The 267,636-nt window shown below is 34.0% G+C and overlaps 1 protein-coding gene across 1 annotated transcript; it reads right to left on the reverse strand.

Moving 5' to 3' along the window:
- Positions 1-48,181: 48,181 nt before the first annotated feature.
- On the reverse strand, positions 48,182-168,466 carry KYNU (kynureninase). Its single transcript, XM_044669899.1, has 14 exons — positions 168,394-168,466; positions 156,576-156,774; positions 144,187-144,307; positions 127,046-127,128; positions 114,166-114,227; positions 112,692-112,763; positions 110,873-110,947; positions 107,103-107,249; positions 92,992-93,090; positions 83,239-83,312; positions 58,979-59,031; positions 54,948-55,033; positions 51,246-51,476; positions 48,182-48,434 (listed from the first exon to the last, which is right to left on the reverse strand). Exons 2-14 carry the CDS (start codon positions 156,742-156,744, stop codon positions 48,312-48,314), a joined length of 1,395 nt encoding a protein of 464 aa, XP_044525834.1. The 5' UTR covers positions 156,745-156,774; positions 168,394-168,466; the 3' UTR covers positions 48,182-48,311.
- Between the last annotated feature and the right edge of the window lie 99,170 nt (positions 168,467-267,636).

The following is a 267,636-nucleotide window of genomic DNA, read 5'->3' on the forward strand; positions in this document are numbered from 1 at the left end:
AGATATTCTTTTTCTTTGCTCTCCAGATGGTATTATGAAACTTGAAGACTCCTTGTCATGGTTGGGTATGGGTCAGCCCTTCAGTTCTTTGAATCATATTAACTTGGCCTATCAATACCCAAGTGAACTTGCCCCTGGCACCACCTGCTTTATGAGATGCACATGTACAATCTTAGAGGGAACTTTGTAAATTCAAGTGGTCCCAAGGTCCTGGAGCCATTAAGAGAGTTTTTCATAAGAGAAGACGACTGCTGAAAAGAGGTGTATTGGCCCAAGTTCTTCTGTTTTATTAGTGCAAACACATATCAGAAATGGAATAGGCAGTGCAGAATCAAGGTGAAATGTGAAATGTCTACCTACTATTTCATATTCTGATTATGTTTGATGGATAATTCCAAATATCTACTAATGCTAAGTGGTATGGTGGAAATGATAATGGAGACACCAGGGATGTTTCAATAAATCTAAATGATTGTGGGTACACACACTGGGTTGTAGGAGAGACTAGACCAGGTTGGGGAGACCAGAGGTCACAGCTAAGCTGCTGCTAACTAACAAAAATGGCTGTTGATCAACTGTCACCACTGGGCCAGAGGCTTTGAATCCAACAGGCAAGGTAAAGGTTTTAATGGTTTTAATAATGTTCAACTAAAATAAAGGTAGGATAGGGATTTCTATACTCAAAACTTAAAGGGTAAAAACCACAGGGGCAAGGGGAGGACTTCTCTACACTAATTTTAGTGACCTAAGCAGACAGGGCCAAAGGAGCAGTGCAGGAGTCACAGAGAGGGTTGCATCAAACCTGGTTCCAGCCAAATTTGATCAGCGCAGCTAAAGGGCTGAGGGTGGCTTTGGGGTTTCTCACAGTAATCCAAAAGATGATCTCAGGATGTCAAAAGCCAAAGTGGTCCAGGGTATCCAAGTAGAATGAGTGTGCTTGAGATACTGTCCACCAGGTCCCAACCTCCTCCTCCTCTTGTTACTGCTCTGTAGGTCTTGTCCACTTGTTAGAAACCACCACCACCACCACTCAGGATCCCAGGGAAATCAGGATGCAGAGTGTCCTTTACTCTGAGATCTCCCAGAGCTAACAACAGTTTTTGCTAACCACTAATGGAGTCTCTCTCTCTCAGGGCAAAAGCACCTACTTCCTGCTCCTTCATTCCATCTTGAATGCTCCAGCCTTCCTGCTAGGTCAACCTTAATACTTAATTACCAACTAATCTTCCTCACAACAGTATATATCATGGATAGTATTATGAAATATCTCCAAGGAATAGCCAAATGAAGGAATAAACATTTATTTAGAACTAAGTGCCATATAACTGTGAGTCATATACACATGATATGTAATATAAATGTTCAAAAAGTGGTTGATGAAAGTTATTCCCTTTATTCTAGATAGCTCAGAACTATAATTTTGTTTCTCCCTCCCACCAGGGTGCAATTCATAGAATTACAGAATTTTGGTGTTAGAAGACTTATTAGTTGTGTTACCCTGGGCAAATCATTTAACCTGTCAGATCCAGTTTTCTCAACTGTTAAATGGGTACAACAATGATATCTAAACTCCATGGTTGTTGTGAGAGAATCAAAAAATGTAATGTTTGTGAAGTGCTTAGCACAATGCTTGGTACATAGTAAGTATTTAATAAATGCTCATCCCTTTCCTTTTCTTGCCCAGACACCTTCATTATTTATATTCAGAAATAAAGACTGAATTGTATTCATCTGGAATGTCTAGGTCTCCAACAGGATCAATTGTACTAGAAACCAGATGACCCCTATCTTCCCTATTAGCAGAATAGTTGTTCTTAAGTAATCTAGTCCTGCTATAGAGCCAGAGCATAGTTTTAGACAGTGGAGATGCTTAAATTTAGCAATGGTGAATCATTTATTAAAGTTATTTATTTTTGAAGTTTTTTTTAAACTGATTATTTTTATATTGCATGCATTCCTGAATATACTCTGTTCCTTCTCTATCCAGAGAAACTTTTTTCATAACAATTTTCATATTAACATTTAACATTTTCTAATTATTTGTAAAAACAACTTTTAATATTCATTTCAAAATCTACATTTATTTATTTATTTCATTAAAATACCCAAGAAACATCTTCCCTCCCTCTGCTCTCCATTAGAGGCATCATTAGACAAAAAGATATATTTATATATACAACTATATGTGTTATTTCTATTTTTCAGTTCTTTCTCTGGAAGTGGATATACACAAGTCATTCTTCAAACAATATTTCTCTTGCTACACATAATGTTCTTTTGGTTCTGTTCTTTTACTCTTCATAACTTCATGTTAAGTCTTTCCATTTTTGTTTTTAATTAGCCTATTCTTCATTTCCATCCCTCTCTCAGTTGACCCTTCCCTGAGATGGTAAACAATTTATATAAGCTATACATGCATAGTCATTCAAAGCATATTTCTATAATAGTCATATTGTGAAAGAAAACACAGGCAAAAAGAAAACATGAAGAAATAAAGCAAAAAAAAAAAAAAAAAAAAAAGGATGTTTCAATCTTCATTCAGGTTTCCCCCCTACCCCAGAGGTGAGCACCATTTTTATTATAAGTCTTTTTGAATTATCTTGGATCTTTGTATTGCTGAGAATAGCTAAGTCATTCATAGTTGATCATTGTACAATATTGCTGTCACTGTGTACAATGTTTTCCTGGTTCTCCCTTCACTTTGGGTCAGATCATATAAACCAGGGGTCGATTGGCAACCTTTTTGGCTGTGAGAGCCATAAACGCCACATTTTTAAAAATGTAATTTCGTGAGAGCCGTATAGTGCTCACAGTGAGCTCCTGTAACAGCGCCTGAAAAAAAAATTGACTTTATGGCTCCTGCAGAAAGAGCCATATCTGGCCCTCAAAAGAGCCAGATATGGCTCGAGAGTCATACGTTGCCAACCCCTGATGTAAACATTTCCAGGTTTTTTGGAAAGCATCTTGCTCTTTACTTCTTATAGTACAATAGTATTCCATTACAATCATATACTACAACTTGTTCAGCCATTCTCTAATTGATGGCATCCTCTCAATATCTAATTCTTTGCCACCACAAAAAGAATTGCCATAACTATTTTTTCACATATAAGTCCTCTACTTTTTTCTTTGTATTTCCCTTGATCTCTTTGGGATACAGACCTAGTAGTAGTATTGTTCATCTTAACACTACCTGTCCATATTCTTTGGTAATTATCAATTGGACAACGATTTGTAGTATTATAAATTTGACTTAGTTTTCTGTATATTTGAGAAAAGACGCTTTTATAAGAGAAGCTTACTATAAATTTTTTCCCCAGTTTTCTGCTTTCCTCCTAATCTTGGACGAATTGATTTTGTTTGTGCAAACATTTTATTTAATGTAATCAAAATTATTCATTTTGCATCCTGTAATGCTCTCTACCTCTTATGTCATAAATTCTTCCCTTATCCATAGGTCTGAAAGGTAGATTATTTCATTCTCTCCTAATTTGCTTATTCTATAGCCCTTTATGTCTAAATTAGACCAAATTGGGTACATGATAGAGCAGCTAAGTAGCACAATGGATAGAGTGCCAAACCTAGATACAGGAGGACCTGGTTTCAAATCTGACCTTAGATGTTTCCTAGTTATATGACCCTGGGCCAGTCACTTAACCCCAATTGCTTACCTCTTATAACTTTTCTACCTTGGAATTGATATTGATTCTAAGACAGATGTAAGAATTTGTTTGTTTGTTTGTTTTAAGAATGGGTACATGTTTTAGACTAAAGGGTAATACCATAACCAAATTATGGGAATATAGAATAGTTTACCTAATTTTTTTTAACCCTTACCTTCTGTCTTAGAATCAATATTATGTACTGGTTCCAAGGCAGAAGAATGGTAAGGGCGAGGCAATGGGGGTTAAGTGACTTGTCCAGGGTCACATAGATAGGAAGTGTCTGAGACCAGATTTGAACTGAGGACCTCCCCTCTGTAGGCCTGGCTCTCAATCCACTGAGCCACCCAGCTGCCTCCAATAGTTTACCCTATAATAGATTTTTTTTTAAATGTTAAAATGTTCCTTTAAAAACCACCAATACATTAACTGTTTTGACAATATATACAATATTTTATATCTTTCACTTCTCCCTTGAAAGGAATTTGCAGTTCCTTTGAGACCTATTCATATTCTTTGACCGTTCATCCTTCAGAAATGATCTTATATATTAATATTAAACTCCTATGGAACTTCCTAGGCTTTTATCAGATATATTTGATACAAAGATCAATTAGTTGTTGTTCCCTTCTTACCCTAGCTGCATTATATTAATTAAAAAGTTTTCCAATTTACATAGTCAAAATTGTCTGTATTTTCTTTCGTGATCCTCTCTATCTTTTGTCCTGTCCTCTTATACCTACATCCATAATTGTGAGTTACTTCTACAGATTTTTCCTTATTTAAAAAATAGTATGATCTTTTATATTTGCCCAGTAGCATTTAAGATATTTTGTAGTATATGGTATAAATTATCTGTCTTTTACCAAATGACTTTCTAGCTTTTCTAGGAGTTCTTATCATATAGAGAACATTTTACCAAGTTGTATATGTTCGGCTTTTTCAACACTAGGCTATTGAGGTTCGTTGTTTCTGATTCTTCCTTATGTATTCTGTTTCTCTGACATGCTATTTCTAAGTAGTAGTAATAATTTTCATAATTACTTTATCCCACAGTTGAAGTCTAAGAATTCACTTCCCTGTTAATTTTTTTCCCCATTGTTTCCCTAGAGATGAGAAGATTTAGTCTAGCTCCCTGGGAGAATGATTGTAGCATTATTAGAAACAAAGATGTTGAGATCAAGAAAAAATTAGGGCAGATGATCAAGAGTATGGATTTGCCCTCTAGAAATTATTTTAATGGTAGGACATTCAAGTGGAAATGTATTGTGGGCAGCAGTTTATAATAAAAATAATTTAGATCAGAAAGTTGCAGAATTATAAGATTAAGATGGAAAAATGTAAACTCAGAATATCTTGAACTGTAGAGCAAGGTACAGAAAACATTTCAAGCCAGAAGGCCTTGATTTTATTGTAGGTAAAATGAGACTAATGCTACCTGCTGAGGAAGAGGAAAGGAACCATAGAAATGGAGATTAAGAAGTGGGGATTAAGAAGAGTGAAGAAAGTTTTGAATGGCTCTGGTGGAGTATATGCTAAGTAATTTATAAGAGATGAATAAAAGGATTAATGAGCATCTTGGAGAATCCCAGTGAAGTGATTTGGGTTGGAAGATTGGTTTGGTGGAAGACAATTACCATAAAATAGTTAACAGTGCAGACTAGACTAGGAAGATAGTAAAATCTATTTAGAAGAGAGTTAATAAAAAGAATAACAGGTTGAGAAATTAGAGATCCTGTTGGAGGTACAGAAAGGCAGATTTTGTGATCAAGGGAAGAGTAATACAAGGTAAAAGAAGTTGAGTTTAGGTAAGAAGAACCTCAGGTTCAATTGGTGGAGCAGTGCTTTGTAATAATAAGGTCCTGACTATTCATATTTATTGCAATAAATTAAGTTTTGTTGATTTGGGGGAGAAAGGGGTGAAGAAGAGAGAGTAAGCAAAAAAGAATGAGAGGGGGAGAGAGAGAGAGAAATTTCCATTTTTTTAAATGGGGAAGTATGGAGATACTACAGATGTGAAATATTGCATGCATTTTCAGATTAAATAATTTTATTATTAGTTTTACTTAGCAGATGATACCTCTCATAAAGTGAATAATCTAATATTTATAATATAAAATATATCAGTAAAATGAAAATAATATAATAATAACAATAATAACAACAACAATAATAATAATGTCTAGAGCTTTTTTTCCTCTAGGTGACTTGGAATAGCTAGAAAGAAATGTCATAGAAAGATAGCAATTAAATGAACCTCAGAGAACATCTGTTCCATGTCATTCATTATTCAGATATATTGAGGCATGGAATGTTTAAATCACTTAGGTGTAGCTAGTTAATGGCAGAGTTTTAACTAGAATCCAGGTCTCCTTACACATGGATGTTTCCAGTGCCCATTCCACTACTAAGTTTATACCTCAAAAGCAAGAGTCAAAAAATTAAATTACATAATGATGAACAAATTGATCTAGCAAAATGCTTTACATACATTAGAATTTAAGAATACATTTGATTGATGGATTTTGATTTCTCTCTACTTAAAAAGAATATGCAAAATAAAATTTGACAAAGTCAGGGAAAGCATTATAGCAAGTTCTATCTTATTCAAATTTCCTTTCTTCTAAGACATTATTACAATTCTGTGGTCTATGAACACCATTAAAGATTATTGAGACAATAATCCAGAAAGTATTATTTGCTGATGACTTTTCTGTAACAGCAAAGTCACACAGAGAAGCTCATACAGGCACACACAGAGACACATACATACTTAGGGTTGGAGATAATAAAGTCATATTAAATGAATGGAGGAAATGTAATAGTGAAAAGAGAACTGAATCAGAGATCAGAATATATGGGCTTATTTCTTGTCTCTGCTAGTGACTACCTGTATAAACCTGACCAGACTCTTTCACTTCTTTTTACTCTCTTTACAGGGAAAATAAAAGTGTTGGGAAAGATGAATGATAAGATATGTTTAGCTCTAAATCTGTGATTCTGTGTTTAAAAATATAAATAATGCTAAAAGTCATCATCTGCCTACCTGATCTATCAATCTTTAAATATATCCCAGTCATGTGCATTTAAAGATATTTACTATGATCTTTTTGCATCCCACTAATAATGTAATTTAAAAAATTTGAAATTTAATGAAATATATAAATTTCAAAGTGGTCATATAATATTCATCATAATAGCATAAGTACTTGATTATAAAAAAAAATTCCAGTGTCTCCAGTTCATTACTTGGAGGCAGATGGCAAATTTCAGTCATTGAAAAAATTAATATGCAAAATTATTAGTGATGCTATTATAAAAGTGATAACTTTCCTATGAAAACACAGCTATAATAATTTTCTATTTTTTCTATCAGATATATTCTTACCAAATAATATGTAAAATACTGACACCTAATGTTAACTTTTTGTATTTTCATTTTCTGGACTTTTTTGGCATTTAAAAATAAAAATCCACAGAAGTTACTTTTACTTTAGAAAATATTTTAAAATTTCCACACATATATCCAACAAAGTACTTAGTTGCCTGTTGTATACATTATAGGTTAAGTAATATGTATATATATATGTGCATATATATATATATATAAAAGAAAAAGGTGAAGGGATTTTAAAGATCTTGACAAACTCTTAATGACAGAGGAAGAAACTAAGAGAGTTAAAAGAAACTTCCCTAAGAAAGTATATATTATTAGAAGCCTAGCCAAGTTCTGGACTTAACTCCTATAATTAGAATCCACCAAATCCATAAAAAAGTTACTTATAATTCATAGTTATAGAAAACACAGATTAAAAGTATATGTGTAGTACCAATATGTTGTTGGTAGTATTTAGCAGAAGGGTACTGTATAAATTAATTCAACATTAAAGCTCAATTAACCATCTTTAAAACAATATTCAGGCAGCTGGGTAGCTCAGTGGAGTGAGAGTCAGGCCTGGAGACAGAAGGTCCTGGGTTCAGGCCCAGCCTCAGCCACTTCCCAGCTGTGTGACCCTGGGCAGGTCACTTGACCCCCATTGCCCACCCTTGCCAATCTTCCACCTATGAGACAATACACCAAAGTACAAGGGTTAAAAATAAAAAAAAAAACAATATTCATCATGGTGTGGAAATGATCATAGATTAATAAAAGGCATGCTAGGGAATAAGCTCTGGAAATTCCTACCAAACTACAAAGACTTCCACAAAAACTTGGTAATATATGATTTATATGCCTGTTGTTTGGAGACCATTATAGATAAATTCAGAAATGTCTGCTGTGAAGTTGGCTTTAGGTCTTTGAATATAACTCAAAAATTGTCTACAGGGAGTATCTTCAGGGAGAAGAAAGCACAAAAGAACTGAACAAAAATATCTCACATATTCATTTATTACTGAGTAAAGTTTTCAAGGTATTTTGGTTTATTTTGAGTTTTTATTTTAAACTCTTACCTTTCATCTTAGAATCTGTATTGTGTATTAGTTCCAAGGCAGAAGAATGGTAAGGGCGAGGCAATGGGGGTTAAGAGACTTGCCCAAGGTGACACAGTTAAAAGTTTCTGAGGACAAATTTGAACCCTGGACCTCCTATTTCTAGGCCTGGGTCTCAATTATACTGAGTTTTTATCATTAGATGATCTTTCAGGGCAATTTTTGACATGAGTCTGTCTTTGAATATTAACTAAAATTAGAGTTATGAATGATGACACTTATGTGATGAGCATGGTGCCTGGGAGAATGGCACTACCCTCAAGAGTAATAAGAAAGTTAAGAAGGGGGCTTTGAAAAGACAATGAATTCAGTTTTAGAAATATTGAGTGTATGATATCTGCAGAATATTCAATTTAACGTGCCAATTGGTAGCAGGTACAGAAAAAAAAAGTAAGATGCTGAAGTAATAATTGGAAGAGCATTTAGGATGGTGAATGATAACAGTGGAGAAAAGGGAATAAAAGTAATTAAATGAACATCAGTTCAATTCAACAAACATTTATTCAATACTTACTATGCCTACTCTGAGGAAATGGGGTGTTGTAGTAAATATAGCAGGTAACTTGAGCCAGGAAGACCTGGGTTCCATCACTAGCTAGGTGATCTGACAGTAGGCAAGTAGCTTGATTTCTCTTAGCCTCACTTTCTTTTTTTGTAAAACAGAGGTAATAGCACTTACCTCTAAGGATTGTTGTGAGGATCACAGGAGATAATATTTGTAAGATGCTTTGATTAATGTGCTGTATTAGACACTGTGATAATGAGATTAAATCTACCTTGTCCATTCTCAAATCTAATCACCAAAAGTGTAAACAACTCCACTTAACTCTCAAGTGGGGAGGTCTGTGATCCATGTGTGCAAGAATGGGTGACAAATCAGAATTGACTGACTGCCCCCTAGGCAGTCCTAAGAAAAGCGTCTGTTGTGATTGGACACGTAAACTGGAAGGGAGGCACAGGAAGTGATGAAAGAAATGGCCTGGGTAAATTGAAAGAACTTCTGGGGCTCACTCCTTTTTGGCTCTTGGCTGCTCCCTTCTTGTGGTGGATGACTAGGACCTGGAGGAGCTCGGACCACTGGCTGTGACCTTAGACTAAGTGAGACTGCTGTTAATCTCTCCCTTGGAATTATATGTGTTGAGTGTAAAGACTAAATCTTCCTAGATTTCTCTAAAGAAACTGCTCTTTCAAAAGAGACTCTGTGACTGAAGCTTCTGCTTCATTCATCTCTGGCCCTCTGGCCCCAACCTTGGGCTCAAGGCAGAGCCTCCTCTGATTGAGAATTAATTAGATCTGCCTGGGTTGAACAAGGAGGCTGGACCAAATTACTTAGTGTGTTAGATTACTTATCCTATCCTATCCTATCCTCTCTCTGATTTTCTTTTTTTCTCTTCCTCTTTTCATTTGTAAATAAACTTCCATTAAAGTCATTTTGACTTGAGGTTATTCTTTAATTGGGGATTGATAATTATTCAATTCCCTAGTGACCAACCCTTTTAATATTCAGCCAACTAAAACCCCTTTTTACCTCTTACAATACAGGATATGAAGATGAAACATCAGAAGTTTTGTGTCAGGAAGGTAGAAGCTACAATGTTATAGGAGCAAGGAAGTCAAACTTAGGTAGTAACAGGTCCAAAACAAAGTTTAGAATATAACATTAATATACATTTGCTAAGACAAGGAGGTTCTTCAGGGAACCATAGAGAACATACATAAAACTCTCAGGTGGGCAGATATAGCAGCAATAGGACATAAACCAGTTTTACTAAGAGTATAGTTGTCCAAAAAGAGAGTAGTCTGCTCCTTAACACACACATTTCCTTTACCTTTACCCTTTCAGAATTCGGAGAAAAAAAAATGCCAAAGCAATGGGAACTTTGGAGTAGAACCAGAGAAGGGGATATATTGTATAAAGAGGTCAGTAGATGACAGGCACCAAGGTGTTTTTCACAGTGGTTTCTGGACTGTCATAATGGAGTAGTATGCTCTTCTAGAGTGGAAATTTATTTTCCTAGGAATTGTCAACATTATACAAAAACTCAGTGACCTTATTTTAGTTGTGGCTCTAATCTTAAAAAAAAGTGTGTGTGTGTGTGTGTGTGTAAACCAGGCTCTTGTTAACGACTATAAATTCTTGCTTAAAATTATAGTGAATTCCACCACGTGGAATTCCAAAGGAAAGATTTAAGAACAGTCTCACCAGCTTCAGAACTCCTTCAGGTCCCATTCACAAACCAGAAGCAAAGAGCCCCTGTGCCTGAGGTCTCTTTTTAAAGGGGTCTCTTTTATGTCACATCCTATGGCCTCCTCTTAGTTTACATGTCCAATCACAATAGATGCTATTCTTAGGACTGCCCATGAGGCAGTCAGTAAATTCTGATTTGTCACTCATTCTAACACACATGGGTTACAGACCACCCAAGTTGTAGGTTAAATGGAGATGTTTTCACCTTTGGTGATTAAATCTAAAGATAGGCAAGGTAGATTTAAGCTCATTATCACAAGGTGCTATATATTAAGTGAGAAAAATCAAAACAGGAATTACAACAATTATTGAAAAGGGATCTAAGAACTTTGTCAAAATGAAAAGAAGTTGAGTTGCTAGCTAGAGAGATCTAATGGCCTCACTCCTGCCAAAGAAGAAAATCACAGAGTCTGAATGCAGATTGAAGCATACCATTTTTCCTTTTATTTCCTCCATGAATTTTTCTCTAGTGTATCTTCTTTCACATTATAACATATAAATATGTATTGTATAATAGCAGATGTACAATTTATATCATATTACCTGCTGTCTTGGGGAGAGGAAAATGGGAGGGGCAAGGGAGGGAATATAGATTGTAAAACATCAGAAAATGATTGTTAAACATTTTACTGGTATGTAAATATAAATAAAATAAAATGGCTTCACTCCCACTCTTGTATGGGTATTTTTTTTCCTGCTTAGATTTTATCCATATATTTCATGTACTTCCATTTATTTATTTTTTGGGGGATATTTTATTTAATTAAGTAATTTAGAACATTTTTCCATGGTTACAGGATTCATGTTCTTTCTTTCCTTTCCCCCCATCTCCCGCCCATAGCTGACGCACAATTCCACTGGGTTTTACTTGTGTCATTGATCAAGACCTATTTCCATATTATTGATATTTGCACTAGGGTGATCATTTAGAGTCTACATCCCCAATCACATCCCCATCAACCCATGTGATCAGGCAGTTGTTTTTCTTCTGTGTTTCTACTCCCACAGTTCTTCCTCTGAATGTGGATAGTGTTCTTTCTCATAAGTCCCTCAGTATTGTCCTGGATGATTTCATTGCTGCTAGTAGAGAAGTCCATAACATTGGATTTTACCACAGTGTATCAGTCTCTGTGTACAATGTTCTCCTGGTTCTGCTCCTTTCACTCTGCATCAGTTCCTGGAGGTCTTTCCAGGTCACATGGACTTCCTCCAGTTCATTATTCCTTTGAGCACAATGGTATTCCATCACCAACAGATACCACAGTTTGTTTAGCCATTCTCCAAATGAAGGGCATACCCTCATTTTCCAAATTTTTTTTGCCACCACAAAGAATTGTATGGGTATTTGGATGCAGTGAAGGCAATATGTAATCATTTTCTCCAAGGAGGTATCCAAAATCACAATTTAAAAGGAAAAAAAAATAGAGCTGAGACAGAGCCAGAATGCCGGAATAACCAGAAGAAGAAGCTAGAATTAGCTACCTCATAACTTTTGATCAGGAAACCCAAGAAAATGCATAGTTATTTTTCTAGCCCAGATTAGCAAAGGAAGACAAATAGACAAAGAAGTTTATAGATACTGAGAAAAAAGTGTGACCAAAAAAGGTCTTTGAAGAGTATTGAGGATAAGAAGAAGTCCCAAATCCAGCACAGAATGGTCCTATTCTTTTTTGATTGCAAGTACAGCTGTACAATGGAAATTTTATTACTCTCCAGGTTTGTAGTGGACTGAGCAAGGGTTCTAGCTAGGGGTCATATTCTGGAGTGAGGAGGAAGCACCAGACTTAAGGTAGATACTGAGTCAGAAACAAGTTCATAAATAAGCAGTAGTTGCAAAACTCTGATCTTGAAAGAGGAGCAGGGTCTCTGTTCTTTCCTCTAGCTCTATCTGAAGGCTATAGAGGAATAGTCTACAGGGGAATTCTAGATCGAAGAGTAGCTTGTGGTCTGTGAATTCTGAACTAGAAGAGCTTTCCAGATGGCTGATGATCACTGAATCCAGAAGTCTGCTAGGTGGGTCAGTGGAGAGAGCCAGGCCTGGAAATGGGAGGTACTGAATTTAAATCGGATTTCAGACACTTTTTAGCTATATAACCTTGTACAAGTTGCTTAACCCCAATTGCCTAGCCCTTATCAGTCTTTTGCTTTGGAACCAGTCCTTAGTATCAATTAAAAAAAAGAAGGTAAGAGTTTTTTTTTTTTTAAGACATCTAATAGAACTTTAACTAGGAATAAGCCCACAGACATATTCATTAGAGCCAAACCCGGGTGAAGAACTTGAAGAAGACAGAGCATAAAGACATCAATCACACTTTCATTTTGATCAAACTACAAAGGGAGCCCTGGAAGTCTCCAGATCTCTAATTTGAGCTTTCCACGAGGATAAAGAATTATGTAATATTTAAGTCTAACAAGAAAATAGAAGAACAAAAGATAATATAAACACAATCTAGACATTTTCTCCTTATATGTGAAGAGCCAATCTTAATTGTAAAATTAGAAACTAGGCAAGCAAAAAAAAAAAAATCCACTACTAACAAGATCTGTTTAGTGATGGGTGTTTAGGGCCCAAATTGAGAAGAGCATGACTACAATGCATCTACTTATCAAGCTTTTAAAAAAAAGTTTGAACCAGAATTCCCAGAAAAGATGAAGAGTTCAATAAAGACTTAATTTTTTTTTTTCTTTCATGAAATGAGAGTGTCACTGAAGCAAAATGAAAAAGAATTGAGAACTATGGAAGAATTGGAAAATAAATTAACCATGGCACGAGGTACAATACCTTATTTAAGTAACAAACTACTTGAAAATTAAAGTAAACTAAGTAGAAGATAATGATCTCACGAGAATTCAAAAATTGTTAAATCATATAGATAGCCAGCTCTCTATGTGGTAGGGGTCCTGAGTGGCATTTTGTGGTGTCATTGTTAAGACAGGAAAAAGAAAATGAGAACAACCAGACTAGTGGTTAGCCCATGCTGATCTAACCTCTATGGGCTTTGGAGTTTATTTTATACTGGTTTCAAACAAAGAACACAAAGAAAGAGTCACAGCTGTGAAGGGGTTACAAATCATACACAACCCATTAAAGTCTAAAAAGTAGAGATATAGGTACAAGGACAAGGGCCAAATTCCAACCACCAATTAGTAGGGGTTAATTCTGGGAGCAGAAATATATTTCATAGAGATGTTTACTAATTGCGTTCTGTCTTGATTTACAGATCTGGACCTGGTCACATAGTCTGGACTAGATTGTCCAGTTCCAGCTTATCTAAATAATATTTTTTAGGGTTCAGGCTTCTTAATTATCAAGGAGAGAAATTGTTAACTCAGTAGCTGTTGGTCTGCTAAGGACTCAAAGCTTTCCAATAATAATATTGAGAAAAGGTGGGGATCTGAAAATGAGTCAAAAGAGGAGCCTCAGATTTTTACCTTACATGGCCCATTCTGTCTGCATCTGGCATGCAGTGCAGAAAAAAATCATTCACATAGTTTTACTTGCCGATGATTTTGTAATGGGATCCAGATAAAATATCTATTATAGACTCTGTTTCTCTAAATGACTCCTAATAGCCTCTTGGAGGGGTCAAGTTGTTTTTGGATTAACCTACCTGCTGGTACCTGAGCTTTTCAGGGCTCAGGTAACCAGGACCAAACACAAAGATTGCCTCAGCCTGGATTGGTCACATAGGGAATCCAGATAACAGGCCCTAAATTTGACCCTATTTCTCCAATGGCTCTCTAAAAAATCAAAATCAAAATACTTTTAGAAAAGGAAGAAAATATAAAAAGCTCAATAAAGCCCCTTGACTTAGAAAACAGATCTAAGAGAGATAATTTAAGAATTATTGACCTACATGAAAGCCATGGTGGGAAATGAGCCTAGATATCATATTTCAAGAAATCCTAAAAGAATACTGCCAAGATCTTTTAGAATCAAATGACAAAACAGAAATAAAAAAAATCCACTAGTAACCTCCTGAAAGAAAACCTACAAGGTAAATTCCCAGGAACCTTAGAGTCAAAATCCAAAGCTTTTGGTGTCAATGAAAAAAAAATGCTAAAATCAAGAAAGAATTCAAGTACCAAGAATCCATATTAAGGATCATACAGGATCTTTTAATCACCAAGATAAAGAATTGGAGATCTTGGGACAGCAAGCTGGCACAGTAGATAGAATGCTAAGCCTGAAGTTAGGAGGACCTAGGTTCAAATCTAGCTCAGATACTTCCTAGCTGTTTGGGTCTGGACCTGTCACTTAATCCCATTTGTCTAGTTCTTGCCCTTCTGTCTTAGAGTTTTTACCAAGGTAGAAAATAAAAGTTAAAAAAAAAGATGAAAAAGAATTGGAAAATGTAGAACACACTATGTTTTAAGGCAAAGAACATAGGCTTACAATCAAGATTAATTTATCCAGAAAAACTGAAAATGATGCTCAGGGGAAAAAAATGAAACTTTAATAGAATAGAAGACATTCAAGCATTTCTTTTCTTTAAGTTAATTTGTTACATCAAATACTCAGTTAATATTCTCCCTTTCCCTCATTAGAGAAGGCATCATTTGAAAAAAAAAAAAAATATATATATATATATGTGTGTGTGTGTGTGTGTGTGTGTGTGTGTGTGTGTACATTGCTTATGTTAAGGTCATAGAACCCCTATGAAATGGAAAATCATGAAATATTTTTTGATACTTTCTTCATACCAGAGAAGAAGTTTGATTTTTTCCCCCTTTTATGGAATGTTTATAGTATCTTACTTTAAATTTTATGTTAATTATACATTTATGATCACCTAAACTTTTTCTGTGTCATCTGCTGGCCTTTGTGTCTCTTCACTTACAGAAAATTCCACTCCCCCAACTTCCCATTTAATTTCTTATGCTGACCTGTGATACACAGAAATTGTGAAAGGGAAAGTTATCCTTTGGACAGGATAACTAAACATATAAAACTATGTCTTATTTCTATTTATCAGTTCTTTTTCTGGAGGTGGACATACACAAATCATTCTTCAACTGTGTCATCATCAAGAGTCACAGGGAGAATCTAAATAGACCAAAGGCCTAGGATTGTTTCTATTATGTTTTGATGATCCTAAAAGGAGCATGGAAAGAGAAAAGAAGAGGAATGGGGGTTGGTGAGAGAAGGAAGGGGAAAATTATCTCATATAATTGAGGTGCACAAATAGAAGTCTATAATAAATGAAGATGAAGGGATAGAAAGACCAGGCTTCACCTGAATTGTGCTATTGTCTGAACTGGAAGAATACACTCACATACACACATGCATGCATGCATTAGGTAGAAAAATATATAGATCTCATTCAACAGGGGAATAGGTGGGAAAAGCTAGAAGAGAGAGGTGGAAGTAAGATGGAGGGGAGATTAAATAATTAATTCTAAGCAAAACAAACACTCAATAAGCATGTACAAAAATATTTATAGGAGTCATTTTTGTCAAAAAACCCACTTGAAACAGAGGTGGGCATGCCCAGCAATAGGAGAATGGCTGAACAAGTTATGGTATGAGAATAGTTGTATGAATTTTCTTTTTTGAGGGAGAGTAAAATTCCCCTAAAAGAAATTCCACGTCATCAAAGTTCAGGTTAAAAAGAGTAAATACCCTTTTTAATTCCTTAATGCTCTTGAAAGGTTTTTGGAAAAACTTGGGGAAGTGTCTTTTTAACACCTCCATGACACTTGGGGTGAAAGCCTTATAGGTTTTGACATGTACTACCCCTTCCCCTGGTTGTATGATGGTCCTATTGACTATTGGTAAAACTGTGACTGTAGATTCAGCAGATGGTTTGGATACAGCTTGGGTGTCATTAGCCAGTGGTGTTTTGGTAGTGGTAGTGGTATTATTGGTCCCTAAATACTTGGATTCCACAATCTCCAACTGGAGAATTGTGTGTTTGTCCAGTTCTTTCCCTTCCCTTATTTGCTTCAGAACCTGAAAGAGCAGTCTGATGTTTTCCATAACTTCCCCAGAGTCAGTATCATGTTTAGGTGTTGAGCTTGAGCCAATTAATTGCCAGAAGTGAATTAGTACCCTCTTTGAAACCATTAGGAATTGCCAAATTACTAGAATAAGAGCCAGAACTGTTGGAATAAAGCAAATACACTCAGCTAAAGTCAGAGCACACCACTTGTAATAGTCATAAATATCTAGTAGTTGTTGTATAAAATTGGGAACTTTGACAAACCAAAAATCTATATCACCTTGCATCAATGACCAGGTTAGAAGTGAAAGGCTAGACAGAATGAATGCAATTCTAGCTACTCCCATTTTGTTTTGCCCAGAAGATTGTAGGTTGTATAACCTAATTATGCTCGCCAGATATGTTATCGAATATAAAAGGGGAATATGATAATGTATAATCAGTGCTAAATCAGGAGGCTTGTACTTGAGGGCTCTGGGTGGTATCAGCTGGATCTTCAGGCAGGGAAGGCTATCTTTTAGTACAGAGCAACTTAGATCAGCCAGAGATTGAGGGAGCCTGGCTGAAAGGTTTATTCAGCCTCACTGCTGTTATTCAAACTCCCTTGAGGGTAGGAGTAAAGAGCCCCTCCCCTCTGTAGAACCAGACCCAGCATACAGGAAGTGAAAGCTGATTTACTTCCTGCCCAAGATGGATGCCTAGTTTGGCCCTCAAGAAATAAAAGTAAAGTTGTTCTTCCCTCTTCAGCATTTACCCTAGTTGTTGATACAATAAATCACCAGAAGCTATTTGTATGAAAGCCAAAGGGGTTTATTGGAGCCAACGGCAAGCTAAGGGAAAAGGGGTTAAGGTCTGGTAACTGCTGCTAAGGGAGAAGCTGGTGCTGGGGGAGGGTCACAGAAGAGGGGGATCAGGCTGAGGGAAGCCAGCTTCTTCAGCCAGGGATAATTTCACTACCCTGATGTAATAAGGGTCAGCAGATTACTAGATGAAGTGATGGCTTGGTTTTAGGTTGTCCCTGCCTTCCTACAGAAGCTAATTCCCACAATCTCCACCTACCAAAATATCCTCCTCCCAGGGCCCAATGGGGAAATCCAGGGAATAGCAGGATGTCAAGGGAAATCAGACAAAGCCCAAAAAGCCCCAAAAGCAAAAGGCCCCTCAGTTGGTTCTGCAGGAATAATTATAGTCTCAGGGTCTAATGGTTTTTGCCCCTGAGACCAGGGTCAACATTCCATTTCAACTGTCGGGGTTGCTACAGTTGGATTTGCAAATGCAAGAGATTTTGCAACAACCCTGCATTACATGTACTATAAAACATAATGGAGGGAAAAGTTTCAGAGAAACTTGGGAAAACTTCTATGAACTGATGCAGAGTGAAATGAGCACATGGAAAATTAATATTGAATTGTTAATGATATTTCTGCGAAACTTTTCTTGAACCTTGGGTTTTGAAGTTTAGACAGCTTCCAAGCTCCAGTAATTTACTCCCAGGACTTAAAGCATCTCACTAGGCTGACCTTTGTTACAAGTAGAAAAAGGCCTTCTGCTTTTTTGTTAATAAGAACTCTTTTAGGTAATATAAGCTCTGCAGTGACCCAGCCCAGCCAGATGACCAGGATAAAGGGATAAAGTTGATGCCTTCCTGAAACTCTCCACCTATTTTTGTGATGAAACAATGAGAGAGGAGTTGGTTTCTAAGACCTCCTCAAAGGCAATTTACTAATCTGAGAAGTCTTGAGAGCTCCAGAGTAGCGACTGGATGATGAGATCACAATGGGTATATAAGACACAGAAGCCAGAGTTCACTTGGGCTCTCTTGCCCATCTGCTCTCCTTTAGCCCAGGTTTCTTTTGTCTTGTTCACTCTTACTGATGCCAATTCAGTTTGCAGAGTCAACTGGCTAGTTTAGATTTTCTTGAGTAGTCAATTAACAAATAATTCAAAAATTAGAAAAAATTAAAAATAAAAAAACATAATTCAAAAATAAAAAATCAAAAATATGACCTCTAGAGGATTTTGATTGTTATAAGTAGATCCAGGAAATCAAATTACACACACACACACACACACACACACACACACACACACTTATAGTTATGTAAAACAAATTTACAAAGGCAAATCATTTTGAACAACTTAAGACCTTGAATCAACACAATGATGATCAATCATGATTCTAGGGAATTCATGACAAAGTATTTCCTGGTAGAGGTGATAGACTCAGAGTGCAAATTGAAACTTTTTTTTCAAGCAAGGTTGTTTTGTTTAATCATTCATTTTGTAACATTTTATTTTTTTTTAAATGGAGAGGAAGAAAGATAGATGGAAGTGAGAGGTGGGTTTCTGTTCATCAAAACAAATAAAATTCAATTAAAAAATAAATAAAGGCACAATGATAAATGAGACATGGATACTCATAGATCTAGACATGTGATTCCCTGAATATATTACACTAAGATGCTAGGATTGCTTTATATGGAAAAAGACTTGAAATGGATGGTAGTAATGTAGGGGGTTTTAGACTTATGTCTTGATATTCCAAGTTGCAAACTGAAGCTTAAGGATGTAGTGAATGGGAGCTCAGTCCTAGAGTATCAAGGATGATATTTCTGAGACACTTATTTAGTGGGATACATCTTCATGTCAAATTATTTGATGAGGTGGATGTGAGAGATTCAGGGACAAGAGAAGAAAAACAGTCTCAGAAAAGATGAATTAACATAGCCATGTCTGGGGTTCCAATCCTCTTTCTAAATATGGTACTGTCTAAACAGTATTCTCTTTGTACCTATAAAGTAGCATTTTGGTTAATCAATCCTTCTGGGTCTGTAATTATTGAAACCTTAAGTACACACAGCAATCATTTTTTTTTTTTTTGGTTGTGAAAGGCAGGTGGAGAAGGGCAGGGCAAGAGTGTCCATCTTGGTATTGATCTAGTTACTATCAAAGTAATTATAATAATAATAACTAGCATTTGTATAGTATTTTAAGGTTTGCACAGAACTTTCCATGTCAGCTCATTTGATTTTCTCACAAGTCTATGAGGCAAGAGATATTATTTTGAAGAAACTGAGGCTAGGAAGGTTTAATTACTTGCCTGGGGTCACATAGCTTGTATGTGTCTGAAACAAGATTTGAACTTCAGTCTTTCTGATTCCATGTCCACTGTCCCATTTAATAGCCTAGATCACCATTGTTATAGATCACAATTATCCATTTTTTCCTAGTCAACTGCTTCTCCAGCCAGGATTGTGAGTATTTTCAATCATTAGACCCATTCTAATTCCTTCCGTGCCCCACAAGTCCCCATTGCCCATGTCATTGTCAGAAAGATAAAAGAGGTTTATATAAAGCAAGTAAACTTTTTAATTTCTTCCCCTGCAGCTTGAAAACCACAGAGGAGCTAATGAAAAATGAGGCTTCACATTTTGGGGTAGGAATGAGATTTACTGCACTTCATGCTACTTATACTATTGCCATGCTTTTATGAATCAATTTTCATTGCTTTGGATTACAATAGGAGGTCACAAAATTTTGATAATATGACTAGATTTGAGATGAACTTGGGTGTATTCAGTGTTTCCAGGAAGCACAATAACAGTATGTATGAGGGCAGAAGACAAATAAATCCATTCTTACAGACTTGATTCCTCATTATATTTATGGAAGGTAGGCTGCTACAGAAGTAGCAAAGATAGCTAATGAATGTGGGGGAGCTGTACCACTGAATAAGAGTGTCCTCATTTCTGTAATAACAGATCTATCAGAATATTGATGTTTCCTGTGGTTATGATAGAATTCTGCTTACCTGAAATCAGAACCAACAATCTTGAATCTCTTCAAAAAGTACTTAATTTTTCTTTAGATTCAAGAAAATCCTTCAACCAACAGAGTCGTTTTCAAAAACCTGTTCACCATATTCATTTTAAGTTATTATTTGATATATTACACAGTCTATTTTTCAGCTATCATTGATCTTTGAAGTCTTTCTATTTCACTGATGTTACTAGGAATTCAAATTGTACATGCTGTCATAGGTTTAACCTATACTTCCTCATGACTTTTAGAACTGCTGTGATAAGAGGTTTACAATTCTTTATCTCATGTACCACCATCAAAGTAAAAATTTTCACTGAGTCTCCCGCAGCACTGACAAGCATCAGCAGGGTAGTTTTTGTTATATTTCCAGGATGTTGACTTACACTGACTTTACTTTAACTGAACCTTCATTTTTTGATGGAGCAGTCAAAAATATGCCTATGGAAACAAGAAGTTGCTTCCATATCAAGTGCCATCAAGATAATCTTGAGGTAGTGGAACAGTCACACATGTAAAAGCATTATCTTAATCTTGACATAAATTTTGTTGCAGAACCTTTAAGCATACTAGTATTTGATACACATGCTTACTCCATCCCTCTTCCTTCTCTTCCTCTTCTTCCCACTATTGCCCACTGAGCAAACAAAATCTAGAACAGCCAGAATCTTCAGAAAGCATCTACCCCAATATTATCCTATTGTAAATAAGGAAACTGAATATGGAAACTTGATCCCAGGTTAAAGGAAATAACTTGCTTCATTGTTTTATTGTCCTAAAGCTATCAACTTTAATGATGTGCTTGCCTGATCATTTAGCTTGCTAGAGGCAGAAGTATCATGAGAAAACACTCTTCTAGGATAGGACTCCTCCTCCTACTGAATACTAAAGCAAAGTAAAGATATTTTTTAGTTAGATTTTAGATACTAAGAAATGTGGGTGTGGTAGTGACGCTAGGAAAATGTTTCTATTTATGAGAGCTTTGAGGAAAGTTCTTTTTTCCTTATAAAGTTACACAAATTTCTTTGCCCTTTGGAATATTCCAAGCAATTAGTATCACTCCTGCCCCTACCCTTATCTATCACACCTTCTCTGAGCTCTCACTTAATTTTCTTGAAATACCACTGAGAAAATGCATGCACCAACTGTGACCAAGAGGGCTTTTATAGAGGGCAGCTGGGTAGCTCAGTGGATTGAGAGTCAGGCCTAGAGATGGGAGGTGCTAGGTTCAAATCTGACCTCAGACACTTCCCAGCTGTGTGACCCTGGGCAAGTCACTTGACCCCCATTGCCCACCCTTACCACTCTTCCACCTATGAGCCAAAACACGAAGTTAAGGGTTTAAAAAATATTAAAAAAAAAAAAAGAGGGCTTTCATCTACATCCAGAGAAAGAACTGTGGAAGCAGAAACACAGAAGAAAAACAACTGCTTGATCACATGGGTTGATGGGGATATGATTGGGGATGTAGACTCTAAAGGATCACCCTAGTGCAAATATCAATAATATGGAAATAGGTTCTGATCAGTGACACATGTAAAACCCAGTGGAATTGTGTGTTGCCTAAGGAAAGGAAGGTGAGAGGAGGGGAGGGAAAGAACATGAATCATGTAACCATGAAAAATTTTTCTTCATCAATAAAATGAAAAAATAAAAAAGAGGACCTTCATAAATGAATGAGTCCTCTAATTAACTTGATGAAGTTTGTTACAAGGGACACCTCTTGTGGAACTTACTATTTATTGTAGCCTCTAGGTGGAAAAAATCTGTCATTTCCAAACCCATACTTCAATTTGGAAGTTCAAAGGAGAGAAAGACAGAAAAAAAAGAACTCCAAAAGGTTGGAATTCACTTAGAGATCATTCTTACAGTCTAAAGATTGGGAGATTCCTCTGAAAGGGTAGAGTTTCCTGGACTTTAGTCAGCAGTATGCTAGTCAGTGTTTAAAGGTTGAGTCTCTGGGAAAATGTACACATGACAAATTTAAGTTTAATCTGAATTATTAACATTTTCTCAATGTTCTTAATTCTTAAACATCAACAAAACAATAAATCAATCCCTCTTTTGAATCCTTTGCTCATTTCCAAGGTATAAATGTTGCCACTAAAAATTTAACAATTTTCTCAATAGCAACTAACTCTTAACCCATCATTGGAGTGAAGCAAACATAAAATTCTTGGGGCCATTCAGTGTTCAATGTGCCCTCTATGCAATGGGTTATCAATTTGTGAATCATAAATGTAGAGTTGGAAGGAACAGTAGAGGCCATCTAATTCAACTCCTTCACTTTTCAGATGAGGCAACTGAGGTCACAGAGAGCATCTTGCTGGAAGTGACCCAAGCAAAAAGTAGGAGAGACAAGATTTGAACCTAGGATAGCTAACTCCAAACCCAATATTCTTTCCATTCTACTGCCTTTTGGATAATAAATTTCCTTGAAGGTATTCACTACAGCTATTAAATATTCATCACTGCTGTTAAGGCAATACTGTTTCTAATGGCTTTGTATTATTTAGAATAGCCTTGTTTTTTAGATATGGAGGAGGAACATCAGGATTAATGTGATCAAACAATGATGCATGCCCTGGAAGTGACCCTGCAAATGTTCCTGCACAAGAAAAATTTAAACTAGCCCTGGGCAGTTCCTGGGCTATCAGCTGGCTTTGGGACCTTATGAAACATCTTGCTTATCTTGCTGACCACCAAGAAGGCACTGCCCCTGTTCCTGGAACTCTCTACCTATAGTACACCCTGATCCCCACCTTGGATCAACTCATTGTCTGCCCCCCTTTATTAAAAACGTAAGTATTCTGCTCTCTGCTGTATCCAAGCTGAGTTCACATAGCACCAGGCTGACTGGTCCCATGTGCATGTTTATCTGCTTAAAAAAGATTATTCTTGACTTATATAGGCACAGTTTCCTTCCAGTTTCCTTCTCTTTGTGAAAGAGAGATTTGGGTCCCATAGAGGCCTGTGCTTGCCACAATATTTTCTTGGTTTGCTTTCTTTTGGGGAAAGAAGGGCTCAGGTCCTTTAGGGTTCGTGCCTCTGTTTACACTTCTAAGAGTTAACTTGAAACCTGGGACAATTGTCCCAAAAATTGTAACTGATTTTCCTAAATTAACTGATAAGGCAGATATTTATTCAACAAATAATTATTAATGTGTATTTTTTAGTGCTAACTACCATGTTAAATAAGCACCATCTTTTCATTTGACCCATCAAAATTGCAAATCCAAGTATCCAACTGTCATCAAGACAAAATCTCTGGTCCAAGGGAAGTACTTAATTTGGTTTTCAGTTCTGCTGATTTTGAATTTTAGTTTAAAAAAAGGGGAAAAAAAAGGTTGAGAAAATCGTGACAGTTCTAAATGAGAATTAAAAATCAGTCCTGTGATAAAAATAACTTGGAAATAGCTAAATAAAACTTGACTTGAAGGAACAGAGGCCTGGGAATCCAGTAACTCAGTTTTGTTTTTCAGCAACTCTGTAGGCTTCTGGCACTAAACTCCTGTCTAGCTAGAAATTTCTACAGACATTGTCATATGTCTGGCACAGACAATTGGATAAGTCTTTGCTTCTTGGAGTTCTCCTTGTCTCTTTCAGTCATCTGCCTCACACATTCTTTCTCTCTTTCTTTCTATCTCTGGCTTTTTCTCTCCAAACACACACACACACACACACACACACACGTATTTTCTTCTCACAAGGGATTTATACTAGAGATTCATCAAACATCCTATCCTCTGATCTCATTAAGATCATTAAAAAGAAGATGGCTCTCTTACATAGGAAGAAGGCCCTTGGATTTACAATGAGAAAAAAAGGTTCACTGGTATGAAATCCAAAATAGTCTACTATTTTTCAGTATTTGTGTCATGCATGTGTGTGTGTGTTTAAGGAGAAGTCTGGATTCATTATCCAGCATTTGTTTTCATTATGTAGCATTCATTACTTAACTTACCACTTGTGGAGAAAATTGAGAGATATGTCAATCTAGAGAGCCCTAAAAGGTAATGCTTTCTCAACTTGTAAATATGAAAAAGGGGTAAAATGGAATATCTTATTATATAGGATTCAGAATTCCTCAGAATTAATAATTATTGAGATGTCTTGTAGCAGATTTTGATTAAACAAAAGCTGACTCTTTGAATGGCTAAGGCAGACTACTGTAACAAGGACTCATTTTATTTTTGAAGAATGCATTACCTAAGGGACAACTCGGTGGCACAGTGGGAAGAGTGCCAGGGCTGGAGTTGGAAGGAATTAGGTTCAAAACTTATTTCATAATCCTCCTCGCTCTATGATCCTTGGCAACACTTAACCCCATTTGCCTATCCCCTGTCCTTTTGTCTTAAGAGTTGTTACAAGGACAGAAAGGAAGGATAAACAAAAAGAAGAATGCATTACTTATTACAAAAGGCCTTTCTGTGCCTGGATGAATACAAGAAAAATTCAGTACAAATTAGTCTTGAGATGTCATGCCTATTTGATTTATTCAAATTCATTGAGGTCATTTTGGCAAGTAGGTGCTGAACATGGAATCAAGAAGGCCTGAGTTCAAATTTGGCTTCAGATACTCACTAGTTGTATGACTTTGGGCAAGTCACTTAAAACCTATCTGCCCTAGTTTCTTTATTTGTTAAATGGGGATGCTAATAGCACCTACCTCCTAGAGTCATTGTCAGGCTCAAATTAAATAATAATTTTAAAGTGCTAAGCACAGTGCATGGCTAATAGTAATTCTATGTAAATGATAGCTATTATTATTACTTTAGTGGATTTGATATTTGCCATCCTCTGATTAAAGAATGCTGAACAAAAAAGCAATTTGGAATTATATCCCTAAAGTTTTAAATTGTGAATGTCCTTTAATACAGCTATTCAGTCATGAAGCTTATGACAGATCAAAAGGAGAATAAAGAATTCAGATACAGAAATATTTATAGTAGGTCTTTTTGGGATGGAAAAGAACTGAAAACAAAGGGAATACCCATCAATTAGTGAATAACTGAAAGAATTAAGGCATGTGAATATAATAGACTATAATTGTGACATAAGAAATGATGAAAGATGGTTTTAGAGAAACTTGTGAAGACTAAAAAGAACTGTTGCAGAATGAAATGAGTAGTATCGAAAGTCATTCCAGTTATTCTGGGTATATTAGCCACCAGATTATAGAACTGCACATTCTTTTCAATCAGTGCTATATAACTCTGTTTTAAAAGAAATAATAATTTTTTCAACTGTTAATCATTTGCATTTTCTCCTTCCTACTGCCCTACTTTCCCTGGAGGAAAAAAGAAAGAAAAAAAGAAAAAAGATATCAAATTTTTATACCATAAAAGTATAGTCAAGTGAAGCAAATTCTCAAGTGGTGCACATCTGCAAATATTTCTTGTTTCAAATGTTAGTCTACCCACTCTTTTTCATGAGGTAGACAGCATTCTTTATCATTAGTTTTCTGGATTCATGGTTTATCATGGCATTGTTCAGAGTTCTTAATAGTCAGCATTGGGTTGTTTGCTTTAAATGATGAGACCAACATAGAAAAGAAGTGCCTAACATGTTGCCTCAAAACTCTTTAGTGCAGCCCAAACCAGATTAAAATGTAATTGGGAAATATTTACCCAAATAAATAAAATACAACCAAACATAAAACATATTGCATTTTAAAGCTAAGTCAATATACTACCCATAGAGATTCTTAGGTACAGATCAGTGACCCTGTTTCTAGTTGAGTTTGACAATACTGTTGTAGAATATTATGCTAGATCACAGATGTAGGACCTCAGAGGTTCTTTGTTGCCACTTTAAAATTTCGCATATGTGGAAATCAAGCTTCAGGAATAGCCTAGAGGCTGGTCCATAGATTCAAGCACAGGTCCAGTTTGGTGTACATAATGTAACATGTATGGTCTCCAAGGAGGCTCTCTGCTACATGTGTGAACCCTGATGATGCAGTCAAACGTTTTGAATCAAACATATACAACAGCATATCACATCTGCCATAGTGACAAGAGCTTTGGATTTAGAGTCAGAAGTTATGTTTAAATTGTAATTCTGCCCTTACTATCTATGTGACCTTAAGGAAGTCACTTCACCTTTCTGAACTCTAGATTTCTCAGTGGATATCTTAGGAGCACCCTTCCTGGTCTAAATGAATGATCCTTAAATCTTATGATCTTTAAACATTAAAAAAGAAAAAAAAGTAATATGTCCCAAGAATCCCAGTTCTTATACTTACTGTGATTTTGGGGAAATTATATAACATCTCTCAGACTCAATTTCTTCATCTGTAAAATGGGAGGATTAAAGTAGATGATATCTAAGGTCCCTTCTAGCTTTAAATCTTATACTCTGTTTCAGATTAATGGAAGAATTTCTCAATTCAGGATAGGATTTACCCCAATGCTCAGAACAGAAACTTTCTATTTCTAGTGTGCACTGTTTAGTTTCAGTTCTTTCACAACCCACAATGCAATATGGTGCATATTTTCTCCTAAAGTTCTTTTTCATTTAAGATATTAAAGTTTCCATTTTCTAGTGAGCTTAAAATGTATTTAGCATGTCATTCAGTAATACAGTTTCCATTTAGTTATCTGCAAACTGTTTGAATGCCATCAGAGTCTCTTGATTAAGTCACAGTTTTCTCACTAATTAAGAGCCATGTATTATTCTTTATATCATCTGTCATATAAACAGCTTTTGTGCCTGCCAAAATAATATCTGGAGGTGTTCTTGTTTACATCATGTGCTGAAAATATAAATAAAAATAAAAACATGATTTACTGTGTGTTGCAACTAATGAAACTGACACTGATCATTGAATAATCCAAATCCTTCTTTCTTCTTTTCCTTAATCCCAGGTCTTTCTGTTAAAATAGCTGATATGTAGAAGAAATTCCTTAAATTCTATTCCCAGGTAACAAAACATTCCCATTAAAGACTTATTGTGTTGTATATAAAAGAATAGGAATTTATATCAAAAATAAGATGAGAATTTGGGCTTTTTATTTTATTAATTTTATTCATTTGTTTGTTGGTTACCTCAAAATCTCCCTTGGAGATGCACACATCCACAAGTATTAAATGCATATTTCATACAAAGTACTATCTTAGGTAATGAGATATCCATTTTAGTTGTAAAGGGGCCATAGATATATTACCTTGCTGTAATAACAGTAAAGAAATGGCATTTGCACAATTCTCCCTTCCTGTCAGGGTTTTTAAAGTATTCCTGAAGCTCATCAAAACTCAAAGACAGGAGGTTCCAGGTTAAGATGGTGGCAGAGTAAAAAGCAGCTGCTTAACTTCTCCTAACCAAAACATATAGGACTCCTCAAGGGGACATAAAAACAAATCCAGACGAATGAAGGGACCCCACAACAGGGCGCAGCATTGAAGGTACATGGGATCAGGGCATTTTCATGCTATAAAGGGGTAAAACAGCTCTCACTAAAATGCAAGCTAAGCAACCCTTCTCCCCCCCCCCCCCACTACCACCTATGGGGCCAAAGCCAGTGCACAACAGTTAGAGCAAGTTTGGGGCATCCATTAAGTCCTTGACAGCTACCTGGGGTCACCAGGACCTGTTCCTGAGAGCAGTGAGACTTAAGACCCCAAGAGGCTAAAGAACATATGGACTTTGAACACAGACCCTGAGCACAGGCACAGTCACAGCTACAGATATGGATTCTGAGCTCAGGTGTGGACTGTGGGTGGGGACCCAGAGCAGAGGGGTGCACAACTGTGGGAGCAGCACCTTAAGACTGTTAAAGGAGCTTTGGGCAGAGGAACAAGCAAGGGGACCACCAGGATGCTTGACCCTGAGAACAATTAGACTTGAGACCTCAGGAACCCAAAGAGCACAGACAGACCCTGGGCGTGAGGATAAAGCCAAGAGGGCTCTGGGCTAACAATGGCAAGCCAGAGACAAGAACCCCAGAAGAGAAAGATCAAGAAGAAATCTTTAACACTCGACAACTTTTACACAGAAAAAATCCAGACAGAGCAAACAGCAGAGGAGAGCAAACAAGTAATCATATCCAAACCTTCCCAAAAAAATGAAAACTGGTCACAAGCTATTTAAGAGTTCAAATCTGAGATTATGAGAAAGATGGTAGAGAACTGGCAAGAAAATAAAATAACAGTTTAAAAGGCAGAATTTCGCAATTAGAAAGTGAGGCTCAGAAATCAAATGAATTGATAAGCAAACTGAAGACCAGAAATGACCAGCTGGAAGCCTTGAAGAACCAAACAGACCAGATTCAAAAGGAAAACCAAAAGATTATAGCTGAAAAGCAGTCTTTAAAGGCTAGAATTGGGCAATTAGGAAAAGATGCCCCCAAATCAAAAAAATTGATGAGCAAATTGGAGATCAAAATCAAATAGCTGGAAAACAGGATAGACCAAATCGAAAAGGAAAATCAAAAGAATATAGCAGAAAACCAGTCTCTAAAGACAAGAATTGGGCAAGTAGAAGCCAATGATCTCTCAAGACAACAAGAACAAATAAGGCAAAGTCAAAAGACTGATAACATAGAAGGAAACATGAAATATTCTCACTGAGAAATTGACAGATCAAGAAAACAGGTCTAGAAGAGATAATTTGAGAATCATTGGTCTTCCTGAAAAAGCAGAAATTAATAGAAATTTGGACTCCATACTAAAGGAAATTATTCAGCAAAATTGCCCTGAAGTTCTACAACAAGAGGGTAATATAGACATTGAAAAGATCCATAGATCGCCCTCTACACTAAACCCTGCAAAGACAACCCCCAGGAATATAATAGCCAAATTCAAGAGCTTCCAAGTAAAAGAAAAAAATTTTACAAGAAGCCAGAAAGAGACAATTCAGATCACACAGGATCTGATAGCCTCCACACTACAAGACCCCAAGGCTTGGAATATGATATTCAGAAAGGCAAGAGAACTTGGTCTACATCCAAGGATCACCTACCCATCAAAACTAACTATATACTTCCAGGGGAAAGTATGGGCATTCAACAAGATAGAAGATTTCCAAGTATTTGCACAGAAAAGACCAGGACTAAATGGAAAGTTTGATATCCAACCACAAAAACCAAGAGAAACATGAAAAGGTAAATAAGAAACAGAGGGGAAAGAAAGAAAACTCTTATTTTTAAATTTGCTTCTTTAAGGACTTCAATAAGATCAAATTATTTGTATTCCTATATGGAGAAATGTTATGTGTAATTCTCTGTAGTGAACTCTATTCACTATTATAGTATCCACTATTATAGTAATTAGAAGAATCATTTACAGGGAGAGATTGGAGTACTAAATGTTCTAAGATGATAAGGGGGTGGGTGGGAAAGAGGGGGGTGAATAATAGAGGACACCAAGAGAAACTGGAATGAATAAGAAAAATAGGATATTCTCTTACACATAAAGAGGGCATGGGAAGGGGAGGGGATGAATACTATTATAAGAAGGAGAGGAAGAGAACATTAAGAGGTAATGTTTAAACCTTACTCTCAGTGGAATTAACTGGGAAAGGGAAGAGTAGCTATATCCATTGAGATAGAGAACTCTATCTAACCCTACTGAGAAAGTCAGAAGGGATAAACCAAGGGGAGCAGAGGAGTGGGGAGGTCAAAAAAGGGAGGGGAGGAGAAGGGAGAGGCAATTCATTAGGCCTTAAAAATAAAAAGAAGGGAATAACAAGGGAGGGGGTAGAAAGCGTAGTAAATCAAGGGAGGGGACAAGGGTTACTGGTTTAAAACAAATCACTGGTTTAAAAGGAAATAGCCTAAGAAGAAGGGGTAGAACTAAGAGAGGATACCAAAATGTTGGGGAATACACAACTGATAATTATAACTCTGAATGTGAATGGGATGATTGATTATACTAAATTAAAAAAGCTTTTGTACAAACAAAAACAATGCAACCAAAATCAGAAGCGAAACAACAAAGTAGGAAAAAAATCTTTATAACAAAAAACTCTGACAGGGGTCTAATTACTCAAATATACAAGGAGTTAAATCAATTTTATAAAAAATCAAGCCATTCCCCAATTGATAAATGAGCAAGGGACATGAATAGGCAATTTTCAGACAAAGAAATGAAAACTATCAATAAGCACATGAGAAAGTGCTCTAAATCTCTAATAATTATAGAAATGCAAATCAAAACAACACTGACGCATCACCTCACACCTAGCAGATTGGCTAAAATGATAGTAGGGGAGAGTAATGAATGTTGCAGGGGATGTGGCCAAATTGGGACATTAATGCATTCCTGGTGGAGTTGTGAACTGATACTACCATTCTGGATGGCAATTTGGAACTATGCTCATAGGGCTATAAAAGATTGCTTGCCCTTTGATTCATTGTTGGGCCTGTAGCCCAAAGAGATCATAGATAAACAGACTTACACAAAAATATTTATAGCTGCGATTTTTGTTGTGGCAAAAAACTGGAAAATGAGGGTATGCCCTTCTATTGAGGAATGGCTGAACAAACTGTGCTATATGCTGGTGATGAGATATTATTGCGCTAAAAGGAATCATAAACTGGTGGAATTCCATGTGAACTGGAAAGACCTCCAGGAACTGATGCAGAGTGAAAGGAGCTGAGCCAAAAGAACATTGTACACAGAGACCAACACACTGTGGTAAAATAGAATGTAATGGACTTCTGTACTAGCAGCAATGCAATGATCCATAACAATTCTGAGGGACTTATGGAAAAGAACCCTACCCACATTCAGAGGAAGAACTACAGGAGAGGAAACAGAAAAAAAGCAACTGCTTGAACACATGGGTTGAGGCAGACATGATTGGGGATGTAGACCCGAAACTACCACACCAATGCAACTATCAACAATTTGGAAATAAGTCTTGATTTATGACATATGTTAAAACCAGGGGAAATGCGCATCGGCTGTGGTGGGGAGGGAAAAAGTGGGGGGGGTGAAAGGGAAAGTAAGAACATGAATCATGTAACCATAATAACTTTTCTAAAAATAAAAATTATTTAAAAAGAAAAGAAAAGAAATAATAGAAAACAAAACAAAACAAAAAAACCTCAAAGACAACTTTCATAGTTAACTGCCAGGTATTTGAGAGCATGATGGAAATTGAAAGGACCTTTTGGAAGAGGTGTATTTCTCTCCCACTTTAGAAAGACTCAGCAAATTTTGCTGACCAGGTACGGGTCTTTCTTGATTACACACTGAAATGAGGAAGGGGTGAAAGAATTCACTTTCCATTATTCCATTAGTAAAAATGATCCTTTACTGAGAGAGGATTCTTCTTGTGAGCACAATAGGCATAGCAGTGAAGTGGATTAAAGAAAAAGTTGAAAATGTATTGATTGACTAGCCTGGGGTATGTGGCCAGGTGGTCTCATTCTGTGATAGCAATGGCTCTTGCCCAACCTGGCAGCAGTGAGAAAGAGCTTTAAGGATAATAGCAAAGATGAACAGAACATTACAGGCAGAACTTCAGAGTATGGCAGCTAAGAAACCTAATGGCAATTCTACAGTGGCAGAGAAGCAACAGCAAGTAGCTTCAGAAGCATTAAGGAGTGTTACAATGTAAGACTTAAACAGAGGACAATTGCACTGGGAGAGTGACTTGTAATATCAGCAACAAGTCTTTTCAGGCTTTGCAAAGAAGTTGCAGAAAGTAAAACTGGCAGCAGCAGGAAGACCCAGCTGATTGTTAGAAAATGGAGCTGTGAAATCTCAGGAAAGAGATGTTTCCCAATTAAGAATATGAGGTTGGCCAGGGAAGACCTGAAAAGGAATGAATTGTTTGGAATACCTTCTCTGCTGAATAGAATAACAAATCAACTAAGGAATAAAAAAGGAATGCCTTCCTTAAGTGAGAGCCCAGCTGAGATTTTATAACAACTTGTAGTGAGCTCACTCAGGCAGGGATCACTGTTTCATGTGAATAGTAGCAAAGGAGGTAGTTGGTGGGAGTAATACAAGGTTGGAGTTTGGAATGGAATGATTGGCAATAGGATAAGTGGGCATGGTTCTTGTAAGAGTTAAATTAATGTCCAATACTTCAAGTAATAAATTTTTGTAAAATTTAATCTGACAAACTAGAACCCTGTGACTAAGTTTTCTACCTGTTCAAAAAAAAAATCACCACTCCAACAAAGCTGCTGCCTTCAGGAAGGAATAAAGAGTTGCCAGATAGACCTCTACCCAATTTATATCTTGTCTACCTCAGCACATAAGGACAGGAAGTGAGTGGGGTTCTGGGAATCATAGTTTTGCTGGGGATCGTAGTTTTTAGGGTAAGAGATTCTAATTATAGTCTCCAGCAGGGGTTGGCAACGTATGGCTCTCGAGCCATATCTGGATCTTTTGAGGGTCAGGTATGGCTCTTTCTGCAGGAGCCATAAAGTCAATTTTTTTCAGGAGCTCGCACTTTTACAGGAGCACGCACTGTGAGCACTGTAGGGCTCTAATGAAATTACATTTTAAAAAATGTGGCTTTTATGGCTCTCACGGGCAAAAGGTTGCCGACCCCTGGTCTCCAGTATAGAAGATAGAACAGAGTTGAAGTGATTCACTAAGGTATAGAGAAAAGAAAGCCAATGCAGAAGTGATGACCTGAGAAAGAAAGGAAGGGTGGAAGGATTAGAGATCACAATGAGAATAAAGAAAAGACTTAGAGTCATAAGGCAGAAGAACAAATGGAATGAGAAAAGACTGAGTTTGGTGAAGAGTTTTTATCATTTGATCTTGGAGAAATGTAGCACAATTATGGATGATGATAAACAAAATCAAGAATTTTACCATCTCTCTATAGATTAGAAATAAAGGAGTAATTCATGAAAATCAAGTAGATTGACAAACTAGGAAATGAGGATAGTTGAACAGTATCAATATATATTCAAGTTTCTTTGCAGGATGGTAGAAGATGGAGTAGAGGGATATTTTGGAGCAGGCATTCTGTTTATTGAGAAGGAAGAAAAATGTTTGGGGGGTGGTCTGTAGGTACAATCAGACTCTTGATTAGAGGATGAACTCAAATGAAATGGAATTCAAAGGAGGTGCTTGTGCTTGTGGGAGGAAAAAGTCTGGAAGTCGCAATAGGAAGTCAGGAGTATTCCAATTCTCTCACCATGACCAGGATGGATTATAATGATGACCATCATCATCATCATCATCATCATCATCATCATCATCATCATCATCATCATCATCATCATCATTATCACCACTATGCTATATTTTGCTTCTGTATATTGTGTACTTAATCTATTGTAGTAATAATAATGGAATAAGTATTTATATAGTACCTACTATCATTATTTTAAACACTAAGTCATTTTAATGATTAATAATTTGTAGTACAATTTGAGATCTGGTACCCTTTTTCTTTTTTTCCCATTATTACACCTGAGATGCTTGAAATATTGTTCTTTCACATGAATTTCATTATTTTTTCTAAGTGTATAAAATATTGTTTTGATACTCTGCTAAAGTCAGTTAGGTGCACATTAGATAAAGCACTAGGCTGGGAGTCAAGAAGATCTAAATTCAAATTCAGCTCCAGACATTTATTAACTCTTTGGTCCCTGGGCAAATTCACTTAATCCTGTTTGCTTCTGTTTCCTCAACTGTGAAATGGGTATAAGGATAGCACTTACCTCCAAGGGTTGTTATGAAGATCAAATGACAATAATTGTAAAGTGATTAGCATAGTACTTGCTTTATAATAACTATAATATAATTGATATTTTGTAAATAATATTATTAATAATAACTAGCTATTATTATTATAAAACCCCCATTGCATAAGCCAAAAAATGCAAGAATTGTCATTTGTATTATATTGGTGATATATGTAATAGTAATCACAGTATTGGTACAATGTTTCACCAGTTATTTAGATCTGAGTATATAATATTTGCAATAATTTCATATCCTTCAACTTTTGCTAATTCATTACTAATTTCTTTTTTTAGTTGACTCTTTAGGGTTTACTAATTATATCATTATATTATCTTTTCAAAAGTTATTATTTTGCTTTCTCTTTGCCTATGCAATTATTCAATACATTTTTCTTTCATATTACTGTAGCAACTCTTTAGGACTATGTTAATGGCAGTAATGTCCACAATGTTTTCCTTTTCAATTTAAAAAACCTTTTGATTAAATTTGCAATGTTCCAGAGAAATCATTCCTCTGAGCTCTTGTTAGATTCACTTTATCCCTGCCTAGTAATATGTCATTTTCATACTTCAAACCATAATCCAACTGTTAACAGGCAATTAGAGAGATTCCTGGGACTTAAATTTTCACTGTGTAAAAGAGAGAGATTGAGGGAAGTGTTATGACTCCCAAAATGGTGAGATAGTAATGTATGGGTGGAGAGGAGAAGTAACCATAGGAGCTGAAGCTTTGGAATAATAAACTAAAGAAGCAACACCTGGGTAAGCATCTGTAACTTTTCTTTGCTATCTCATCACATTTTAGAAGTATCTGATTGAAAAGAACTCAACCTGACTGTGACCACCCTAAAAATTCTTCTGAGAACTTGTGAGTTTCTTCATTCTGTTATTTCCTTCTTGGCTTTATCACCATCCTTAAATATTTAAAAGTAAATATATTATATTAAATTAATTAATAAATTAAATTAAATATTATCATATTAAACATTAAAAAGTAAATAGAATGTGTGTACTGAGGAAAGCCAGTGTCTATTTTATAACATGGGGCTTTAGCTGAATGATGAGAAGTTACCTGAAAGATTGATAAGTTTAAAAAATTATTAATAATTTGTGCATTCATATAAACTTCCTCAAAAGCAATGTTTTAATGAGGACTTTTGCTTTTAACAGGCTTTGGCTTTCCTTCCTGGACTAATCTAGCCATCAGATCTATTGTGTTATTGATAAGCCTGTCAAAATTTGAGAACAATTATTTCTATTCACTCTTTATTTGCCTTTTCTTCTCCAAGCTAAATATCCCCAGTACCTTCAGTCTGATCCACATGGCATTATATAGAAGCAATTCATTCATTCTGGTAACCTTCTTTCAGATGTTCTCCAGATTAACAATGTTCATCTTAAAATGTTTTCCATTACTTATAACTAGTGGTTGAGCCCAGGATACTCCACTTACAAGTATACTGATAAAGACATTGTGGCTGGGCAATAGAAAGAGGGATTTGGTAGATATAAATAGGTTGCAAAAAATACCAATGAAGACATGAGTAGGAGAAGCAGTGTTATATTATGTATGACAAGAAGAGGAGGTAGATTGCACATGTGGGAGAAGAGGAATAATCAATAGACAATTTATGAGATTCATAGGTATTTCATGACTTCTCAAGAGATCAAAAGGAAGTCCTCAGCTCATTGGGTGGCCATCCTGGGTAGAATTTACAGGAGTATGTGAACAAAAGTTACAGAGAATAAGAAGACATGGGTGGGTAATGAGCTGTACCTTTGGATGGAGAATCTCTGATGAGAACAGTTATGAAAGTATTGAGGTAAATGCTCTTGAGGTAGGCTGGTGGGCTCATGGTAGGGAAAAAAGGAAAATAATGAAGTTAAAATGGTTAAAAATGATTTGTTTTTGTTCAGTAATGTCAAAGAAACTGGAGTGATTTGTCATTTCCTTTTCTAGCTCATTTTACAGGTAAAGACACTGAGGTAAATAGGATTAAGTGAATTGCTTAGGCTCACACAGCTAGTAAGTGTCTAAAGTTGGATTTGAACTCCTTTTCCTGGTTATAGGCCTGGTACTGTTGGATTTAAAAATCAGTCTGGCAGTCTACTGAACTATTTCTGGCCTGGACAAGCTACCCCCAGCCCCCAAGGTTTCCCAGTACAGCCTTCCTTATCTCCCCCTATCATAAACCTAAAACTGAAGCTATCTTATCTGATGGATATTAACCTTCTTGAGGAATGTTTGTCTGTTTGCCTGCTTAACAATATTTGCCTACTTAATGTATATTTGCCAAATGCTTCCAGACCCCTGACCCTGAAACCCCACCCCCTCCCCAGATGCTTCCTGACCACCTGTCCCTGACACTACCTTGATAATTATGTATGTACCAACCCCCTTCCCCAAACATTTCTATATAAACTCTTGGCTGAGAATTCCAAGGGGTTGTTCAGGCATGCCTCTCTGCCTAGCGACCCTAGCTATTATTGCTAGTAAAGAATGAGCCTCTTCTTGCATATTGCATTGTCAGTGTGATTCTTCCTTCGGCCATGAACGTGGGGTAGGTATTAAAATTTGGGTACAACAGTACTCTATCCACTGTGCAACCTAGCAGCTTGGTTAACAATTATGCAAATTTGGGGGGCAGCAAGGTTACTTAGTGGATTGAAAGTCAGGCCCAGAGATGGGAGGTCCTGGGTTCAAATATAACCTCAGATACTTCCTAGCTGTGTGACCCTGGGCAAGTCACTTAACCCCCATTGCCTCACCCTTACCACTCTTCTGCCTTGGAACCAATGCATAGTATTGATTCTAAGATGGAAGATAAGGGTTTTTAAAAAATAATCATACAATTTAAAAAAAATAGACCGAACCTATTACATGTTGCCCTTTTATCTCCAAATGACTTTCACTTCCCTTAGCAGCAGATTCTGGGAGGATGGACTATAGTGTTAATGTGGCACTTCTGTAGAGCACAAGTATATGGTTAGTAGTATAGTTAGAGGTTCTCTAGTTTAACATTTTATTAGATAAGGAAAATGAAACTCAGATTATTTTTTCCATAGTCATATATCCAGTGTCAGAGGCTGAATTTGAATCTAGATCTTCGTGACACAGCATATGTAACATGAATTATCTTAAGCGGGGTGAAACTGCCTCACAGAATTTCACAGTAACCCCCCAGAACTCCAGGAGAGGGGACATTTGAGGCAATTAAGAATGTGGGTATAAAAAGCAGGACATCCAGCTGGGCAAGGACACTTTGGGGATCAGGGTGGCTGGGAAAAGGGTAGGATTTGTTTCTCTTTTTGTTAGCTCATCTCTGATCTCTGGGAGCAGAGTGCTACTTCTTTGTTTACTCCATACAGACTAAACCAGGCTGTGTGCACTGGGTAAAATACCTCACTTGCAGTGTCTCAGTTAATCTTTAATCAATATAGATCTACAATCAAGATTACTTTCACCATCTTAAACTTGATAACATTAGATTAAGAGAAAGTCAGTTTGTGAGGGAGTTAGAAATATAAGTTATTCAAAGGCATTCCTCTTTGGGGTTTGCTATATTTAACAAGTTTCCTGAAGATAATAGGTAGCTTTCCTTACCCTCAATCCAAGAATCTACCCTCCTTCCCTATTTTTCTGAAATTAATAAATCCCTTTCCTTGTTAAGTTTGTGAGCCAGTGTGAAGTTATATTTTAAGCTTTACCAACCAATTTCATACATTACCTAGGCCAGATTTTCCTCTGGGCAAGCACTGAGCATAACTGTTATTGAGAGGCCAAGATGGCTGTTTTGATGACATCCTGAACCTTTATCTACTTTAGGTTTTAGGGAATAATTTAACAGTGGAAATTGCTAATCTTAGTGGGATTATTTCTTATCTGTCTATCAATTTAACCCTGGGATACCAAGTCAAAAGAGCCTCCATTTCTTGATCTAAGAGGGGTTTCTGTTACAACTGTTATTCAAGGCTGTAACTGCCTCAGGAGGGGGAGGAGAAAGAATTCTATTCACTCACGCCCTTCCCCCCTGTTAGTATAGCCAGTTTTATCCTTTGTTCTGACGCCATTACCAACCATTGCCAACTGAACCCATCCTTTCAGGTACCACCTATGCATTACTCTGTCCTGCTTTCCTTTCCAGTGTTCTTTTCATGACAAATATACTCGAAATGATTGGAGCACAGGACTTACATATGGTAACACTAAAGAAGAAATCAGGGCTACATGTGCAATTTTTAATTCCAGCCAAAAGCATTTGAAACATATCTTCTAGGCAACAGGAAACCTTTGAGAATAGCATGATGAAAATGTTGGTTTAGGAAGATTAATAACTGTGTCATATTGAGCATACTGTATTTGGATTCCTAAGACCTATGTTCAAATTCTAGTTCTGCTACTAAATTGCTATGTGACCTTGATAAGTCACTTAACCTCTCTTGGCCTCAATTTTTTAATTTGCAAGTCAAAAATAAAGAGACAGGAATAGATGGTCTCTAAGTATCCGCTCAGAGAGTTTGTGCTTGCTCAGGGAAGGTCTTATGTAGGGGTCAGCTTTGTGCCAACATTTGTAAAAGTGAAGTCTTAAATTTATCTTTCCTGGTACATGGCACCTTGATTCATGTTGTTCTCTCTATATCCTTTTGTGCTCAAATGGTAAATTTGTGAAATATTTTGAAATTCCATATGGGTGCCAGATACAGTTATATGACATATGATAATATGATATTAATTTTTCTTTTTGGGCTAAAGGGAGTGAGTTGGCTCAAAGTTAGGACACACATACTACAGCCAGTATGAAAAATGAGAATTAAAAGTAGAAAAGAGAATCAAACAAAGAAATGTATTGTTAGGGTTCAAATGGGTGGCCACCAGAGGAGCACAGGAGACAATGCAATCAAACCAGGAGAAAGCTTTATTGCCAGTGCACTGGGGGGAGTTCTGTAAGAGAATTCCCCAAGTGCTGCGTCTACAGAAGGGAATATATGCGTTTCAAGGGCTGGGATATAGCTAGGGTCTGATAATAGCTAGACAATGGGAGTACAGAGGTTTCCAGGTGCCATAGGATGTAATTCTTAATGCTCAAGGCTGCTTTGTCTAAGGGAGGAGTGGTGCCCTGTTCAAGGCTGCTCTGTCTAGGGAGGAGTGGTGTCCCCGGAACTATGAATTCCAGATAACCGCCCTGCTGAGAAGAGCATGACGCTATCAAAACCCCCCTGCTTAACAGGGTATGATGCTGTCATGCTGTTAGTTATGAGTCTGCTTTCTGGCTACAACAGTATGACACAGGTAGAACCAAATTTCTTAAAACTGGTCAGTTATGAGACAAAAAAGTAGCACAGTAAATAGAGCACCAGACCTGCAGTTGGTAGGATCTGTTTTCAAATCTGACCTTGCTACTTCTAAGTTGTATGACACTAGGGAAGTTACTTAATTCCAATTACCTATCCCTTCTTAGATTTTGTATCTTGGAATTGATACTAACTGATACTAAAACTAAAAAAAAACTAATTGATACTAATTTGTTACTAAAACAGAAGTTAAGATTTAAAAGTTAATAAAAAAAGTTCATCATCTGCATTTATTAAGCATCTTTTGTGTGCCAAGCACTGTGTTAACCCTGGGGATATAAAGAAAGGTGAAAACAAACAACAAAATTGATCTTGTCTTCAAGGGACTCTAGTCTAGGAGACAATATGCAAACAACTATGTACAAATAAGACATAGAGGATAGATTAAGAGTGATCTCAGAGGGAAGGCATTAACATTAAGAAGGGATGAGAGGGGGCAGCTGGGTAGCTCAGTGGATTGAGAGTCAGGCCTAGAGATGGGAGGTCCTAGGTTCAAATCTAGCCTCAGATACTTCCCAGCTGTGTGACCCTGGGCAAGTCACTTGACCCCCATTGCCCACCCTTACCACTCTTCCACCTAAGAGCCAATACACAGAAGTTAAGGGCTTAAAAAAAAAAAAAAAGGGATGAGAAATTTGTTTTTGGTAGAAGGGAGGATTTTATTTTAGACTTAATAACGTTAGCTGCCCAGCACTTAAAAGTGTCCAGAATGCAGTATGTACTGTAATGAGGAAAGTAGGAAATTAGCAGCCAGGCTGTCAGGCTGTCTCTAAAGACCTAAGAGTTCCATAATGGAATGGAGCTGGATTTTGAAGGAGAGTGGGTGGTTTGGTCAACCTGAAAAAGAGGAGGTATTGGCTGTGTGGTCCAGCTTTGCCAGGTATCCCAGGAGCTGATAGAGTGGGACTTTGGATTACACTGAGAAGACATTTTAAGCACTATCCTGGCCTAGGTTGACTGGATTATCTATTGGTGGTCAGGAGATTTATCTGCCTTACTCCCTAGATCAGTTTTGGAATGACTGACTCTATATTGGACTTGTTCCTGGTTCCTGTGACATCTATGATCATCTTGGAGCTCCATGAACCAGTGCAGTGAGAAGCCCCTCCTCTCCAGCCCCTCTTATTCTAGTTAGAGGTTTAGCTTAGTTTAGAACTTAGTTTAGTTAAATCATTAGGGCTATTCCATAGTATAGGAAACCCCTCTCTTCCACTTCCCTCATTTAATACCAGTTTGTTTGTACTTCCTGTCTCCTCTAAGCCATAAAGAACCCACATCTTGAAGTCACCCACTTCACTAGCTTTCCCTAGTTGATAGATTGTCAGTTATCTGACCAACAGTCATTCCCAAATCTCACATCCCCATTTGGTTTCCCCGTGTTTACCTGTCAGTCCTTCCCTTGTGAGATGTGGGAGTGTCCCCAGTTTGTCTGGCATCTAGTTATTCCCCTATTCCCAGTATTGTTTTTTTTCAGTTGGCACCAGTAGCAGAGGGAAGCTAAGTTAGGTAGACAGGAAGTTAGCTCTCTGAGAGTTAGACACAAACTGGAAGTCAGGGGGAAGTGAACATTCCTTGAGGGGGTATAGCCATTGGCTGTGGACTGAAAGTTCTAAGGGAGTGGTGAACCACTCAGAACTGACATACTTTCTGACCGCACTCATTCATAAAATCCCTGAGTGCAGCCAATTTACTACCAAGGCTTAAATTGCCCCAGAGAAAGGGTTTTTCTCCAATTTTTTTTTTTTTTTGCTTTTTACTATTTGTGTCATCCTGTTTCATTGTAAATTGGTGTTGTTATAGAAATATTGTTGTATTTGTATTAGGTATTAATTTTTAGTCTTTCCATTGTGCTAATAACACAACTATTACTGTACCACAGGTCTATTGTGTCTATGTTTGGGAAAATGGTAATTGAAGATTGTATTGATTATTTGTTATTGGGATTATGGCAAGGGATATTGTTTATACCATACTTGTGGTTCAAGATCATAACCAAGTATTGTAAAGTTGTATTGAGTTTTGAGATAGCCCAACCTGTTCTTGCTATAATTATCCTGGATATTATAGCACACACACACACCTATTATTGTTTTAACTGGTTACATGATATACAAGATAAGGTAGCTATTTATCTGTATTGGTTATTGTTGCAAGATTGTGGTTACCTGGAGTTTTAGAGATTTAGAGATGAAGCAATTATTTAAAATGATGCAAGTTAAAATAGACAATTTAGAAATGTACATGCAAACTGGTGGTGCTTATGGTCTTGCACAAGGACATCAAGAGGAAGCATCTGGTAATACGGCAAGTGGGAAAGCCAAATTAGAACAAGATCAAATAGCCCTAAAGAATGAAAGTCACCAATTCCTCTGCTACCTTTAAGAGATTTACCAATCATTATTCCACTTAAAGCAACACACTAGGTTCAAGGCTGAAGACATTGAGGCAATTAAGAAAATGTCACCTACTTTCTTTAATGAACATAACAAGCTGATAAAGGAACTGCAGTCTGTCATTAAAATGTACGACCTAGACTTTAATGATTTCTATTTTGTTTTGGGACAAGTGTTATCTAAGAGAGATCAGGATAAGTTTATTGGGGAAACAAGAACAGTACAAGGATTGACCCCATGGCCAGAAAATTGGTAAGAAATGGATTTAAATTCAGTGGCAAATTATAGATTATTAAAGCAGCCTCACAAATCTGTTCTAAAGGCTATGGAGAATAATTCCTGTCGTCCCAAGGCATGGAGTAAATTTGAGAAAACAAGGCAGACTTGCAGACTCCTCAAGAAACACCAGCTTCATTCCTTGACCAAATGATTGAGGCTGCAGAGACAAACTTAGGGCTCAACACTCAGGAAGAGAGTACAGTAGAACATATTAAAAGGATTTTTGTACAGAATTCTGTCTACAGTGTCAGGAAATTTTTTCTGGATTATTTCCCGGATTGGGTGTTGCTTTCTTTAGACCAGTTAAAGCAGAGAGCTACTTATGTATATGCCCAAGAGAAGGATAGATCCTCTGAAGACAAAGATATGTTGATTGAAAGTCTAGGTAAGCAATTAAAAGATGCAAATAACAGGATTTTATTTTAGACTTAATAACATTAGCTGTCCAGCACTTAAGACAGTGTCCAGAATGCAGTATTTATTTAACAAATACTTATTGACTGTCTGACAAGTATTTAGGAAACCTTGAGTTGATCCAGTTTAAGTTCCTTTGCCTAAGGTGATGGTGCATCAGAGCACTCCTGAAGCTCCTTATGGATGCTTCAGAGTTTCCCTGTCAAGAAAATGATATCAACAACCTGAACTTTTAGTCTCCAGTGCTCAACATGACTCAAAGATAGTTTCAATATATTTCAAGAAAAAATTGTTGAAAGGCACTGAGATATTTCTTAAGATTTGGTTGAGTCAGAGAACTAAGGGCTCAAATGGTTGATGTCACTTTTTTATTGCTTGATTACAGACCAGACCTTGAGAAATGCCTATCGTAAAACATGGAATTTCAGCTTAAACTTAAAAACCCAAGAAAGCTAGGAGAATTCCAGATTTGGGAAACAGTAGGGGGAAATGCTCAAGAAATATATCTATTTGGAGGAAGAGTCAGGTAACTATTATCATTGGATCTCAGAGCACTTGATGGGGAGTAAAGTATAAGATTAGAATGTATTGTGTCAGTTTGAAAAGTTTCCATTCTCTTCCTTGAACTATGAATGGTGAAATAGAATTCTCTTTGGATCTTCCATTAAGGGACATCTTTTGAAAAGCACAGAACTCAGACCCCAGGAGTAAGAATCAACATAATTAATTGGATTGATATTATTTTTATTTGCTATGATTATAGTTTATTGAATATCAGAATTAATTTTCTTTGAATTTTTGATAGAATTTGCTTATATATCTGGTTATGGAGTTTTCCCTTCTTTCATTTATGACTTGTTTAATTTATTTTTCTGACATTGGGATTAATTAAATAGACTATTTCTTCTTTAATTGCTATAAATTCTCCTAACCTAATTTTGATGTAAATAATTTCATTCATCTCTTCCTCCTTTTTGAAATCATATTAAATTTATTTTATTGCTTTTTTCAAAATGTAGCTGTTTTATTTATCAATTGAATGTTATTTTTTCTTTCAATATTATTAATCTCTTTAATTTTTACAGTTTCTACTTTCTTGCTTATTTAAATATTTTTCATATATTGTTTATTATTTTTAAGTTGGTAACAAAATGATGCATTTCATCTTATGTTTCTGAAAGTTTTTAGAGATAATGAATTTTCCTCTAATAACTATTTTTTTCTGCAGCCTGCAAGTTTTGGTACATTGTCTCGTTATTGTCATTTACATTAATGAAATATTCTATTATTTCTATAATTCAATCATTGAAGCTTCACTTAGACTTTTGGAGGGTTTTTTTCTTCCCTGGCATTTATTCCCTGGGTGTCTGAGTCCAAGATATTTCCTCAAAATATTCTGTTTTTTCTTGGCTTGAACATCTCAAAGGATTGACTGACTATGTTGGAGGGGCTGTGCTTTGATTAATTTCTGCTCCTGTATTCCTGTATTGTGTGAATGGATACCTGCTCCTGAGTGTGGTAACCAAGACCAGGACCTTCTTCTAAGGGAATTGGAGGTTACAACTTCATTAGATCCTGTCTAGGGTCTCCCTCCTGCCACAGAATTCTAGGGCTACCACCTGGATTTGCCTGGTACCTTTTGATTTTAATGATATTCTTAACCTAGCCTCTACTTAGGGTCTCTCCTACCAAGGCTGTGATCTGTATGAGACACTGAGTGCCTTTGCTGCTGATGCTTCAGGGCTACCCCCATGCTTAACTCCCACCATGGGGCTATGAAACATTTAATTTTTGCTTAGGGCCCTTCTCCTGCCATTAGTCTTGGTAGTGTGGTATCCTACATTATTTGAACCTAGATTCCTAGGTGTGCTGGTCCTTTTTGGGACCTTTCTGTTGCCCTGGGACTGCTTTATATTTTACCTGCTTCAAGATTCCTCTGGTGGTTCCCTAGGCAAAGTGGAAGACTTTAGAGGTTTTCCCCTATTTTTTAAACTGGTACATTTTTAACCTTTACTGAGGTGTTTGTAGGGAATCTGAGCTACTTTAGAATCTATCATACCACAATTAATGCTTTCTTTTAAATTATCAGAACAAGGTGAGAAAGATGTTTGAATTATCAAAACAAGAAGTCTGCTATTGTATTTTTTCCATTTAAATCAAATCTTTGTAAATGGATCATTAATCCTGGCAATTTCCAAAAAAACTAACATCCATAATATAACAGAAGTTTTTATTTGGATTTCAAAACATTTATATGCATATGAAGATTATAACATTAAAATTAAATGACATCAGTTAACTACTCTTTTCTAGACCCAAAGATTACTTAGCATAATTTAAAATGGAAATTTACTTCAGTGCCACATTAAGAAATGTATCATTTCAAAAGAGTTCAATAGCTAGTGATGATATCTTTTCTTTTTAATTTCATTTTATTTTTATTGATTAATTTTTTCAGTTACATGTAGAAACATTTTTGATAATTGTTTTCTGGCATTTTCTGATTCAGATTCCTTTCATCCATCCCTCCTCAAGGCAGTCCATAGTTTGATATACATTATACCAGTGCTTTCATGCAATATTTATTTCCATATTGCTCATGACATAACAGAAGACACATATTACACCTACAATAAAAAAAAACTCATAGAGCAAATAAAGTAGAACATGGTATGCTTTGATTCTCAACCAGACTCCAGCAGTACCTTCTTTGACTGTGAATAGCAATATTCATCATTTGTAGATATCTTGGCAACTTACTTGGCTGGTAATTATTTAGTTCTTTCCTAGTAGATCATAGTATATAATATTTCTGTTACTGTATACATTCTTCTCCTGGATCTGATCATTTCACTTTGCATCAGTTCATATACATTTTTCCAGGTTTTTCTGAATTCATTTTGATTATCGTTTCTTATGGCACAATAGTATTTCGTTACAACTATATACTACAACTTATCCAACCATTCCTCAGGTGATGAATAATCTCTCAGTTTCCAATTCTCAAGATATTATTTTTCAAATTTGAAAATATTTCCCAAAAAACTGTTTTAAAATTCCACCATATAATATCTACATTTTCTGGCATTTCCTTCCAACCTAACCTCTAAGGTCTTTTCTAGCTTTAAATCTATGATCATGTGATAGAATTGATTAGTGTATATTATATATATATGTATATATAATGTGTGTGTTTATATATGTGTGTATACATATACATAAATAATAATGTGGTTGATCTTCATAATTTATGAAGACATGATTATCTTTGTTATCTTATATAATATATTATTTTAATTTATTATTATATTATATATGTCTGATATAATATATTATTGGCTGAGATCACAAGGGCTATGTCCATTTTTTTAAATATATTTTTTAAGAATTAACCTTTGGTATTGTGCCTGTGAATGACTTAACTATTATCAATAAAACAAGGACTCAGGACAACTCAAAGAGAATAAAAGGATATCCAGCACCATACAAGGAACAAAGTCCAAATACAGATAGAAAAATATCATTCTTTATTTCCTCCATGACTTTTTCTCTAGTGAAGGCAATATGTGTCTTCTTTCTCAACATGATGAACATGGAAATATGTATTATATGATAACATATGTGGAACCTATATCATACTTGCCTGCCTTCTTAGGGAAGAAAGGAAAGGTGAGAGAGAGACAGAAAGAGAGAGAGAGAGAGAGAGAGAGAGAGAGAGAAAGAGAGAGAGAGAGAGAGAGAGAACATAGATTACAAAATATTCTAAAATGAATATATTTTAAAAATTGTGTTGGCATGTAAAACATTTAGTTCCATGCTCAAAATGAGTTGTCAAATAGATCTTGTTTGTAACTGGGCACATTCTTATTTCTGATTCTCATTTTGGCTAATGTTTGCTACATAGAAGACTCTTTTCTGAGAAGAAAACCACTTTCTAGTACTATTTTTTAGAATAAAGACCTAAGTAAACACTCGAAATACGATGAACAGTTTTTCTTTCCAAACTGAAATTATATATATGTATGTGTGTACATAATAAAATACAAACTTTCCTTCATATGTGAAGATAGTACTACTTTTACCTACTTCCAAGTAAAAATGTGCTTTGATATATTTTTGTCAATGATGATGAACTTGTGTTTGATGTTTATATCTCATTCCTTTCATCTGTTACCTGGTGATATGTCATATGGTATATCATAATTAGAAGTAAATCTCTAAAGCAAAACATAGCTAAGGGCTCTACACAGGGAACACACTCATCGAATTGCTTACATGGTATTCTAATACAGTGCTTCTAACATCCAGTAATGTAGTTAGTGATGGAGAAATGATGTCCTAAAGTATGTTGATATCCTGTTTATTTATTTGAAAGTGACCTGATTTTTGACACCTACAATTTTTCAGAATACATTCATAAACACCCACAGCCATGAACCTAGAACTATGTGGCATAAAAGGACTTTGAGCAGCAAAAAAGATTTTAAAAAGCTTATGCATTTTTTTTTGAGAAGTGGAACTATTTTTGGCCCTTAACTATCCATGTAAAATAGGATTCTGTCTGTAATTATGAATAAGTAACAATTTCTTAATGAGTAATTTTAAGACTAAAAGGTCCAGATGAAATAGTTCATTGTATCAGTGAAGTGAACTTCCATCCTGACAGTTTTCTGAAAAAAAAAATCAAGTCCCATCCCTAAAAACTCCCCCAAACCAAAACAAAAACCAAATTAATACTAAAACTAAAAAGAGAAATTTTGTCCCATGAAGAATGAAACGGGGCAATCTTAAACTATGTAAGGAATTATATAAAGTAGTGGGAGGTAACCGATTGCCTAGCAAATGCTAACTTTAAGACCATGTTTTTGCATATTTTGAAGACTCTTCTTATCTCACTGATGTAGATTTAATCTAAAGTTTCAGTGGGAATGTTGCAAGATCTGTTTTGCAGTCAAGCACCTGGTCAGTGCCTGGTTCTCTTCAGTTATTACTCCTAAGAATTGGTTCCAATCTGGGCCAAGGGAACAGTATAGTTAAGCTTATTTAAACAGGAGATATGCAGAGACATTATAGACAATTTTCCCACTCCTTTCGGCCTTTTTGCTACTGTTCATGGATATGAAGTATTCTTCAACATCCATAAAAAAATATGGCATCTCGTATTATACATTGGAGATAGGAATCAGAGGCAATTACCCAGGAGAGGCTCTGAAGAAATTAAAGTATTTGGAGCACTACGTTTGGCAACCACAGGGCAAGCATATGTTTGTTTCCCAACCTCCACAATTTCTGCTTGAAACATTCCAGGCTCAATTTTCCCTTACCCCCACCCTTCCTTTATTTCTTCCTTCTCAACCAAACACATTTTCAGGATAGAGTGGAAAGATACCGAAAGGGAAAAATTGACTTGCAATTATTTTCATGTCTTTTCTGGACACTGAGGTCAGGGGATGATCAAGTTAAAAGGCAGAATTCCACATTATGAACAGTGAAAGAAAAGAAATTACAGAGATAAGGGCACATAGTGGAAAACATACTTTCTTTTCCTCAGTTTAGAACTAGGAGGGCCATTGCTAAAGTGCTTGGGCATATATCAGTGCTGTCAAGAGACACACTGATCATTACCCATTGGGTAAACTGAAACTAAAACAATACTTCTGAAATAAAAGCTCTTTAGTTATCACAATTGAAATTGAGGATTAAAAAAATCTGAAACTACCCCTCAACTCGTATTTGAAATCAACTCACAATATTTTACAAAATGTGAAATGGCAGTATCTTACAGACAATCCAAACTTATATTTTAAACAAAATGATAATAGTTGACCTATATCTGGCTCAATAAAATTAACAAGCACACTAACTCTCCAAAGAAGAATGTCAAAGGGCACTTAAAAAAATCCCAACACAATTTTTTTTCTTTTCCAGATAATTGGCTTTATATAACACTGTCACCTCTGAAGGACTACATTCTTGGAATCAAAAATACGCAGAAAGTGACAAGAGAGACACTGATATAATTAGGCTTGTTGAACTAAAAATAAATTTGTTCATTTGAGTTTTGCTGCAGAAATTGCAGAGGCTAGAGCTTTAATAAATCTGTAAACATCGTGGAAAGAATTGTAGAGAGGAACTGGAGCCACTCGAATGCCACTTGGTTCCCGCTTATCACACTGGGAAAAGAATAAAAAATGGAGTTACTCTTTTACATTGTTCAACAATGCATATCAAAGAGATAATAGCAATAATCCCAGAAAATCTAAAGTCATAGTAAACTTACTGTTAAAGCATAAAAACTGACCTTGTTAAATGTGCACATTTTGTTCATTAAGAATTCCATAAAAGCTAAGTATTTTTCACTGTGTTAAGAATAGGATAGCATTCACTGGTGACTATGCTATTAGAAGCAGTTCCACAAATCCTGATTAAAGCAAGTGTTTTAATTTAATAAAAGAATATATATACATATATATATCTTTCTAGAAGTTTATTAAAAGCCATCATTTTGCAAAATCATGTCTATATTTCTGCATATATATATAATTAATTTTTAACTAGTTAGTATATTAAAGCACTGAATTTTCTTCATCTGTAAAATGGGAATAATAATAGCACCAACTGCATAGGATGATTGCGTTTTAAGAATCAAATAAAGTGGATATAAAGCACTTGGCATATTTCAACATATATAAATGCTAGCTATTATGTTTATGTGTATGTATAGCTAGCTAACTAGTCCCAGAAGTTCCTAAAATCTTCAGGTATACACTGGACTAGCTGAGGATTGGCAGGTTTAAATATTCTGCAAACCCAAATGCTATAACTGAGGAAAATCTCTAGGTAAATGACTGTCTTGGAGATTGAAAATCCAATTAGATGATCCAGACTTTGAACAAATAGAGTAGTAGTCATCATTGGAACATAATTTCTTGGTTTTAGTAGATTTGAGCTCAAATTCTATCCCAGCAATATTGAATCCAAATGAATTAACTAGTACTAATGAAGCAGATTATATGATGATAATAATGAAAATCAGAGCAGCAGTAATAACTAACATTTATATATTATTTTGAGATTTGCAAAGCACTTTATAAAGATTGTCTAATATTGCCCTCATAATAATTCTAGAAAGTAGGTGCTATTATTATCATTTTCTCTAAAGAATGATGAATATTAATAATTTATTTTGCACATAAATAATCAAAATAATTGACATTCTTTCTGCCCCCTTTACACAGATTTATGCTTCTCATGTGGCTGCTGTGAGATAAATGCTCATGCATAGCGTTTTCTTTAATTCAATTCTGACTTCACTGATTTTAGTAATATTTCAGAATATCTACCAAATAAGTTTTGCATCCATTTATTGTTATTTAAAAGATTTATTTAAACAGATATCCCTTAAATTCATTGTTGGAAACTCTTCATCCTGTGGGATCATGTCAGTCTTGGTACTCATAGCACCCTAAGTACGTTTGCCCCTCTGATTGGAGAGTGATGGGCAGAGCAGAGAACTCCCCTGAAACCTCCATTTGAAGGGGGTTTCCAGGACAGTCATCTCTTCATTTCCCATCTGGCTGCAATCTTTTGGTCTGGACTCCATCAAACCTACTTCCCACTTCCACAAACTTCCCCTTCTATCCCTCACCCTTCATTTTCAGCTTCTTTTGTGTGTGTGTGTGTGTGATCTTCCCCCATTAGATTATAAGCACCTTGAGGGTAAGGACTGTCTTTCATATTTCTATCGCTGGCATTTAACACAGTGCCTGGCACATAACAGGCACTTTGAAAATGTTTGGCGACTAGCTAATGAGACTACTGAGAAGCAATATGGCACATTGGAAGATGAGCCCTTCAGTTCAAAAGGTGTCCAATATGCTCCGGGGGAGGAGTGGAGGACAAATTTAAATAGTTCCAGTACTAATGGTTTTGTCATGCTAAGTGAAAAATCGTTACTGTGCAAAGAACTTTGAATCATAAAAATAGTAAATAGGTTTTCAGATTATGGAGTACACACAGCAAGGAACTTTTTCTCCTATTGTAATATTCTATTTCCTTTCCATGTCTTCCTAAGGCATAGAGGAGTGCTTAGCAAAAATACTACATTTTTTTCCCCCCAGTGCTTCTAGCTTTTTAGCATCCCAGTCACTGGAAGTCGCCTTTGAGGTCCATAGCTTAAGGTGAGACCTAGCAACAAACAAAAGTCAGAATCTGTATATCATCTGACCTAACAGTAAGGCTCTACAACTGGAATATGCCTTAAATATAGTACAGATTTAATAAATGTTTGTTGAATTGTATTTATTGATTGTTATTTTGGAGTCTTCTCACTCTTTTAATGTATCCAAGATATAGAAAGTGTTTCTCCTCTGAATATCTGCCTGCCTTGCCCTTTTATATTGTATCAATAGAACTGCATAACAAAATTAAAATATACATATATTCAATATTCATGTTAGTCAGAGTATGTTAGTGCAAAGAAGAAAATGAGTTAATATTTATATTTATATCATTTGAAATATGAGCAACATTTTTCATTCATTATGAAATATATGCTGTTGATGGGATAAACTATAGTAAAATGAAAAAAAGTAATTTTTAGAAACGTATCTTGAATTATATAAACAGTATGCTCACTATGTTCAAGAAGCCGTGTTGGATATTAAAAAGAACTGGAGAGAAGTTGCTATAATATGCAATTCCTTTATCAAAACTATTATCCTTATTCAAAGAAAATTAGTAGAGAGACAAATCTGTTTTATAGAAGTATGTATGATAGACTTTTTTTCTTTTTTCAGAAATTACAAAGTAATATAAGCTACCGGCAGAGTGGCCATGAATATGAAATATACTAAATACTTGCTGATTGATTCATATAATATACAAACAGTGGAAAGACTATGGAATCTAGATTATATCAATCACCAAAATCTACCATGTGGAAAAGCAGCTGCAAAGGAAAGAAAAAAAAATGGTAAACTTACCACCACGCCTCTCTTTTCTAGTTCTTGAAAAACGCTTTTCATTGGAATGGAAAAAGTGAGTGTTAGCTGGCAGCCTCGATGCTCGATATGTGAGGGAGTCATTATTTTGACAAATGGCTTATTTGAAGCTGTTTTATCTTTACTGTAGTAATGCTTGATCAGGTACTCCATATAACCAGTAAGCAAAATAGATTTTCTCCTTAATGTTTTCATTGTTGTTTGACTAAAGATCTGCCAAAAGTAAAGCAATTAGATAAAACATTTCTTACTGAAATGTGGAGATCAAAAAAAAAAGAAAAGAAAAGAAAACATAAGTCATATTCAAATAAAGGGACCCTAATTTCAAATTTCCAATAACATATTTTTAGATACCTATATCTGCAAAGCACAGTAAAATATACTCATTTGAAATGGCCTGTAATAATGATCTGGATTTTCTTTTTCATCAGAACAGAATATTTTTTCAAATATTATTGCAACGATGTTTATGCAAGGAAGAAAAGAAAAACAAGTTAAAACAATCCTTTGTCTTTTATATCATTTAGAATATGTGCTACAAGTATAAACATATATTGGTGACACATTAAGCTATACTTGAAAATGAAAGGGGCAACTAGGTGTTGTAGTGGGTAGAGCCGGGTCCTGGAGACAAGAAGATTTGAGTTCAGATATAGCTTCAGCCACTTACTGGCAATGTAATTTAACCCCATTTGCCTCAGTTTCCTTATCTACAAAATGAATTGGAGAAGGAAATGGCAAACTACTCCAGTATCTTAGGCAAAGAAAATCTATTCAAAGTCATGAAGAGTCAGATATGACTGAAAACGACTGAAAAACAACAGGAAATGAAAAAAATATATACAATACTTAAAATATTTTGGAAAATAAGAAGACTAAACAATCTGGATCTTTATATTCTATCTCTATTACTAGTTAGGAGCCCAATCTCCCTGGACCTATATAATATGTGCACCAATAGGATGTCCTGTTTGTGCTACTTCATCTTTAAAGCCCCATCCATCTCTAAAATGCTATAGTTCTCAATGATTTGGAAAAATTGTCTCTAAAATTAAATCTAGTTTTCTATGAAGACTATTTCGCAAGGCACAGTGTGATGTACACTTACAAGAAAGAATATGGCTACTATTATTTAAAACCACTATAGTCTTAGATGGATTCACTTAATATATGCATAAATATATATGTATATACATAATATTACTACATAAAAGTTCCTTTATGGAAAAATAAATTCAGTTACATTGAGCTTTCTTGATATAGAGGAAAAAATTAGGTTCTTCGCTGCAGAATGAATAGTAGTAAGAAAATTGGAACATTTTACTCTGAAAAAAATATAGCCTGAGTATGAACACATGGGTTCCTGCAGTCTGAGTTCTCCTGTGAAATAGTAAGTGGCAGGGACATACACACAAACTGGTATAATGACATTATGGGTCAGAGCAGACATGCTTTGTTAGCTTATCTCTTAAGGTCAAGTAAAGTTTAAAAATATATTGGATGTATAAGAACTAACTGAATGAACTGTCAGAAGGAACAAGATGCATTGTAGTGCCCTTTGATGTCCTTCCCTGTATTACATTATCCAGGGGAGTAAAGAGTGGCTCACTTGGTGACGTTTAGCTTTCAGTTATTGCATTTGGGAAGGTTCTCTTGTAAAGTTACTTTTTTTTAGTTAATTTAAGATCGAATATTGCTTATGGTTTTAAAAATATCTTCTGAATTAGAGCTGAAGACATTCCTGACAAACATATTTTTATTTAAATTTATATTGGCATGTAATCCCTAAAATGTAATTACTTGGGAATATAAAAAAAATACTCTACACTTCTACTATGGAGATATTCGTTGTTTTTGAGACTCTTTCAGTCATCTTTTCACATAGATTTCAAAAATACATCGAGGAAAAACATTTTCCAGTTTGTAAAATTTTTGCCAATAATTCTAATATTTCTATCATTTTGTCTGACGACTGAATCAGGACCTGGAATATTTTGATCAATCTATATAGATACTTAAAACAGTGGTTGATGTTTTGAGTTTATTAGATATATTCCTGTATTTAATCAAAATTACATATGAAATTCCTTTAGCTACAATATATGGTGAAAGTTAAAATTCCAAAAAAAGTGCCAGAAATAGATAGAACTGTGATCTGTTCCCCTCTCAGCTTTCTGATTTCTTTGAGGCAGTTACTTATTTTTGAACAACTATTTGGGTCTTTTCTCCCTGCCAGAATTAGATAGAAGATCCTTGAGAACCTGACATAGAGTGGATAGAGCATTAGATTGTAGGGAGGAAGATTTATTTAAATCTGACCTCATTTCTAACTGAATGACCCTGGGCAAGTCATTCAACCTCTGTGTGTCTCATTTTTCCTCATCTATATGGAAATAATAATACCACCTAAAAAGAGGATAATAATAGCACAGGGTTGCTATGAGGATTAAATGATACATTTGTAAAATGCTTTGCAAACTTAAAATTTATTATTATTATTAATGTTATAATACTTGGTGTTAAGTACATAAGTGCATACCATTCTTTTAAAAATTGAATAGAATTTTATGCTACTAATTTTCTTCTAACTTATCTATCTGTTTGATGTTAATCTGAATTATTTATTTTGGCAAACTTATCTTTTACTGAGTCTTTCCTGTGTGACTTTAGGCAGGAAACAGTGCTTTGAGGCCTCAGTTTCCTCAACCCTAAAATGAGGGAGTTAGGCTTGTTGATCTCTCTGGCCCTTTCTAACTTGGAATATATAATTTACTTCATCATGGTATTCTTTAAAGAGTCATGGTATGTTGCATAATAATTATTTTATGTCAAATAGAAGCTTCAAAAATTGTGTGTGATAATCTAGTGTCTAGCATAGTACATTAAATGTGAGAACCACTAAATAAATTGCTTTGTTTTAAAAGTAAAATTTTTTTCAAAAATCACATTCTTTAGGGGTAAAAAAAGAGTGTTACAAGAAAATCATGGAGGGGGAAGAGTCGATAGCTTGATAAAGAGAATAGGCTAATGATAAACAAGGCACAAAAGTCCACTGAAGATAAAAACTCCCTATAAAGCAAAATTGGTCAAGTGGAAAAGGGCACAAGTGTGTGTTGATTATTATGGGATGATATCTAGAAAATAAAATTAAAGGGGGGAGAAAATTGAATGTACTGGTAAAAGTGGGAAGAAAGAGAGTGTGGAATAAATTATCTCATATAAGAGGCACAAAAGAGCCCTTACAGTGGAGAGGAATATGGGGGTGTGGCAGGCAACACAAACCTTACTTTCACTGGAATTGACTCAAAGAGGGAATAATATCCACAATCTGTTGGTTATAAAAATCTATCTTAGAAAAAGGAGATTAAGTGGGGAAAGTGGTAGTCAAAAGCAAAACATTTTTGAGGAGAGAGAGTGAAAGCAGAGCGAGAGCAGAATGAATAGGAGGAGAAATAGGAAAGCAAAGCACATGAATTAGATAAAGTAAATGCTTTATAAAGAAGCCAAGGTCCTCACAAGTGTCCATATTTAGAAACAAATAAAATAGACTGCATAGAGGACTGTTTAAACTTATACCTTGTCTAATTAATGTGATTCCTCAAACTGATTGACAAAAATAGAGAATATGTTATGTTAAATATGTGGGTAAAATAAGATACAACCACACTACATAGAATTACTTACCTCTAAACTAGCTTCTAAGGCACAAACCAACAAAATAGGGGGATTTGACAGTCGAAATCCATTGACACCTCGGATTAAATCTAGCTCTGGAAAATTAATGTTATAACACTTAATATTGTATGACAAAAAACAGTCTGTTTGTGAAAGAAGTCATTAAAAGAGTGGTGTTTATGCCTCCACTATTTTTAAAGTTTGCAAAATATTTTCGAGTTAGTTGAATACTATGTTTAGGAGTGTCTATCTAAACTTATGCTTAGTCTTCAAAGAAATACAGATCTGAAGGGCTGCTAAAAGATTTGATCCATCCAATTCATTACAGATTTCATTTATATTGATTAATAAATTTATATAAATTAATTAGATTTCTACTGTATAGCGTATACTATATACTATGGGAAAAATAAAGAAACATGAAATCCAGTTCTCAATGTCAAGACATTTTCTCTCAAGAAGATAAGATATGTGCATTTATATGTGTATGTGTATTTATGTATATTTATGCATATGTATATAAACAGAAAAATAATGCTTTACTAATTAAAAAATCCATTGATATCTTTTGTTTTTAACATTGCCTTCATTTCTGAAAAAGCCTCCCCTTCTGCACAGAAAATAATTCTTTGTAGAAAAAATAGGGAAAAAAGAGGAAAATTCATTTCAGGGAGACTAATAAACATGTCAACCAAGTCTGATATTATACATGATATTCCATAATCATAGTCATCTACTTCTACAAAGAAATGAGTGGAGGTACATTTTCTTAATTTTTTTTCTTAGATCAAACTTGCTAATTATAATTATACAAGGTTCAGACTTTGATTTACATTTTTTCATTTATTTTTGTTGTTCTTTCCATTTATATTATTTCATGCTATACCAGTTCATATGAATCTTTCCATTATTCTCTAAATATTTCATATTCGTTGCCTTTAAAACATTACATTCGTGGCTATAAATTTTTTAGCTACTCCCATATCTCTGGGTAAATGATAGCATTTGTTAAGAGCAAAACAAATGATAGAGATAACATATACTGTCTCATTTCAAGGGAAAGTTCACAGTGGATTGAGATGACATGATCAGGATTTATTGAGCAGCAACTTGTTAACATCTTGAAGGATGCATAGGATTAGATTAGAAGAAAGAAAAGATAGGTAGGATATTAATTGTTGAGGTAGAAAGTAGTAAAATATTGGGATTAAGTAAAAAATCTATAATTACTAAAATAGAAAGTTGTCTGTATAGGGAAGTAGGGAGAGATAAATGGAAGACTGGGACCTATTAGAGAGTACTTAGATATTAAAGGTAAAGATTTTAAATGTATAACAGAATTATAACTTGTATTAGTTAGCAAAGACTCTTTCCTCAATGTTTATTTAGGAGTGAAAAATAATTCTACTAGTTATAGTTTTGCTATGTTATAAAAGCAGATTGAGAAAAGTTATACGAAATAAAAGAGAAATGAATGTCAAAATAAATATATTCAGATTTTATCACAAAAGAATGTCTATAATAAAACAATCTATAATAAGAACATAAATCTTTGTTCAGTCTTTCATTTAAAAGCACAAGAAAGGGTTAAACTAAATTACTTCCTGAATCCAATAATCTTCAGTATGCATTTTTTTAATATGAGGTCTGCTTTTAAAGGTGAAAAAAATGGTATGAAAATTATTCATTTAATAAATTAAATTATTAGATGAAAATTTAGAAAAAATAACATTATCATCATAATCATTGGTAGCATTTATGTAGCACCTACTATTTGCTAGGCATTGTGATAAGCACTTTACAAATATCTCATTAATAAATATAATAATTTTCCATTTAAATAGTTATTCATTTCATATATAATTTTTATTTTAAACTTACTTTGAACTTCTTAAGAAAGTAAATTACTGACAAATTAATGTCATTGTTAATGCCTAGTAATGTAAATTTGTTACACACACATATTTAGGAGAAGACAGAAAGAGAGATACAGAGAGAGAGCGAAAAAGAGAGAAAGAGAGAGAGAGAGAGAGGGCAATGTTCAAATTTGGAAACAACACTACATATTGTATTTTTTATTCCATGGAATTTAATGCATATAACTTCATATACATTTTAAATTATATAAATTTAATTCAATTCAAATTAATTGTAAACTCAAAAAATATTTTTAAAGTTCCTATTACACTCAATATAGTATGATAGGCATTGCCAGATTAAAGATAGGTGAATTAACACATTTGCTCTTATGGGATTTTTATCTAATGAAGAATATAAAACAAAGACACAACTGTCAACAATAGAAAATGGAATATGATGAATTTTCAGGGTACACAAACAAAATGCTATGTGAGAGGTAAAGGAGAGAACATTTTGAGTTTTATGGATCAAGGATAACTTCATAAAGATAATTCCTAGCTGGGTCTTAAAAGACAGTAGGCAGAGATAAAGTGGTGTGTAGTGTATTGTTACTATCTTAGAATCCAAAATGATTCTTACCATTATAGTCCCAGTTCCACATTTTTCATTGGACTGAGACCAGCTGAAAGGTAACAACAGCTTCCTAAAGCTTACACACCTTCATAAGGAGACTTATTATGAACATCTTAAAGATTGCCAGTGAATTACAGCCAGCAAACATTTAGAGAAAGAATTAAATAATATATTCTTAGTTTCCTACATGCTAATTGCTTCTGCCTTAAAATGTTTTTTTTCTTGTATCATTTTTATTGTTCCTATTTATAAGTAATTGATTTTATCTTGGAACTATGTTTGTTCTGTAACAAATATGCTTATCCAAGAGAAACAAATTCTCACATGTTATATCCAAAAATCTAGTTCTCATGTTTTTCTTCCTAAAACATGTTTTAAAAGAAATTTCTTCCCCAAAACTATTATATGCATTGAGTGAAGCTTTCTATTGAAAATCTTTGTGAATTGTTATCAATATACAAATTCAATGCCTATTGTAATATATTGAATAGTTTGCCTCATTCCATATAGTTGAATAATACCAAGAAGGAAAAAAATATGTATGGTAGAAAGAGCTAATTAACTGTTTTCAATGAGCTACTTTATATAGACATGACTAAATAATAATACAAATCTAAACAGCAATAATGTATTAAGCACTTACTTTATATGAGAAAATGTGATAGGAATTGAGAATTCTAAGGCAAATAGTACTTTAAGGCTTTAAAATCACTTTGAAAATAGTAGGAATGGCTACTGCTCTGTAGGGCAGCCGGGTGGCACTGTAGATAGAGTGCCATCAGTCAGGAAGATATGGTCCTGAGTTCAAATCCAACCTCAGACATTTACTAGCTGTTTTAGACTTTGGGGAAGTCATTTAGCCCTATTTGCCTCAATTCCTCATCTGCAAAATGAACTAGAGATGGAAAAGATAAATACTCTAGTATCTTTGCCAAGAAAACCCCAAATGGGGTCAAGAAGAGTTAGACAAGACTGACAGAACTGAAAAACTACCTCTCTGCCTCCCCTTCTCCTGCCACAAAGGATTTCTTGTTTCTAATTTCTACGTTGTTCCAAATTATGTAATCTCAAACAAATAATTTGAGTCATTGGGCCTTAGTTCTCTAGTCTGTAGAATGAACAATAAACAGTGGGCTATATGATTTCCAAGTTCTGCTTTAGCATTTTAACTGTCTTCTAAAAGTAGAGGAGAATGTTCTCCTTCCATGGTCCATCTCCTGGGGTCTCTGTGGACCATAATGCACTCAGACATATGCATGTTCAGTGTGATAGGGACCATGTGTTTTGGTGGGAGAAAAAAGGCATTGGTGACAGAAGATGAAGTTTCACTAATTTATAATCATATAGTAGAGCTTCCAGATTTATGATAATTCTCCTCTCTACCTTATAAAGTCAGATTACTGATTTCCTATACTATGTAAGTATCCTTACTGTTTTTAAAGAAATTACAAAGAAAAAAGATTAAATTGTCAAAGGACTTATAGCTAACATGTTTTAAGCTAAATTGAACTTTAAAAATAATAAAAATAAATATTACATATACTCACTGTTATCCATATTAAATCTACTCTCAAGTTCGTGGCCAAACCATCCTACTAACCTAAAATGTAAATAAAAAAATGAAAAATATTTCAGTTTATTTAATTTGACAAAAAGCCTAAATAATACATTTGCTTATTATATACTTGCCCAAAGATTAAATACCATTGGGAAGAAAGTAATTAAACACTTGTAAAATGAAATCAATTCTTTAAGAAAAAATAAATTATTTTATTTTACAAAATATATTATTTATAAGAATATAAATTCTATTATTTAGATTTGTGAAATTGCTTTGGATTTTTAAATGTAATTAAAATGGAAGGCATTATTATTATTACATGTTTTACATTTACATGTTTCAAAGAAAATACCATAAAATAATTAAAAATTTTTCTTTTAGCTGAAAATAAAATCAAAGACAAGGATAACTTTCAACCTTTTATTTTAGAAGTACAAAATAAAGTGATTAAGCAAGAATTAACTTAGATACAAGAGAAACCTCAATGAATAACAAAAATCTCTCTAAGTAGTATAGTATTGTAATTTTTTGCATTTCTATGTCAAATTTTTCAAAGAAAAGTATTTCAATGATAATTACATTCAAGAGCTTTTCTTATTTTATTTTCATGACTAGAATAATCTGTAGTGAATAAAGTGACACTAAAGTTGGGGGGTGCTCTCTTAATCCTTGCTGAATGAGGAGGGGTAGAGGGTGATTGAGGTAATAGGAGAGGAATGAAAGGGATGACTGAGTTTAGGGAAGGAATGGACAGGACAGGATTTTGGATGGTAAGGGAATGGGTGAGGCATTCAGGAGAGGCAGCTGAAACAGGCTGGATACTCAGGTCAGAGACAGAGGATACTGGGGAAATAGCCTGAACCCTTCCAGGCCAGAAAGGTATCTCTATAGACACAAGGAATTGGGCCAGTCAGAAATGGTTTGAATCTGCCTTGAGGGCTTTGTTGTCAGTTTCTCAAATCCCTCAAAGGAGGTGCCCAAAGGCTCTTCCCTGTCTGAAACTGATGAGCTTAGGAGGAAGTCTCAGGCAATGACTTCCTCCCAAGATGGATGCCTCCAGTTCCCCTAGGAAACAAAAGAGAATAATTCCTTCCCTCTTCAACCCTTGCCTAATCCTTCAACACAATGATTCACTAGAGGATTTGATTAGGCAACAAGGGGATTTATTAATATTCAGGGTTAGTCAGAAGAAGAGAAGGGTTTAGGGTTTTTGACAGCTGCTAGGGAGAAACTCAAGATGGGGGAGGGTCATAGGAATGGGTTAGACTGAGAGAGAACCTGCTCTCCCAGCCAGGAAAGATTTGGCTGCCCTTAAAGTAGAATGTATACTAAATCAATAAAATAAGGGATAGTTTGATTCAAGGATGTCCTATTTGCCTATAGGGAAACTAAACCCACAAAGTCTAATCACTAAAAACCCAAAAGCCACTCTTCCTCCCAGAGCCCACAGGAAAATACAGGAAAGATAACATGGGTATAATAAGGAGAAGGTCAGGGGTCCAGAGAAATTAGCTAGGTTCAAATTTTCCAGAGACAAAAGCACAGGGCAAAAGCAAAGCCGAAACCCAAAGGCAGAGCTTCAATTGGACCTTCTGCTCTCCTCAAGCTTGCTTCCAGTTCCAACATACTCCTGTCAGGATTCTAAGGCTTCTAACTGCCAGAAGTTCTCAGTTAACTTTTGCAAGGGCAAAAGCCTTTATTGCGTCTTTGCATTACAAATCTAACTTTTTTTATTTTATCATTATAGCTTATATTTTTATTCTTCTATTTCAATGTTAAATCTCTCCTATGAAAATAAATCTATCTAAAACTGAAGGATAATGGGAGATGAAACAAATATTTAATCATGACACTTTTTTTTGTAGATACAGATCTACATACATAATTCAAAAGATTAAAGCCATTCTAGAAAACATTTGAAATGCTGCCTTAAAAGTTATTATATTATTGATTGAGGGTGATATCTTGACTTTTTCAGGAGCTGAATTTTTGTGTGGCAGAACTGACAGTTGCTGGCCTCATTATCTCTTCCAGGATCATCTAAGTCCAGTGGCAGGACAAAAATCAAGACTACTGGAAATGGAGTACAATGAATGACTTTGGTATATTTTGTGTCTGACCAAACTCTAAGGACTCTGTAGCACTTGCCTCAAGTGCCTTTATGGTTATTGAAACAAATTGTTCTCATTCATTTATTCTGCCAGATCAAGTCTTAGCATACCTGTGGGTGATATCTCCCATAACTCATCAATTGCATTGAGATCTGTTAGTTATCCTCAAACTCATTCAGTCCTTCTTCAAAGACAGTTTTAGTAGAGTGTAGCTAATGCTCATACTGTAGCTTTTTGGAGCTACTGGTGAAAGTTGGGTGAGATTTGGCCACCAAAGGTGGACAAGAAGCCCTGAAAGATTTTGACAAGCTCTCACACAAGAGGTACCAATCTTCCCTAAATACTACATGTACCCCACTAAACTATGTATGTTTTTTGAATGAGTCATATTACTACTGGTCATATGAGCTAAATACATCAAAAAAAGAAAAGGATGCATATGCACAACAATATTTATGGTAGTTCTTTTTGTAGTGACAAAGAACCTTAAGCTTAGTGAGTGTGCATTAATTGGGAAATGGCTGAAAAAACTATGGTATATGAATGAGTAGGATACCACTGTATTTATGATGATGCAAGAGTTTCAGAGAAACCTAGGAACACTTGTATGAAATGATCCAGAGAGAACTGATCAGAACCATGAGAACAATTAAGATTGTAATAAAAGAAAAATTGTGAATTTTGAAGTGTAAAGATTCCAACCATGGTTTCAAAGGATTCTTAATGAAAAATGATACACATCTCCTCAAGGAATGATGATAGACTTCTATGCAGAATTATACCTATATCTTTGGATATGGCTAACGTGAGAATTTGCTTTGCTTAACTATATTTACTTGTGCCAAAGAATTTTCTTTTCATTTCTCCCCCTCTCCACAACCAGGATTTGGGGAGATGAAAGAGGGAAAAATAAATGCTTGGCAACTGGAAAAAACATTAAAATTAAATTTGACAGGGGGGCAGCTGGATAGCTCAGTGGATTGAGAGCCAGGCCTAGAGACGGGAGGTCCTAGGTTCAAATCCGGCCTCAGACACTTCCCAGCTGTGTGACCCTGGGCAAGTCACTTGACCCCCATTGCCTACCCTTACCACTCTTCCACCTATAAGTCAATACACAGAAGTTAAGGGTTTAAAATTAAAAAAAAAATTATAAAAAAAAATTAAATTTGACAGGATAAGGATGACATAGCTAAAAGGATGTAAAATAGCCAAGAAGGTAAATGGAAGCAAAGGTTGTTTTTTTTTTCCAGAAAATATTAACCTGTTAGACATATGGCATGTTTAGACTTAATTATACTTTAGATATAATAAATATTTTTATAAAAATTATAATAAATAATAAATAAAAAAAAAATAAAGGAATATATTTTCTTAAATAATAAAACACCTTAAATAAGCCCACACTCCAACAATTATATGATTTGTATCAGTTTAGTATGTGTATCTGCACATATTTTCTTTCTTGTTGCATTTGAGGTCTGACTAAGATGAGCGCATATATGCTAGAAAGCACCATTTTATGAGTGAATAAAAAAACAGCTCACACATTTCATACAAGTTTTGTTTTTTCCTTGATGTGTCCTTCCTTTACATATTTGTAATGATATTTTCCCCATTATTATTTGTATTTATATATGGTTGTGTTAAAATTCCATTCACTTAATATTTATTATTTGTAAACATATGAAAACAGTAACAAAGGAAAAACATATATACCTATAACATTTTGCTATAACAAGTGTTAAAGTCTGTCATCTTAATTCTTCAGTAAAAAGTATATAACTCCTAATTTAAAAAAAATACACCTGTCATTAAACTAATTTTATATACTAACATTTCCTTTTTTTTGCCATTTATATATGTATAACATAATATGATATGTAATATAACAATAATATAACACACATGATTTGTTTTAATATGTAATTAATTATAATAAATATGCATATCCAAGAGAAACAAATTCTCAATTAGTTATGTCCCAAAGTCTATATCTCATTCTTTTTTTCTCCTCGCTTTTACTCCATATCCATCCCCAAGAAGGCAGGTAATATGATATAGGTTATTCTTATTTCTCTGGTTGTCATGTTGTAAACCATATATAAATTGCTTACACTAGAGAAAAATCCATGGAGGAAATAAAATGGAGAATGGTACACTTTAATCTGTATTCAGACTCCATTTGTTCTTTCTATGGCAATGGGTATCTTCTTTTGTCATGAGAAACTTGGCATGCTACTGCATCCTTGTCTTACTGATAATAGGAAAGTCATTCACAGCTGATCATCATATATTATTTTTGTTATTTTGTACAATGTTTTCCTGATTCTACTCACTTCACTTTGCCTAACTTTTTATAAGCCTTTCCAGGTTTAAGAAAATCATATTGTTTGTTATTTATTATGGCAAATACTATTTCATTACAATAATATGCCACAATTTGTTTAGCCATTTCTTGATTGATGGACATCTCTTTAGAATCCAGTTTTTTGCCACCACAAAAAGATCTATTATAAATATTTTAGAACAAATAATTTCTTTTCCTTTTTCCTTGATTACCTCATGAAATAAAGAGAATAGTGGAATTACTAGATCAAAAGGTACAAACAATTTTATAATTCTCTGACTATACTTCCAGATTGCTCTCTAAAATGGTTGGGTCAATTCACAGTTCCACCAAAAATGTATCAGTGTCCTTATTTTGACATTTGTCATTTTGCCCTTTTATCATGTCAGCCAAGTTGATGGGTATGAGATGATTTGATTTTAATTTCTCTAATCATGATTTAGAAAATTTTTCATATTCTTATATATAGATTTGATTTCTTCATCCCAAAACTGTCTATTCATATCTTTTAACACTTTCTCAATTGGGAAATGTCTCATATACTCATATATTTGACAAAGTTCTCTCTATGTTTTACATATGATACCTCTATACAAGAAACTATAATTATTCTAAATTTATTACTTTCCTTATAACCTTGGTTACATTAGCTTTATTTATACAAAAACTTTTCAAATTAATATATTCTAAATTATCCATTTTACATTTCACAATGCTTTCTATCTTTTATTTATTCACAAATTCTTCTATAATCCATAAGTCTGATAGATAATCTGTTCTCTGTTCTAATCCATTTATTATATCTCCCTTTCTACCTAGGTCATGTATTCATTTTGATCTTATCTTGGTAAATCATGAAGGATATTCATGTATATCTAGTTTCTGCCAAACTGCTTTCCAATTTTCCCCAGAAATTTTAATACTTACGTCTAATGTAATAATAGTAGAATTGGACAATCAAGGAAAGATCATGGGATCTTAAATTTAAATCTATAGGGGCAGCTGGGTAGCTCAGTGGATTGAGAGCCAGGCCTAGAGACGGGAGGTCCTAGGTTCGAATCCGGCCTCAGACACTTCCCAGCTGTGTGACTGTGGGCAAGTCACTTGACCCCCATTGCCTACCCTTGCCAATCTTCCACCTATAAGTCAATACACAGAAGTTAAGGGTTTAAAATAATAAAAAAAAAACAATAAATTTAAATCTATACAGGCCCTGGTAGGCTATGAAGAGGCCTTATTATTTAAAGGTTAAGAAAATGAGGTCAAGAGATTCCAGGTGAGTTGTTCAGAATCAGGGTAATGGTCAGGGGCAGGGCTGGTTTTCCACTGTACTAAGATATTTCTTTGAGGTGAGGAGTGGTGGTATCACAGAGTTTATTCCTCACTTCCCAGACTAAATAATACAAGAGGAGAGACCTAAAATGCAACTTTCCTCATCAACTCACTATCTTCCTCTCCATAATGGATCTTCCAAATTTTTTGACCTTTTCACCCTTCTTCAAACTACCTATTTCTGTCCCTCTCCCCATTCCCTCAAATGAGAACTTTGCTTCGTATTTAATAGAAAAAAAATTAAGCCATCCACAATGAACTCTCTCTACTCTCATCTTTATCTCCTATCACTCATATGCCTTCTGCCACAATCTCCTCCCCTTGTGTCAGATGAAGAGGTAACCCTCCCAGCATTCTCACTTATCTTTAACTTCTGCTTCTCTATTGACTCCTTTCCTATTGTCTACTAATATGCCTATGCCTTTCCTGTCCTCAAAAAAACCCCTCCCTGGATTTTTCCTTCCCCACTATCAACCCACATCTCTTCTGCCTTTTGTGGTTAAAATTGAGAAGACCAGCTACAGTAGATACTTCCGCTTTCTCTCCCCTGACTCTCTTCTTAATACCCTGCAATCCAAGTTCCAACTTTATTATTCAGACTGGGTGGTTGGGTCTGCCTACCTCAACTCTACCCACTCCAATTCATCCTCCATTTAGCCATTGAAGCAATTTCCTAAAGCACAGGTCCAATCATGTTACCACCATACTCAATAAACTCTCAGGATCAAATATAAAATTCTTTCTGTTGCATTCAATTTCTTTCATAGCCCACCCCCTACCACATTTTTAGTCTTCTTATGCATGTATTCTTTGCTCCAGTGACACTGGCCTATTTTCTAATAAGACATTCTATCTTCTAGGCTCCAGGCATTTTCACTGATTATTCTTTATGCCTAGAATGTTTTTCATCATCATCTCTTTCTACAAATCTCAATTGAAATCCCACCTTCTGCAGGAAGCCTTTCCCAATCTATCTTATTACTAGGTTTTTAAAAAATTATTGCTCTTTTATCCTATGTAAAGCTCATATGTAAATATTTGTTTGCTTGTTGTCTTCCCCATTAGAGACATCTGGTACATTAGATAGAGCAGTGATCCTGGAGGCAGGGAGATCTGAGTTCAAATCTTGGCTCAGACACATCCTAATCTTTTAACCTTTTGCCTTCATTTCCTCAACTATAAAATGAAGATAAAAACAACATTTATCTCTTGATGTTGTTATGAGGATCACAGGAAATACTATTTGTAGAGAGCTTAATGCAATAACTGGCACAAAGTAGGCACTATATTAAACGTTTTTTATTTTCTTCTCTTCTTCCATTTCTCCTTATAAGTACCTTGAGAGCAGGTACTGTCTTTTCCCTTTCTTTGTGTCCCTAGAACTTAGCACAATATCTGATACTTCATAAATTATTGTACACATATAATAAATGCTTATTGACTGATTTTTGGCTGGAGTCTATATGTAATCCTAAAAAAAACTAAGAAAAGAGTCCTTGGGATGCATTATAAATATTTTGTGCATCTGGTTTGACTTAGCTTTCCCTGTTTCATTGTAGATCCAACAATCCCCACATCTCGTAGAACACAAAATGATTTTAACTAAAAAGTTTCTGATTTCAGAGGTATCGGCAGATTGGCATAAATAGTGCTAAAGCAATATACCTGTGACTTAATAGACCATTTTCATGAATTGCTAAGGTCACAGAATTTATTACCTTATGGCCACTATTGTAATAATCTTGATCTCTGTTCAATAAACATACAGTCAATCAACTACCAAAAGTCTTCACAATTTGATTATAACTTCCAGAGCCAGTTTGTCCCCAACAAAAGCATTAGAAAACATATTCTCCTATTCTACCTTCTCTCCTCTATCCCCATCACAGCCCTCAACCTTCTATGAACAGATGGGAAGCTATGAGTGTGGAACCTATAATGACTTTTCTAATATGTTGTTTAGTTTTAACATTTCCCCCCCTAAGTTGTAAATAATTATTTGCTGGGAAGAGAAGAGGTAAAAGATACAATATGAAATATTGATGAATTTAAAAGAAAATTGTATCAGTAACATTCTATTTTAAAAATACCAATGAATAACATCACATTCATTTTTTTTAGACTTTTCATAAAATTGAATTTGTTTTTATGTCATTACTAAATTTTGACTCACCAGAGACAGTTTCTCGATGAACCTCTACTACTTAGGACCTAACATATTTTCCAAATATGGGATTCAGAATACTCCTTGCTCCTTATTATCACTTTCATTATAATCCCCTAGACCACCATCACTTATCAATTTTTCCCTTTTTGAGGTAATGGTATCCAAGTTTATAATGTCTAAATTCTTCTGGCTATTATTTACCAAAGTTTCTGCTTGCTCAGGATATTCTCCTTTCTTCCTAAACGGATTCAGTACTAGGATCACTCTTTATCTGAATTATAACTCCTGCCTCTAATTCAGGAGGCTTTAATATTCATATTGATATTCCTCTAAATATATTCTCAATTATACTCAGATCCAATGACCTACTTCTCTTTTCCAATTCAGTTATATTCAGATATGATCATAGCTTGACATTATCCACAAGTATTCCACTTCCATGCTCATGAACTATGAAATTCTTTTATTGAACCATAAACTTTTATCATTCCACTTTCTCCTATTTCTCATAACCCATAAATCAATTCTTCACCCTCATTTTGGCATCAAATTCTTCTACCCCTCAGTTCTGTCCCAGGCCACCACTCTACTATTGGCCAAATTACATACTTTCCCTGACTTTGAACATTGTTTCAAAGTTCAGCTCTACATTTTCATTTATACTCAAATTCCTTAAGATTTTGTCCTGTAGCTGTTTACAACTTACCAGAGCACCTTCATTCTTGTTTATGTATTCTCTAAACAGAGGTAGAGAATATATGTTATCACTATGCTGAGTCTATTAAAGATTTATGTTCCATCACCTAAACTGGGCCCTTGCTGAACTAAGGCAATCCTTTTAGATATACCTAATTGATTAGGTCAATCACAGTGGAAGTTCTAAGTGGTCTCCTCAAGCTTTCATACCTTTTCTTCCTTTCTCTTAACTGAAGAACTCATTTCAGTTGACCATAAAAATTGAGAACATTACCTGAAATGATTTCATTTCAGCAAGGGAGCCTTTTCCATGTATCTTATCCCTATTCTCCCATAACTCCACACCTTCCCTTATTATTTCTTTCACCTCTACCTCTCATGAAGAGGCAACTCTTCTCATGGCCAATTCAAACCTCTCTATTTGAAGCCACATCTACATCTTTACTGACAAGTGTCGGTATCTCTTCTAACCTTCTAAGCTAGTTTCAGGGAGGTACCTCCTTAAGTCCTCTGAAACAATAGGATGGGATGAGGAGGGAGTGTTCTATATGAGTGGGGAATAGTCTGTTCAAAAGTATGAAGATGGGAAAAGGAATATTGTGGGGACAGCTGCCTGAAAAGACTCTGGCAGATCAGTTCCCCTTATACCTACTCTAGCAAAAACTTAAAAATAGCACACCAGGTTGAATAATGAGATCCAATGTAAAACGAAAGTAAGCAATTTCTTTCAACCTAGCATTTCACAAAGTCAGCCAGAAGTCCACAGGCAAAGTGAGCGCTAGCATGTACAGATAAGTTGGCCGTGTCTCAGTAAGATCAGAGGCAGGCCATGGATTCATGCAGCCTGAATTGTTCTGTATCCAAAGGCACTAAGAATGAAAGGTAGGCCTAGAAAGGTGTACATTAATTAGAAATTCACACTGAAGAACTTTGAAATCACCTGATTCAGGATATACCAATATAAGTGCGATAGGCTTCAGACCAGGACACCCTCAAGTTGAGGTCTTAACAATTTACACTGTGAAGCCAGAGAGGGTTATTAGTAGTGCTCTGAACAGCAAAGGTCCTGGAAGGATTAATTCTGATAGGTGGAGGTGAGTGCAGAAATATTGGTGTTCCAAGTTTAGATCAAACTGGGCTGGCCATCCTACCCAAAAGCATTATAGGAGTTAAAGCCCAGCCTTGACACAAAACTCCGTTTGAGATTTCAGACTGGATAGATATAAAAGTATAAAAAAAATGACTACTATATGTTTGTTTGTATGTATAAATATGTTTATCTATCTATCATAGCTTATAAGATAAAGGTCCAAATGGTATCCAAATAATGGACTCCCTGAAAATTAAACTAGACCAAATAGACACTGATGACTCTATTATACAGGAAATGATATTAGTAGAAAATCAAAAGACTGAAAAAAGGAGAAAATGAAAATATTAAAAAAAAAAGTAAAAATGACTTACTAGGAAAACAAGCCAAGGACAGATAATTTAAAAATCATTGGATTTCCAGAGTACCAAAAATTTAAAGACCCTTATAAATGATACATACTTTTAAGGAAATAACAAAGGAAAACTGTTGATATCTATTAGAACTGGAGGAAAAAAAACCCAAGATAGAATAGACTGTAACCTCCAAAAAGAAAATATCAAAGGATTTGGACAATATTTTTATCCAAAGAACATCAAAAAATAATTCTCCAAAGAGTTGAAAGCTATTAACAATCATGAAAGAATATAACTAGTCACCTGAAGGAAAAATCATTTACAATGTAAGTAAAGAAATTTACTTGTTTTTTTACAATGTAAGTTTAGAAAGCAAACTTAAGATTTCATTTACAAACAGGAAATTTCCAAAGATTAAAACAGTCAGTATTGAAGGGGCTATAAAAAGACACGCATACTGAAGCACTGTTGATAGACCTGTGATTTCAGTTAAATAAAATTGCAAAGATCTGGTAGAACTGGAGGGTAAAGACAAGATAGGATCCCCTTACCACTTCTGGAAAAAAATCCCACAGAAAAACTTTCAAGAATGCCACACAAAAAGCTAGAATTTCCCTATTAAAAATATTTCAGACATACAGAAAGCAGTTCAATCATGAAGGAACCACATATAGGATCACATCAGACTTGGAAACTTCTACTTTAAATGACAAGACATCTTGGATGGAATACAATATTCTAAAAAGCTAAAGAAATGGGCTCACAGGCAAGGATAACATTTCTTGAAAGGCTGGATAATACCTTATAGAAAAAATATATTTTATAGAATAGAAGACTTTCAGGTAGCTCTGATGAAAAAAACCACAGCTGAGTAGGAACTTTGATATTCGAATACAAGAGCCAAAAGAAACTGCAAATTTTAGTTTACAGAAGAAGAATGAAATAGGACTTGGTAACTGACAATTATATTCCTGGCACATAGTCAACACTTAATAAATGGCTTTTTTTTTATTTATTGATATGGGGTTGGTAAAGGGAAGTCAGAAGTAATAGAAAGGGGGGAGTAAAAAATAACTTTAATGTTGCAAGCCTAGGACCAGAAAGATGAGGATGATGTTGATGGTGATTGAGAACATAGAATGGATCCTTGTTTGGGAGGGAAGATGAAAGCTATATTTAAACTTCAAGTCTTGTAGAGCCAAGCGGAAATGTGTAATAAGCCCACTTGTGATTTCATTTATAAACCTGGGAAACTAAAGAATAGAAGGGTTTTATGAGGTGGGGTTGGTTAGCAGCTGATAGTCAAATATTTCATCAATGTTAATTCTTGCCTAAGCACATAGGCCATATCGGTTACAGAAATAAATTATGTAAATTGAAAAGAAACCCAAGAAACTTGCATTATATTTTTTTCCTAAATTCTTGGAAGAATTAAAAAGCAAATTAAAAGCAAGTTTTCTCTCCTCATTGACATCTAAAGTTTGTAAAATTAACTAACTTCTTAAGGCAGGTATAGCCATCCGATAGTATATATTTATAATTGTCTTTTCCACTAACGTAGAGGAATTTTCATGAGTACCAGAAAAGGGCTGGATATATAAACCTCAAAGTATCATTTCTGTCTCTGGAAAAGCTAAAACTAAAGATATGCCCTGCTATGTAACAAAAGAAATCTTTGGTTCTGCTGTTTCCTAGAGATTACTAGGAGAAGGGAATATTAGAATAATTTTTCTCCTAAGAAAAGGTACTATGTGATTTTTTTTTGTATATTCTGAAGATATGGACCAATGTGAAAAAATGCATATTAAAAGGAAGATCTATTGAAGCACTTGTTCCTTTGATAGTCAGTTCAAACCTTTATTGGACTTTCTTGAATACTGTGTTTTCATTTTTTTAAACCTCCCAGAATAAAAATCAGCCATAGGACTGATGATTATTCTAAAATCATCCTAGCCCAGCATTTTTGTATCAATCATGAAAACTGACAGTGGGCTAGCACTCTTCCCCTCCTTGTTAGAACAAAAGAGACCCTTAATAAAACTCACTGACAATCAATGTGCTTTAAAAAGTACTTTCCATCTGTGTCCTTCAATCAAGACTCTATGAATATGGAGAAGCTGTGAGATAATTTTAGAGGCTAGCACCCTGAACAAAATTATCCATAAGTCCCACCCTCATCACTCACTCCAGGACACTCAGAAATTCTAACAATTTATGAGTGTGAAGCTAGATCCTCTCCTTTTGAGGACTCTGAGAACTGAAAGACCTCTTGGAAAGGTTGTTAGGTTGGTTAACTTGAGTAAATAAAATCTCTATTCGGAGTTATTCAGCCAAAAACCATTGTTGGGCAGTATAAACAGGGAAAACAATAAAAGGAATTTTAATAATTCACCTAGTCCACATATACACTGCTTCAATGCTGAGGTATTTGAAAAACATCCCAGAAAATTCAAAATGTCCTTTAAAATGTATCTGTAACTTAGCATTATAAAATATTCTACATCCTCAAATTTTTATAATAAAAAAATTCTCCTTCTTAAAAGGTCATCCACTATTATTTAAGTTCACCCTTATTTATTTTTTATACTAGTTAGTGAAGATTCAGAGCAGTTTGCAGTCACTTATGTAGTATCCTCTTCACATACTTGACAGCTGATTTAAGTGAACAAAGGTAGAGGGAAAACCATATTCAATAAAATCACTTAATCACATTTATTCTCACATGCTATTATTCTTAAAATGGTGCTGAAAGAGGGGGAAATTCGGATGCTCTAAGAAAAGGTCAAATGAAATTTGTGCAGAACAGTTTGGGTAAAAAATGATTAATGTAACAGAGTGGCCCTGACCCCTAATTTATTCACAGGATTTATTGGCAGGAAACCCCTTGGCATGAATGCTGGGTTGGCAATTTTGAACAATAGCCAAAATGTACATAATACTTTGAAATACAAAATGAAGTAAAATGTGTTGCTACAAATATAATTCAATAATCACCAGTGGGAAGAAAATATAAAGGAGAATTTTGCAAGTATCTGGCAGATTAAAATAGTTTGGGTACTCTGCCTTAACACAGATGAGTCTGTTCTGATTATTCCTTCCTCAGGCTGCAAATTCATGAGTTTTTGATAAGGTTCCTCTTACCTGGAAGGCTCTATTCTCCTCTATCCAAATGCTACCCATCCTTCAAAATACAGCATCAAGGTTCACCTCTTAAGGAAATCCTTCCCATATAACTTCAAACCATGATGATTTATTACCTGACCTCTAAGAGAATTTCAAGGAGCTCTTATTAAGAAATTTTGATACTTAATATCTGCATCAATCCCTGACGTTTATTATATTTTGCCTTCTCTTGTCAATGAGTTTTTTTATTTGTAAGTGGTATACCTCCAGAGTGAGATTTAAGCCTCTTGTAGACAAAAATTCAGTTCAGTTCAGTTTTTTTTAACAAAACTATTAAATATCTACAAGTTTTTATGATCATGTCTAAGAATAAAAAAAGAAAAGAAACTACTTTTGTGTTTAAGGAGCTACATTATCCTTGGATGGTGGGAAGTGGAGGAAGAATAAACTAAACAGGAAGGTTAATACAAAGTATATCCAGCATCATTCATTGGAAAGGACCTGGATTCAAATCTTATATCTGACAGTTGTATATAAGCTGTGGGACTTTCAAAAAGTCACTTAACTTTCTGGTCCTCACTTTTCTATAAAATGAAGGGGTTGGACTATATGGTTGTTGAGATTTCTAGCAGCTCTAGGCCTACGAACCTATAATATAATTTAAAAAGTAATTTAAAGAGAGAGGGTAAATTTTATTTTATTACCCATAGTATATTACAATGCTAGACCTCTGGAAATATTTTTAATGAATTAAACATATGATTAACCTTTCCTGTGATTTTTCCAAATAATATATAAATGGCATATATATGTACATATACATATATGTATATATATAATGGCATCATCCACACAGTGCAAATACAATAGATATTTTAAAAAATATTTGATTATTTTAATCAATGGGAGAGACAACACATACAAAGAAACTGAAAAGAGAGTTAGGAAGGGGAGGAGAGGAAGAACATCTTGCTTAGGGACATGATGAAGTCCTTCAGGCAGGTGGAAAATTGTGAGGTACATAACTGCGTGACAGAATGATCAATAAGTATTATGCACAATATATGCTTGAGTTGACAATGTGTTTTTTGTGGCAAAAATACAAATTTCGACTTAGGTACCAAAAGGAACAAGTTGTTGCTAGTATTCATTCATTATAATTCACATTTATAAAGAGCAGCAAAGTTCATAAAATACTGTCTTTACAACAACCTTAGTTAATAGGTAGTCCTTACATAATAAGTAGACTCATAGACTCTTTATCTCTCCTTCTGTCATAACATTGGTGGTTGGCTCTTTATTCTTACATAAAGTAGGTAGTGATTATATTAATATTATAAGCTATTTCCAGGTTTCAAATCGTAAAAAGGGATAAAGTGACCATTTCAGTAGAAAAATGGGTGAGGATTGGAGGGTGGGGAAAGATTTGAAATATTTAATGAAAATAATTGAATAAAAGCAAGGTAGACAGGGAGAAATTTCAGGAAAACACAAAATAACTCCCATAATATTTTTTGTCAAGAGTCTTCTGATTATAATGTTCTAAAATTAAGAGAACTGGTATTTTTGAGCTGTTAGTTAAATCCATGGTAGGAAAGGGAAAGTAGTACTAAAAGAAATATTAAATTAAACATGCACTTAACTGATTATCAGATTATAAATAGATCTAGTTTAAAAAGTAAATCCAGGGGCAGCTGGGTGGTTCAGTGGATTGAGAGCCATGCCTAGAGATGGGAGGTCGTAGGTTCAAATCTGGCCTCAGACACTTCCTAGCTGTGTGACCCTGGGTAAGTCACTTGACCCCCATTGCCTAGCCCTTACCACTTTTCTGCCTTGGAACCAATATGCATTATTGGCTCCAAGACAGAAGGTAAGGGTTTTATAAAAAAACAAAACAACAACAAAAATCAAACCAAAAAAAAAAAAAAAGTAAATCCAATGGGCCTCGACATTTAAATATCAATTCAAAGGATAACAATTTTAGAAAACAATGAAGATACTAGATTATTCATCTGAAATAACCTGTTAGGCCACTAGATGTCATCATTGTTTCAAATGAAGTAAGAATTCTTTTAAGCTATAGCAAAAAATCTGTAACTTCAATAGCAGTTAAATTCCACTCTATTTGATTATCCAGCATACAGCAAATTGTTCTGCATTTAAATCAGGTATAAAATTGAATACTTTGACAGAGACAAATTTTCTTTATTCTCATTGACTTTTAAGACATCTGAAAGACTAAGTGACAAAAAAGGAAAGAAATGAAGCTATTATATATTAACTTGAATCTTTCCTACCAGTTGACCTTGGAACCATAATAAACATAATATAATTATTAGTAATTAATGAAAAAGTTAATTACATAATCTGAAAAATTTCTATCTGGGTTACTGTGTTTTTTTTTTTTTTTAAATTTAAAATCCTTACCTTTCATCTTGGAGTCAATACTGTGTATTGTCTCCAAGGCAGAAGAGTGGTAGGGGCTAGGCAATGGGGTCAAGTGACTTGCCCAGGGTCACACAGCTGGGAAGTGTCTAAGGCCAGATTTGAACCTAGGACCTCTCGTCTCTAGGCCTGGCTCTCAATCCACTGAGCTACCCCGCTGCCCCCTGGGTTACTGTTTACTGTCTTCCTTGACAAGATTTTTATGAACATTTTATTATATCAATATAATCTAAAAATATTCATTTTACTTTCTCAGTTTTTAGGTCATCTTTAGATGTCAAAGACACTAGTACTGGCAGTTTATTGCTTTACTTTGAATTTAAATGAATTGGAATAAAATGGACAGAGTCAAAACTGAAAATTAATGCTCTGGGTGCTCTTTTGTTGTTGTTGTTGTTGTTGTTTTTAACATAAGCAAAATACAGAAGTATATTAAAATTTAACTCTTTCCAGCAGTTTTATTCCTTTCTATGTAAAGTTGGAGAATTTGGTAATAGTTTTAATTCCATAGTCAGCAGAATTTTTAGACAACAATATTTCTATTTCTATAGGTTCAACTGTGTTTTATTGAAGCAATGGCCCACAGATAATGGTATTTCATCTGAGTTATTTTCTTTCCCAATTACTTATTGTTTTCCAGTTTGACTCTTGGTCCTTAAGAAAAGGTTTCTATTATTTAATTATTCAGCTAAACTTATTTTCAAAGTTAAGACTTCTTCAGGAAAGAACAAGAACCCTGAGTATATAGTAATTAGTCAGATAATCCTCATTACTGGCTTATAAATTCTATAAAATCATAAAGCATTACCCCAGAAAACTAAAGTAATCAAGATTTTTAAAAAAGTAATTCAAAACTTACTTTTCTTTGCTTTAGCCTATTTTTGACAATTCAAAAATACTTTTTGAAATTTCTATTATATGCTAAGTAGGAGAGATACAAAGAATAGAAATATAACTGTCCTTATGTATCTTAATATGTCCCTGGGGACAGAGAACATATATCCAAATGAAGAAAATAAAATTAAGTAGGAAAATGGACTCTGTGTAAAGTCTAGTCTTTCTCCATATTCAGAGCAGAAAAATAAGATGCCTGGAATTTCTTAGATTTTATTATACATATTATGTATAAATTAATAAATGTTTTATATCATAACATGCTATATTACAATGATCTAAAATAGAATTACATTCTATATTATTATATATAAAACTCATTGACTAAAATGTGATTGCCATGCTCAACATTCTTCAGCATCTCCCCATTGCTTTGAATTTTTGCTCTCAAAAATTCCCTTATTCTATCCATGTAAATATTCCCCCAACCATTGCAAATCATATCTAACTCATTCATTTTCTTCCTGGGAAAATCTTGTTCATTTCCTCCCATGGTCATTCAAATGTATTTTCAATTTCATAACACAAGCTGAATGTCAGGACTGCAATGCTGCTGAATGGAAGGGTGAGCAAATGATAGAATTCTGCAGAGACGGAATGAATCATTCTCATTACAGGAAGTTTCAAGGCTCTAAAAGCAGTTTAGAAACAACAACAACAAAATACAAGTATCCCTTCCTTATCACAACTTTCCCCATCTTGGTTTTGGTACGTTGCAGGTCTACATAAGAAATTAAATGGGAATTTTTGGGGAGTTTTATAGAAGCTGCAGATGACATGCCTAGACCAGCAGATGGCACAGAAAAAGTTTAGAAACTCAGATAGGCATAAAATATATATCTATGGTATTTTACAATAAGGTACTACTATAAATACCCTACATAAGAAAAAGAAAAATTTAGACTTCTCTGAGTGCCAAAGTAGATCATTCCAGGCTACTGTGACCAGGCTGTCCCCCCCCAACCCCCCAAACCTCTGATGTGGAAGGGATAATTATATATATTTTTAGTTGGAAAAAAGGCACAGAAGCATTCAAAACAATGATCAATTTGATCAAGTTTTCAACTAATTCCAATGGTCCTCCCCAAACTACAATGGATGGTCAATTCTGTATTTTATCAATTAACTATTTTAACTTGCACTATGTTCAATTTGCACTATCTACCTCATAAAGTTTTTGAGAAGAAATACTTTGTAAAATTTTAAGTGCTATATGGATATAGGCTATTTATAGGGATATAGGATCATTTGGGGCAGTTAGGTGGTGCAGTGGATAAAGGGACAAGACTGAAATCAGAAAGACTCATCTTTGTGAGCTCAAATCCAGTTTTAGACACTTACTAGCTTGGTCACCCTGGGCAAATTGCTTAACACTGTTTATCTCAGGCGAAGGAGATGGCAAACCATTCTAGTGTGTTTTCCAAGAAAACCCCAAATGGAGTCACAGAGATTCAGACATTACTGAAATGACTCAACAATAATAACAGGATCATTTGTACCCAAGAGGTCATAGGATCATAGATTTAGAGCTAGAAGGGACCTTTGAGATAATTTCATTCAAGCTCTTCATTTAATAAACAGATGAAGGAACTAAGGCCCATGCAAATAAAATGATTTATCCTAATTAATGTTTAAGGCAGGATTTGAATACAGGTCTTCCTACCTTAGGGGTCAGCAATCTACTCATTACACTATTCTAAGAGATAAAAGATTATACTCTTCTGAGAATTAAATGATTTACTTAATCATGCAGTTATTAAATGTTTAAGGCAGAATTTGAATATAAATCTTCATGATTTTAAGTTAAGCATTGTAGCCAATATTTCATAAAGCTGCCTTTAATATTAATGTCATTCTACAAGAATTCCTACTGCTAGGTTTTTGATACTTTGCTCCATTCCTTTCCTTATCTGTTTATTTCCTTTTCTTATTTTTAAACTTTCTTTGTTTCCTTTCCTTCTACCAACAAATAAAATCAATCTTTCTGTATCCTAAAATTTCTTCCCTATAAATCTGCTACTCCCTCAAGCTATCATCTTATTTTTCTCCTAACCTTCCCTACTAAAATTATATATTTTTAAGTTATCCCAGACCTTTTGCCACAATATTTGTAATATGACCTCACTCTTTAAGTTCTTGTAAACTGGCATTAGCCTCCATCACTCTCCTGAGACTTTTCTAAACATTTTCTAAAGTTGCTAATAATTTCCTAATAAAATGGTCCCCCTCTCCATCCTGACTTTTTCAGGGGAATAAGAATTTTCATTATTGTTCCTAAATTGGCTTCAATAATTTATTTCCTAATAATTTGCTTACCTCTCTACCAATCTTCTTTTCTTTATTGGTTCCTCTTCCTTATCCAGCCCCCAGAGCAAGGTTTCTATCATTGGCTCCTATAATATTTTCTTTGTCAGTAGTATGTATTTTTATGCCTTTGATTTTCACTTCCTTACAAATCAGTTCCAAATCCATATTTCCTAAACTGCACAAACTTTCCTCTTTGAGACTCCACATTTCAAAATGCCTGATGTAATACTGATACATTATGTTTCCACATCTAAAACTCAAGTTTAAAACTGAATTCTCTTCACTTTAAAACCCATCTTTCTTTCTAAATATCACATTTCTGCTATGTTACAATAACAGGTGACAAGCCTTTGCCACAAAGATTTGTAAGCTTGAATTTCTTAATCTTGTGTCTTCCATCTCTCCTAATACCTAATAAGTTGCCAAATTTCCTAATTCTTATTACATAAAAATTACTTATCATCTCTCCTTTCCATTTACATGAACTATCCCTCTTGATTAGGTGTGCTCATTATCTCCCTTCTGAATTATTGTTAAACTTCCAACTATCTAGTCCATAAACCATCCTTCCTAATCCTGTCAAAGTAATCTTCCTAAAATATACCGGCAGGTACTGTCTTTTGACCCTTTTGTATCTTTAGAATTTAGCATAATGCCTAGCATATAATAAGTGCTTAGCTTACTGATTAACTAAAATATATTATTCCTATGCTTAACATTCTTCAGGATTTCCCAATTGTTTTTATTTTCTGCTTTCAAAGAATACATCTTATCAATGTAAATGTTCCTCAACCCAGTGCAGATCATATGTAACTCATACCTTTTCCTGTGAAAATTTTGTTTATCCCTCCCACAAATCCTTCACAGAGATCCAATCCATCATGTTTGAGATATTATTCTAGATCTACTTTTGCTATTTTGTGGCTACAAAGGCAACGTTCAGCTTGCCAGTCTCTTATCTTTGCTTCAGACCAAAGCTAGCTCAGATGGTGTAATGATACATTTCTAAGGCTACTTCTCACATGCACATTGGTAACATGTCACAGTCTATGCATTATTTTGAGCAATTTTTCTATTGCCTATTGTGTCACTTGTAATTCTGACTGCTTTGAGATCATGATGACCCATGATTTATAACAATATCAGTATGAAGTCATCAAGATAATATTACCCAGGGGTTTGCAGCAGAGAACAACTTGGAATCACTGAAAGTGTTGCATCACCCTCCTAAATTGATTTCAGGCTGCTCTTCTCATATAATTCTGTCCAAAATGCATGTAATTGGTAACTCCATAGATTGCCCATCTAACTGTAGTTATTCTGTCAATAAGGTTTACTTTGTGACAGGCACTATGCTACATAAGAGCTAGGGATATAAAAAAAGCAAAAAAGCACTCCCTGCTTTCAAGGATTATGTGTTATAATGTGAAAGAGAGCATTTAAATAGATATATACCAGAAATATACCAAGTAGCCCGAAGATAAACCGAAAGGAAAATATTAGAAGCTTTTGTGATTGGGGGATGTCTCTTGTGGAAGATGGCCTTGAGCTGAGGGTAACCAGGCAAGCCAGTGGTGGGGAGGAGAGGGTACAGCAGTAAAGAGAAAGGACATGATCAGACCAACCATGAAAGATGTAGGGTCATGTTCAAGAACTCTGAGTAGGTCAGGGTAGCTAGATTAGAGATTGCGTGGAAGGGAATAAAGTGAGAGAAGATTGGAGAGATAGCAAGGGACCAAATTATTCCAGGCTTTAAATACCAAATGGCGGACTTTGTACTTCATACTAGAGGATACGAAGAATTAGTTACTCTCATTGTGAGGAGTGGTGGGATTTGACATGGGTAGACCTGTTCCAGAAAGCAGCAGAGTGGATGAATGAAGGATGGATTGGGATGGAGAAAGAATGAAAGTAACAAGACCAGTCCTATGACAACTTTACATAATAATTGGGCAACATGGTCTTTCTAGTCTTCTTTATAGAATTTCTCTTCATGAGTGATACGCTACTCAAACTGGAATAGTTATTGCTTCTTGCTCCTGTCTCTATGAATTTTTGAACATTTTTTCACCTTTGCATGTAACATTCTCCCCTCATTTCAGCCTATTTACATCCTTACATCCTTCATAATCTATCTGAAGTATATCTACTTCACGTGACTCACCTGATTCTCTTTGTTGGAAGTGATCATTCTTTCTTTGAATCTTTCAGACTATATTTATTCTCTCATACACCCTTAAATGTTTTGTGATATTATTATTTGTGTAAATGTCTTGTCTCTCACTTTACTATAATTTTCTTGAGGGCAAGGATCATATAATTTGTTATTTTTTACATCACCAGTATCTAGCACAATCATTCTTATTAGCTAGGCAGTTAAGTAATACATATTGAATTTGAGTTTGACAGTTCTGTATTTTTAGGGAATTTAAGTTTTATCAGAAGAAGTAGTTCTCTAGATGGTATTAATGGTTTATTTGCCTGTCTGTTCTCAAATACACAGGCTACTGGTCCAGTACAGAAGTGTTCACCCAGTGGTATGCTTATTTCTCACAATAATGACAATTCCATAACTTCTAGATAGGAGTGATTTTTTGCCTGTGGATTAGAACATGGATTGTATTACCAAGCCTCAGATTGCATATTTTATCTCGTTCTGTTTATTTTATAAGGTAAAGAACTAGATTCTTCATTGTTATTCTTATCTCTCCTAATCATTATGGAGAAGAAATCAAAAGCGGGAAGCTTCTATCATCCAAGTTACAGTACTGTTTAGAGGTAAGAAAACTCTCAGATGGATGAGATACTTAATATAGTGTATGTCATTGATATATGTGATGATGATACTAAAGTATATATTTCTAGGCCTCTAATTCCAAGGATTTCATACATTAGGAAACATTAGGAAATAACTCATTTAAATAATTCTTTGAAGCTTACATTATACTTTCTTCACAATAAGCTGGTTAGATATATAGAACAAGAATTATTATCCTCATTTTGTATGATTCTATTAAAATTACATGCCTACTATGTGCAGATTCTTTTCAAAATAATAGAATTAGTAGAAGCAGAATAGCTTAGTTCCCTTACTCTACCCAAATTTTAAGAAAATGAAATTTAAAAAAAAGCATTGAATTGGGAAATGATCAAATCTAAGGAGAAACTATATTAAAGGCATTCTAGCTAGCCCAGGTTCTCAAAAAGATATGGTTAGAAGACCACAAGCATGAGGGTATAGAGAGAAGTACCCAGACTGAGATCACAAAGCTTTACCAGTTGTTTGTCAAGGGGGAAAAAATCCAGTCTTGACATCTTCTAATGTTTTTTTTTTTAAAGTACATTTACTATATCATTTTCATTTTATACATAAAACAATCTTGTGAGTTAGGTAAAATATTATTAATCAGTTTATTATACTTGAGAAAATTGAGAATGTAGGTAAGATGTCATAATCACGAAATTAGTAATAATGGGAACTTCCCAATTTTTTTCCATTAAACAAGTTTTCCTTCTTGTCAAGATTATAGCTCAAGCAATGTTTTAGAGACTCATAAAAAGTAAAAGGGCTATTTTCAGAGTTCAGGCCAAAACATTTTTGGGGATGGAGACAATAAACATGTGCTAAACGATATCTCACTCTAGGCCTTACATTTAATTTTGGACCATCCATAATTTTTTCTTATAATTGTGTTCTATAATCAATCCTTATCAACTACATTACTACGTAGTTATATTTGTTTAAATTATCTTAAGTAATAAAATCCTATCTTTTTGTATTACAGAATACAATGATCCTTCATTAAATTTTAGTGCTTCATCATGACATAGAGGTAGCATAGGTTCTAGAAAGTCTTTCAGGGTGATTGTGTATTTTGGTAGATCCTACCAAACTGGAAGGCCTTTGAGTATAGCCTCATTAACTATTTGCCTTAGGTCTAAGGAACTGTCTGGTTAAATTTGGAAAATCTCAATAACAAGCTGACTGCAGGATGATGAATTTGTAAGCCAAGCCATTTCTCCAAGACCATCTACTAAGTTACAGAGCAATTGTTATCTCTACCAGTGGAAGGAATACCCAGATCAATAAAAACCAGTGAAGTAAATATAATGAAAAACATGGTGTAGTTTGTGGGGAAGACAAGAAACTATGTTCAAGAACATTTACTGTATTACAAATTATTCTGTTAGAAAATGTTAGAAGCAAGTTTCACTGAAACAGGAGCAGATAATGTTTTTATTTCAAAAAGACAGAAAATATGTTTTGATAGATAACATATTTCCCTTTGATCATTTCAAAGATATTGGGGGACATTTAAATGCCCATTTTTGAAGAGAATTATATATAAAGATTATCACCTTTCAAAATATCAGTATAACTAAAACTATTAGCTACTAAAACTAATAACTCCTAAAAAGTTTAGGAAAGTTCAAATTAATTTCAGAAAATTATCTTAAATTTGGAGAGTTTATAGGCACAAAATTGCAGATACTCTGACATTCTCCTAACTATATTACTGATTCAAATGAAAAGGGAGTGTAATTCTTGTAAAGATTATACCACTCTGCCAAAGCCTGAGAAGCTTCAGAAACTAATCAAATATTATTATATTATCTATTAAGAGTCTAGACAGTCTAGTCATCATATATACTCTAACAGAAGAGTTGTAATGATTTCCCCCCCCCTCTTTCCAGTCCTGGTACCAGATAAAAATAAAAGGAAGTATACATAAGTTCTCTAACCAACAAGAAAAGGTGTACTTTTTTTGTGATATTAAATTCACATTCCTGGTATCCCTGAAAAATAAGAATGTGATATAAAATAGAAAAGTATTACATTTTTTCACAGTCAATCTGTCGTTCAGCTACTCCAGTTTTTCATGGATTGTAAAGTATTTGAGAACAGGCAGTATTCATCTGGTAGTTCTTCACATATCTCCAGCTTAAAAGTAGGTCTAATTTTAATAAAAACATGCCACATTTAAGAAGCTATTAGACACAGCACTGAGGTTTCCTTTCATTTGTGCATGAATGTGAGACAGCAGAAAAAATTTAAAGTATAGTTTTAAAAAGAATATTTAAAGTATTCTCTTTATATTAAACTATCTTTTGGCCTTAGTGAGTTACTTTTAAAAATGTTAATGGTATCTCCTTTTATGATTAAATTTCTTATTCAACTAACTATACCCTAGAGAAATCATCTATGATTACTAATGGAACATTTAAAATAATTATAATTTACCCAAATTCTCATTGGATAAAAGACTTAGAAGAGCTCAACTTAAATTTCACAAATTTCTGAATAAATGTTTTATCCACTGTCACAGAAAAATGCAGAGGAAACTAATTTAATTTTTTATTTGAATAAACATACTTACGCTGGTTTCATTGTGTATGCATGCTTTTCATGAATGAAGATACCAGCAAGGGCTCCTGCTCCTGAATTTAAATACTAGACAGAGAAATTAAAATATAAACATTTAAAAAATTATATGATGAAGTTAAATTTGAAATATTTCAGGAACCAAAATTTATACTATTTGAAAATGTTAACTTATTTTAATTATTGTTGTTGTTGTTTTCCTATTTAGCTACCATTTGGGGATGAGACCTACTAGTCAAGTGGGATTTCTAGATGGTAAATGACCAATAATAAATTAAAGAAAAACAGTTTTGAGAAAAATGCAAAAAAATAACTAAGAATACAGATTATTAGAGATTAATTAAGTATGGTAAATTTTGCAAAAAGCATGTCTTCCTGTCAACATAATCAGATCTCTACATGTAGCAAAAGAATAGATCTGGTAAATGTAGGAAAAACTGATTGATGTAATTCAGTTAGGCTTTAGCAATCCATTTTTATCCCATTGGATATACTTGACAATAAATGGAAAAGAGTCTGGACAGAACTAATATTAGGTTAGTACTAAATTGATTATAGGATTAGATCCAGGAAGTTGTCTCAATGAATCATCATCTCGAGAGATATTCCTCAGAAATTATCCTTGATCTAAAAGTTTTTTGACATTGTTTTAAATTACATGGGTAAGATGGGACAAAAGTAATTTTTTTATCATTGTGTTTAAATAAATATATAGTGAGGTTAACAGAATCAAAATATTTAGTTTGTCCAACTTATTTATCTATATCATTCAACTACCTACTAAATTCAGTTTTATAAATTGCCTTCTTGGAGTTCATATACTGGGAATCAGACAGGTGAAAAATCCACATTCCCTATTCAATTTTTCATACCACCGTAGTAACAGGGAAAGGTTTTAGGTAACACCAAAAGTAATGAAGGAGATATGGTAATATAACTTCATATGTAGGATTATTTGGAAGATGTGATCAGAAATTGAAAAAAAGATATTGTTCAAGTGTAGTAGCATTTAGAGTGAATCTCATCTGAGAGGCACGACTCAGGATCATTTGAATTTTCATATATCAAAGCTTTGTTTCTCAATTTCTACATTCCACCTACAGTTAAATATAAATTTACTAAAAAGAGTTTTTCATTTCAGATAGAAAGATGTTAATATTTGCCTTCACCTTAGTCTAAAAAGAATATAGTCTGTTTTGCTATGATGGGAAATTTTCTAAGGACTGAAGTTCATAAAACACATGTAGGTTGAATTTTAACTCATGAAAACATGAAGATTAAGACATAGGATTTCTGTACAGAGCCATTTTCCCACCCATTCTTCTTTCTTTCTTTCTTTCTTTCTTTCTTTCTTTCTTTCTTTCTTTCCCCTTAGCTTTTGTGTATTGGCTCCTTGGTGGAAGAGTGGTAAGGGTGGGCAATGGGGGTCAAGTGACTTGCCCAGGGTCACATAGCTGGGAAGTATATGAGGGCAGATTTGAACCTAGGACCTCCCATCACTAGGCCTGACTCTCAATCCACTGAGCTACCCAGCTGCCCCGTTCCTCTTTCTTTACCACATTTTTAAGGGGAAAAAATCTAAAGTAAACTAAAAGTAAGTGAAAAATTTTTGGAAACTAGAAAAACATACAAGTATAAGCATGGATAGTATATAAAAATAGTCAAAATACTTACATATTTTGGTGACAGTAAAAATTTAAGACAAAAGAGAAAATATATAATTTATTGCTTGACTAGAAGTCACTCAGTTGAAAAACTCATGACTTGTCAAATAGTCTTTTAAAAGTTCAAATTTGACCATGTCACTCCTCCCTTCCCCCCACTCAATAAACTGTAGTGGCTCCCTATCACTTCCAGGATCATATGTAAAACCTTTGGTATGGCATTCAAAGTCATTTACAATCAAGCCCCCGTCATCAAACTTTCTAGTATTCTTATACTTTATACCTCACCTCTTTGATCCAGTGACACTGAATTCCTTGAAATTCTTTGAAGAGAACATTCCATCTCTCAACTCTGGACATATTCACTGAATGCCTCTCATACCTGGAATGCTCTTCCATTTTCTTATCCATCGCCTAATCTTCCTTCCTTCTTTCAAGTCCCAGCTAAAATCCCACATTCTATAGAAAGTCTTTTCCAATCCCACCGAATTCTAGTACCTTCATTCTATTATTTCCAAGGTATCCTGCATGTCTATATCTGTATATCTTGTTCATACATAGTTTTTTTATTGCTGTATCCCCCATCAACTATGAGCTTTTTGAGAAAACAGATTATCCTCTACTTTTCTTTTTTCTTTTATTTTAATAACAAATTTCCAAATATGTTTTTCAAAGTTGTATCATTAATTTTGTCTCCCTCCTTTCTTCCCTCCCCACTCCTGGAGCTGGTAATCAATTCAATTTGGGGTATAAATATATTATCATATAAAATTTATTTCCATATTATTCATTTTCATGAGTGAAAAATCTTATGAAACCAAAACACCAAATCATATACCCAAATAAGCAAGTAATAAATCATACGTTTTCATCTGCATTTATACTCCAATAATTCTTTCTCTAGAGGTGGATAGCGTTCTTTTTCATTAGTCACTCAGAATTGTCCTGGGTCATTGCATTGCTATTAGTAGCAATGTGTATCACATTTTATTCTTCCACAATATTTCAATTACTGTGTATAATTTTCTCCAGTTTCTGTTTATTTTACTCTGCATCAGTTTACATAGGTTTTTCCAGTTCTTTCTGTAATCATCCTGTTCATCATTCCTTATAGCACAATAGTATTCCATCACCATCACATACCACATTTTGTTTAGCCCTTCCCCAATTGACGGACATCTCTTTAGTTTCTAATTCTTTGCCACCACAAAAAGCACAGCTATAAATATTTTTGTAAAAACAAGTCCTTTCCATTTTTTAAAAATCTCTTTGGGATACAGACCTAGTAGTGGTATTGCTGGATCAAAAGGTATGCATTCTTTTATAGCCCTTTGGGCATAATTCCAAATCACTTTCCAGAATGGTTAATTCAATTCAATTCACAACTCCACCAGCAATTCATTAGAGTCCCAATTTTGCCACATTCCTTCTAACATTTATTATTTTCCTTTATTGCCATATTGGCCAATCTGCTAGCTGTAAATTGGCACCTCAGAGTTTTAATTTGCATTTCTCTATTTGAGAGGGATTTAGAACATTTTTATATGATTATTGATAGCTTTGATTTCTTCATCTGAAAACTGCCTATTTGTATCCTTTGAGCAATTATCAATTGGGGATTGACTTGGATTCTTATAAGTTTGACTTAGTTCTTTATATATATATGAGAAATTAGGCCTTTATCAGAGAAATTTGTCATAATTTTTCCCCAGCTTGTTGTTTACCTTCTAATTTTGGTTATCTTGGTTTCATTTGTATAAAACCTATTTGATTTAATATAATCAAAATTATTCATTTTACATCTTGTAATGTTCTCTATCTCTTGCTTTGTTTTAAATTCCTCCCTTCTCCATAGATCTCTTTTACTTTTCTTTGTTTCTATGTAAGCACACAACATGTACTTAACTATTTACTGGCTAAATAATTGTCTTTGTTGAAAAGAGAATTAGATGGAGTACTTCATTGGAAGGGAAGAGGGAATGTTGTCAGAAAGTGCTTAATATGTCTTTTGTTATTGAAATATTTTTCAACTGATTGAAAATCAACTTTAGTTATATCAGCAAAAAATTAAATAAAAATATAAAAATAATATATTTTCCTTACTCATGCCCTTCTAATACTCATTTATGTTTTTTTACCCCATTAGAATATAATTTTGAAAGAAGAATTTTTGACAGTTTGTATCCCAAGCACATAGCAAATGGCTAGCACATATTAAGCACTTTATAAATACCAAATTTATTTTTTAAAAAAGAGACTGGTTAGTCCCCATGAACATGCAGAGAATGCTAATGATGCAATTTCACTTATGTTAGAGACTCGGGGGCTTGGTCCCAGTAGAGTCATTATGACATGCAATAGAAGGGACTAGGTCCAAAACAGAATTTCAAGAATATGAAGACATACTGTAACTGTTCTAGTTAGCTAACGACGTGGTGGACAGCATCTTTGATGCTTGTTGTTATTGTTTCTCACATTGGATGACAGAAGAAGGAACTAATGTGAGAAACAATAACAACAAAAGTCCAATTTGACCTAATCCTTCCTATCTATTAGTTGAACTACTTTTCTTGAAATTATTCCTTTCCTAATAGCTTCTAGTAAGATATAATTCTTTAAGAAGAGAAGCCTTGGGCCCTTTCCTCTTAAGACCAAAATGGGGTTATGTGAATACAGACATTTGCTTCTTAGCCTCAGAATTTATTCTGTCATTTTAGGTGAAGTAATTGGAAGCTCTGACTTAGTGAGTTATGAAAGGCCAAAAGTACCAAATTCCTTCACCTAAAATGAAAATTCAAACACAAAGAAAGGTAAAGATTTGATGCCCACTTTCAGGAAGCCACATCTTGGCTTTAGAGGAAAAGAGTTTGTGATATGTTGGAATTAAGTCTACCTGCTGTATGTTAAATTCTCAGTGTAAACATTTTTTATTTCATAAAAAGAGCAACATTACAAATCAGGACTTGATTTTTTGTTTTGTTGATTGTCTAGATTTTAGAAAATGAAAGAGAAAATATTAATTATGCACATTAAACTTAAAAGTTTGTCCTGCATATTCTTTTTTTAGAGCTAACTATTAAATATTTATTAGCATATTCCTGAAGAGGGGATAGAGATCTTCCCTCATAGAACTGTATCTCATCAGAAGGCATTGGCTAGGATACAATGATCCTAAGAGAGTAAGTTTAACCAAGAGAGAAAGACTAGGTCTAAAAGCAACTTTTTGAAAACCTCCCCACATCCAATTTGGTCACATCACTGAAGCCAATCAAAGAGGCTACTGTCTACTAAATGGGTAGCAGACAGGAACTGATTACTAGATGTTCATGCATGATGCTTCAAAGTCTTTCCAAATTCATTTTATGTTATCACAGATCACTAGGAAGCAGACTGAGCAACCTCTTCCAAGTGAGGACTTGGCATTCTATACGAGCCCATACTCCCATTATATATGTAATGACAAACTTCTGACAAACTTTGCTGGTCATCTCTCCCCACCCCCATCCTTTGTTAAGACTCTTTAAATGAAAGATTTTTTAAAATAGTCAATATAGTTGTTATTCTGTAACAGTTAAAAGCAATAATTTTCCTTTCTGTTAATACAATAAGCTGTTGTATTTTTTTTGAGTTTTTTTGTAAGGATATTGGTAGTTCTTTTAAGATAAAATGTATTTCTAAGTTTCAAACAATAAATTCAATTAAATCTAAAATAAAATATTTTAAATTCAATTAAAGTACAGAGTAAAACATTTCTAACAGGTAAAATACTTGTTACCATTAATGTGCTGTATCTTGAGGAAAGTGAACACATTTCTATAAATTGAAATATATACTTTGCATCTAATATTGAAAGTTTTCCCATTGGCATGTTTGTTAAAAGAAAAAAGAGAACAGGGGGAATACTAAAAAATTAAAATCATGTCCAAGAGGTTTCAAACCTTCTAGTTTCAAATCTTCTATCAGTGCATAAAATCAAGATGCAAATTTGATAATTTTTTTTTCTAAGACACTAGGTATCCTTAATCTGACATTGCGCATTAAGAAGCTGAAGGAAATAAAAAAAAATTCCTTTATTTTGGTGGAGGTAGGGAGAGTTACTGTTGTAATTCTGGGTTTTATTTTTATGTTGAATAGAAATAATGAAAACACATTTAAAAAATAAACATAACATTGGCTGAAAAAAGAAATGTAAAAATAGAAGATTACAAAAAGTAAACCTTTAAAATTTTGCAAAAGAATCTATTGTTAATTTTAGTGCATATTCTTAAAATTTATGTTGCTTTAAAACCAAATGCCAAAAAAATTGGAAAATGAGGGTATGCCCTTCAATTGGGGGATGGTTGAACAAATTGTGGTATCTGTTGGTGATGGAATACTATTGTGCTCAAAGGAATAATGAACTGGAGGAATTCCATGTGAACTGTAATGACCTCCAGGAAATGCTGCAAAGTGAAAGAAGCAGAACCAGGAGAACATTGTACACAGAGACTGATGAACTGTGGTACAATCCAATGTAATGGACTTCTCTACTAGCAGCAACGCAATGATCCAGGACAACTCTAAGGGAATTAGGAGAAAGAACTCTATTTACATTCAGAGGAAGAACTCTGAGAGTAGAAACACAAAAGAAAAACAATTGCTTGATCACATGGGTTGATGGGGATATGATTGGGGATATTGATTCTAAATGATCACCCTAGTGCAAATATCAATAATATGGAAATAGATCTTGATCAATGACACATGTAAAACCCAGTGGAATTGCAAGTTGGAAATGGGAGGGGTTTTGAGGGAGGGGATGGAAAGAACATGAATCTTGTACACATGGAAAAATATTCTAAATTAATTAATTAAATGAAAAATTCCGCCCCCCAAAACAGATGCCATTCCTGATATAACACAATATGTAGCAGAGTCACAGAATTTAAGTTCCATTATCATCTCTGATAAGGATAGATCACCATAGAAGGCCCAGGAGATTCCATTTTCCATATATGTTTGTTGTTCTTTTCTCAGATTTATGTTATTTTGGTAGGGATGATCTGGCTTATCTGGGTTCACTCTGTATTTATATTACATTACCAAAAATGGGCTCTCATTGTTGCTAAGCAGTCAATCCTTTTACACCTCCTTAATTATCTCTCCATTACATTCAATTGAGACTTTTCCAAATCTTTTCTTTCCTCCTTAAAAATCCCATGTCCCCCCAAACCTGCCTCCACTACTCAGCTGAGAACTTTGGCTCATATTTTATTGAAAAAATATCCTAGTCATTTAACAAGAAGCACCCTCTTCTACCCTCTTTATCATATATCACCCAGATGCTTTCTGTTATTATCTCTTCTTTCACTCCTCTCTCACAAGATGAGGTAGCATCTCTTTGCTCAGGGCCAACCTCTCTACTTGCACAAGTGATTCCATTCTATCCTGTGTCCTCAAGTATACTGCCAAATCTATCTTTCCTAATCTCTCAATTATCTTTTTAAAAAATTAAAACATTTTGTTTCAATCAAGAAAAATCTTCCTTCTCATTCTCACATTGCAACCATTTCCTTCCCAAAGGTTGAGAATAAAAGAAAAACAAAACCCATTAAAAACATATAATCAATAAAAACAAATTCTACATTGGCTACATTGAAAAAATATCTCTATGAAGACATAGGTAGTATGTTCTATTTTTGTCCACTGGAATTATGGTTGGTTTGTGTTCTTAATTTTTTCAAAGTTGCTTGTCTTTACTATATTTTTGTCATAAAATTGTTCTCCTGCTTCTATTCACTTTACTATGCACTAATTCACATATATGTCTTTGCAGATTTTTTTAGAACCCTCTCCATCATTTCTAATAGCACAATATTATTCCATCTAATTTATTCATCATAACTTGTTCATCCATTACTGAATTTATGGGCATGCCTTCAGATTTTCAACTTTGTCTAAAAAAGAGCTAAAATATGTTTGTATATCCTTAAATTTTGTTTGGCTTAGAACTAATTCTTCTAATAATCTACTTTCCCTCTAGTACTCCTCCTCTTTTCTATTTTTTCCCTCTTGAATGAAATATATTTCTGTGTGTGTATTCTTTCTTTTAAACAGTCCATCAGAGAGTGAGGTTCAAGTGTCAGCTGCTTCTTCCACTTCTTCTCCCTTGTTTAAAAAATATATACTCATGCACTCATTTTATAAGAATGAGATAATATTCTATAACCTTCCTTCCCTTTCCTCACCCTGCCCTCATGTCATACCTCTTTTTACTTCTTTCCATTGTTATCTTAAAATCACCAAGATGTAACAGAACCACTTGTAGTCCTCATTTAATTAGATTCTCCCTATGATTCCTGATGATGATAGGATTCAGAGGGTGTTATAACATGGAATTTCTCCATATATAAATTTAAGTTTTTAAAAATCCATATTTATTCTTTTATCATTTTTTTTTGTATTTACCTTCCAATGTTTCTCCTCATGCTTCTGTTTGAACTTCAAAGTTTCTATACAGCTTTGGTATTTTCATTAGGGATTCTTGGAAGACCAATATTTTATTAAAAATAAAGTTTTTTCTCTTTGGAGAATTATACACATTTTTGCTAGGTAAGTTATTATTGGTTGTAAATCTATATCCTTGCCTTTTGAATATTGTATTCTAAATTCTCTGCCCCTTTATAGTGGTGGCTAAGTCCTGTGTGATTCTGGCTTTGACTCCTCAGTACTTGAATTCTTCCTTTCTGGCTCCTTGTAGTATTTTTGCTTTGATGTGAAAACTTTGGATTTGGGCTCTGATGTTCCTACGAGTTTTCATTTGGGGATTTCTTGCAAAAAATAACTGCTAGATTCTTTCTATTTCCATTGCTTCCGGTTCTAAGAAATTTAGGCAATATTTTTAAACAATTTCTTGAAATATGTTGTTTAGATTTTTTGTTTTTGTTGTTCATAATAGTCCAAAAATTCTTAATCTCCTCCTTTATGTGTTTTCCAGATCAGTTTTATTTTCTATAAATTATGTCTCATTTTCTTCTATTTTTTCAGTCTTTTGACTTTATTTTAGTATTTCTTATTTAATGGAGTCATTGGCTGCTCTTTGATACATTCTGATTTTCAGGGACTTTGTTGCTTGGGCAAGATTTTGTACCTCTTGTTCCAAGCTTTAATTTAATTGATTCAATTTTAATTTAATGTATTCCTTTTCAATCCTTTCTTCCATAACTCTCATTTCTTTCTTTTCTTTTCCTTTTTAATCTTTCCCTTCCTTCTTAGAATCAATACTGTGCATTGGTTCCAAGGCAGAAAAGTAGCATGAACTAGGAAACCAGGTTTAAGTGACTTGCTCAGGGTCACACAGCAAGGAAGTATCTGAGGTTATATTCCAAGTCAGGACTTCCTGTCTCTAGACCTGATTTCAATCCATTGAGTCACCTAGCTGCCCATATCTCTCATTTCTTTTCAATTTTTTTTCTTTCAGTACTCTCATTTCATTGAAACAATCACTTCTGTTTTTAACTCTTGCATCATTTCTTCAATTGTTGAATTTTTATACAGTCTGCCTTTATTTTTTCTTCTGAGACTTTGCTTATAGATGTTTTGGAGTCATTATCTCCTGGGTTGGTGTCTTGAGTTTCTCCAATACCATATTAAGTCTTTAGGAGAATTTTTCTGTTTTCTCATGCTTCTAGCCTATTTGCTGATGTTAGTCTTGATTTTTTGGGTTGTGCTTGGCTTCACTCAAGGTCAGATCTGCACTGGTCCTGTTGGTGCTTTCTTAGGGATATTTAGTGTTTTATAATTCCAGGATCTTATGGAAAGTCTAGGGACATGCAAACTTTCAGTACTTCCAAAGTTGTCTGATACCTTACAAAGACTTATTGCTGCCCATAGTTAGATGAGAAGAAGGCCTCTACTACATTGGATAAATCCTCTAAGGCATAATAATCTAAATATAAGAATAAGAGCTACTTAGGATGAAATGATGTCACTGTGTGGGAAGTTAGGATGGAAGCTGGGGAAAAAAGTTTCATTGATGAGACCAAAGACCATTTGAAGCTTATATTTGAAACAAAAGTTAAATAAATGAAAAGTTTTTTTTTTACCTTGTAGGAACACCAACAGGCAAAATCTACTCCCCAGTCATGTAAGTGAAGCTCAACATTACCAACTGCATGAGCCAGATCGAAACCAACAAAGCAACCCTAGGAGAAAATACAAGATAATTTTAATTTCTTAGTGCTTAGGCAGAGTAGTTGAGGACAGAACCTTTTGATATATTATGAAAACTTTCCATGCCATACAGTGGGCTATTCAGATTTTTAAAAAATGATTCCTTTATTTGGGTATTTTATTTCTTATTTATTTAGTTGGAAACTGCTAGTCAGGAGAATATTACTAAGAATGAAATAATCAAAACATCAAAGAGAAGTACCCTGGAAGGAATATTTTTTTTTCTAATTTATACTCAATTATTTACTATCCTATATTGTTTCATTAGTATTGCTTTATTTTTCTAATTAGACTTTAAGATGTCTGGAGTTAGGAATTCTGTCTCATACTTCTTTGTTATATTCCACAGAGCCTGTGTTAGTTTTGAAAGAATGAAAGACACTCAATAAATGGTTAATTACATGGCTTAATGGAAAAAAAAAATACTAACAATGAGTCCTGAAATCCAGGGTCTAGTTCTCATTAGATCACTATCAATGGGACCTTGGTCAAGTAACTAGGCTTTCTTAGACTCAGTTTCCTCATCGATAAAATGGGAAGAAAAATTTTTGTTTTGTCTGGTTTACAGAGTTTTATGGATCAAATGACTAAATCTAGGTGCAAATACTTTGTAAAAATGTAAAGTGTTACAAAAAATATAATAATGCCTACCTAAATGATGACAGATCTGGTACTTACAAAAATAAAATCCATAGCAAAAATTATTTTAATATTCTGCATCTATCATTCAAAATATGTGTGGATCAAAGAGAGTACTAGTTACACTTCTACTTTATTTAAGTTGGAAATGTGAAAATACGAATTTATAAAACATAATTTATTGGAATGGTACTTTGAGTTACATAGTTTGAAATGCGTGTACCCATTTACTTTCATGTTTTCTCCCTTATTAGAGGCTAGGCTCCTCTAATGCTTAGAAAAATGGCTGAAACATAATGAATGTAATATAATCTGGTTGATGCAAAAAGATTAAATTTATAAAATTTTAATTCCCATTTAACCTCTAAGGAACATTTTTTAAAAAAGTAGAATATACCTCTTTATAACAATAGAAAATCTTTTCTTCAATATCACAATGTGAAAACATTAGAAATTTTATTGATAACAGGAAACACATTTCTTTCATTTTTATTGTAAAAAATTTATGGGTAATGATTATTTGAGGAATGAAAATGTATATGACTATTAAGTTCCTAGTTTCTGTGTCATCACATTTTCTTTGACATTCATTAATTAACACTGGTATGTAATGTGTTGTAAAATGCATACCAATTTTCTTTCTATTTGAGTAGTTATGAACATATACCTAATTAAAATTTGACTCATCTGACAAAATAGAGGGTACCATAGTGTACCTGCAAAAGTCATAGATTAGAATTCAGGAGACCTAAATTCGAGTCCTCTCTGTGTTCTTGGTTTAATAACTTCTTTCTGCACCTTGCATTCCTCATGTATAAAATGAAGGGGTTGAAATAAATGATCTGTAAGGTCCCTTCCAGTTCTTATCTTTTCCAAGTCTATGAGAAATTTTTAACACTCATGTTCTCAATCAAATATAATGATCCCCAAATTTGAGAGGATGGAACAAAAAGGGGAGTGAACTGAAGGGCATCCAGATGTCTCGGCGGATAGAGAACCAAATTTAGAAATGGGAGGTCTTGGATTTAAATCTGTATTCAGATACTTCCTAGCTGTGTGACATGGGCAAATCACTTGACCCTGATTGCCTAGACTCTAGCCTTCTTCTGGCTTGGAATCAATACTTAGTATTGATTCTGAGACGGCAGGTAAGAGTTTTAAAAAAAACCATTGAATTGAAAGGCAAGATAAAGAAAAGATTCCTATTAACTCTCAATGAATTAAAGTTGACTGGCCTAAAGAAATTGTATCTTAAAAAACTGAAAGTGAAAGCTCAGTTTCATCTCGTTTTCTCTAAATGGAGAAGAAGCCACTGGGAGGCAGTATTTGACTTAAGGAAAAAAAAATCCAGAATTAGAGCTACAAATGGAATAGGCTCCTTGGGCAGGTAGTGTATTCTCCATGACAAATGGAATTCTGGCAGAGCTAATATGTCCACTTCTTGTTGGCTATAGTAGAAGGGATTCACAGTTCAGGCAAGGAGTTCATCTATGTGACTTCCAACATGTTTTCCAGCTCTGGTTCTATAATTTTGAAAGAGCTAAACCTGAAAGGAAGGAAACATTGAGAAGCTATTTGCAAAAATGTCACTAGATGGCAGCATTTAAAAATTTTGTTTTAAGTGAAAGGTTGCTTTAGAGAAGTGTCTAGTTTACTAAAGTGGAGAAAAATGATAGTGCCGTTCCTGCATGGAGTACCAGTTATATATTATTTTCATAGTTTATAAAAGAAACCAGAGTCACTTTACACATTGTACAGTATGATTAAATTGGATATTTTAAAAAGCTATGGTTTCTAAATTGATTTTTATTACTAGCACAAAAGAGAAATCTGAAACAAGTTATTCTGACCATACATTAATGTTTATCACCATCATCAACACTTGTTTTACAACCCAAATGTGCACATCTCAGCTTTTCCTATTGAAGTATAAATTTCTACTAATATTATTGAGTTCTCTGTCAACCAATAAAAACCCAAAAGAAGTAATATTCAAAGAGCTTCTTTTTTCTTGCTATGTTTCATATATGATATGCAGAAGTAAATGATATTTTTCAAAATGAAACAAGACCCAATCATTGTCTATCACATTCAATTTAAAGCTCCCTATGTATACATGTAGATGCCTCTCACTAAAACTCTGAAACTCTTAAAATGTTTTATTCTCCTCCACTATCATATATATATATATATACATATATATCATATACTGTTGTGTTAGTATGTAATCATGCCCTATCTTAGAAGTCCTAAATACTGAGTTATAACTATGGTCCCTTCTCCAAATTATTAATTGACTAATTGCTTCATATTTTTGACATACTTAAAAGTTTGTCTATTATATGAACATAAATAATACTGTGTATATACTGAAAATATTTTAATAATTTATTTCAAGAGTAAAAGAACAACTTTTAAGTTAAAATGAATGATAGTGTCACCTTGGGCAAGTCACTTAACTGCTTTATGCCTGTGTTTCTTCATCTGTAAAGTGAGAATAAAAACAGCACCTATCTGTCAAGATTGTTATGAGGATCAAGTGAAATAATAACTGTAAAGTGCTTAAGACAGTGCCTGACACATAGTAAGCACTATGTAGATGTTAGCTTTATTATTATCACCCTCATCATCATCACAGTCCTGGGATACAATGTACCAAGAGAATTAATTTAGTACCTATACTAATATAACTCTTCTTAATGGAGTCTTTGTCATATTGTGAAAAGTGAATCAAACTTTGCGTATCAATCAGCAATTTTTAAATTAATTAGTCAAAAACTTAAAAATCCCTACTTAAGAGAGTTCACAGGTCACTTACTAAAGTGGGTAACAAATCCATAGACCACTGCCCTGCCCCCTGGGCAGTGCTAGGTTAATTGAAAGACTGAAATTGGTTCCCATAAAGTGGAAAAAGGGACAGGAAGTGATGTGGAAAAAGGACCATAAAAAGTTCTGAACTTCTTATTGAGGGATCTTAGACTTTCCTTCAACCTTGGACCTTTGGCTTTGGCTCTTGGACTGTTTCTTGGAGGACTGCTCCTGGATCTGCTCCTTTGGACTTTGATGTTGGAGGACTTTTGCCTTGGGACTTGGCCTTTGATATTCTTCTTTGGAGTTCATCTTAGGTGGTTGAGTAGCTGGCCTTCCTTTCCTGGCTTCTGGAGAGATTGATTCCAGAGATCCCTGCTTTTGGCTTTGGAAGAGGCTGTGTTGGTGGAACTCTAGCTGAAGACACCATTGAACATGGGGAAGTCCCTGTGGGTCCAAGCCTCACTTCACAGGAGAAGGGCTAGTAGGCTTGTTAAAACCTGTCTCTTTAGCTACTTTTTCCATTTTTATTCTTTCTGCCTCTTTGTAAATAAATCTACTAAAAGTTCAGTTTTGACTTGTTATAATATCTTTAAATTGGCGACCACAATATTAGTATAGAATTCTCATATATAACATAAACCTAAATTTAACTTCTTACAATATTCAACATGTGAAATGCTTTTATAAATATAAACAGGACATGAAAATATCTAGAGGTTATAGAGGATTATATATGTATGGAAGCTGAGTGTGATTTACCAATGTAATACTGTAGTTCTAAAAAAAATTAAAAGGATAGACTTTTTAAAAATGGAAGTTGTAAAAGGTAGAATAAGACAGTTGACCACTGGGATGGGGTGATTTGGATAGACTTCTATCTAAAACAGAGAGTTGGAATATTAAGTCTTTCAAGATCCCTTCCTATGATTAAAAAAATAAACAGACACAAACTATCTATTCAATTTTAAAAGATCTAACAAAGGAAATTCGGTAATCTCTTAGAATAGCTTAAAGTTTCACAGCACTCATTATCAATTTAATCCAACACTGACTAAGCACCTGCCTTGTACAAAGTCTCTCCTCAGTATTTATCTTAAAATGAAATAAAATGCAATTTCTGTTTTTGTTAAATTTACAATCTAAAAATATTATGGTTTCAAATATGTGTTTTGCACAGTAGGCTGTGGTAAGAGAAAGGAGAGATATAGTGAGAAAGCACATTGTTATGAATCCTTCAATGATATCTCACATAAATCCTTCATAACATCTTTCTTTTCTCCTATTTTCAATGAATATTTTTGTGAATGAAAGATGAAGTGACTGAAGAAAGAAAGATTGGAGCTTCTGAGCATATCAATTTACTAAATAATGCATGCCAATTGAATAAAAAATCCAGACCAGAATTCCTCAGCTTTGGCACTGGTCTGCAAATAGAGGATTAAGATTTTTATATACAAAAGACAATTAATCAAGTAAGACCAATTAATTAAAAGGAAACAATCAGGACGGAAAATTAGATAATCCGATTTCTAATTCAAAGAATGATTAGAAGCTTTCCAAGTTGGGAGGGTGCAATTTTCTGAAATCAGAAAAGGAAGTGTCCCACTCTTCCCAAGTGTCTGTATTCAATCAAAGGAACATGGGAACAATTGATAAGTATGGGGCTGTTTTTAAGATAAGATGTATCGTTTGCTTGAGATAAAAGAAAATTCCTCACATCAGCCTTTGCACCTGACTAGGTTTCTGCTCACCATAACCTAGGACCTTAGTTAAGTGTCCCTAAGTAGCAGGTAAAAATGCTCTGACTTTCCAGCTGTCACAGGCTAGATTAAAATAATACAAGGCTTTTGTTCAGTTCCCATGATTGAATAAAGTTTTCTCACAAGACAGAAATTGGCCTACATCCATGACTGAATAGAAAGGCAACTGAGCTAGCACCAGAACTGAGTCACAAGATGGAGTCAGTGGGGTTTACACAATTTCCACTACTGTTTGTTATTCTGCTTCCTTTAATATGAACAAAAACATCATCCTTCCTATATAATAACTTTTTATTCATCTATAAGTGGTACATTTGGTAATTGTATGAATGAGGTCTTTAGTTGGTCAACAGAGCAGTAGAATCTTGCACTAAAAAGTTGCAATTTGTTTCTGTTCTCTGAGATAAATGAAGAAAACCCTAGCCTAAGGTGAAAAGACAAGAATAGGTAGTTCTCAAAGGAAGGAATACATTTTATCAAAAGCAATATAAAAAAGCTACTGCAAATAAGTAATAATTAGAGAATAAAACAACATGTGTACATATATGCAATATAATATATATTAATATTTATATCAAAGGCAGAAAAGAAAATAGAAGGAAGACCAGACGGAAACACAGTTAAAGAGCACAGCCTTGAAAGTTGCATGTTAGATTTATATCTTCTTAGAGGGAAAAGCAAGATTGAATAAAATATTCATAGTTTCATGTACAATCCTCTATGTTCTTCTTTGCATGAAGGAATGTTCATTTTCTTTGATGTTTAAGTTCAAAAATTTTAAAATGGTGCTTTTAAACAAGAATATTTTAACACAAGTTTTCTGGTTACACAGCTTTAAATGCAGGTGAATTTATCAAAAATATGGCTTTCTTTGGGAGCAGCTGGGTAGCTCAGTGGATTGAGAGCCAGGCCTAGAGACAGGAGGTCCTAGGTTCAAATCTGACCTCAGACACTTCCTAGCTGTGTGACCATGGGCAAGTCACTTACCCCCCATTGCCTACCCTTACCACTCTTCTGCCTTGGAGCCAATACACAGTATTGATTCTAAGATGGAAGGAAGGGTTTAAAAAATTATGCCTTTCCCAAATATAGTTCTCCAAAATTATTTCTAGGCTGAGTAACAATACCCATAAGCTTTGGATAAAACATATTAATTATTATTGCTTTAATATGCTAATACCTGGTATATACTAAAAAAAGATATCAATTGCAAAACTTCTGGACATGACATAACTGCCACTCACATATTTTGATCTTCTTAGTGTCAGAAAGAGTTATGTGAAGAAACTTGGAGATTTTACTGAACCTCAGGGCACAGAAAATAAGAAGAAAACATGGATAAGGGAAATTGGGGTCTACAGAGAAGGAAGGGAAGACTAACTTTTTTTGGATATTTGTATAAGATGTATGTTCTAGGACAAGAACAATCTTGTTCCAGAAAGTTCTATGGGAAAATCCTGGACAGATAACGGAGTTGTCAGAGATAATAATTTTGACCCAGAATTAATAAGAAGATGAGGAACCTAGACAGATTGATGACCAGACTTCTTATGGTTGTAGGTCATAGATTAAGAGGCAGTCCACCTGCTTGATTTTACTAAAGGGAACTATAATTTTACTAGAGGGAACAGAGATCCACAGAAATTAAACAAAAAGATTGTAAGTAATAGACTAAGATATAAATTCTAATCTTTGGACTCAAATCATTTCTCTTTCTACTCTATTGGGAAGTTCTTTTTTGTTGCTGTTGTTATCATTGTCCTTATTGTTGTTGTTGTATTGGAGTAAAAAGTAATAAACTAGGAAGTGCAAGTAGAGGTGATATAAAAGTCTACTTTATTCTATAAGTTATCTAAACAAACAAAAAAGGCTAGAGCAGCAATTACTGACATATATTTCTATATTCCAGCACTTATCCTGCACCATTATTAAAATAGATTTTGTACTTCAACTTGCTAGCATATCTGTGCTTGTAACAGAATACACAGCAAGAGAAATTAAAGGAAAAGATGCAAGATTTGGAGCTTTAGATTTTGTAATCCATAGGTTTCATTCTCCTCAAAATGAGTAAAACGAACCATGTATTTTTGACAATTATGAAACATAAAGTTTCAAGGTTTCTCTTTCTTATGTTTACATGTACAAAGTAACATTTTTGGAATCTACCTAATGGTCTAGTCGCAACAGTAGGCAACCTTTTTGGCCGTGAGAGCCATAAACGCCTGCTGAAGGAGGAGGATGGAGGTGGAAGGTGCTGGAATATGGAGAGGGGGCTGGAGGGCCCCCTGGGGTCCATCCTGGGGCTCTGCCCCAACTGACCGGTTGGGAGGTGGAGCCAGATATGGCTCCAGAGCCATACTTTGCCAACCCCTGGTCTAGTGGATGCATTTTATTGACTTAAACTTGAAACTTAACATAGTTTAACAAGTTTTGGTAAACCTAATAAAGTGAAAGAAGAGTTTGATAAAATTTTTGCTTAGTTTCACAAGCATTTTAATCATTAAATTTTGGGATTGTATGTCATTTTGGGTGCATGTGAAACAAAACTAACATTTTTCATACTAAGAAAGACAGAGATTCAGAGAAGGCAAGAAATGAAAAATAATTGAGACCATACATTCTAAAGAAATGTAAAAGGAATGGATGTTGTCTATATCCTTTACAACTGACATGATTGAGTTTGAGGGTCAAATATTTGTTGTTTCCTCTATTATTTGGAAGAATTGTTAACTTCTTTCTTTTGCTCTTATTGCAGAGTAAGAATAAAATGCAACAGAAAAAAATAAAGTTTTACTAGTATCCTGGCATAGCCTATCTCTCAAATTATTTATTCTAGGTCACACAAGTATAAGTAGTACTTTCAAATCCAGTATCTCTAAGTCCAAATTTAGTATGCAATCTACTGTATCATACTGTTTCTATAACAAATAATCTTTTGAAATAATGAATAAAAAAGAAAAATAAAAACTCTGCAAAATTAACCAATAGATCAACCAAGTCTGATAGTGTATGATAATCTATGGTTCTGAGAGTAGTATATCAAGTCTGATAGTATATAGTTACATACCCATAGATCTACATCTCCACAAATAAGAGATAGATTTGTATTTTCTCCTCACTTCTTTAGGGCCATGCCTGATCGTATAATTACACAGAATTCAGTTCCTTCTTAATGTTGTTTGCATGTACATTGCTATAGTAATTATGTCTATTATTTTGCTCTTTATTTCATTTTGTATTACTTCATCTAAGTCTGTATTCTTCATATATTTATTTCTTGGCACATTAATATTTTATTACATTCATTTACCATATTTTTTTTTCTGTTCATCGCCCAGCTAATAAAACATTTACTCTTTATGTATTTCACATGTAGGAGAAAAAGGTCCATATCCCACCTAAATTGATACAGTCATACATGACATATGTTTACCACTTGATGTCAGTAATGGTGTACAATGGTTGTAAAGCTGAGTCTATGCCTTGATCCCTTTACCAGATGTAAATGCCTCTTAAATTGAGTAAAGAAGGTAACTATGTGAATGACTAAGAAAGTAAATTGTTCATAGCTCTAAATAGTTATATAGATAAACTGTGAAGTGCTTTCAGAGATGTCTATGGAAGGAGTCTCCCTTATTCCCCCTCATCCCTAGCTACCTTTCATGGGAGAAGAAAGAAATTTCTCTCTTTTCATTGGAGAAGAACTACAATGCTAAGCACTCATTAAATTATTCACTGCCAATCATCTCTGGCTTTCAGCTTTTTGTATGAATTATTGAACCAATGGTTTTTATATTTAAAAAAGTAAAATTTTATTTTATATAAGATGTGAAAAGAACCAAGAAAACTATTCTTAGCTCAAAGGCCATATAAAAACATGCAGAAGGCTAGATTTGATCCTTAGGCAAAGTTTGCCAAATTCTGTTCTAGACAGTAGCAGCTGTTTAGAAGAGAACAGTCACTCACTGAGAGAGATGCACACAGAGGCTATTGCTTAATGGAACTTTAAGGAGGATGACCCCTTGCAATTAAGAATCAAGATGTGGAGAAGAAACTGAAAACCTTACTGGAGGACTTTCAAAAGAGAAATGTCAAGAATCTGTGAATTATTTTTGCCATTTGTGCCTCACTGCCATTAAATGAAGTTTTTTTAATCTTCCAATGGATTCTATGGGTATTTGCAGAAAACCGAGTGACTTCAGCTTTACAGGCATATGGAGGTTTAGTAACTGATTCTTGCTATGCCATTTGATTGTATACCTGTGTAATTTAAAATTATTCTAAGCCCTGCTACATCTTCCCCTGACACCTCTCAGGTGTCAGAGAAAGGATAAAAGAGAGAATTTGGGTGCCTTTTGGGGCTCTGGGCTCCACCCTGGCTCTCTCTACCCTGGAGGCTCTTGAGTCTGGAGGCTGGTCTGGACCCTGGAGAGAGGAGTGCCTATAGGAAGAGACCTTTCCCCCCTACCTAACTTTTCCCTTTCCAAATCTAAATAAAACCCAACTATTTTACAATAAGTGCTACCTAATCTTTATTGACCTCCAAAGAGCTCAGATCAATTTCCCACCGGGGATAGGGGCTACTGGCTGGGCTACCTTCCTTCCCTTATTCTGGCTTTCCTTTCTTTTCCCTTCCTTCTCCTATCTATCCTTCCTCCCTTCTTTCACCTCATACCTTGGGAAAGAGCTGAGTATTTTGGCTGATTATTAATTGGAAGCACACTGGTAAAGGCTTATGTGCTACAGTAGGAGGAACAAGCAGCTTCATGGTTACCTCAAGAAAGTAAGTTATTAACCATTCTCTGGAGACTAAATCTTTGAGTGTGAATTCAAGATGGGAGAAAGGGATATATCCCAGTAAGAGTGTTACTCACAAAAGACATCCACTTGAGGTCAAAAGAAAAGACTCAAGAAAGACTTACGAATACTGAGTGGTAATCCCATTGTGAACATAAGGTAGAAATAAATAAGAGTTGCACTGGAAGGACAAGCATGAGTGGGTTAAGATATATTTATTGAAAGGAATGCTGACTGAGGACACAGATGAACATTGGAGTATTAGAGTGAAATTGAGCAAAGTTTGATTAATAGTAAAATCAATTATTGTTTTGTTTGTTCTGCTTTATTGGCAAATGAAGTTTTAAAAAATATTACTAGAATCAAATATAATTCTTTAAATATAAACCAAAGATTTAAACAATATCCAAGGTTAAATAAGATGAACAGTATACTTGGCTTCCTTCAAGGTACAACTCAGGTACTATCTAATTATAGTTTATATTAGTGTGTTCTTCCTCCTTATGTTAAATTGTAATTTTCTGTATTTTTAAACAATGCCATCTCCTGACTTACAGAACAAATACTATTTCTTAGTTATTTTTTTCTTGTATCCTTAGTACTTCCCACATTTAAAAAAAACAGGCTTCAGATTTTAGTAGCATGAGGGAACTCTTAGCAAAATTAATCTTCTGTAATTCGCAGTTTTGAAAACTTGTTGAGGGCATCAAGAATTTAAATGGCTTGTCCATGGGCACACAGATCATATGGAAAGGAGGAAGGATTTGAAACTTGGCTTCAAGGTATATATCCTCTTCATACTACACCAAAGTGACCAGTTTTGCACACAATAGTTGCTTAATAGATGTTTAACGAATTAAAATGACCGTTGGTGAATATTGCAAGTATAATTTAACTCAAACTTCCAACTCTAAAGACAGACATTTCAACTAGAGAATCAAATCCAAGGTTGGGCTTTAACTAGCAAAACAAAAAACAAAACAGTAAGAAAAGAAAACCCTCTCAAGTTTAACTGTTGTTCTTGACATGATGGCACAAAATCATGATAATAATCACAAAATACAATCCTGAATCCTACTGCTCTGTGGCATAGTAGAAAAATAAAGAACAAAATAAAACTTGGCAATTCTGTGTAGTGTATTTAGGAGCATAAGACTGTCAGGAAGTTCACATGTGTATTACATAAAAATCTGCTCATTTTTGTACAACATGCACCATTTTCCCTCTGTGGTGCCTTCTAGTTTTCAACTTTCATTTAATATAGCTATATCCTTGTCTAGCTAAAACACTAACAATTTTAACACAACTACTTTTAAAGAGTTTGAAATATGTGTCATATAGAAATAGATGCTATCCATAGCAATATCTTCAACAAGAAAAAAAATTCCATCCCCTGGCCACAATCCTTCTTCACTCTCCTTATCCACTCTGTTCACTACCTCTATTGACATTATTTTAAAACCCCGGACTCCAGTTTTTGTATCTATAAAAGTGGATTAGATAAGATGACCTCTGAAGTCTGTTCTTACTTTACATGGAAGATTCTATGATCTATTCATACATACCTCACCTTTCACTCTGGTGCTGATACATATGAACTCAACTCTCTATATATACATAGTTTGTTAAGATGCCAAAAGGGTAGGACTATTACATAAGGAACTGTGTATCTGGATCATGGATTAGTACAAAGTTTTATTCAATTAGAGTTAGGAAAAAAAAGATGTTAGTATTTAAATTATTTTGAAGTTCTTGACATATATCTGACAATAGGTGATGGCATTATACAGAAAAATCAGTGAATCACCTTTATTGGGATTATATTCTAGTCCTATAACTAAAATAGTGAGACTGACTGAAACATTCTTTGACAAAAATGACTATAGTAATGGGATGTGAAGAGAGTTGAAGGAAGGACATGTCAGACTTTAAGCAAGATGGTTTTGTTAGTAGATGAACTGTAAAGCTGAAATACTCTGAGGCAGTGATGGGCAAACTACAGCCCACGGGCCAGATGTGGCCCCCTGAAATGTTCTATCCAAAGGTGCAACATTATTCCTAATCTGACAAATACGACAAGTAGGATACAATACAATGAAACTCGAAAGAGATGCCTTAGAAACAGACTGACCCGAGCATTTCCTTTCCTTTGGCCCCCTCTTTAAAAAGTTTGCCCATCACTGCTCTAAGGCAATCCCTTTGGCAACAGGCAACAATGGAATTTTTAATTAAATTCCAAATGAGGGAAATTTCTCCTGGTTACTCAGAAAACAAAAGAGAAAGAAAATAAGACAAAATCTTTATGTAAGTCACTTCTTGTCACTACAGAGATTTCTAAGATTTGTGACACATACGTGTATACCAAGGATTTACAGACCTTTATTCTAGTGATTAATATTTAATACCTAAATTAAAGACACATCACATTTATGTATTTCATAATACCATACAATTATCCATTAAACCTGTTTGAATTTCTGGTCAGAAATTTACTAGAGATTGATAAAGGTGTAAAATTTATTTTCATTAGTTCCATTCATTAGCTTCAGGAATATGAATATGTTGAATATGTTAACTAGGCTTTACACAGATATTAATCTCATCACTTCGTAATGTTAAAATACAATTTGATTGTTATCATTAAAATAGCTAACATTGGTTGTTGAAATACTTTGGTTCAGGTTTACTTTCTCTGCTTAAAGTGGAAAATTTTGAGGATGGAAGTAGTATGAGGAATGAACACAGAATCAGGACCATCCAAGTTCACATTCTTTCTCAGACCCTTATTTCTTGTGTGATTCTGCACTTATCACTTAACCCTTCTTGCCTTCAGTTTCTTCAAGTGTAAATATTTAGTTTTCAAAACTTAAATAAATACACAAAATATATATGAAATACATAAAATTATTATTATTATTATTATTAGCTATGGGATACAGTAATGCAGAGTAGACAAATGACTAGCTTTGGTATAAGAAATAAGAGTTCAAATACTATCCTCTGACTAATACTAGGTGCATAAAAATAGGTAAATCATTTAATCTCTCAGTCTTATGAGGGGTTACAGTTATTTAAATACTTTAGATACAAATTATAGTTCTCTTTAGTATTTTTACTCAAAATACACACATTTTACAGCCAAATGGATGCTAATGATGTTGTTTTCCCTGTCCATATACATGCACAGTGAAATAGTAAGCCACCAAATGGTTAACTATTTAACTGTAATGCTATAACTGACAATATAATTTCTTGAATTTCTTATAACAGACAAAAATGTATATCAACAAGATTAAAGGCCTTTTTGGCACTTAATATTTAATGTCTAAATTAAGGAAATATTATCTTGATTTATTTAATAATTCATTATATTTTTACAAAACTGTCTCTCTCTCAATGTTAATAAAATCTAAGCAATGTTACTTTTCCCTAGGTACTCAAGGTAAGCTTGAAGTAAAAGGAGATCCTGAAATATGTTCTATAGCAAATTTTTAGTATGCTACCAGAAAGGGAGCAGAGTTGACTCAAAGGCAGTCATATCTAGTAGGTGATAATAATCAGGATTCTGTTTGTCTCCTGTTCCTTCCAGCTGCATACAAATGATGTCAACCCTACAGGGAACTCACCTATCTTGCTAACTAGAGGCATAATGCTGAGAAAGCAGCTGCTAGTGAGTGGGGGGAGGCTATAGATCATGGCTAAGATGTGTTGAATATATACAATTTTAAAGCAAAGAGGAGTATGATTTGGGGAAAGGTTTACAAAGAATTGTCTTTTTTATACTTCTAGAAAGTACATTTCTTAAAATTTTTTCACCAAAAAATACCCAAAACACAGCAAAATGGATTTCATTAAAAGTGATAGAACAATACTTAGAATACCATCTACTGCAAAAATAAACAAATAAATAAGTAAAACAAAACAAAACAAAAAACAAAAAAACTCTGAAACACCTTGTTGGAATGTTCTCTAAATACCTTTGCTTGTCCAGCTTTTGTGATTGCAGGTATGTCAAACAGTTGTCCAGTATAGAATTGTACTCCACTGAACAAGATCACAGCAATAGAGTCTCCTTCCTTCTCAATTACTTCAAGGATATCTTCCATCCTCAAGGTGTCCTCTCCCTAAAATAAAGAGAGTATGTTTTTATATCAATCTTAGCTATAATGAAGCTGTCACTTCTTATTTCATAATCTATCTTTTATTGTGATCTAGATACCTACATAGAAAGATCAAAAGTATATCTTTGGCAGTAAATGAGCTACAGAAATTTAACCACCAAGCCCACAAAATAACACAAAATATCCTTATGTACAACAATATCATGTTCTATCCAGCTTAGTAAACTTTTTCTTCAGTTTTCCCCAAAAGGAAAATGAATATTGTAAAAATATGAAATATACCATTACCTACAGACTAATAAGTTAGTGAAAATGCTAAATAAAATTAATTTTGTAATACAAAAGATTTGGGGAGAAATGAGTCGAATTGAATTGAACTGTGAATATCTTAACAATATTGATTCCTTTATTCAAGCTTCAGAAGTTGTTTCTTTTGCTCATAAACAGGCCTGGGCCTGGTCTAAAAAGCTTATTAGGTTAATTCAGATTGTAATTATATAGTTATGCAAAGGTCCTTGGTTATAAAATTTGGAAAATGTTATGGCAAAATGTTAGTGTTACAGACTTATAGGAATATAACCATACAAAATTTAATGAAAATATGGTCTGTGAAAATGCTTAACTTCTCTAATAATAATTCACAATATGTCTAACAAACAAAAAAACTACTGAATGAAATCAGAGTGTTTCCTTTGACAAAGTCTATATTAGGTTCGTAATGAATGAATGATATTTGTTAGTCTATGAAAGACTGTCGAATTTCTGTGGTTTGTCTTTTGTGGTTTTAAAGTCTGTAAGATGAGAATCTGTATACTTCCATTTTTGCTTTGAAGCAAATAAGGGATGAATGTTGTTTTTCTGGAGAATGTCTAATGTAGAAAAGATAATTTTTTTCCACTGTTAGAGATGATGAGACCCATAGAGGTCAAGTGACTTGTTCAGGGGTCATGTCAGAAGTAGAATTTGGACCCAGGTCTTCCTAACTCTAAGTCCAGCACTCAGATCCATTATAGCACAGTCTTTATTTATTATACACATTAAAAATAGTCAATCAAAATAAATCAATGTTGTTTCATTAAAATTTATTAAAAGCAATATCTATAACCTCCTGAACTCTGGTAAGTTATTTTTATGATGTTAAACTGAAATGAGTATAATAGGGCATTCTTTGAGTCTTTGGGCCCTAACAATTGCCATAGAAACTGAAGGAGAAATATCCATTAATTTAGCTATTAAATTAACCTGAACCTAGTTTCTTTTGTTCATCTGAGGTTACCAATCCACAGAAGCAGGTCTTATATTTCTTCCTTTTTAATTAAAAAAATTACTTTCTGTCTTAGAATCAGTACTCTGTATTGGTTCCAAGGTAGAAGAACATGAAGGGTTGGGCAATGAGGGATAAGTGACTTTTCCAGAGTCACATAGCTAAGAAGTGTCTGAGGCCATATTTGAACCCAGATGCTCCCTTCTTTAGGCCTTCCTCTTTACCCACTGAACTTCCTAGCTACCCTCAGGATTTCTATTTTTTTAAATGACTTATTGCACACCACTTGTATGTTAGTGATTTACAAATAAAAATCATAGGGTAGGCATAAGGCATTTTAAAGCAAAGCCATATAAATAGTCTGTAGTCAAGCAGACAGACTGGTGAAAAATTTTATCTTTGATATAAGGTGTTTCTTGTTAAAAGACAAGGGTGGTGAATCTAAGGAAACTGAAAAATGTTTGTCTAAAATTAAGAGATAAGATGAGGGACAATCAGGATGTGTCAGTAGAGTTTGAATGTTGCAAGGCTTCATATCCTGATTGCCTCAATTTCTTCAACTATAAATTGGGAATAATATTAGCATGTACTTTGCCAGGTTATTGTGAGGATCAAATAAAATGCTCAGTGAAGTGCCTATATGATAATGAGATTAAACCTACCCTGCCCATTTTTAGATTTAATCACCAAAAGTGTAAACACCACCACTTAATTCCCAAATGGGGAGGTCTGTAACCCATGTGTGCAAGAGTGAGTGAAGAATCAGAATTGACTAACTGCCCCCCTGGGCAGTCATAAGCAAAGCATTTTTTGTGATTGGAAACATAAAATAAGAGGAAGGCACAGGAAGTGATGCAAAAGAATCACTTTTAGGGCAGCTGGGTAGCTCAGTGGAGTGAGAGTCAGGCCTAGAGACAGGAGGTCCTGGGTTCAAACCTGGCCTCAGCCACTTCCCAGCTGTGTGACCCTGGGCAGGTCACTTGACCCCCATTGTCCACCCTTACCACTCTTCCACCTATGAGACAATACACTGAAGTACAAGGGTTAAAAAAAAAGAATCACTTTTAAAAGGGAGTGACAACTTCTTATAGGCAGTTCTTATTCATTTCTTGGAGCTAGAGCTTGAGTGGAGACGCTGCTGGATCTGAGACTTGAGACCTTGGCGAGACTGTTCTTAAATCTCTCCCTTAGAACTACACATGGTAAGTGTAAAGACTGACTCTTCCTGGATTTCTCTGAAGTAACTCTACTTTCAAGAGAGACTTTCGGACTGAAGATTTTGCTTCATTCCTCCCTGGCCCTTGGCTCTTGGCTCAAGGCTGAGCCTTCTCTGGCTGAGGACTAATTAATAGCCCTGCCTAAGTTGAGCCAGGAGCCAGAGCAAATTACTTAGTGTGTTAGGTTAGCTATCTTACCCTGTCCTCTGTCTGATTTTCTTACTTTCACTCTCTCTTTTCAATTGTAAATAAACTACCATAAAAGTCATTTGACTTGAGTTTTTCTTCTCTTTTTTTTTAAACCTTAACTTTTGTATATTGGCTCATAGGTGGAAGAGTGGTAAGGGTGGGCAATAGGGGTCAAGTGACTTGCCCAGGGTCACACAGCTGGGAAGTGTCTGAGGCCAGATTTGAACCTAGGACCTCCCGTCTCTAGGCCTAACTCTCAATCCACTGAGCTGCCCAGCTGCCCCTGTCTTGAGGTTTTTCATTAGGAATTGAATCAATTCTTTGGTGACCAAAAACTTTTAATATTTAACCAACCAAACCCTAATTTTTTCCTTTTATACCTAGCACATAGTAGGCACTTAAATTCTTACTTTTCCTTCCACTTTCAATAGTATACACCTCAAACAATAGACTGCTAAGTCTTGCATATAATTCACCTTTATTTCAAGGATGCTGAATATTCTAGAGCAGCGATGGGCAAACTATGGCCCATGGACCAGATACAGACCCCTAAAATGTTCTATCCTGTGTGGGACATTATTCCTAATCTGACAAATATGATGAGTAGGACACAATACAATGAAACTTCGAAAGAGTTGCCTTAGAAACAAACTGACAGATGAGCATTTCCTTTCCTTTGGCCCCCTCTTTAAAAAGTTTGCCCATCACTCTTTTAGAGATATTAACATATCAGTATTTAGGTTATATGTTTAAATGCCCCTGAAAACAATTAAAAGACCTAAATACCAATTTTCTATTTAAAGGAAAATTCTAAATGATGACATGATTTTATTTCCTTGGAAATCCTAATAATCTAAAAGGAAGAGGATGAGCAATGGAAAAACAATTAAACCACAAAATACTGAAAATAAATTCTTAACAGAAGAATTGTGAACACTCTTTTCTTTCTTATATACCTCTCTTGGTTTTACCATCAGCATGCTTTTCTCTACATTTAGTCCATGGAGCTGCAGCTGTGACTCAACTGCATACTGAAGGGAGAAGAAGAAAGGTCTAATTAACATGAGGAATGGAGAGACAACAATCACAATGAGAACAGATTAGTAATTGGCACTTGTGTAGTGTTTTAAAGTTTGCAAAGCTCTTTAGCTACATTATTTAGTTGAGCTTCACAAAAACATCATGGGATACGTTTACAAAGGCAATATTATGTCTCAACTACTTCGTCAAGGCCACTTAGTGTGTCATGATATAGTTACTATAATCCATTGTGTTTCTTCACTACTATGTGAAGACTTTTTAAAAAGAAGTTAACTGTGATGTAGGAGAGTTGTAAATGGAGAAGATTATTGATAAATAAACAGATTGAGCCGTGGCATGCTCAGGTGAAAAATGGCTGGGATGATTCCTTCTAGAAGTTGGAAAACTTTCAAAATATCTAATCAGAGGACTTTCAACACCATGCCCAGAAGGATAGTTATGCATTTGACCATAACAACAATAATAGTAGTAGAAAATTTGTTGAAAGCCATAAGGTTTGTTTTATGTGCCTTATTGAAGAGGAAACATGAAGTGATGGATTAAGTATTAGCCCTGCAGAAGAGAGAAAGGCATTAAAATCCTGCTTCATACATTTATCTAGTTTTTGGAACCATGGGCAAATCACTGAATACTGAAGAATCTCAGTTTTCTCATTTGTAAAAAAAAATAAAAATAAAATGTATAAAAATAAAATTTGTAAAATTGTAAAAAAGTGTAAAATTTGTAAAAACTATTTTTAAAATTGTAAAATAAAAATTGTAAAAAATTCAAAAGATTGCTGTGAAGAATGAGCTTTCTAAAGCTTAAAATTATATATAAATCAGAGTAATTATTTCATGTGACATTCATATAGTATTATAAGACAGAACAGCACAGTGCCTATAATGGAGCTGGCACTTAACAAACATTTGTTGATTGACTGAAACTGAGGCTGTGAGGTTAAGTGACTTGCCTACAGTTACTTATATAGCTACTAAGTCAATGTCTGTATGGAAGACCAATTATTTCCTGAATTTTTTAAAAGAGAAGACTAAATATACAAAATAGTTCATCCAGAGTTATAATTTGAATAATATGAAAACAAAAATCAAGCATCCTAAATATTAAAACTAAAATATACTAAGTATCTGGGTTGGGGAAAAAACAACTTGGTGTCTATTTTATATTATCTTAAAAATTAAAATTTCTTAACTTCTTAGAATTGAGTTAAATCAATGGAAATAGCAGTACTATATCAGTGAACCATATACCTGAAAGTTAATTTTTTAAAAGAATTGACTTTTTTCATAAAATATAGCAGAAAACCTTATTTTCTAGGTTGCTGTGAAAAGACATACATCTGCTGTGGGAAGCTGAAGGGTTAAAGCACTGAGATTTGTATTGATTTGATTTGATAAAATAAAACAACAACAAAAATTAATAAAACATTTATAACTTCAGTTGATTTAGGCCAGCAGTTTGCTCAATGTCTTTAAAAAGACTAATAAATCAATGTCCCTATTCAATCTTTTCCTCCCTTAACACATGTTTTACTTGAACAAAAGGAATAAAGCTACAATCTATAAAAAATGCCTAAATCAAAAGCACTTGACAGATCTTTTTTATTGTGAGGTTACTTGGAAAAGACTAGTGAATAAACATTCAAGTCAGGCAAATGATGTTCCCAAGAAAGAGGACAGAGAATATAAATATAAATACATATATATGTATAGATATATTTTAAAAGTTCCTTACATGGTCAGAAGGAAAAGCTTTGGCTTCTAGAAGAATTTTAAATCTTGTTGATGTAGGTTTAAAAAATGATAACTGAAACAAAATAGATTTATTGGACAAGACATTAATAAGACAAATTCAATCATTTTACAATTTTATCTTATCTCAAACATTAATAAATTGAACTTAAGAATTAAAAGATGAGAAATCTGTTGTCATGTATAATAAAGTAGAAATATGGGAAGAAGCTTATGAAAAGATTTTTTATTAAAATTTTACTAGCAGTGTCTTTCCTCTACATTGAATGGTAGAATTATCTAGTTAAGGACTCTTTAACATCATGTTCTATAAAAGTAACTGAACCCATTTCCTTATTTTCACTTTGTCAACCTCATTTCATTTGTACCTTTTTTGTTTTCTATGGCTAAAGCTAATTTTCAGGCTTCTCTTAGTCCTGGCATTTATTATCTCATGAATCATAATCCACTTTACTATATAATATATTTCCTTCATTTATGGAGGAACAACTTCTAGAAGTACTAGGTTTATACATACTGCAATTATTTTTTCTTTTCTTTTCTTTTGTCCTAACTAACTTTTATTTCCATTTTGTCCTATTAAAACATTATCATAAACAAGAATGACACTAAAAAAGAAGAGGAAACATGTCTTTGTTCTAGGTAGAGAGGTGGGAGAATTATTGGAAGAGAATGATGCATATACTGCCAGATAAAGTTGCTTTATTGGTGAGGTTTCGCATATAAATGTATTTACGTTTTTATATGTATATAGTTACAAAGAAAAAAAAATCAATGCGAGTGACAGGGTGGTGGGAAATGAGCCCGAAGTCCAAAAGTCATGGGTAAAAGTTAACTAGAAAAAAATTAACCATTTTAAAGGTATGTCAAATGTACATATTGGTACACACAAAAAATACTTTGAATGGATGGTATTAAATTTCAGAAATGTTAAAACTACTGACAAGGTCTCAAATTTAAAACATCTATGAATGCTTTGGATGTTGAAGTACCTGTTTCCCTTTTTCTGTTAATTTCCCACTAATTTCTTTCCCTTCATACCTAAAAATAAAGCAAAACCAAAAATACCCACACACTATCTCACTTGATTTGTGGTGTTGATAGGTAGCAGTATTAAAAGATGAATTTCTGTGATAGAAGAGATTTGTACATCCTATAATTAAAAAATATTAGTTTTATTTATTCTTTAAAATAAAGAGTGGCTTCCTCTTGCTTCTTCTATAGTTCTCATTTCTTATGTTCTGAACAAAAATTGATCTTGATCTTGAGACCCTTAAAAGCTTATGATTATGAAAAAGGCATTAGATCTTGATCTAGCATTTTCTGGTAAGATTGAAAATAATCTAGCAACTTATTAAAAATAAATATACCACCACAAGTTCATGAATTAAAGATAAAGAAACATCAGATTCAGGAACCAAAAATGTATTTAAAGATTGTTGGGAAAGCACACTTACCAGTAGGAGATGCAAATTAACTGTCAGACCATTCATTAGGCCTATTTCATCCTTATGAGCTCCTATAAAGTAAACAAACACTAGGGTAGATTTTTCTTTTGATCCTTCATAAGCTCTATTAGAGACAGGTGGCAAAAAGGAGCACATAAATTTCAGTCTGAGACTCTTAATGGCCTTGAAGGCAAGCACATATTTAGGGTGTTGCTACAATGAAATAGAAGTTTACCCAGTTGCCTCACTCACTGTACTATCCAGACACACATCCGTACATACACATGCACTGAACTTTCAGTTTTGATGCAGCAAATAAAAAAATAAGATAATAAAATACTTTTTTCATTCTGGTAAACTAACAACTGATTTATTCAGATCATTAGGTTCTTAGCCAAATTCTCAAACCGTACATTTTTGTGCTAAGTATGTCTCTAAAATATGACTAAAACGATATTAAAGCTAATCACATTTTTAAACTAGTGGTAGTAATGTCTCACTGAAATGCATCTTTAATAAAAGAAAGTTTCAGTGCCAAACATAATTCTCCATTATTATGTTGAGGTACATAACAGCTTACAAGATAAAATAGAAAGGATACAAAAGACAAAAGGCTAAGTAGCTTTGAGTTTATCCATTCACGCAGATATATAAAACAATTAAAATTTGTGTATATCATTCATTGGGGGGGAAGGTATCATCAATACCTCCACAAGAATTCATTTCTGCCATATTTAATTCTTACTAATCAATTCTTTGGTACTAAAGTAAGAGAAACCAAAGGAAGTTAGTCTAGGAGAAAGAAGGCACCTATGAATTCAAAGAAAAATATCAATAGTTTCTTTGCTTTGGAGCTCTTTCTCTTTTTGAAAGAACAATAGACTTTCCCAAGAGATAAATTTCCATCATAATTGAAGCCATGAATTAAATATCTTAGAGTAATGTGCTTTTGGTAAAAAAAAAATACAAAAAATGTGGCAGACATTTCTATTAGCGCACATGCCTATGAAAAAAACATAATTTCCTCATCTACAAAATAAGTAGTTTGGATTCATGTTCCCTGAAGAACCTTTTAGCTCCAACATTCTATAGATCTGTTACTAATACAAACATATCTGTTAAAATAGAAAAAATAAGACCACAACTATGTTTTATTAGTTTACAAATAGAGAGTAATATTCCTATAACTTATAGATCCTGGGTAGGGTCATTTCAGAGGAAGAAAGAGAAAATACATCAATATTTGATTGGATTTCTCACCTAGACCAGTATATAGATTTACTTCTTGTCAAAGAAGCAATAATGTTATAAAACATGACTTAGCACTTTTTCATTTTATATAAATGACAGGTGATGTATGAATATGTTGCTAAGAATTGGAATATTAAGGATTTATCCCCACTAATTATAAAGTGAAATCTTCTAGGAGAAACTTGATATTTTCATTCTAACATTTCCAATATAACCAGACATATAACCAAGCAGCAATGGATCAATCTGCATCATTTTTTCATCTGAGGCAGATCTTTACAGAACATTCCATAGTAACAAGAAGTCTTTGAAATACAGGTAAAGAAAATATTATGGTCTTAGATAATTTTCACATATTGTAGTAGGTGGTCTTTTCCCCTAGCCTTTACTCTCATACCTCCAACTGCCTAATAGAAATATTAAACTGAATTTTGTATAGACATAATAAACTTAATGTGTCCAAAACTAAACTCATTCTATTTCCTCCTAAACCCTCCTCTCTTCCTAACTTCTTTATTACTGTCCAGGACTCTAACATCCTCTCAGATAACTCAGACAACTTAGAAGTCAGCTCCTTACTCTCTCACCCTCCACATCTAGTTGGTTGTCAAGTTTTGTCTGTCTTTGGACATTTTCTCTTATATGAAATCTGTCTTCTGATACTGCTACCATCCTAGTGAATGTCCTCAGTGCATCACCCCTAGACTATTGTAAGAGCCTCTGATCAGTTTTCTTGCCTCAAGACTCTCCCTACTGCAGTCCATTCTCTACTCAGCAGTTCTAAAACACAGATCTGACCAGGTGTGTCACTCTCTACCCCTCAACATTCAATAAACTCTAGAGGCTCTTTATTATATTCAGAATCAACTACAAAATCGTCTTCTTTGATTTGAAAGACTTTCAATACCTGTCCACTTCCTACTCTTCAATCCTCTTTCATTCATTCTTCTCCAGGCTTCACTCAACTCTCTGGACTTTCTCTACTTGTTAATAGAAATTTATTCACCCTGAAAAGTTTACTTTAACCCTAGACTTCTCACTCTGGAAGTACCCTCTGTCCCTTGGCCTCTTGCCCTGATTTACTGTTTTCTCCCAGAACCTCTATTTTAAAGAGGAGGGCTAAACCAGCCATATCTTCACCCTTTTTTTCAGGCTTCCCTCCTCACTCTTCAAGCCTTTTCTGCAATAGCCCCAAGCAGATAATCCTTTCCCTTCTTCTTCCTCTCACCCTCTCTCTAAATCTCCCTTCCTTTTTAGCTCCCTTTTTACTTATTTAATTCCCCCACTAGAATGTAAATTCTTTGAGCACAGAAATTATATTTCTATTGGTATTTGTATCACTGTGCTTGGCACACAGTAAGGAGTTAATAAATATTCATTGACCAGTTTTTTAGTCACTTTATATCTATTTCCCCTACATGAACTTTAGGATCCAAAAACATCGATCTTTTTGCTATCCCTCACACACAACCCTCCACCTTCCATTGGATGTCTTCCTCTTCATCTCCTCCTCCTTTTTTCCTTCAAGTCTTAGTTAAAGTCTCACCTTCTTCAAGAAGTCTTTTCCAGTCCTTCTCAATCTTAGTGACTTTCTTCTGAGATGATCTCAAATTTATCCTGTATATAGTTTGGACATGGATGTTTGCCTGTTGTCTCTCCGATTAAACTGTTTTCTCTTTGAAAACAGACTGTTTTTAAACTTTCTTTGTATCCCTCAAATTTCAAATAGTGCCTAACATATCATCATAGTTTAATTAATACCTACTAGTAATATAACATAGTGAAAATATTTCAAATAAACAACTCAAGATTAAATCCAATCAATATCCACACAAAACTGCTCTGTTCTCTATATATCCTTTTGAACTTCTAAACTCTTCTGAGTATTTTTTTTCTAACATTTTACTGATGGTCTTTCCATCTTTTGAAATTTTTTCACTATCTGCCAACTTTTCCACCACCTCCATGAACAACATGTCAGCTTGTTTATATACTATTAGCATCTTTTTTTTTTCCTGACCTGACTGTTTTCTAGGCATTGTTACTGGTATTTTATTGCCTCCTTTGGGAGATTATGTGACATAGTGAAAGGGGTGCTAGATTGTATTCAAAGAACCTCCTTTCAAATCTTTGCTCTTCAACTTGCCACCTGTGTGACCTTAAGCAAGTCATTTTACTTCTATGGGCTTAAATTCCCTCAAGTATAAAAAGGGGGTTGGCTTACATAACCTCAAAGGCTCCTCTTATCTCTAAATCTATGCTCCTTAGTTTTCGCTTTTTTGTGTTAGTTCAATATTTTGTAGTGACCAGTAGGTACAAGTTTAATATATATTTTGCAAGGTCTTTGAAACCTTCAAAATATTATGGAGCATAAAAATTTGAGAAATAAAGACCTAAAGGACAAAAATATACATTTTCTATGTCTTGTACATTTTTAACATGCTGCGGTTACTTTAATTATAATTATTGATAGAGATAACAATTGTAATGCTCACATTAACAACTCACATTTATATAGCACTCTAAAATTCAAAAAGTGCTTTATATACATTAGCTAATTTTAGCCTCAAGTGACCCAATTAGGCAATTATTACAATGATCATTATCTTTATTTTACATATGAGGAAACAGAAACTCACAGAGGTTTGAAACTTGCTTATGGTTTCACGGATAGCAAGTTCAAGAGATAGAATTTGAAACTAGGTCTTCCTGATATAAAACTTCCAATTCCAAAACCATCTACTATATAATATTGTTTTCTACATACTATCTGACTATAACCAATATAAATTGGTCAATAAAATGATCAAAAGTTTACATGATTAAAACATTTTAAAGAGAGAGTTTCATGAAATTCATAAATTGTAAAATAAGTCAAGACACTTAAAATATACTTTTCTTTTTTGTGACAGCATAATGTTATGTGAATAAAACTATATTTAAGTAATTGATATTAAAAGGTGAATAACTTGGTGCACTTAAATGATCAACATTTTATCATAAGCATATAAGATTGGAAAACTATTGTAGGATAAATATGGAGGACATAGCAACTAGTGAATTAATTGAACCTGTTGACAAAGAATACAACAATGTTGTCTACTATGTACAATCCCAACTGACACAAATATGATTAAGGAATAGGTATCTTAATAATTCTTTATTTGTGTATGTTCCCTGAGAATACTACAAAACAAGAAGATTATAGAATTGGAGATGTAGATCTTAACAGGTTCTTAAGGGTCATCTACAACTGAGGAAATAGAGGACCAGAGAAGATGAGTGACTTGATCAAGGTAACATTTTATCACAGATCTTCTGACTCCATATCCACTTCTTATTCCATTAGAATGTCAAATGTATAGTGAAATTCTATTTCTAATTCCCTTTCTGTGGATAATGAAATCAATTACATCAAGTCCTTTAATCATGTCTCCAAGAAGACCACAGAAACTATCCCTCCAGTGAGTTATATCTTCTTTATGCCTTTTCATTTTACTTACCAAATGTTTTAAAATTGTATAGGTGAGTTTCTCTAGTAGCATGGCAGAATGTTAGCACCCTTAGTATGGAATTTTTGTCCAACTATCAAGAATTGTTAAATAACATATACTAAGAACTCTTATCCTGAACACTCTCTATACTCTTTTTACCACTCAAAAAGATTATATATATATATGCATATATACATATATAAAACTAATTTTTATATCTTCATAGTTTCTCTAATCACTCCTACTTTTGCCACCATACTTTTCATAATTTATTTTTTCTTTGAAATGAATCTTTTAAAAATGAATTTTCATGAATTTTCTGATACTTATTTGCAAGATTCTGTTTTACTGGTAACATTAAGGACATGTAATCATGAACATAAATGTAATCAATTCAATCATATGTCACATAAATTATAGATATTTCTTTATAAGTCTTACATTACCCTTATAGAGATAATACTCTCTTTGGGAATAGGAAACATATCAAAGTTGGTATATCCTTGATATCCTATGGAACATAGCACTGTTCTTTGCAAAGAGACACAATAAATATTTCTTCAATACATTAATAAAAGAAGGAATGAATTAGATGGGTCTATCTATACTTAGAAGAAAATGGTTAGAGTCCCACCTTACTCCTACCTATTAGTTCTGTGATTTCAGGTAAGTTACTGTATGTAATTTAAAAGATAAGATGAATGAGCTAGGCCATCTCAACATTGTCCTTAAACTCTAACATCATACAAATATTTGTCATTTTACATACCATGCAATACCATGGCTTATTAAAGTAGTTTTTTAGGTAGCAGAATTTGTACTTCTTACTCTATTCATCTTGGATCTATAAAGAAAATCTTCTGTGAATGAGGGCAATTGAGTCTTTTGTTGCTGTTAAGCATACTTATACTAAAATTAGAAAAAAATGTTAAAGGGAATTCCTCACTAATTGAGGAAACCAAGTTAAACATTTTTATTTCCTCTTATTTTGAAGTTACTGAGCATTTCTGATGGCTCATATTAACAATATTCAAATTTTGAACATGACAGATATTGAAAAAAATGCAGAAGAAATTTGTGGAAAATGTTCATATTTTTTTCATGAAACATTCATGCCAGTACACATCTAACTTCTACAGAACTGCATAGTTTAATACAAAAAAACACTTTTTGGAGTAAGAGGCTTATGTTTTAATGTTCCTAGAATGTGTGGTATAGATTTTGTATAACTCACTTAACTCCTCTTGGTCTAAAAGTTTTTTCATTTTTAAAATAAAGCAGATCATCTACAGCATTCCTTCCAGCTCTAAACCAATGATTTTGTCATCAAAAGTGAAAGAAATGTATCACTGGATACAATTTCCTGTGCGAAACAAAATGGGTTTGAAAAATAACCAATTAATCTAAAGACCATCATCAGTGCTTGACAATATTTTAAATTAAATATGACTCCACATTTGCCATTTGAGGCTCATGATTTTTGAAAATAACAAATAAAGCTTTCATTTGTTGAGATATATGTCCACAAAACAACTTTAGATCTTTTCAAAAGGTAATGTTTTTCATTTGTAGCCCAAACATATTTTAGTACCTAATTTTCTCCAATTTAATTAATCTATAACAATATCCAAAATAAGAGCCAAAATAAAGTATATTTTCTTCTTCTTATAGCTTTGGGCCATATCATTGAGATAGGCAAAACTCTGAAATCCTATACTTTAATTTAAAATTCTCATATACAATTTATAAGCAGAAGCCCAACTAAATTTTCTAAACACCTATTATTGTGTTAGGCAGACAGTGACCCCCCCCACACACACACACCCATATTACTGTTTTAATGTCTGATGTTACTGTTCATATCTGGTGAGCTTTGACTATAGTAAAAATAGTTTATAGCTACCACTTCCCTGATGCTCTTTGACAATAAAAATAATAACTAGAATTCATACAATGCTTTTGGAGTCAGTCTGGCATAGTGAGCAGAGAGTCATTCTTGAAATTAGGAAGGGGTTCAAGTTTTGTCTTTGAGACATACTATCTACGTGAGCGTGGGGATGCCATTTAATCTTGGTGTCCTAAATCACTCTCAATGACTCTAAGATACACATGAGTTGATGAGCTGTAGTGGTGATGAAAGCTCCACTGACTGGGAGTCCCTACATGAAAAAAGATGTTAGGTCAAAGCTATCTGTCTTATGTGTTTAAAATTTAAAAAGCACTCCACAGATATTAATCTTTTTTAAGATTCACAAAAGCCATGTGAGGTAAGTCATTTCACTATTACTATTCCCATTTTATAGATGATGAAAAAGATGTAAGAAGATTATCTGATGCTTCTATTGACTATAACAGGCTAACTTTCCATTTCTTCATACTGAATTCTTCATGTCTGAATTGTCATTTCTGTACCTATATATAAACAAAAGCATTGCCATTTTCTAATATTTTGACTTAATAGGAATGTTTTAGAAGTGGTGTGATGTGATGAGTATTTCAGCTTGTCATTCCATTTCAAGGTGAGTCCTACAATGCTGGACTACTGTCACAAGCCATAGCAAAACAATCAGCTCCAGTTTTTCAGTTGTATTACTGGGTTTAGGTATGATAAAGCAACTCTTGTTTTTACCGCCCTTGACTCCACTTATGATATATATTTAACACGGTAACATTTTAATAGTATAATGCTTCCCTATTTAATAAGGAAGTTGCTATAGAGCTATAAACTTTTAAATGAAAAAAGGAAATCTGCGATAGGTTTTAGTGCCCTTATGAATAAATCTTACAGTATAATATCCACTTGCTGCTTTTTTGATATAGCTTTGAACATTTTCCTCTCTTACAATGATAAATAATAAGCCTAAAGTAATAGTATTAAAATTTGGTTTATGATTTGATATTAAACATAAAAATAAAGGTAACCAAGAGTTCTCTCTTCTGTTTTTACCTATTATAGAGATTTAAAAAATACATAATTTTTGGAAAGAACATTTCATAAATACTTTCATAATTGCCTAAATTGAAAATGACTCCTAAATAATCAGTCAATATTGAGATAGCAGTATTAAACTCATATTTTATATGAATGCATATCTAATCCAGGATTATTGTGATGCTAATTGTACCCATCAGGGGAAAAATTTCATCCAAATAATTCTGACACACATGAATAAACTGTTCCTAGGTGCTAAAACCTGAATGCTCTTATAAGTCATGTTTTATATCCCTGTTATGTAACTCCCTAAAACCATTTAATAAGTGTTGTGGAGAAAATGCTTGCTGAATAATATTTCACAAAGATAGATGGAAGATGCTAAAAAAATGAATATGTTTACTTATTCAGAACTGGTTGAGTGGTCAGAATCCAAGGGTAATCATTAATGGTTAGATGGTAGCTTATCTCCATTGAAGGAGCTTAAATTTTTTTCTTAGTCCTGTGAGGTCCAACATTTTTATCAGACTTGACCCTGTATCTTGCAGGAGTTCCACCCTGCCATCTCTATGTTACACCAGCTTACATAAAGGCATTGATGTCATACACATCACATTTGCAAGAGACAAAAAATGGAAAAAATTGCTAAAACAATAGATGAGAGAAAAGTTTCTAAATGAGACCTCCTAACAAACTGGACAAAATCAATGATGATAAAAATAGAGATAAATAGTCTTACCCTTGAGTTTAAGAAATTAGTCTCATAAACATAAGGTGGAGAAGGCTTGACTATATAGGAGTTTACCTGAAAAAATATCTGGAAGGTTAGTGTACTGCAAATTCAACATGAGTCAACAGTGAGATATGGTGGCCAAGGAAGCTAATTCAAACTTTAGTTACATTAATAAGAGCATCATGTCTAGGAATAAAGAAGGGAAAGTACCAATGTACTCTGACTTCATTAGGGCATAACTGAAGTTGTGTTAATTTCTGAATTTGGTGCATATTGGAAAGACAACCATTTTTAGAAACAATAATCTTGGAACAAACAAACAGATATCTAAGACAAACTAGAAAGAATTTTGAGAAAGATAATTAGGATGTTGAAGTGCTTGTGCCCTATCAAGATTAGGTGATTTGGTTATATTTAGCCTGGAGAAAACTTACTAAGGACATACCTGTTAAAGGACTGCCATGTGGAAAAGGGATTAGGTTTATTCTTCTTTTGTTTGCAGAGAGTAGAACTAAAAAGAATGTGTGGAAAATACAAAAGACAGATTTTGGAATGAAATAAATGAATTCTACATGATATTTGGGGATATTCCCAAGTTTCTTTGTAAAATAGTAGAATCTCCATCACTGAATATATTCCTGCAAATAAAACTGACCACTTTTTGTTTGTAGAAGTGATTTCTGTCCAAGTACATAAGGCTTTTGAGATTCCTTCTAACTCAAAGCCTCTAAGGTTCATTCAAGAAGTATTGGTTAAACCCCTAGTATTTTTACAAATTAGCATGCCAAGTTAGATAAATACAAAGAATACAAGACTGTGAGAAAGCATAGTTTACTTTTGAGCTCTCATAAGTGTCATAGACAATATATGCTGTAGGAGTTTAAAAAAATGAACAGAAATCTATGAGCTGGTATGAATTATAGAGGCATCATAACAATAATATTGCTTGACCTGAGTTTTGACAGACAATTATTAAGGAGCAGGGAGGAACATGAATGACTATAAATAAGGGAACAATTATTAGAATAGAGCCCATAGTAGAACATATTGAATTTGATATATCCCTGAGTGTTCAGTTTGGGAAATGTAGGTCAAGATTAGAGAAAAGAAGGTTCTGAATGCTAGGTTAAAGAGTTTGGATTTTATGCTATATCAGTGGGGATATTCTTAAGATGTCTGAATAGGACTGTGATGTTATAAAAGTTGTGGTTTCTGACAAAGTCTACTCATAGTGGTGTGTAGCATTGCTAAAAGTGAGGAAATGTTGACTACAGAGAGTATGCATGTTCTCATAGAATATATTTTTAAAACATATATCACTCTTCTTAATAAAGAATTAAGGACTTTGGATGCATAATCTATTTACCTTTAACATCACCAGGCATGGTGCTTTGTAATTTTTTACTTGTTATTTGCTACAAGGAATGGCTTATGGAAGCATGTCTATCAAGTAATGACTTTTATGTTAAAAAAAAGAATCAATAAAACTTTATGTTAAATTATGATATGATTGTTCTACTAATGTGAATGGAGTGGAGAAAGAAAAGTGAGAGATATTAGAGGCATTATTGAGGAATATTAAAAATAAATTCATGTTTCTAAGGGAGACAGTACAAATTTATAGATGTATATATGTGTTCACACACATATCCAAAATTTTATATAATACATGTTCAAATTATATTACCTATGGATTTCTTCTACATTGCTACCCAAGACTACCATTTCATAATGAAACAAGTAAACAATGTTTAATTATTTCTATGTAATCAAAACAAAAAAACACGATTCTAAAGCAAGCATTTTTGTTTGTTTGTTTTAGATATATTGGGGTGGGATCTAAATATTTGATTTCATCAGTATGGAAAATCCCTCCACATATGCAGATTAGAAACTGACATACAACTTTACAGTTTTAAAGAGTATGGTCTCCGAACTATATATGGAGAAGTTAAGTGATTTGTCTGTAGTCTCAAAAATAGTTTCAAAGGAAGGACTCCATACCAATTCAATGCTTCCTGAATTCAGGGCAGCCCTCTATCCATCATGCCATGAAATACCATAGTATAGTAATGGTGAACCTATGGCACAGGTGTCAAAGATGGCAACTCTCCCTTCCTCCCCCACCCAAAGTTCCTTAATAGAAAGGCAGAGGGACTCAGGTGGAGCTGCTTCCCTCCCCCTTTCAACTGTGCCAGATGACATTTTTTATTTCCCCACCCCTCTACCCAGCATCTCAAAGGGAATGCACAATGAGTAAGGTGGGTGGCTCACAGCCAGATAAGCTGGAGGGGAGAGAAGTGCTTGGGTCGCTCTCCTCTCCCTCTATACCCTTGCAGAGGACATTCCTCACTTCACCCACCCCTCCTCCCAGCAGCCCAATGGGAGCACTTTCTCCCTCCCCTGTGTAAGGTAAGGGGAGGCATACCTAGCACCCAGTGGTGGGGAGGGGATTGACATGCAGTCTGGGGGGGGTTTGAGGTGAGACTGGCACTCTATCTGTAAAAGGTTTGCCATCACTGCCATAGTATATCAGAGTGACTGAGATGGAGGGTTCTGGGTGCCTACAAGAAAGAATAATTATGCTTTTGGCAAAAAGAAGAAAAACAGAGGATATTCATAGGATGGTGCTGAATCCAGTTTTATATTTGTTGAATTTGAGATAACAATAGAATATCCACTGGAAATGATATTGATAAATGGAACTAGAAGTAAATAAAGTCTAGAGATATAATGTGGCAATAACTCATGCTAGCTGAATTGAACTATATGAAGCTAAGCCAATGAACTTGTAGACTGATAGGAGAAAATAATTTTTAAAAGATATAATCTATTTCAAGAGAAGTCTTTATTTCTCAAACTTTTCATTGACCTTCTAAATATAGTCTAAAATATCAAAGTTATATAGAATAAGAAGTTCTAAGATTCACAGATAATCAACCAATAAATCCATATGTATCTAGCACCTATTATTTACATGTAGAAAGGATAAAAGGCAATAGATTAGTTATACCACATTAATTGAATCTAACAGAACCCAAATTGCTGATTCAGAGGTTCAATTCATGTATGACTAAGACAAAGATCCAGCTGATTATGAAGAGAGGGAAACAACAAGGAATAATCAATGATATTTTCCAGGGGATCTATGCTTTTACTACAACAAGTGTTATGTTGATCTTAACAGAGATATTTGGGGAAGCTGAAGAGATGGCCTGATACTAGAAAACTGCAGGACTCGCTCTTTCCCCACACACAGGCTTGAGTGATTGGGGAGGGGTAGGTACTCCTTACTCTTCACCCCTCTCACCTAGAAGTTGGAAATCAGTTGGAAATGGAGGCAGGACTGATATCTTCTTACTAGGCTCAGCAAGGTAAATCACAAATAACTTTCACTTTCCCAACTTATATTCCCCACAGGTTTGATGGAGGGACAATAGGAGAAGCTTGATGTCTTCTTGTTATCTGGGACAGAGGAGGATCTGACTTCTTTGGCTGGCAACTGAAAGGGAGTATGCCCAAAATAATAGCTAGGCCCAGCTACTCAAGATGAAGTTTATATTGATAAAAGAAGAAAGGAAAGGCAGGGAAGGGGTATCAAAGATTTGGATAAGATCTGGGAAGCCTTGAACTGTTAGGTAGAAACTGCCCCACCCCCCCAGGAGGGAGTGGCAGACTTTTAGTTAGCTTGCCCTCAAGCCTGTAATTATCACTTCTAATATCTAAAATAACTAAATGAATAACAAATGCTATTGCTAGAAAGGTCTAAATCTGCTAGTCAGGCAAACTCCTGAGAAGAAACCAAAATGGCTTTTGCCACTATGGCCCCCAAGGCAATCCCAAAACCGGGAATAGCAAACAGCATGACCTGCCCACTTCAACCCCCAGGAATCAACTGTTAAACTCCTTTCAAACTGTTCCCTTACCCAGAGTTCTCTAGAGGGGGGTCCCCTGGAATTCTGGGTGAGTCTTGACCCTGTATCTTGCAGGAATTTCAACCTGTCATTTCCCATGTGACACAAACAATGTTAGATACAACTGAAAAATAATTAAAAAAATTTTAAGGCAATTTGCTATATGCTATGAGCTATTTAAAACAAGAGATTTACTTGTTCTACCACTCATAAGGTTTTCTCGTCTTTTGAGTGGAAAGAAAAACACAGCAATTCATATAAATATTGAGCAAATTCTTAAGTATATAAGATAATGTTTTGGTGTTTTGTATCAGCCAGACTACACGGTTTAGTTCAGTTTATATATGCAGCAAGAATCTTTGAAGATCTAATTTTAGTCATATAATACTATCCATGGATAACCTTCAGTGTTATGGGAGATAAATTTAAATATATGGTAAGGATTAAAGAGAAACTTATCTTTAATACTACAACAAAACCTGTGAATTTACAATTGATGCTTAAGCTACAGAATAAACCATTTATATTCTTTTTTCAGAAAATATTTATTGTAATTTATGCTTACCTACAATGTTAATCATATGGTGTGCAATGCATTCATCTCCTGTAATCCAAGGACGTTTTCCTATTTCATGACCATAACCTCCCCTGAAATGGAAAAGGGACATGAAAACATCTGAGCTTTTTGTTTGGAAAATATTTCAAGCATTAGAAATTGGCAGCTTTTCAAACAAATCTTCATAACTCCTTTGTAATTATGAAAAAATATTATCAAGCAACAACACTTCAGAATTGTTTGAAGTTGTCTATTTTCATGTTTTCTGGTTATTTATCCACAGGGGAAAAACAAAATTAATTTATCTTTTTTTTCAATATTTATAGCCTGATTTATTTTCTATGTTATTTCTACTTTAATTGATTTCTTTAATGTACAATAGAATCATGCAGTAGGAAATCAATAGTGTAATCCCTTGGTCCCTTAATGTCAAGAGGACAAAGAATAAAAGAATAATATAAAGCTAAAATTTAGTAAAATATCTACAGATTGAATAGGCTTGCATAATGTCATCACCTATATGATGTGTCTTATAGATAAAAATGGAAAAATATTGAATATATTACCCAATTTCAATACCATTTCCTGCTTGATTGATTTTCTGGTAATTCTTTCTATCTTTCTGCTCATTATAATATTTATAAAAATTTTATTTAATCCACAAATATGTTAAATGTTTACAATGAATAAAGAACTGGACTAAGTACTAGGGAATACAACAAACAACAAAATAAACCTTCATGAAGCACCTAAAATGTTCTAAGCACAACGATTTAAATGGATGGATTCTTCATCCTTAAAGAACTGTGAGGCAAAAGATACAACACATGAATAATTATGTATAATGAAATGTAAGGTAAAATGAGTCAAGAGAGATTTTTTAAATGCGCTCAGGAAAGAATATCACTCAGAAGATTAGGAACACTTCACAGAGATGGAGAGACAAGAATTTAAAATATATTATTATATAATCTAAACTATTTATAGCAGCTCTTTTTGTGATGGCAAAGAAGTGGAAAATGAAGAGATGTCCATCAATTGGAGAATAGCTGAGGAAGTTGTGCTGTAGAATTGTAATGGAATCTATTGTGTTTTAAGAACTGATAAAGAAGATAATCACAAAAAACCAAAACCAAAACAAAAAACCCTGAACCTATATGAAGAAATAAAAAGTAAAGTGAGCAGAATAAGGAGAATATTGTACATAGCAAGAACAATAGTGTGTGATGATCAATTGTGAATGACAACTATTATCAACAAGGAAAGGATCCAACACAACTCTAAGAGACTCATGCAAAAAATGGGATATCTATCACCATAGAAGGAACAGAGTATTAATGCAAATTGAAACATACAATTCTTTATTTCCTCCATTAATTTTTCTCTAGTGAAAGCAATATATGTTTTCTTTCACAAAATGATGAAAAGGGAAATATGTGTTATAAGATAATAATATATGTGTATATATGTACTACTGTTATGGGCGGTATGGTGCTTCTGGGTTGGGCCTGATAGAGAGATGGCCCAAGGTACTCAGATAATATAAGGACCTAAGCTGAGTAAGGATGGGAGGTCTAAGTGAACACCAAGATTGAGGTAGTGAACACAAGGTCCCCAAATATTTGTAGCTTAACTGAGCGCCAGTTCCCATCTACAGTGCCCAAGACTAAGTGACTATGTGAGAATCTGTGAACTGAATCACACAGCTTCTCTGGCTACTTGTCTTGGGGGTTAAATTGATAGATAAATGTTAGCCTTGATTGGATAAATGTTAATGATGAAGATAGATGTTAATGATGAATGGATAATGCGGTTGACTGTGACTTAACTAAAATATTCCCTTTCCTCTTTGAATGCAAGACTATTAGACTGATCTTGAGGATAATAACAGCCTTCACCCAAATAGATTTAAGAATTTAATTATAATAAACTCAGGGGAAGGATCACGGTTGAGGAATGAGGTGTTGGGAATCTGTGCTAGACTATAGATGATAGAGATGAATAGTCAATTTGATAATCAGGTTGTGCCAGGTGGCTGGAGAGGTTCCTCTCCCTCTTGGCCCTGGTCAGGCCGACACCTTGGCCCTGACCAGGTGGTGAGAGTTTGATGATATTCTTCTTGATAATCAGAGAGCTGGTATATATTTTATAGCTCTATTCAGTAGTTGGTGATGTGGTGATCAATGGAATAGGATTAGAAACAGGATACAAGTAATTTGAGCAGGTTGCTTGGCCTACCCACCCAGCTACCCAGGGTCTCCTTTTCACAACTGAGAGAGCATTTGATTCAGCTTTTGCCTTTTTATAGTGCTGGCAGCAACTGCCTTTTGCCCTTTGGCTCATGGCATCTGGGTTAAGTTCCACGTTATAAACTGTTGGCTGTCATTCATCTTGGTCTCCATTTTCTTACCAGGAATTAATATTACACAACATAATAGTATTACATTCTAATATATTATGTGTATCATATCACAATATCTGCCTTCCTGACAAGGAGAAGGGAACATGGATTATAAAATATTAAGAAAAATATTTAAAATTGTAATGTAATTAATTGGAACAAAGGAAATAATGGAATAATAAGTAAATATGAAGAAAAATGAATAAGGAAAAAATAAGGAAATAAGGAAAAGAATAATAAGGAAAATGAATAAGGAAATAATGAAGATAAATAAGGAAAAATGAAGATAAGGGAAGGCTTCATTGAGGAGGTAACCCAATAAATGAAACTCAAAGAAAGCTAAGAAATCTGAGTAGTAAAGATGAAAATGGAACACATTCTAGGGACAGGACTTGGTATTCATGAATTTACAAAGGAAGAAGGAAAAAAATGAGCTCAGAGAACAGCTGTTAGTTCAATTCGCATAGAATTGTTCTGGTGCTCATTCAGTTTCCAATCTAATAGCAATCAGATAGCTGAGTTTATTCATTTTCCACAGTGTAGTATATTAATTAATTATTCAGAGATTCAAAATAAATAGATAACACAATAAAAGTATAAGAAAATGAAGTGAGAAAAACATATAAATGGGTTTAGGAAACATAAAAAAGAAAATGACTTGTTAAATTTTAGAGCTAAAATGGGCCAGTAATACTTGAGGAAATCACTTAACCTCTCTGAGACTCAATTTCATTTACTATAAAAAGTTCCTTTACTATTTTAAATCTATGGCGCTATGATTATTTTTTCACCTTTCTTTTTCTTTAATTTTATTTTTTTCCCTATTACATGTAGATATAGATACTTTTTAAATAATATTTTTCTGACATTTTCAATCATTATTCTCTTGCTCCCTTCTAGCCTTCCTCCCATTGAATGCAATATGTATCTCCATGTTTGTCATGTGCTAAAAAAAGACAAATATTGCTTATACCAGAGAAAAATTATTTTTTTTTAATCCTTACCTTCCATCTTGGAATCAATACAGTATATTGTTTACAAGGCAGAAGAGTGGTAAGGTCTAGGCAATGGGGATTAAGTGACTTGTTCAGGTTCACACACCTGGGAAGTTTATGAGGCCAGATTTGAACCTAGGACCTCCCATCTCTAGGCCTGACTTTCAATCCACTGAGCTACCCAACTGCCCTCAAGAGAAAAATTCTTGAAGGAAATAAAGTTGAGTGATATGCTTCAATATATTTGGGAGATTAAACCTTTGTCAGAGTGTTTTGTTTTAAAAATGTTCTCCAAGTTTATTGTTTTCCTTCTAATTTTGGTTGCATTGGTTTTGTCTGTACAAAACTTTTTTAATTTGATGTAACCAAAGTCATTCATTTTATATTTTGTAATGTTCTCTATCTCTTGCTTGGTCTTAAATTCCTACCTTTCTCACAGATCTGACAGGTATACTCTTCTGTGTTCATCTAATTTACTTATGGTTTCGTTCTTTATATTAAAGTCATTTACCCATTCAGAATTTATGTTGGTCTAGGGTGTGAGATGTTGATCTAAACCAGTGATGGGCAAACTTTTTAAAGAGGGGGCCAAAGGAAAGGAAATGCTTATCTGTCAGTCTGTTTCTAAGGCAACTCTTTTGAAGTTTCATTGTATTATATAAAATACATTGTATTTATAAAAATACTCATTGTATTTTTCAGATTAGGAATAATGTTGCATAGCCAGGTAGAACATTTCAGGGGGCTGCATCTGGCCCATGGGCCATAGTTTGCCCATCACTGATCTAAATCTAATTTTTCCCATAGTGTTTGCCAGTTTTCCCAGCAGCTTTTGTCAAAAAGCAAGTTCTTGTCCCCAAAACTGGGATCTTTGGGTTTATTGAACACTAGCTTGCTGGGGTCATTTACCCCTAGTCTATTCCACTGATTTACCCTTCTGTCTCTTAACCAGTATCATATTATTTTGATAACCACTGCTTTATAGTACAGTTTAAGATCTGGTACTGCTAGGCCCCCATCCTTCACTTTTTTTCATTATTTCTCTACATATTCTTTATCCCTTTTTCTTCCAGATGAACTTTGTTATAATGTTTTTCTAATTCTAGAAAAAAGTTTTTTGGTAGTTTGAAAGATATGGCACTGAATAAGTAGATTAATTTGGGTAAGATTATCATTTTTATTATGTTAGCTTGTCCTACCCATGAGTAATTAATATTTTTTCCAGTTATTTAGATCTAGTTTTAATTGTGTGAAAAGTGCTCTGTAGTTGTATTCATAGAATTCTTGTGTTTGTCTTGGTAGATAAATTCCTAATTATTTTATATTGTCTAGAGTGATTTTAAATAAAGTTTCTCTTTCTAATTCTTGCTGCTGAGTTGTGTTGGAAATATATACAAATACTGATGATTTATGTGAGTTTTTCTTGTACCCTGCAACTTTGCTATAGTTTTTAATTATTTCCATTAGTCTTTTAATTGATTTTTCTAGGATTCTTTAAGTATACCATTATATCATTTTCAAAATGATAGTTTAGTTTCCTCATTTCCTACTTTAATCCCTTCTATTTATTTTTTCTTCTCTAATTGCTACTGCTAGCATTTCTAGTACAATATTGAATAATAGAGGTGCTAATGGGCATCCTTGCTTCACTCCTGATCTTATTGGAAAGGCTTTTAACTTATCTGCATTGCAGATGATAGTTGCTGATGATTTTAAATATATGCTGTTTATTATTTTGAGGAATGACCCTTATATTCCTATACTTTCTCATGTTTTCAGTAGGAATGAGTGTTGTCTTTTGTCAAAAGCTTTTTCTGCATCTATTTAGATAATCCTGTTATTTCTGTTGGTTTGATTATTGATATGGTCAATTATGTGTATGGTTTTCCCAACAGTAAACAATTCTTGCATTCCTGGTATAAATCCCACCTGATCATAATGGATAATCCTTGTGATAACTTTCTATAGTCTTTTTTCTAGCATTTTATTTAAGAATTTTGCATCTATGTTCATTAAGAAAATTGGTCTGTAGTTTTCCTTTTCTGTTTTTGGTCTGCTTGACTTTGGAAACAATACCATATTTGGGTCATAAAAAGAATTTGACAAAACTCATTCTTTGCTTATGTTGTCAAATAATTTGTATAGTATTGGTATTAGTTATTCTTTAAATGTTTGATACAATTCACTTGTGAATCCATTTGGCCCTAGAGATTTTTTCTTAGGAAGTTTCTTTATGGCTTGTTCAATTTCTTTTTCTGAGATGGGATTGTTTAAGTATTCTATTTCCTCTTTTGCTAATCATGGAAATTTATATTTTTGTAAATATTTATCCATTTCACCTAGATTGTCATATTTATTGTCATGTAATTGAGCAAAATAGTTCCTAATAATTATCTTAATTTCTGCTTTAGTAGATGTCAGATCATCTAATAATTATCTTAATTTCTGCTTTAGTAGGTGTCAGATCACCCTTTTCATCTTTTCATTGATACTATTAATTTTATTCTCTTCTTTCTTTTTTTTTTATTAGGTTAACCACTAGTATATCTATTTTATTTGTTTTTTCAAAGTACCAGCTTAGTATTATTTATCAGTTCAATAGTTCTTTTACTTATAATTTGATTGATTTCTCCTTTAATTTTTAGTATTTCCAATTTAGTTTTTATCTGGGGATATTTAATTTGCTCTTTTTCTAATTTTTAAGTGGCAAGCCCAAATTATTTATCTTTTTCCTCTCTATTTTGCTGTGAAAAGTCTGCAGCAATATAAATTTTCCCCTAAGTACTACTTTGGCTGTATCCCATAGGATTTGATATAATGTCTCCTCATTGTCATTCTCTTTAATGAAGTCTGTAATTGTTCCTATGATTTCTTTTTTGACAAACCAGTTTTGAAGGATTAGATTATTTAGTTTCTAATTACTTTTAAATTTGCCTTTCCATGGGCCCTCACTAAGAATAATTTTTATTGCATAATGATCTGAAAAAGTTTATTATTTCTGCTTTTCTGTATTCATTTGCAGTATTTCTATGCCCTATTACATTGTCGATCTTTGTATATGTACCATGGACTGCTGAGAATAAGGTATATTCCTTTTTATTCCTATTCAGTTTTCTCCAGATATCTAATAACTCTAATTTTTCTAGCATTTCATTCACATTCCTCACATCTTTCTTATTTATTTTTCTGTTTAGTTTTTCTAGTTCTGAAAGGGGAAGTTTGAGATCCTCCACTAATATGGCCTTACTATCTGTTTCCTTCTTGAGCTCCTTTAATTTTTCCTTTACAAATCTAGGTGCTATACCATTTGGTGGATAAATGTTTAGTAATGATATTACTTCATTGTTCATAGTACCTTTTAGCAAAATGTAATTTCCTTCCTTATCTCTTTTTTTTGTTTTGTTTTTTTTAAACCCTTGTACTTTGGTGTATTTTCTCATAGGTGGAAGAGTGGTAAGGGTGGGCAATGGGGGTCAAGTGACTTGCCCAGGGTCACACAGCTGGAAGTGGCTGAGGCCGGGTTTGAACCTAGGACTTCCTGTCTCTAGGCCTGACTCTCACTCCACTGAGCTACCCAGCTGCCCCTTCCTTATCTCTTTTAATGAGATCATTTTCTACTTTGGCTTTATCTGGTATTATGATTGCTACTCCTGCTTTTTTTTTACTTTAGATGATACATAATAAATTCTGCTCCAGAGTTTTATCTTGAATCTGTGTATGTCACACTGCCTCAGATATGTTTCTTGTAAGCAACATATAGTAGTATTCTGTTTTTTTAATTCACTCTGCTATCCACTTCTGTGTAATGGCTGTGTTCATCCCATTCACATTAAGCATTATGATTACTAACTGTGTATTGCCTTTCATCATATTATCCCCTTTAAGTCCTGCTCTATTCCTTTCTCTCTGTTCCTCTTCACCAGTGTTATGCTTTTTGTCACCCCCACACACACTTCCTCCTCTTTCCAGTTACCTCTCTCTTCCCTTGTCTTATTCCCCTTCTACTTCTCTGTGGGGTAAGATATAAATCTATACCCCACTGAGTAGGGTAAGGTTGAATTCTATATTCCATTGAGTATACTTATTTTACCCTCTGAGCCTTTTACAATGAGAGTAAAGTTTAAACATTTCCATTCACCACCCTTATCCTCCCTCTCTATAATGATTTTTTGTTACTCTTTATATTATGTAATTTACCCCATTCTATCTCTCCCTTCCTTTTTCTCTTAGTGAAATCCTCTCAGCCCTTGATTGATTTTTTTTACATATCATTCATAGCCTACATATCATATCATACATACATATCATTCCATATCATCACATTTACATATATATCATATCATAATAATTGCTTTACTACTCCACCCTCTTTCTGGGTAAATTCCTTCTATCTTCTCTACTACTAAGAGTAATTTTTGAGAATTACAGAAATCCTCTTTCCATATAGACTTTTAAACATTTTGACCTTAATGAGTCTCTTAAATTTTCTCTTTCTCATTTTCCTTTTTGGGCTTCTTTTGTGTCTCATGTTTGGACTTCAGATTTTTTGTTTAGGTCTGACTTATTCCTTAGGAATGCTTGGAAGTCTTCTATCTTATTAAAATTCCATCCCCCCCCACCCCGAAAGAATATACTCAGTTTTGCTGGATAGGTAAACTTTGGGTTGTAAACCCAAATCTTTTACCTTCCGGAATATCATATTCCATGCCTTTTGATCCTTTAATGTAGATGCCGCTAGGTCCTGTGTGATCCTGATTGTAGACCCACAGTATTTCAATGGTTTCTTTCTGGCTGTTTGAAGAATTTTTCCTTGGCTTTGTGATTCTTGAATTTAGTTAGTATATTCCTGGAAATTGTCAACTGAGTATTTCTTTCTGGAGGTAATCTGTGAATTCTTTCAATTTCAATTTTAGATTCTTATTAAAGGATCTCTGGGTATGTAATATGATGTCCAAGATTTTTTCTTCATCATGGCTTTTAGGTAGTTCAGTAATTCTCAAATTGTCTCTATTAGATTTATTTTCTAGGTCATTTATTTTGGGTAAAAATACTGGAAAGGGAAAAGGGGATCTGATTAGAAAGGACTTTAAACATTGTGTCATTTAAAATCACTAGGGTTATGTGTCATTTAAAATTTTCCTCAGGGGGTGTGTGTTAAGTTTTTATAATCATAATGTCTGAACTATAATCTATATTGCAAGTCAATTTTTACTCCTTTAGAAGTAACCTCGGGGGGGGGGGTAATGTTAATTCTCAGAAGAATGTATGTTTTGTAATCTATAATGTAAAGTTTAAATTCTTTGAGAGTAATTTCAGGATAAGGATTGTACCATCCCCCCAGAATCCAGATGACGAACCTGTTTGGTGGAGGCACCAAAAGATGCCTGAAGAGCCTTCACTGGATCATGAAGACCCAAATTTGAACTTTGGGGTGCAGTTGATCTGAACTATGGGGGTTGAACGAATTGAATGCATTTATTTTGAATGGACACTCTTATGCCAGTGGGGGACTGCCCCAAAATTGGCTTTTGTCAGTGCGGCTAGCTTTTGTCCTCTTTTCTTTTGGTTTAAGATCCACTGAAAAAGACCAGTCTTTTTCAATGGATTTCAGGGGGGTTATGTGTCATTTAAAATCACTTGGGATACTTGGAACTACATTTCCCATGATCCCCAATGGGTTTCCTGTTTTGGATGACGTATTGAAGGTGAGGGACTGTTTTAAAAGAGGAGGAAGTGACTGGGAACTTCCTCTTTAGCTACCTGAGCTTGCGGAGAGAGGAAAGGTAAATGGCGGAGGTGTGATGTTGGAATAGGTTTCTTACAGGTGCGTGGTCAGTTTATCTCTATCAGCATGGCTTTTATTAAAATACTATTCTTCCTTTTGATCTCGGTCCTCATCATTTTTAATAATAACAACACCAAAGCAGTAGTGAGGGTCCAGTTGAGATTGTACAACAAATTTCTAGTAGATCCAGTCAGAATGCTTGTATGAAGTTTTTTTTTTTTTGTTATTGTTATTGCTTTTTTTTTTGGTCAGTAGCATTAATATACGAATAAAAGTAATGAATTGGTAGAGAGATTCAAGGCAAAGGTTTGGCAGTATTTAATTGGTGTTACAATAAGGAAACTATGGATTCAAGGGAGGAGGACAATGTAAAGTGTCTTTGTTTCACCATTGGGTCAAGATGGAGAAAAGAATAGAGAGCAGCTCCCTTGGGAAACATTTGAGAGATCAAGGGATGAGAGAGGTCACAGTACATATAAAGTGTGTGATTTTATAAGGGAATACAGAACAGAGGGAGAAATGAAAAGACAATAGGATCTGGTCAGCTAATGAGATTTTGAACTCTTGAATGTGGATATGGTATTTTGTTGATGTGTGCAAGATCAAGGAAATTAACATTCTTGTGAATGGCTAAGGTAATGGGAAGGAGTAGTTCTTTAGAAGTGAATAGGTTGGACAATTGAGTGATTTGAGTCTTTGAGAGAGTTAATATGTATGTCGAAGTCCCCATGTATGAGGGGAGGAGTTTGGGAACAGAATGCCATTTAACAAACTCAATGAGGAAGGGGAGTGACATAGAAATCTATAAATGACAATGACTAGGATTTTGAAGGGGCAGTACATATAGCATGAACATCAAAGGAAGAGAGGTTACTGAGTGATGGAAATAGGGGGGGAAACCTGGAGTGGCAATGGAGAGCAAGCAATCTTTACCTCCCCTGTCTTGATCAGTAAGTTGAAGAGAATGAATAAAGATGCAGCTAATACACAACAAGTTGGCCAGGGAGACTGGCAAACATGATGAAAACTATTTAGCTTCTTTTTCACATGACAATGAAAATAGATTTATCTCCTCATGCTATTTTGGTTACTATGTTCAAACATTAATTTAATATTGAATGCTGGTTAATTCAACTAGTCAGATAAGAGCATATCTAGAAATTTTAGTACATGTTGCACTTATAATATATAGTATTTTAGTATTGCATAAATACAAATAAAATGTAGTAATTTTTATTTCATTCCCCCACTCCCCCCAGTGATCTTCCCATACTGTTTTGTGATTAGTTTTCCTTATTGAAATTTTATTTTATGATATCATTATCTTCCCAAACCAGGAACAAGTATTCATACCCTAATACAATGTTTACCTGGTCAAACAATTACACAATTTATCATATTACTACTAGAAAATATACATCACAAAATTATAGAATTCAGAAAAGAATTTAAAAAAAATTATCATTCAGTGCTCATTTAGAGAGGTAAAGAATTATTCTCATTTGACAGGAGTCAACTTAGGTCAGGGAGGTTAATTTACTTGACTGAAGTTGAGATAAGTCAAGGTAGCTAGATGGTTCAGTGGAGAGAGAGCTAGGCCTGGAGATAGTAGTTCAGGGTTCAAATTTATTTTCAGATACTTCCTAGCTGTGACCCAGGACAAACTCACTTGACCCCAATTGCTTAATCCTTAATGCTTTTCTGCCTTGCAATTGATACTTAACATTGATTCTAAGAGAGAAGGTAAGCGTTTTTATTTTTTTAAAGAGCTAATAAGTGACAAAAGTATGTTCTAAAACTAAGGATTACTGCCCCTGCAGGCAGTATTCTTTAAAAAAAAATTTTTTTAAACCCTTACCTTCTGTCTTGGAGTCATTACTGTGTATTGACTCCAAGGCAGAAGAGTGATAAGGCCTAGGCAATGGGGGTTAAGTGACTTGCCCAGGGCCACACGGCTGGGAAGTGTCTGAGGCCAGATTTGAACCTAGGACCTCCCGTCTCTAGGCTTGGCTCTCAATCCACTGAGCTACCCAGCTGCCCCCTGAAGGTAGTATTCTTAAAAATTATTTATATTTTTATTTGCCTTGTTGGGAGGTAGTATGATGCAGTGGAATGCAATGTATACTGGATTTGGAATGAAAAGACTTGAATTCAAATCTCAGCTCTGCCACTTACTTATCCGTATGATTTTGGGCTAAATTATTTAATGTCTTTGAGACACCAATTCTCATTTCAAAAATGAAAGCATCACCTAAATTACCTCTATTTGTTCTTCTAGCTACAAATCTGTGATTCTATAGGTTGTGTTGATTTCTTTGGGAGACAATGAGTGTTAACACTTCGTGTTTTACGAATTGCCCTTTTTTAAAAAAAAGAATATTGGGAAAAGTGATATTATGATACTTTTCCAAACTTAGTCCTGATGTCAGAGCTAGGAAACAACTGATCATTTCATCAGTCAACATCTATTTAGTTTCTGCTATATGAAAGATATGCTACTAATTCCTACAATTTACAAATATATCAAGATATAGACCCTGACATTAAAGAATGATGACTATTGGAGACATGACATATACTCATGAAATGATAACTATCAGGTTGTCTTCAGTGGCCTATGACTAAGTGCTAAATGTTAAATTTTTATATAGAGAGTTAGCACTTGGTTTTTGGAGGGCAGAACTATTTAGGGACACAGTCAACAATGGTTAATTAACTGCAATTAATAGAAAGATTCTCCATGAATATTTCCCACATTTGAATAGATAAAAATGTTCTAGACATCTATAATTGCTCTCATCCTAACTTGTGAATCAATGTCAATCAACAAGAACAAGTATCTATTATGTATTAAAAACTGTGTTATCTATTGACCCTCCAGTGAGATCTCTGAGTTTAGTGAAGAAAACCGAAAAAGCTAAGTGAATTACCCTCTATCAACAAGGAGTGTACAGCATTGGAAAGAACAGTGTTTTGTTTTTTTAAGTTGGAAAGCAAATATATAAGTAATTTCACCTCTCTTTCCCCACAAATCAGTTAAAAATGATTGCTTCTGGCAGTTAGAGATGGAGATTGTAGTTTTCCAAAAGCTCTCGAGTTAACTTTCCTAAGGAAAGAGGGGTTGACAGGATCATATATATATAGGGCTAAATAGTACAAAGAGTAAGGTACAAATGGTACAATTCAGAAATGTGTTTTATATAGATTTAGCATTCATCTTTCTTCCTTCATTAAGATGCTTAAAGTCAATGTTTGCAAATGAATTTAGAATCTTCTGTAGAAATAGTTCTTCTATTTCTGAGGTTTCTATTTTTTAACTTCACTACTTTCTTAGAATGATCTGAATACTAAAATATCCCTTCATCAATATTTGGTAAGTAATATCAATTTAAAACTAGTAATCAAATTATACATCAACATTTTAAAATATATAAAAATATAAATTATTATAAAAATTTTATTAATTTGATTCAAATAAGTTAAAATTTCATGTTTGAAGGACAAAACAATACTCAGAACTAAGAAGGAAGAGAAGAGGGGTTAGTTATTATTATTCATATTATTATTAGATTGCCCGCAGCTTGCCTGTTCCTTGACTTCCAATATAAATGCTAAAGACAAAAATCATTATCGTTAAATGGTAGTTAAAGGCAGATACTTGGATCTTTTTTATTTTAATCACATAGAACTCTATAGCCTTTGCTGATAGCACAATATATCTTATTACATTTAGGTAGTAAAATTCTATGCTCTGCCTCAGAGAATTTATTTCACTGAATATTATGCTACCTTACTCCTAACTCTGGTAGACATTGGTGGTAATAATCTTTAAGGATACATTTCTGAATGCAACGCTCTTGGCATTCTACACCCCATACCTCCCATATCATATACAGACTCTACTGCCTAATTTTGTCTGTCTGGTAGCCTGCAGTCGTAAAATGAATTTAGTTACCCAAATAAACCACTACATGACATGGTCCATCATTAGAAAAAAATGATGTAGATTAAGCTGCAGTTAGAACCATATGCATTAGACTTGAGGGAGTGCATTACTATCATTCAAAAAATATTTAAATAGTTTCAGCATAAGAACACTCTCTTTAAAAATACTCTGAAGGAAAAGACAGCATGAAAGATGGAAAACTCATTACAAGAGCACATACCAGGGAAATTAAATCACTTCAGCTTGTGTTTTCAGAGCTGTCTGAGGGGCAATGTTTGCCTCAGTCAATGGTATGGCTATGAAATCCAATTAGAACGCTAACAGAATTATGGGTTTTGAAAAAAACTGTAGAATTCATCAAATCTATTTAACTTCTTTGCTCACAGCTCAGATCATACTAAAAGTATCCCCAAAAGATAAAAATCTATCCAGTCATGAAAAATCTCACATTTTACTCTTCACTTAACACTCCATTTTCCAATTAGCAAACAAAAACTGTTGAGAAAAATGTCCTTATAATCAATGTTCTCATACTTTTTTCCAATCCACAGATTTTTTTTTTAAATGATAGAAACACAAAAGTTAGATGTGACACTGATGGTCATATAGGAAATAGAAATTCTCATTGTGCCCTGCATCAACACACATCTTGCTTCATTTCAATTCAATTCAAAATACCCATGCATTTTGTAACTATGTTTCTACTTTCAAAATGTCTTAAAATAGGGGGCAGCTAGATTGCAAGCCAAACCTAGAGTTGGGAAGTCCTGGGTTCAAGTTTGGCTTGAGACACTTACTAGCTGTGCAACCCTGAGCAAATCACTTAACCTCCATTCCTTAGCCCTTACCACTCTTCTGCCTTGGAACCAATAGACATCAGTGATTCCCAAAGTAGGCACTACCACCCTTTGGTGGGTGCTGCAGCAATCCAAGAGAGTGGTGATGGCCACAGGTGCATTTATCTTTCCTATTAATTGCTATTAAAATAAAAAAAAATTGATTTCTAGGGGGCTAAGTAATATTTTTTTGTTTTTGTGGAATGGGGGCAGTAGGCCACTGGATAGATTCTAAAACAGAAGTTAAATTTTTTTTTAAATCTTTACAATATCATTTTTTGTTTCTATACTCTCCCTTAAATACAAGCCATGATAATGAATAATTACTAACTAGATCATTTCTCATAGGAGGTGCTTAATTAATGACCATGAGATGAATGAAAAAAAATACATTGTTACTCTTGTATACGAATGATTTAAGAATTGTCTTCAATTGCTGAAAAGTTTAGAGTTCTTTTATATAGTATTTATTTGGCTACTGAGGTCCCAATTCATCAAGTGTAGAACCATCTTTTGCTGTGGTCTCTAAATACCTTTCCCCTGCAACTTCTTTCCTCTAATTGTATCTTTCCACTGAAATTACCTATCATAAATCTCTGTAGGTCTAGTTTTTACCACTTCCAACAAATTCACATTGCAAATTTTTGTTTTTCCTGTCAGACAATACAATTTCCCCATGCCTGGTTATTACCTGGGAAGAGAATCATAAGAATGTAAAGAAATTTCCATTTCTAAATATTGAGACTTGCTATTTATTTTATGACATAAATTTTGCATAAATATTTTACATTTATTTACAATAGAAATTTTAAAAATCAAAATGCCACTAATAAATTGTTAAACCACCACAGAAAAAAACAATAATAATACACATTTATCTTTGTTTCTCTGGAAGTCCTCCTTTCAAATTTTGCCAAACAGTTATCTTGGGGTTTCTGCTGATAGCTTTAATTTTTGACCTTCAAAGCTTATGCAATTGTATCAAGTCATACCTTAGGTGACAACTGGCTGTGGCATAATTTTTTAAAAATTGATTTGTTCTTTGAATAGTACTGATGCTCCAAATGCTTACAATGATCTTATGTAATTGTAAAGAATTACAGTAGTGAAACTGATCGATAATTTAACCATGGTATATTCTATTTTATAGACCATGGATGACTATTAACTAAAGGTTCAATATATTTTTCCTAGGCATTATTTAGCAATGAAAAGAGCTTGTAATTATCTCTATTTTTTAAATAAAAAGTACTCTTTAAACAGTTGAGGCATTAGAAAAATTTGAAGTGCATCTATTTCTCTTTCCAATTTATTTCTTCCTAATCAAGTTAATGAGGAGAGGGAGAAGAAATTCTCCATTTCCAAAAAGGGAAAAGTAAAAGCAAAAGGTGACCCCTCTAGAAGAGAAAGTCCTTTGACTGATAGGTACTTTCCCTCTGCATCACTGAACAGCATGGAATGTGATCTAACTTTAACCTCCTAAAAGAAGTCAACCATTTACTTGATAAAGTAGGATAATCATAAGGAAATGGATAGGGTTGCAATTTTTTTAAATGACTGGAGGAAAAATGCAATGCTGGGCTGAATGAATAACCAAGAGGTTTGGGTACTTTCTAAAGTTCAAATTCATTCAACCTAATTCCCTGCTCCTTCAAACAAATAGGGTCAGAAAAGAGTATTAAGCATTTTTATTAACTCTGACCCTCACACTTTAAATAATAAACTAAGCTAGTTCAGGAAGATTTTCAATGCAGTGATACTTTTATAGTATGAAAATGGCATCATGGTCTTGCAAGTAACAAAACAATAGTGGGCTTCATAAATTAGTAAAACCTCCCCTCACTGCATTAAGTACTTAGTTATGAACCACAAAGGGTCAGTTTAGTTGTATTATAGCCAAACTGGGAATAAATAGATCTGTTACTGTAATTTTATTTACTCTAGCCAGTTTTAGTTTTAGGATGTCAGCTTTAAATTCTGGATTATCAACAGAAAAAAAATTTCCAGTATGAAAGATTGAATGCTATAGGGAGCAGTATAGAGAGTAAAGGAAAGGAAGAATGAATCAGAAACTATTCAAGAGTATCTGGTTCAGCAAAAATATCAATTCTGAAAAGAGACAAAGTTCCAGAAGCTTCATACTTCTGATTTTTGCCTTCCTCCATTTTCTACTTTTGATAACTGTACCATATAAGATGAATGCTGTCATCCTGGAGTCACAAGTACCTAAGTTCGAATACTATCAACTTTCCCATTGACTGTGAGCTTGAAAGCAAGCCATTTAAATTTCTCTGGGCCTCAACTTCTTGCTCTGTAGAATGAAAGGGTTAGGGTAGATAAGTAGAGTCAAACTCAAAAAGGGTCTCTAACAGTTATTGACTTGCTGACTTAGAAAAAACACAAATTACCATTTTATCTGCTTTTTGTTGTATTTTTATTTCATTTTTCAACATTTTCCATTTTCATTTTTATCTGGTTGGGCTTCACTCTGAAATTTTACAGACCCCATTTTGTCATCTCTGGGTTCAAGGATCTCTGAGATCTTTCTAGCACTAGATAAAGATTTTGTGATCCTGTGATTGAGAAAGGGAGGAGTCAATACTTGAGTTTGTCCTTAATAGGATGTATATACATAAAGGGAAAACATTAGTAGGTCAAATAGCAGGAAAAAAAGCAGAGAAGAATTTGGGAAAAGGTAACCAGGAAATTTATCTGACCAGAAGATAAAATTTTCTTTGGTACAATTAAATAGTACCTTCAACAAAATTTCATTGCTATTGTGTTTTTTTTAAGTCTGTAATTAAAAATAAGAATTAAATAAGTTTCTAAAGGATGTTGTGGGGTCATTGTCTATGGTTATTCAAAAAAAGAGAAGAGAAATATAAATTATAACATGATATGATATAATACATATGTTAAGATATAATTTCAGACCTAGACAGCTTTGAAATTCTTACTTAACTTCAAAAATTTGGATTAAATTATTGTTTTAGCTTCCTTCAGCTGAACTATTTGTGTCATATCATCAGTAAAGTGAGAGGAATAGATTAAATGCTTCAAGGACTTCTAGATATAAAAATATTTGATTATATAAATGTAGTCTTATAGTAGAATTATATGAGCATTTCTATTTTAGCTTCAAGATATTTTATGAAACTCAGTTGTACCTTTTAAAAAATTAACTCACATTTTGGCCCACTTTTCCAGTTCTTCTTCCAGGTATTTTTTAACATTTCTTGGTTGAAGGCCAAGAGAATTTCCCAATAGATAGATGGAATTTTCATCTTCATTCACCAAAGACAGATCAACTGAAAAAGAAGTAAAAATTGCTTATTTAAAAAATAACAGGGTAGGAAATCTTTCCATTTGATATTTTGGCCAAAATAGTACAAACAGAATCATTTTAATAGAGGAAAAAGGAAATATCGTATAACTATCTACAAACTCCACAAGTTATTTCATTATAAAAAAATCAAAACAAAAATTTACATTTATATTTTAAACAATATGTAAACATTGAGAGAATTACCTGCATGTAGCATTTGCTGGTAAGAGGTTTTAGATAACATAATTTTAACCATAAGGAAGCATAAAGTAGTAAAAGAAAATCTAAAATATAACTTTTATAAACATATATCTTCTTTGATCAAAATATATTGATATGTGTCTACATGCTAAATATCAGCTACTATGGATTGTCATTTACAATAGTTGGTCATAAATTCACTTAATACTGGATTTGAATCCTGCCTCTAGCACTTGCTACCACTCTGGTCAGGTCATTTAATCCCTCTGAACCCCAGTTTTTTCATTTGTTAAATGGGGATAATAATAGTAACTACTTCACAAGATTCTTAAGAGAATCATATGAGAAAATGTAAAATTCTTTGGAAATTTCAGAAATATTGATTAACATCAATAATTACTATTATGAGAATAGGATTTGTAGCAATTTAGCTTTTTTTTTTTATCAAAGAAGAGGAACTTTTGTTTAACCCCTCCATCTGTTATTATTATTTTCCTTCTCTCCACTATTATTGAAATGACAAAGGGAAAAAATGTCCAAAAAGTAATAAAGTATCTGTTAGGTTCTAAAGATAGTTATATATTTAGATATTCATCTATAGAAGTGTCAATATATTTATCTCTTGCCAAAAAAACAAAACAAAACAAAATCTGGATCATTTTCTCTTACTTTTTTCATTACTTCCCAAACAAATGAACAAAAAAACCCCCAACTTATTGAAGGTAGGAATTGTTTCATTTTTATTATTACATTCTCAGAGTTTAGCACAGTACCTGACACATAGAGATATTTTAAAAATGCCTACTGGATGGAAATATCCAGGAAAAGGCAAATGTGCTTATTCAGTAGAATTATAGAATTGCTGGTTGACAGGAATCAGAGTTCATCTACAACTGTCCCTACTCAAAGAATTGATTCCATGTAAATTATTGCCCAAAAGGGGTCACGAAGCTGACTAAAGACCTCAAATGATCCATAGGTGACAAAAAAAAACAAAAACAAAACACTTACTTCCTAACGTACATTATGGCCAATTTTTTTCCATAAGACATTTATATGTTAAATACTATGCTCAGCTGCACTCCTTTAGATTCCTTCATCATACAAGCAGGAATCTTATCATCATGCAAGATAACATCAACCTTTCTACTCTTACCTCATCAATATCTTCTGCCCCTGGAGACCCCTACCTTTGGAGTGTGGAGTGGAAAGCTCGTTCCCAAACCTTAGTTTATGTAGGATGCTTGGGCCAGAAAGCTTTTCATTTACCATCAAACTGAAATCTTTTGAACTTTTTATTGTGCCCCAAGGCCTGGTACAATTCCTTCTGCATTCTTTTGACCTACCTTCAATTTCCTTTTATGAACGTTTTCCTCCATTTGTTTAAAAGCTCTTGAGGACAGAGATTGTCATTCTTTTTCCAGTATTTGCATTCTATGTGCTCAGCACAGTTTTTCTTTATGAAGTAGGTAGTTAACAAATATTTATTTACTGATTAAAAGTGTTAAGTTTTCAGAGTGCAAATGTTAAAAAAAGAACCTCCAAATCTTAACATCTAATATGTATCTAGGAAAGATAAAGAATAGACACGTATCTTGGTATTGTTGTTGAGTTGTTTTAACTAATATTTGACCCTTTGTGACGCCATTTGATGTTTTCTTGGCATAGATATTGGAATGATTCACTATTTCTTCATCTCATTTTACAAATGAGGAAACTGAAACAAATAGGATTGAATGCCTTGCTTAGGGTCTCCTGACTATTAGTGTCTGAGGCCAGATTTGAACTCAGGAAGTTGAGTCTTCTTGACTTCCAGCCCAGAACTCAATCCACTATGGCCACCAAGCTGCCCTAGTAGGATTTATTAAGCACTCACCATGTGCTAAATACTAGGCTTATCCTTTTACAACTATCTCATTTGATCCTCTCAACAATGTTGGGAAGTAAATACTATTATTATCAAGCTCATCTTATAGTTGAGGAAATTGAGGCAAAAATAGTTAAGGAACTTTCCCAAGGTCATATAGCTAGTAAAAGTCTGAGGCCAAATTTGAACTCAAGTTTTCTGACTCCAAGGACAGCATTCTATCTATAGTGCCCTCTCTCTGCAGAAGAAGAAAGATAGAGACCTTAGAGATGTGCGCAAGTTACTATTCAAGTTAAAAATTTGGTATAAACAATAGAGAAGTCAGAATAACTTGAAAGACTTAGAGTTGTGTTAGCAAACCTATGGCACATGTGAGGGGGCTGCTCCCTTCCCCCTCTCCAGGCACATCTGAGGACAATTCTCATATTACCTGCCTTTCTGCCCAGCAGGCCAATGGGAGCACTTCCTCCCTCCTCTGTCTGGGATAAGGAAGGGGGCTCACATGCAGTGTAAGGGTTGCAGAGGGGTGCAGTTTGGGCACTCATCTCTTAAAAGGTTTGCCATCACCAAGAGATATGCTATTGGATTTAAATCAAACTAACTATATCATCTCCTTACCTCTCACTACAAATTGATATCTCAGGTAAATAAAATCATCATGTTAAAAATAGAAAGCTGGCAATGAACAACAATGAAAAAAAAGATAAATGATTTTGTCATCATGAATTTCCTCTCAGAGGTATTCTTATACTTCATTGAACCCAAATGATAGTATATTTATCAGAAGCAGAGCCAACTTCTGCAACTTCTTTAATTAAACCTTTGAATAGTTTTTAAATGCATAACTTATATACATATATTTAAACCTAATTGCTTTTATGGATATTTTGCCTCTTTTTAATCTATATTCTTTTTAGCCTGACCCAATGAGAGGAATAAATATTATTCATACTCCTAAACTGGAACCATTAACAGTTCTTTGTTATCCTAAAGAATAAATAATAATCTAATTGAGAAAAGAAAGTGTGGCCTTTTATTTTTAATTTATAATTGTTAATTTATCCACTGTGTCTCAAATTTCTAACCCAACAAAAGTATTTAGCCCATGAGAGCTAAGTATCTCTTGTGTATTTTAGCTTTATCCAAAGCTATATGTCCTATCATCCTATTTTCCCCTAAAGATCCATTATTCTGGTTTTAGTTTTGCTATTTCTATTGCCTTGTATTTGCATATCATTTCATATTCAAAAGATATCTCATCTAAAGAAAAAAGGATTCTAGATACAGCTGTCCATCCTATGCAAGCCAAGGACATGTATCCCAAGTCTTTTCTTCTTATTAAGAAAAAGAAGTACCAAACATAAAATTTTGACATAATGCTTTGCATACCTAAGAACTAAGTAAATGTAATGTGATATGATTGAAGTGAACATAGTGATTATGTGAAGAAGAAGACCCTTCTTGTCCTTTAAGGTCGACTTAAAAAATTCCTGCTCTGTTAAGCCTTATTTGGTCATTGCAAAATAAAATGAAACAAAATTTTAGATTTCAACTCTTTATACTTCTTCAATTAAATCAAGCAATCAAATAATTTTTAAGGACCTATTATGTCCCAGGAACAAAATCAAATGTAAAATAGTAAAATTAAAATAAAAAAGAGTAGATAGTAAAAACAGCAAATAATGAAAATAATAATGAAATTTAAAAGAAAATATAATAATTTTATCTCACTATAGGTTCCATTGTTAATAATCCTTTCATTCCTTCAGAATGTAAGGTCCTATGGGAAAAGACTATCTTTCTCATTCTTTATATTCCTTAATAGAACTAGAACAGTGCCTTGAATATGGTAGACAAAGGTATCATAGTCTAGCTCAATGGCTTGAGATGAAAGGCGAATGAGATAGGGACCCCAGGAGAAGTATGATCAATGAATTTTATGAGAGTAGAAAAATAGGTCATGTTCTCTCCCTGGATAGCCAAACATAAGGCAACAAATAAAGATCGTGTCTAACAGAAAGATATAACAGAATCATAGATTTTGAGAGTTGAAATGACACCAGAGGCTATTTAGTTCAGCCTATACAGGGGAGGGATCTCTACTGTAGCATGCATAATGAGTGGTTATCCAGTTTCTTATTTAAAGGCCACAAAACATTTTAAATAAATAATTAATTATTTAAATAACTTTAAAAGTATTATTAAAGGTCACTAGAATTTATGGGAGCCTATTCCATTTTGGAAAGCATTAATTGTTAAGAAGTTTTTGCTTTGTATCGAACCTAAGTTTGCTGTCTCTATCTCTATCTCTGTGTCTCTGTGACTCTGTCTCTGTCTCTGTTTCTGTCTCTGTCTCTGTCTCTGTCTCTCAGCAGCTTCTATCCTCAAAAACAAACAGAAAAAGTTCAATATCACCTCTACATGATAGCCATTCAAAGGCATGAAGAAAGCCATCATGTCTTCCCTGTATCTTCCAGTCTCAAGGTTAAATATGCCCACTTCTTTTAACTAATTCTCATAAGACATAGACTCAAGGCTCCCCACCTTCAAAGTTACCCTCTTCTGGTCATTCTCCAGAGCATCAATATACTTCATAAACCACAGCACTCAGACCAGATACAATGTTCTGGACGGAGCGTGAAAAGCATGGAACTAACAATTCCCTATTAGTAGAACCTAAGCATCTTAATCCAATCCAAGACTACATCAACCTTTTTGTCAGCCACATCATACTTCTAACTAACTTAAATTAAATTGCAGTCCACTAATGCCTGTATCTTTTTAAAAAGAATAGCTCCTGTGTAACTAATCCTGTTTAATCTCATTCTTATGAAGCAGATTTTTATATCCACAAGTCAGAATTTAGCTTTATTTAAATTTAACTCGATATTTTTACCTGTCAAGGTCTTTTGGAACCTGACTCTGCCATCTACTACGTTAACTATCCCTCCAAACTTTGTTTCATATCAAAATATTAAGAATAGAATATCATTTTGTGGCCTTTTTCTCTGTCATTGATAAATTTTTAAAATAGCAAAGTACCAGTCACAAATCTCTACAGTACTCCACTAGAGATTTCCTGCCACAATGACCAATTTAAAACTACTTTTTAAATTTGAACATCTAACTATTGTTGAATCTATCCGATTATATTCTCATCTAATCCATATCTGTCCATCTTCTCCACAAGTGGAGAATGAGATAATAAACTTCAGCTAATGAGTTTCAGCCACCTATTAGTTTAGTAATTAAGTCCAAAGAAAAGAAATGGTTAATGTAATAGACTGATTTTTATTTTTTAAACCAACCAGCAAGCATTTATTAAATTATGTTAATTACTACAGTAAAGCACTGTGAATATAGAAACGAAAATGAGAGAATCCTTTACTACAGTAAAGCACTGTGAATATAGAAACAAAAATGAGAGAATAATGGGTAGATGAAAGATGAAATGACTGAAGAAAAAAAGATTGAAACTTCTGAATATTTTGATTTATTAATCAATGTATGCCATTTGCCTAAATTGGAACAAGTAGCCTTTCTCTATTTGGGCATTGGACTCCAAATATAGGGTGAGACAGAGTTTTTGTTCAAAATCAAAGAAGGCCAATTAATTAAAATGAAACAAGAAAACATTAAATAATCTGATTACTAATTGGTGAAAAAATTAAGGATTTTACAAGTTGGGAAGGGGAAAATTCCCTGAAATCAGAAAAAGAAATTTTCCATTCCCACCAAACATCTGTATTCAATCAAAGGAACATGGAACAACAAATTATTGACCAGTTTGGGCTAGTTTTCAGATAAGAAAAGGGGTTCCTTAAGATATATACATGTGAGGAAACTCTTTGCATGATGTCTTTGTAGCTGACTGAGCTTCCGGTCAGTATAACCTCAGTTCTTCATTAAGCATCTCTTAGAATTAGGAAGAAGTGGTCCATCTTCCCAGTCATGCATGGTTATGTTCAAACAAAGCAACAACAACAATGCTTTCTCAGAGTTCCCACAATTAAGTAAAGTTTTATCACAAGAGAGAAATTACACTCTATAGTTGACCCAGAGTGGAGTATACTCAATTCCCATTACTACTTGCTATTTTAATTCCCTCAAAATGGATAATATTTGATCATCTTTCATGTATAATAACCTTTAAATTTTTCTGTAAATGGTATATTTGGTCATTGTTTGAGACTATTTAAAGTTGTCCAGGAGAGCAGTAGAATCTTGCCCTATGTGAATTGCTGTGGGTTTCTGCCCTCTTAGTTAAATGCAGAAAAATCTACTAGATTAAAATGAAAAGACAAGAATAAGTAGTTCTCAAAGAAAGGAATTCATGCTATAATAATGAATAATTAGACAAATTTAATGAAAACCATATACGCATCTATCTTATGTTTTAATATGATTTTTATATCAAAGGCATAGAACAGAACAGAAGGAAGGCGACAAGGAAACACAGTTAAACAGAACAGAATTGAAAGTTACATGTTGAATGTATGTATACTTAAAAGGGAAAGCTGGCAATATATAAAAGATTGAGTTTCATATATAATCCTCTTTTTTCCACTTTGTATAAAGGAATGTTCTTTTTTATGTTTAAGTTCAAAATAAAAAAATTCAAAGAAAACTTTAGCACAAGGTTACAGGTTGTGCTGTTTCAAATGCAGCTGAATCTATCAAAAATCTGGCTTTCCCAAAAGTAGTTTCCTGGATTTGTTTTTAGACTGAGAGTATCCCTCATAAACTTGAGATGTAAATACCTTAATTACTGCTGTTATAATATGGTAATATCAATATTTAAACTTGTAGGTATAAGTGCTACCCATATATTTTGCTCTTCTGAGAGTCAGAAGGAATTATGTGAAGAAACTTAGAGATTCACTGAATTTTAGGTTACAGACATTAAGAAGAGAGTGTGAATGGGGAAAATTGAGATCTGTAGAAAAGGAAGGAAAGATTAATGTTTCAATGGATGTTCATATGCCAGGACCAAAAAAAAATCTTGTCCAAGAAAGTTCTGTGGAAAAACTCTAAGAGAACAACTAGTTGCCAGAGATAGTAATTTTGACTTTGAATTAATGGGTGGATGTGTAACCCAGATACATTGATGACCAGAGTATTAAAAGCCATCTAGTCAAACACTTTCATTTTACTAAGGAGGAAACTGAGGCCCACAGTGTTTAAGTGAAAGGTGTCAAATAAACAAATGGGATATGAATCTTTATCTTTGGACTTCAAATCCAGCTCTTTTCTGCTGTATCAGGAAGTTATTTTTTCACTGGACTAAAAAGTAATGATGAACTAGGAAGTGGAATTAATTTTTTTATAGAGCAAAAAATAATGCTAAACTTTTAATGGTAATTACTGATGTACATTTCTATACTACAAGATTGCAAAACACTGTATTAAAATGTTTTACATGTAAATTTTCTGGGTGTACCCTCTATTTCAGATGATAGTTGATCTATACTATCTCTTGAAAGAAGTGATGGATTCAAGATGAAGAATAAAACATTTTTGGACATTGAGAGCATTGTACTTTGTTTTTTTAACTATATATTATGTTACAAAAATTTCATTTTTCTTTGAAATGAGAGGGAAGGTAGAAAAAATAAATGTGTATTTGTTGAAATATAAAATAAAATAAAAAAACATTTTAAATGGCAAGACCTATTTTCAAGTGTTTTAAGTGGTTAGGGGATATGAATACATAATTAAAAAAATAATAATGATAAAACTATTAACCAAATAAAAAATTGCTCCAAATAGTAATAGAAATGCAAATCAAAGAAATCTCACACATTTACACTATACTCAATAAATTAGAAAAAAAATTTAAAGATGTAAATAATCAGTATTTAAGAGGTTTGTGACACTAACATCAATACACTGCTAGTGAATTTATTGTTTAATCTAACCACTTTGGAAATATACTTAAAAAAGTGACTAAATTTGAAACTCAAAAGGAATGAAGGCCAAGGGTTGTGGACCAGGAGAGTCCTCCAGTTGAAGGCTGGATCTGAGCTGTGCCATGGAAAGAAGCTAGGATAAATATAAATAATTTAAAGGAGCATGGATAAATGTAACTGTCAGATACATGAATTAAAGAAAGAGTTTATGACTAAACAAGAGGTAGACATGATTACAGGAATAAAATAGGTTATTTTGATTACATGAAATTAAAAAGTGTTTACACAAACAAAATAAATGCAACCAAAATTAGAAAGAAAATAGAAAAAAAAAACCTAGAGGATATGGAAGGGCAAGTTAAAAGTTTCTCTGATAAAGCCTCATTTTTTAAGTTTATAGGGAACTAAACCTAATTTATTAAAAAAGAAGAGCAATTCCTGATTTGATAAATGGTGAAAGGATATGACAAGGTAGTTTTAAAATAAAAAACCAAAGCTAGAAAATATTAAAAAATGTTCCAAATTACTACTAAAGAAATGAAAATTAAAACAACTCTGAGATACTACCTCACACATGTCAGACTAGAAACATTTGGACACTGATGTACTCTTGGTGGAATTGAGAATTAATTCAATCATTCTGGAGAGCAACATGGAGCTACACCCAAGGGGGTACAAAGTTATTTTTAACCAGCAATATCACTCTGAAGTCTGTATCCAAAAGAGATAAAAGAAAAGAGAAAAATACCTATTTGTATAAAAATAGTTATGGTATCTTTTGTTGTGGTGGTGGTGGTTGTGGTGGTAAAGAATTGGAAATTGAGAGGATGCCTATCAATTTGGTCATGGCTTTAAAAGTTATAGCACATGATTATGATGGTGTACTCCTGTGCTATAACAAATGACAAACAGGATGGTTTCAGAAAAACTTAGAAAGACTTATATAAACTCTTGCAAAGTAAAATGAACAGAACCAGGAAAACATTGTAAACAGTAACAGCAATATTGTAAAGATGGTCAGCTATGAAAGAGACATTGATTCAAAACAACTCCAAAGGACCCTTTGTGAAAGTGCTATCTGCCACCAGAGAAAACTGGTGAATTCAATGCAGATTAAATCATACTTAAAAAAAAAGACTTTATTGTTTTATTCTGTTTGCATTTTCTTTTGTGACATGGATAATATTCAAATGTATTTTTTTCTGGCTTCATATGTACAATCAATATCAAATTGCTTACTTTTTTTAAGGAGTGGGGAATGGCAAGAAGGAATTAATTTAGACCTAAAACTTAAAAGATAATTGTTAATTTTCTATGTAACTGGGGGATGTTTAATGAAATAAATAAAAATCATTTTAAGAAAAGAAACCAAGGAAATGAGGAGAAAGCAGAAGTACAAAAGGGGAACCGTTCATACAATGGCTATGACTCAGGAAATAGACTGTTATATGTGAGAAATAGCAATTAGCACAGCATAATTGAATTACAAAATATTGAAAGGGAGTAAATTATAAGGAAATTTTAACTTATAGAAAGAGGTGGGGTGGTGGATTGATTTAAATGCAAAAAATAAAATAAAAAAGATCTTTAATTTGGTCCTAGGCACTGCTTCCTTTATTAATTTAATAGGTTTTGCAATAGTCAATACAGTAGTAAAAAAAATAACTTTCCATGATAAGTAAATACTGGAGTAGAATGGAGAGCAACTTAAGACAAGAAGGCTAATTTGGAGACTATTTTAATACTTAAGAGAAGATAAGATGTAAATTTATAGTAATGTGGTAAGTTTCATTCTTTCAGTGGAGAGAAGGGGATGTACAGTAGAGATGCTGTAAAGGTAAAAATGACACAATATGTAGCAGATTGAATATGTGATGAGAGTTTATGTGAGGAGTTAAGGATGATCTTGAAGTTGTGAGCCTGAATAACTAGGAGGATTATTGTGTCCTCAATAGGAAAAGGAATAGAAAACTTGGGAAGAAAAGAAGGTTTGGAGGAAAAGATAACAAGTCTTGTTTCAAAAATGTTCTATGTATATATTACTTCTTCCTAGTATATAGGAGGGGGTGGAGGGAGACAATGGAAACAAAAAGGAGACAATAGAGACAAGTGCCAGAATTGGCAGGATTTGATAAAATGATTCAATATATGGGGAATTGATATGAAAAAAAGACGGGAGATGAAAAGACAGAAAACTGATATTTCAAACATGAGACACTAGATAAATGGTAGTACTGCTTAAGTTAGAAGAAGGGGGAGGTTTAGAAGAAAACATAATATGCTTAGTGGTGCCTCTATTGAATTGGAGGGAGATGTGGAACATATTGTTAGAAGTCTTCTCAGAAAAGAGGGCAGGGCTAGAGAAATAGATAGTGGGGATATTAAACTTTAAAAAATAGATTTTAAAGAAAATTAAAGTATATGCAGTACTCTAGTTTCTTTATGTTTCTAAATGTACTTTGTCAGTTCAGGAAAAAGATGATACATTATGTATAATTTCATTTGATCATAAAATTACATTAGAAATAATTAAATTAAAATATAGGTTATCCATATAATAATTTTGGATTTAATTGGCCAATTACCATTTTAAAATCTTCATTATAACTACTAAAGGCTCACTTTTAGGATCAAATTCAACAATGCTTTTACCACTTAGAATTTGTCTGTTCTTTCTTAATGATTTCTAAGTTCCCTGCTTTATAGATCTTACTACTTTACACATCCAAATATTTTGTTTTATTTTTTAAACCCTTATCTTTCATCTTAGAATCAGTACTAATTATTGATTCCAAGGCAGAAGAATGGTAAGAACTAGGCAACTGGCATTAATTGACTTCCCTGGAGACACAGTTAGGCAGTGTCTGAGGCCAAATTTTAACTGAGGACCTACTGTCTCTAGTCCTGGCTCTCAAGCCACTGATATGCCCCTGTTCAATTATTTTAAACAGAAATTTCTAAATATATACTACTACTACTGCTGCTACTACTGCTACTGCTACTGCTACTGCTACTGCTACTGCTATTGCTACTGCAACTGCTACTGCTACCACCACTACCATCACTACCACCACTATTTCTTGCTACTACTTCACATCTTACTCCTTTTCCTCCTCTACTTCCTCTCTTTCCTCTTCCTCCTTTGTCTTCAGTTGTTTCAATTTTAAATGATACAATTCTTATGCAATAATAGTTCCTGGCAGCTTTTTCATTTCACAGTAACTTCATCACCATATTAGGTTACATAAAACCCCTTCCTGATCTAAAATCCCCACCTTAATTTACAGATTTGTTCCTTGATCAGTTTTGAGAAAATGATAATATATAATATCTACTGGAATCAACACTTCTGGCAGACAATTCAATTAAGTCTATGCAGTCATTTTCATTGATTCAAAGTTGAGTAAGGTCAAGAAAAAAACAACCTTATTTTTCCTATATATTGCTTTTAATAAGATGTTCCTATAACCAATGTCACTGCTAGGCTCTTAGAAAAGGTTGATTTTTTTCAGAGAATATTTTTAAGACATCATCTTTTCTTTGTTCTACAGGATACTCTATGTACTTTCTTCATCCTTATCACAAAAAGAAAAATATAACAATATATCCCCTCTCTCAACAGAAATGGCAGGTACCAGAATAAAATTTATTTAAAATACCATAAAACTACCATAAACTGAGTAAACCAAATAGAAGATACTAAAATATGTTGAATTGAAAGTAATTGCTTTGAGTTTTAAGTACATAAAGACATTACAATCTAACTCCATTAAAAGAAAATGTGTCTACCTTTAATTTTCAGTCACTATGTTGTTCAAGGAAGATAACTGACAGCATAAGCACTTTCTATGTACTATGCTTTGGAATATTACTCAAAAGAAGAATATGAACATAAAGCATCTGAAGCTGAGATAGGTTGATAGGTTGATTTAGTTAGTAGCACTAGATACCTGATGCTCTCAGGTCTAGTTACAATGTTCTACATTAAATCTTGAGGTGATTCACTGGCCTTTGAATCAGGAGGATCTGAGTACGATTGCCACACTTATAAGTAATGTGAACTTGTGCAAGTCATTTAACTTCTATGTTCCTCAGGCAAAAGTCACAAAAGAATCTGAATCTGCATTGGAGGAAGGAGTTCCCATACTGAGAGTTCTCTATGCTTAAGAATTCAAAACTCTTTCCCATGTTTACGTATGATAAGCATATGCAGACGATAAAAAAACATGCAAACATACAAACAAAAAAAATTCCCCATTAATTGTATTTCTCACTTAAAGGTAGATCCTTCATTTTTGGAATATGGAAACATTCTTGGAAGTGCTTTAGATTGTCATGCTCATCCAGGTACAAAGCAAGCTTCTCATCAGTCAAACTGCATCCAAGCTGAGAGGCAATACGCTCCAGGGTTTTCACTGGTAACTCAGGTGAAGTAGAGTCCATTTTAATGTCAATTTCACAAAAACTGAGGGCCTGAAAACAAATACCACTATTCATTAACATGCATAAGCACAAAAGCTTAAGATAACTTTTATCCTGACCCAATTGAATTCATCTTAGATTTTAGACAAGTGAATCAAACAAAGCAAAAATATTCTTCTATAGTCTTTGAAGATCCTTTAAATTCAGTACCAGCTTGTGGATGATGATAGTGATCAAATATTTATCCACTTATTTTTTCTACCTTTGCAATAACAATTATCATTAACTCCTGTGTTCAGGCCTTGTTTCTTCTCATCCTGATTATTTTAATAGCCTCCTTACAAGCCTTTCTGCCTCTGCCTTACCCTCTCTTCATTCAGTCCTTCATACTGCTTCCTAAATAACTTCCCTAATATACCAGAGATTATGTTACTCCTTACTCAAAAACCTTCAGAGGTTCACTATTTCTTCTCAATGTACAGATAATGCATAGAAAACTCTCTATAATTTGCACCCTATCTGTCTTCCCAGCCTTAATTCATACTGTTCCAAATTCATAAATTCTTATATTTCATTATTGATTGAGAATTATTTTTAATTGAAAAGTATATTATTAAGCTGAAATAGTTATTGATTGATATGATTTTGTAGTAAGAAATAGTCCCAGCTATTAGTAGGTTTAGTAGCTGGATTGAATCAACTCTAATACTTAGGATAAATAGTAAACTAATCCTTTAAGTACACTGCCCCCCCCTCCCCCCCCCACCCCCCACCCGCCCACCAGATTAATTATTTATATATCAGAGTGGCTGTATGTCAAATTCCTCTCCTGTCAACAACTTGCAATTCATTGTCAGTTTGCACTCTCAACCCTTCTCTTCTGAATTCCCCTTGCTTTCCTCATTTCTTTATAAACCAGTCACAAACAGGCCAGAGGGATGAAGATTTCCTGCTCTACTGAGATTTAGATCCTCTCTTTGGGAAGATTTGCCAAAACCTCCTTTCAAAATAAGATAACCATAGGACATATACTCTAATTCAGTCTAATATCAAGATTATCAGTGACCCCATCTCAGACACACCTGGATCCCTCCAGGATGCCCATTCCTCAGTTTGTTTCTGTAGTTTTGATGCAAATACTGAACTTTGTTTCTCTTTTCCTCTTGAAAATTCATGTTGATAATGATGTTCTTAGATCAAACTGGGCGTGTCTGCAGACCCACTGATTTGTATCATTTGCATGCCTCATACTAATGTTATGTAGTCAGAAGATTTGTTCCCAGGCTTTTTCTTTACATATGTTACAAATGAGATATTTCTCCAGCCTCTCTTCTTATGTTTAAATCTTCCATCTTTATGCCTTTGTTTATGCAACTTGTCTGCCTGGAATATTCACTCCTTCCCTATTTAGGTTTCCTTTCCATGATGTATCAACTTGATGACCTTTCCTCAGTGAAATTTTCTCTGGACCTTCCAGTAGAATGTGGTCCCTACCTTTCCATATTTCTTGTAGCATTTTAGCTGGACTTTTCTTGCACTTTAACATTCTTCTTTATTTCAATATCACTTTTGCATGTCTTTCTCCTACTAGACCTTATTAGCAAAGCTTCTCCAATTCTAAATTCTATTATCTTCCAGTACATATCTGTGCTCCTAGCTCCTAACCCAGAGCATTTAATCCAATAGGCATTTAATAACTATTTGCTAAATGAATCATATGGATGCATTTTTTGAAGTATATCAGCTCATTATATTTGTTAAGGTACATTACAAACTTCTTATACTTTGGTTGCTTCCAATGTAAAAGACAAATGTTGCTTCATTATGGACTCTTATGAGAAGGCTTGAATCAATAATGATGGCAATGATGATATTTATAGAGTATTTTAAGGTTTACAAAGCAATTTATAATTTACAATTTATTTTAATTTCACAATAATTCTGTAGCAAAGATACTCTTATCTTCATTTTATAGATTTACATAGTAGGGGGTAGCTAGGTAGCAGAGTGGATACAGTGGTTTGGAGTTAGAAGGACATGGGTTCAAATTTGGTATCAGACACTTTAGCAAGTCACCTGACCCCAATTGCCTAGTCCTTGCTATTCATCTGACTTAGAATCCATACTAAGAAGGTAAGAGTTAATTTTTTTTAAGCCGAATGAAATGAAGCTGAAATTACTTGCCAGAGTTTCACAGTTAGTTTATATATGAGGTGGATTTCAATACCAAACTGACTGTAATTCTGGTGCCTTGTTTTTTTCTCAACTCTTCCTTCTTTAGTTAAGTGAAAGCTAGAATACTACTCATCCTCCACAAATATAAATAAGCTGTTTCATCAATATTGCTGGCATAGAGAAGCCAGAAGTATTAGGTATATGCTACTCTCTTAAAAACTAGATTTTAGCTTGATTTTATATTCATCCATCTGCCTTTTCTCAATTTGTTACATAAAGAGAGAAAAAGAAACTTTCCTAAAGGATATAAATTTCATTGAAGTTTTTCTTTACTCCTTTGGATAGAAAATCTTTCATATTTAGCTGATTAAAGAGAAGATATAAATCCAGTCTGAGGAATTTCTCAAAATTCTTTTATTCTTCCTCAATCTTTAAATTTTTATTTTGTAGGATACTTATGTGGAAATCTGTCTCAGTGCTTTTTTTTTTTTTAAGTTTCTATATACACTTACAATACCTTTAATTTGTGCTAGAATGTTTTTAAATTCATTTCTTATCTCTCCTGTGACAATACAGCATCCTTGTAAGCTAAAACTGTCTCTTATTAATCCTTGAATGACTACAAAATATTTTGAATGTAATAAAGGATAAATGAGGACAAATATAGTAAAAATCCTTACTATGATGCTTCTGATTCTGGTTCATGTAATCACTGGGTACATCATGACACAATAATGAATTATAAAGAAACATTGTAAGTAGAGAAGAAATAGATAATTATAATCAAACTGATATCTTTAAATATAAATAATCAAAGCAGCAGTAGAGAAAGGTATTACTAAATGTGAAGTTAGACTAACTATTAAAATGTTAATGGATTCATAAAGTTTCATAATAAATAAATAAATAACTGAAAACTATGAAACCGAAACATAAATGAATATGTAAAAGGGTTAACATATGGAATGGCCTCCAGAAATATTTTTTTTATTTGAACCATGTAGGTAGCTCCAAGTGTGAGAACTATTTTTACTTATACAGATCATCACCTTATCTCTAACTTGGAATCTTAAACTGGGTCACTAAGAAATTCAAGGATATGGCAATGATCAAAGTTAGCATTTTTCAGAAGTATGACAATCCAATTCTTCCTGTTTTCAGACATCCTTCTATTTAATCCACCAGACCACTTTTTGAAGGAAATATTATGTAGGAGAAACAGTAATTCTCTTTGTGAGATGAGCAAAGGGGAGATACAGCAAAGTAGATATCAAGTTATGGCATATGATGAGACTTATGAATGAAAGGATAAGGGCTGAACTTGTGATTTCATTGCTAAAGGGAACTCCTGAATAAGACTATTCCCTCTATTAATGTAGTTCGGCATCTTTTCTGAAATGTGAAGTACCGAGTTAGGTAACTTTTCCAATGTCACTCACAGCCATTATGGGTCACAGGTGGGGAATAAACCACAGTCTTCCTGATTTGTAGGACATTTTTAATGCCATTATGTCACAACTGCCTGTAGGAATGAATTATAATAAAAAGTAGCCATAGCACTCAAGAATGACCAAAATGGTGGCATGAAAGAAGATAAAAGATAAATTCATGGAAGATGCCACATTAAATTGAAGCAGTACTTGTGCTGAATTCCTTTGTTTTAAATGAATCTAGGAGGTTTGTCTATCCTTAGCCTCATCATCCATTAATGATAATACAAATACACACATACTTACATTCACACATATATAAATTCATATACAAATATAAGGCTATCTGGATAAAGATGCCATCTGAGGCTCAGTTACGTGTTTATTCAAACAATAACATGGAAGAATGATGTGAATGAGTAAGCTGAATGTTCTGAATTTTTTACCATTATATACTATGTGTATTTTATATACTATTTTGGTAGCTTATTGTTTCTCTTGGAATCTTGAATAGCCCAAACAAATATATTAAACATTAAATAGCCAAATATCTGGGTAATGATAGCATCATGTAACACAATTCAAATAAACATAGTCTTTGTCCATTTCAAACATACTTCCCATATGTCACTTTTACTTTCCCTTCTCAAAGAGCAAAACAGGTTTTCTCAAATTTACTAGAAGGTTTATATAGAAAATCTTCTATGTAAGTTGGCTGTTTGGAATATAGAATGCAGAAGCAATAATATGTGGGTTGGTACAGTTCCCAGGATAGTTCATAAAAACTGAATGTTATAGCCTACTTCTCTCCCTAGAGGAAGGAGACAGGTAAACAAAAACAGAATGGCTGATGAGTTCATGGATTTATCCCTGAAACCAGCAGAATTCTACCATCCCCTGTGAGCATGTTGTCTAGTGCTAACTAATCATTGTTTTATGCAAAGAGTTCTTTGGGTCTGCTAATACTACTTTTAGTGTATCTGAAAGCTTCCAGAATACTTTACTCTCTTGAGTACTGAATAGACCACTGCTAAACACTGTTACCAAACCCTACCTGTAAATTTGGAGGGCATGAATTTTCTTACAACTCCCTAACAAATATCTTACTTTGCCCCTCAGGAACCAGGCTATACAGCTGAGAAACTGGATAAGTAATGAAACTATTTGGTACAAGCATTATTGTACAATTTTTGTTTATGCCATTGGGAAACTTACATATCATCAATATGGGCAATCTTGGCAAGGAGGACAACCTGTGTAAAAGTATGTAAGTGGTCAGTAGTATTTCATATGTAGGAAATATCGAATAGGAAAATTTAGCAAAATTCAAAGAATGTAAATGGTAGCAATATGAAATAAATGTGAAAAAATTTGCTATAACCAGACTTTAAAAGGTATTAAATAACAAATGAGGGAGCTCATAGTTTGTCCTAGAGACCAGAGGAAGACCCAGAAGCTTTTTGAGCAGGGCAGTGTCATGGTCAGATTTGGGCTTTAGAATATCAATTTGGGCATCTGTGTAGAACAGGACCCCAAATATATTTCAGGGGATGTGTGACCATGAATGAGAAAAACTCCTAGCATAAAGGATAGCTAAAGAAAGGAGACCTAGAGACCTATTAAGAAAGCTACTGCAATAGTGTAAGCGAAGTGTAATAAGGGTTCAACCTGAGTGAGGGGCCTCGTAGTCAGTGTAGAAGAGTGGATAGATATGAGAGATTACATGGCAGTAGAAATTGCCCTTGACATTGGCAGATGCCTAAATCCCTTAACTTTCACCTGACTTGATATTAATCCTAAAAGGATTATAACTGTCTCTGTGATCATATCTATTAAGGGGTATCATTTTAATATATGCATGAGAGATACCTTGTTGAATTAGAGACTTTAAAAATATATTTTACCAAGTCAACTCCTTTAAAAAATGATCAACCAATAATAAACACATTAGAGTATGTGTTATCTTCACTTTTCAATCAATGGAATAACAATAAAGATATGAACTATTGTACAAAATAATTCTCAAAGTGTAATAGATCAGAAACTGATTTAAGGGATACCGTATTTAACTTTGAAGTTGTAGCAGTACATCTTCTCGCTACCAATTATTCTGTTTCCTGTACTTTCTGATCTATCTATATAATAAATGGCCTTATTGAATATTCATAGTTTAACATATTTGATTTAATAAATAAAATTAATTAATGGTTAGTGAATTAATCATGTTTAATTTTTATTACTTAACTAATGATTTCTTACTTATTATTATTCCATTATAAATAATTAACAATTACTCATATTTAATATACATTTAATATATATTTTCTCCAAAAAGATATCATGTGGATTTTTTAAATATCATACATGATTCCAAAGAGATGAAACCAAAGAGATAGTTCTAGGTAATGATAGACTGGGAGATTACTGGAGAGAAGCATGAAAGAGAGATCAAATTATGATAAGATATATATGTTTGTGTGTGTATGTGTGTATGAAGGGACAATCAGGAATTTCATGAAAGGGCTTGAATTAAAAAAAATATCAGGAAGGAAAGAACAGTTTGGGGAGAAAAAGTATAGTTCAAGAAATTTCTAGGCATAGAGCTCAATTATAAAGAATAAAGAAACTGAGGGTAATAAGGGTTGGACTCATGTTTGGACTACTTAAGATGACATTTCCTACATGCCACTAGGGAGTTGCTTTCTAGAGACTGAAGGACAACAGAATACTGAGTTAGGCCATTTTTCAAGATGATTACAATTCTAGCCCCATAACCAATGGGAAAAGTCTGCTTCTAACCATGAGGTAGGCCAAGGCAGAATATCTCTGAATGCTCCAGTCTGCCAGTCTCTCAAAGGTGGTCCATTACCTTCTTTCACATGGGTAATGCCATCTCATATGACCTACCTTTCTCCAAACTCTCATTATATAAGCAATTAACAACTTGTGCCAAAGGTTGCTTAGAGAAATCATTTGATTTAGATCTGTCTTTTGTCAGTCCTGTGGGAGCATCATTGGATTTTTCCAGGTAATCAGTAACCAGGCAATACTAAACACAGGAGAGAATTGCACGAACTAGATTAAATATAGGTCAGGTACAATTTGTGTGAAGAAAATAACCATCACTGTGATGCAATGGTGGTTTGGATGTATGTATCTTTATCATCCAAATACTTCATTTTAGGGAAAAATTAAGATAAATAATTCTATTTTTGTTATTGAAGCCTTTTGTTTATATCTTACATTCATTTCCTAATATATCCCATTTTTCTGCCTTCTCCATTAAACCTCTCACGACAAAGAATAAACAAGAAAAAGAAAAAAAATAGTAAAATCAACCAAAACATTCATCACATCTGATAGTATATGTGTAAAGGAAAGAGTTTCCTTCTTACTTCAGAGTAAAGTAGTCACAGAAGATGAAGAATGCAATTAGAAATTATAAAGTAGGTGTTAAGGAATTTTACAGCAACCCTAAAACAAAAGGTGAATAAGCCTTTAATTAATTTGAAAGTGATATAAGGCCATGGATATTAGATATGACATCACACAAGAAATATCTGATGAATAGTTGAGAGAATCTTAGTCATACTTTTGAGGTCCAGTATATAAAAGAAGCAAACCTCAAGAGCATGTTCTGGACAAAAACCCCTTTTTGTACTTTCAGTAAATGAGAGAAGAGGCAGAGGACATTATTTTTTTCTCCCCAGTGCTATTGTCAGGCTTATTGGATAAGTGGGAGGAAATATATCCAACCAGGAACCAAGACATATGTCAAAAACAGGCACAGATGCAGTAAGATAGTGACTAGAGGGTGGACTATATATTAAAGATTTTAAATATCCATAGGCTCCTTCCTCTGTGATGAAGTAAGTGCATTTCATTTTCTCAGCTCTTTGGGGGAGGGCTTGGTCATTATAATCTTCAAATTATTTCTTATGTATTTATTTTTATTGCCTTCTATGTAGCCCTTTCATGAGTTCATTGACTTATTAGGGTTATTTTTTCTTTTGATCATTGATCTGTTCTTCTCCATATCCTCTAATTACTAAACTTTTATTTTATGCTACATTCATTTGATGCACTCTTTTCAAATAAGTTGTCCTTTATTTTATCCTTTTCTTTTTGCTTCCTTCTTTGAATTCTATTCCTCATCTAATAGCACATATCATTCTTGTTTGTTACTAATTCATTGTGTCCCTAATGAGTACAGAATTTCATGAGTACAAAATTTTAATTCCTGCTCCAAATGAGATAATATATGTATATATTTATAAAGCACTTAACATTGTGTCTGGCACAGAGTAAATACTTAATAAATGCTCATTCTTTCCCATTGCATTCCATTTTTTTTACATTTTTCTGTTACTGCATTTGTAACTCTTTGTACTTTTTTCTGCTCTGCTTCATGCTTAAAAGTGTCAGTTCATGAAGAAAACAATAATGAATGGAAATGATGTTATGCAATGTCACTTTGTTTCCTGAATTATGAAAGATGGTTTTATTCCCTGATTTTGCCATGATTATTCAATACTGCTAAGGACAAGTTATCCAATCTCTGTTTCTGGGTCTTCTTTTTTAATTCACATATCCTCTCTCCTTTGAATTACAATCTTTTTCAAAGAAGTTTGTCTCCTAATGTGCAAACCACCTCCATTTTGAGGCTTTAATCTTTTATACATAGGAAATCATGGAATTTATACATTTGGGAAAAGAAATAGTGATTTTGAAACCTAGCATAGGTTCATAAAGAACACATTTGGCCAGATTACCATCATTTCCTTGTTTTGCAGTTATTAAACTGGTTATTAAACTGGTATTTCAAGAAAGTTCTATAGAGAGAATATGCTTAGATTTCTGCAAGATATCTGACAAGATTTCAGGATATATTTGTTGACAAAATGGAAAGATATTGACTAGATAATGGTACAGTTAAGTGGATTTGTGTTTGAATGACAAGATCCAAAGAATGATAATTCACAAATTGGTATCATGATATATGGTGATCTCAGTGGAATGGCACCAACATTTCTGCCAATAGCTTAGATGGAATATTTATAGGACTTATGAATTATATGAAACTACAGATAATAGAGAATATATTAAATGATTAAGCCAATATACAAAATTATCTCAACTGATTAGGCTGAATCTAATAAGATGAATGTTTTAATAAGATATAATTGGATGAAGTTTTAAAAATATAAAGACCCCTGAAAGTTCAAAGAAACCCCAAAGAGCTAAAGTGTTGGATAGAAGCAATTTAACTATTAATCATTTCAAGTTATGAAAAGATCTAAGTGGGGCAGCTAAGTGGCAAAATGCATACAGAACCAGGCCTGATGATGGGATGTCCTTGGTTCATATCTGGCCTCAGACACTTCCTAGCTGGGTGATGATGAGCAAGTCACTTAACCCATTTTGCCTATCCCTTGCTCTTTTATCTTAGAGTTGTTACTAGAAAAGGAAGTAAGAGTTTAAAAAAAGAAAAAAGAAAACAGATTAGACTGCAAGTTTGATTTTAAGTCAGCACAGTGGTATTGCAACCAAAAAAGTTAATATGATTTAACATGTACTAGTTATATTATATGCAAAATGTTATATTCAGTTCCAGGCACCACATTTTAGGCAGAATATTGATGAACTGGAGTGTGCCCATTAAATGGCTAACAGAATGGTGAGGGAATTCAAAATTATGTCCTGCAAGGATCATTTCAAGAAACTAGGAATGCATAAAAAGGTTGTTATATGTAAGATAGATTAAATGTATGTTACTTGATGCCAGAGAACAATGGGGAGCAATGTGTAGAAACTGATGAGAAGCAGTTCTTGATTGCATGTGGCAGAGAGGATAAAGGACCAGGATAGGAATCAAGAATATCTGGGTACAAGATTTGTTTCTGATACCTATAGCTTAAAAATTATGAGCAAGTCATTTAGGCTTTTAACACTGAAGACAACTCCCTTAGATTTCTAAATTTTAGAAGAGTTGTTAATCTTCACCAGTGGGAGAGATTCCCACACTAGAAGTTACCTCCAATGATGTATTCATAGGTATTACCAAAAATCAATGTTAATATGTCCAAAAGTCCTGATTTCCTGAGTCTCAGAGAATGAATTAGCTATTTGATTGCTTCTCCTATGGATTGAATTGAGTAATGGAAAAAACCCACAAAATATGGAGTCAGACCTTTCTTCAAATCTGGACTATCTTTATAATTTGTGTGATATTGGAAGGAAAGCTACCTTTCTCTGAGACTGTTTCCTAGTTTATATAATAAAGAGATTGGGCAAGGTAACAATATAAGGTTCTTTATCTATTTCTCTTCTGAGATTCTTATTTAGGCATAAATATTGAGTCTTTCTTCTTTTGAAACAGAAATACAGGTTAAATGTAAAAATCTTGAATATAAAAAATCAAATGTTATAGGTGACATTTCAAATGATTAAATTATGTGTATAAATGAAGAATATAGCATTAAACATCCTTGCATTTTAATCTTTAACTCTAAAATAAGAATGTTAACTTTGCACTGAAACAAATTTAATACCTTTTTGCTGTATATATAAGAGTATACTGGGTTTCCAAGTATTGAAGAGAGAGTTACTAAGGATTTTTGCAGTCTTTTCAGCCTATCATTTTCTGGCAACAATAATGTATTTGTATAACTTTTTATTATTTACAAAACATGTTTTTATAAAATCTTTCATTTAGTTCTGTATATGATGGACACAAAGCATATATTATTGTTTCCACTGAATATATAATGAAACCGAAGCTTACAGAAGAAAAAAAATGCTTAAGATTACATAGCAAGTAAGTGGCAGTGTGATAGATGCATGAAATATACAGATCAGGTCCCCCATCTGCTGACTCCCAAAGTAGAGTTGAATGGCTAAAAAAAAAAAATGTGCACACAAACACATACACACACAGACACATACAGTTGCACCCAAAGGAAGATACATTCTTCCAAAGCAATTCTGCATTAGGATATGTATTAACTTTATAAGTTGAGCTTTTCCTCTAAGAGCTTATTTGAAGACTCATTACAATAATACTAAGTAAATATTTGTCATGCTTTCTGCTACTTCATTCACTGAGGGGATCTAAGGTTAAATTAGCCAATTAGCTGAATGACAACAAAAACACAATGGTTAATTTTTACACAGTCCTGAGCTTAACATGCAAAAGAGCAAATAACATTTAGTCTGACAGTTCAAAGTTCAGAAATGTACAAACCAAAAAACAAAAGATTTTGTAATGGTAGTATATGAAAAGTCATTACAAAACACTTAGAATACAATTCAAAATGCTGGTCAAAGGAAATATCAAAAAGAAAATAATTTTCAGTAAAGCTGTACATGCGTTAGCATCTTGTGACCTCTGAGCAACACACGGCTGTATCTAAGGGGAATTTTGGCACCAAACTAAGATAATACTAAGTGTGGTAAGACTGATAATGTTGAAGCCACAGCATCAGACACAAATAGCAGTTTTAAAAATCTTGCTACATAGAAAAAGAGATACTCCCTTTTAAAGCAACAGTTTCTGAAAATGAAAGAGGAAGGTGCCAAATATTTGAAAAAAGACATAAAATATATAGAATTGAAAAGTGAAACATTTTTAAGGTGGCTAGCTTTGCTGCCTGAACTTAAAAACTACTTAATTATATTCTTCTATATAATAACATTTAAAGACTATTAAATGTAGGGCATTTCTAATGTTTATTCTTTTCAAAATTCACTGGAATTTTTCATTGACTGCAAAAGTCTCAGGTAAAACTACCTTCTTTTTATGGGAAATTCCTTTTGAGGCCCTTATATTTTAGATAATATCATATTCTGAGAACAAAGGGCAGGCTACAATATGTGAGCCACACATACTCCTAGGGAGATGTTAAGAAATACAAACTGTAGATTGTTCTACCAAGTAGTGGTATCTATATTTTCAACTTGTATCTATATATGTGAGAATTTTCAGTAGAGCTGTGTGTGTGTGTGTGTGTGTGTGTGTGTGTGTGTGTGTGTGTGTTACAGCTTTGCATTGTGGGATAATTCTCACCTGCTCAGGCTTCTGATGTGTTCCACAGCTTCAGGTTCCAAAAATGAAGACTGAACTTTCTTCCAGAGTGAACACTGAGGTTCAGGAAGAGAACGTCTATGTCAAGTTTCTGGTTACTCCACCCCTTCTGGTTTTTTTTTTTTTTTTTTTTGCTAGCCCTAGCTCCTCCTCTCTTGCCTAATTCTAAATATGAACAATGACTTTGACCTTTGAATCAATGCCAAAACTCAAGCAAAATGCTTCCCCTAATTGTGCTGACAGCTTTCTGTTTCAGAATTTCACAGAGTTCAGGTCAATTCAGGCGTCCCTCAGGATGACTCTCCCTGAGAAGTAGAACTATCTATCTATCTATCTATCTATCTATCTATCTATCTATCTATCTANAGAAGTAGAACTATCTATCTATCTATCTATCTATCTATCTATCTATCTATCTATCTATCTATCTACAAATATATATATTGGACCTGTATCCACTATACTTCTGTATTTTCTGTATTAACCCCTTGGGAGAGTTTGACTATTAAATTTTCAGTAAGTGCATTTACATCTTAAAAATCAGCAATAATTACATTTAAGAACTTAATTTATTGTTCTGATTGTTGAGAATCTGGCCTTAAAGTATTAATAACGTAGATTCAATTTAAAAGTGTGTGAAGGGGACAGCTGAGTGGGTCAGTGGTTTGAGAGTCAGGTCCTGGGTTCAAATGTGGCCTCAGATACTTCCTAACTATGTGACCATTGGCAAGTAACTTAAACATCCCACGCTCCCACTGTTGACCAGCCCTTAATGCTCTTCTGCCTTGGAACCAATATACAGTACTGATTCCAAGATAGAAGGTAAGGGTTAAAAAAGAAGTGTGTGCATACATTCTCTCCCACTCCTCTGGATCTTTAGGAACACATCCCAATATTGCTCTATCAGCATTGCTTATACTCAGTATTAGTGTAGCAGAAGTTTCAGAGAATGAAGTTATCACTAGCTAGTGGCCTGCTAACTGCAGGCTAATAATAATAACTGGCTTTGTATAGGACTTTATGATGTGCCTAGTATATAGACATCCATTATGTCATTTGAGCCTCACAAGGTTGGTTTCCTGAGTAGAACTTTCTGGGTATAAAAGTTTAATCAGAATTTAGGAATAAGATCTAAACAGTTTACTGACCATATAGTGGCAATTTAATACTTCTTAGGTTAAATATAATTATATTTCGATTGCAGTGTAATGTTGACTAAGGGTTCTAGTCCTTGATACTAATTCTAATTGTTTATCATCTTCTCTGTATACTCTCTGTAAAGAAATGAAAGCAGAACAATTCTGAGATGGGAGAACATTATGGAGGGAAGTCACAGCCATAAGCTAGCACTTCAGAGAACCTTAGTTCAGAGGAGCCCCACAAATGCAGCATCTTTTTGAGGCTCTCCCTAGCCAGAAAGCTGAATTTAAGTGAATAAGGCAATAGAGCTTCTGAAAGAAGTTTCCTCATGGACAGAAGTCATTCTCTTACTTAATTTTTCCATGCATTCAATTTATTTTCTTTGACCAGTAAGTAAATCTAGCCATTCTTTGAATTTTGAGAGCCATATGCTTTACAAGGGAAGTTAATAACAGCACAATGAGTGGCATACAGTAGTTGTAAAGATGGGATTTGTGCAAGGGGGATGGGACAAAAGGAGCCAGAGAAGGCAGTTGCTGACAGTTGCTGACAGTTGAGACCAGAGAGAATTCTGGGAATTTCTCTGAGGAAGAGGAGAGAGTCTTTGGACAGAGGTCTGGGAAGAGGGAGGAGGAGGACAACCCAGCTTGAATCCAGTCCTGAGGGCTTCCTAAGAATCTTTCTTTTGGAAATTGAAACCCTGATTCCCTGATCAAAGCTATTCCATAGCATCTCACCCATTGAGACTTCAACCATAAAGTTAGATAAGTTTTTGGACTCCATTTTAGGAGCGATCTCTTAGTCTCCTTCTCCCATTACTCAACTTTGCTGAGAGACCCTTTTCAGTCAAAACTTAGAATTATAGATAAGGATAGAAACAGAAAACTAGAAATAGAAACAGAAGGAGAAGAGGTGGGGGAAGAAGCTTAGGAGTGGGAACCCCAAAGGTGCCCTCCTAAGTGGCAGACCCCATAGAAATAGAGAAGAGGGCACCCCAAAATCCCTCTGCCCTTCATCCCTTTCCCCAATCCATAAATTGCAAATAATAAAAGTCATCCATCAGTCAGATAGCATTCCAGAGTGCCTGGGAGACAACAAGGGAGGGGGGAAACACAGCTTGGAGTGGCTGTCTCCATTTTGAAGCCAGACCACCCACTGTGAAATTAATTTGTTAGGGGGGAGGTTTGTGTGAACCCTGTCCTTATTAAGAATCAGATTGGGGTACCACACACCTCATATTATAGGGAAGCCTTGCCCCCAACTCCTGTGGGGTGGCACAACCATCCAGGACATCCAGTTTCCGGGTGACGCCCCCTTAAAGTTTCCTAGTGTATATTTGTCTCCAGCGGAGAGCTGGAAGAGAGACTCGCCATACAGACTTTCTCTATCTCCCTTTCTATCATAACATCCCTAACTGGCTCTTTATTATTACATAGTGAAGTTCAAAACTTGTCTTAGTTGTAAATTAAATCCCTCAAAATGTAACTTTGCCTTTTGTATCACATGAACCCATCATTCACAAAGGTTACTTGTAGGCTTTGCTCGAATTAAATTGGAGTACTTGCCATTCTCCTGCATATGCCTTGTTCTTTGCTGTCTCCATATGTGTGTTTATATTTTCTGTTCCTAGAATGTCTTCCATTGATGATTGGGAACTTGTGGTGGGTTCCACTGTATTCTTTCCTCACACCTCCCTGTTTTGTCATTTAAAAGACAAACCACTTTTACAGGAAACTACATGGTTTACATTTCAGTTCCTCAGGATTTTCAGCTGTACAACTATAAGTGTACATGATTATAATTAATAGCTAGTGTTTCTATTTTCAAGTTTCTATTCAAGTTTCAACTTCTATTTAAAGTTTCAGCACTTTAAAGTTTCCAGAGCCGTTTACAAAAATTATCTCATTTTTATCCTTACAATTCTAGAGGAAAGGTGCTACAGTGATCCTGTTTTACAGTTGAAGAAACTGAAGTAGATAGAGATAAAGTGACTTGTTCAAGGTCATGCAGTTAGTAAGTATCTAATGAATTTACATACTTTGGAAGATAACAGAAAAGATATTCAATGTGGTGAGATCATATGGGGAAACTTTCCCAAGTGTGTCAACAGCATGACTATGAAAAACACAGATCTGGGTGAAAAAAAAAAAAGAGAGAAATACTTCATCTTTGGTGGAACAGATGACATGGAAAGATATGTAGGCCAGGTGGGCCAGTACTTGTGGAAGTTTAGCCAAAAAAAGAAAAAATAGAACAAAAAACATTCTAGACTGGCAGCCAGTTCTTGTATGTGGGAGTAAGTCAAGCTGTAAACCAGTTGGCAAGCATTTATTGTGTCTACTACTATGTATTAGACTACGGATATAAAGGCAGAAATAAAACAGTCCCTACCCTCAAAGAACTTACATTTTAATGAAAAAGATGTGGATTTTTTTTTTATTTTTTGCAGATAACAAAAAAGACAGGTTCTCTACATTATTATTTTATGTTCAGTTTATTTTTTAATTATTAGGACACAATCTTATTTCCATTTTTTTCTCTGAGAATATAGAGCATTTCAGTAGTTTGTATATGAATGGGCCAATGTCTTTAATAGATAATGGACTTTCTATGAGTTGGTGGTAGTACTCATATAGAAACTAAATTTAAAACTGCTGCTTCCCCTTTTTCTAAGAAGAAACCAAACTCCCTCCTGTGAAGATCTGTGATTCTGTGATGGCATTCAGGAGGGCAGGATGCTCTGGAGTGGAAGAATTATAGATAGCTGTTATAATGCTTCAGTGTCAATTTGCCAAAATGACAGATTGTTTACATGTTTATGTCATGAAAAAAAGAAATAGAAATAGAATAATCTGATTTTTTGTCTCTTTATTGTGCCTGTCAGCTGTTAGGAGTAAAGTTTGGAGGTAAGAAGTAGTTTAAAAATCTGCTTTGAGTTGCTGGCCTACAAAGGAACAAAACTAGTAGAAAATTGTTTACAGCTGCTTGTAAGTGATGCATTTAGTACAAAAATGAAGTCAGGAATAATGAATTCGAATTCTGCTTCAGACCGTAGGCAAGTCATAACCTCTTTGTACCAATGGGTACACTTGTCAAATGGGAATAATATTAGCACATACTTCACAGGGTTGTTGGGAAAATGAAATGAGTTACCATAAATAAAGCACATTGTAAGGCTTAAAACACTATATAAATACTAGATTTATTATTATTGTGTTGTAGTGTGGTAAGTGCTGGAGTTGAAATCATCAACTTGGGAATTTGCATGTTCAAATATCATCTGAAAATCTTACTTGCTTTGAGAACATGGACAAGACATCTCACCTTTCTAAGCCGCAGTTTCTTCTTCTTTAAAATGAGGGAATTTTATGGATTACATTACCTATAAATTCCTATAAAGGAAAGGAAGGGCTTTGTGTCTTTCATCTTTTAGAAATTAATAGCTTTATGTTAGAAATTGACCTACATTTCTGTTAAAGTGAAGTGACATTTTTCTTTGTCTTAACCCCCTTAGTCACTTCCCTTTTCTGTTCTTGCATCTAAGCTATTAAAAACAACAATCACCACCAAAACAGAATCTTATCTCTAATTAATAAAGTTCTACATCTACATTAATGCCAATAACCATAGTTCAAAGAGAAGTATATAAAATTCCTTGGGGGGTGGGGGAAGGCTTTCTTTCTTAAAATGGCCTTGTCATCATTAAGTGTACATATGTCTGTGTCCATGGCAATCTTTTAATAAAGTTGCTCCTGCCCTTCTCAAACACCCCAAATTTCATATTGTGGAAAAAATACAACCATGTGGACTTTTTCTCTGAAAAAAAAATAAAGTTTGCTCCTGCCCTGCCTTGGAGGAAGATGCAGTCTTCTTTTTTTCCCCAGCCATAGCAACACAGGATCTGCCTGTTGTGTCTTAAGTCAGTGGTGAGAACTGCCCACCCTAGTGAAATCATGGCTTCTTGTAGCATGAAAAGTAGTCTTCACAATGTATAGAAATATATAGAATTCATTTCAATTCAATTAACATTTGAGTAGATTTTTTCCATAGCTGTAACTAGCATCCTTGGGATTGTATGACAGAAAGAGAAAATATACTAATTCATGATCCTCATTATCAAGGAACTCTATTTTTAAAATAGACATAGAAAACACACACAACAATTAAACATAATAAAACTTTATTAGTCTATACATCAAAAAGTCTTTATTAAGTACTTGTTACATTACAGGTACTATGTTAGATGCTAAGGGTCCAAAGATAAAAATGAAGCTGCTTCTGCCCTCAAAGGGCCTGTATTCCATTTTGGTGATACACAACATTCAGATATAAGTAAATGCAGAATATATACAAGAATTCACCATAATTATGCTTGGGTGGGAATCATAAAAGTGAGAAAAGAGATAAGTTGATAATGTAAACAACTGATGAAGAGGTATGAAATCTATACCCAACTGGGCCACTAGCTAATATATGTGCACATTTAGAATCACATGTACATGTAATCACACAAGTGCATACAGATATATGCATATTAACAATATTTTACACATATGTAGGCATATATACCCATGCATACACATTTACCTAAATATGTACATATTTATACTAAAAATATACTTAAATGTACACATATCTGAATACATATGTATATATGTTGATAGGTATGTAACTGCAAAGAAATTTAAAGATTTTTTTTATTTCATGTGTTACTATTTTGTCAACTCCAAATAACTAATTGCCAAATGGCCTAGTGATATGCCTCTCCAAAGTTAGTGAGGATAGGCCTTAGAAAACAGATTTAACATGTTTTCAGGGCCAGTAATAGCCAGATTTAAAAAATGGGCCATTTAACTCCTAGTCCAGTGCTCAGAGTATAAAAGGATTTTAGATTTAAACCTGGAGGAAGTTTTAGTGATCATTTCATCCAGAAGTTATCCTTAAAATTTCAAAGGAAATTGATTATATATATTGAAATTCAGTTATCTATCTGCACACACATACTAATTGCTTTCATTTCACATATGAAATGATCTAAATAAGTATTAAGGGTATCCTTGAAGAAACTATGAGGAGATAGGAAGAAGATACTTCCTCAGTTTTCTACAGCCTGCCTTATCTTTACTGTCACATTATTGAGCAAAAGCAGCAAAGAATAATATAGGTATCCACTTTGTTTATATGTTGGTTGGTTATAGAAAGCAAAATGAAACCTTAAATACTCTTTCCCAACAAAGAGTCCTTCATGCACATGTTAAGATCATACAAGATTTCCAAGTAAGTACTGTAAGGGTTAAAAATTAAAGGTTGGATTAAATGTATAAAAATGTGGTCACTGAAAATATATTACTCAAGTCAGGATGAATTTTTATGGTGGTTTATTTACAAAAGGAGAAAGAGTAAAAGCAAGGTAGTCAGAGAGTGAGAGAAGATAATCACTCTGGCCTGGTCCGAACCAGGCAGGGCTTCACAGGCCCCAGCAAAAGGGGCCCAGAGGTAAATTAAACAAGGGTTTTAGCTATAAGGCTTCCTCCAAGATGAGGGGCCTCTCCAGAGGCTAGTACCTCCAGAAAAGCCACAAAAAGGAGTCAGCCTTTTTCATTCACCCGTGTGGTAGTTCTAAGGGAAAATCCATGAGCAGTCTGAGGTCCCCAGCCAGAGCTCCTCTAGATCCAAGTTTGAAGGCGAAAGAGCTCATCACAGGAAGTTCTTGCCACTTTTAAAGAACCTTCCTTTTGTCACTCCCTGTGCCTTCTTTCCACTTTACATGGACCGATTGCAACTATAGTTTTGCTTAGCATTACCCAGGGGGCAGTCAATCAATTCTGATTCGTCACCCACTTGCACACACATGAGTCACAGACCTCCCCATACTTAAAGATAAGTGAGGCGTATTCACTTCTGGTGATTAAATTTAAAAAATGGGCAGGGGACAGTTAATCCCATTTTCACAATACAAACATAGAAACAATTCTTTCATGATTATTATTATAGTTAGCAGGAAGATAAGGCTCTTCAAAGGTGTTCACCAGCAACATGTAGGAAGTATTATAAAAGGCTAAAACTGAAAAGGGATAGATGATGGGATCCTTCAGATGCCCCTGTTTAGATTCCTTGATGTTATTAATTATTAATAATTACATTATTATGTCATATAATAATTAATTATGTTCCTTGATGAGAGACATAATTACTCAAAGCAGTTCAACTTAATAATCCATACAAGAAAAACTAAAAGAAAAAATATTCTTTTGTCTAAACTAGGAATGCAGCTGGATGAGCATCAATTCAATTTGCCTGTATGTATATTTATGTATCTATGCTTGGGTGTGAATGTGTAAATAAATAAATACATAGGACAGACATTTTACATGGATGGACAATGAACTGTAATGAGAATCTGAAAAGATTGCATTTGGGAAATTATATTTTTAATAAGATCCATAAAATTAATAAATGAAATTATTTTAAGGTTATATTCTACAAGAATTAGTCATAAAGTACCCAAATGTTCTAAAATCTAAGTTAGTGTCTGAATTAATGAGGTTTTAAGCATACAACATGTCACAGAAATCTTAGTTTTAAGATTTAACAGCTTTAAGGGTTTAAAACTGCACTAAGACCTTTGCAACATGCAGTCTTTGCCAAAAAATATAAAACCTCAAAAATGACAGCTATACCACCAAGTACTCATATGACTGGACAAATTTCACCTTTGGCTCTCAGTGTGCTTATTATTATATGAGGAGACTGGATTAGATGATCTCTAAGTTCCCTTTTGGCTTCCATGGTTGTTCTAAAATAAAATGGCAATGTGGAATGAATCACAGTATTTAAAGAGAATAGCTGATTAAGAGTAATAAAAATAAAATTGATTTCTGTTAATTAAAAAATAAAGTTTCAACAAAAAAGATAACATTAAATAGCTACAAAATTCTCTTTAAACACAATAGAGAGCACAAAGGTACTACTTTCTTAAGGCACAATTTTCCTTTCAGGAAACAGTTGCATGTACCAATACTTGCAGTGCTTTTCTGTTATTTTGATTAATTATTTTCGAGGAGTATAATTTTATTTTTTGCTGTATTAAATAAAATATATCAATAAAAATAATAATTATTAAAAAACAAGCAAACGCTTGGAAAGCTCTCAATTTGAGTATAATGAAACATGTTATTAAACTTTATCAAGGAGAACTCTAGTAAGAATTTTTAACTCAAGTGCATCTGAGGAAATTCTTACATCCACTATCCATTAATATCCTTTATGTTATAAAATGCTGCAGCTGACAGTGAGGCCTCTATGAACCTTGGATGGTACATGAAAACCTAGTCTGAAAATCACTTTCTCCATATAGTATATAACAGAGAAAAACTAGACTTAGAATTTTTTGGGAAGTATCTATTCTTTGAATTAATGTCTTTCATAAATTTTAGACTAACAGTTAACCTAAAGTTATTGTTTAAAAAATATCCTTCTTTCTCAGTCTTGGTTGCCTATACCAAATTGGTTCCTGGCATTCTACATTCATTCACAAATAGTCTACAAAGCAGCAGAATCCAAGCTTCATTAATACTGTAAATTTGGACTTGCCAAAGCTATCACATCTGGCTTATTGAACAGATTTACAACTGTTTCTCCTAAGCCCTTCTTAATAATATCAAATTGGCAAGACATAATCACTAATAAAGGGGATTTGTTATGAAGCCAGTCAACCTAAATTACTCATTGTATTATAAGGATAGTTTTGGTCACTTGTCTACAATTTGGAGGTTCCTGAACCTTACAACAACTCTGGATGTAAAAAAGCTGATAAATATTTATTATTATTTAATTGGCTGATTTGTTTCAGGCCCAACATGGTTCTCTGCAAGAGTCACAGGTCAATCTATTCATTTATATTCTTCTATTCTCATCTTTCTTGATAAATTGAGACAGAAATAGTCTATCCCATTATTATTGCTTTATATTCAGTAGTCAAGGAATTATTGAACTAATGGATAAAATAACTTTTTGAAAAGTCTTGAAATGTAAATTCTTCCTTTATAGTCTCACTAAAAATATCCTTAGCACACCTCTGTTAGCAAACAGAACAACAGGGATGATTTGCTATTACATTATTTTGATCTCCTTGGACAAAGTTCTTTTCTTAAAATTGTCCTTTTTTAAAAATTCCATTTGTTGAAGTGCATGAATATTGTGAATATCTGGGATGGTATCAACTATTAAAATGATGATCTTAAGTTTTTAAGAACTATTTTTTTAAATAGCTGAGCAATTGAGAACAATAATCTGCTGCAGGTAAAACTCATTGGTTGAATTTTTCAGAATGTTTTGTGTTCTATATGTAGTTTGGGGATTTGTTGTCTGTCAGTTCATAAAATATTTCAGACTTCTGATATATAATTCTAGTCACCAGGTCATGTTTTACTAAGTATTCTGTTGATTCTAAACTTTTACTGCTGCAATGATGTATTGCACTGACTCTACCACTTCCTTGCATAATCAATGTTGATCCAGGTTCTTTAATGTTAACCTCACATAGTCTCAGATCACAGTGACCTAGTACTGAACTACCGTCATAAATCCTCCAAACAAATTGATACAATTTAATGCTTCTTTATTGATTAACATTAGCTGAGTTTATGTATACATCACTTGTAAAGGGTATTTTCAGTTTGTTCCTGTATGTTATTGGTTTCATAGTTTCTAACTGGAAGTAAAGTACTTTTATTTATATTTAGCAACTCAAATAGAATATTCCTGTTTTCAACTTTTACTATTGCAATTTAAATGGTATCTGCTTATTTTGAAAGCATCTCTGTAGTTTTTAAACTTCCTTTTCATGTATTTTAAAGCGTAGGATGTTCCTCTTTTATGCATAAAAATATTAGTCTTTTTATAGTTGCCTCAAGGTACTGTTTTTTTAATTGTATCATTATTTGGGGATATATTTTCCAATATCTATTGCATTAGGTATTAATCACTTTAAACCTGTTCTTCCCATTCATTGTTGATTTTAGGATGCTAGTAAATGTCTTAGTGTGTTTATCTGAAACCTTTTGCTTAATATCTTTATTCTTTGTGTGTTTGGTAGATTAATTTATCATTATCACCTTTATCCATTAGTTAAATATGAACTCTAGAATTGAGCTTAAAGCTCTCAGTCTCTGTTTTTAACTTGTACATTAAGAATCTCACACTTACCAAATCCAAATGATATTTTTATATTATTGGAGAAGTATCTCATGGCATAAAAGAATAATTTAAAAGTTTAAAGCTACATATAGCTGATGGTATTCATATACATTAAATTGCTAATAAGATATTTTGGTTTCATTCTTTTAATATGAAATGCATTCTTAGTTCTATTTAGGAAAGATAATGAATTTAAGGCTAGGCAGAAACTGTAAAAGATTTTAATTATTTTCATGAAAAATGCAATTAAAAATAATTTTTTTCAGATTACATGTGAATACAATTTTTAGTAATCATTTTCTAACATTTGGTGACCCAGGTCCTCTCCATCCCTCCCCACTACCTGAAATGACAGATAAATTATATAAGAAATACATGTGCTATCATGCAATACATATTTCCATGTTCATCATATGGAAGAAGACATACACCATTTTTGTAAGAAAAAATCACAAAGGAAATAAAGGAAAAATGGTACATTTCATTCTGCATTCAGAGTCCATCAGTTTCTTCTATGGAAGTAAATGGGCTTTTTCATCCCGAGTCTTTTGGAGTTGTCGGGGATCCTTACATTGCTGATAATAGTTAATTTATTCACAATTCCTGTTACTGTGTTTCATATTCTCTTGGTTCTGCTCACTTCACTTCAAATTGCTTCAAATAAGTCTTTCCAGGATTTTTTATGTTCATCTTATTTGTCACTTCTTATGGTACAATAGTATTCCATTACAATCAAATGCTACAGCTTGTTTAGCCATTCCCCATTTGAAAAATGCAGTATTTTATAGTAATTGTTTTTGGTGTTGTTAAGTTATTGGAATGTTCCATATGGACATCAAGTATTCTAACATTCTCTTTTACTTATCTCTATTTTTATATCATGAGGATGTGAAAAAATCTACAAGACAGAATTGCATTCAAGGCTTTGTAATAATCAACAAAGTCAGTGTATACTTTATGGCTCTTTCAAGCAGCTTGTTCAATAATTACTACACTGATAATAAATTAATTTTGATACCCCTTAGGACTTTTTGACACATTGTTTTCTTGTAATTGCTTCTAGATTTTTATGTGTGTGATTCAAAATCTGAATGGTTTGTATAAATTACATAAATATGTAATAGTCCTGTATTTAGATTGCTCATTCATGTTCTCATTTTTTGGTAATAATGATATTGAGGGAGATGGCTTCTAGTAAGAAAGGTGGGATTTAGTTTACATTAGAGTTGAAACCAATAAAGTGCCTTGCTAGTAATTCATACACTACTCTGAAGTGTTTGAGTCAATAATCGATCATATCTGAACCTACCACTTTTGAGGTTTCAGAGGCCAGACCTTGATATAATTTTTCCATCATTCATTATATTAATGGCATATGAGTTTTAAAATTTAATCCAACTTACACTTATGGGGTGTTGGAACTTCTTTTGACTGTATATAGCATATAAACTGGAAATTTTCTGCATTTTTCTTCTTTGTATGTTCTGTCTTATATTTTGACTTTGTATGTCATATCCTACTTTTTCTTATTCCCCAAATGTACTTTGTAAAAATTTTGACTAATGTTGAATTGTTTCCCTTGTTTTTGTGTTGATTTGAAGCCATATATCACCTTAACTTTTCAATTTTGGCTTTTAATTGCTAATCAAAGGAATGTGAAATTTTTTTGATAAGCTTCTGCTTTCTAGATTCTTTTTCACATGTTTCTGTTTTGTTGCCTTTAAAAGATCAATATGGCATTCAAATTCTCTACTATGTGTTACAGCTAGGTATTGAGGTCATATTGTAAGAACTTTCTGCAAATATTTGATACCTCTTAGGTTGCTTCTGTCATGATGAGGTTTGAAAGTTGTTCTTAGTATTCCTTTAGGGTGCCAACTTTTTTTTACAGTTCTTACTGTGGCAGTCAATACTTTGTATATTTCTTTGTGCAGATATTGAAATGTTTTTACATTTTTAATCAAATTCTGTGGGATTATATGCCTATTAATGGTCATTAATAGCAAATAACTCTTTCTATCACTCTGTTTTGGCATAAATCATCAGCTAATTAATTTATATTTTCAAATTCAGGGAAAGCTTTTTAAATTCCAGCCTAAATATGCCCATTTCCTTTTTAAAGTTAGTTAAGATTTTGTTTGTGATTTATATTCTTTTTCATTATTAGGTATAATTTTTGGTCCTTGAATTGAGTAAAGATTTTCAGTGACTTCAAGTTCCTTTACTTTTCCTTCAGATTTTACTAACTATTCAGTTTTATGTAATATAAGTTTAGGGATAAGATTAACCTATATGATTATCCTGATTTGATCAGAATTGTATCATGTAACTTAAAACTGAGGGCATTGGTCGATAAAAAGCAAAACAAAAGGGATTGCCTAAAACTGGTGAAATCTTTCCAGTTTTGCCTTTGATGTTGCTTTGGTGAATATTGAATGTTTTAATATCTTGTGGCATCCATGTTTCTGAGAGGGGTTCAAGCTGCATCACAGAATTCCATAGTGCCTCCCAGAACTCTAAGGGAGGGGGCAGTTAAAGGCAGTTGGAGTCCTGGTATAGAGGCCAGGTCACCCCTCTTGCAAGGGTCCTGACTCTTGGCTCTTGGCTCTGGGCACAGACACTCTGTGTTGCTCCTGGACTGAGATAGACTCTGACAGCCAGGGCTGCTTTAACTTTGTTAGACCTTCAAGCAAGACCACAGTCTACCTTAGTTTAGCTGTTTAGGTTTTAGAAATAAGATTATTTAGGGGCTTAGATAGGAGTTCAGCCATTCAAGATACATTTCCCCCTTTGGGGGGAGGAGCTGCTTATTTGACATAGCTGATTTAGATAGTTTTCCCTTACCTCTCAATCCTAAACCATTTCCCCGCTTCCTGTTCCCAGAAATCATTAAACCTTTACTATTTAGAAACTGTGCCTGGATACAGATAATTTGGGGTGAAACTTACATCCTCCATTAACCAAGATATCTTTCTAGTGGCTCTGAAGTTGATTCTAGCTTCAGAGCCAGTGGGATGTTCCCAAGACATCAAGCCTCACCTGTTCTATCCTGTGGGGAAATAGTACATACAGAGAAAGATATTATCATAAGGGTTCAGTCTTTACCATTACCACCTTGGATTCTGAATTTACCTAGCCATTTCCAGCCTTCATATTTTAACTGAAAGATAGCAGTAACTGATTTTAACAACTCACTGTGTGTGGGTGGAGGAAGATTCTACTCCCTCACTTTAGCCCCTCCCATTCAGTCACCTGCCTGCTTCTCCTCTGATCAGGGACTGGGTTGACTCCATTGCCACTGACCCTAATCTTACTGTTTCCCAAATCCTACAATCTACAGTTTTTTCTCTCTCCCACACACAATTTGCCCATTTTAAATACCAGCATTATTATCACTGAAACATTCTTAGTAGGTGTATGTTGGGATTTATGATTTCTCTTTGTCTTCTTGTGATATCAGAACATGAAGAATTGACAGTTTATCTACTATCATCTATGTTGAGCTGATGATCATGATGGTTTTTGAATTAGAGCAATATGCAGTTCTATTTCTAGATTCATAGGATCAATTTCATTACATTGGCTGGGGTGGCCATCATTTGGGGGGGGGGTCCAAACAATTAGCCATTGTTTCAAAGTGTCTAATAGGACTTCAGAATCAGTGTTCTCATTGCACACAACTAGATTTATATAAATTAGGTTTCCCCTAGTGTGAATAATGAAACCTGTGAAATGTTTGCATGTATTTGAACTCATAGTTTTAGAATATAGAGTGTGGTAATTTGTTCTGGCTCAGTAGAAATAGACAGAACAAGTTTTTAATAATGGAATTCATGAATTATACTACTCAAGACCTACCAATATATAATCCTTGTTTTTATTATCTTACTTTGTCATTGCAATTGACCTCCAATACACACACAGACACATAGACACACATAACCATGGAACATGAATTGGGCTTTAAGGTTGTTGCTATTATTATTAACAACAATAGCAATAATAATATTTATATAGAACTATTTCATATGAATTAGTAGGGAACATTGGATGGGTTGCTTTTTCAATATTTATAGAAGCTCTTTTTGTAGTGATAAAGGACTGGTAACTTAAGTGGCTATCTATAGATTGGAGAGTAGCTAAACAAATTGTGGTTTATGAATATAATGGAATACTGTTCCACTATAAGAAATGGTGTAAAGGGCAGTTTCAGAGAAATCTAGAAAGATTTGTATGAACCAGTGTAGAGTGAAGTAAGCAAAATCAGTAGAATTTATGTAATCACAACATTGTAAAGACAAACAAGTCTGAAAAAAACAAAACAAAACTCAAATGTATGGATCAACAACAATTTCAGAGGACAGATGATGAAGTTGCATACCTCCTGTCAGATGAGACGATGGAGTATGACATATTCATTTAAGAAAATGGACAATGTGGGCTTTGCTTGACTACGCTTCTCAATTACAAGAGTGTTTTTTGCCCAGTTGCAGAATGGGAACAGAGGTAGATGGGAGTGAGAAAAGATAAATTTTATTAATTAGGGAAGTAAAAAAATGTTTCCCTTGGATATGGGAGTTAGGGGAGGAAAAATGTACCTCAAAATTCTTCTGTAAAATCATTTTGGCAAATAACCATGAAGCTAAGCCAATGGCCAACGTTTTTCTCCTCTAGAAAAATAAAACAAAATAAAGAATATATAAATCACAATTTGGCAATTGCCAGACTTCCCTTTGGAAGGCTGATTAGATCCTGGAGATAGATATACAGGAAAAGAGAAGCTGGTGGGAAAGAATCAGAATTTAAACCTACTTCTTTATTTTCTCTTTCTTCCCAAAATTTAATTGCATTTCTTGTTCCCTGTGTTATCTCAGGAATAACTAGGACACTATAATTTAATTATTTTCCCATCAACAAATCAAACAGATTCCAAAGAAATAAGGATATAGCAATTTATTGGGTTTAACTTAACCTTCCAAAATATGTTTGTCTCTATTAATTCAGGAAAACATTTTAGTAGCACTTTCCCCTCCCCAAATCATGAGAATGACATCACTGTGTAATATGATATTACAAATTTTTCTTCTATCATAGTAGATGTATTATTAAAAGGATACAGAAAGCTATAGAAATGATCAAACAACACAGAATATAAAGGGAGTGACAATGTATTATCAAGAACTAGAAACTTAGTCCAGTGGAAAGATCACTACCTATCGTGACAAGACTGGGTTTGTGTGAGGTTATCTAGGTGTGAAGTTAAGATAATCATCTATAAAATGAGAAATTTGGATAGATGGTCTCTAAAGTTCCATTTAGTTTTAGAACTATATTAACTATATGATGCTCTATATTAACCACTTCATTTTCAGATAAGGAAACAGAGGTCCAAGGAGTTAAAGGACTTGCCTAAATTTGAATAGATTATAAATAACTTTTGTGTGTTGTCTTCTACCATTAGAATGTAATCTACTTAAATTAAGAACTATTTTAACTGCCTGGATTTGAAATCTGAGTGCTTAGTATAGTGTCTGCCATATTGTAAGCACTTAATAAGTGCTTGTTGACTTTGTTGACAGAATTTTAATCCCAATTCAACTAATAGTGCTTTCCTAAACTGTCTCCTAATAATATATCAAATGTTAGGCCAAAGATGCATAATGATAATGAGCTAAAATGTATATAAATATAATTTTTCAATGTATAAAATGGAATCAATAATATTTGTCCACTTAATCTATCCTCATGATTTGTGATATAGTTTGTAGATAACTTTCTCAAACTGATTAGGATTTAGAACATGTAGGACTCAAAGGGAATGATGACAGTAAAAGTCCTGAAGAGTTCTTAATATTTATTACCACTTGATATTGTTAGCTTTGTGAAAAGAATGAGATGATACTTTGTACTCTAGTCTTCTCTCTGCATTTCTTCCCTGTTGATTCCAGCTTTGAGAGTGCATCTATCTATACATGTATGAGAGGAACAAAGAGAGAGTAGTAGAAAGACACACACACACACACACACACACACACACACACACACACACAGAGATGGAAACAGCAAGACTGGGAAGGTAGGAAAACAAACCCTGAAATTTTCAGGTGGAAAGGAAGTGGTAATGGTGGAAGGTAGTTCCAGAAAGCTGGCCCAAGGCCCTAAATATATGTTTCCTCTACCTTTGTGTTTCCCATTATACCACAAGAATTTCAAATTATTTCACTTCTTTGGGACTTCCGTTTTCTCAACTATGAAATGAAGTGGTTAAATGATTTCTCATCTTCCTCCCAGCTTTAAATCTATAATTATATTATTCTACAATACTATGTGATTCTTGCACAATGATGGACTATTCTTTTACTAGACTATCACTGAAAGACTTTCCAATATAAATAAAATCTATTAGAATTGAACTGTAGTCTTTTATACAGTTTAATAGTATGTACAAGCTACTTAGCTTGTAGTCTAATCTATTTATTTTATAGATGAGGAAACTGTGGGTCAGAACAGTTGTCATGGTTAGATTTATCTCTGTAGTTGGATTTCTCATTGAGTTTTTTAGAATAATAATGTAGGCACATGAAACCACTTTTTGGAGGAGAGCTATTAAGTACTAAATTTTACTCACTTTTTTTTTTTTAACATTTGGGTTTTACTTTGTAAAATATTTCTCCCCCTTCCACTATGATCAACAAATAAATACTGTGAGATATTTAATCAATATTAAGAGTAAAGATAAGGCCTGGCATAAAATATTTTACTTGTGGAAGACTATATGTTCCCTTATTATATTTACTTCAAGAAATGGCCACTCTATTAATTTAGGATATTCTAATGAAGATTTTATAAAAATGAGAAAGTAGGCATATAAATTTGGATGCTGATGTTTTCTCATTTATATTTTGGGAGAATTAATATTGTCTGTGATTTTCCCCATTTTTTCATATTCCTGAGTTAAGCTATAAAGGAAGTACTCAATACCTTCCAGCTGACATAGTCTCTAGCACAGATTCCTTCCATGTATACATTTCTCTGATACAGATACTCTAAGTAACTTTATCTTTTAAAGTCTTTTTTTTTCTATATCTTATTTAGCACATTAAGGTCCAGATATGATGTTTGCTTTGTCATCAACAACAAAAATAGATTCTTATATAAATGTTGACAGATTTGTTTCAGTTTACATTTATTTGTTGTCCTCACGACAGTTTCATCCTTAAATTTTAAAACTATTTTGAATCTCCTGCCATACATTCTCTCAATTTGTTTCTTCTGCTGTTTTCTCCCCCTGTTTTGTAAGTTGACATTTACACTATTCTGTCATTCTCCTCCACAACATTTAAGAAATGAAATTGCATTTTGAACTTTTATTGCCCTTGATCACTTCTCTACCAAATTAACTTAAATATTTGCTTTCTGGTTCTTTTGACTTCCTCACTATGACTATTTAAAAATGGATTAAACTTTAGCAAGATACAGTGATAGTTATATCCAATACAATTGTGTTTTTCATTTTCCAATCTTACTGTAAGGAATGTAGCTCATTTGAATTTATTAAGTTGTTATAATTTTCCATAATTATTTTCTTGACCCTTTCTTCCAACTTGGTGTTGACCTTTAGCTTTTATTAATTAGTTTATGGTCTGATGGCACACAGAAAGCTGATTTTAATATATCTCTTATATCAATAACCAGTTTTCTGTGTGTTAGGAAATATTGTTTCCCTTTTTAGTGTTATGTAGTTTTTGCCATATCCTGAGCTTCTGGCTCTCTTAAGCAACATTAATTATATATAGGTATGAAGCATGTGAGAACCTTTGACCTTTATATTTTCTCAAACCTGAAGTGTATTTTCCAAGACATTTTTGCCATTCTTCACTATACACAATTTTACACTGAACTCTCCAATTATCCTAGTGATGGATGACTGAATTTAGAGAATCTTTAATGGAATTTCTTTATCTCTTTTATATCCTCTGCAGCATGCAGTCTTGCAAATTATAGTTTTCATTATGCTAGGCTCATCATGAATCCATTAAGAAGATGACCAAAAATCTTTACGGAAAGAAATGTGGGTTAACTCTGGCTTTTTGGTAATATGATAGTTAATATGTAATAACATAAGTTTACTGTCTCTCAGATTACCAGAGTTAACACCTGATGCCCTATAGCTCTGAATGAAGGCTGTGATGAATCTACCCTTCCTATCCCCTAGCTCCAGCCATAGCAGTTTTTCCAAAAATAGGAGACAATTTATGTCATATCATGATTATGAGGACAATACTCCCTTGATCCCAAAATTTATCATAAGACATAGCTAATGTGAAAATGTGTTTCTCTTGAGTTAAGCATATTTATTATGATTTATTACATATTTATAGCAAATTCTTAAAGAGTAATGTGGCCTAAATTTCAGGATAGCCTTGTCTACAGGGCAAGACTGATCTGCTTTAAACTAAACTGTTCTCTAAAGTATTGCCCTGAAGTTCTAGACAATAAAACAATCACATGGTCTATGTTTCTCTGATGGTTCATAAGGAAATGATCTTTCTTCAAACAAAGACTAAATGCAGAAAACTGATTTGAAAAACTTGTGTTAAAAAGGAAAACTAAAGTTATTAGTGATTATTTCAGTTAATGTTCCAATCTCACTTGAGAGAAAACAATGGTATTAAAAGGACTTATTACATAGATTTTTATAAAAATCGTCATTAGAAAGTTTCTAAAGAAGGCTAGCACAAAGATTAACTTGGTGCTATTGAAGATTGGCAATGTAATTATTAGTAAATGATCTTTCCTCTTCTTTGCTTAAAAAAATACTCCATTTCCAAGTACTTAAAAGATGTTAATAGAAATAAGCAGGATTTTTAGTTTTCCAAGATAGCTAAATGGTGTGCATATTACCGCTTATATATACCTCAGATCATTTCTTACCTTTACTTGAGCAGGTACTAACATGTCGCCAGCTTAGTGACTCAGTGTATAGAGCAGGATATTAGGAAGAAGAGTTAAATTCAGACTCAGACACTTAGTAGCTCTCTGACTCTAAGTAAGTAACTTAATCTCTATTTGCCTTAGTTTCTTCAAAGATAAAATGGGGTTCTTAATAGCACTTATTTCTCAGGGCTACTATGAAAATCAAAGAAGAGAATCTTCCTCAAAAGCTACTGGCTCAGAGCCTGATGTATTTCGTTTTTGTTGTTCAGTTGTATTCAACTTTTCATGACCCCATTTAGGGCTCTCTTAGAAAAGATACTAGAGTGGTTTGGCATTTCCATCTCAAAATACTTTTATAGATGAGGAAACTGAAGCAAATATAATTAAGTGACTTACCCATGATCACAGAGTTAGTAAATATCCAAGGTCAGATTTGACATCAGTTCTTCTTGCCTCCAAGCCCCATTCTATCCACTGCATCTTTTAGTTACCTTTAACTGCCATGTAATAGACAATAGATAAATTCTTACTTGTGAGAATATCATTATCATTACAGAATAGTAAGGGTAATTTAAAAAATTTATTTATTTCCTATCTATAGAATTAGAAGTTTTATAGTATATTTTGAAGAACAGAATAATGTACAGTCTGTTACTTTCCTTTCTTCTTCCTTCCTATTGTTAGGAGTTGCATATGAAATGAACTAGTGATTGTATTGTGGATTTACACTAAGTTAAATACACAAAGTTGTCATTTAAATAGAAAGTTGGAGTTGGGTGATATCCAAGCATCATATTCAGGGTATGTTCTTTGAACTCCCAGCCCCTCACCCTGGCCCCCCACTAGAGTAGCCAAGGAAATTCATTCTACCTGATCTTGTACAAGAGGCATGCGTTTCTGACATTTATATCGGGTATAAGGATATATTCAGTCAGTCAGTCCAGTCAACTAGGAAAAAGCATTTATGTGCCAGGTATTGTGCTAAGCATTGGAGATACAAAGAAAGGAAAAAAGATAGTCTTTCCCTCAAAGAGCTAGTAGTCTAATGGAGGAAAACAACATGTAAATGATGATGAGTAAACAAACTCTAGACAGAATAAATTGGAGATGATTGACAGAAGCAGTCACTAGCATCAAGGGGGAGTCAGGAAAGACTTCCTTTAGAAATTGGGATTTTAGATGGGATTTGAAGGAAGTCAAAAGCCAGAAGACTAAGAGAAGGAAGACTATTCTAGACTTGAGGGAAAGCTCATAAAAAAGCATAGAGTTTACCTGACTCATGAGGAGCCAACTCAAGGATCTTGGTTGGTTTAACTAATGATACAACAGGAGAGCATTATGGAAGGGAATTGATATTTCACAAGGAACTATTCTTTTCCCAACTGTCCATAAAAGATGTAGTGAAATTCATAGCCTAAATCTCTCGGTCTCTCTCTGTCTCTGTCTGTCTGTCTATCTGTCTCTGTCTGTCTATCTCTATCTCTCTGTGTCTCTCTGTGTCTGTCTGTCTGTTTGTCTGTCTCTCTGTCTCTGTCTCTGTGTGTCTGTATCTGTCTCTGTGTCTCTGTCTCTGTCTTTTTTTTTTTTCTCTCTCTCTCTCCTCCCCCCCCCCGCCCCGGAAGCTCTACCTTGAGACCCTGATCTCTCTCTTGGCTCCTTTTTCCCTTTCTTCCTACCTCCTAGTTTTCCCTAGACCTTCCCTTTCCTAATCTAAATAAAATCTAGCTATTCTAAACCCTAAATTTGCTGTCTGATCATTTATTGGAGCCCCTGAAGGGCTCTGATCATTTTCCCCCTGCTGGGGCTGGGAAAAATTTAATTGCTGAAAAATATCATTTATCAAGCTAACATGGAGTTGGATGGAAAATTATAGAATTTATTTAGAGATTTGGAAAAAAACCCATTATAAATGAACAATGAATTCCACCTAAAGTTGAACACAAGAAGGATAGTGGATGGTTTTTTGGGAGCTAAATAACTCTTTTGTTAACTCCCTTCTGGAAAGTGGACATTGAAGTCTCACCAGTGGATAGGAGGCTTTGCCTGGAGCTTTCCTGAATGGGACCCTGAAATGCTGAACAAAGGATCTTCCCTGCTAACAATATTGAGGTGTTGGAGATTCCCCTATTTGGTGACGTATCTTTCTTCTCTATCTCTCTCTTATTATTGCCGATTTTGTACACACACACACACACACACACACACACACACACACACAATCAAACTCTTTTGGTGGTTGCATATCTCTCCTTACAGCATCTGCATTGTTCCAGGACTTTATGCACAATATCCTACACACGAAAAAAAAATGTGAGAGGAATTCTCTATGATTTTCACAGGAAGACTTTTAAAATGTACATTATACTGTAAATCTCATCACAACAGTGAACAACTTTCAGAGGCATAGATCACCAATTTTCAAGTTTTAATTGATGTCATTTTTGAATGGGTCATTAGGAAATTATTTCTATTAAACCTTTATCAAGGAATTGTGAAAATCTCACATGAAAATGGATAACAGATAAGGAAATTCCATTATTCTTTAAGGTATAATAGGGAATTCATTTATAACTTACACACATATGCACACTATAAAAATCCATGGAAAAAAGGAAAAGCTAAACAAATTACAGAGAGAAAGAGACAATAAGGTTATAATCATCTAGAATAATCACTGTATTTCTTTTAGACCCAGAAAAACCTAACAACAAGGAAACAAGGGAAGAAGTTTTAACCTAATTAGAACTTCAGGAAAACTAGGGGTGATAAATCTCTTTCCCTTACTGAACTGTAACAGAATAGAGTTCACATATTTTTTCAGCTGTGCAGGCAACCTTTTAAAAAAAACCTGACCATATATTTTGGTATAAAGACGTCAAATATATTCAGAAGTAAATAAAAAGAGAAAAGCAGAAAAACTAAATGCCAATTTTAGTAATCCCAATGGAATAACAATTGTATTCAATAAAGAACTTTTAAAAATTAAAAAATAATCAGTATAAATATGTTAGTCATAAAGAATTGGTAGGTCAAAAAACAACTTATAAAAAATAGAACATTTTACCAAAGAAAATGACAACAGACCGAAACTTATGGGATGTAATCAATAAGGTAGTTTTTTAAGATGGAATATTTCTCTCTAAATCATTTCATTGACAAAAGAACAAAAAGATTGTAGAATTGTCTATGTGCTAACAAAATAACAAAAACTAGAAAAGCAAAAAAAAAATCTATATCTTCAACTTAGCATGAAGTAGAATCCTAATAAATAGAAGTGACAAACCAATTTGAATGAACCCCCCACACCCTATAAATTGATGAAGTTAATTTAATTACAAATGGAGAGATTGGCCAATTTGTTCATATGAAGAGAATAAAAAGAAAAATTCACTGCATGTTAAGGGAAATATAGAAAATTAATGAAAATTATTTGCCCAAATGGCATTAATCAAATAAAACTTGTTAGTGTTTTAAAAATGTAAAATGTCCAGATTAATTAAACAAGAGAGTATTTAAATAATGTGGTATCAGAAAAAGAAAGTAATGAAGCCATAAATGAATTAACAAGACAAGCCTCAGGATCAGAATAATTTACAAGTGAATTCAATTCTAAACAAAACATTAGCATTTAGTTTGCACTAATATGTTATGTTTAAGTTGATTTATACCAGTATGCAAGATTGGTTAAATATAAGAAAAACTTCAAATATAATATGTCATATTAACAAAAACAATAATGGAGAATGCATACTTATATGACTAGATTCTAAAAAACTTTTGGAAAAAATCTAATAACATTTGAGCTAAAAATATTAGAGAGTATAAATATATGAACTTTTCCTTAAAAAAAATAAGTATCGGGGGCAGCTGGGTAGCTCACTGGAGTGAGAGTCAGGCCTAGAGACGGGAGGTCCTAGGTTCAAACCCGGCCTCAGCCACTTCCCAGCTGTGTGACCCTGGGCGGGTCACTTAACCCCCATTGCCCACCCTTACCAATCTTCCACCTATGAGACAATACATCAAGGTAGAAGGGTTTAAAAAAAAAGAATATATAAAGAATAAAAGATTATTTCCTCTTTAAAAAAATAAGTATCACCCATCTAAAACATATATTAAATATGATATACACTAGAGAAAAGATAGATAAATTTCCAACAAGATCAGGTTTAAGGGAACCATGTCCTATATCATCACTACTATTTAATATAGTATTTGAAATGGCAGCTATAGCATTGAGGCCATATGAAAAAAATTATACACATAAATACAGGCAAAAAGGAAAAAAATCATCTATCTATTGTAATAAGGGATTTTTAGGATGTAATAAGGGAATCTGCAAGATGTAATATGAGACTGAAGCTAGGGGTAATAAGGGCTTAGGCTATAGGTAGTAGCTGGTTGGAATAGGGAATAAGACAAGGCAAGGGATCCAAGGCTGGAGGTAATCAAGGGAATAGCCTAGGTAGTGGGGAAATTAAGGCAATATGGTAGATGAGGAAGGTGCAATGATGAAGGTTGGTAGTTGAGGTGGTAGGAGAAATAAGGGAATGTCTGAGTTTAGGGAATATAACACTGAGGTACCAAGGGTTGCAAGGGAGAGGATGAGTTAATCTAAGGTAGACAATAGCAACAGGGAAACACAGACTGGGACCCAGGTTAGAGACAAAACACTGAAGGGAAACAAACTGAGCCCTTTGAGTAAAAGGACACTTTACAGTGCCAGGTTAGAGCTAGCCAAGGCCAGCTTGAAACTGATTTGAGGTTTTAGTCAGTTTCACAGGAAGGGACTAGAAAGGAAGTATTGAAGTTACACTTCCTCCCAAAATGGATACCCTCAGCTTCCTTCAAACTCCAGAGTATGTTATTCCTCTCTCCCTTCCTCCCTCTCTTATTAATCAACTAAAGAAGTAACCAAAAGGTCTTGATTAAATACAAATGGGGTTTATTGTCTTCTAGGATGGATTGGCAGGGTAGAGGATGCAAGGTAGCCCTAACAGCCTCTTAGAGAAACTTCAGGTAGGGGAAGGGAGGCAGGAATGTGAGACTGAGAAAGGACCTGGCTTAACTCACCTCTCAGGTGGTTTTGCAATCAATGGGGTTAGGAAAGTTGGATACAATGATTCAATAAGTAAATTGTTACAAGGGTAAGCCCTTTTTGACTAAACTATCACATATTTGAACTAACTCTCAGATCAACCCTCCTTTTCACTCTCCTCAGACATTCAGGTAGGGGAAATGAAGGTGGGAATAAGGTAGGGTAGTGAGATTCAAAGGAATTAGCTAAATTAACAAATCTCAAAAGAAAAGCTGCAAAATATAGGTCAGGTTTCTATCTCAAGAAGGAGCTCAGATTGGTCCTGACACCCTCCACGAGTTCCCAGGACCAACTGAACTTTTCCCAAGATTATAAACTCCTTAACTGACAGAAGAATTCTGCAAATCAGTTATGCCCCCTCTCTTCACAACTCTATCTATCTATCTATCTATCTATCTATCTATCTATCTATCTATCTATCTATCTATCTATCTATCTATCATCTATCTGTCTAACTATCAATCTATCTAATTTATCTATTATCTCTATATATAATCTATTGATATAATAGTCTGGAGAACTCTACATAGTCACCTAAAATAATTGAACAGTAAATTTATCAGAGTTGGGACATATAAAAGAACATCAGAATAATTAAAATTTCTATAGATTTTTTAACAAAAAAATTATTAGGAAGAGAAAGAAGAAAAAATTCCATTAAAAATAAGTACAAAATGCATAAAATACTTTAGTGTCTATTAAGACATACCCAGGAACTATAAGAATACAAATTCAAAATACTCTTTCCAGAAATGTAGCCCTAAATTAGTATTGGTTCCAAGGCAGAAGAACAGGAAAAGCTAGGCAATGGGGGTTAAAAGTCTTGCCTGGGGTCACACAGTTAGTAAGAATTTGAAGCCAGGGCCATCAATCTCCAGGCCAGGCTTTCTATCCATTGAACCACCTAATTCCCCCTCATTCATTCTTGAATGATTTTGTCACACTGATGGGAGATACTCTGTTGGGAAAGATAAGGATTTTTAAAAAAACCCAACAACAATAAGAACAATGAGATCTTACATCCTTTCCAGCTTTTAGCCAACTTTGAAATGATAAATATGTGGTTCATAGTTGATTACACTTTTCAAAAGTCTATGTATTCTGTATCTATAATGCATACCTTTGATTTATATATTTTATGTATATATGACTCATATTAACCTTGTATAGGTGAGAGAGTAGGCATATCATTTGAAAGTTGTTAATGATTTCTTGGTTTCCATATTTGGTATTAACAAGGTCAGAAGTTTTTTGTTTTTTTTTCTGTATTTTTCCTCCCTTCAAATGCTTGAAAGAACTTTCATTATTTTTTCCTTTCCAGCTTTAATATCCTCCCTCTATTCTTTCCAAACTGGTGACTTTTCCTTTATTCAATTTTCTACCATTTCTATATCTCACTAAACATATCCCTGACTCTGATGTAAGGGTCCATATGCAATGGTCCCATTGGTCTTGATAGTAAAAAAAGTTTATAATAGAAATTACAATTTTTTTTCAATTTCTTAAACTTGTCTTTCCATTTTCATCCTTAAATTGCTTTAGTTTGGTATGACTTTGTTGCTTCTCTCACTAAATTTTCTTTAAGTTGATTGACCCTTGACTGCTTCTCTCTTTTTTATAAGGTGATACTACTCATAAGCATGTATTATCTCTTTTCATAAGAATATATAAATGAATATAGACATTAAATCAAAGTGTCTTTTGACTTCATTTTCTCTTAGCTTGGCAAGCTAATCAAATATGGGCTATCAAATATTTGCTAAAGCACATTGTAATCTCTTCTGATCTTTTTAAATTTAAATTTAATTTTTTCCAGATTATATTAATATAATTTTCAATAAGTTGATTGTGATTTCTTATATTTTGCAATCCATGTTCTCTCTTCCTCCTCCCACTTGTTATGATAATTTAGGGAGTTATAGATCCTGATGGGTCACACATGTAAAGTAATGATCCCAAAAGGTCAACTCCAAGTTCAGTTTGGCACAGTAAGAGAAAGTGTTGAATCTTCCTACTTCAGTAATTAGATGACTTTCTAACAGTTGGTTGGTACTGCAGTTTGAGAACTGAAGAATCATCTGGTTGGTGAACACAGCTGATTAGTTCTAAACAAATCTCTAGGAAACTAATGAAGATGGCGATATCCTCTTAATTACTAAACTAGTAGACTTGTGTGTTAGATTTATCTAGACTAATTATTTTAGGTAACTGGTTCTGGCTGTGGATTGACTCAGCATATGATTTGAGGATTAATAACTTTGAAGTATTCTTCCCCAACAACCAAGATGACTTCTTCAACTGATACCCTTCTTCTGGGATCTTAAGAATCACAGACAGGTTTGAAGATGGCTTCTTTATAAATAATTTAATGTTGGTAAATGGGTGGAAAGGGAAAATTGGATTAATGATGGAAAGTGGTAATAAGATTTCTAAATTGAATATAAGTAGATGAGTAGTTGTTAATCTCCCAGATAATAAATTAATAATCACTAGCCTTTGGATGGCTTGACAGCCTGGCCAGGCCAGAAGGACCTGACCACTTTTGACTGAAGTTTTGTTCAGCAGATGATGGTTTGGTTTTGAATAAATCTTCTCGATGTTGTAAATATCAGAGAACTGAAGTTGATAGATAAGGTTGAATGTATTTCTAATTGATAGTAATTGAGAGTAATATCAGAATTAACTCTGCCAGCCTAAGCCTAAGACACCTCCCTCCTTTGCTCAGTTTTATCTCAAGGACTGAGACCAGGAGTGGTCCAGGTTTGCCCCTTATATAGGCAGTTTCCAACTGCCCTTTGGCTCATGCCAGGCTCATGCCACCTCAGTTCATTCTGATTCCAATCAGGTAACTGGCAATCAAGCTTGACCCAACATGGCTGCTATTAAAAATCCTTACACACTCTCTGCTCCCCAACACAGTAAGTAATATGATATGGGTTGTACATGTGTTATGCAATACATATTTCCAAGTTCATCATGTTGTGAAAGATGACACATTATTTACATTTGAGAAAAATTTATGGACAAAATAAAGTAAAGAATTATTCTTCATTGTGCACTGAAATTCTCTTAGTTCTCTGTGATAGTAGATAATCTTTTTACTTATAAGAGTTTTGGAGTTGTTCCTGGATTCTTGCATTCCTAATAATAGTTGTCATTCATATTTTATTCTTTATTGCTGTTACTGTATGTAACATTCTCCTGGTTCAGTTCACTTCATTTTGTATCCCTTCATATGTCTTTCCAGATTTTTTTCGTGTGTGAATATCATGTTCATAATTTTTAAAACTATTATTTAATTAATTAAATTAGAATATTTTTCCATAGTGACATGATTCATGTTCTTTCCCTCCACTCCTCCCTCCCTCACTCCTGAAGTCAACAAGTAATTACACTGGGTTTTACATGTATGATTGTTTAAAACCTATTTCCCTATTATTAATATTTGCAATAGAGTGATCATTTAAACTCAATGTCCCCAATCATATGCCCATCAAACAATGTGATCAATTATGTTTTTCTTCTAGTTTCTACTCTTACAGTTCTTTTTCTGGAGGTGGATAGTGTTCTTTCTCATAAGTCCTCAGGATTGTCCTGGATCATTGCATTGCTGCTAGTAGAAAAGTCCATTACATTCAATTGTGTCACAGTGTATCAGTCTTTGTGTATGATGTTCTGGTTCTGCTCCTTTCACTCTGCATCAGTTCCTGGAGGTCTTTCTAGTTCAAATGAAATTCCTCCAAGTCATTATTCCTTTCAGAAAAATAGTATTACATAACCATCAGATATCACAATTTGTTCTGCCATTCCCCAATTGATGAGCATCACCTCATTTTCCAGTTTTTTGCCACTACAAAAAGTGTGCCTATAAATGTTTTTTACACATATTTTTCTCTATTATCTCTTTGGGGTACAAACCCAGCAATGGTATTGCTGGATCAAAGGGGAGGCATTCTTTTATAGCCCTTTGGACATAGTTCCAAGTTGCCTTTCAGGAAGGTTGGATCAATTCACAACTCCATCAGCAATGTATTAGGTACCAATTTTGCCACAACCCCTCCAAAATTTATTACTTTTCTTCAAGGTCATATTGACCAATCTTCTAGGTGTGAGGTGGTACTTCATAGTTGTTTTGATTTGCATTCCTCTTATTATGAGATATTTAGAACACTTTTTCGTGTGCTTATTTTTAGTTTTGATTTCTTTATCTGAAAATTGCCTATTTGTGTTCCTTGCCCACTTATGAACTGGGGAATGGCTTGAGTTTTTGTACAATTAATGTAGCTCCTTTAAATTTGAGAAATTAGACCTTCGTCAGAGGTTTTTATTATAAAGATTTTTCCCCATTTTGTTGCTTCCCTTCTAATTTTGTTTGCATTGGTTTTGTTTATACAAAACCTTTTTTAATTTAATGTAATTGAAATTATTCATTTTACATTTTGTAATATTCTCTATCTCTTGCTTGGTATTAAATTCTTTCATTTCCCATAAATCTGAACTGTATGCTATTCTACATTTATCTAATTTACTAATAATTTCCCTATTTATATATAAATAATTTACCCATTCTTAATTTCTCTTGGTATATGTTGTGAGATGTTGATCTAAACCTAACCTCTCCCCAATTCTCACAGTGGTTTTTGTTGACTAGTGAGTTCTTGTCGCAAAAGCTGGGGTCTTTGGGTTTATCAAACACTAGCTTATTGAGGTCATTTACCCCTAGTCTATTCCATCGATCTGCCCTTATTTTTCTTAACCAGTGCCATATTGCTCTGATAATCATGGCTTTGTAGTACAGTTTAAAATCTGGACCTGCTAGACCCTTATCCTCTACATTTTTTTCATTATTTCCTTTGATATTCTTGTTTTTTTGTTCTTCCAAATGAACTTTGTGTAAGAATTTAAAATTTAAGTTTTTATGCTAATATAAAAGTTCTAAAGTAATATTGTGGTTGCTGGCTTGAAAATATTTTAGCTTAAGTCCAAATGGCTTTTAGCAGCTTTATTTACGAAGATATGGAAAGAATGAAAGTGGAAAAATGTAGCTAAAGGGACAGATTTTAACATGCCTACTAGCCCTTCTCTGGTGAAGTGAGGCTCAGCCCCACCAGGGCTAGCCCACATCCCCTGTCCCCACGTTGATTTCCTGTAATTCTCAGCCAGAAATCCTGTGGTGTCTTCTGCTAGAGTTCCACCAATGCAGTCTCCTCCAAAGCCAAGGCAGGAATCTCTGGAAGGAATCTCTCCAGAAGCCAGGAAAGGAAGGCCAGATACTCACCCAGCAAGCTCAGCCGGAATCCAGGGAAAGAGTCTCCTCAGCTCACCAACACAGAGTGTCCAAAGACAAACTCCAAAGAAGAAGTTCAAAGGAGAAATTCAAAGAAGTCCCCTGGTCAGGAAGTTCATGACTTTTTGTAGTAATTTTTCCATGTCACTTCCAGTCCTTTCCCCACTTTATGGGAACCAATCTCAGACTTTTTTTTCTGCATTTCCACTGGTTTTATTATGTGTGGTCAGTCAAGACTTATTTACACATTATTGATAGTTACATGGGTGTGGTCGTTTCAGGTCTACATTCTCAATCATGTCCTCATCAACCCAAGTGTCCAAGCAGTTGTTTTTCTTCTGTGTTTCTACTTCTGTAGTTCTTCCTCTGAATGTGTGTAGTGTTCTGTTCCATAAATCCCTCAGAATTGTCTTGGGTCATTGCATTGCTGCTAGTACAGACATCCATTACATTCGATTTTACCACAGTATATCAGTCTCTGTGTACATTGTTCTTCTGGCTCTGCTCCTTTCACTCTGCTTCAATTCCTGGAGGTCTTTCCAGTTCACATGGAATTCCTCCACTTTATTATTCCTTTTAGCACAATAGTATTCCATCACCAACATATACCACAATTTGTTCAGCCGTTCCCCAATTGAAGGGCATACCCTTGCTTTCCAGTTTTTTGCCACCAAAATCTAAGTCTTTCAATTTGCCTAGTACTGCCCAGGTGTGGGGCAATGGCCTCTGGAGTTATCATCTACTTTAGCAAGTGATTTGCTGAACTCTCTTATTTAGTGCCAATTAGGCATACTTTAAGTTCTTGGTTTGATTAGCTAAAAAGAGGCAAGGGGAGAGTTAATCCTAACTTTCCATTTGTTATATTTTTTTTCTAATTCTAATAGTCTGATAGGTATGACACTAATTAAGTAAATTAATTTAGAAAGGATTGTCATTTTTATTATATTACCTTATCCTACCCATAAGCAATTAATGTTTTCCCCAATTATTTAGATCTAGTTTTAATTGTGTGAAAAGTGTTTTTAGTTGTGTTCATATAATTCCTATTTGTCTTGGCAGATAGATTCCTAAATATTTTATTTTGTCTAGGGTTATTTAAAATAGAATTTCTCTTTCTAAATCTTGCTGCTGAATTGGATTGGAAATATATAGAAATGGTGGTGATTTATGTGGGTTTATTTTGTATCCTGCAACTTTGCTAAAGTTGTTGATTACTTCCACTAGCTTTTCAGCTGATTCTCTAGGATTCTTTAAGTAGACCATCATATCATCTGCAAAGAGTGATAGTTTAGTATCCTCATTGCCTACTTTGATATCTTTAATTTTTTATCTTCTCTGGTTGCTACTGCTAGTGTTTCTAGTACATTGTTAAATAATAGGGGTTTTAATGGACATCCTTGCTTCACTCTTGATCTTATTAGAAAGGTTTCTAAATTATCCCCATGACAGATAATACTTGCTGATCACTTTAAATATATACTATTTATTATTTTGAGGAAAGGCCCTTCTATTCCTATACTTTCTAGTGTTTTCAATAAGAATGAGTCGGGGCAGCTGGGTAGCTCAGTGGATTGAGAGTCAGGCCTAGAGACAGGAGGTCCTAGTTTCAAATCTGGCCTCAGACACTTCCCACCTGTGTGACCCTGAGCAAGTCACTTGACCCACATTGCCCACCCTTACCACTCTTCCACCTAGGAGCCAATACACAGAAGTTAAGGGTTGAAAAAAATTTAAAAAATCAATAAGAATGAGTGTTGTATTTTGTCAAAGTTTGTATTTTGTCTTTTTCTGCATCTATTAAGATAATTATATGATTTCTGTTGGTTTGGTTATTGAAATGGACAATTATATGGATGGTTTCCCTAATATTAAACCATCCTTGCATTCCTGGTACAAATTCCACCTGATAGTGAATAATCCTCATGATAACTTGCTGTAGTCTTTTTGCTAGCATTTTATTGAAGGTTTTTAATCTATATTCATTAAGGAGATTTGTCTGTAGTTTTCATTCTGTGTTTTTGGTCTGTCTGACTTTGGAATCAGTAGCATATCTGTGTCATAAAATGAGTTTGGTAAAACTCCTTCTTTGCTCATTTTGTCAAATAGTTTATATAATATTAGGATCAGTTGTTCTTTAAATATTTGATACAATTCACTTGTGAATCCATCTGGCCCTGGGGATTTTTTCTTAGAGAATTCCTCGATGGCTTGTTCTATTTCTTTTTTTGAAATGGGATTGTTTAAGCATTCTATTTCCTCTTTTGTTGATCTAGGCAATTTGTATTTTTTGTAAATATTCACCCATTTCATCTTCATTAACATATTTATTGTCATATAATTTGGCAAAATAGTTTTTAATAATTACTTGAATTTCCTCTTCATTAGAGATGAGATAATCCTTTTCATCTTTGATAGTTAATTTGATTCTCTTTTTTCTTTTTTTATTAGATTAACCACTATTTTATCTATTTTATTTGTTTTTTCCATAGTAGCAGCTCCTAGTCTTATTTATTAGTTCAAAAGTTATTTTACCTTCAATTTTATTAATTTCTCCTTTGATTTTTATGATTTCCAATTTAGTTTATATCTGGAGATTTTAATTTGTTCTCTTTCTAGTTTTTTAAGTTCCATGCCCAATTAATTCACATCCAATTTAATTTCCTGTAGAATGATGTCCAAGCTTTTACTTTTGTCATAATATTCCAGTTATCCAAGGATTCTTAAATTGTCTCTCCTGGATCTATTTTCCTGGTCGATTGTTGTAGCAATGAAGTGTTTCCTATTTTCCTCAATTTTTTCATTTTTTTCATTTTGTTTTTTTGACTTTTGCTGCCTTGTGAAGTCATTTGCTTCTAGTTGTTAGATTCTAATTTTTAAAGACTGAATTTCATCCCTGGCTTTTTGATATTCCTTTTCATTTTGAGCTGTTTTTCTTTGTAGGTCATCTTTCCCTTTCTTTGTCTCAATTTTCTAGCTGGCCAATTTGGGCTTTTCAGACAATATTTTCTTGTTTTAGTTCTTGTCGCTTTATTTCCACATGACCTCTATTGCTTTTTAAGTTTTTTTCCCCAATTTTCTTCCATTTCTCTCTCTTTTTTTCCTGTAAAGTCTTTATTTTTATGTGTCATCAATAGTTAGCTTTTCTAGTATTCCAAAGGAAATAAATTTTACACTTAGTAAATTGAGTTAACTAGTTGAGTTAACTGCTTAGCTTCCCGACTCTTTGCTGTTAAAGTTGCTTTGAGATCATCCCGTTTCATTTTCACAATAGTTCCATAACTTTTCAAAGCTTCAACTACTTTGGCTTCAAGTTTTTCAACTTCAGCTTGCCTCTAATCCTGAAGTTTGGCAAACTCATCAGCAAAGTCCTTCTGTCCATGCTTCAGGTTGGGCGTTTCAGTGGCTGCATAGGCATGAATTTCATTCCCTAGGAGGTCCTCTTTGTCCCGCAGCCAGGCTGTTTCATCTGGCACAGCTACCCAAAGTGCTTTTCCACGTTGGAGACCCCATCCTACAGCTCTTTGGTCTGGCCATCCCAGTTTTCCAGAGTCCGCCTCAGCATGTCGCCTTGCGAGCGGCCTGGGACCCGTGGATGGAGCCCGCAACTAGCCCTGCTGTGGAGCCGCCTCTGCACAAGCCATGACTGGAGCCCGAGTGTGTGGGCTAGAGAAAGACAAGGAGGGCGGGAGCTAACCCGACTCCCGTTCTGTACACCTGCATGCGCTCCCTCACAGACTTCAATCTCTCTTAATTTTTTTTTGTTGTTTTTTGTTTTGAGTTCTTCCAAAGCCTGAGTGCAATTCTCTCGGGTTCCTGATTTTTTTCTTGCTGTTCCTTGGTCCTCCTCTGTTCCATTTGTTTTTTGTTCATTACCTGGATAGAAACTGTCAATTATAATTTATTTTTTTTTTACTTTTCTGTTGTTTATTCATTTTTTTCTCTTCTTTCCCCCTCCTTACTGGCTGTATTCTTGCTCCTCTTTTTATTTGCTGGATCTGTGGGTTTGGATTTTTCTGCTGTGAAGGGGCTTCTTCTCAGCTGTGCTGATTAACTGGATTAGGTCTGTAAAGATGACCTGTTGTATTAATATGCCCTGAGGCCAGATCTTCCCCAGCTGTCAGCAGAGGCTGGATATGAGGAATTTGAAGGTTGTTACCCTCATCCCCCTCTCTTCCTTTCTGCCAATTGCCTCCCTTCTAGCTGCCCAGTCAGAGTCCTAAGCTTCCCTTGGTGGTATCAAGGTACACTCTATAGTGATTTCAGCCTTTGCCCTAGGATCCAAGTCACTTTCCTTCTTACTGGGGGTCTCAGCACAGTAGGTAGGGAAGAGTGTTGGAGATTTAAGTTTTTCTGACCTATGAAGGCTTCTTTTCTTCACTATGGATGGACTGGATTAAGCCAGTTGAGCTGATCTGGAGAACTGAATGTGCCCTGAGGCTAAAACTTCCAGAGGCAGAAGTTCCAAGATAGAGGAGTAGTGGCTGAAAGCTGTAACCAGGCTGCCCTCCTCTCTGCCCCTCTCCTCCAGCTGGCTCCCTGCCAGCTATGGTCAGAGTCCTGACCCTCATGTAACTATGGTAGCAAGGCACTCCCTCCAGACTTTTCTATAGGATCTCATGTACCACCGGAGTCTCAGCACAGATGGGGAGGAACCCTGGGATCTTCCTTCTTTCTTTTCCTTAAACTGGAGAATTCAGTCTTTTCTGCATACCTTTTAACCTCTGTCCTATTGTTATATTTTCTTTTCTGTCTCCCTCAATTTTTGATTGGTGTGGAAGGATTTTTACAGAGAAATCACTTTTGCAACTGCTAAGCCACCATTTTGACTCAGTCTCCTCTAATTCTCATCATTTCTTAAAGTGCAATAGTATTCTATTTTAATCAGATACTACAACTTATTCAGTTATTCCCTAATTGATGAATATCCTCCAGTTTTTAGTTCTTAGTACACGAAAAAGCTGCTATGTATAGTTTTGTACAAATAAGTCCTTTGCTCCTATCTTTCATCTCTTTGGAAGGTAGAGTGAGTAGTAGTATTCTTAGGTTAAAGGGTATGCACAGTTTGATGCCCTTTTGGATATAATTCTAAATTGGTCCCCAAAATGGTTATAACAGTTCATAGCTTTATAAACTGTGTGTTAGTTTCTCTTTTGATCTCACAGATTTGTAATAATTAAATGATAAATTTGTGATAATAAATAAACTTATTTTGTCCATACCAGCCAATGAAATAAAGAAAAATACCACATAGAACTCAGTCTCCTCTACTTCTGAACTTATAATGACAGAATTATAGAGAGCCAGCTCTCTATATGGTAAAGGTCCTGAGTGGTGTTTGTGGCATAGGATTGTTAAGACAGGAAAAAGAAAATAAGAACAACCAGACTTGTGGTTAGCTCATGTTGCTCTAAACTCTGTGGGCTTTGGAGTTTATTATATACTGATTTCAAACAAAGAACACAAAGAAAGAGTCACAGCTGTGAAGGGGTTACAAATCATACGCAAACCCATTAAAGTCTAAAAGGTAGAGAGATGGGTAAGGACAAGGGCCAAATTCCAACCACCAATTAGTAGGGGATAATTCTGGGAGCAGAAATATATTTCATCGAGATGTTTACTAATTGCGTTCTGCCTTGATTTACAGGTCTGCACCTGGTCAAATAAAGTCTGGACTGAATTGTCAGGCTCCAGACTTATCTAAGTAATGCAGTCTTATCTAATTAATGTTTGTTAGGGTTTAGGCTTCTTAATTACCAAGGAGAGAAATTTTTAACTCAGTAGTTGCTGGTCTGCTAAGGACTCAAAGCTTTTCAATAATTCTATAATGTTTTTCCAATAAGAAAAGGTATGGATCATAAGAGGTGTCAAAAGAGGGGTCTCAGATTTTTATTTATTCTCTTAGTGGCTTCCCACACATAATATTAGAAAAGGGCCAGAAAGTGGAAATAATATAGTCAAACTTTGCCTATTAGTTCTCTAAATCAGAGATCCTTGGATAACATCTCACAAAGAGATAAACTGATAGAGGAGCTACAAAAATAAGAGGTAAATGATCAAAATTAGTCAAAAGCAAGAAGAAAAAATAATGAATAAAAAATATGACCTACAATTGAAACAATTCAATGTCAAAATATTTAATTAAGAGATCAACTATGATAAATGGAAAATGGACTTAAGAAATTACATCAATTACAATCATTTTATACACTTTATCAATAAAAAAAATGAATTCTTTGGATGCCAGGCAACATCATATTTGCAATCTTTTTGTTATAACTTTAAGTATCCTTTTGTCTTAGGATACTTAGTTCACTAGAAAATTAAAATTTATACTACAAGTGAATCAGAAATAATTTATTTTCTGGAGCAGCTTGGTGGCTCAGTGAATTGATAGCCAGGCCCAGAGATGGGAGGTCCTGGGTTCAAATCTGGCCCCAGAAACTTCCTAGCTGTGTGATCCTGGACAAATCACTTAACCCTCATTGCCTAACCCTTGCCACTCTTCTTAATATTTAGTATTAATTCTAAGGCAGAAGGTAAGGGTTTAAAAAAAGAATTAATTTATTTTCAAGAACATTATTAATGCAGTTGTTCAACAAAATATAAGAAGAGAATTAATATTAACTGTTTCAATTTAATTACTTTGCCACACTATGTCTCTTTGGGAGATGATGGAAAGGATTCTTTTGACTTAAAAATTCATAGTGTATTTTGTCTGAATTTATCTTTTATCTCCATTGTTTCCTAACACAAATTATACTTCTCATTTTGTGTCATATTGTTTCACCTTTGAAATAGAGCATAAATTTTTTGAGGATAGAGTATTTTGTTTTTAACTTTGTGAGTTAATATGCCTCATTTTATAATTTTATCAATTAAATTGAATTTTGTGAGGAACTGAAAGAGATCTTTGAGGAGCATTAAGCTGTGCTACTAGAAATAATAATTTCATAGCTTTTGGTTCTTGTTTTATGGGAGTAATATATCAATCCAGTGAAAGCTTTCTTTTTTCTCTTCATGCAATTTTCTATAACAACTTCAATACTAAAGCCACTTTTCACGTTAGAACTTTGTTATGCATTATATCATGTCACTCAGAAATGTACAGCATTGAGGGGAAGTTATAATAAGGTCAACTTTGGCTTCCTATCAGGAACAACTTTCTAAACATTAAAGCAATCCTGAAGTGAAATGATCTGTCTTGAAAGATGTGAATTTTTCTTACTTGGAGGTTTCCATGTAGAAATTGGACAACCACTTTGCCAGGCATCTTACAGTGGGGATTCTTTTTGTCTAAGGCTTGCACATCAGAATCATTGAGTTCTTTTTTCACCTCTAAAAAAATCTATGAATCCATGACCTAGCCACCATTAGTTTTTGTGGTGCTATATACATCTTCCCTCTCTTGATATGAGTGACTCCATCTTTTTTGGTATAAATTGGCAAATACATCCATGTAATTTGAATTCTTCCTCTGTTCTAGTGCTTCTGCAAGTCTGACTGAAGAAAAAATAAAATTACCCTTTGCTTTGCAGACAATGATATATTATTGCAGAAATCCTCTGTTTTCTTTTCCTGAAAGAAACAATCTGCCCTTTCCAAATTCCAAGGCCAAGTACAAGCAATTTGTGATTCAGTATAACTGTCTTTGATTTTTTTTACTTCATTGTATTCTATTATATAAATAAGAAATTGGTTGTGTCCAAAGCTCCCTTGCTGACAGAGGAAAGTGTGAGAAGTGATTAGTCAATCAATGCTGCTTCTGCCATGGCTTATAATAATAGTAAAATTTCTTCCAGGAATTTATCCTAAATTGTATCTTGAACTTTGGGTTTTTTCAATGAAAGTGTAATATATGGTAGAGTATGAATGTGTGAAAAGATTATGTAAAAATGGTTCACAGTATTGAAGGCACTCCTATACACTTATATTTCCTAAAAATAAGAATTCCTATATATTTCCAAACAATAATAAATTTTCAGAAACTATAGTTATATTTTCCTGTAACCTTAAATTGACTAGAAATAGAAATTAATGAATGATGATGATAACTAACATTTATATAATGCTTTTTGTATGCCATGCACTGTGCTAAGTGCCTTGAATAATCTTGTTTAATCTTTGTAATAACTTTGGAAGGTAGGTGCTATTTCCATTCCAATTTTCATGGAAACTGAGGCAAATAAATATTAACAGACTTGAAGGATCATGCAGCTAGTATGTGAGGCCAAATTTAAAATCAGGTCTTCCTGACTTCAGATCTGCCCTCCCCAAGAAATGATGAAATGGATAGTTTCAAGGAATTTGGGAGAACCTCTCTGAACAAATGAAGAGTGAAATAAATAGATTAAGAGAATAATTTTTATAGTTACATTAGCATTACCTAGAAAGACTTCAGAACTCTTAATAATGCAATGACAAGTCATGACTCCCAAGGATTGATGAGAAAGTATATTACCTATCTCTTGCCTGAAAAGTGGTGGATTTAAAATGCAGAATGAGACATATATTTCTGAGCATGGCCAATGTCTTATTTTGTTTGACTTCATATAATTCTTACGAGTTTTTTTCCTTGTTATTGTGGATAGACCAGATGAAGAAAAAATACATCTTTATATTCACTAACCTCCAAGTGGAATTTAACATTTTATTCAATAATTTTAAAATATTATTCTGAGAAGAAGGCCTTGGTCTTGATAAGACTGCTAAGGGAATCAATAACACAAACAAAAAATTAAGAACTTCTGATCTAGAAATACATACCTCTGCCATACCTCAAATATTTACAATATATGATCATTATAAAAAGAATTATCCCTGATCACTTTCAAGGGAAAAGTAATGCTTAGTTTGATTGAATGACTGAATATGGAGGGGACCTCCTCAGGTTTCCCTTGCAAACACCAAGAATTTGGGTGATGGGTCAATTATAGCCCAAAGGACAAGGGAGACTCTTTAAATGTCACTAGGTCAGTAAGCTGGCCCAGCCTTAAACAAGAAGGGTATAAACTGACTGGCGTTCTAACGGAAGAGGCCAACTTCTCAAGTACTGAGAAGATGCCCTTATAGGAAAACCCAACAAGGGAAAGGGCTGCAGAGTTTGAATGACTCCCCTTCCCAAGGCCCTTCTGGCTAAGCTAATGTACAGGTCATGAGGCACATGGGTGGCAGACTAAGGCTGAGATCTCCTCACTAACCTTTGATTCTGGGCCCTATTGCCCCACTTTGTGATGAAAGTGGAGTGAGTAGTTATTGAGTCCTTTCAGTCCTGTTGGGATATTTATGGTCCCATTCAACATTTTCATGGCAAAGATACTAACATGCTTTGCCATGTCCTTCCCCAGCTTATTTCATAAATGAGTAACTGAAGCAAACAGAATTAAGTGACTTTCTTAGAGTCATATTGTTGTGTCTGAGGCTGAATTTGAACCCAGGTCTTCCTGACTCCAGGCTGTGTGCTTGATTCATAGCACTCCCTGACTAATGTATACAGGGTGTACAAGGAGGACTAGAACACCAAGTGTGAAGGCTTCTCAGCTCTTTTCAGGGCTACTCATCAGTCTTTGATTTCTACCTTTCACTCAATTTTCATATATGACTCCAAGAAGCTGTAGCTTGCATAGCAACTATACCCCAGGTAACACCATCTCAACAGATAGGCTGAATCAGTTTAAAGGTAACTGATAGGCCTAAAATCCATTATATATCAAAGATTCTAAGATCATACCCTGGACCCAGTGCCATCACCAGTTGTCCTGAGTTTTGTCTTACCACTGGACTTTGATAATCCTGGAAGAGAGAGTAAGGCTAATGACTTTGTAGTGCTCTGCCACATTTAAATCCAATTCATATAAGAGTTAAGATGTCACCCGAGATGTAGTGACCTCTTTGAGATGATGAACAATAATGTTTAACTTACCATCACCTGTTTAGCTTCTTTCTACCCAACTTTATTTACACAAAGATCATCACAAAGTGCATCTCTTTATTAAAATATACAGTTAATAAATAAGGGAAGTTATACGTTTTAAGTAGACTAAAGAGTTCATGAGATTTTAATGTGTAGGAGGAAGTTCAACAAGGAGATGGAGGGAACACTAGAAAGAGAGAGAGAAAGAAAGTGAGGAGAGAGAGACAAAAAGAGAGAGAGAGAGACAGACAGAGAGTCAGAGACAGAAACAGTAAGAGACAGAGAGACAGACAGGGGCAAAGACAGAGAGAAAGAAGAGAAAGAGAGAGACAGAGAGAGAAAATTAAAATACAGGGAAGAGAAGAAGTTGACTCTTAGTAGCCCCTTGTGTTGCAACTGCTAGAAGTCAAGAAGATGTTCAATTTACATTATGAGATGTAAAACAGATAACTTTCACTACTTTAAAATTAAGAGATTTTGCACAAACAAAACCAAAGCAACCAAGATGAGATGAGAAACAACAAATCTGGGGGAAATTTTATAGCAAGTATAACTGACAAAGGCTTTATTTCTCAAATACATAGAAAATTGAGTCAAATCTATAAGAATGAAAAGTATTTCCCATTTGACAAATGGGCAAAGCATATGAACATGCAATTTTCAGATGAAGAAATTAAAACTATCTTTAGTCATATGAAAATAATACCTTAAATTAGTATTAATTGGATAAATACAAAATACAAAAAATAAAAAAATAAAAACAATCGAGCTACTACTTAACACTTATCAGAATGAGTAAAATGACTAAAAAGGAAAATGATAAATATTGATGTGGAAAAATTTGGACACTAATACACTGTTGGTGAATCTGTGAACTGATACAGTTCTGGAGTGCAATTTGAAACCATACACAAAGGGTCATCTGCATAGCCTTAGATCCAGCAACACCACTACTAGGTCTATATCCTAAAGAAATCAACGTTAGAGTCAAAGCCCTTACTTGTATAAAAATATTTATAATAGCTCTTTTCGTGGTGGTAAAGAACTGGAAAGTGAAGAGAGGTCCATCAATTGGAGATTGACTAAACAGGTTGTTGTATATGATTTTCATGGAATACTATTTTGCTGTGAGAAATGACAAGCAAGATGATCACAAGCAGCAACAACAACAACAACAACAACAACATCAGCAGTAACAATCACCACCACCTCTGGAAAGACTAATATGAAGTGATATTAAGTAAAATGAGCAGAACCCAGAAGAATATTGTAAACAATAATAATATGCAATGATCAACTGTGAAAGGCAAGGATCCAGGACAACTCCAAACGACTAATGCCAAAAAAAGGATACCTGATGACCTAGAAGGAATTGATGAAGTCTGAATGCAGATTGAACCATATAGTTATTCATTTTATTTCTTCTGTGAATTTTTTTCTAGTGGAAGCAATGTGTCTCCTTCTGCAACATGATGAACAAGGATCTATATGTTGTATGGTAACACATGTACCTCTATATCTTATTAACTGCCATCTTGGGGCAGGTGGAAAGGTGGGAGAAAGAGAAAACATAGATTTCAAAATGTCAGAAAACGATTACTAAATATGGTATCAACGTATAAAAATATTTTAAAAGTCAAAAAATATTAAGGGGATACATGTCTGTGATAGTTAGGGATTTTGGTAGCAGTTCCAATTTGTGTCTTTTATCTGCTTCCTCCAATGTACTCCAATCATCTTTGAAAAAAATTCCTTCTCCAGAACCTGTAGGAACACAAGTTCATGGCTCAGATTTCTCAGCCAATCAGGAGATGCATTTCTTCCAATTATAAGCAGATCATAGGACTGTCCCCCGGTCTTGGGTAGAAATGATGTTATACGCTCACTGAAATATATTCATATTATCTCTAAATGTTGACAATTGTGGCAATGTTGAGAAGCCTAATAGAAAAGATTGTATTTTGCTTACTTACTGGGTTGCAAGTTCCAAATATGAAAATCTGCCTTCAAAATTCATTTCTTAACCTTAGTTAATTTCAGTCTATTTTGCTTGCATCCAAAGTTTATGTGTGTTAGTCTCTGTGTACATATATGTGTATGTGTGCCTGTATGCACACCTGCAAGTGAAGGAGTGAAAGAGGGGCTTTTAGAAATGCAGAATAAAAATTAAAACAAGCCTCTCCCAAAATACTAGTCATTGAATTGGAAGCTGCATATTGATATACAGAAAATTCTGTGAATTCTTTCCCTTTCAAAGCTACATTTGCTATAATTGGTCTGAAATTTCTTTGTGGAACACTCATTGGAGTTAGAAAATTAATTTTACAATTCTGGAAAATAAAACCAAAACAGATACTCCCTTCACAACAATATTCAATTTAAATTTTTCTTTTAAATAAAACAATTTACATTTTAAAAACATGTACACATAAAAAGCATGAGTATAGAAGAGCTAATGGCAATCATTTTATGCCCTAAAGAAATTTGCTACAATTCACCGTAATCCATACTACAATCTCACTAATGTAATGGAACTGTTTCTGCAATGTTGATCATCAAATTAAGCTATAATAATGTAGCATAAACAATTATAACAACCACGACTTCCTGTTAAGAATGTGATTTTCTACCACAAATAGAAATGAGTCCTACTTCTCAAAAAAAAGCACTAAATTCATGATGAGATGATCTGTTAACCATTTAAGATGAAAATTTAATTTTACCTAGTGAGTTAGTCAGCATCATTAACGAAGCACCCATTAAGTGATGGCATTATATGGTGGGGACAGCTTAGCTGTCTAGTGGATAGTGAGCTGGGCCTACAGTCAAGAAAACTCATTTTTCTGAATTCAAATTTGGTTTCAGACACTTACTCGCTTTGTGTCCCTAGGTAAGTCACTTAATCCTTATGCCTCGGTTTCCTCATCTATAAAATAGCTTGAGAAGGAAATGATAAACAATGCCAGTATCAGGGCCAAGAAAGCTCCAAATGGGGAATGAAGAGACAGAGATGACTGAATAATAATAATTTTATATGTGGGATCAACACAATCAAACTATGAGGCATACCATTAAGAGAAATTTTAATTCTAAGAATAGTCTAATTATTTCCCCCTTACAACCTGTTGATATATTTCTGTCTTTTTGCTTCATGGACTTTATTACTAGTGTTTTGGAATAGTGAGAACTGTAGAACTAGAATAAGGATACCTGGGTTCTACTCTTAGTTATGAGTGTTAACAGCTATGTGTCCATAGGCAAACAGACAATAAATATCTATGAAGTACCTACTGTGTTCTAACTACTCTTCTAAGAAATGAGAATACAAAAAGTGGCAAAAGACAGTCCCTAATTTCAAGGAATGCATAATCTAATGGGGGAGACAACAAGCAAACAAGTTTGTATAAACAAGCAATATATATAAAGATAAACAAGAAGTAATTTTAAAAATGGCAAGGTAATAGAATTAAGATGACTCTAGAAAAGTGTCTTGTAGAAGATGACATTTTAGTTTGGACTTAAAGAAAGCCAGATAAGTCAAAAGGTGAAAATATAGAGGAAGAATATTCCTGGCATGAGGGACAACTAGAGAAAATGTATGGAGTAAAGATGCAAAGCTTCCCTTATGGCATATCAAGAAAGCTAGAGTATGTGGTTGGGAGGAAAGGCTTTAGAAATCTAGAAAGGAGATAGCTGTCTAGATTATGTAGGTATTAGAATGCCAAAGAGTGGATTTAAAATTTGACCCTTGTGGTGATTTGGAGTCACTGAAGTTTGGTGACTTAATGAAGGTTAGACTGGAATAGGGAAAGTCTTGAAGTAAGCAGACTCATCAACAGCATATTACAATATTCCAAATATGATTTAATGAGAGACTACATCATGGTAACGACAGCATCAAAAGAGAGATGGGAGTATTTTCAAGAAATGTTGAAAAGTGAAATCGGCAGGCATTGGCAACATATTGGAAGATGTGAGGGGTGAGGGATAGTGAGGCATCCCGGAGGACACCTAGTTTAGGAGACTGAGAGACTGGGAAGATGGTAGTGCTTTTGACAACAAGAAAGAAATTTTAAAGGTCAGAGGGTTATGGTGGAATGATAACGAGTTCAGTTTTGGACATAATTTTTTTAAAGATTTCTACCAGATATTGTGAAGAGTGAATTAAACTTTCTTGGTCTTTCAACCAGCAATTTTTAATTGGATCAATCAAATCCTATCAAAAAAATCAACCAAAATCTTAGACATCCCTATTTAACACTAAGTAAGATTCTTCACAAATCACTTTCTAAAGTGGGTGACAACTCCAGAGGCCACTGACTACCCCCTGGGCAGTATTAAGCAAATTAAAAAACTTTAATTGGTTCCCATAAAGTGGAGAAAGGGACAGGAAGTGATGTGGAAAAAAGTCTATAAAAGTACTGAACTTCCTGTCCAGGGGCCTTCTCCTGGTGATTTGGCTTGTAGGTGGCTTTGGACTTGACCTTTGGCTTGGACCTTGACTTTGGCTCTTGGACTGCTTCTTGGAGGACTGCTTCTGGATCTTCTCCTTTGGACTTTGGTGTTGGAAGACTTCACCTTGGGACTTGACCTTTGGTCTTCTCCTTTGAAATTCAACTTGGGTGGGTGAGCAGTAGGCCTTCCTTTCCTGGCTTTTGTAGAGATTAGTTCTGGAGAGGCCTTCCTTTCCTGGAGGAGACTGTATTGGTGGAACCCTTTCATAAGACACCACTGGGTCCTCTGGCTGAGGGTTACTGAGCCCTGCTGGGGCTGAGCTGGACACCGGAGCAACATTTAGTGTGATAGGCTAGACATTTTCTCTACCCTCTTCTTATATTTCTCTACTTTCACTCTTTCTACCTCTTTGTAAATAAAAGCTAATGAAAGCAATTTTAACTTTAGCTATAATATTTTAAAACAGAGGCCACAATATTACTTTAGAATTCTCATAGTTAGTCAAACCCTAAATTTAATTTCTTATAATATCCAATTTAAGATATCAGAAATACAGGTGAAGATGAGGGAATATAGGTGTATTTAAGAATCATCAGTATAGAGATGATTATTAAATCTATGGTGGCTGACGAGATCCTCAAATGAAGCAGTATAAAGGGGAAAGGGGAAAGGGATAGGACAGAACCTTGTGAGACACTTGTAGATAGAGAGTATAATTAGATGTCAGTTTATCGAAGGAAACTGAGATAGAGCAATTTGATAGGTAGGTAAAGAAATAAGAGAGAGCAGTATCCTAAAAACTTGTAGAGAAGAAAGTATCAAAAAGAAGGTAATCAGTAGTGTCAGAGGCTGCAGAGAGGTGAAGGAGAATGAAGACTGAGAAAAGGCCATTGGATTGCCAATTAGGAGATCACTGGCAAATTTGGAGAAAGTAATGTCAATCAAATAATGAGACAGGTTTTAAGACCTTAAAATTGAGATTTTGAAGAGCCCTGACAAATTCTCTATTGTAATTTCATTTTACATGAGGAAAAGGAATCCCAAAGAAGCTAAGACACTTGCCCCAAGTTATACAGGCTAAGTAATTCATCTAGGATTTGAAACTACAAAACAACTCTCTTCTGACTACATCAGGCTGTGACCACCACCTTTCTCAGCTTCACTTTCCTACTCTGTAAAATAAAGACTAATTAGATTTGTATTACCTCCTAAATAATAGTAATTGTGAAGAAAGTATCTTGTAAAGGGTGTGAGGATCAGTGTGCTACTGTGAAAAAAAATGGTGGATTTGGAAACAAAGAACATTTCATATCCCAGTTGTATTATTTACCCTTTATGTGACATTGAGTTACATTATTTAACCTCTACATTTTCAGTTTCTTCAACAATAAAACAGGTTTTGGGATAGATGACCTTGAAGTCCCTTTCCATCTCTAAAAACTACAATTTTAGGTCTTAACATGTTATATAAATTGGAGTCGTTATGGTATTATTATTATTTATAATTACTTGGCAACTGAATTACAAAAGTTTAGGATTTATAAAGCAAAATATATGCATATATATAATATCCCATTTAAAAATTATAACCAAATATGTCACTTGAACCAACTAACTTGTATACTCATTACTCATTATGGGCAAAGAGCTATCTTAAACTTCTTTTGTATACCCCTTCGCATCTAGTATATAGAAATATAACATAGAGGAACTGTTAAATAAACACCTGTTAATTGCTGAGAGATTGACCTGAACTCCATTCTCTATTTCAGTTTGGTTTTCAAGTTCTTGGAGCTTTGTTGATTGCACACTTCATTTTCTTGTTTCCCAAAGGATATACAAATAACTTTTCCCCCCTCACTTCTTATACTTCACATACACACTGTGTGACTTTGGAAATATCTGTCCTTATCTCTAGGCCTCTGTTTTGTGTCTAAAGAGAACTTTCAATGCCATTTGGTGTTGATATATTAATGTTACAGCAGAAGAGTTTTGGTTGGGGGAATTATATGTGGAAGTATGCCTGCCTACTCAACTTAATTGCATTTTAGTCATGAATTTTATCAAAATCTTAGTGACTCTACCATGTCAGGTTTAAGTACCCAAATCCCAGTACCTCGATATAATTAATGATGACACTTTTCCTATATCTCCTTACTGATGTACAATATTGCTTCTGATGTCTCACTAAGATAAATGACTTAGCCGATAGCAGATGAAACATTTTTTTTTATTGGAAGCAGATTTTTACAATGGAGAACAAACTGAATTTGACTTAATGAATGGTGGAGATACTTTTCCCTAAATTTTCAATGGTGAATGATACGGTTAATATTGATCTTTATCCATCCAAGCATGAAGATGTCCGTAAATGAATTATTTTAGTCACATCTGTTATTATAGAACAAAATAGAATCCATTCCTTGTCTAAACTAATTTTAATGCAGTATTGTAGCTTAGATTTTAAACTTATAAAAATGGTGAAGTGAGCAAAACAAAGAGAATGTTATATACACAGGAACAACAATAATGCATGATAATAAGCCACAAATGACTTAACTTCTTCAATAAAGCAAGGATCCAGGACAACTGGATGTCCACTGCCATAGAAGGAACATACAGAGTCCAAATGAAAATTGAAACATACTTTATTTCTTCCAAGAATATTTTCTAGTGTATTCAAAATATGTCTTGTTTCACAACACTTTGGAAATATATATTATATGGATTCTATAATATATAATCTCTAACATATTACCTGTCTTCTTGGGGAGGGTGTACAAGAGAGAGGGAAAGACTATGGATTGCAAAACATTGGAAAATAAATATTTAAAAATTGTATTTACATGTAATGTTGAAAAATATAAAAAATTATGGTAGTAAAAACAAAATGATCAGTTTTAATTTTAATTTAGTTGTTAATTTTTAACTAAGAGTAAAGTGTAAAATATTTTGAACATGGCTTATTGAAATCAGAGAGCATTATTGGGACAATAGGAAGAAAAGGATTCAACTCATTTGTGATTTAGAGTTCCTTTTGGAAGAAATGAAACTCCTGGAATGAAGCAACTACTATTTTAATTTCTCTGATCCAGATGATTAGGGATAATTAAAATGAACTAATCTAAATGAGGAAATGAATTTATGTATTTGCAAACAAATAAATAGACTTTCATATACTTTTAACTGTTGTACTTAAGTGCATACAAGTATAGAAATATTTCACATCAACTTAAACTTTTCTTCTACCGGAGAATTATCTTTGAAACTATCTATGGCATTGTTACAGATTTATCAAAGTTGAAATTTTTATGTTAATTATGTTAAAAAAAACCCTTAATGCCTTGCATTTCAGGGCAATAAATTTTCACATTATTTATTTATTTGTTTGTTTTTTTTAAACCCTTAACTTCTGTGTATGGCCTCCTAGGCGGAAGAGTGGTAAGGGTGGGCAATGGGGGTCAAGTGACTTGCCCAGGGTCACACATATTTATTTTGTTTTGGAAATGGCTTGTTATAGCAGAAAGAGCATGACTTTGAAATCAGATGATCTAGGTTTGTATCCCAGTGGTGTATGAGTTTAAGCAATCATTTGATCTCTCTTGACCTCAGTTTTCCTCATCTATAAAATGAAAAAGATTTACTAGATGGGCTTTAAGGTTCCTGCCAATTCTAAATCCTGTAGTTAATGTCCTTATTTTTCAGATAGTTTTGATTTTAAAATAAATCAGAGACATACATACTTTACTGGAACTGTTATCTCAATGTGGGTAATTCTTCTATTTGACAGACCATAATCCATCTTCTGCTCTTCATCCCACATAATAATTATTATAGCAAACATTTTTAAAGAACTTCAAGTTATTCTAAGAATTTGACATTTTTTTATCTCATTTTATTCTCACAAAACCCCTGAAGTTGGGTACTATTATTATACTCATTTTACAAATCAGTAAATTGAAGCTTGCTTGCACAGGATCAGGTAGGTATTAAGTGTCTGAGGCAGGATTGAATCTCATACCTTTCTGACTATAAATACAGATTCTATCCACTGAACCACCTTGCTGTTCTAAAGGCAACATTTTTCTATGTCCTCCTGGACATCCCCTATAGGGGCTGCACACTTCATTCCGGGAACCTTTGTCTTGATCTCTTGGCATTTCATGGATACCAAGTGGAATATTTAGATCATTCAGTAGTTATTCCTAACTCTAAATAAATGAGAAACCCACATCTTTTGACACATACATCTCTCTGATGACATCCTTTACATCAGTGGTGTCAAGCTCAAATAGAAATAGACATAATTAAAATGTACATAAGAATCCCTGAAGACCACATACTGAGAGTTTTAAAATGTAATATTATTTAGGTTTTAATGTATTTGTATTTATATTTTGAATACTTCCAATTATATTTCAATTTGGGAGTGTTAGGAGCTTCATGGGGCCTACAGGCTATGTTTTTGGTACATCTGCTTTAAATGACTTCTCTTGAACATATTGATAGTTTGTTGGAGGCTAGTTATACCCACTCTGCATCATTCCATTAACTCTTCAAAAAGAAAGATGATAATAACTGACATTTATTAATGTAGTGTTTTAAAGCTTGCCAAGTGATCTACATATATTATCTCATTTGAAATTCCCATTGATCCTGTGAGAGAGATACCACCCATATTATTATATGCATTTTAACAGGAGGAAGCTGAGATTCCTGAGGTAAAACAACTTGTCCTTGGTTATACAATTAGTGTCAAAGTTGATAGTAACCAAAAAGCCATCAAACTGTGCAAACTCTTTGTGCCAGCAATATTACTACTAGTTCGGTATTCTAGAGAGCTTGAAGATAGGGGAAAAAAACCTACTTGTAAAAAACATATTGATAGTAGCTCTTTTTGCTCTTTTTCTTGTCACCAAGAACTGGAAACTGAAGGGATGTTCATCAATTGAGGAATGACTGAACAAGTTATGTTATTACTGTAATGGAATTGTATTGTACTAGAAGAAATGAACAATAGGATGATCACAAAAACAACCCCCCCAAAAAAAACAAAAGGAAAGACTTACATGAAGTGATTCAATGTGAAGTGAGCAAAACAAGAGAACATTGCACATAGTTCATTTTTAAATATGAAGTTATATCTGCTGTGGAATTGCAATTTGGTGCTTCATGAATAGTCATATATAATCATCGTTTAATCATGCTCAAGTAAACTAAATATAATACATAGCATAATAGTTTTAGAACATCTCCATATTTTTAAGTAATCTGCTTGAATTATAGACTATATCCTATATACAGATGTTAATTTTATAGCAAATATTAAGATGTCACAAAGAAATATCAAAAGATTCATTTTTCTCTAAGATAAGTGATGGTACACAATTCTAATACAAAACAGAAAAATGTTTTTGATGTAACCTTATGAAACAGTGGAATTATTTTATAGTATGGCTGAAGCCCCAGTCTTTCTGTCTGTCTTTCCGTCTGTCTTTCTGTCTATCTATCTATCTATCTATCTATCTATCTATCTATCTATCTATCTATCTCTCCATCTATAGACCCATCTATATATCAGCAATTGGCCAATATTTTCTAGTATTTTGATCATTTCACATCATTTGGAATATAGTGAATTAGCATTTTTGGACCTATTGTTCACTCTGTAAGGTTAGATTATAGATATTCTTATTACAGAAAAGTAGTATACCATGATTGATATTGAGACATGAAGAAAATAGCAATAATCCAACCCTAATCTATAAATAATGATAATTTTGCATCTGTGATAATTAGATTAAGTCCACCCTGCCCATCTTTAGATTTAATCACTGAAGGTGAGAGCACCTTCCAATTCTGGGAGGTCCTAACCCACATGTGCTAGAGTGAGTAACGAATCAGAATCAACTGACTGCCCCTTTCTCATAGAAAGTGTCTATCGTGATTGGACAGGAAGGCTAGGGGAAGGCACTGGAAGTATATGTGATATGCATATGTGACCCCTTTAAAAAGAGGGAGTTGAGTGAGTGCCCTGAAGGAGCTTTGCTGGTTTGTGACCAAGACTGTTCCAAGTGGTGAGTTTAAAGACTGAATCTTCCTGAACTTCTATTAAGAAACTTCCTTTTATAGACTCTGTGAATGAAGTTTGCTCCATTCACCTCCGGGCCTCAGGCCCTTTAACCCTTGGCTGAGGGTTAAGATCTACTTGTATTAATTAGTGAGATAGATTCTTATTTTCTTCCTTTCTCTCTCTCCTCTCATGTAAATAAACTTCCCTAAAAGTCAATTTTGATTTGAGATTATTCTTAATAGAGGATTGGTAATAGTTCAATCCTCTGGTGACCATCTTTAATATATTGAACCCATGAAACCCCTTTTTCACCCTTACACATCTGAGGAAAAGCTTTGGTAATTTAAGGATGCTTCTATTATTATTATTATTATTATTATTATTATTATTATTATTTCAATTTAAGAGCCTGACCCTTTATTAATGCCGTTACTTTTTCCTTAAAAGGAACTGCCATGTACTCCCGAAATTTGAGGACTGTCACTGGGATTTCATTAAGGAAACAACCTTGCAAAGGGGAAAGTAAGATTTTCTTGACTTCCATTGTGAACGGAGATGTTTTAATCCTGAGTCTGGCTTTGGCACTGTAGAAATAGAATCAAGATTTTGTGTGGAATGTGGCTGTATCTCTTGCTTGAAACCAAACAAAGCATTCTTTTCCTTTAGGACCTGTTTTGATGCTGTATGTGTTTTGACACAGCCTTTCCCTCTCATAGCAAATTCCTCTTAATCAGGGTATTGGATCGGTGAAATATATGAACACTATATTAAATCTTTATTAGTTTAAAGCCAAAATATCTAAGCTACTGGAGTGTAAAATCAAAACTATTAAACCTGAAACTGTTATTATTTTGATACTCCTGGATGTAATAAAATAGATAAGTATTTGGTCTTGTTACCTATTATTAATTACTTAAAACCCTTCAGATACCTCAGAGTGGTATAGGTAGAGTTAGACAACTAGGCAATGATCTGGAAACATCTAAAAAAAGATTTAATTCCCTCTTTCATTAGATTATACTGGAAATGTTTTTTTTTTTTATTAAGTTTGGAGAATTGTGTGCAAATCACCTGTCTTAGAGAAAAATGATTTATACTTTAACTTTTGTTATTTCTTAGTGACATCTTGATATTTGTTGTAATATTATCATTTGTTTATAGGATACATTCTGTAATACAAGCAGATTGTATAATATATGGAGAATATTTAAGAACATTATGCTATGTAAGTGTAATATCTAATTTATTTTAGCATAGTTAGAAGTTGATTATATTTGATTATAGATAATTTATTTGATGTAGTATATAATAATTTGCCTAGATTTTTACAAATTTCATCTCAAAACTATTTTTCTAATAGAAGGGTGTACCATCTTTCAGGTGAAGTCATATATTTTACCATCTAGCCTAGGCATAGAAACCACTTGTCATCCATGACTTTTGCATAGCTTAATATCCTTAGCCAAATCTTATCATTCTGAGGGGACACTGAGAGGGATTGAGAAAATTAAAATTTGAGGTTAGAGTGAATAACAACAAATAATAAATAAATAATAAACTAATATAATGAAAATAATGAAAATATAAGAAAAATTTAATTGAAAGTTTTTTAAGAAAGTAGATTAAATGATTTATATATATGTAATATATTTACATATATCAAAAATGTTTCCAATTGTTTGTAAGGCATTAAGCATTTTCTAGTGCCATACTGAAAAAAGATATATATCAAATTTATTGATGAGAAAAATTAGCTTTAGAGGTTAAATCCTCACATATTCTTTTAAATTTCTTTTCAAATTGTTATTTGCAGTTTTCCAAAGTACATATTTGGTTCAGACAGAAGTAAAGAACAGCAAAAGAAAGGAAATTTCAAATCTTCAGTGTAGAGGTTCATAATTGAATACCCTAAAATCCTAAAGTTTGAATTAGTTCTCTCCACCTGATCAAACTATTGGTAAAACAAAATTTTAGTGACTATGTTAAGATCTATTTTTCAAGTAGTTTTAGGGAAAGATGCTATTGGTGACCTGGACCAGGAAAAAGCAAACCTGCTAGAGAAACTCCTCTGAGGACCAGCTTGACTTCAGATGGTCTTAGAAGATGACAGAAATAGTAGATGACAATAGAAGACGACCCCAGAAATCAGATTCCTGCATCATGTGACTTTGAGTCTTTGGACATAATGGACTATACAGTGGGAAGTTGGGTCACTTATCCATTTTATGTCTCTCTGATGTGCCATTATTTTGCTTGCTTGTAAGAAGTTCCCTATTAATGGCTACCTGTCAATGTGTCTATAGATCATTTTTATATCATGTTATCAAACATCAAACATTATATTTAGGCCCTACATATAATGCATGACTATCATATTTGAAGGTTTCAGTAGGGAAACTGAGGCCCAGTTTCCACAAAAAACAAAGGGGGGATTAAGATAATTTTTTCATATGCTATATTCTTATATTAGAACCCTAGAGTAAAAAAGGCCCCAATTCCTATATATTAGGAAAAATTACTGGGTATTCATGTTTCTGGAATCTGAGTCAGAGATTCCATTCAATCTACTACTTTTTGCATTTTGTTTAGAAGAATGCCTTCCCTTTGAACAGAATTTGGTTAATAAATGAAGGGAGCAAAGATTTTTTTCCCTACATATATGCAAACCTTTATCTCTCTGCCTGTCCATGTGGGAAAGGGTGTGTAGTTTTATGGACCCCCCTTTTAATTAGCTTTTCAGCAATTAGAGATGTACTGGGATGTGTAATAGAGAGACTCAAGAATGACATCCTAAAATTCTATTTATTAAGCTTCCTGACCAAGATTTAGGGTCTCTGATCATTGAGAGAAGGCCATTGATCTATGTCACTTTATTGGTTATGATGTAGCCTAACCAATACATTAATATAATAAAAAACCTGATATTCTTACTCAAAAATAACTCAAGATAATTTTAGTCCTAACATTGCTGTTTTTATCTTCACAATATCTCTTTTATTCTACCTTACTCTTTATTTACATATCTGCCACCTTATTTCAGGTCTTCATCACTTCTTGAGTTGATTAGCATCCTAATTGGACTCCATATTTGAATTTCTCCTGACTTCATCCTATTTTCCAAACTGAAAAGTCATTTTCCTTAAGCTAAGACCTGGTCATATCAGTCCCTTGCTCTATAAACTTTAATTTTGGCTTCGTGTTGACTTTAGAATTAAACCTAAACTCCTTTGGTTTATTTTAAAAACCTTTACAACCTCTTCTCAAATTATCTTTCCACTATGATTGCATATTTCTCCTTCTGATTTCTGTGACCTTTTCTTTCTTCCTTACATATATTAATCCGTTTCTTCTCTATGCCTTTGTAATGGTACTTGTGCCTTGAATGTGCTTTTCTACCTTATCAGTTCTTTTCAGTTCCTTAAAATGCTGCTCAGGCAATATCTTCTACATGAAACCTTTCCTGATCTTGCTCTCCTAATGCTCTCCTCAACTTATCTTATCTTATATTTTATTTTATATTTATCATTAAATACTTATTCCCCATATATTTTGTTATTCCTGTTAAAATAAGAAGGTTTTTTTGTGAGTAGACTGTGCTATTTATTGTATTTGAATTCCCAAGTCTTATCATAGTGCTTAGCATGTGGTAGGTACTTACTGTGAAAGACAATTCTTTACTCTATTGTCCATCTTGAGTTAACACTAACTTAAGTACTCCTACTTAGTACCTCACTAGGCTGAAGAGAAGACTAACTCCCCTTTGTCTACCTTGTGATTGAAGGAACAAAAAGCTTGAACTAGATGGAGGAGTTTGCAAGTCACTTACTAAAATGGGTGACAACTCCAGAAACTTGTAAATCCTATGATCAGAGTTAACACCTTCAGAGGCCTTTGATAAGAGTTGACACCTTCAGCATCATAAAAGGAGGTCCAGGACTCCCTCAGAGCATATTGTTTTTTAGAAGATAGTCTGAAGGGAGTGTCTTCTGGAGATAGTCTTCAAAGGAGCTTTGCTGGAGACTTCTGCTTGGACAGAGGGCTTGGAGCTCAGCTTCTACTTGGACTCTGACTCTTGGACTACTTCATGGGGTGAGTGAAAGGCTTACTCCTTCCTTAGTTTATGGACAGACTAACTTCCATCTTGGAGGAGACCACTGTTGACTCTGTAACATGAGACTTGGTTTCTCTGCTTCTGCCTTGAGCCCTGTTCCTGAGACTGTTATTTATTGTATTTGAATTCCCAAGTCCTATCATAGTGCCTAGCATGTGGTAGGTACTTACTAAATTCTTGTTGATTGGTTGATTGAGAGAAGTAACAGCAGTAGTACAACAATTAAAGTATAATTTTTGGCAATATTAGTATGAGAATGTTACATTGGAATTTAAACAACTTAAGGAAATAATTAACGTTTAATTAGGCATGAAATAATAATATAAATTTGGTATAAAATGTGAAGGGCTACCTAATTTTTCATGGACATACTGTGTCAAAACAGAAAAGGCCCTATAATTATGGGCCTGTGTGCATACTTATCTATTGGAATGAAATAAAACTCAGCTGTTCTAATGATTCTGAAAATCTTCACAACTGATATCTTTGTCATGGTCAAATGGATCAATCAACAATTAAGATAGTTATTAAAACAGTTATTAATATAGCTAAAGGCATCGTATCAGGAAAGCTTTTTTTGTTGCTTTAGTACACATTTTTAAATATCCCCTTTGTGTTTTCATTTTCTGAAAATTTACATGGTGAAAAACAATGTAATCCTGATTAATTTGAACTCTTTTAAGTCCCCCAAATAAGTAACCACACAATACAAAAGCAATTCTAACAGAATTATCAATCACCCAACATTAAAACAGCAGCATATTATGGATGAGGCCTTTCAAAGGCTGATACCTTAATCTGTGCCTAACAGCAGAGTACACAAATATTCTCAGGCAACATAAAGTGGACCTGAATTCCTTAACAATGTTTTTAGACTTGACAGAATTGTTACTGTGGCTTGTGGCTACAACTTAGTTCTACAAACTTAAAATGTTGCAGAGTACTAGAATTCAAGGTGTATTTCTTTATGAAGAGACAAATGTTAAGAAAAACAACTAGTCTCAATTTCAAATGCTTTTTGTAAATATCAATAAAGCTTTCTTCATTATCTTTGAAAACCATGTGTGCATGTGTGGGTGAGAGACCAGAATTGCAATTCCACCAGTGTAGGGAGATTTTCTCTGTCAGGAACAAGTTCTCTACAACTTTTAGCCTTAGAGTGTTGCTGGGGTCAGTAATAGGTTAAGGAGGAAAGGTGTCACCATGTCACACAGCCTGAAAGTCTCACAGATTAGACATGAACCCGTGTCTTTTTGAAGTTATAATTAACAGCATGTCATGGTGATTAGAGAGTTGTCCTCAGATTCAGAAAGATATAAGTTCATCTCTCATCCTGACACATATTGATTGGATAAGCATGGATGAAGCACTTAAATTCTGAGTACTCTCAAACAATTTTCTATCTCTTCAAAAAATATTTTTTCTATTAAAGAACATTTATTTTCTTTTCCTCTCATCTTCTTCACTCTTGAGGGGGATGGGAAAGAAAATACAGCAAATAAACATAATCAAACTGAGAAAATTACTATACAACCATGAACAAAAACAAGTATATCTCACTCTGCATTTATGGGCTATCACCTATCTGCCATGAAGGGATTAGCATGCTTCATCTTTGGTCCTCTGGAATTATAATTGTCATTGAGTTGATTGGAATTTTTAGCTCTTTAAAACTTAAATAATATTATTGTTATAGCCCTTCTAATTCAATTCATTTTACTCTGCATTCATTCATACAAATCTTTCCAGTTTTCAATGAAAATATCCATTTTGACATTTCTTAGGGCAAATTAATATTTATTGCATTCATATACTTTTATATGTTTAGCCATTCTTAAGTAAGTGGGCAATGGTTTTAGTTTTTAGAGGGTTTATTTTTAAATTTAAAAAGCTGTTATAAATATTTAATATATATATGGATTCTTTTTAAAAATTTCTTTGATCTTATCAATTTCTAGCAGTAATATTTCAGATTCAACAGGTATAAACAGTTTACTAACTTAATGGGAAAAAATTCAAATTATTTTTCAAAATGGCTGTTCAAAATTAAACTTCACCAGTTACCATTACCAATATCGATATGCCTCACACTCCACCCCAGCTTCACAAAAAGTTATCATTTTACTTTTATGCCATCTTTTCCAGTCTTTTAGGTGTGAGGTAGAAATGTAATTGCTTAAATTTGCATTTTTCTTATCAATAATTTGGAACTTTTTTTACATTTATTAATAGCTTGTATTTCTTAGTTAGAAGACTACTTAATTATATCCTTTCACCATTTATCTATTAGAGAATGGATTTTATTAATTAAATTTAGAAATTAAATCCTTATTAGAGAATTTTGTCTTGAATATTCCCTCTTACCCTATTTACTTCTAATTTTAATTATATGGTTTCCATTTATAAAAACTGTTTAATTTTAAATAATCATAATTATCTAATTTTTCTTCTATTATCCTCCCCCCATCTTTTTTTGGTCATAAATGTTTACCTTATTCAAATTCTGAAAGGGAATTTCTTCTCTGCTTTTCTATTTTGCTCATGATATCACCTTCAATGTCCAAGTTAAATATCAATTTGGAGTTCATCATTGTATTTTGTGACATAATGCTCTCTATTGAATCTCTCTCAAGCCACTATCCTGTCTTCCTAGTAGTTTTTTTTTTTGTTTGTCTTTGTTTTCTGTTTTCTGTTTTGTTTTTTTTTTGCAAAGTAGTAAATCCTTAATACAAAAGCTAGCCTCAGAGACTAAAGGAAAGAAAGAAATGATGAATGAAAGTTTAGAGGTGTTTTGAGGAAGAAGAGGGAAGAGAGTTCACAATGTAGGACCTTGATCTTTTTTTTCAATTTTAAATATTTTGTTTTCCCCAATTGCATGTAAAAACAATTTTGATATTCTTTTTAAAAAATAAATGTTGTATTTTAAATTCTCTTCTGTCTTCCCCTTTTCTATACCTCATATGATAATCAATCTAACATAGATTTCACATGTTCAATCACGTAAAATATTTTTCAAAATTAGTCATCTTGAGGAAGAAAACTCATACTAAAAGAAAATGAAGAAAGAAAGTGAAATATTGTATGCTTTATTCTACATTCATATTCCATCACTACTTTCTCTGTAAGAGAATAACATTTTTTAATCATGAATCCTTTTGTATTTTTTGTATTTTGTATTTTCTTGGCTCACTGTATTACTCATTGTTAATCATCACAGAATATTGCTATGACTGTGCACATTTTTCTGATCCTGCTCACATCACTTTGCATCAGTTCATGTCTTTCCAGATTTTTTCTAAAATCATCCTGCTCATCATTTCTTATACCTCAGTAGCATTCCATTAGAATCATATAACTACAGCTTTGTTCAGCATGGCTTTGATCATTACAAGAAATTGGATATTGTATCTGAAGAAGCCTGATGTAGTATATTGAATGCTGGATTTGTTGTCAGATATCTGTGGGCTCAAATCCTGTTTAAGATACCTGCCTACACATGGTTAAATGATCTCATTTATTATCCCTGACACTTAGGCAACTCTTTGAAACTATAGATATTTTCAACATGATCTAGGTGCCTACACTGTCAAATAATTTATATTTACTCATATGTGTACACATTATACACTCTCCTATTAGTTTTTAATTACCTGAGAACAAAGGTTCTACTTTTTGTGTTTGTATTTCCAGTGGCTAGGACAGTGGTTGAAAAAGTCAATGTTTAGTAAAGATTTGTTGATGAATTAAAATAAATTTGGAGAGGAGTTTTATTTCTGGTTTTTTTTTTTTTGAGAGTTCTGACATCTGGATTAGATGTCAGCATACTACTTGTTTTCATTTATTTTTCTTTTTTCCTAGACCAATTCATATTTTTAGACTTTAGACTATTGTGTTACAATACATTTCATCTAGCTCATGCCTGCCTTTAAATGATTTGCTAGTAATATATAGTTATAAAAACAAAACCCAATAGCAGAACAACCAAATAGGAAATTTAGGGAAATCATAGTCATGCTATTTTTCATTATTTATTTTTTCAGGACTTGAGATAATTACTTTTGTTATAGTGGATTGGGGGTAATGTTATTCACTTCCCAAGCTCAACAACAGATTCTCCTTAGTGATCTTCTAATAATAGCCAACTCATTGCTTCTGACAATAATCAGATATTTCAATGGTAGTTTAAGTTTATAAGGAGAAAACAATGAAAAGAAATATCACTGGTTATCATCAAGTTAAATTTCAGTGTTTATAGTTCTGTTGGCAGTTCATTTCTTAGATCAGTTTCACAGTTAGCACTGTGAAAAAGATAATTTTCAGATTCCAAAATAATCATTTCGTGGTCTTCCATAATGTAAATGACATGACATGACTTATACATTCATTTGGTGAGAGACAGAAATGACAAGAAAAAAACTACTGTAAAATATGGGCATTCACCTTTGGGCTGGTAATTGCTTTCTATGTTGAAATCAATACTTTGGAACCAGTGAACCTTGAGATGAGGGAACAAACACTAAAACACACACATGCACACACATAACAAAAAAGGATGAAACGAATGAGGTGATATTTCATTCTGTGTTCCTTAATACTCTCTCCAATGCTTTCAGTACAAGACCACAGGAGAAAAACCAACAGGAACATAATACAGTTTGACAGCCTAAAATCATTTGATCAATTGTGTAAATGTGGCTAGAAGGCATATGAATTCAGTGGGAGTGAAAAATCCTTATGTAATTTTTTTTGAAAAAAATTATTCCAAATGCCCAGTGACTCTTTCTAAATGTCAATATTCAGCATATTATTAATACACTAAATCATTTTTGTAATATTGTTTCACTTCCCAGAGTCAAAATATGTTATAAGCACAAAAGTGTATCAAGTTAATAAATATCGGCTTATATGTAGACAACCTAAATCATTATTATTTTTAAATAACTCCAGCTAAGTTATTTGGACAATAGATTAGAAATTTTAGTCCTTAGCTATGATGTTATGTTCCAGGTTAAAAAGAAGGCAAATCTGTGGTTCAGTAATAAACTCTCATTTGAAGAATTTATAATAGAAACGCTTAACCACAGCAATTCGGAAGACAACAGAGTAATTTAAATTTCAGTCGGTGAGATATAAAAATTACTCTCAATAGGGCTGTCGCACATTTCTCTTTAAGTGATCACCAAGTTCTTCCATGTCATAGAATATGTGACATTAAAATTTCAAGCTATAACTGTGTCAAGAAAAAAGATTGAAATCAGAAGAAGCAACTAAAAAAAAAGAAAGTTCAATTTTCATGCATTTAACTCACACTTTATTCTTTTTCATGATTAAGATATTAATACTCTCCTTGAATTACAGCTATGCAAACAAAAATACCCCAGTTTGGGGGCACTGAGCATCCTTTTGAGCACAGGAAGATAAACCACTGGGAATATAAAAAGAGAGGGTGTTTTTCCCTAGTAATGAGTGATCTCTCTGCCCACAACACTTTCCTTCCATTAGCTCATGTCCCTGTCTCTATATCCAGGCTGCCATAACACTACATTATTACTATCATACACCCTTGGCAATGTACTTCATCCTCCATTCTACCCCTTAAAAGAGTAAAGTCAAATATTTTCCTCCCTCCCCTTCTTGGGGATGACTACCTTAAATATCACTCTCTTCATCTCCATCTCATCTTCCCAAATTCTACTTCTTGCTGTTTGGCTCAATTCATTTACCTTATTCCCTTTTAAACATTCTTATTTGATTTCTCTATTGAAGTCCCCATCTAATGTTACCTCAGAGATAGAATATCAGCATTTGATAAAAAACAGAAGTTATCTACTTTAACTCCTCTTAGAACATGAATTCCATCAACATGTACATAGTCATCCAGCCTTGGAGTGGAGACATTTCATTGAGGGATAACCCAGTACTTTCCAGAATAATGGTGACAGTGCCAGTGTCTTCAGGTTTTCTCACTCCCTTCTGTGGAGGAAAGACAGTTCTCTCCCTTAAAGGGCAATGAGGCTTTCCTCAGGACTCTAGTGGATGAGGTCGTTAATCAAGTTGATTGTTATTGAAGAAACTTCTGGATAGTTCTAGGCCAGAGGTTTTTATATTTTTTTTGTGTGCCATGAACTATCTTTTGGGTGATGAAGCCTATGGAACCCTTCTCAGAATTGTGTTTTAAAATATAGAGTTTATAATCTATACATTAGAAATAATTAGCAGAATAGAAAAAATTGAACCCATGGTGACAAACCTCACCAAAGAAATGGAAAGAGAACTAATTGTAATACAAATACACAGAAGTAACAAGTAAAAGACAGTCTTGAAGAAGGTAAGCTAAAAGCAATATTAAGAGAAAATGTTATACACACACACACACATATGTATATATGCAAGCAAAAAACTATCTCAAAGATAGGATTAGAAGAAACAGCTTAAGGACTATAGACTCCCTCAGAAAAACATGACAAATAAAAAAAACAGAATGCCTTAATGCAAGAAATAATACATGAATATTGACCAGAATTTCAGAACATGGAAAACAAAATGCCAACTTAAAGTATCCATAGAGAGAAAGAGTTTTTAGGAAGAATCAAAAATTCAGTGCTGCCATTTCCAAGGTACATAGTAGTTAAGTGTAACAATTTCAGCAAGGGAGAAAAAAACTTTACAAAGGAAAAAGAGAAAAACCTTCAGATACGAAGGAAAAGAAATCTGAATTATGTAAACCTTTTCTCTACCTAACAAAAACTGCAGGAGGGGATGCAATGTTCCAAGGATCAAAAGAGCTCAAGATGCAACCCAAGCTGATATACCCTGAAAACCTTACCCTAACCATTAATTAAAATTGACTATTAAAAAAAAGTATTTGAAGCATTTCTACAAAGAAAACTCCACCTGAGTACTTTACTCCCATTGCCAGCAGAAATGCAAGAAAGGTAAGTAAATCCAGGAATCAAGGAAGACACAGATAAGAAAATAAACTAATACTGAGGGGGAAAAATAGCTAAAAAGACATACTTTTGAAGTTAACCAAAACGACAAAATAGAAAAAAAAATAATTCAGAGATTGCTTTCTGAAGTGCGTGAGGAGAAAAGGATGAAGGGGAAGAAAATCACATGGAAGTGATGGTGGCAAAACAAATCTGAAACATTACACATTAAACCTCACCTGCCTATAAGTGAACCAGTTTTATGATGGGCTAAATTGCAGAATGGGAGGACAAATAAAAGGGGAAAAGAAAGGACACACTATTAAATCAACAATCTCTCAGATGACCTGTATTAGAATGGGGAAGCAAAGAAAGATTGAAACGGGGAAGAAGGGAAAAATATTTTTTCAATTGTAGAAAGTCTCACTGCAGATGCTTTCATAGGAGAAATGAGATATGATATCATGGAAAATGAGAAATTGATAATGGGGTATAATCTACAGATTTGGTATATTAGGAGACTACCCATCCTATCTCAAGAAAAGGGGAATCAGAGATCCAGCAAGAAACTGACAATCAAGTGAGGGAAGACAACTTACTTCCCAGGTATATGTTCCTAAAACTTAGAACCCAAAAATATGCAGAAGAGTCTTATAAATTTAAAATATTCAAATAACAGAAGAAAAATAGAGATCTTAATCCATTCTCAAAAAAATAAATAAAACTAGCAATAATGGAACTAATAAAGGAAAAAAATCCCTCAGGCCTAACGGTTATACATAATGCTGACAACAAGGTAAATCCAAAACACTCTAAATCCAATCATTTTTAAAAATCAAGAGTGAATGTTGCAAAATGACAAAGAACAAGTAGAGGACATATGAGAAGATATTTGTATTCAATTAGTCAGTAAACATTTGTCAAATATTTGTTATGTGCCAAACACTATGTTAAGCTGAGGATGGAAATATAAATAAGTAGAAAGAGAGACCCTGCCCTCCAGGAGTTTACAGTACAGTGGAGGAAGACAACTCAGAAAAGAAAGGTGAAAAGTGGGGAAAGACCTTTGCAATGTAAGAATAGTGGAGAAGTACAAAAGCAGTGTAACTGACAGGAAATGGAGAAAATACTTAGAGATGTCCTGTGCTTATGACCCTGCCTCCTAGTCCAAAGAGAGGGGGAGAGGGTGTTGATGAAATGTGAGTACCAGGTAAATTCAATCTTATAAAATAATGAGATTTCCTAAAAACCTCATATTATGGAGAGGTCATAGATGGAGAGGTCCAAAGAAGTACAAAAGCAACATAGCTAGTGGGAAATGAGGTGGTGGGGTCCATAAGAGTGATGTATTGCACATAGTTTCAGACTTTTAAAAGTATTGAGCTGATTGACGAATTGAAGTGTTGCTGATTTGTTTTCCTTTAACACTATTGTTATATGGCTTTCTTAGAGGGAATGGGGGAATATTGGGAGAAATTTTGGGGATGTTAAAAAACAAAATACATCAATATAATGCTCTTTTTGAAAATAGATAGGTAATTGAAAATTTAGAAAAAAAATGAGTTCAGACCCTAAATTTAAAGTTCCTATCCCAGTGAGGTGACTTCCTCATGATCTAAAAGCAGGAAAAGTCCATTAAATTAGAGACCCTCCTTCAGATTTAGTACATATTCCAAGGCCTGGGCAATCTGTCCTACTATGCAAATGGCTTGTGAATGGAATCATTGTATTTTTATATGTGTGTATATATACATACATATAAATTTAACTTAAATTCATCCTCCGGATTAATTGGTTGCCAAGGCTTTCATTTCAATTTTCATGTCTCTAATATAATGAGGAAAATTAATGTTGAATTGTATTATTTATTAGTAATATTTCTATGTGAAATAATTTTCTTAAACCTTGAATTATGAAAGTTAGGCAGCAGCAATAAGTTTCCAAACCGAAAATAATTTACTCCCAGGCCTTGAGGCATCTACCTAGGCTGAGACTTTTTGTCTTTTGTTAGAGTAGCCCTATTATTTCATCATAGGGGAAAGGGCAAGCTACTCTTCAGATTCTTCCAAATACCTTAGGGAAAGTTTTCATGTTTATACATAAAGAAGCGGGTTAATCTTTTCAAAGTCTTTAACAAGCTCTATTTTATCAAGATTCCATTCTATATATATATATATATATATATACCTGTCTCTGAATGGAGCCGTAGGCATTTACTAGCTATTAAACCCAGAGATTGTCACTTAACCCTTGATTGCCTCAATTTCTCATCTGTAAAAATGGAGATAATAGCACCTACTTTTCAGGGTTTTAAAGACCAAATGAGGTAATATTTATAAAGCACTTAGCACAATGTCTGGCACATAACAGGTACTATGTATGCTACTTATTATTATTATTATTATTATTATTGTTATCACTCTTTCTCCACATACCTTCAATACAATGATGTTTCCTTTCTTGTTATTCCTCAAAAATGTCCTTCTGGGGGTATCTTGGTTGCTATTAGTAGAGAAGTCCATTACGTTTGATTGTGCCACAGGGTATCAGTCTCTTTTACAAGATTCTTCTGGTCCTGCTCCTTTCACTCGGCATCAATTATTAGAGGTCTCTCCAACTCACATAGTAATTGCCCAGCTCATTATTCTTTTTAACAAAATAGTATTCCATAACCAAGAGATGCCACAATTTATTCAGTCATTCCCAAATCTATAGACATCCCCTCATTTTCCATTTTTTTGTCATTACATTGAGTACGGCTATAGGTATTTTTGTACAAGTTTTTTTTTCTTTATTATCTCTTTGGGGTACAAACTCAGCAGTGATATGGCTGGATCAAAGGGCAGGCAGTCTTTTAAAGCCCTTTGGGCATAGGTCCAAATTGCCCTCCAGAATGGTTGGACCAATTCACAACTCTACCAGCATCGTATTAGTGTCCCAATTGCAAGAAATTTTTAACAGCACTATAAAATAATCTCATGTACATAAAACATAAACACAAAATTTATATCCAGTCTAATAATGTCACTCTAGCTGAATGTATCATCAAATCTTCTATGTAAAAAACCCATCCCATTTATATTCTAATTTTAGCATTCAGAAAGAAGCATGAAGTATCTCTTTTGATGTCACAGCTAAAATGACGTGGCAATAGCAGTCCAGGTAACCAAAATTATCTGGGATGCAGTCTGACTATGCTATGAATAACTTTCTCTATGTAATTTTTCTGGCCCAATATAAGTAACGATTTAAATTGCTCAATTTTAAAGTTTGCTACATGATGTCAGCTACTTTTGCAGACCCACAAGAACATCAATATCTATGATATTAATCTTTGTAATCATTAGAAATCTTAAAGCTAATTCCCAGTCCCCAAGAAAGAAAAAAAAAAAAACTTCACTCGTGTAGAGTTCACAGTTCTAAATACATGGTAATCTCATTATTCTGCATTTCTCCACTTATCTCAATGAGATCTAAAAATGATCCTTAAATTACTTTCTCAAACCTGGGCTTTTCATTTTTCTGTCTCCCCCCACCCCTTGTTTGGTCTATGAATCTGGTAGCTGGCAAAAATTAAGGCCTTTTGTTGGTCCATGTCTGAATGAAAAGCCACTCATTCTGTTGCTTATCATTAGGAAAGTGGACCATCTGAACTCTAAATGAGATAATACTTAAATAGGCACAGATGCATTTATAGTTTTCTGTTTTTAAGAGCCCCATGATACATTTTTATTGTCTTTTAATTGGAACTAAAGTATGTTACTTAAGGAAATCTTTTTAAAAGAAAATATAGATCACTTCAAAGTTAATGATTTGTTCAGACTGAACTTTCCAAAACAACAAGTTATATTTCTTTATATTATTTCAGTATCTCATTTTCTAATACTACTAATTTTAATGCTTATAACTTGTACTAGACTCAGTCAGGAGAATTGTATGATTTTCTCCAACTTCCTTCAGTGGCAAATGCTGCTGAATGTATAAAAGCAATTTCACCAGAATGCTGGATATGACTGAAGGATGAAGTTTGGCAGGTTATAATCTGCAATATGGAAAGGGCTGAAGAGATTCAAAAGCTCTTTTCAGAGGACAGTGTAGAGTTGAACTTATTTACCAATGAGTTAATTTGGGGAAATGAGGAGACTGTAGTTAGTGCAGGGATGATGTCCTGGGAGAGAATGGAGTACAGATGAAGAATGGGCTTGGGGAAGGGATTTTTTTTTTTTTTTTTTTTTTTTTTTTTTAACCCTTAACTTCTGTGTATTGGCTCCTTGGTGGAAGATTGGTAAGGGTGGGCAATGGGGGTCAAGTGACTTGCCCAGGGTCACACAGCTGGGAAGTGTCTGAGGCCAGATTTGAACCTAGGACCTCCCATCCCTAGGCCTGACTCTCAATCCACTGAGCTACCCAGCTGCCCCTGGGGAAGGGATCTTTAATGGAATGCCCTCCCTATTTTTGCTGTTCTATACCACATCTCCCAGTTGAAGTATATTAAAACCCTGCCCCTTGTGGGTATTCTTGTGCTTTTGTTGTATTTTAATGGCCTCAGAAGAAGACAAAAATAGGAGACATAAAAGATCATGTGGTAAAAGAAAGGATGAAAGAAGGTAGAGAAATTATTATTTTTTGAGAGAGGTGCACAAGAAGAATATATGGTCATAGAGAAAGGGATGGAAGGGATTTCAGGCATCCTATAAACCTCACTTTCATTTGAACCAGATAAAGGAACATAGAACACCAATATACCCCCAGCCCAAAGATACCACTCTCCTTGTCCCTCTCCCTCTTCCTTTTTTCCTTATAGAAAAACTAAAAAGGGAAATTGGAGGAAACTGGAACAAAAGAGGTGCTCTATAGGTCTAAGAGGGAGGGTATCCTAGGTTAAATTCTAAGCAAAAAAATCTCAGATGCTATAAGTAGATTTAAAAAGAAACAAAAGAAAAAATTCTAGGATCAAGTGTGGAGTAAGGAAAAGAAGAATTATAACAGAAAGAAAACAGTATGTATTACTTGTAAGATCACCTGTCAGCAGATTCCTTCATATTACCTTTCCCCCTAAATTTTCCCTCACTCTAATTTTCTCTATTACTGTCAGGGCAAAGCCATCTCCCCTAGTCCCTCAGACTCACAATCCAGGAATCAACCTGGATTCATCACTATCCTTAAACTTTCCCCCCTTCCCCCCAATTGAAGTTGTTGCCAAGGCCTTTCAATTTCACCTTTATAACATTTCTTGAATATTCCCCCATCTCTTCTCTGGCATTGCCACCATTTTAGCACAAACCCTCAATACCTCATGCCTGGATTATTGCAAAAGCCTACTGGTATTTTGGCTTGCTTCATATGTCTTCCTATACCAGTTTACATTCAGTCACTAAAGTGATTTTCCTAAAATTCACATCTCTAAGAGGGAAAATTAGATATTATATTTAAGGTGTGGTCTCCAGGAATCAATCAAATTCAGAATGATTCCATAATTAAAATAGACTCAAGTCAGAATGGGTTTTATGGTAGTTTATTTACAATTTGGGAAGGTAGAAGGTAGGGAAATAGAGAGAGGGAGAGGCTGGCCAGGACCGGCAGAGGTCTGGACCGAGAGAGGGTTAAAAGGCTAAATAAACTAGGCTACTAGTCACAAGGCCTTAGCAATTAGAGAGGCAAAGAAGCCTTATTGAGGTAAAGACTCTAGAAATGCAAAGGTAGACAAAAGGGAGCCAGCCTAACTTACCCACGTGACAATTCAGAGGGGAAGCCCCCTGAGGTCTCAGCAGAGATCCTTCAGCACCAAGTTCAAAGTGGGAACTACCTCAACAGGAAGTTTACCATCATATTTGAAGGACAGCAGCTTTCCTTACTTCCTGGAGGTCCACCTCTAATTCAAGTGGACAAATGACAGTCTCAACACTGTTTTGGACTGCCCAAAGGGCAGTCCCTTGTTCTTAATTTGTTACTTATTGTCACGTGTGGGTAACTCGTCTCCCCTCCCCACTAAGGGAGGTGGGGATGACTTTATCTCTGGTGGCTAGAGTTTTAACTATGAATGGGGGGGTGAGCTAATTCCATTTACACACATCTAATCATATCACTTCTCCCTTTTGCCTTCATTCCCACTCAGTTAACTCTATTGACTACCTATTGTCTCCAGGATTAAATATAAAATGCTATGTTTGGTATTCAGAGTCCTTCATTACCTGGCTCCTTCCTACCTTTCCAGTCTTGTTATTCTTTACTCCCAAGCAGGTATGCTTTGATTAAGTGACACTATAGTCCTACTTTTCTGAGAACAAGAAACTCCATTTCTCAGCTCTCAGGAATTTTTTGTTTGTTCTTTGTGCTGGGAGACCCTCCCTTTCCATTCCTAATATTGACTTCCCTTGCTTCCTTTGAGTCACAACTAAAACTCATCTTCTACAGGAAACTTTCCCTAAGCCATCTTACTTCCAGTGTCTTCTCCGTTTTTATTTCTCACCCTATATATAGCTTGCTTTGTACATATTTGTTTGCATGTTGTCATTCTGGTTGAATTGTAAGCTCCTTGAGGGCAGGGATTGTCTTTTGCCTCTTTTTTCTATTCCTAGCATTTAGCACAATGCTTGGCATATTAGGTACTCAATGAATGTTTATTGATTGATTCTTCTACCTTCTAGTATGTGAAGAGAGAATGGAAGTAAAGAGAAAAAAGAAGTACAAGAATATACTATGGAAGGGGTATACAATTAAAATCATAACTGCAATATAACCATATGATTGATATCTAATCTCTGAAAAAAATAAAAAGCGATAGCAGAATAAATAAGGAAGCTGATTCTGAAAATATGGTTTTTCAAGAAAAATGCTTGAGACACAAATATTCATATGTATTTAAAATAATGAGCTAGAACAGTGATTCCCAAAGTGGGTGCTGCAGCGATCCAGGGGAGTAGTGATGGTCACAGATGCATTTATCTTTCCTATTAATTGCTATGAAAATTAAAAAAAATTAATTTCCAGGGGGCTAAGTGATATTTTTTTTTTCTGGAAAGGGGGCGGTAGGCCAAAAAAGTTTGGGAACCACCAAACTAGAACAAAATCTATTATGCCTCAGCTGAACTCAGAAACACAGAGGTTAGCAGTTGTTTTTCCAGAAAAAAAGGGCTTTGGTAAATATAGACATGATAAAAAAGAATTAAGCACAGAAACTACATATGCTTAAAGACNGTAAATATAGACATGATAAAAAAGAATTAAGCACAGAAACTACATATGCTTAAAGACACCATAGATCCATGTTGGTAAATCTACAGCATATGTGCCTGAGGGGGCTGCTCTCTTCCGGCTTTCCATGAGCACCTGAAGACATTTCCCACGTGACCCACACTTCTGCCCAGTAGTCCAATGGGAGTGTTTCTTTTCTCTCCTGTCTGGTGTAAGGGGGCAACTCACATGCTGCATTAGTATTGCAGTTTGGGTACTCAGTCTCTAAAAGATTCACTATCATTGCCATAGATAATGGATTGATTACTACTATTTATATGTATATACACACATATACATAATAACATTTATTGTTCTTGTTTAGTCATTCCATGTCTAACTCTTTTTGAACACGTTTGGGTTTTTTTTTCCTTCAAAAATATTGGAGAGATTTGGTATTTTCTTCTCAAGCTCATTTTATAGATAAAAAAGTGAGGAAAACAGGTTAAGTGACTTGTACAGGGTAACATAACTAGTTAGTGTCTGAGGATAGACTTTAACAGAGAGTGATGAGTCTTTCTGACTCCAGGCCTGGCTTTCTATTCACTGTAGCACAAAGCTGTCTCTGACATAATAACATAGTACCTGCAAATGTAAAGGAAGAAAAAGTTAATCAAATTATAGGGAGAAATGGAAAAATATTAAAATGGTCATCTTAATATATACCTTTCAAAACTATATACTTTTACAACAAAACCCTAAAACTTAATGAACCTAAAACTTTAGGGAAATAGAGATAATAGTTTTCTGGTGATTACTGAATCAGAAGAGAAATAAAGTTACATACTTCTCACCAACGGAATCTTTACAAAAACTGACTAAGCATAAGGACATAAAGACCTTAAAAAATGTAATAAAGCAGAAATATTAAGTTCATCTTTTACTGATCACAAAGTAATAAAAATTATATTCAATAAAATGTTTTTCAAGAAACTGGATATTGACAATTCTATAGAAAATATAAAAGTCATTTTTAGAAATAATGGAAAACTTAAGGAAAAAATTAATAATGAGGCAAAATATCTGCTGATCCAATAAACATTTACCTCAAATTAATCAAAGAATGAGGCAAAGGATTACATTTAGAAATAAATTTAGAGTAACATTTTCATGGTAGCCCCAGACTGGAAACTAAGAAATCCTCCTATTGGGGAATGGCTAACCAAATTGTGATATTTCAATTAGTGGAATAAAACTGTGACATAAGAAATGGTAAAATGCACAGCTGTATAGCAAACTGTGATGAAGACCTCTATGGACCAATGTAGAGCAAAATGAGAAAAACTAGAGAGACAGATTACCCAGTGATATCAACATTATAAAGAAAAAAAAAACTTTGAAAGACCTTAAAACTCTGATCAAAGTCATGATAAACCATTAGTCAAAAAGAATGAAGATGAAGCACATTATTTCCATTCTGACAGAAATGAAGAACTTATAATGTGGAAAGAGACATATAGTTTTGGGCATGAGTAATGTTAGAATTTGTTTTATAAGAACATACAGCTATGTTTTTAGGGCTTTATTTGTCAAGTTTTATTTATTTTTTAAGTTGCTGAATGTGGAGGAGAAAAGACATTAATAAAAAGGGAAATATATTTCTACTATAATTATTGCAATAAGCATTATTACTGTGTATTGTTATTGCTTTGAATTAAAACTTGAGTATTAAAACATGCTAACAAAGAGAATGGAAAAATATCCTGTATCATCTTACTAATATATATATATGTATATATATATACACACACACACATAACATATATACGGGTAAGACTGCTATTGATATTACAAATTAGAATGGATGGGTTATATTTGTTGAAAAAATATTAAGTCCACAGGATTTAAAGTGGAATCTGCTTGCATTTTAAAATAATCACATTGCTAAAATCTATATGCTATGTAAAAAAGTATTTTAAGTGTGCCCCCTTTATTACTGTTCCTGCCTGTTTTTTAGTGAATATAATGTATTCTTTACCAAACTTTTGAATGTACATGTGTACGCATTCATTAAACTATCCATTGTCTCATTTAAAGAATAGAGGATTTTGGAACTCATTTCCATGTATTTATATTCTTTTTGAGTTTTACAATGAAAAGAAAATAATTTCATTTGTCTTTCTTATTTCTTCCATAGAATATTTCTTTCTCCCCTTATATTTCTTCTTTTAAGATCATAAATGCTATGACACATGCCCTTTGCCATCATTAATTTTTTTCTCTTACCCTTGAAGTCATCAGAATTCTGAAAACACATATCTCTCCTTCTCTTATTAGAATATAAATACTTCATCTTCAATTTACTCCTTTCCAATTGTGAAAATGCATTTACCTTTCTAGATTTCTGTTAGCTCTTGTGTTCATATTTTGAACTGTCTCCATAGTGCCTGTATTTTAATTAGAAATGGTTTAAAGTATTTGGTTCCATTAAAGATTTATTTTCCCTCTATAATATTATACTCTTTCCTTAAAGGTAAGTTTTAATTATTGTAATTCTTTATCTTTTTGCTTTCCTTTTGAAATATTGTATTTCATTTTATCTCTTTTACAATGGTAACTCTTTCTGCATGCTTGCAGTATTGTTTCTTTACCCTAGGAGCTCAGAATTTTGGTAATAGCATTCCTGGATATTTTCATTTTGAGTTTCTTTTGGTAGGTCACTGATGTGTTCTTTCTGTTTTCATTTTACCCTCTGGTTCTAAATGATGGGAACAGATTTATTAATGATTTATTGAAATGGAATAGCTAGGTTTCTTTTTGTGTGTCTGTTTGGTTATGGTTTTCAGAAAGTTCTATGATTTAAAAAATCTTTCTCAATACCCTGTTTTCCAGGCCAGTCGTTTTTAATAACAAATTACTTTTCTTTTTTTTATTATCTTTAAAATTTCTTTGAAGATTTCTTGGTTTCTCCGGCTGTCATTAAATTCTGTTGGCTACTTTACAATTTTCAGGATGTCTGTTTGTTAAAGTTTTTTACCTTCTGCTATTCTCTTTCTACTTTCCTCCATATTTTTTTCTTATAATTTCATTTTATGTCTTACTTTTTTCTTTCAGTTAATCTTATAGGTTTTGTGGCCAAGTGATCCCTCTACTCCCCAAGACTATAGTTGTTTTAAAGCTTGTTTTTTCTTGGGCATCCCGTGATCCATGATTTTTGCTGTCTTTTTCTGTTTAATTATATTTCTAGCTTAAAGATCCTGTTCCACAACTTTGTTCTAAGGAGCAGCTCTATTCCTGGACACTTGGATAGAATGATCAGACCCTAAGTAAGTCTGATATAGACTACCTGAGTTTTGCTTTCTAATCTCCACCTGCTCTGCTTGCCTATGCTGAGTGCTGGCAGTTTTATAGTCACTCTGCTGCAGTCTTCAAAAGCTATTGAGCTTCTCAAGTCTGTTGGGGGATCATGTTCTGAGAGCTTCCTGCTTCTGTCAGATCTTTAGTCAGAGAGGGCAGGAAAGCTGTGATTTCTGAGGCCAGGGAATTTCTCCTAAGGGTACCTATTTACTTGTGCTCATACTATCTTCCATAATGAGGAGTCGCTTATACATTAACTAGATTGTCTTTGGATAGGAAAATTTCAATCTCCAAATTGAGACTGGAAAGATTTTCTAGCTTCATAAGATCCAGGGAAGCCTTGCTGACCTCACACTGTTATGAGGCATCCTTAGCCATTTACTTGAAAATGTTTTTTCTTAAAAAAGTCTCTATACATAAGAGGATAATTTTTTTCCATTTCCCTTTCCTCTTTTTTCCTAATAATTTATAACAACACTTTCTTATCTACATTTTCTTTTTATTATCTTCACAGTTTTGTCTCCATGATACATATAGATCTTTCTGTTTATATCCTAAGTTCTTGGAGAAGTATGGTCTCTCTTGATTCAGAGTTCAACAAAAACATGGTAGAATTTTTATTCAAGGTATGCTCTAATGGCTAGTTTAAAGGAGCTTAAAAATTCAGAAGTTAATACAATATGGGATAATATGCGATAATATGGGAAACACATGATGGATTTTTGAAATATCTGGAAAACAAAAAGTAGAATGAACTTTTTTCACATACATGACACTAGAGGCTTTCAAGCAAATGCTATATGAGTAGCTAGGTAGCGCAGCTGACAAAGAACAAAACCTGGAGTCAAGAAGATCTGATTTTGAATTCTGCCTTAGACACTAGTTGTGTGACGCTGGGCAAATCAGTTAATATAGGTGAATGAGTTAAAATGCTATCTAAATATTGATTATTATGTTATAGAGGAGATTACTACACAGGAACAGGTTGGAGTTGATGGCCCTGGGGTTTGCTTCTATTTTTGAGATTCTCTCATTCTATGTAATTTCTTTAAGTGTCACTTCTTGCTAGGAATATTCTCTGTTTCCCCTTGTTATTTCTGCTTTCCTCCTCCTCAATCTTCCTTAAAAAATATTTATTTGTGTACACACTGCCTTTTTATACTAGAATTTAAGCTCCAAGGAAACATGAAATGTTTTATTTGTGTCCTTTAATCTTAATATCTAGCACAGTGTCTTAAAAGTAATTATTTTTTCTTTTAGAGTAGGGCCCATTTAATTTTGTTTTTGTTCCACAGAGCCATGCACAATTCTGTGGACATTTAATAAATGCTAGTTGATTGGATTGAATTATGACCTAGTACTGGCTAAAGGCTAGCTTAAGGCAGTAGATATTTGATAAGCCAGTCTAATGGGCTTCTTCATTAATTCATTCTACATTCTTCAGATTCAGCCCTTTATTAAGTTAGAACATCAGACTTGAATCATTAGAACATTTGAACATCAGTATTACTTCAAACCCTTCCTCCAGAAATGATTTCTTTGAGTTACAATTTAGCATCATGACCTCATAAGAGTGCAAGAATCATCCATTCAAACAGACTTTCTGTTTCTATTGTAAAACTGGAATTTAAGGCATTATCAGTTATGTATTCTATGTTCCTTCTATAATAAGCTATGCAACAAATTTCTGTTTGAACTCATTTCCAAGAAAAGATTTATCTTTGCAGATGAGTGTATATGCTTTATTTTGTCAGACAATACATACTATTTAATCTAATGATTTTCTCTTTTTGATTTAGATTCCAGGAAATGGAGAGTCAAATCAAATGCCCAATAGTAATACTTGACATGCAGTCATACGTTATTATAGATGTATGATTTTAATTGATCCTCACAGTAACCTAAAGAGGTATTTGTGAAAGACTTATTATCTTGATTTTACATACAAAAAAATTGAATCTCAGATAATTTAAGCTATTTGTACAAGATGACACAGCAAAACCAATCACTGGCAGAGCTGGCCTTTTAAAACTACTCCATATTCTTGTTAACATCCATTATCTATGCTTCCCTGAAATGATTTCTGTTTTGATTTCAATCTTCACTTTTCTCATTTTGCAAACCTTGAACTTTGAAAACAGCCTCAAAGCCATTGGGAATGTTGCTTGTGAGAAAAAAAAAACCAGAATATGAAATTATTTTAGAAAGAAATGTATTAGATAATTTGGGGAGGAGAACAAGCTGGAAAGAAGGTGTGGTTCCCTCTTCTTCAGGTTCTGGAATGTTTATATTTTATAAGATTTATGAAAGGGTCCTACACATGCACACCACCTGAATAGTTAAGTAGTTCTGCCAAGAGGGAAACTTGAAAGCAAGGTAAATTGAAATGGATATCCTTAAGGTGAACATTTAGTAAAATTTGGGCAAGGCCAAACACAAAAAGGACCCAAAACACAAACTCAAGTCGATTCAAAAAATGAACTGAGGGGTAACTGGGTAGCTCAGTGGATTGAGAGTCAGGCCTAGAGACAGGAGGTCCTAGGTTCAAATCCAACCTCAGACACTTCCCAGCTGTGTGACCCTGGGCAAGTCACTTGACCTCCATTGCCCACCCTTGCCACTCTTCCACCTAGCAGTCAATACACAGAAGTTAAGGGTTTTTAAAAAAAAGAACTGAGTGCAAAGACCAAGAATAAGAATGTTTTTAGTGGATTCAGGACCAGATGGAACCCGAAATTCTTTATAGCAATCTCTGGAATTCCTAAAGTTACAAAAATTAGGATGATATTCTGAGTACAAGCAATCGCTCATCACATAAAGTTGGATTTAAAAGTATAATAGTTAATAAGTTTTCCAAACAATATAAAATTTCCATAGGAAGTAGGGAGGCATGGTCTGAATGAACAATTAACACTATGTTCATTCTTACCATCAAATTATGTAAAATAATCTCTATGTTCTACCTCTTGTTCTAGTTCTATCTTTCAATTAATCTCTTAAAGAATGAATGTCCTCTTTCACAAATTAATGAATTTATCTTTTGGATTCTAGACTTCCTTTGCCATCTCTACAATTTTAAATTCCTTGGTTCTTCATTTTGAGGGTTTCTGCCTCTCTTAGCTACCCTTCTTCATCATATCCCTTTCAATAGGTCTTTTCTCATTTTGAAATATATCTTCTTTTCAGCATACTAAAATTTCAAAATAGATCAAACTTTGAAACTGGTCTCTTAGATATTATTTTAATTTTTTACTTTTTAAAACCTTTTAAAATATTAAAATATAAAATGATAAATTAAGTTTGCATTGGTCCAACTTACTCCTATGAGATATGTAGTGACAAACATTTTCTCCAATTTACTCATGAGAAAATAGTTAACTGAGAGGTTAAGTAAATTGGCTCAACTCAGTTAATTTAGGACAGAGTAAGATTTCCAGATTTTAATTTCATTATGTTTGCAGTAATATCATATGGTCTCCTCAATAACCTTACAACAGATCATTCCTACTGCTTTTTTGCAACATACTTTGTGTATATAACAATTTGTCATGTGTTCAAAAGTTATAAAAAGGAAGTGTTTTGTTAAAACCCTTCTTACTATGTATAGTAAAGATTATGAGAATTGTGAAGATGGCTCCCCTTCTTACTAGTTCTATAGGAACTTAAAAAAGTAAATTTTTAAAAAATAAAATAATCCAGAAACTCAGATTAAGTGGAGGAGATCAAGGATTTGGCTTATTTTTCCTCTTAAATTTATTTTTTTTCATTATCTCCATAATGCTTGGCCATTTGTTTTCTACCTTTCTATTATTGGTCTCTTTAAGAGTCAATTTCCCTCAGGAATTTGTCCTATCTCTTTCTTTTTCTTATTCCTTATGAAAGCCCATAATAACTCTCCCTCAAATTCTTCAGTGATTCCTTATGGAAAGCTTGGCCATATTTAATATGGCCAAGCTTCAGTATCAGAAAAAAAAGCTTCAGTCCTATGCTAAGGGTTGTAAGTAGTGGGTCCTGAAAAAAGAGGAAAAAAAGAGGCAGAAGAGGGAAGAGGAAATTAGGACTCCTTAGCTGGTGATAACTTCAATTGAGTGGGAAAGAGAATGATATATAAGAAGCAGGGAAGAAAAAGCTCAGATAGAATGAGAAACAGAAACTGAATGACAGAAACACAGAGAGAGACAGAAAGAGTCAGAGACAAAGAGGCAGAGAGAGAAAAAAAAGAATATGAAAGAATATGATGTAAGAACTCAATAAGACATATGATCTCATTTCTACTTCCTGCTTATTGTTTCCAAGAGAAGAATACACTGATGAATAGCAATTTCTGACATTTGGATTGTACTTTAAGATTTGCCAAGTGAATTTGCCAATTCATTTTCATATGAATTTTGTAATAATGGTGTGAATGGTAATAATAGGTCTCATTTTTCCCATTTTACAAAGACACTGAAGCTCAAGACAGGTTAAGTCAATGGTCATAGTTATTCAGTCATTATATTTTTTATGGTCCCATTTCAGTTTTTCTTGGCAAAACTACTGGAATGGTTTGCCATTTCCTTTTCCAGTTAATTTTACAGATGAGGAAACTGAGGCAAACAGGTAGTTGGAGTTTTGCTCTCCTACATAGAGGCAGAAAAGTCTTCAGCATTTTGAATACCCTTACACATTGTGTCTTGGTGTTCAGTTGATTTTCTACTATGTTAGACTCTTTGTGACCCAATTTCGAATTTTCTTGGCAAAGATACTGGAGTAGTTTTCCATGTCGTTCTCTAGGCCATTTTGCAGATGAGGAACATAAGTAAACAAGGTTAAATGACATGCTGAGGGTCACAAATCTAGTAAGTGTCTGAGTCTAGATTTGAACTCAGGAAGAAGACTAATCTTTATTTTAGACCCTGTACTCTATTCACTGTGCCTCTTAACTGTTCCAATTCTATTACCATAGAGCTAGTTTCAAAATCATGAATATGAAGCAATTTCATTAACAGTAGCTCCAATGTTCTATCTGTTCTATTGCACTATTACCTCCCATCCTACTTTCTTTCTCTTTTCCTTCTACTGAAATTCAGCAGTCTTGACAAATGCCCCTGGGCTTCAGTCAGCAGCTTCTTCACACAGCAGACTATAGAAAAGAAACTAGAGGGAGTTGGGAAAGGTATTTATGGGAGTAGTGGTAAAATGGATTTGGATCACAAGTCAGATTCCTTAATTTGTGGCCCTAATGGGTCTTTTATGAGAGTGAAATGGCAAGGTTTTTTTTTCTCTCTCAAAAGTCTCTCATTTCAATCTCCATAAAAATAAGATACATTCAACAGCATATCCCTTCACTAAGGTAGCACTATCTCTCCATTCTATATGCTGTCATAAGCACTTGCATTCTTGCCATTCTGTACTGGCTCATCAAAAATATTCGCTTGAGTTAAAATGAATGTGGTTAGATTGTAATCCTAGAAGAATGAGATTTTGTCTTTTTATAGCTCTCCATGCAGTTTTTAGCATAGCATTTTGATGTTTCTGATCCATACATCTGAGAATAAATGTTTGTAAACTACCCAGAAATCTACCTCCTTTTTGACCATTCACCTATTGAGAGGAATCCTACCCACCTGTCCCCTAAATGATGAACCCTCTGACCCTTATCTAATTTGGAAATAACTTGATCTAAAAGTATTTTGGTGATTCAATGGCTATGTTTACTAAAATGTACAAGATTCTATGTCAATCAAATACAAATATTCAGTTTTCACATTAGAACTTGGCTGCCCTTCCCACAGAGAACTGGAGGTATCTTCAGTCATTTATTGGTTGTGTTTCAATGGACAATGCGAGGCAGCCACCTTTCACAGTAGATAGAGTATAGGACCTGAAATCAGGAAGACTCATCCTCCTGAGTTCAAATCTGACTTCAGACACATTAGCTTTGAGAGTCTGGGCAAGTCACTTAACCTTGTTAACCTCAATTTCTTATCTACAAAAAGAGCAGGAAAAGGCAGTGGCAAACCACTCTAGTATCTTGGCCAAAAAAACATCAAATTGGGTCACAGAATTGATCTCAGATGAAATAACTGAACAATAAGGCACAAAGGGTAATGATATTCAAAATGCTGAAGACTATTCTGCCTCTAAGACAGCAAAAAATCCAAGTGTTATTTGTATGTTTGGATAATGCTGAAGGAATTTAAAGTTCTTGTTCATTACCTTGGGACTGAGCCACTTTTGTTTTTTTTTTAATTTTTTTTTTAGACCCTTAACTTCGGTGTATTGTCTCATAGGTGGAAGAGTGGTAAGGGTGGGCAATGGGGGTCAAGTGACTTGCCCAGGGTCACACAGCTGGGAAGTAGCTGAGGCTGGGTTTGAACCTAGGACCTCCTGTCTCTAGGCCTGACTCTCACTCCACTGAGCTACCCAGCTGCCCCCGACCGAGCCACTTTTAAGAGATAACAAACAATATATTGCCTACCTTAACAAGTTGTTGATAGGTGACTGTAATTTTAGATATAATTGCCCCATTTAAAGAATTATAATAATTACAATATCCCATCTGAGATATATTAAACTAAGGATTGATAGCATGTTGCAGTGAATAAGAGCTCCTCTCAGAGTGAGCAAGACCTGTGTTCATGGGTCATTTATGACATATAATAACTGTGTGACCTGGGTAAGTGATTTAAACTCCCAGTGCTCAGGCAGTTCCCTAAAAGTTATATATTGGACTCTTGAGGCAGTTATAATTTCATCTCAGTTGGTACAACCATACCAACAACTGAACCAAAATTCTTACAACTTCTCCTAACTCCAAAGAATGTACCTAAATGTTTCCCTTTATACCGTTGTATGCTGCCATGAGGATAGACATTTTGGCCTGGCACAGAATCTATTCCTTTTCCATACCCTTTTTACTGTTTATAGCACAACCATCTTTTTGGTCACCTAGGTTCAGATTTTGGAGTCATCTTCAATTTTGCTCACTCCACATATAGTCATTTGCAAATGTTACTTTTCTTCCTTCAAAAAATTTATTTTATATATTCTCCCCCTGTCAGCACAGCCACTATCCTAGTTGACTTCTTCATTTCCTTTTGTAAGTAGGACTATTAAGACCTTCATTGGTCTCCACACTTCTACTCACTCAAGATTCTTTAACATTTTCCACAGCTGCCAAAGATGCTTTCTTATAGCCCTTCTGACCATTCTTCCACCACTCCCAACACAGTTACCACCAGTCACTCTCTGTTGACCTTAGGATGAAAAACAATAATAACTTGTAGTTATATTGCACCTGAAAGTTTTCAAATAATTTTAGATATGCTTTTTTATCCTCACAACAACTCTAAGAGACTGAGGAAGGTTAAATGACTTGCTTAGAGTCACACCACTGATAAGTATCTGATTTAGGATTTGATCTTAGATCTTTTATTCCCCAAGTCTGGCACTCAATCCACTATAAGAATGGTATAAAAATCAAATAAAATTGGGGGCCACTACACCACACAAAAAGATTCCTTTGTGTGTATATTGATTTAGGGAACTGCATAATAACATTATTTACATTCTGTGGTGTTATATTTATTTTGTGAGATATGTTTCAAATATATTTTATTTTATTTTTTTCTATTTTATTTTACCAATTACATGTAATAACAAATTTCAATGTAAGTTTTTCCAAGTGATGTGATCCAAGTTGTCTCCTTCCTTCCCTTCCTTCTCCCTTCCAGAGACGGCAATCAATTCAATCTGGATTATACATGCATTTTCATACAAAACACATTTCCATATTATTCATTTTTGTAAGAAAATAATCATACAAAAACCAAAACCCCAAAATAAAAAAAAACAAATAAACTAAATTGAAAAATAATATGCTTTGATCTGCATTCAACTCCAACAGTTCTTTCTTTCATGTTAGATAGAATTCTTTTTTAGATATATGCCATCATTTCAATAGGATAGTAAGGAGAGGTAACATGACTTATACTTTTTTTTATATGTAAGAACCAGACTCGATACTGAGTACATAGTAGGACCTAAACATTTTAAAAGAATAATCAAAATGAATGAGAAAAAAAATTCTGAGACTCAAACTTCATGGTTCCAAGATCTCTCTCTATTCCATCATTCATACAGACAAACATCATTTATTTTGAAATTAATTTTAAAAAATTAGGCTCATTTGGTCACCAAAGAAAGATACTTTCAATTGTTACTTTTTATGTCCTCAGATTACCTACATTATTTAGGAAAATTCAGTTAGGAAAACCTTAAGAAAACTAATACTGGCTAAGAGTTTTCTTAGCTCTCTAGAGTGCTGATATATTTTTAAACTATTACAGGTACCTCGAGTTTCTTGTTCTGTTGAAGAGTTTCAATCGCATAAAGAAAACAAATGGCCACACTAATTTTATATGAAAAGGCAAGAGAATGTTCTCCACAGAGACCTTCAATTCTGCCTTTCTATCAAATACAAATTTTATGGCTTAGTCATAAACCTCTGAAAATCTAGGATTTTAATAGAAATGCTGATGTAGTTTTAAATATAGCACCTCTGGGCTTCACATGTATTGCCAGGAAAGTCTATGTCTCCCTATGGCAACTGAATATTGGAATCTGCTTTGGCAAGATTCTATTCAAATTCCTATTTAGATCTTGAATATGAGATCAATCATATTTTTTTGGGGGGGATAGGAAATTGTTTTAGTCATAAACAATATTTTTTCCCATACTACATGAATGTAGGTGAGTTTCTATAAGGAAGTAGCTATTATCTTGTGTTATAATTATGGGAGGTCTCTTGTATCTATTTGAAGTGGTAGAATTGATGTACAGAGAGGAATAAGATAACACTTCTCCTTTATAACAGTTGCCCAGGCAGGATCCTCAGGTCAAAAAAGGTTTATCCTTTAGGACCCACCTGGGGTTATTGATATATTGATTTGAGCTCTTCAGCTAGGATAACGATAATATTCTGACTGCGTTGTCTCCCTTCCAAAACAAGCTTTGAAATTGATTTAGGAAGGTACTTTAAACTTTATATATTAAACAGGAAGGATAAGGGTAAAGGACTGTGGTATAGGAGACCCTACTTTAATTGTTACTAATGAAACTCAACTTCTGGCAAATGAAGAATCAATGTAGCTTCCCTCTGGTTCAGCCTGGCCAGGACTAAACCAGAGTAGGTAAACTGCTGGATAATCTTCAGCTTCTTCTTCTGTAGATCTTCAGCCTTAACAGTTGAGTTATGTCCACCCTTTCCACCCTCTTCTTCGTCTCCTGTCCACTTAGCAGATCCCTCCTGGGCCCTGGGAAACCTAGATATCTAGATGATGAAACTCCTAATATCTAGGGGCAGTAGACACCAAGGTGGTGGTCAAGTACAGGTTGAAATGGTATATGAAGTACAGGAAGAGTTTGCAGAGAGATGTTTGCACCCTCTCACTCCAAGACCAGGATCCACCGATCTCCAGCCTCAGCACAGGTCAAAGACCCAGAATCTCTCCTCAGGGTTCTCAACTGCCCCCTCCTGCCTCTCGCATGCCTCCCTGGGAACATTCTATCCAACTGACTTATTTGTCAATCAAAGGTGAACTTCAAGCTCCCAGAGATTCAATATAACACTTGTCAGTTTAATTCTATGTACTAAAACTGTTTCATAAGCAAGTACTGTGCAAACTAGACATTTGATACTTTGAGAGCGAGAAAGACTGATTATTTCATCAGTGTTGAAACTGATACTCAATTGATATAAATCATAGCTTCTCTGGACCTTCTCAAATTGTGTAGATTTTTGCCTTTGAATTCACATAAGCCGTCCACTAAGTATCCATTCAACAAATTGGAAGCCTTCCTATCATTCTTTTTATGTCCAGGAAGTACCAATATACCACTGCAACATTAGTCAGTCATTTTTCATTTTCACTCCATGATCATTACAACTCCTTTTGAGATCATACATGTCCTTGATATCTTCTATTCCACTACTGACACACAAAGCAATAATAGCAGGCCCTTACCTACTTATAAAAAGCCCACATCTTTCCATTATCATTTTGATTATTCATAACTTTGATTTTGTTTTTGACTCCAAATTATGGTGTTTCATGACTTGCAGCCCAGTAGCATTCCTAGGAGAATCTAACTTTAAAGAGATAGACCTCCACAGGCCTTTGATCTACTTGAGGAAAGAGTCATTGGAAGTTTACAACATCCCAGCTGTGACCCAAACTAATTTCTTTATTCTATGCACTTCAATGACCAGATGACCTTCTACTTGTGTACTAACACAAAATATGAACTAAATGAAGGTAGTACTCAATTAAAATTTATGTTATAAACTTAGAAATTATATTCACTCTTCTAGCATGGTAAGTTATACAAATCTCTTTCACAGTATTGTGAACTTCATCTAGAAGACAACAGTTTTCAAGAACTCAATGTTATAGACCGCTTAATGTAGTAAGTAGTTAGAATACTCTATTTTGAGTCAGGCAGACTTAGCTTTTAAATCCTGCCAGGGACTCTTACCAGCAGTGTAATGCTAGGTAAGCACTCAACCTCAAATGGCCTCAGTTTTCTCATCTGCATATTAAGTCATTACACTGTGATCTCTAAGGTTCCTTTCTGCTCTAAATATATGATCTTACATTCTTTGAACTAGTTACTATAATATCATCTGTAAAACTGATCACCAAAGAGCAAGAATTTTACACTTGTTATAGTCTTCCTTGATAGTGATAAACATCTTAGGTTTATATGTTAAGGACATCTTCCTTGTTATTAAAATGTACAGAACTGTTGAAGAAAGTTACTTATATAGTTCTTTGTGCCATAATTTTTTTACATTTTTTAATTATTTAGAAAAATTTTCCATGGTTATATGATTCATGTTCTTACTTTCCCCTTCACCCCCTGACCTCCCCCCCCACCATAGTCGACGTGCATTCCCACTGTTTTAACATGTGTCATCAATCAATACTTATTTACATATTATTAATGCATTGGTGTAGTAGTTTCGATTCTAAATCTCCAATCATGTCCGCATCAACCCATGTGTTCAAGCAGTTGTATTTCTTCTGTGTTTCCACTTCTGTAGTTCTTTCTCTGAATGTGGGTAGTGTTCTTTGCCATAAATCCCTCAGAATTGTCCTGGGTCATTGCATTGCTGATAGTACAGAAATCCATTATGTTCGATTTTACCATAGCGTATCAGTCTCTATGTACAATATTCTTTTGGCTCTGCTCCTTTCACTCTGCATCAATTCCTGGAGGTCTTTCCAGTCCACATGGAATTCCTCCAGTTTATTATTCCTTTGAGCAAGGTAGTATTCCATCACCAGCATATACCACAATTTGTTCAGCTATTCCACAATTGAAGGACATACCCTCCTTTTCCAGTTTTTTGCTACCACAAAGAGCACAGTTATAAATATTTTTGTACACTGCTTTTTATCTGTGATCTCTTTGGGGTACAAACCCAGCAATGGTATGGCTGGGTCAAAGGGCAGGCATTTTTTTAGCGCTCTTTGGGCATAATTCCTAATTGCCATCCAGAATGTTTGGATCAATTCACAACTCTATCAGCAATGCATTAATGCCCCAGTTTTGCCACATCCCCTCCAACATTCATTATTGTCCCCTGCAATCATTTTAGCCAATCTGCTACGTGTGAGGTGATACCTCAGAGTTGTTTTGATTTGCATTTCTCTAATTATTAGAGATTTAGAACACCTTCTCATGTGCTTATTGATACTTTTGATTTCTTTATCTGAAAACTGCCTATTCATGTTCCTTGCCCATTTATCAATTGGGGAATGTCTGTCATAATGTTTTTGAAAGTTGCCTTGTCTGAGGAGAGTTTTTAAGATGATATTTTATTTTCCAAATCAACTAAAATTTAAAAAAATGTAGATATGGGATTTCATATATCTAGAGTCCTTTCAGTTGTATAACAGCAAAAATGTGTTCTGTTATAAAAATTCACTTATGTAAGTCTACTTTTTTGCTTTCTAATATATCTATCGAAAAGGCCATAAAAATTTCCTAAAGATAGGAAAGCAAGTTAATATATTAACAACAATCTTCTCAGAGGCCATTTACAAGTCTTTCCAGTCTTTTGAAATATTTTTAACTTTGAATTTTTAAAAATTTATTAATTAGAAAAATGTATCCTTCATTATGAATTTCTATATGCATTTAGTTAGATGCAACAGTTTCCTCAAATTCTGTCTTTTTTATCATCATTACTTTCAGAATGAGCACTTTTGGCACTCACAGGGAGTAGAGTTCAAATATATTTGTTGTTGATGAGAATAATGCACTTAAAAATTCAATGGAGAAATTTTATTTCATAGCTATTATTTGTCCTTGGAGTCCTAGCTAACACAGATCCACCAGAGCTTTGCCCTAGGGCAAAAACTATAAAGGACACAAGATTTGGAGGTTGAAAAAATTTAACACATATACTTCAGGAAAATAATTGTATCTTTTTAATATTAATATTTCAGTAGTTTTATTAAGTCCTGGAATTAGCTTCATGTAAAAAAAGTTTTTATTTCTTATGAAATCTTTCTTATTTCTCTATTGAAATGTTTGATTTTGTTGATGAGTGTCATTTAAAAAAACCAAACAAATAGAAAATAAAGATTCATAGAATTTGACATCTTGAAGTCCAACCAAGACATAAAAAGAATCTTCATTATTAGGTACCACTCAAACTTTAATTTAAGGTCAGTGAGTCTTCCATTTCTCAAAGTATCCCTTTATACTTTTGAACAACTCAGATTGTTAGGAAGATTATTTTTTTTTTACTCCAAAATTTGTCTTTTTCTTTGTTGCTTCTTTCAACATTTATTCCTGATTTTGTCCTCTGGAGCCCCATGAAATAATTTCCTTTTAGTTTTGTGTTATCTACTGATTTGATGAATATACTATCTCTGTGTGTGTATTTGTGTGTTTTAGTTGCCATTGATAAAAATGAATAAGTTTAAATAGCATAAGGTCAAGCTCTACTAGAGACCTTTTGTTACAATATCTATGAATTCAATTCTAAATTAATATAATTATGTTTTCATATATTCCATATCTCTGCATCTTTTCCATAAAAATAGAATGAAATTTTTTGTTGAAAATTTGTTGATATCTAGGTAATCTATACTTTCAACAATTCTCATCTAGAAATCCTACCAAGAAAGGAAATGAGGTTAGTTTGGCATGACTCGTTCTACTTGATAAAGCCCTATTGACTCAATATAATTATTTCTTTCCTTTTGATGTGTTCACCAACTGTACTACATTTTGAATATTCCTAGGAATTTGTCATATTTTTGCTCAATGCTATGCAGACTTTGTTCTTTTCTCTTTAAAAAAAAATTGATATATTTTCCCTTATCTAGAGTTTGCTCAGTTTCTGAAGTCTTTCAAACAAGCACTGAGAGTGGTTTAGCAATTACCTCTATCAGTTTTTCATTTCCCAAGTTTATAAATCACCTGTGCCAGGTGATTTGTGTTCATTGAGGGAAACTAGGTGATCCCCTACTATTATTGTCTCATTATTTAGGAATATCAATTATCTAATAATTGCTTTTGTTCTTTCATTTCTATTGTGGGGTTATTCACCTCGGTAGAGAAATCAGAATCAAAACTCGATTTTCCAGGTAGACTAGACTCTCACATACTTCCTTCATAAACAGAGACATTTACCACTAATCATAAGGTAAATTACAAATTTAATATTATATTTTGTGAAAATTTCACCGAGGTGTCTGCCAGAGCAAAAGGAGCACACAGCACTACAAATACCACTAAAATAAATGGCCTTTAGAATAATTGGGTATAGTAATCATACAATTGCAACTTATGACTCTGGCTATCTTCTACCTGGTTTCTTCTAACAAGGCCTTCAGAAAAAAAATAGTAATAATATTCATTTTAAAGCAACTTGAAGTTTTCTCATTTACATTTTTCACTGTCTTGGGAGGTTCTATTACTTTCATCCTTGACAATACTTTTAATATTCCAGTGAATCAGTGAATCCCAGCTTACCCATTTCTGTCCCTCATGTATGACTGGATCATCACCTTCCAAAATTTCATTACACGAGGGTTTCACCCAACCTGACAGTTGCATTCATTGTTTATGATAATAGAAAGATATCTTGAGAAAGTTCTGGGAATCTAAGGGGAAAAAAATCTACCCCTCAGATAAATATATTGAGAGTACTGATCTGAAAATAACTCAGAGATAAGAGTACTGACTGAGATATAGAGGGTGGCAGTAAATTGTAAGCCAACACCTTATTTACATAGCACTGTTTTTACAGTTTTAGTTTTAGTTTTAAAGGCTATAACTGAGAAACTATGAATCAAAGTATTGTTTATAGATTTTGGGGATCACATTTGCAAGAATGGTGGATTGTTTTCAATTTCTCTTCATAAGGTCTAGAAATGAGTCACTAAACAGAAGTAGGCCATTTTTTGTTTCTTTTTTTATTTTAACCGTTACTTTTTGTTGTAGTAACAAACTCTAAGGACAAGGCCAAGCAAATGGGATTAAATAACTAAAAGGTTACACAGCTAGGATATGTCTGAGGCCATATTTGGACTTCTTAACTCCAGGCCTATTGCTCTAACTACTGTACCACCTACCTTACCCTTGGAGGCCTTATTTTGATGAGAAAAGCAGATAGAAGTTGAGTAGAGGAAGAATCAGTGTGATGAGCAGACACAAAAGCTTCCTAAAGAGAGTAAATAAAAATGTCTCTGATAAGAGAGAATCAAAAGACCAAACTGACTGTTTTAGGCTTTAAGGTACTGAGAGAATTGGTTGAAGCCTGGTAGATTCTGTAGCTCCTGAAAACCTATTGAAGGAAATAGAATCTTCTTGACTGTGAAGGTTCATTGTTCCATAAAAATAATAATAGTACCTAACATTCATTTATTATTTCTTTAAAAAACATAATTAATTAATTAAGGATATTTTTCCATGGTTGCATGATGTATATTCTTTCTCTCCCACCCTCCTTCCCCCATCTCATAGCCAATGAGCAATTCCACTGGGTTTTACATGTATCATTGTTCAAAACCTATTTCCATATTACTAATATTTGCAATAGACCTATTTACATATTATTGATATTTGCACTAGGGTTATCATTTAGAGGCTATATCCTCAATCATATTCCCATTGAACCACGTGATCAAGCAAATGTTTTTCTTCTGGTTCCATAGTTCTTTCTCTGGATGTGGATTTCATTTTTTCTCATAAGTCCCTCAGAGTTGTCCTGGATAATTACATTGCTGCTAGTAAAGAAGTCCATTAAGTGTATCAGTCTCTGTGTACAACATTCTCCTGGTTCTGCTCCTTTTGCTCTGCATCAATTCCTGGAGGTCATTCCAGCTCACATGGAATTCTTCCAGTCCATTATTCCTTTCAGAATTATAGTATTCCATCACCAACAGATACCACAATTTAATCAGCCATTCCCCAATCAAAGGGTATCTCCTCATTTTCCAATTTCTTGCCACCACAAAGAGCATGACTTTAAATATTTTTGTACACATATTTTTCCTTATTTTCTCTTTGGGGTACAAACCCAGCAATGGTATGGCTAAATGAATGGGCAGGTAGTCTTTTAAAGCTCTTTGGGCATAGTGAGTACCTAACATTTACATAGTGATTTATAAATATTATTTTATTTTATACTCATAATGAGCTTGGGAGGTAGGTGTTATTCTCCCTGTTTTTACAGATGAAGAAACTGAGACAGATGTTGAGTGATTTGCCCAGGGTTACATAACTAGTAAATGTCTGAGACTTAATTTGAATCCACATTTTTGCAATTTTAGGCCTAGGGATTTATCCACTGTGCCATCACCTACAGCATGAGAACTGTATGAGAATAGAAAAGTTCTGATTATGTGCTGGGAAATGATTGGAGGAAAACAGAATCTTTCTCCTAAATGAAGAGTAGGCTGAGCATATTGAACTTTATTGCCATCTTTAGCTGGAAAAAATAAAGGGCAGAAATGAAAAGCTTTGTAATTCTTTCAGTTTACTAAAACCGCTTGTCAATAAAATGACTCAACATTGTTTCAGTTCTCATCTAGGGATAGATCTGGAAAGCTTAAGACCCAAGGCTTTGGGCTACTCTTTCTCTGAAAGAATGAAATTCTGCCACTTTATTAAAAAGAATTTAACACTTTTTGGCAGCAAAGAGGTGGTGTTATTCAGACAGAAGGGCTACTAGGAACAGAAGGGGACCATATAGCAAAGAAATGATTTTGGCCAGTAGGTTACATGTGGAGCAGCAAAAGACATTGATATTTGCACAGAGTTGTGAACTGGCCCAGGCACATGGATTTCCCTACTTATGTACCTCCCAGCTAGACTTCTGGAGGCGAGTGATCATTCTGTCCCATACACACTCTTTGTATTCATGGGAGAATATGACCAAGTTTAAGCGTGGCCTGAGATATCACAATTATTTCTCATTTCCCCTCCTATTGAGCAAATAGTATAATGTGATCATTATTGCTTTTGTCTTATTTATTAAGTATTTCATGTTTAAGAATTATTGCTTTGTGTAAATTAGAAGAACACTAGTAGAGGCTCAAGGACTACAGTGGTAAGAAGTAGGAGTACATTCCTCTCACATCAAGGTTGTCCTTAGCATTCTGAAAGTAATAGATATCCACCTGAGGACACTATTCCAGCCTTCCAGAGGTGGTATAGGGGATACTGGAGGGTGAACAACTTCTTTTTATAAGTTGCAGCCTATTCACAAGAATGAGCTATTCTTTATTGAACTCTGAAGAATATTTATTCAGTTCTTCAGAAGGTGCATTACCTGTAATGCAAGGTAGCTAACAGAAACTTTTTGCTTCTGTAATTTCTAATGGTCACAAAAAGTCAGTTAAACATCTTAGAATCTTCAGAAAGTCAGTTAGAACTTAAAGCTATAAATAGAGGTGAAGTTCCAACTGACCCGGCTTTTGTCTTCTGGCTTTCGCTGTGGCTGGAGGCTTTTTCTTTGTCTTAACCTGTTGGCTTTGGCCCAATTGCTTCGGCCTTGGCCTGTGCTTATTTTGTCTTGGGGAAATTTGGACTTATCTCATTTCTCTGGACCTCTCCCTGATCTCTCATCTCCATCCCTCCCCTTCCCTGAATTTCCTTTGGGTCCTGTTAGAAGGGAGGGCTTGGTGATTAGACATTGTGGCTTTAGTTTTCTATAGGCAAGTGGAGTATCCTCAAATAAGTTACACCTAGTTTTAATGATTTGATAAAGACCTTACTTAAAAGGCAGTCAAATCTTCCTGAGTGGGAGATCCGGACTCTCTCTGTCTAAACCTCTCCATGACCCATCCCCCACCCTCACCCCTCTCCCCAGCAGCAATTAGAAAACCCTGAACCCCTCTCCCCTTCTGTCTGACCCTGGTATTAATAAATCCCCTTGTCACCTATTCAAGCCTCTGGTGAATTATTGTGTTGAAAATTAAGACAAGAGCTCAAGGGAAATGAATCATTTTTCTTCTATTTCCTTGAGGGGAGCTAGGGGCATCCATCTTGACAGGAAGTACTCACCTTCAAGACTTTCTCCAGCCATCAGTTTGACTGGCAGGGAGGAGCCCTCTCGACCCCTCCCTCAAGAGACTTTAGAAACTAACAAGGGAAACCCTCCAGTCAAACCTAAACATTTTCTTACTGGCCTTAATTTTCTCCCTGTATCCTCTGTCTCAAGCCTCTGGGAAGAAAGCTGTTTGAGCTGCCTCTCCTACATACCCCATTTCCCTTATCTCCTATATACCTTCCCATACCTTCATTCCTCCTCCAATCACCTTATAATCACCTAATATCCCCTTTATCCTTCCTCACACCCAAATTGCCTTCGAGACCCACACAGATTACCAGATTTATTTACTTCTTGATAACATACCCCATAACTCCTTGCCAGACAACAACATTGGCAAAATAATGGTATTTAAAGAAATAACTTTTGGGGGAGTAGGAATTGGGGTCACTAAAGTAGCTTTGTAATTTGCCTTTGGCAATAAATATAGTCTTCTCTCCAATCCCCTTCTAAGTACAATTTATTATCCATTTGCTGTACAAATATGCTTACTCTAACATATGCTCATTGATAGACTAACTCTCTACATAGTCCATCTAACTGCTAATTCAGTGTCATAGTTTGAACAATGCATCTTTATTCACTTGTTTTTTCTTTGAAGAATGGTAGACCAAATTATTTTGAGTGGTTATGGATCTTGTCTGGGAGGCTCTGCAATATTTTTACAGGTTGATTCAATCTACACGATGCTATTTGAAAACAGGACTGTTTGGAGGACGTCACTAACTATAAGGAGTTGCTCTTTAACCTGGGTTCTGCACTGTCAGTTAATAAGAATTTAAGTGTTCACTATGTATCAGGCATTGAACTTAGCTAGAAATGCAAGAAAAGTGAAAATTATCCCTATTCACAAGGAGTTCATATTCTAATGGTGGAATAATAATAATAGATAACATTTATGTAACACCAAAATGACATCACAGTGTTGGGGTCAAGGTACAATGTACCTTAGTACGGTGTGTACTGTGCTAAGCAATTTACAATCAATTACTATCTCATTTGATTCTGACAACCATTGTGGAAGGTAGGTACTATTATTATTCCCATTTTAGACATGAGGAAACTGAGGCAAACAAAGATTAAAATGAGTTGACTAAGGTGACACAGCTAGTATGTATCTAAGGTCAGATTTAGACTCAAGTTTCTCACACCAGGCCCAGAACCCAATTCATTGTGCCACAATTTGCAATAGTATTCCTAATAATGATTTTTAAAAGATTTGCTACAAATAAAAATCTTTGTCCTAGCAGCAATTTACACTTTGCTTAGTGATTAATTTTCAACCCAAATGCTTGATTATCCTAAAAATGTCATCTCCCTCACTTTTTTTTGTTCAAGAAAAAGAAACGAAATCAATTTTCACTCAAATGGAATTTTTACCTCCAAATCCATCTATGGAATCAATTCCATAATAAATCTTTAACTTAAAACTTGAAAAACTTATAATCATTTGAGAAAAAAGTAATCATTTATATAACTGTTCTCTATACTTTATAAATTGCATGAAAATAATTTACTGGAACTTTTTACTTAACCTTTCTGTGCCATGAACTTATACTATTTAAGGTGACACCTTTAAAGCCAGAATAAATGGATTAAGAACTAAAATTGAAAGGAGATGTATATACCCAAATGAATTCCTTGGTAGTATATTTTTCATCTGGAAAACACTTCAAAGGTTAAAATGGAATCATTTTCCAGGAATAGTCTTCCAAAATAGACCTTCAGTTAAGTTCATTATTACTTATGTTTCCCTTAACGAGCTTTAGAAATAATTAAAATTAAAAAGCCATTTGATTTCCTTTAATAGTCTATGGAAAGTAGACTACTCCACAATCGACTGAGTGCCATGATGAGGATGATGATAAGGATGATGATGATGATGATGATGACGATGATGATGATGAGGTAGTTAGATTTTTATAGAACTTTAAGATTTAACAAGCTCTTTCCATACTCTTATCTCATTGAGTATTACAACAATCTTGTGAAAAGGGTGATTTTATTAAAAAGTTCATTTTGCAAATGAGGAACTGGAAGCTAGTACTGATTAAGTGACTTGCTCAGTTATGTTAGGACATTGGTTAATTTAAGCTTATCAATGAGCAGGAAGAGACATATGCAGAGGGGAACAGATAGAGAAATTAGTGCATGAACATAAGGGCAGCTCCTAGATCCAAATGGGATTGTGCTTACTCTTGTGCTTAGTTTCATTAGCTTACTCCAAAAGATATTTTTAATGTTTGACAAAAAATAAACTCCATATCTCTTTCTCTACCTTGGTACAAAATACCAACCTTCTAACATCACTGGAGAATAGAGAACCAGTAGTTTGCTTAGACAGAGCTGGATGGTTTCCTGGGATTTAGATACCTATGCCTACAACCATAAATCTCCACAACAGACTAAAGCAGGGATGAAGGGGTGACAGAGAGGTGAAGAATACATATGTATTGTGTCTTTGTATGAGTGAACACAGCCACTAATATTGATTTGCATGTTATCAAAAATACAATTTAGTGAGATTACTTTGTTCTACACCTTTGTCTATATTCCCGAAATCCTCAAACCTGATTAACACAAGTATAAGCAAAGAGAAGCAAACACCTGTTAGCTATAAATCACCACATTCATAATTATAGAATGATATAATACTGTAGTAGATAGAGAAGTGACCTTGGAGATTATGTACTCCAGCTCCCTCATATTTATGGGTTATTGGCATGGTCTATAGCAACTAATGAAATATATCCACCATCACTAGTCATTTCCCACCTAGTTGCTTTCCACAACTTCATCATCATCATCATCAGAAATTCATCCTTCTGCAAGATGAAACAATTCTGAAACTCACACCTTTTCAACAACCATTTCTCCTGAGGGTTTTCTCTCTTGATGGAGATGTTGGAAGCTGAATAACAGTGAAACCCTCCCTCTTTCTCCATCATTTAAGGAAAATAGTCATGAAATTCTTACTATTTTCCACCTGGCTACTTCAACCTCACCAGAAATTCATCATTCTGCAAGATAAAATGAACTCTGAAACTGTCACCTTCTTTAGATAAATTCCCACTTTAGGACTTTAACATCCTCCCCCTCTTCCACATTCAAACTAGGTTAGCCTCATCACCACCACCACTATCAGCCAAGAAAGACCTCACTCAATTTTCAACTTCTTCTTTGTATCATCTTCTCCATTAGACTATAAGTTCAAAGGCCTTTGGTCTTTCTTTGTATCCCCATTACTTAACAAAGAGCCTGGCATGTAGTATATAGGTACCTTTTAATTGTGTCCAACCCTTCATGACTCTCTTTATGTTTTTGTTGGCAAAGATACTAGAGAGGTTTGCCATTTCCTTCTCCAGCTCATTTTACAGGTAAGAAACTGAAGCAAATAGGCTTGAGGGACTTGTCCAGGGTTATACAGATAATAATTGTCTGAGGTTGGATTTGACCTCAGGAAGGGGACATTTCCTGATTCCAGAACTTGTACCTTAAAAACTATACCACCTACCTGCCCAGGATAAGCACTTAAATTTGTTTGAATATTTCTTATTCATTAAAATAATATCTCTGTCACATGCCTTAGGAATTATAATCATATTACATTTTTATTATTTGGTACCCCAAAGTGGGGCAAAAATTCAAAGTAGAATGTAACATGAAATTTGTATGTTCATATGATAAACACATTGAATATCTACTATGTTCCAGGGTCTTCTGTGATTCACTTAGAGAGCTACAAAGTTGAATCAGCCAGGGATTCTGTCTTCAAAGAACTTTTAGACTTGTGGGGGGGCAGAATGGAATACAATATGTACATAAATAAATATGCAAATAGAATGTGAACATACATGAAGAATATAATGAAAAAATGATAAATTGAAATGAAGGAAGTACTTTTGCTAGGATCCTCCAGGAAGACTATCTGGAACAGGTAGAGGTTCATCTGGACCATACATATAGTCCATTCTTTACTCACAGATTTAATGTTCAAGTTACAAGTATGAAGAATGTATATACTTTACCATTTAATTTAATTTTAATTTTATTTACTGTCCATCAAAGTACAGGCTATTCTGCAATGAGCTATAACAACAACAAAAATACCTTTCCTTCTATTTTAGAATCTACACTAAGTATTGTTTCTAAGTCAGAATTGCAGTAAGAGCTAGTCAATTAGGATTAAGGACTTGCACAGGGTCACACAGAAAGTATCTGAGGCCAGATTTTAACCCAGGATCTTCCATCTCTAGGACTGGCTCTCTGTCCATTGAGCCAGCCACCTAGCTGCCCCCAAACTATAATTTTTAAACCTTTTGATTTTATCTTTAATTTCATTTTTATTATGTAACAAATTATGGGTTTCTTCACTATATAATATATCTGTAATCAGAAATGGCTGTTTACAAAATGTCTGTTGACAACAGCACTGGACTGGGAATCAGAGAACTTATGATTGAATCCCTGCTATATTACTTATTAACTGGAAATTTGGGCAAGTTTAACCTCACTTAACTTTCCTGGAAACACAGTTTCTCTGACTTCAAATCTGTACTTTTTCTATTGCAACACAATAATATCTCTTTCAATTCCAAATACTTAATAGTTTTTCATCACAAGAGGAACCAAGGAAACAATGGTGGATAGATCAATGCAAATCCATTATAAGTAGTCAGTCAATCAATAAACTTTTATTAAGCACCTATTATGTACAAACCACTTTGCTAGGTGCTAGGGATAAAAAATAAAATAAAAAAAGAAAGTAGAAGACAGTCTTTGCCTTTAAGGAGTTCATAATCTAATTGGAGATAATATGCAATTAGCTAAACAAACAAGCTAGAAGTTAAATTTGAAATAATCAACAGAAAATATTAGAATAAAGGGAGAAGAGGAGAGACTTTCTATAGAGGTAGAATTTTAGATAAGACTCAAAAGAAAATAGGAAAATAAGAAGGTAGAGAAGGAGAGCTTGCTAAAATAAGAGTTAGCAAGTGAAAATGTCTAGAATTGGAAGATGGTATATTTTGCTCCAGGAACAAAAATGAGACCAGTGTCACTGTATCACAGAGTACCTGGTGGGTATAAGGTGTAACAAGCCTGGAAAAGTAAGGAAGGAGAGGTTACGAAGGGCTTTGAATGCCAAATATAAAATTTTATATTTGATCACAGAACTTCTGTGAAGTTGTTGTTGTTGTTTGTTGTTTTTTGTTGTTGTTGTTTGTAGTAGTAGTAGTAGTAGTAGTAGTAGTAGTAGTAGTAGTAGTAGTAGTAGTAGTAGTAGTAGTAGTAGTAGTAGTAGTAGTAGTAGTATGTAGTTTTGTGGCTTGGGAAGACCACTTTGACAATTGATAGGGAGAGACTTCTGGTAGGCAGACCAATCAGCTGGCTATTGCACTCATACTTATATGAAATGATAGAGGTCTATACCAAGGTGGAGGCTGTGTAAAAGGAAAAAAAGTGGCATATATGAAAGATATTAGGAAGTTATCATTAAAATATTCAAAACATATACTCTATTGAAGTTAGTTCAGTAGTCATTATTGATGCAAAAATATTCATTGAGTTGTTAAGATGCATTGTTGGAAATAATAATTTTGGGGGATATAAACAAATACTGTCACCAATTCATAGATAGGCATTTTTGTGTTGAATTTAGAATTGGTCAAATTTTTCCTTATTGAAATAGAGACATACTTTCACCCAACATTTTTAAGTATGTGAAAATGCAGAAAGATGAAATCATGTTATACGGGACAGTTAGCTTCAGGAAAATAATGCTATAATTGTTCAAAATGAGCATTCTACCAGATGATGTCACAGCGGTGTTTGCTTTTCTTATATAAACATTTTTGAAAGGCACTAGAGCAAACTTATGTCAGCATTTTCAAAATAACTGTGGGTTTCCCAAATAAAGAGGATTCAGACAGCTTGGATAAATTTAAGAAGAGTTATAAAGAAAAATGCACAATATCAATTGAACTTTGAATCTCAAAAATGATGTCTCAGCACAAGTATTAAACATTCTTTTTTAGGTTAGTAACTTTATCTCCCTAAGTAAATGGGTGTACACAGATTTTCAGTTGTCTTTTCCATATGTAAAGCTTGGGTAATGATACTTAGTACCTGCCCACTTCATTGAATTTTATGAGGATTGATGGGACAATTGTGAAAGGCTATAAGCTTATTGGAAGAAAAAGACCATCTAAATACAAATTCATGGTATATAAAAACCAATGAACATCAGTTCTGGGATAATGGCAGAACATTTAATCACAGATACCTTTATTTATAACACTGCATTTGTGATTTGATTTATAAACAGTATCTAAGTCACTTCTCTCCTCTCCATAGGAATATCAAAGCACTTTATGGATATTAGTTAAAGATCACAATATTACTATATCTTCTAAATTGTTCATTCGTTTATAGGCAAACAATGATAAATGCTATGTTCAAAGTGACCAATGAGATGTTGACAAAACTCTGAACAATTGTCAAGTTTATATCAAATCAAATTGTCTGCACATTGGTTTAGTTAGTATATAAAACCAGAGAAAAGGACACAATTTAGGACAAAATAAGAATCAATGATGCATTCTATTTTTCTTTCCTTTTCTCCTCTGTCTTAAGGGAAGGAGGTACTCCAAACCCGAGTTCCTGTATTTTTTAACTCCCTCTGAGGGGAGGGAATGATACAATGACCATATGTCATAAATTACTCTATAAAATGTATTACCATTGCTCTTTTCTATATTTGTAGGCGCTATTTATACGCCAACATTCTTTTCTACTTCTGCCTCTAGTTTTTTCCCTTTTATGTTCTCTACTTTGATAAGGTACATATAATTCTAAAACCCTTTTATTTGATGCCACATTAATTCCTAACATGAAAACCTTCTAGATAGCAGAATTATTGATAATATAAGTACATGAAATAGCTATGTAAAAGAAGAAAAGATGAATGGAAGATAAAATGGGGGAGAGAAGAGAAGGGAGAAAGTGATCATTTTAATTCATTTATAAGAAATCGATTTAAAGTTGGGAAAACTATTTTGATTTCCTTGGTGTTGGAAAACTAGTTATAAATAAATGTAATGTGTATATAGCTTATGAATTATAATATAAATTAATAAAACAATTATATTCCCTAATAATTTTTTTTATTATTGAGAAGGAAGTAAACATAAATTTAAAGGTTTCAGTTATTTATAAATAAAATTATATTTCTGTTTTCAAATTTGATTTGTCATTCAATTCAAATAAAGCAATACCAGAGATATTCATATGCTTAAATCAAACCACAAAACCCAATATAATTCTAGTAGGCCCAATGAGTTTATAGCTAATGATGTCAGGAAAAGTAAAGAACACACACAAACCCCAAAAGTAAATTTTGAAAAATTATAAGTATAGTGGTAGTGGGATAGCTCAGTGGGTTTAGATCCAGGTCTAGAAACAGGAAGTCTTGAGTTCAAAGTTGGCCACAGACACTTCCTAGCTGTATGATTATGGGCTAGTGGCTTAAACCTCATTGTCTAGTACTAACAGCTCTTCTGCCTTGGAGCCAATACATAATATTGATTCTGATACAAGGTAAGAGTTTAAAAAAGAACAAGTATGACTTTAAAGAAAAGATATAATAAGACATTACAACATTTCCCCTTTGCAGAGATGGGAAATATGTAAATATTGCACATATTTTCAGACTTTTAAAAATGCAGTTATCAGTAATGTTGATTTTCATTGTTTTTCTTTTTTGCTTAGAAACTGCTATTTGTTATATAGATGGTTCCTTAGGAAGAGGAGGAGAAATAATGGTTAGGAAAGATGATGATTAAAAATGTTTTTTTAATTATTTATTTTAAAATTGATTTTAAAAATAGTTTTTTGATAAAAACTTATTTAAAAAATAAATGAGGAGGAAAAAGAAACTGTTGCTACTTTGAGAAGGTTATAATCTATTTAAAATACAAAACAAACATTCATGACAAAGAATACTGAAAATCAACCTATCAATTATATTAGAATCTTAGAAGGGACCATAAATGTAAATCAATTTACTGGCATCACAAGGATAAGTGTAAGGAAGAAACTATGATTTCATTAGTAGAAAAAACTCGTGGCTCTTGATAATTCAAGTTATCAGTTTCCCTACAATTAATAGTATTTGTGATATGTAGAGGACTGAGAATGTTAAGTGACTTGCCCAGGATCACACACCTAAAATGATGCTTGATTCTAGGTTGCCTTTGAGAACAACTTTCTATCTACAATTTCATGCTTCCTCAACCTTAAGCATCTTAATTTGTAAAAATGCTGACAAATGGTTGCCCATTTTCTCCATACTTGTGAACCTTATACTTTTTGAAGCAGATAATCATAATTTCCCCATTCATTTCAATATAATGCAAATACATTTTGGAAGGATCACTTTTGATGTGATGGATTAGGAGAACTAGAGTGAGGGGAAGAGATCAGTATTTCCCTTCTACTATTTGATCTCTTATCTCCCTAACTAGCGACCATTTATTTTTTTACAAACCTATATTATTTTCTTTTTTTTTTTTTGGTACTTGGTAGTTCAACATTTCTGCTTCTTTTCTTCTTCCCTCTTCAATGAAACTAAGTGGGAAAATACCTTTTTTATTTCTTCCACATAAACTGGAAAGGGACACATCAGTGTGATATGTAGTGGTTGAGCCTGGAAGACTATCTGGAGGGGACAATTACTGAATGATATAGAATCTTTGATTCTAAAGCAGCAGGAATGACTGACTTTGAGTTGCTGGAGGCCACAGAGAATAAGAGACTCAGGAAGATTGAGTAATGTAGAGGGATTTAATAGATTTCATGACTCCTTAAGATCACACAGTTCATTCACTGATAATTATTTAGAAATTATTACAACTCAAATATAATTTTACATATGACCACATAAATGTATATAGGATATAAGTATATACAACAACTATATAGTTGTTGGTTCATTGCTTTTTTTTTAAACAGTGTTATATTTATTTGTCCTTTCCCGGAAAATTGTTTTCAATATATATTTTTGTAAGTAGTTGTTAAATTAAAACAACAACAATGAATTAATGTAATTTTAGAGACATTTCAGTGAAACCTAAGAGAATCTGAAAAACACATCATACTGCTCCAGAAATCAGAGTAGGCAAATTATCATCATGATTACATTTCAGAGACCTATGGTTCTCTTTTTTTAAAACATTTATTAATATTCGTTTTTAACATGGTTACCTGATTCATGCTCCTACTTTCCCCTTCACCCCCCTTCAGCCCCCCATCCATGCCGATGCTCATTTCCACCACATGTTTTACCATGTGTCATTGATCAAGACCTATTTCCAAATTGTTGATAGTTGCATTGGTGTGGTAGTTTCAAGTCTACATCCCCAATAATGTTCACCTCAACCCATGCATTCAAGCAGTTGTTTTTCTTCTATGTTTCCTCTCCTGCAGTTCTTCCTCTGAATGTGGGTAGTGTCCTTTACCATAAATCCCTCAGAATTGTCCTGTGTCATTGCATTGCTGCTGGTACAGAAGTCCATTACATTTGATTTTACCATAGTATATCAGTCTCTGTGTACAATGTTCTTCTGGCTCTGCTCCTTTCTCTCTGCATCAATTCCTGGAGGTCTTTCCAGTTAACCTGGAATTCCTCCAGTTTATTATTCCTTTGAGCGCAATAGTATTCCATCACCAGCATATACCACAATTTGTTCAGCTATTCCCCAATTGAAGGCCATACCCTCCTTTTCCAGTTCTTTGCCACCACAAAAAGTGCAACTATAAGTATTTTCGTACAAGTCTGTTTATTAATGATCTCTTTGGGGTACAAACCCAACAATGGTATGGCTGGATCAAAGGGCAGGCATTCTTTTATAGCCCTTTGAGCATAGTTCCAAATTGCCAGCCAGAA

The sequence above is a fragment of the Gracilinanus agilis genome, chromosome 3 (genome assembly GCF_016433145.1).
Source record: "Gracilinanus agilis isolate LMUSP501 chromosome 3, AgileGrace, whole genome shotgun sequence".
NCBI lineage: Eukaryota > Metazoa > Chordata > Mammalia > Didelphimorphia > Didelphidae > Gracilinanus > Gracilinanus agilis.

Coding starts and splice junctions, on each gene's coding strand:
- KYNU (XM_044669899.1), bottom strand. CDS start 156,744: ATGGACTCTACTTCACCTGAGTTACCAGTGAAAACCCTGGAGCGTATT. Junction 59,032..83,238: donor GCATACACAATGAAACCAGC/GTAAGTATGTTT, acceptor TTTACATTTTAG/GTTAGTAGGATGGTTTGGCC. Junction 51,477..54,947: donor CCTTAGAAGCTAGTTTAGAG/GTAAGTAATTCT, acceptor TACTTTTGGCAG/ATCTTTAGTCAAACAACAAT.